At 36.2% G+C, this 245883-nt stretch overlaps 23 protein-coding genes and 1 long non-coding RNA gene across 55 annotated transcripts; 10 read left to right on the top strand and 14 right to left on the bottom strand.

The window, feature by feature from the left end:
* The first annotated feature begins 3010 nt into the window (after window positions 1–3010).
* Window positions 3011–5003, top strand: LOC135117130 (uncharacterized). Its single transcript, XR_010276663.1, has 3 exons — window positions 3011–3151; window positions 3274–3455; window positions 4772–5003. It is a non-coding gene; the product is annotated as an uncharacterized LOC135117130 (long non-coding RNA).
* Window positions 5004–5154: 151 nt separating this feature from the next.
* Window positions 5155–7977, top strand: LOC135117129 (uncharacterized). Of its 4 annotated transcripts, none has more exons than XM_064035588.1 (2): window positions 5155–7374; window positions 7932–7977. In XM_064035588.1, the coding sequence occupies exon 1, from the start codon at window positions 5714–5716 to the stop codon at window positions 6680–6682; it is 969 nt and encodes a 322-aa protein (XP_063891658.1). In that variant the 5' UTR covers window positions 5155–5713; the 3' UTR covers window positions 6683–7374; window positions 7932–7977. The 4 variants fall into 4 exon arrangements, with proteins under 4 accessions (XP_063891658.1, XP_063891657.1, XP_063891656.1 ...); XM_064035587.1 differs by having other exon boundaries at window positions 7873–7975; XM_064035586.1 differs by having other exon boundaries at window positions 7882–7975.
* Window positions 7978–10774: 2797 nt separating this feature from the next.
* On the bottom strand, window positions 10775–59992 carry Stac (staccato). Of its 9 annotated transcripts, XM_021341549.3 has the most exons (19): window positions 59707–59988; window positions 56851–57853; window positions 40421–40694; window positions 34861–35207; window positions 34213–34260; window positions 33692–33851; window positions 33409–33588; window positions 20760–20961; window positions 19710–20136; window positions 19113–19364; window positions 17938–18229; window positions 17322–17554; window positions 16932–17022; window positions 16491–16700; window positions 15032–15106; window positions 14066–14372; window positions 13648–13771; window positions 12089–12282; window positions 10775–11513 (listed from the first exon to the last, which is right to left on the bottom strand). In XM_021341549.3, exons 2-19 carry the CDS (start codon window positions 57756–57758, stop codon window positions 11398–11400), a joined length of 4440 nt encoding a protein of 1479 aa, XP_021197224.3. In that variant the 5' UTR covers window positions 57759–57853; window positions 59707–59988; the 3' UTR covers window positions 10775–11397. The 9 variants fall into 9 exon arrangements, with proteins under 9 accessions (XP_021197224.3, XP_021197227.3, XP_021197226.3 ...); XM_021341552.3 differs by lacking the exons at window positions 56851–57853; window positions 59707–59988 and adding an exon at window positions 50955–51237; XM_021341551.3 differs by lacking the exons at window positions 56851–57853; window positions 59707–59988 and adding an exon at window positions 44546–45163.
* Window positions 21755–23485, bottom strand: LOC135117134 (uncharacterized; the record flags this gene model as incomplete). Its single annotated transcript, XM_064035598.1, has 1 exon — window positions 21755–23485. A coding segment is annotated over one exon (1251 nt), but the record flags the coding sequence as incomplete, so codon positions are not given.
* LOC135117135 (uncharacterized) lies at window positions 23472–25280 on the bottom strand (the record flags this gene model as incomplete). The annotated part of the gene is made up of 1 exon (XM_064035600.1): window positions 23472–25280. A coding segment is annotated over one exon (708 nt), but the record flags the coding sequence as incomplete, so codon positions are not given.
* LOC110381269 (3-sulfolactaldehyde dehydrogenase) lies at window positions 41485–43873 on the bottom strand. The gene has a single exon (XM_021341558.3). The coding sequence runs from the start codon at window positions 43659–43661 to the stop codon at window positions 42144–42146; it is 1518 nt and encodes a 505-aa protein (XP_021197233.3). The 5' UTR covers window positions 43662–43873; the 3' UTR covers window positions 41485–42143.
* A 2876-nt stretch (window positions 59993–62868) lies between the features above and the next one.
* LOC110381270 (formin-A) lies at window positions 62869–65330 on the bottom strand. The gene is made up of 3 exons (XM_021341559.3): window positions 64427–65330; window positions 63539–63674; window positions 62869–63072 (listed from the first exon to the last, which is right to left on the bottom strand). The coding sequence occupies exons 1-3, from the start codon at window positions 65220–65222 to the stop codon at window positions 63057–63059; spliced, it is 948 nt and encodes a 315-aa protein (XP_021197234.3). The 5' UTR covers window positions 65223–65330; the 3' UTR covers window positions 62869–63056.
* A 2409-nt stretch (window positions 65331–67739) lies between these two features.
* On the bottom strand, window positions 67740–70313 carry LOC110381265 (ribonuclease H2 subunit A). Its single transcript, XM_021341547.3, has 5 exons — window positions 69928–70313; window positions 69594–69823; window positions 68742–68885; window positions 68334–68481; window positions 67740–68066 (listed from the first exon to the last, which is right to left on the bottom strand). The coding sequence occupies exons 1-5, from the start codon at window positions 70076–70078 to the stop codon at window positions 67798–67800; spliced, it is 942 nt and encodes a 313-aa protein (XP_021197222.3). The 5' UTR covers window positions 70079–70313; the 3' UTR covers window positions 67740–67797.
* Window positions 70314–74640: 4327 nt separating this feature from the next.
* Window positions 74641–84495, top strand: LOC110381264 (protein FRA10AC1 homolog). Of its 4 annotated transcripts, none has more exons than XM_021341546.3 (5): window positions 74642–74799; window positions 77548–77832; window positions 78697–78856; window positions 79873–80097; window positions 84372–84495. In XM_021341546.3, exons 2-5 carry the CDS (start codon window positions 77560–77562, stop codon window positions 84440–84442), a joined length of 729 nt encoding a protein of 242 aa, XP_021197221.2. In that variant the 5' UTR covers window positions 74642–74799; window positions 77548–77559; the 3' UTR covers window positions 84443–84495. The 4 variants fall into 4 exon arrangements, with proteins under 4 accessions (XP_021197220.2, XP_021197221.2, XP_049703699.1 ...); XM_049847742.2 differs by having other exon boundaries at window positions 74679–74799; window positions 77552–77832; XM_049847741.2 differs by lacking the exon at window positions 74642–74799 and adding an exon at window positions 75889–77309.
* LOC110381263 (cytosolic purine 5'-nucleotidase) lies at window positions 84468–105282 on the bottom strand. Of its 7 annotated transcripts, none has more exons than XM_021341537.3 (14): window positions 105023–105282; window positions 104002–104232; window positions 102700–103043; window positions 95499–95572; window positions 95044–95161; window positions 94859–94954; window positions 94354–94500; window positions 93696–93969; window positions 93200–93374; window positions 90831–91053; window positions 90069–90216; window positions 87536–87690; window positions 87068–87173; window positions 84468–85934 (listed from the first exon to the last, which is right to left on the bottom strand). In XM_021341537.3, the coding sequence occupies exons 3-14, from the start codon at window positions 102960–102962 to the stop codon at window positions 85821–85823; spliced, it is 1893 nt and encodes a 630-aa protein (XP_021197212.2). In that variant the 5' UTR covers window positions 102963–103043; window positions 104002–104232; window positions 105023–105282; the 3' UTR covers window positions 84468–85820. The 7 variants fall into 7 exon arrangements, with proteins under 7 accessions (XP_021197212.2, XP_021197213.2, XP_021197214.1 ...); XM_021341538.3 differs by lacking the exon at window positions 105023–105282 and adding an exon at window positions 104812–104829; XM_021341539.3 differs by lacking the exon at window positions 102700–103043.
* Window positions 105283–108076: 2794 nt separating this feature from the next.
* LOC110381274 (BRISC complex subunit FAM175B) lies at window positions 108077–111175 on the top strand. Of its 3 annotated transcripts, none has more exons than XM_064035490.1 (4): window positions 108077–108145; window positions 109197–109401; window positions 109496–110473; window positions 110692–111175. In XM_064035490.1, exons 2-4 carry the CDS (start codon window positions 109318–109320, stop codon window positions 110803–110805), a joined length of 1176 nt encoding a protein of 391 aa, XP_063891560.1. In that variant the 5' UTR covers window positions 108077–108145; window positions 109197–109317; the 3' UTR covers window positions 110806–111175. The 3 variants fall into 3 exon arrangements, with proteins under 3 accessions (XP_063891560.1, XP_063891559.1, XP_021197241.2); XM_064035489.1 differs by having other exon boundaries at window positions 108078–108145; window positions 110689–111175; XM_021341566.3 differs by having other exon boundaries at window positions 108124–109401; window positions 110689–111175.
* Window positions 111176–111947: 772 nt separating this feature from the next.
* On the bottom strand, window positions 111948–122630 carry LOC110381254 (BLOC-3 complex member HPS1). 2 transcript variants are annotated; one of them, XM_064035440.1, is made up of 11 exons: window positions 122183–122630; window positions 121634–121780; window positions 121446–121558; window positions 120227–120445; window positions 119951–120084; window positions 116379–116514; window positions 116070–116193; window positions 115453–115733; window positions 114299–114455; window positions 113388–113587; window positions 111948–112947 (listed from the first exon to the last, which is right to left on the bottom strand). In XM_064035440.1, exons 1-11 carry the CDS (start codon window positions 122276–122278, stop codon window positions 112770–112772), a joined length of 1785 nt encoding a protein of 594 aa, XP_063891510.1. In that variant the 5' UTR covers window positions 122279–122630; the 3' UTR covers window positions 111948–112769. The 2 variants fall into 2 exon arrangements, with proteins under 2 accessions (XP_063891510.1, XP_063891511.1); XM_064035441.1 differs by having other exon boundaries at window positions 114299–114449; window positions 122183–122628.
* A 77-nt stretch (window positions 122631–122707) lies between these two features.
* LOC110381255 (dihydroorotate dehydrogenase (quinone), mitochondrial) lies at window positions 122708–124973 on the top strand. Its single transcript, XM_021341528.3, has 5 exons — window positions 122708–122865; window positions 122973–123182; window positions 123266–123660; window positions 124012–124349; window positions 124490–124973. The coding sequence occupies exons 1-5, from the start codon at window positions 122842–122844 to the stop codon at window positions 124696–124698; spliced, it is 1176 nt and encodes a 391-aa protein (XP_021197203.3). The 5' UTR covers window positions 122708–122841; the 3' UTR covers window positions 124699–124973.
* Window positions 124736–128248, bottom strand: LOC110381256 (ATP synthase subunit s, mitochondrial). The gene is made up of 4 exons (XM_064035615.1): window positions 128188–128248; window positions 125482–125754; window positions 125001–125273; window positions 124736–124903 (listed from the first exon to the last, which is right to left on the bottom strand). Exons 1-4 carry the CDS (start codon window positions 128246–128248, stop codon window positions 124875–124877), a joined length of 636 nt encoding a protein of 211 aa, XP_063891685.1. The 3' UTR covers window positions 124736–124874.
* An 85-nt stretch (window positions 128249–128333) lies between these two features.
* LOC110381273 (ras-related protein Rab-4B) lies at window positions 128334–130415 on the top strand. Its single transcript, XM_021341565.3, has 4 exons — window positions 128334–128500; window positions 128586–128666; window positions 129722–130054; window positions 130142–130415. The coding sequence occupies exons 1-4, from the start codon at window positions 128485–128487 to the stop codon at window positions 130354–130356; spliced, it is 645 nt and encodes a 214-aa protein (XP_021197240.3). The 5' UTR covers window positions 128334–128484; the 3' UTR covers window positions 130357–130415.
* Window positions 130416–130939: 524 nt separating this feature from the next.
* LOC110381271 (hexokinase type 2) lies at window positions 130940–151070 on the bottom strand. 6 transcript variants are annotated; one of them, XM_064035494.1, is made up of 9 exons: window positions 151038–151070; window positions 141826–141988; window positions 141543–141724; window positions 141280–141453; window positions 139867–139966; window positions 138176–138365; window positions 137662–137867; window positions 135532–135758; window positions 130940–133751 (listed from the first exon to the last, which is right to left on the bottom strand). In XM_064035494.1, the coding sequence occupies exons 1-9, from the start codon at window positions 151053–151055 to the stop codon at window positions 133662–133664; spliced, it is 1350 nt and encodes a 449-aa protein (XP_063891564.1). In that variant the 5' UTR covers window positions 151056–151070; the 3' UTR covers window positions 130940–133661. The 6 variants fall into 6 exon arrangements, with proteins under 6 accessions (XP_063891564.1, XP_021197237.1, XP_021197239.1 ...); XM_021341562.3 differs by lacking the exon at window positions 151038–151070 and adding an exon at window positions 149660–150267; XM_021341564.3 differs by lacking the exon at window positions 151038–151070 and adding an exon at window positions 146037–146326.
* A 2366-nt stretch (window positions 151071–153436) lies between these two features.
* Window positions 153437–182185, top strand: LOC110381275 (proto-oncogene tyrosine-protein kinase ROS). Of its 2 annotated transcripts, XM_064035679.1 has the most exons (38): window positions 153437–153920; window positions 155417–155476; window positions 166498–166557; window positions 166951–167041; window positions 167124–167344; window positions 167439–167687; window positions 167773–167920; window positions 168004–168123; window positions 168203–168527; window positions 168616–168825; window positions 168917–169318; window positions 169399–169493; window positions 169575–169713; window positions 169792–169993; window positions 170069–170258; window positions 170339–170457; window positions 170726–170921; window positions 171143–171309; window positions 171843–172030; window positions 172523–172730; window positions 172810–173079; window positions 173160–173365; window positions 173449–174269; window positions 174353–174493; window positions 174729–174963; window positions 175377–175573; window positions 175688–175823; window positions 176175–176308; window positions 176699–176914; window positions 177425–177567; window positions 177867–178031; window positions 178161–178355; window positions 178500–178719; window positions 179073–179170; window positions 179272–179381; window positions 179684–179847; window positions 180548–180601; window positions 180692–182185. In XM_064035679.1, the coding sequence occupies exons 1-38, from the start codon at window positions 153768–153770 to the stop codon at window positions 181093–181095; spliced, it is 7452 nt and encodes a 2483-aa protein (XP_063891749.1). In that variant the 5' UTR covers window positions 153437–153767; the 3' UTR covers window positions 181096–182185. The 2 variants fall into 2 exon arrangements, with proteins under 2 accessions (XP_063891749.1, XP_063891750.1); XM_064035680.1 differs by lacking the exon at window positions 166498–166557.
* Window positions 182186–182471: 286 nt separating this feature from the next.
* Window positions 182472–188756, bottom strand: LOC110381259 (smad nuclear interacting protein 1). 2 transcript variants are annotated; one of them, XM_021341533.3, is made up of 12 exons: window positions 188254–188756; window positions 188064–188160; window positions 187845–187985; window positions 187652–187771; window positions 187444–187541; window positions 187286–187367; window positions 186961–187050; window positions 184955–185029; window positions 184574–184792; window positions 184144–184344; window positions 183556–183770; window positions 182472–183260 (listed from the first exon to the last, which is right to left on the bottom strand). In XM_021341533.3, exons 1-12 carry the CDS (start codon window positions 188630–188632, stop codon window positions 183010–183012), a joined length of 1968 nt encoding a protein of 655 aa, XP_021197208.3. In that variant the 5' UTR covers window positions 188633–188756; the 3' UTR covers window positions 182472–183009. The 2 variants fall into 2 exon arrangements, with proteins under 2 accessions (XP_021197208.3, XP_021197209.3); XM_021341534.3 differs by lacking the exon at window positions 187652–187771 and having other exon boundaries at window positions 182473–183260.
* Window positions 188757–189648: 892 nt separating this feature from the next.
* Window positions 189649–196430, top strand: LOC110381743 (armadillo-like helical domain-containing protein 3). Its single transcript, XM_049847746.2, has 13 exons — window positions 189649–190224; window positions 190299–190459; window positions 190596–190763; window positions 190871–190982; window positions 191220–191390; window positions 191933–192074; window positions 192360–192439; window positions 192624–192756; window positions 192834–192918; window positions 193516–193748; window positions 193935–194061; window positions 194343–194497; window positions 194779–196430. The coding sequence occupies exons 1-13, from the start codon at window positions 189956–189958 to the stop codon at window positions 194977–194979; spliced, it is 2037 nt and encodes a 678-aa protein (XP_049703703.1). The 5' UTR covers window positions 189649–189955; the 3' UTR covers window positions 194980–196430.
* Window positions 196431–196478: 48 nt separating this feature from the next.
* Window positions 196479–198979, bottom strand: LOC110381262 (coiled-coil domain-containing protein 149). The gene is made up of 7 exons (XM_021341536.3): window positions 198789–198979; window positions 198349–198603; window positions 197976–198161; window positions 197598–197876; window positions 197427–197505; window positions 197209–197350; window positions 196479–197101 (listed from the first exon to the last, which is right to left on the bottom strand). The coding sequence occupies exons 1-7, from the start codon at window positions 198855–198857 to the stop codon at window positions 196708–196710; spliced, it is 1404 nt and encodes a 467-aa protein (XP_021197211.3). The 5' UTR covers window positions 198858–198979; the 3' UTR covers window positions 196479–196707.
* Window positions 198980–199233: 254 nt separating this feature from the next.
* On the top strand, window positions 199234–208366 carry Girdin (girdin). The gene is made up of 7 exons (XM_021342134.3): window positions 199234–199498; window positions 200286–200702; window positions 201593–201876; window positions 201955–202125; window positions 202213–202429; window positions 202502–205115; window positions 205248–208366. Exons 1-7 carry the CDS (start codon window positions 199433–199435, stop codon window positions 205601–205603), a joined length of 4125 nt encoding a protein of 1374 aa, XP_021197809.3. The 5' UTR covers window positions 199234–199432; the 3' UTR covers window positions 205604–208366.
* Window positions 208367–208580: 214 nt separating this feature from the next.
* Window positions 208581–210585, bottom strand: Tasp1 (Taspase 1). The gene is made up of 4 exons (XM_021342144.3): window positions 210360–210585; window positions 210058–210186; window positions 209000–209814; window positions 208581–208791 (listed from the first exon to the last, which is right to left on the bottom strand). Exons 1-4 carry the CDS (start codon window positions 210385–210387, stop codon window positions 208648–208650), a joined length of 1116 nt encoding a protein of 371 aa, XP_021197819.2. The 5' UTR covers window positions 210388–210585; the 3' UTR covers window positions 208581–208647.
* A 4832-nt stretch (window positions 210586–215417) lies between these two features.
* LOC110381742 (HIG1 domain family member 2A, mitochondrial) lies at window positions 215418–216241 on the bottom strand. Its single transcript, XM_021342138.3, has 2 exons — window positions 215979–216241; window positions 215418–215671 (listed from the first exon to the last, which is right to left on the bottom strand). The coding sequence occupies exons 1-2, from the start codon at window positions 216109–216111 to the stop codon at window positions 215502–215504; spliced, it is 303 nt and encodes a 100-aa protein (XP_021197813.1). The 5' UTR covers window positions 216112–216241; the 3' UTR covers window positions 215418–215501.
* A 218-nt stretch (window positions 216242–216459) lies between these two features.
* Window positions 216460–230086, top strand: LOC110381741 (uncharacterized). 2 transcript variants are annotated; one of them, XM_021342136.3, is made up of 7 exons: window positions 216460–216617; window positions 217874–218237; window positions 225417–225664; window positions 226080–226168; window positions 227137–227330; window positions 228386–228537; window positions 228912–230086. In XM_021342136.3, the coding sequence occupies exons 2-7, from the start codon at window positions 218167–218169 to the stop codon at window positions 229085–229087; spliced, it is 930 nt and encodes a 309-aa protein (XP_021197811.2). In that variant the 5' UTR covers window positions 216460–216617; window positions 217874–218166; the 3' UTR covers window positions 229088–230086. The 2 variants fall into 2 exon arrangements, with proteins under 2 accessions (XP_021197811.2, XP_021197812.2); XM_021342137.3 differs by lacking the exons at window positions 216460–216617; window positions 217874–218237 and adding an exon at window positions 225097–225253.
* Window positions 230087–245883: the final 15797 nt, after the last annotated feature.

Consider the following 245883-nt stretch of genomic DNA (forward strand, 5'->3'; position numbering starts at 1 on the left):
CAAAGTGTTTAATACCTTAAGAAGGCATAAATTTAAATATATCTACAATAAGCTATCAAGGTGAATTGAACAACAAGCTTAGTAACAAAAGCTAAGGAAAATAAGAAAGAAGGGAATGAATTACGCACAAACACAATAAGGAAGTTCGAAAATGAAATACCTCTTACTAATTGAATATTTTGAGGTACGCAGTAATACTAGGACGTATTTTCATTTGCCAGTGGAAAATACAAATTTCCTAACGATGGCAATAAGCTTAAGTCATTCAACGCCAGTCAATAGCTCTCAGGTCTAAGAACACTGTTATCGTTGCAAAACACAGAACAAGAACAGCAAAGAAACAAAAGATTTATTAAATACAGTTCTAGTGTTTTTCCAAGACACTTTACTATTTTAAAAGGTTATGCAACAAACGCAAGTAGGAACTTCAGAAAATAAACGTCATTTCTACAAGACGGCTTGTTTTAATTTATTCTCTGTTTGAATAAATGTCGAAAAACACCACTCGCTATGACTGGTATTTTCAAGTTAAAGTTGTTACCGCAAAGTTACTTAACTGACAGATGAATAAGGAAAATTAACTATAAAAGCGATAATGTCAAGGGAAAGTTTGAGATTCTATGTCAATTTATCCCATCATATTCTGAGGCCAACTAAATATGCATGGAAATCAATATGTAATAACCTAATACTTATTATTAATCTGAAAACTCTACGATCTTTTTGGGAAGGTTATTCGAGTGAACAACTTCAAGAACAAATTCGTTTATTCTGTGTAGATACGAGTGTAGACCACAGAGCCAATGAATCTCGTCGACTCGAAGTGTCGGATGATGATAAAACTTTGTTTCGTGGAAGGACAGAGCTAACTACTTTGTATTCCGACTAACTAGCCGTAGATAGTAAGTTCATTTCCCGCTGAACTGGAAACTAAGAAGAATAACTTATATAAGTTATTGGGTGGTGTGGTACTTTATGATCTACAATCTCGGTAAGCACAGAAATTGAATTCGTTTTCCATTTTCGACGAGAGTTAATGTAAAATTGTTTGACTTTTACACAAATTGGAATAGTGGCTTAAACTATGTTTTTTATTATGAAAGCTAAATATTCAAGCACCATGTAAGAGATAAATGACAAAAATGTGTCTGTTCACGTAGTCATAAAAATCCGATACTACCTTCGTTAAAAGGGTGACCAAACCGCACGCCTCTTTTAATTCTCTTTGCTTGTAATAAGACCTTTAACATTAATGTAACTTTGCTAGCTAAGAGCAAAGTTAACAATTTATTCAGTCAAGTTAATAACAGTGTGGATCTTATTGCTTGTTATCACTTTGAAACTACGCAAGCTGATCGATTTCACCACCGCTTAGAATAATTTTCAAAGAACTTCTTCGCCCATATATTTTCACAAGGATTTATGCTACCTAAACATTCTCTGTTTACTCTTGTAGTTAGTTATTGTAATTTGTTATTGTTTCTGTATCGCGAACACATATTTCAAGCAATGTTTTGGCAAAACGTCGGGCTCTTGCAAGCGTTAAATTGCGGCACATTAATTTTATAATACAACAACATCAGTCACATTTAGCTCGTTTAATGTTCCAGATATAAACTCTTAGAAGTTTGCGATTCCTCTTATAAATAGCTAAGGTTAGAACACCTAACTGGAACTGAAGATAAATACACGAGCTGAACTAGTTAGACGTCCATGTTATGGATAGGTGGCGGTCCTTTGTACAATCAGTACAAAAAGCGCCAAGTTATAAACCCGCTAGTCACCTCGAGAACGGAGTAATAATGTTCAACTTTTTACATAGCTACTGGTTGCTACTGGAGTTTGCATTGATGAACTCCAAAAAAATGTACTCATTCACAGTGATGCCAAAGATCGGTACACTTACCGACAAAATCACTTTACGAGTATTTCTTTTATCGCTGCTAAATCTTGAGGTTGATTCCTGGGTCGGAATGCAGCTGTGGTCACTTTACGGAAAAGACTTGCCGCCTATAACATTGAAATAATCGTCGTGAATGACCACAAAATAAATTACCTGGCTATACCGTGGGTGAACTATGTCAAGGGTCAAAGGTTCCTCGTCTCAGTCTACGCCTTCGGGAATCTCTTTCCGGGATTACGGCCGTGATATATTAATGTAATATAATTTTAAGTGTTTTTGTGTGAGCTCATGTTTTTATCTAACGTTGGTGTTATAATTAGGTAACAGTAATACCATATACCTTTCATAATTTTAATGGGCAGTCATAAAGAGTGTACCTATTAAAAATTTAATAATCGTCTTCTCTGTACTAGAAATTTAAAATTAATTGAAAATAAGATTAATGATTTAATTAATTTCTATTGGTCATATTTTTTATCTACACCATGATTTTTATTGTCCTTCTAAGCATAAGATTTTCCGCTTAAACATTATGGTCGTTGTCACCGTCGACCATGAATCACCGCCATAAACCATCACAATGGTGGGTCCTACGCCTGATAACGGCTATTATCCCTCTTCATGTAATAATTATATGTACTCCATGTACTAACCAGTGATAATGTTTGACAAATTGATGAAGCAAGGCTACTGATTATGTTTATGGACTAGTCGACATCTTCCTACTAGTAGGTACCTTGTATTACCTACCAGGTAATTTAAGAACTTTCCTAAGTTGCTAATGATTAAAATATAAGTAGGTACCCTTAGGTAGGTACTCAATGCCTTAATACAAAGTTTCCCCGTCATTAAGACTGTTTTAATGACTGTACGAATTAACATCAATAAAATCAAGAAATTAATTTCGAAATAACCCTTTTACGAGCTCTAATAAAATGCAAAACGTATGCACAAGGAAGTAATTGCAAGTTATCTTCATGAAGGGAATGGTGCGGTGGTTGAAGCCGGCTGTAAGCAATAGCAACACTTTTGTTTATGACATTACACACATGAATAAGCATTGTAAGCGCGTAGGCATGGGCGAGTAGAGCAGTAGCCGCTCGCCAGCGTTGCCAGACCGTACCAAAAAGTACGGTTTTCCGTACTATTCATCACACAACCGTACCACAACCGTACCTCAGTGTAGACCGTACCTTTTTCGTACCTTTTCTATATTAGTGATTTATTTTTTACTGCAAACTACAAAGGGTAAAAAAAAAATCGCCTTCTCCTGTTTTGTCATCATTATGAATTTGCGTTTAAAAAACTTTTTTCTTCCATCCAAATAAGACTTGGCTGTTTGGATTACATTCCTTGCCTTCCTTCCTCAGGAGCGATGAATTAAAAAAAAAAACAGAGCAAACAGAATATAGTCTGCGGGACTATCGCCGTTCGCCGATGTCTATAGTCAGTCTGGAACCGAGATCGAACTAAAGATAACTCATTCTCACAAGTATGTACGACGTGTGACGAAACAATACGAATCTATAGACGGAAGAAAAGTTAAGTCAAGGTAAGTTGATGTTGATGATGGTTTGCATTTTTCATGTTTTTTGTTTGCACTGCAAGAAGGCAAAGTTGTATGACTAGATGACAATGCTATTATCCTACTTCTTTTCTTATCACCACTGCCAAGGTGTGGTTCATTGCCTTTTATCCATTATTATTAAATAGATACTGACAAACTTAAAATTTTATGAACTATCTGTTCCGATCTGATGGTCAAAGGTAGAACTTTATTTAATCGCCTCGAATGTTTGACATCTAAATAAATTATTTAAAAATAATAATCACCACTAGCGTCAAAACGAAACAGATAAGTTTGATGTTGAAAAATGTACGTCCTGTTTTTTTAATGTTTTATTGAGGTTGCCATCTTGTGAAATAACAACCAAATTTGGATAATTTCGGAGCATTTACGTATATCACATAAATTCATTCAAGTAATTGGCTATTTGACAGTTGTAACGATGAAATATGTTCAATATGATAGCTTGTAACCAAATAATATAATTACACAATAGGTATTTCGCTTCAAAAGAAATTTTAAATATTTTATTTTTGCAAAATAGATTTGCCTTTTTATCTGTGGATTATAAGATTCGAAACGTGGTCGGCCATCTTGTGACGTCACATCTCACAGAAAATGTCAAGCAAAACGTCATCTGTTAGTTTGAAACAACGTTCACTGATTGGCGAGAAATTGACGTTTTTGAAATGCGACGTCATCAAATGTCACGTGACCAGCTGTTTTCGCGTAAATTTTAAATTAATAAATACTTTTTTTACTATTAAATAACGCTTTTTTTCGTAAAAGCATAATTGTAAGAGGTTTATTATAAACGTACGTAAGTTTTTAAATATTTTTTCGAAGGCTGTCAAGTAGCCAATTGTATGTATGCATGTGATTCTAATATTTGAACTTATTATATTAAATAATAAATTATACTTCGTTTTAATATTTTTTGTTTCATAACTTTTTTTTCTACCTATACTTACCTACATTTTAATAAGAAAATTGTTAATATTGTATTATGGTGTACGTATATACTCCGTGAACGGTCGAAGTAAAAGTTTGCGGAATGCACAGAACACAATGTATCAGATAGAAATGAAGACAATTGAAAATCTTAGTTATTTAAATTGTTAGTTGGCCTAGAAACTTTCATGAACAGATGGCGCCACCCGTCACATGCTTATATATTATATTGTTTCTATTTAGTGAATTACGCAAACTTACCTTCCCTTTCAAACTAAACTATCCGTACCTTACCGTACCTTTGCATGGTGCTGTGTGTGATGGATGGCATGTTTTTTGTCCAAACGCAGGTGTTGGGAAATGGACAGATTTATAACGAAGCGAAAACGTGACCCTCCTGATAATAATAGCTCTCAAAATAGTAACCAGCCTACTAAACCTGGTCATTCAACTAAGAAGAAATGTTTAAGTCCTAGTATCCCTGGCCCTTCATGTACTGATGCACTAATAATAATAAAACCTACCCAGCCACAAGAATCAAATCCTTCCAACGACTTCAGTTTGCTAGACGAATCAAATCTATCTAACAAAAAACCACAAGCCTTACTTGATACTTGTAACGAAAATGAAGAAATCCAGATAGCAACAAGTAATGAAGAGCATAAAAAAATATTCCAACCAAATCTAAAAAGCATCGGATAAGACTGAAAAACATTTATATGTTTTAGCGAGAAATGGTTAGAAATTAAAGAACTTTCAGAGTGGCTAGTTTCAGACACAGTTAAAGGCACAATCAGTGCAAAATGCAAATACTGTCAAACTACGTTACCCAACCACAAGCCGCACTTGATACGACACTCTGAAACTGATAAACACAAATCAATAATGAAAGCCATTAAATCCACATCAAATATTAAAGAATCATTAAAACCATCAGATGAAGATCTCTCAGTAAAAAGAGGTGAGCTTAAAATTGCTGCAATGCTGGCTACAAATAATTTACCATTCCTCTTATCAGACACTCTAGTTAGCTTAATAGCGGACATTTGCCCCGATTCGAAAATTGCTCAGAAGATGAAGATGGGTCGTACGAAAGCAACAGCAGTTGTAACACAAATTTTAGGGCCCAGTCTTCAAAGTACTTTGCATGATTATTTAAAACAACCCGGTAATTTCTTTTGCCTAATAATGGACGAAACAACTGATGTTGGCACAAAAAAACAATGTGCGATGACAGTGATATATTGTGACAAAGAATTTAAAATAAAACAGAATTCTTCGATTTGCTGGAAATGGCCTCAGGTACGGCTGATGACTTGTATAACGCATTAATACAGAGCGTTGAAACTAAAAATATCCCACTAGAAAACTTAGTGGGATTTTCTTCAGACACGACGAACGTGATGGTCGGCGAATATAATTCTGTGTTCGCCAAATTGAAAGAAAGACTTCCTAACATAGTGTGTGTCCGCTGCTCTTGCCATATGATTCATTTGGCTGCCTCCAAAGCTTGTCTACAACTGCCAAAATCAGTAGAAGATATGTTACGGAACATTGGCTCCCATTTCAGCCGCAGCCACAACCGACAACAGAAGCTTGCAGAAATGCAACGCTTCTACCAAACACAAATTCATCAGATTCTTTTGCCGGCAACAACCCGGTGGCTTTCTTTAAAGGCATGTGTCGACCGAACGCTGGAACAGTATCCTGCACTGGAAGCCTATTTCAGACTTGAAATAGTGGAAGATCCGTCCAGAATAACTGAAAGTATCATTTTCAGTTTGCGTAACCAGTTTACAAAATTTTATCTCGAGTTCATGGCATATGTGCTAGACCTGCTAAATGACTTCAATATTACTTTTCAGTCTGAATCGCCATTACTTCATAAACTGAAACCTGCCGTAGAAGGGCTCATCCGCACAATTGCAAGTAACTTCATTGATTTACATCACGTCAAAAACACGCCTCCTCTAGAGATCGAACATAAAAACCCAAGGTTGTACTTGCCTTTGGAAAATTTGTACCTTGGTGTTTCTGTGGACTCAAGCCTCAAGGAGGTTCAAAATGATGTTAGAAAAGAGGACCTGGAAAGATTCAAACTAGATTGCCTGGCATTTTATGTTGAAGTAATAGAACAAATAAAACAAAGATTTATATTTACAGACCCAATATATGACATAATCCAAATAGTCGAACCAAAAATTATAAAATCGTTTGATCCACAAATGATAACTTCAATTTTAAACAGATTTCCTTTTTAGCCCCACATATCTGAATAAAAGTGCATTAATAAACGAATGGCGGGAGTACTGTTTATTAGATCTGGCAAGTGTGGACGACAGTATATCGATTCAAATGAATGCTGCTGATTTTTGGACAAAAGTATTTAAATTAAAGGACATAGCTGGTACAGAAAAATTCAAAAATTTGAAAATCCTGATAGGATTTCTATTAATTCTGCCTTTTCTAATGCCTCAGTGGAAAGAGTATTTAGCAAACTAAAGCTGATAAAGACTGAACATCGGAATCGTCTCAATACCGAAACTATTGCTGCATTAATGGCTATTAGTTCATCTATACAGCAACAAGGTGGTATACACAATTTTGAACCCAGCTCTTCTATGTTAAATAAGAAGATAAAGTACTAAAATTAATTTGATTCAGTAGTGACGGATTTCGCTGATAAAGTAAACACCTAAATACAACATCAAATTACCTTTTTTGTAAATTTTGAAAACTAATGATTTCGAGATGAATAAATATTTATCTGTAGAGAAATATTACTAATTTTGTAGATTGAAATGAAAACTATTAACTTGCATTGAGCATGGGTGCAGGCTAAGTATTAAGTATTTTGGAATGAAGCAAAGCATATCTACAAACGGAATGACACATATCCAAACTATTGGAGCTTCAAGCATGTATTAGCAAGTTATTTATTTATAAACTCGTGGTAAGTCAAATTATTATTTTACAATTACAGTCTGTTGAGAAACTAATAGAAAATAATGAGACTCATACTTTCTTCGACTTTCTGTCACATTTGACACTAAAATATGGACACAAATTATTTAGATGGGATTTTCTTAGTTCCTAAAACATTATTTTCATAATTTTTTTGACAAACAACTTGTTTTCGCTGTAGGATATGAGTAGACTATAGCATTTTTCAACATTTTAGCAAAACCGTACTACTATGATAAATTATTATCAAAAAAATTTTTAATTCACTGCATCATTAACGAATATAATGACTTTACTCCTTTCCGTAACTCTATATTGATTTATAACCTCATTTCTCTAATTGATTTACGAATGAATTTGTTCGATATTGGCAATCGGTAATAATGTTCTACTTTACCATATCGTTCTGAACATTCGATTCCCTATCGCTTTTTTTCCAACCTATGGTCGCAGACAGCCAACTCGAAGAAAAATAAAACTGATCTAGTTCTTGCAGAAGTATCCCGACCTAACCGTACCTTGAAGTTAAAAACCGTACCTTTTTAGAAAGCCAACCATCCTTTTTTGGGAAATCATACTGGCAACACTGCCGCTCGCGACTCCCCGCGGCCCACAGGCCACAGCCTCCGAATTACAATAAATCTGAACCGATAAGTAGTCGAGCGGATTGTCGGCGCGGCGCGATCAAAGCGAGGGGAGGAACATGAAAGGCGCCGCCGCCGCCGTCCGCCGAGATGTTTCATTCGAGGACGCGTTTCCACGTCCGCCCGTCACGTCCGATTGGCCCTTTGTTATGTGACATTTTAATTAATTTGATTTTAATTTTGAATGACACGTTTGAATGATTTGTATGACGAAGGTAAAGTGTTCTGATGATCTCACGGTAATGGACTGATGTCATATAGGTAGGTGATATGTATGTGTACAATTAGTTCAACATTTATTCGCTGTCTGGCAGATTGACAAGCGTGAAATTGCTACTTATAATTTTGGCAGGTAACACCTGCGTCATGGCTATACCCAGATAAGCAAAGAAAACTAAACAGTAAGGAGAAATCACTTGAAACAAACTGAACTTTTCAAATTACTGAAAAACGTAACGTATCTCGGTCAGTAAAATATCGTGACGTACCGTGGACCACCGTGGACTCTAGTGAAATAGTACACAGAGATTGTAGCAGTTATTACTTTATATGCATGAAGCAATAACACCGTACCTTTGAGTGCAGTCTACTGGCGTCTCGTCTTGTAATTAATTTGCCATAAACAACTCGCATTAGCTATACATTCCTGGTTCACTTTATCGTACATTACGAGTTTAGTGCCACGATCACGTGGTCAACACATTCTACTTTTTAGTACCGACCAATTACGGCACTTCGCGTTTGTTAGGTACTTTATTAAAGTACCAGTTTGCTATTCGAAGTTCGATTTTCTACTACTTATGTTACTCGTACAGGGTTTGACTATAAGACATGTCATCGACACAAAAGAAGAAGAAGACTCGTGCAGGGTGTGGGTAGTGGGAAAAATTAAAGGAGTATTTATTAAATTTTAAACAATATTTTATTTGCAAATAAATATAAACAAACATACCGGAATATTTCTTTACTTACGCCTCAAACACATCTCAGGAATATTAAACATAAAAATGTACTCAAAGTTAACAAAAATAAAGGAAGTTACAGGTTTCTAACCAGAAATAAAGGCACAATTTTATGTAAATAAATATTCAAAGACTCAATAAAAAATAAGGCACTTCTCTTTATCACAGAATACACCGTCTACAAATTTTCTACACACCTACTTGTATATAATAATATTTATACGTATAAAAAGTACCTATACACACTTCACATGAACTTACTTATTACTCCTCTACTTCACAAACAAGGGAAAATCATTTACATCAATAGTACACAATGACCAACTTTTCATAGAAAAGTATGAAAAGTATTGCATTTTAAATTGCTGCATAAATTATTACTTATACCAAAATCGAACATCGGCCATTGTATACCATGTAACGAATTTCATTAAGAGATTCCTAATAGTTATAAGGACAACTAATTAGAATCTTGTTTACTTACGTGCCAAAATATAACTCGTACACAGCTTAATTAAGATTAAATTATGCATTCAAAATCACTTGACGAGTTTGTAGAAACGATAAATTACTGTTGACGAGTATAAAGCTAGGATACTATAAAGATGTTGATGAGATGAGATCTAAGAAATGGTAGTAAAGCTACCAGTAGGAAAATGGATGATTATGATAATTTATTGTCCCTAAAGCTTGGGTTTCCTAGGAAAGCGGTGCCGTCATATAGCGGCCGTCATATTACGGACGCAAATAGACGGTCGTCTTTACGGTGATGATATGTGGAAAGTTCCACGGCCGTTTTAACACACCGTCATAAATTTTTTGTTAGTTGTATCATACTTACTAACCTTTTATTTAAATAAAACTTAATATTTCTCAAATTTCACGACACCGATTTCTGTTTTAGGTGACCTTTTTCTATAATCTTTACTTTTTATATAATATATTGCTTCGTGGTTACGAACGAAATCTATTAAAATTTCGTCGTCCTTGCTGCTCCAAGAGTTGTAACTAATTTTTGACGTTGTTCGAAAAAAAAAAACAAATACGTATTAAAAAAGCTTCACCGCTTTCAATAAAACGTTCACCAAACTATCTGACACCGTCAAGACGGCCGTCATGCAAATGGCGGCACCGCATTTTGAAGTTACGGTGTCAGTTACCGCTCTCTAGGAAACCGCCCCATTTTGTTTACATAGACAACGTTCTGGTGACGTCATTCACCGCTGTATTACGGCCGCTATATGACGGCACCGCTTTCCTAGGAAACCAAAGCTTAAGCGGTGCCGCAAACCCTTGAGATTCAAATTCCGTGAGTCACGAACATTAAGGGTTACACACACAAGCTATTTAAGTGTCACGTTTCGGTGAACTACACAATTTCATCGCTAGATGTAAAATTTTGATTAGGATTTATGTTAGACAAGTTCCCGAATTGTTTTCATGTGTATCCTGGGCTTACAAATATATTATTTATACTTTGACTTGCAATATTTTCATGTAGTACGTTCTATTTTATATATTGTATGTCCAATTTGACCGTTATAAAATTATACTGATAAATACATGTATGATATATTATAACATTTGTTTTTACGTAAACTAAGGGCTTTTAAAATTGCCTAAGTATCTGCTCACAAATGAAATATATATCAACAGACAACAGCATAATGCATACAACAGCTAAATTACATTAACCATACACACATAATCTTATATAACATTTATTGGCAGGTTTAAATATAATAGTTACGAGTTTACTGAAAAATAAGAGTATTTTATTTAATAAAATGTGTGTGTCAACATTATACAATTTCTGCAGTTTGATGATTTAAAAACAAAACAGAAATAGTTCCAACCAATTTAGATTTTAAATATCACTAAGTAAAAATGCTCTCGGCCACATCGATGCTCACTAAATATATTATATTTATAAATACATATATATTTAGTGAGCAGTGTTGCAAAAGGCCTATTATCGGAGCTTTATACCACAGCCTAGAGCTTCTATGTATTACAAAAGCAAGCATTATATACAGTCTAGGAAATACCTGGGCCGTATATAGCAGTTATTCATATTATTTACCATTGGAATCAAGTTTTGCATTAATATTGATGACCTGACATTGCATAGCGCATACAAACTGCGGAATTGTGCATATATTCTTGAGTAGAATAATGATTTAAATAAAGTAGATATTGCTATTAAATAAGATGGAAATAATGGACAGTGCTCATTTACTTGCAAATATGAAGGATATTTATTTGATTTCAAATGTTCTAACTCTTTCTACGGGTCAAATAAATAAGTGAAGATTTTAATGAGATTTTTATATTTAAATATAATTCTGCTATATACAACTCAGATATAAGTATCCTTTATTAATTCCTAAGTAAGTATTACAGTTATTAGCCAAGTGAGAAGAACTGTTTTGTGCTCGGGAACTTAGCTCGTTGCTTCTTGATGAATTCTCGAGCTTGCTTGTCGCCTTGACGTGTTTCTAGCGCTTTGATTGCCTCACCATCTGTAATTAATAAAGCAAGAATTAAATAAAAAGAATCTGATTATGGTATATAGAAATTATAGGTACCAATGCTGCCTAATTTGAAGGTGACCTGATGTGAGTTTTTCATATAAATTTCCAGTAGCAGATTGGAATCCATATTTGGTGCGAAATGCGTCTTTAGCAAATATTTTTATGAAGTCACGTGATGATGATGTCCTCCAAGCCGATTATCGGCTACGGCGGCTGTTCTCATGTCAGGAGATTAGCCAACTGCGCAGGACATAATATTAAAGTGCACAAGCATTTGCGCAGACACAGGTGCCTTCACTCTCATAACCCGATGGGACGGCAATCCGACACGACCGGAAAGAGATCAGGCGCAGGACCGACATTTACTTGCTCTCCAATGCATGGGTGAATCAATCACCAACTTCCAGACTACGGGCTGCTTAGTGAAGGTTCAAGAAAACCCACAAAGCGATTTCGGCCCGACCCGGGAATCGAACCCGAGACCTTGAGCACAGCAGCCGCGCTTGCGACCACTAGACCAACGAGGCATGTATTACTTAAATAAAGGAAAAAACCCCACTAACCTATAGAAGTAGGCCTGGACAGCGGCAGCAGCTGCTGCGGCAGGCTGGAGATGGGCGCGTTGGTGTCGGGCAGCTCGCTGAAGTGCAGGTAGGCCTCGCCCACGAACGTGTTGCTCACGCTGAACATGTCCTTGTCTTTGATCACCAGGTGGATCAGCCCGTCCGGCAGCCGACGCTGTTCCGGTGTTAGGGGACTGTGGACAATACAGATATAATATAAAAAATCTGGTTGTTGGTGAGGACTTACGGATATGTGGACTGTGAAAATACAATAAGTATAACATAAAGATCCGAGTTATGATCCATGCAGACAGATAGGTATGTGTTGCTGGGGAGAGACTGTTTTGTCTCTTTAATTTACCGGCAATAAGAAATAAGAAGCGACGAAGGATGAGCAGGGTGAGTATACCTACAGGTAATCTTATAATCCTAATATTGACATCTATGGTTAAACGTGAGTTAACTAACTTTTCAGTCTGGTATCGCCTGAAGTATGGCCTGTGTACCTACATTAATATTTGACCCTAACTAACCCTAACAGTGTGTCTCCTTTGTGACACCGGAAATGATTATATTAATAGGTAGGTAGGTCACATATAAATTAGAACAGTCTTAAAATAATTCAAAAGTTGAGGACAGAACGACTATGTAAATCATTCAAATTCTGTCTAATTTATAACAGTTATGACGTTTAGATAAACAGCTTGTGACTAAAATAACAAAATGTAAGAAAACTTATTTAAAGAAAATACGGTTCTGAAAACACAAACATCGGGCACTCTGCCAATATTGCATTATTTGGCCTACAGAGTTTAATATCTATTTTGAACCATGAACTTATTCCAATATTAGCTGTATCGGTATTTTTTGCCTCAATGTCACTGTTAAGATTTTATATTGAGACCTAAGAGCCTTACTTTGTTGAATGATCTAATATTATGACTTTTTTAGGTGTGATCTTAAAGGGATGTACCTACCAACGTCATTCAATTTTAACGTAACACAGATTCAGGTGATCAATATATGTGACGTCAAACGGCCTACACGTTTTTGGCAATCTATTGCGAAGATACACAGACAGATGAATTAGAGAAACAACGGTGAAACTCAAATTATTAAGCACTTGCCACTCGATCGGGTCTTAGGTCGTCCTATTATATTACCTATAGTAATGACAATCTCGTTTTATTTATGTACTCTATAAAATTTTAAAGGACGTAATGTAGTTTAAGAATCATCCTCCGAGCCTTTTCCCAATCATGTTGGGGTCGGCTTCCAGCCTAACCGGATTCAGCTGAGTACCAGTGCTTTACAAGAAGCGACTGCCTATCTGACCTCCTCAACCCAGTTACCCGGTAAAACTTTAATTATTTCTTGTTGAGAAAATATTTTTCATTCGCTCGGTTAAAAAGGAACTTCGCACTCTTGTATAACTTATAGCAATTATTCACTTTCTACGTACGCCAACGATATTGTCATATCCTCATATATCTGCCCAATATTTTAAAGAATGAGAAATTAAATAAAATGTATTCAAATTAAATATGAATGACACTTACATGAGGAACATTTCATCATACAAGGGGAAGAGGTTCTTGTTATGTGTTTGTGTTTTTGGCTTCTGCACGTTGACAAACGAATCTTCCGGTAGTAACGCCACTCGGACGTAAGAATCGCATAAACCTGGAAACAGATTTTTACACACATTTAAAAAATAAATATTTGGGTAGTTTCACAAAAAAGAAAATTTTCTTTACAGAAAAGCAGTTTTTTGGCCTTTGCTTTGGGGTTTTTTTCAAAAAGATTCCATCCGTAAGCAAATTATACATATAAGAACGAGTACCTATCTTTAATCAATATTAGTATATTTAATAGAATATCTTTAATCTAATTTAATTCTAATTGAATATAGTCCTAAGATCTGGTTGTTACCAATATTTTGATAACAAAAAAAGTATTAAAGTTGGATTAACTCACCATTACTATCAGCAGGCGTCAAATTCCTGGCATTCATAATTTCAATCTTTAAATTGTCCTCAATAAACTGTGCTCTCACAGTCAACATTCCCATCTTAGGTTCCTGTATAGTCTGTTGTTCCTGCCACCTTTCCAAGTGGAACTGGTGAATCAGTTCCCTGGTCTCCATACCATGGAGTTTCAGTAAATACTCCACGCGTTTTAATGTCTCTGAGGTGTATGTCTCCTTATTATCTTGTCTAAACGACCGTATCATTATTTTGAGACACTCGTGAAGATTTGAGAAGAATGATGGTGGACGGCGTTTCTGTAATATTGTTATAATAGTTATTTTATTTGTCAGAAAATAAGGTGTAAAATTTATAATTTGCAATATTCCCATCACCACGATGCTAGTAGATATTAGACGATACAAAGCGTTCAAAGTATTTAAACCATCACCCTCATGCGTGTGGGTATTAGAAATGAATTTCATGTTCGCATGATAGGTAAAGCATGCATATCATGCATAGACCTATAAAAACAACCTTATTTTGCATAAAAAATATTTCAGGTTGCAGTATAAAGCTTCTTTCTTAGATTCATCATAATCTTAATAAAAATAACACAATTTTTTTGCACATGCTACAATTCAGAAGACACAAGACGAAGTTACAGGGTCGACAAAATTCACAAATTGACAATTTGGACATAAAAAAAAAACATTCTTAAGAAAGAAAGCTAATTGAAGCGAACAAACAATTTAATTCACTTATACAAGACGAAATCTCTAACACATTGTCAGTGACATTCTAGTCACTAAATGAGACATTGAGCATTTTACATACATTACGCAGTTACACGTGCCGAGTATGTTTATAGTTGGTAATACTGCGCAATGTATGTAAAATATTTAGTAAACTCGGCAGGAAAAGGGCAACATAGTACAGTAACATGAACAGGGTTGTGCTAAAACTAATGCTTTACCGCGTCGAGGCTGGCGGCGGCGGATTTGCTCAAGCGGCGCGGGTCGATATACCGAGTTATCTTTGCCCTTCGGTGCTATTGAAAACAACAAAACTAGGTTTATTTTCACAACTCTCGTGATACAAAATCTTGGTGTACATTGCTTATGGTTCCATAGAGGTCTTAGTTCTGAGAAAACTTAATTTTGAAAATGTCAAACTATGAATGAATAACAATAATTATTTATTTTAAAAACATTAGTCCACTGCTTGGTAAGTACATACAATGCGTACATAAGTCTCATATTACAGAAATCGTCTTAGAACGAATGTAATGCGAAACTGATACGATCAGAAACTTTAACCCGAATGAAACCGTAAACAATCATTAACAAAAAGACCTTGAAAATAATCTAACATAACAATATAAAAAATGCACTACTCTGTACTATTTTCAGCCACGTCATTGTAGCCTTCAAACGCAAATAAAAACAAGACAACCCGGAACAAAGACATTGTAAAGTACCTACATTAATACTCTGTCATTTGTTCCGAATCAATTTAAAATAGACCTAGTTAACAACTACCAATTTATAAGCCCATTTAAAACAAATTAAAGTCTGCTAAAAAAGTTTCAATATAATGGCAATTTCTAAATAGCTTGATAATTTTTATAAAAAGAATAATAAATATGGTAGGTGTCAATCTAGCATATTTATTATATTTATTTGGTTACAAAAAGTGTCAAAGCAACATATTTATTTATATGGGGCGTTTTGACCAAACGAACAAAAAACTAAGGCCACTAGACCACGTCTGACACTCCCTCACCGCTGCTAACCCACAGCGGGAGGGGTCATTTGATGATTTTTGACGTCGGAAAAAAAAAAGGCCACTAGACCACTGCGTTCTTTCACCCCAATTGAGCATTCTTTCTCTATCAAAATAATTTGGTGATACACTCGTTTGGTTTAAACGCACCCTAAGACAAAATTATCAAACGATTAAAAATTCGTCCCTTACAATAATTCGTGTTGTGCACACTTCTATGTAAAAAATTGCAGTAGCGTGCGATACAAATGCAACATTATTTACCCTGAACATAATAAAGTTGGGAGATACTTTGTTTTTTCCAAAATATCTACGCCTAAACAAGCGAATACGGGTGGCGAGTTTCTCTTTCTACAAACGAAAATTAATCAAAGGTTAGTATTTTGTGTAAGTACTGTTATGTTTTAGACCTGTGAATCACACCTTATGTATGAAAATGAATGAGTCTGTGTATGTATTTTATCGAAACCAAATATTAGGAAATTATTTCGAACTGGTAACTGGCATTAGGAATTTAGTATTAGTGTGTAAGTAGGACAGTAGCAAAACTAAAGTTAGATAATAAAAATATTAATAAAATACGCTAATTTTACAGCTGTTAGCAGCTAGATTAAAAAAAAAACTTAAACCATAGACAAAATAGAAGTTACCTCTAGGTTGGCTTGAATGAGTTCGTATAGCACTTCTCCGAGCTGTTCCCATACGATATCGAGTGTTCTAGAAAAGTTTTCGTTGTTCAAGTGTTGGAACAAAGTGTCGAGATTAGCTTCTAAGTAGCGCATGACGCGATCCATACTCGAACAGTCTTGATGTAATAATTCCGCTCCTTCGATTAAGAAACGGGTGATTGATGGCATCATCTGAAATAGTGGACATAAGTCATTAGAACATAATCCTTTTATGCATTTTAAAAACAGGTCCTAGCTGTAAGGTCCATTTTCATCATCAAGCCCATGGGAAAGTATATAATTTTCTGCATAAAAAGTAGTCGACACAAATCTCCCAAAAACGGTTTTATTTTTCAAAAAAAATGTTTAGACTTGCTGTTTTGGTGTGAAGGGAAATAGGTATGTATAATAAATGCAACTCACCTTTTTAACCATAACTTCTAGAAGATCCACGATCTTATTCCTTACTGTATCTATTGCATTGGCGATCACATTCTGTAGGGTTTCCTTACATCTGAAAAATACGAACAATATTTCTCATCATACTGTAACAACCCAACGCAGCTAAGGATTACTTCACAGACATATTGAAAACAAAAAACATAATTAAAAGTAACTGTCTTAAAATTACCTCATTTGGGTCAGACAGCCATGTATTGGGATGTTTATGCCTATATCTATGCCAATAGATCCCATAACGAAAAAAAATATCAACTTTGTTTCTGTGCCTGTATAGGCAATACATTTTCTGTACCTATAAGCTAATGTGTTCCTCGATAAATATAGTTTCAAAAAGAAAATACAAAAACTGACCTCTGCGCTTCCATAGGAGACCTAGCTTCACACATCTTCTGAATAATCTCATCCATGCCCAACTCCTGTACGAAGGGCGTAAGACTCTGTCGCACATAGTCGATGTTGTTGATGGCGACACACCACTCGGTGGTGACCTCGAAGCGTTCCTCGAACACGTTGGACACGTGGCCCACGTTGTCCACGCGACCCGCCATTTTGTCTGAGTAGAAGACGCAGCAGCGGCATATGTCCTGGAAATATAAGATGTAGGGATTAGTTTTGGTTAAAATATGTATATGGTTGCAATTACAGACAAGTTAAAGTCAAATAATTTTATTTCATTTAGGTTGTCCAAAAGTAGCTTCCTATGGAGAAGAACGGACAAGAAACTCCATGGTTACTGTCCAGCAGTAACGAATCGATCACACCAAGAATGTTTCTTCCATTGCTCACGTGTGATGGTTTAAGTTGATATGTATTTTAGCTAAGTTTTAGGGAGTACCTAAATAGGTCTATATGGAAACTCTCAATCTTTCAAGTATTTAACATTATTATTGTGCCTAAATTGACTTTGTTACTCTAAATACGAACATTGTTTATTTTTAATATAATTAAGTAAGATAATTATACTTACATCAATAATTTTGGCCACAAAAGTATAACAGCCTTCCACATCAGGCCAAGCCAACTGCTGCCAGAAAATCTTGATCTGGTAGAATATAGCTAAAGTATCAACTCCAGAACTGCTGTACTTGACGTTAGTATCGACCGGGACCAAATGATCAAGATCGACGGCTTTCTCGATGCGCGTGAGTGCCTTGTAGGCCGCGATGTCGAGCCATTGAGCAACGCCGCCGAAGAACCACGAGTGGAACTTAGATATGGCGTATGATTGCCAGTCCGTCTCGTTCAGTCCTTGGCCTAATCTGTAATATTCATTTGAATTGTTAATTTTACTTGTAATTTGAGCGATTAATGGATATTTATTGGTTGTTTGTTTATCTAAATAATTTTGATTTCTTGGTGATATTAAATGTGGCATAGCAACATATAAAGGTAGATACAGCAAATATAATTGAGAAGAAGTGTTCAGTTAATTTTGGAAAAAAACACTTCAATTACAAATACTGCCTTGTAGAGCGGTTTGGGTGATAGAATGTACAGTGATTTTGAAAATAAAAATATAATCAACTTTTAATGCTGACTGTACGGGTCAATATTCATAAATGGTAACTCAAGCAATACATACAGATACAGTCATCGCTCAAGGATACGAAAACTAAAAAAAAAATACCAGACCTATCTACGTCTGCGGACATACATAAAAGGCAGTCAATATTCGTCAGCCATTTTTCACGGTATTTAAAAACAAAGAAATGGTAATCGCGACGGTCCGCGCATTTAAATATTTAATGAGATTACACGGCTATTCTCTCAATTGTTAGAATCATTTACTTTATGTCGAATACTGTATGTTTAACACACACATTCAAACAAATATTTACTGTAAATAATAAAAAAATGACTGTTAATTGTATTGACTTTGAAACGTCCCATTTTACAAGAAGTCACTTTCATTTGTTTAATGTGGAACAATTACAATAATTGTCCTACAGTAGAGTAATAAAAGATATGATTTCATGCTAAATAATGACGAATGTTATCGCGCAAATAAGATATGGAGACCTAAATAATGAGTACTGTGTATCTTAACAACTGAGTTATTGCACAAAGAGCTATAAAAGACAGTAAATGCCTTTCTAAAGAATACATTGAAAGGAGAAATGTGTTGATAAAGATAATACTTACGTTAAAAACCTCTGTAGTGTGAGATATAGCTCGAACAGTGTTGTTCCCATAGTCAGAGGTTCAGCCCCGACTGATGAAGACCCCAATCCTGTTTCTCCATTGAGACCGCCAGCCAATGTGGTAGTCGAACCTTCACTGTACCGCAACCTCTTTAGACTCTTGCAAACGTCAATGACTTCGGACTCCACTAATGAAGCAATTTTGCTCTCATACAGCCCATACAAAATTTTCGAATACGGGAAACTCATTACTCTGGAAAAAACAAATATTGAAATGAATATAGGAACACTCATATGTATTATAAACTTGAGTTTGAATGGTTGGAAGTTTGACACTCTTTTGCGCAAAAACTATTTAACCGATTTTCATGAAACTTTGCTATAATATATTACTCATATATCGGAATAACATATGGTAATTTTAATCTGGGTTCGGGATGAAGTACCCTCCGTTCACGGGAAAAACCGCAGGCGAAAAATAGCTAGAAATAATTTGCATAATAAACACATTTAACAAAGAAAATTGTGCTAAATATAGCCCATGACTGCAGTCGTGAGTCTACTCTTTGTATGAGTAAACGCTAATGTTGATACTTACTCAACAAACACTCTGTCGTAATATTCGACCGCTCGCTGCAGGTCTGACCGCACCAACTGTATGACCCTGATCAGATGTTGCAGTCTTGTGTCCTCCGTGTTATCCTTACATTCATTGTTATCCAAAATGTGGACGAACCAGTCCGAAGCACCCTGTATTACAGCCTGTTCTAACACCATGTGAATGGTCAATTTCCCTTTATCATCTCTCAACCACCCATACAGGTTCGTAGGGAATAAGTCTAAACTCTCAGGAACATCCAAAGTGGACAACTTGTACAGGATCTTAAGAACTTCTCTTAGTGTTTTCATGACGGTTTTGTCGCCAGCAGTCTTTTTCCTTAGTTTCCTAATGTGACTGTAGCATGTTGGTAGGAGTTTCCTCGCGCCGTCCCAAAATAGCTTGACGTCCTCTTCATTTACTAGACCTGAAATTGGAAAGGACATACTTAAATGTTAAGTCCTTTTATTCCAAGATAATCAGAAGTTACAAATCTTAGATACATTGTGGTGGGTGGCCTACTAATTAATGCACTTGCCTTTCAGGTTTTTACAAAATAATTATTTGCTAAGGTTATCTTGGTCATCAATGACTAATGTAAATGCTAAAGGAAAAACGTCGTTGAATAAACTTTGACTTAAAAATTCCGAAAGCGCAATGAGCAAACATGGTGATTAACGCTCATTTCTATCCTGTTTGAGAAGAGACATGTAGAAGGAAAGTTCAAGGGCTGGTGATGTGTCATTGAGAACGAAAGAAAGAACATAAAGAACTTAGTCATAATTTTTTTCACTCAGATTCTTGGGATTGGTTTATCTATTCCAACATAATTAGAGAACCAGGTAGGTCCCGCGGTTTCACTTCTTGTCCCGAGGAAACTCTTTTTCCCGTATCCGCATAAAAATATAGTCTATGTGACTCAGTGACAGTGTAGCTTCTTAATAGTGAAAAAAATATCGAATTGGTTTAGTAGTTTTGGAGAATCTAGGTACAAACAAAAAAGAATCTCTTTATTATATTAGTAGATACCTAGATAAGGTGAAGACTTACCCGACTGCAACGGTTTAGAGATCTTATCGAGCAAGGTGTTGAAGAGCGCGAAGCTGAGGGGATGGTCGGCGGTGACGGCGCAGTAGACGGCCCACTGCGCGAGGCAGTTGTCGGCGGCGCTGAGCCCGCTCTGCGCCGCGTGCTGCGTCAGGATCGCCTCGCCCGCCGCGCTGTAGCTGCCGCACCACCAGTATGGGGCCACCTGGGATTATACCTTCCTTATCATCATCTATCTAGCTGGGTCGGCTTCCAGTCTACCCGGATGAGTCTATACAGGTCGAAACGCAATTTTTCCAGAAGTATAGTCTAGCTTGGTACCAAAGTTGGCGCGCCGGAACAAATACTCGTAATCGTGCAAATAGCTGTGCAAAAAGCACAGGCCAAAACCAAAGCCAAAACCACACACGCACGTACATGAGCTTAGTTACAGTAGGTATATCTTATGCCAGTTCTGGAAAATGGCCTCACGACATGATACAGGTTATCTTTGAATTTTGGGACAGCTCGTGTGGTAAATATATATAAGGCAGTGTTTATAAATAAAGATATTCAAGCAAATAAAATACTAATTCAACTTATGTCGGCCTAAGATAATACATGGACGGTTGACTACTTTAGGCAGCTTAGAATTTGGGGCCAAGTGGTTTAAGATTTTTTGGTATTAAATGTAACAGCGTAAGGAAGTACTGCGTCGGTTCAACACGGCTGGTCACGAAGGCCAAACGTGTTGTTATTGGTCTAATAAAACAGGTTGTTCCGTTTATACTATAAGGCTTATACTTTTAGGCATCACGTAAAAGGAAAGCCTTGGTCTACTTAGTCATGGGCGAACGTTGTACCAACAGGGTGGGTGACCGAAAGGACATCTGCGACCGAAACGTAAAATTTCAAAACATCCTCATTTAATATTCTGACATTATAAAATGTACTTCTTATAGAATGTTTTAGATAGTTGAAATGGTCAAGACATTGAACGAGTCTCCGTTTTGGGAACTGTTACGGGGTGGGTCTGGATAGGCTTTTTTAAAAAAAAGAAAACTTTAAATAGAACTAGGAAAAACTTTAATTAAGAAAAAGGTCTACAAAAGGAAAGCCTATATCCGCGACGACGTTCAATACCACACTGACTAAACCCGGTATAATTCCTAAGTTATTCCAATACGCTGAGTCAGTGGAAAACATGGGAAACAAGTGCTGCAGCGTCAGCTGTTTATTACTGTATTCTTATTAGTGTTATTTAATATATAACAGCCCCCCGGATAAAATGGAGCATCTAGGAGAAAAAAAAGATGCGAAATTGAAATTCACGAGATAATATCGAACGTCGTTTCAGATTAACAAACATTACTTAATAATTATAGCGATAGAACATAATGCATATAATCTTAATACAATCTATTAATTCTAGATAGACATAAACAATAACATAAGTATATTATTAGTAGTTAAAAGGAGAATTAAGAACATTATAAGTCCTAGTTTATCTTAGACACTAAAAGGTTACGTTTAATAGGCGTTGGCCTTGACATTGATGAGTAAGTATCATCGGCCACGCTGTTTTCATTCATGACAGATAATTCAACAGAAGGTTGACGAGTTTCAGTAACCTTCTTAGTATTACATTGATTGAATATCTGTATACAATAATGATCCTTTGATTTTGGACAAAAATATCTTCTGATTCTATAAAGTAGGTATATAAAGAATACAATGAAAAGTACATAAGAAAGAGACATGTAATGAATGCCATATTTTTGGAAATGATTAGGACTCTCAAGGCTATCTAATTCCTTTTCGAATGAATCTAAATGTAAACTAGCTTGTAATAGAGAATCCAAATTATTTACATCGTTTAATTTTGAATAAGGCAACCTGGTAAGTGTCTTGTTGACTCTATTTTTATTACAACAGTCATCGTCTACTAGATTAAAGTTAGAAATAATCTGTGAACTTACATTGAGAACAGCGTTTGACTGTGGCACGAACTGTAAGGTTTTAAAGAAAGCTTTACAGGTCTTAGGTATTGACAATAAGCCCGTGCCAAACAGAGTTTCATCAAAGTTGTTTCCGTCATTATTACAGGAAATATGACACTTGCCTGGCTCAGATAAAACAAAAATCCAATTATTATTATTTATTTTATGAAATACTTGTACTGAGCCCTTTAATAGCTTAATTTCACAAGAACTAGGTAACTTACTTACTACTTCCGTAATTAAGATAGTCTCACAAATTGGGTTAACGACACTTGAAAAAACACTTTCTAACTCACACACATGGAATTTATCCGGAATCACTTTGCACTGATTTACACTACGTAACAGTGAATAGAACATATGATCGACTGTTATTGCTAAGTAAGGATGAGCGGGAGCAATAAGTGCAAACGTATCAGGTTGCGATACGTCATATGGGACAGGCATTGGAATCACGCGGTACAAAGTATATGTTTGCGGAAGTACGAGCGGGATTTTAATAACGATAATTATTTTGTTATTATGAAAATAAGAAATGATTCTAGAAATATCGATTAGTTCATGAACGTTTTGTAACGACAGGGATACCGGGAGTTCGTAATACCTTGGCATATTATTCCTATTTTGTTCAAGTTCGTTATATAATTGATGTGGACTAAGTATAGTTGGATGCAGTACATTCATTTTGCTGAATAAAATCGCATTATTGATATCTTCTATATCGAATGATAGTGAAATAATAACACTAGTTTACAAAATCAAACTTTTTGCCTGTTGCCGTGGATTTAATGGCTGGTAACATTCACTTATGTTTAGTTTTTATTAATTACACCCGCAAAAATTTTTTTGTAGCTCGACTTTACTTGTTATTGACTTTCTCTTTTCTGAACCTTTTTCAGTCGCTGAAATACGTATTTTATTGTAATTATACAAATATGTGAAGTTTTTACATCACGAGTAGTTCAAGGAGGCAATGTTTGAACAATCCAAACCATGTTTGTTACTTATGTGGAGAATATGTGTTTGAGAAGAGGAGAAATGTCATCAGAGACGCTCAAAAATACTTATTTTTTATATTTTGGAATGTTGTTGGATAAAAATGACAAATCTTAGGCTCCTGATTGTGTTTGTAAATCTTGCGTTGAATACTTAAGATTATGGAAAAGTGGTAAAAGAAGTTCTTTTATACTTAAAACACCAACTATTTGGAAAGAATTGACAAATCATCTCAACGACTGTTACTTTTGTAGCGTGATCATAAACAGCATAAACACCAAAAATCGGGCTAAATGGGAAAACCCAAGTAGTACATGTGTTCAGCGTCCAGTGCAGCATTCACCTGAACTTTCAGAGAATAAAAATTATATTGAACTTTGAAAAATTAAAATGAAAATTATGTTGAACTTGTCGAAGACCTGCTTTTACAATTAAGAGATATGGGATGCAATATAAGCATAAAATTTCACTTCCTCTTCAGTCATCTGGACAGATTTCCGGAAAATTTAGGAGATATGAGCGAAGAGCAGGAAGAGCGTATGCATCAAGATTTACGTGTCATGGAAGAACGTTATCAGGGTTTCTGGGATGTAAATATGATGTCTGACTATTGCTGGTCTCTGATACGCCATTTCCCTAAATCTACATATAAGAGAAGAGCTTTAAAGCGAAGTTTTTTGGAACTTAACAATTAATATAATTTTTAAATAAATATTCTTTTAGGTAAATACACGTGTTTTCTCTTTAAACCGCACTTAGCTGAAACTCAAAAACTAGAGCTAATAAAAAAAAAACTACTAATAGTTTTAAATATGGTTCAATATGAGTAGTCAACAACAGCTTAAAAAATCCCGGCAACAAATGTACTGTAAACTAGTGTAATACTTTCAAGAGCACTTAATAGTGAATTAATGTTAGACTTAATTTCCAGCTTATCATTAGAGTTGGAAATAAGTTGAAGTCCTTTATCAATGACCTCGAGATTTTTATTTAAACGTTGCTCATTTTCGTTTAATTTAGAGATAGAGTTATTGAATGTAGTAATAGTTGACTTAATGACGTGAATATTATCTCTCATTAAATGCGCTAGTTGTTTTTCATCTGTTTCTACTTGATCAATTGCATTAGAGAACTTGAGAGCATCCTCTGCATCCAGAGTGCCGAAAAAAGTTTTTAGTAACGATCCGCCAGCGTCTATGAGACCGCGTTTGTATCTTTTATTACTATTAACTAAATACGAGACAGAGGAATACTTTTTAACATTGTTATCATGTTGATTTTGTAATGCTGACAACGCATTTAAACAATCTTGTTGGATTTTTGAAGAACTAAAATCTTTGCAATAAGTATTTACTCTAGAAAATAATGATTCTACAATAGTAAAATGAGAATGTATTCTACTAATGTCTAGATAGGTTATGACGTTCCAGTTATCATTAGTGAATTTTAGATTATTAATTTTGTCGAAGTATAGGCCTGGACTCGTAGTTATTGGCGTGACAATTTGATGACACGAAGTTGATGGACCAAAGTGCCTGTAAAGATAAGTTCAGGTTATACCTTCGTCTGTCGCCAGCTTTATTTCGTCATAATGATGACGCACGTGTCTCCGATTTATCAATAAAGTGACGGTGTGATTACCGTTTATCTTAACGATTTTAAAAGGGCCTTTCCACACAGGGGATAAGGCTTTGTTTTGCTTGTGGTGACACTTAAGATAGACTGAGTCACCAACGTTATACGTAACAGGCTTAGCATGGGAATCGTAAAGGCGTTTAGACCTTTCTTTAGATAACTGAATATTTTGTAGTGCTTTTTGCCTACTGTAGTATAATCTATGATTTAGTAATCTGACGTAATCCGTGTAAGTGTTATTCTCTAGAGTATCAATAGATTTAGGAATATGCGGCTTGAAACCAAATAGCAATTCGAATGGTGAATAATTGGTAGTCGAATGAACATTGGAATTGTAAGAGAACATAGCTGTATTGAGATATAAGTCCCAGGTATGGGCATTTTCGTTCACAAATGGCCTTAAATATTCTTTAAGGGTGGCGTGACTCCTCTCTAGAGCGCCACAAGTTTGAGGATGATAAGGCGAAGCTAGAATGTGTTTTATTCCGAATAATTTTGTTAGCTGTTTGATGACCTCGGAAGTAAAATTAGTGCCTTGGTCAGTGATGATCATTTTAGGAATTCCGAGATGAGATATAAAATGAACTAATTTTTTAGCGGTTTCATCCGCTGAGCAAGTTAACAAGGGATAGGCTTGCGAGTATTTTGTAAGATCATCTTGAATGGTAAGAATGAATTTGTATTTAAATTCGTAGGTCTCTGGAAGAGGACCAACAATGTCAAGGAATATTTTTTCGAGTGGTTTTGTTGCGGTCGAAGTAATGATCATAGGCGCGCGATTAATTTGACGTAAGGGTTTATTAATCTGACAGGATTTGCAGTTTTTAACGTAATCTTCGATGTCCTGCCGCATATTTTTCCACCAGTACATGGACTTTATCCTTTCGAACATACGTGATACGCCAGGATGACCAGCCGTCGGTAAATCGTGATTGTCACGGAGTATCTTTTTGACTTCCTCAGGTGTAGGAAATAGAATAGAGTTCCTATAAATATTAACTTTGATGCCAGTGTCATGGAATACGTAGCCTATCATGTTGTAGATTTTGTATAAGAAAGTTTAGTGAATGGATCAGAGAAATCTGAAATGGCAACTTCCTTCTCCTCTAAATACCAATATTTAACCATATCTCTATATTCGACTAATAGTCTGTAGATATCCTTATACGACATTTCATCATAGTGGTGAACGCGCACAAATAAATGTGTGAACAAATGCTTATCATTGGAAGTGCTGTATAAGGTATAAAGTTCACGTTCAATGTCACGAACGTTAGGTTGACTTGTAGATAAGTCTATAATGTCCTTGCAATAAGGGACAGAATCATCTAAATCGATTGAAGTAGGATATGCAATTAATTTGCATTTGGCTTTCAACAATGATTCGTTGTATTCTTGTATAGTCGTATCAAAGCCAAAGTTAGGCTGTTTAGATAGTTTTAAGTATTTTCATAAGTATCTGACGAGCATGGCGAAGGATTATCAAATGGCGACCTTGAGAGTTAGAATCTGGAAGATTCGGAACATTTGAGTTCGGTGACTCATCCTCGATAGCGCACACCGGGCGATTTGAATTGTCAGTATCTTGTAATGGGAAACGCGACAGAGCGTCTGCGTTGCAATTTAATTTGCCCTGTTTGTGAACTATTTCATAATCATACTCTTCTAATTTTAGGCGCCAGCGTATTAATCTAGAGCCAGGGTCTTTAACATTGAATAGCCAAACTAAGGGCTTGTGATCAGTGACGATTTTGAACCTATAGCCGAATAGATAGGGACGAAACGTTTTAACACCGAAAAGGATGGCTAAGAGTTCTTTCTCGGTTGTCGAGTAGTTGCCCTCAGCTTTGTTTAATGTTCGCGATGCGTATGCGATAGGCTTATCCTTGCCTATTTCACCTTGAGATAATATGGCGCCTACAGCGTAGTTAGAAGCATCGGTAGTCAGCAGAAACGGTCGCGAGAAATCTGGATATTGTAATAGGGGCGCCGTTGTTAATTTTTGTTTTAGTATATTAAAAGCATTTTCTTGCTCTGATGACCATATAAAAGAAACATCCTTTTTTAAAAGCGAAGTTAAAGGTTTAGTTATTTTGGAAAAGTTCTCGATGAATCGCCTATAATAACCGACTAGGCCTAGGAAAGATTTTATATCTTTCGGGTTTTTAGGAGTTGGAAATTGAGTGACGGCCTTGATTTTATCTGGATTAGGACACACACCTTTATCAGTAATTATATGACCTAAATAGGCTACTTCGCGTCGTAAGAATTCGCATTTTGCGGGCTGTAATTTGAGATTGTATTCACGAAACCTATCAAAGATTAGTTTGAGCTTATCAATATGGGATTGGAGATTTTGGCTGTAGATGATACAATCGTCTAGGTAGACATAACAGTGAAGGCCTTGAAGGCCAGATAGCACTGTGTTCATCAGTTTTTGGAACGTAGCCGGTGCATTTTTTAATCCGAAGGGCATTCGTGTGAATTCGTAATGCCCAGATACTTCGTTGCCCACAACGGTGAAGCCGGTTTTAGATGCGTCCTTGGAATTTAGTTTAATTTGGTGGAAGCCGCTGACGAGGTCTAACGTGCTAAAATATTTCGAGTGGCCCAACTGATCCAAGATATCTGTGATCAAAGGGATAGGATAAACTTCGGTGACTGTCACGTCATTTAGTTTCCTATAGTCAATGACCAGCCTCCATTTCTGTTTACCCGTGGCGTCTACTTTCTTGGGCACTACCCAGATTGGGGCGCTCCAAGGTGACTTGGAAGGACGAATGATATTTTGGTCTATCATATTTTTTATTTGGGACTCGACTTCACCTTTGTGACACTCGGGGAAACGATATGACTTTACATGAACCGGAGCAGCGTTACCGGTGTTTATAGAATGCTCAATGGCAGTGGTATGTGTCAAAGGCTCGCCCTCGAGGTAAAAAATATCAGTATATTCTGAACAACACTCTAAGAGCATCTTTGTCTCTTCAGGATTGAGGTGTTCAGTTCGAATGAGATCTAGGACCTGTTGCGATCTATCATTATAGATATTGGAAAGATTATTTATGTTTTGATAATCGACATTACTAAGAGACGCGGACGAAACGATTTCGGGCTCGTATGGAAGTAAATGTACATAATAGTCTTTAAATACGATTTCCGACTCGGTAGTATTGAGCACCGAAATATTGATACAGTGATTAGGTTTAACGGTAACTATACAGTTTGCTAAGTAGACTCCCTCTGAGTATATATGATCGAGGACTAGAGCATCTTTCATGTGCTCTAGTTCATCTAAGGAATTCGAAATAGGACATTCAACTATTATCTCAGAGCGAGGTGGAATGACGTAGACTGGACGATTGAAGTTTAGAGGTATGAGATGGCCTCGAATTAGTAAAGAATTTTGGGAGTATTTGACATCGCAATCGAGTTTCCTCAAGAAATCGTTGCCTAGAATACCATCGTAGTTAAGTCTAACTCTATCACTAACAGCGTTAAGTGTATAGCTAAAATAAAGTTTAGAATTAGTAGGAAAAGTATATTCAAAATCGATTTTGAATGATCCCAATGTTTCGTAGTGAGAGTCGTCTTCACTCAGACCCTTGAGTTTGATTTTATCGTTTGATAAGTGTGGGGTTATAGTAAAGTTTTGTAACTTCACAATGCTAACACTAGCTCCAGTGTCAATTAAGAAGCAGAGAGGCTTATTCGCGTAATTTGTATTTAGAAATATGTAAGGCAATGCTACATTGTAAGTTTTAATTTCATGAATCGGAATGCTCTCAGGCTCTTCCGATTGACTCAACGAAGCAGAGATTCCTTTCGGAATGTGTTGAGATGAATCTAGTTTGTGTTGGCCTTCGTTTCGGGGCCGGTTACCCTGTTGCATGACCACACGAGTTTGTAACGACCGACTTTCGGTTTGGGGCTGGCTACCCTGCTGCATAGTCGGATATAAAAGGGAAGTAGAAAGGTCTCCGTTTCGGGGCTGGCTACCCTGTTGTATGACCTGAGGAAATTGTAATGACCGACCTTCATTTTGGGGCTGGTTACCCTGTCGCATGATCGGATGTAAATGAGAAGTAGAAAGGTCTCCGTTTTGGGGCTGGCTACCCTGTTGTATGACCCGTGGAAATTGTAATGACCGACCTTCATTTTGGGGCTGGCTACCCTGTCGCATGATCGGATGTAAATGAGAAGTAGAAAGGTCTCCGTTTTGGGGCTGGCTACCCTGTTGTATGACCCGTGGAAATTGTAATGACCGACCTTCATTTTGGGGCTGGCTACCCTGTCGCATGATCGGGTTTAAATTCGATTTTGTAGATTTAGTAAAAGAATTTGTAGAGTTAGTAATTAATGATTTTGTATTACGAAATTGCAAAGTGCCTTTCTCACGGTCGGGCGTTGTGCGGCACGGAAACGACACCCGACTTTTAGTTTAAATCAGCATTTTCCGCTCCGTCCCACGGTTCGACAGAATCGGGTAACGTTGCGACATTATGTTGAGTTGCAGAATTATTGGAATCGGATTGTTTATTTAAGTTGTTATGTTTTCGTTTGTAACATTGTGAAATATCATGCCCCGGGTATTTGCAATATCTGCATATTATGACGCCCGGTGGCTTACTAACTTGGTGAGGTCCATTTCTTGAGAATTGAGATTGAGGCTATGAAAAACGTTTTTTATTTAGGCATTCACTCTCTAAGTGGCCTGATTTTTTACAAAATTTGCAATGTTTAGAAATTTTGCAGAGACGTTAAAGGTAAAATTGCGTATCTTTTCTTCTTCAAGTGCAATGTTTATAGCCTCATTAAGATTCTTAGGGTTACGACACCTCACCATGTTGCTAAGCCCGGATTTAAGCCGAAGTTGAATGTGTAAAGGGCAAGATCCTCTGTCATAGCAATCCTTCCTGATAGATCTTTCTTAGTAGTCATAGAGTTATGTATCTCTGTTTGCATGTCTGTTAGACAAGTTTCTAAACGTAACGCGAATTGCGATACTGATTCGTTGGGCTGCTGTTTACACGACTGCAGCTCAAAGAATAGGTGGCTATAATGCTTCCTTTCTCCAAAGTTCTGACGCAGGAATGATTGCAATGATTCAAAATCATCAAAGATTTTATTTGAACAAGCTATTTGGGCCTTGTCTCGTAATTTAGACAAAATGTATTTTAAGATTAACTTCTTTTGGCTCTCTGAGGCAAGATTTAGCGCATTTTGGCAATTTGTTAAGAATGCCGGTAAAGTTTCACGATCTCCTCGGTATATATCAATAAAGTCGCATAAAATCTTAAGAGGGTATTGTTCACTGAGAGACACTTCGGGCTTGGACATTTTGAAAAATAGCTTAATCTAGGATTATATAGAAATCACAAATAGAGGTTGTAAGATATTGAACTTTAAAAGAATAAGATTTGGTAAGTTTGTTTAAGAGATTTGAAATAAAATAAATGTTTAGAAATTGTAGGATTTGGTATTATCTGAAATAGAAGTAGGATTAGCAATAACAAGCGATAAGATATTATACTCACAGCAGCACGGCGAGTAGGAGTGTGGAGTACATCGCAGACTTCGTAGAGATGACCAGGTAAGTTGAACACACCAAACACCAAGCACCAGCGACGGCAGCAAGACCAGATAGTAGTGGAGCTTTTGTGGTAAGTAGCTCTAAGCCAGGACGCGCCGCAGCACGTCAGCGAGAGCAGAGAAGGCGTCGGTGACGTGGTAAGTCAGCAATGACGAGCTGACAAGACTCAACTTCCAGGATGGATAAATTCAAGACGCCAGAGTTCAACGTGAAGGAGACACTATACAGTTAGCGCTAGAGTTTCAGAGACAGCGCTGTCGATATAAGCACTTCACACAAAAGAGTTTGTAGACGCAGAGTCTGACGCACAGAGTTTGTAGATACAGAGTTTGTAGACACAGAGTTTGTAGACACAGAGTTTGTAGACACAGAGCTTGTAGACACAGACACAGAGTTTATAGTAGACACATAGTCCAGACTATCACTCGCGTAACGCGTAATGGAATACCAGCACGATCGATACTGGTATCCCACTTCTGACACCACTGTTACGGGGTGGGTCTGGATAGGCTTTTTTAAAAAAAAGAAAACTTTAAATAGAACTAGGAAAAACTTTAATTAAGAAAAAGGTCTACAAAAGGAAAGCCTATATCCGCGACGACGTTCAATACCACACTGACTAAACCCGGTATAATTCCTAAGTTATTCCAATACGCTGAGTCAGTGGAAAACATGGGAAACAAGTGCTGCAGCGTCAGCTGTTAAAGGCTCGAGCAGACCGGATGCGTATGCGTAACCACGCGCGTAGTCACGCGCGTAGTTACGGCGTAACCATGAGTTGTAATGTATGGAAATGTATGAGACAGGCCACACCGCTTGCGTAGCGTAGACGTGCGCGTCGACGTAATGCGTAGCCATACGCAATGCAGCTCCCAAGATACAAACAGGCTGCGTGACTACGCCGTACTATACGCAGAGCAGAGCGGCAACGTCGCGTTGATGACGTTGTATTCAACGGCACGCCATATTGGACGTCACACCGAAAAAGTTTGAACACGCACGTACCTTTGCTGTGCGTTGCCCTACGCGCGTAACTGCAGTCAGTTGTATTTTATTACAAACCGACACTAAGTTTTGTTTTATGTTTATAATTGTTAACGATGTAATTAGTTAGGTATTGTTGTTTTCCTTTTTATTTAATTTGTACTATGATTATTGTTGTATTATTTTAATGTCTTTTCACAAATAAAATGACCAACGAGGGCGAGGTTCGCATGCATAAAATCGGACTCCTTGCAGCACTGGTTGCAACTGTAGTAATATTGAGTCTTCCTCGTCAGATGAACTACTAGGTCCATATAACCCATTCGTCAGACATCGTGCCCAACATAAGCGTCGAAAACAGCAAAATAAAACATGGCTGCAGCAGGGCACGCAATGCTCCTGCGTTGCGCGTACTCAGCTCGATAGCGTAGACGTATGCGTAACCCGGTGTAACATCGGGTTACGCCGTAACCACGCGCGTGACTACGACGTGGTTACGTCGTAGTTACGCATACGCATCCGGTCTGCTCGAGCCTTTATTACTGTATTCTTATTAGTGTTATTTAATATATAACAGAACCAAGGTCTTGTATCTACAAACGCATGTAGGTAGGTTGGCAGTAGACAAAAAGCGTCGTCTAAAAAGCAACAAAAACAACGAGATGATGTCATGTCTACAAAACAAAAACATAACGTGTTGAGTCTACCTTATCTACTATTCTGATTACATATTTCTTTCAAATACACAGACATATGAAGTTACTTGAGGATGGCATAGAGAATTTTTTATTGGTCCACGGTTGCGTACTTCCCCGCGCCAAACTGTAAACGTCTCGAGGCAAAACCAGAATGACGAAGTTAACGATTAGAAAAATATAACTGATGAACTCAAAATTATGGTAAGTATGTGGTTTGTCCGTTAAACTTCTGACGAATAGACGCAGAAACATAAAACGAAACATTCCAGCTATTAAGCGGTTGACGTCAGATTTAGTTCAATCGAATCCAAAAGTTCCTTCAGTAGATCGTAAATCGATGATAGCTACAACTTTACGACTTTTTTTTCGTATCTTTATCTGTCATTCAATAAACAATGCAGCATCTAAAGCAGCTAAGACCTTCACCAGTTTATCAGTAAGTCAACCTGCATCTGATCTTAATTAATATCTCCACCATTTTCCGGGAAAATGAAACATCTGTTCGGACAATTACACAGTTTGCATAATGAGATCATTCATCATGAGACATCAATAAAATGCTTGTCGTTACATAAATAGGTTGAATAACATTCTTTTATAGAGTTGCCATAATAGCTGGGGCGAAGCACATGATACTACGTAGGTCAGTGCTCATCAGGAAATCAGCCATTAGTATGCATGTCTCAGAGACGACTGCGTGTCAATGACTAATACTAAGTACTACGATTATTATAAATGGTTGTCGCCAAATTGCGCAGTAGCCTCACCTTAGAGTTTTCGAGCTCGTGTAGAAGTATGATCCTAAGAAGGTGTCGATGTTCCTGAGCAGCTACTTGCGAGTTCTTCTCCGAAGAGAAGTTGAGTCGCACTTTGACCACGCCCTGACGCTTCAGTTTGCTTTTCTTGCTGAGACTGAACCACATTGTCATGCCTCCCGCGGGAATTGACTATAACATAAATAGTTAATACGTAGTTAATTCATCAGAGACGATTCTTTGTTCAAGCAAAGTTATGATCCACCAAAGCCGTTTACTGTTGGAGTTAACTTACTTTCAAAGGTATATTAGAAGTGCCAATGAGTTCATTATCATGTTTCCCTGTAGAAGCAGTAATAGCTATCTCCTTCATAAGCTTTCGGAGTCCCTTCACTCCCTTCACTTCAAATATCTTCGTCATTTTCTCTTTCACCGTCTCCGCAGGGTCAAAGTCCCTATAACATTATGAATTATAATCAGTTATTACTTCATACATTTTATTATTGTTCATTAAGTCAATGGCATTTGTAACTAAGGCATAAACCTTCAGTTACTTAGTTTTATGTCACCTGGGTAATTAAAGGTAGAATATTAACATACTTCATTTAGTCGCGTGTAAAGTAACGCGGTTTCAACACTATAAAATACAGGTAAGTCGGTTCAGTCTAATTACTAATCACAGCGGTAAACGGAATGAGAGGTCAATGATCCACGGGTTCGGGGTTTTTCTAGTTTCTGTATTGTTTTGGTCACGCAGTTTAAATACATTTCATTCAACAGGCAAAGATTTATAACAGGTGGGTGTTTGATACTTACCACACTTCCAGTACTAGGGAATCTTCTTGAACACTTCCCGGCATAGGTCTGGAAACATAAACATTTATATAACAACCTGTAAATTTAACAACGCTAACATCCCGTGAAATGTTTGCCAAGGAACAAGGCCCACGAGTATTTGCACTAATGGGATCGTTAACTTTTATAGCAACATTTTACTCTACTACATTATACTATGATGTGTGGAACATTTCTCTGACTACGTCATTAGGTTCATATGAAACCGTAAGTAGGTCATGTGCATCGGAAGATTTAAGCAGCGATCGAATCAGTGATATTTGCATCTCACTCGCAATACCATATTTTAGCGCGTATCTTGTACTAAGTTGTCTGTAATACACCTACATCGATGATCTACATATTTGTTTCGTACCGTGACTTCATCGTTGATCAACATTTATCTCCGAGCTTTTGTCTGTTCACATCATACTTATTTACAATTCTTGGAAACGTTGCATCCTGTATGTGCATAAGATAAGACAATGAAATATCTCATCTTCATAATTTCAGTTTACCATTTAATCTGCGTTATTGAGGAAATAAAGTTATATCCTATACGACCTTTTAAACCTCGGTAATGTTATTGTTATGATTTAAAAAATGTTAGATAACATAGAATATACTTACAAAGAAAAATGTTCCTCCCATGAAGGGTTGAGAGTTCCAGACTTGACTGATGTGTTATACCTATGCGTAGGGTTGGACATCAGGTATATCGTGACAAAGGGGTCACTCAGACCATTAGGATCCTTGGGAACCAGGTCCTTGGCCTCAACAACTTCTACGTTGAGCATCAGCTCCGGGGGTTCCTTCGCTTCAGCTTGTGTGAGTAGTTCTGTGTGCTTATCATTAGCTATCTTAAAAGCTTCTTGTATGTAGGACAGCATCGCGAGCTGCCCCACCTCGCAGCCTACGTCACATCCCCCGACATTGTGTAATATCTCGTAAAGTACTTCCAAATAAAGTTCATCGACCTGAAAAATATTTTTGTTTAGGAAACACCATAAATTACCATCATCATCCTCCTGCCCAAAAAGTTTAAATATTTCATCAGAGTTACCCTCTTAAGAACCTAGTTTCATTAACACCTGTCCTACCTACGCTATCTTTCACAGTTATAAATAGATAACAAGTACTTTGAAGATAACAAGAGCACGAGAACAAGTACCTATCTGCTTGAAAACCAACAAATATTAATATGCAACATTCCTCCACAATCTTACTAAGACCTACTAGAAAACTCCTCCTTGCTAATAGATCAACTCGTGGTCGCTAGGGCCTGTTTATTTGTTTTTTTGTTTACTTTTGATTACAATATAAAAGAAAATAAGCTGAATTCACGTTTACATAGTCCTCCTTACAAAAGTAGAACTTGTGTGTGTTGATAAGTTAAAAGTTGAATAGGATTGCTTCTTTTGGGCCATCATTTGGGAGTAAAGCCAGTTAAGATGAAAGACACATGGTAACATTGTAATGGGTTTAAATATTATTATCATTGCAATAAGTGACACCTGCGTGAACTCAAACACTTTTTCAATGACATGTTCAAATTGCAAAAATGCCACCATCACTGTTATTTCAAGTTTAAACTGACACAAAATATTCAACACGTTTCACTGGTGATTCTTATTTATCCCATAAATATGTAACCACTGTTTGTACTACATAAAATGAGACTATTCTTAAACTGATCGCGTTATTATATATTGAGTGTCTCAAGATAATAAGCATGATAATAACTGACTTAATTGAAACAGTTCTACGGTATACCAATCCACTTCAGATAGGACCTTCATCCACTTAGAATTTATCACTTGCACAGCTAGAATCCGCGTAAAAGACCACTTCTAAACGTGACAACAATGATTTTCAAAGGTAGGTACTTGAAATGATTTACTCAATAGACTTATGTGTGGGTAGATCGGTCCAGTGCGACAAAAACACTCACCGACGAATCGTAATAGTATCGTAATTTCATAAACCAGTCGACAGGATCGGGATACTAAGTTGCACAACAATACCCTCTGCACTGCAGCTAAAACCACTACCGAATGAATCATCGACAGTTTTGAATGACAGGGTGTCCTGGTAACGAACCACCGGAACGACCTGACTGCGCGACCGAACACGAATGTTGCAACAAAATGAATTAACCCCAAGCTTGTAGTGACCCTCTCAAAACGGCTGGGTTACTGCGCCGTCGTGGGAAGCCTATCGATCTGATAGAAAGGTGGTGTTTACTATTTACCAGTCGGCTGGTCACGAAATAACTAGGTTTGTATTTGTTTGACCGAGCAGAAGATTGATTACTAGTACACTTCATAGAACGGTCACTATTCTCTGAACACATGAGTCACTCAGAACCACTTTTAAAATTTATTTTGAGCGCCGCGACCCAGGTAAGAGTAATATAGTCTGAAGGCTAATTTCACGGCTTCATTTTATAACTACAAAAACATCCTAGAATTCAGGAAATAGAGAATATTTTTCATATGCGGTGCTAGATTAATCTTTAATTTAACATTGATTTCGTTCGAGCTACATATGCAATGCACCTAGTCTAATAGGTAGGTGTATTATTATTCCCCACCTAAATAACCTGCTAACTACCGACCAACGATATCACGAATGCAAGTTTATAGGCAATCACTCGCAACAAACGCGTTAAAAAATAATCTGAACTAGCAAAACAAGAAGAAAACTAACTTCAAGTACTCTTAAAATTAGGATGTACAAACTGTCATAGACTGGATCAGCATGCTAGTCTGTCTGTCCAGTAACTCTTTCTTCACGCCTCTGAACTTAGTCCGAAGAGTCCCGTACCCCGTACCATTCATTTTGACTAATATTCAATAGTTAACTATCACATATTCACAAAATTCACTAAAGCACAACTCGCACTCGGTCATAAATCGAGAAACTTGCTGTAGTTCGACATCATTTCATTGAGGGTTAGAACGGTTCACGGTTGCCGAGATAAAGGAGCCGGCACTCGGGAAAAACATCACAAGGAAAGTGGAGAGAAATGAATGTAGTGGGAGCTGCCGGTGCACTGGCGGAGTCCGGCCGACTGGGACTCGGGATTAAACCCGCACTGCCGCCAAATTCTATTTTTGCAAAGCGCCGCCAAGACGAATGCGCACACCTAAATAATAAAAAAATCTCCAAAATATTTTAAGACACCACATATGATAATGATGTCTCACTCAATCGACATCTTTGTTGGAATGGCTTTTCCTGTTGGGTGTTCCACGGCAACACTTGCAAACATAGCATCTTAGATTTTTTTTAAGTTGCTGAGACGTAACTTACGTTAAGAGTTAACCAACTTTTTTCTGAAATTAATTCACAACAACACGGATGAATAAAATGAATATACCTATTAATGAATGCCAATAGATTAAATCAATAGTCGAGACCAGCCTTAACTAGTATTAAGCACTCGAACCTCAACTAATACAGAAGTAATAGCACGAGTGGCTGTATTCCTCTTCACAACGAGGAATATTATCTATCAGAACATTCTCAGAAGTTTAATGGAAATCTAAATGTATTTTTGCTTATGTAAAAAATACATAACACTTGAACTAAAACCATAAATCGCAAGGGAGGCCGTTATAGTGTCTATTATTTATTTATTATAAACTATAATTCAATATAGAACAGTGTGCTTAATCTAGATTTATGGTAATGTGTTCGGTCAACTTTTTCTCAACGAAGTTATGTCCAATTTTTGATAGGGCTTTTCAAATCTCTTTCATTTGGCATTGGTAGAAGTTCTCTGACTATCAATTTACCATAAGATCTTTAACTAAAAATTTGCAACGCAGCTCACCGAAACTGCTCAAAAATGTTTATTCTAGTACTAAGTCGTGTTCAACACACAATCAAAAGCCAAGGTTCCCAGTTAACAGGGCAACAGGCGCGCGTGCTGAACGATTTATTTATTTTATTAACCGCGTGCGTTTAGGTACGCCGGGAACGGAAACTACTCTCTTACATTATTGCTAATTTATTTACATAACTGAACTTCAGTAGCTGCCAGTACGTAACTGTTTAAGTCTATTCTCAATAAGATTACAGCTCAAAGCGTGTTAGCAGAACCGAAATAGAAATAAGAAACGATATCCTAAAGTTATCTGAGTAATACCTTTTAGAAATTGAATTTAAAAGCTTTGATGATGTAGCATGACGTTTCTTACTTCTGTTTTACCGGCTACATGGCCAGCATACATGATCTTGTCACTTTCTCCCTCAGATGTAAACGCGTCACCTCACAAAGTTCTTAGTTCGTAAGTTACGTGTATTTCTATCCAACGTATTGATACCACCATCCTTGCTATGAGATTACGTTAATGCATCTTGAGAATATCCAGGCAATACATCAAGAGTATTTAACTGTCTAGATCTAGATGATGCAAACCAAAAGTACCTCATCGCAGTGGGAGGAAATTGTCTAAAAATATGATTGCTTTTAAGTTAAACAGATTCTCTTAAACTTAGTTCTGTTATGCGAGCTAATCGAGTTCGCAATGTTGCCCTTACTGAAAGATTTGTAAGCGGATATCGAGATATAAAATCCTGCTCGCACAATGGACAGTTAATTACATATCTAGAGAAATATATATTCTTTATTATGAACAATCACACCTAGCAGGAAAATCGATCGGAAGAATGTCATGTCGGAAATTCCAAATTCACTTAAAGGGGAATGACATTGGGAGTTGTGACGTCGGGAAAACGACGACGGTCATTGAGTTCAACCTTGGTGAGGAAGTTGACAAAATAAAATGAGAAAAGTAAAAACTAACTGGATGTGTGCCAGGAATCGGACTATTGTGCGATTGAGACCACACAGTCGCTGTGTAGCTGCGACTGTGACACAAAGGAGTGGTTACACAACACAACGATCGCTGATTAAGAAAATTGAACAATACACCAATAACATTGTTCTAATAAAACGTAGATATGGTTACTGACGTGCACTTAACCAACAAGGGACAATCACAGAGTGACTAATTAACTTAAACGTCTTGTATCTAAGCAATTGCTATTATGATTGTGTTGCATATCATGCAAGGCGTATTATATGTAGATATAACAAATAAAGGGATTTAATCTTGAACTGTATGTCCCACCTTAACTTTTAATCAAGAACAATAACACGGTTAAGCATTGCGAGCGATGCAATAGTGACACCACCTTGGAATATTGCCCATGATAGCAAATACCTCAGGTTAATGTCACTGCATCGTTTCAGCACAGCTCAAAATTAACTGTGACACACTTTCCCAAGATAGGTATAGCCCAATGTCTAGTTCAATTAGGATCTAAGCCTGACTGGAGTTCAATAGAATTGGGCTCAAAATAAATCATGAATGTCGAAACAGACTTGCTTAACTCACACTCTATGAAAGATTTCCGCCCCGATGAAATGTTTATTGTCTGTGCACTTTCCCGTACACCCAATTTAGGAATACAGGTCAAATCGTTTAAATAAAAACGGATAACAGAGTTCTATAGAGAACACTTCAAAACGGCCGACTATCACAAGAAACAAGCGAGTTTTTTTTTTAATATACGTAGGTACCTAGTACGGAACATTAGTTGGCGTAATTTATGTGTAGATATTAACCAATCTTGTTTTGACTCTTGACCCCACGGTTTATCAGATCAGTTAAATAATCCAATGTCATGTTCGAATTGTAAAAGCTGATTTAAAGTAGTTCTGTCGCATATATAAAAGCAATGCCAACAATAAGACGTAAATTATTTTATAAGCTTTCGCCAGCGGTTTCATCCGTGGGAACTACTCCGCACACCCAGATAGCTTTTACTATATGCTTATAGGCGGTCAAGCAAAGAAACATACAAACTTTTCATATTAATAATATGAGTACCTAGGTACTTTTAGATCCGCAGGGGTTGCTTGACATGCTAGGTTAAACCCATTGCGGTGACCGGTCACCGCGGTTACGTCATACTACGACGCCATTTAATCCAATAAACGGGTTAATATTATTTTTTTTGTGTTGAGCTGAGTGTAAATGTAGTAAAATATATATCCAAAATAGAAGGGTTCTAAACAGCCCAAGTCGGTGCATCAACATATTTGATTTTATGCAAATAAGGAGGAGCTAGATGGAATGTGTAATTAATTTATAGTAAGTGTGAATTGAATACTCACGTTCCAGCCGACAGCCTCCACATAACGATCTATTTTATCGTGCTCATCTGGTTCAGAATCTGTGTCGAGTAAAGTCTCGTTCCCACTGTCTGAATCGCGTAAGATGCTCCTACTCTCCGCTTGTAGATCCGCCTCAACTTTTTGTTCACCATCGTTCTCTTCAGCCTCCTTCAAGGGTGCTAGTGGTGTAGATTCTTCTAATGCAGCCTTCTGAGAAGCCTGCTTGAGTATAGAGCCGAACTTTTCAAAGAAACTGTCATCTACTTCTTGTATTCTGCAACAAACAAAATAATAGTTTGCATTAGGTGCCTTACTTACTCAGATTATAAATACGAAACCAACTTATTTGTTACCTCGCCACTTTTGAGATGAAATTGTCAATTGCTTACATATAGTAGGTATGTGTCTACTACTTTTGCTACATTATGTTTGACTTAGGTACAATGGTAGATACAATATAAGTGGCTATGTGAAGTCAAAGGAATGGCCAGATTCGTATTTTCTGCTTACTTACATCTTGGGCCAAAAGCACCATAGGTAACGTAGACTGAGCCATCCATTCTACTCAGTTAAACCGTAAACTAATACACCCTATTGTAGATATGCATTACCTACCTATATAAAAAATCTTGCCTAGCTAAATAAACAACTTAAAGGGTGCCTGGATTGCATTTTGTACCCTCAGGATTTAACTTTCTCATCAAAACCTTGTGTCAACACACCGAGGCTTGGCCTAAACTAAAACTAGCCGTCAGTAAGCACGCAATACTCGCTCCCGTGATCTACCGAACATACAAGCAGGAACTGGGCACTTATAGGTAGTAGTTATCAAACGGGATATGGTCTTAAATGTTATATCGCTCTGGAAGCTGCTAGAGAAAATCTTTTGCTGTAGGTAGGTATTGACTACAATATTTAAATCAAATATCATAATAGTTCGAAATCTGTGGACTTTGTATTTTTAAAGGTATGTTTAGTTTATGTAGATAAAAAAACCTAACACATAGGTACTAAATAGAAACATACCTAACTGTTAACAGGGTATCATAAATTAAACAACAATGTGAGCTAAATATGTATATTCAATTTACTGAAATCACATTCTGATTATTGTCACTAGTTTTAGAACATTCTGGAATGATTTAAATGACCTAGTCTTTTCTAAACACGCTAAAATGTTTAGTAACATCCTCAATATCAAAACAGTCAAGATTACAAGCTGCACTCAAACTTATGTATACGCTTATGAATAAACATGCAATAACAAAAACTAATAAAATATATCAAAACTACATAAAAACAATAAAAAGTAACAAAACAAGAAAAAAAGGATAAGTGCATAATATAGGTCACTCATCTTATAACAAAACATTCAAGTAATTATTGTGTATAAATAATTTATAAATGCATTAGGTTTTGTTTCTCCTAAAAATCTTACTCATGTAATATTTCTTTGGTGACTACTTTATCTAGATATGTTTACATATAATATTCAGCATCAATCCTTCAAATTCATCTTCTTAATAGATGAAGATTGATAAGACATTATCTTGGAAGACAATAGTGAATTAAAATTTTGGTGATAGAATGGAGTTGCAACAAGATACCCCCTCAATAATAGTTGTTTCTTAAATTAGGCACCTCAATTTGATTTAATTGAGATTTGATTAAACAGATGCATACTCCTTCCGTAATAGTTTTTCCTTGATTGTATTTAATTTCATTACTTTTCCAGTCCCGACATCAGGGTATATTTAATTTCAGTGTACTCTTCAACGCCATGCATACTACCTTCTCTACCAATACCAGACTCCTTAATGCCTCCAAATGGAGCCTCTGCAGTGGATAATATACCATCATTGATGGCAACCATTCCAAATTCAAGATCTCTGGACATTCTGAAAGCTTGTCCTAGGTCTTTGGTGAAAACATATGCAGCTAAACCATGCTTGGTACTGTTAGCAATTTCTAAAGCTTCTTCTTCGCTTTTAACCTTTATAACTGATGCAACAGGGCCAAATACTTCATCATGATATACCTTCATACCAGGTTTAACATTATCTATTAATGTGGACTCAAAGAACTTGTTTCCAAGGTCTGTAGCAAATCTGCCACCAACCAATGTTCTTGCACCTTTATTTACAGCATCTTCTACAAAGCTAGAAACCTTCTTTGCTTGCTCCAAATTAATAAGTGGGCCACACGTAACTCCCTCATGTGTACCTGGTCCTAGTTTACATTTTTTCTGTATATGTTCCTTAAAACCATTGACAAATTGGTCATAAACATCTTCATGTATAAGGAACCTATTCGCTCCAACACATGCCTGTCCATTATTCCTGAATTTTGCAAGCATTGCATGATCTAATGCTCGTCCTATGTCAGCACTAGGAAAAACAATAAATGGTGCATTTCCCCCTAATTCTAAACCCACCCTTTTGACTCCTTTTGCAGCATGTGCAGACAATACTTTACCAACAACAGTGGAACCCGTAAAAGAGATTAATCTCACATGAGGGTCTTCACACAAGACTTTGCCAACTTCTGCAACATTTTTTCTGCTACTCGTAATAACATTAATTACTCCCTTAGGCACACCAGCTTGTTCTGCCAATTGAATAGCGGCGAGGGCTGTTAGAGGTGTATCTTCAGAAGGTTTAACAACACATGTGCAGCCTGCAGCCAACAGAGCGCCGACTTTTCTTGTTATCATAGCAAAAGGAAAGTTCCATGGAGTAATAACTGATACTACACCGACTGGCTGTCGTGTAACCATTATTTGTTTGTTGGGCCAAGGGCTCAATATCATTTCTCCTTTGACATGTCGTGCACAATCTGCAAACCAGTCCAAGAAAGAGTTACCATAGGCAAGTTCACCGTAAGATTCAGACAGTGGTTTTCCAGACTCAGCAGTCACTATGGCTGCTAGATCTTTGGAATTGGCTTCCACAATTTCATACCAGCACCTCAAAATATTCGAACGTTCCTTGGGCGTGGTATTTTTCCAAGACTTAAAGGCCTCAGCCGCCGCATCAATAGCTTTTTTGGCATCAGCCGCTCCCATATCAGGCACCTTTGCAATAAGGCTGTCGTCAGCGGGGTTTTCCACTTTAAACACATTTCCACTTCCCGCACTTATCCATTTGCCTTCAACATATGCTTTATTTTGTAGCAAATGCAGCTGCCTATACTGAATTCTTGCAAAAGTATGTCTTCGAACACCGGCACGTAAGAAATCCATATTTAAGAGTCGTTATCAATATTTCGCCCAATATCGGTTTTAATTTTTTGTTATTGCTCTAAGTGATTCTGTATTGATCCAGTATACTATAATTTTATAGTTAAAATATCAGCAAAAGGAACCCATCGATTATTAAGTTCCAAATAGAACTATAAATAATCTCGTAAAATGACAGATGGAAAACTACTGACTTGACTTTGACACTTGCTTGACTGACAGCGATTATTGAGCGGTATAAAGGCAACGTTTCGTTACGCGCAAGAACTTGTAAGTGAAAATTATAAGGTAACATGAAATAAATATTGTAAATAGGAATTGGTAAAAGAAAGATGCCAAGAAAAAAAAGTAAACTCTATATAAAAAGTAAACTCTCTCTAGATGGCGTTGGTATAATACTGGATGTTTGAGACGACTCTTTGTTGTGTTAGGTTCTTACAATGGCTATTTAAATATTTAATCTTTCGAAAATATACCAGTGTCATCTCAGATCAAAGAAATTTTCAGTGTTTTACACGTAATACTTGTGCAGTGAGTGTGTTTGCCGCCTGATAAGTTCTCATGCGTGGCAAGAAAACATAATCTAAACTAGAGACACAAAATACATTCTTCGTAATATAAAAAAAAAACCTTTAAGTAAACATTCCTAAGGTGGATATATCTTTAAGTGGGGTGTTAAGACTAATCCGAACCCGATGTCTGTGAACCGCAACCAGATAATTCCCACCCTTGGTAATTATTTGTAGATAACTTTAACCTTTCGATAAATGTTAGCAGTTATTCAATGAAAACTAGAATTTCACTTTACCAAAGAAGAAAAAAATATCTAACTTTTCTGGGTCTGCTACAAAAACAAAAGCTACTTGTGAAAATCAATTTAAACTCACTTGTTGTCATGCACCTGTTCTTCAACGGATTTCTGTTGCTGCAGTTTTTCGTAGAAACCTTTCCACATCGACTCTTCATCCATAATGATAAGAAATATTTGCAAAACACTGATCAAATATTTAAAAAATGATTATTATATTTTTAGAAAACGCACCGTGCCGGCGACTTGTATTAACTAATAACATGTAGATATACCCACGTCCATCGATACACAATGAATCACAGAACGAATCGAGTCATATGGTCTGGAAGAAAATGACGTAAACAGTTCGAATAAACCGAGACTTAGATTGGATCCGGAAATAACGTTATTCACTCACAGCCACCGCCGTGTTTTGAGAGCAACCGGCTCAATTTTAATACACTGAGAGTTCAGTGACACTCATTTCACTTTTGCTTTAGCGTCGACATAATAATTTAAGACTGCCCACACTGTCAAACACAACAAATATAACGATTATTTGATAAAATCGCGTCAAACGTTTTTGTTTTGGTTTCGGTTGAGGCAACCGGGCCAGACTGACGTAATTCAAGATATTTCAAGGTGGATAGAACAAGCGAACGTTCTGCGCACACCGCACGCCGTGCCACGGCAATGTGCAAACTAAATGGTCTGCATTAGCACACGTGCTTTTGTAATGTCACACAATGAATCTGTAAACAGCAAGAGAATTATTCTGTATCCTGTAATTATTTTGGAGCCATGAGCACCGGAAGAAAAGAGTGATTCAGCCTAGTTATAGTAGATAGTTTAGAACATATAGCTTTTCCCGGGTGCGGGAAGTATGCAGTTCCCTCGAGGCACAGCTAGATGGAACCACGGGTCAGCCCCGGATCTTCAATTTTTTTTAGGCGGGGCAAAAACTGAAAAATGCCGCCCTGCCTACCTACCTATATGTTTATTTTCACCAACGAAAGTCACTTTTTTGGTAGGTAAATGACTTAAAAAAAAGTGTCCAAATCATTATAGCCTGAAACTGTTGGTCAGGTTTAAGTTATGTAAGTCGAGACAGATTAATGTAGGCAAAAAGATAAAAAAAACGCTGTTAAGTATTTTGGATTTGACTTTTGCAATTAACCATGTAATGCCTGTATAATATTGCGCGAGCGAAGCGAGCGCGAAATTTTTTGAGCCTACGACACAAAAGTACCTGATTAAGTACACTGTCAAGCAACAAGTAGCCGCGAGCGTAGCGAGCGCGAACTTTTTTGAGTTATTTGTTTGAAAACTCACAGGGCCGTCTCTAGCTCATGTAGCGCCTGGGTGCAATCATCACCAAAGCGCCACCTATGTATTGAAAGATTTTGAGTAGTACATATTGATCGAAGTACTTAGAATAGTGACAAGGAATATAAATAAGAACGTTCGAATGGAAGTCACTTTTTTCGTAGGCTCAAACTGTTGGCCAGGTTTAAGTTATGAAAATCGAGACAGAATAATGCAATTATTGTAAAAATTTGCGCGAGCGAAAGTAGCGCGCAAATTTTTTGATTTTGGGACACAAAAAGTTAATAAATTTAAAAAAGCGCTGCAAAGTAACAAGCAGTCGGAAGCGCAAACTTTTTCGTTTTTGAGGACTCCATAAATAATATTTATTGCTACATTTTACCTTATAAAAGGTAAGACAGCGTGGATTTGAGTCATAAAGTCACGAAAGCAACGTACGTATAATATTGCGCGAGCGAAGCGAGCGCGAAATTTTTTGAGCCTACGACACAATAATCAGTGACTAAGTACATTGTAAAGCCACGAACTTTTTTAAATTATTTGTTTGAAGACTCACAAATTATGTACAAATAAAAAGAAACCGTGATTAGAACGAGTGCCATTTGTGTTCGTTGATTCGGTGCGTCAATAAAAATGATAAACCATCAGAAACACAACATTGTCATATAGCCGCGAGCGTAGCGAGCGAAAATTTTTTCACTTAGTTGGAGGATGTTAAAAGTGAAAAATAATCAAAGCGAAGGCGACTTTTTTTAGAAACTTTGCTTGTCAGTATCATGATACAATGGAACTTCCTTATCAAACGGGTGTAATACATCGAAATTTCCTGGTGGTGGGGCGCCCCTGAGACCGAGGCGCCCGCGTTATTCGCACACCCTGCACCATAGGTTAAGACGGCCCTGTAGGTAACTATTATGGTATTATTAGGATTTAAAATCAGGCAGCCGCCTGATTTTGCCGCCCCCTGAATTTGCCGCCCGGGGCATGGGCCCCGGCTTGCCCCCCCCTAGATCCGGGGCTGCCACGGGTAACAGCTTGTAGGTGATACAACGTAAACATAGCTCTTGGTCCAAGCCCTTGAACTTGATGTTGACGATAACTTTCCTATAAGTAATACCACCATTTATGTACATATACTTTTACTTAGTTGCATAAATACAGTTTACTTTCAGAAGCGATTTAAAAGATCTTACACTCTACCTACAGACCTATGGATAATAGGATCTCAAATCTCTCTAAACATTTTCAGGATTCCATTCAGGCCACGGCCTAGCTTCTAATTAGGTACTCGTGACTCTTACTGTAGTCAATAGTCTTTTTTTTTTTTTTTTATCGACGTAAAATCATCAAATGACCCCTCCCGCTGTGGGTTAGCAGCGGTGAGGGAGTGTCAGACTCTTACTGACTAAAATCGTCGTGTTCCGTCATAGGCCTTTTATGTACCAGGGCCGCGGTATCTCTTTCGAACAACCCGCAGCCCCGGCAGGCCTTGGCCCTGCTGGGCCCCGCTGGGGTTGCTGACGTCTCTTTGAGGAGCGCGTGGAACAACGCGCGCCGTCGACACGGGTCTGTCGTCTAGGAAGACAGAGGGACGATGAGCCACCCGAACTCACCGCCCACAGACCCACGCCTACGGTGGCCGGACGTCTACATTTTCGCAAGGAGAAATAGTCCATTTGGCACAAATTGCTTGTGATTTCTCAGTAACAATTTTATTATTGTCTAACAACAATACTGTTTGCGTGCCTTCAGTTTTTAATAGCAGACTGACCCGACGAGGTAAAAGGAAACTTGCTGCGGTTGACGTCATTTTATACTCAGCATATTTGAAAATGTTTCTATTACAAATAATTAGGTCTGAAAAGCATTCTTGCAAGTAGGTATATGGGTTTTAGCGGAAAATAAGAGCGTGAGGAACAGGCAAAATGAGGATTCTTAATTCGGAATGGTCTAACCATTTTTGTATTTTAAATCTCTAATTCTTCAAGTTTTGAGTTAATGAATTCAGATTCTTCGGTGTACCTAACAAATAACATAAATTATTTGTCGTTAATATTGACATTGTTTTTTTGATTAATAATGTTGTTGCTAATACTACCTACTCCGGTGATATTAGGTACATTTAACACAGCTCATACTAAAACAAACAAAAGTAACTACAGGCATGACTGCATTATTAAACAAACAGTGAATATACCGTTAGCAATCTGGACATATCTGTTACATAGTGGGCGTAATATCCATATCAGAGATGAATAGAAGAGGGAGGTTGAGGTTCGTGCATACATACATTTGAAATGATTTTCTGTCTCATTATATTCTTATTTACAAAGACAAAACCGTTATCGCTCTAGTTCACGTCTGATAGTGATATCTAAGCAAACTGTGAATGACGTAAAGTTTGGCTAAATTCTACACTGAGAACGACCTCGACATGTCCAAGCTCAAGGTTAAAGGGAGGCTCTGCTAAGTGCTACAGGCTTTACGGTCCACGAACTTTACAATACATGCGTAAAGTAACTATGTGATTTCTTAGTTACAAGTTTTTTTGTTCGTTTTAATCAACTCTAATAAAGCTTTGAACCTTGGAACAGTGAAGAATCATCACCGCGTTAATTAACCGCTCTTTATGGCGATAATTATAAGACAATAGAAAATCAATTGTCTCGTGCGTAGCTACCATGCAACAGGTTGTTATGTACGATAATACACAAAACACACGCCCTCAGACCCCTTTTCATATGCTTTGGGCACGGCATGGCTGCCGTGTAGTAGAGTAAAATTTGAGCTGCCCGGGGCCCGATTCTCCTAATTTTACTTAAGCGACATACGATTCACGTTCGACTCGATTCGACTGAGATCCGATCCCGACTCGATTACGATTGAAGTGTATGTGGCATTCCGCTATTTTTTCTTTGAAATAAACGTTTTTATCCTTTTCTGTCATTCAATAATGAATAATTTTGCCTGCAAATGATTTACGATTGCAAAATGATTGTACAGCAGACTACCATATAGACCAAAATTACCAAAATAGCAGACCAATCGCACACCAATCAAATGTCAATCGAATACGATTGGTTTTTTATTAGTAGCAGAGTGCCCGATATGGTTAAAACTGCTATTGCGATCATATTGCGATTCGATTTCTATTTGATTTTGAAATTATTGACTTAGGAGAATCGGGTCCCAGGGCTTTCAGATGGCACGGCGACCTTAACTGGCTTTCATTACCTAACATTTTGGAGTTTCTTGCCGGTTCTTCTCCATGAAACCAACTCTTTGGAACCGTGCACCTAACTGTGACGTTTCGAAAGAGCTGTCATAGGCCTATTTGAAATAAAAAAACCGGCCAAGTGCGAGTCGGACTCGTGCACGAAGGGTTCCGTAAATTACAGTTAAATCAACCTATCTCAAAAACTATAAGAGATACTTTGATCAAACCAAAAATCGTTGAAAGAGTTAATTAGCATGCATCACCTCTATTTTTTTTAGAATTTTATACCCCGTAGTTATAAAAATAGAGGGGGGGGGACATACTTTTTACGACTTTGAGAGCTGATATCTCAAAAACCGTTCACTTTAAGAAAAATGTTTTTTAGAAAACTTTATATCATTTTAAAAGACCTTTCCATTGATACCCCACACGGGTATGTACATCGAAAAAAAAAAATTCATCCCTCAGTTACATGTATGGGGGGCCCCACCCCCAATTCTTTTTTTTACTATTTAGTGTCATATTTTTGTAGCGGTTCATACAACACATATTCCCATCAAATTTCATCACTGTAGTACTTATAGTTTCCGAGTAAATCGGCTGTGACAGACGGACAGACGGACAGACGGACAGACGGACAGACGGACAGACGGACATGACGAAACTATAAGGGTTCCGTTTTTGCCATTTTGGCTACGGAACCCTAAAAAATTGAGTTTGAGTTTGAATTTCCATGGAAGCCGTGCCGTGACCATGTGAAAACATCTTCAGAACGCAGTAGTGGTGCAACCAGTAAATAAAATTAGATTAGGTACACTTTTTAAGCGAAATTAAAGCTATGTCTATTGTACAAATAGCAACCTAAGCAATCCATTAATTAAAGCCCTAGATTTACAATTCTATTGCTCATGAAGCTCCTACGCGATGTCTTGTTTAAACAATTGACTGTATCTTGTTTGTGGCTCACAGCGCTCTTCAAAAGCATTATTTTGTTTGCACTTTATTACTCATACGGGATATGCTTGATGACAAGATAATAATGTGTGTTTAATCTTAGTAGATGATACATGAAAATACAAAGTCTGGTCTATGATATTATCGATCGGCGAAGCGACTACATCTTCTAGCTAAACAGACGGGCAATGAGCCAAAAGCCATAAAATTATTCTTTTGGGAGCCATGCAAAGGGAAAGGTCATGGTCATGGTACTTCAACATAATGCGCTGTCTATTAAGGACATAGCACCTAATTAGTCTAAATTTACTTCAAAACTGCAGAAATTACACGATATAATCTCGCCTTGTAAAGACTACAGATTATTCAGAAGCAGTTATTTCTAAGCATTTAATGTGTAGAATATTCTGAATATCTTCTCGACTGTAGTTTGTTTAATATAAATAAATTAGAAGGTAATTGTTACACTCGTTTAGACTAATTATAAAATTGCGAACCTTTCACAAAGGACTTTTCTTGGTATCGCTGACACATAACTGTAAGCAAATGCTGCATACTATGCAGAATATGATATACATATTACCATGAATTATAGTAGTTACCCACCAACTAAGTACAATTATTTTCAGTTATTAATATTAATTGTACAATAAACTACTTTGAAGTGGTATTGAGAGGATAAATAAAATGACATCAGACTCATATCATCACCTAGATAAATAGAATTTCATAGAAAATAGAGATGCAGATTGATGGTATCCTGAAAAATAGTAGCTTCTCCGTTTACCATACTAATTAATATTAAATTAAAAATAAGAAATATTTGGAACACCCTAACAAACACAGGATAAAATAAACCAAATGATATCACTACTGAAAAATAATTATGTATAAGTACTAAAATAAAACTGACTAGAGGATAAATAAGAGCAGGTACACTAGGAATCAAAACAGCATGCTTTATATTTAGATTAAATAAATAATAATATAATAGGTATGTGAGACTTACTTTGTTCTACTGATAACTTCTTTTTCTTGAAGCTTTCTATACACAAAAGTCCACGGATCGTCAAGTTTTTTCGTATGCATTTTCACAGAAACTTATCACTTATTTATTAACAGTAAACCAAATAATTTCAGCACCTTGTTACTTATATAAATATTAAAACTTAAGAAAATGTCCACTTTATGTAATTTATTATCAACAATAAATATTTTTTCTTCTCTATATGGTACGCGTCAAACGATTTTTCAGGCTACGTACAGCGCGAGATGTCAGCGACTGCCTGTCTGAATTCAAATGCCGTAAGCTTTGTTTGTTAGAGGTTTACCTACTCCAGTTTTTTAGAGTTCCAAGGCTGCTATATAGAAACCATTTTTTGTTTAGTCAATTGTTAACAGCTAATGCGTTATACTTTAAATTCCCAAAGTGTTTTTTCATTTTATTCTTAAATAGCATTAATGTACCAAAGCCGGTATACCTAATTACCAAATGAGAATCCTTAAAAAAAACATTGTTTAGTACAACATAACGATAGTAATTAGCATTATCGTTGTTTAAATTATGTTGAAATTAATTAGATGGGGTAAAATCAGGACTTTGGTTATCTACGGAACTCTGTAAAACTTACATGAAATTGGTTGTAAGGATTTTCCTAATCCAGTTTTTGCACTACAATTATTTAGATGGAACCAATCCTCTACAACAATGGGGGTTATTAAAACAAAGGAGTGGCAGATACCTATTATACTTGGGTAAGTTTTACACCATCTTGGAGGCATTCACTTAAAGCGCGGGGAATTTAATATGACGCAGAAAACCCGCATGTTATTAGCATAGAACTCGTAATTCAAGTGTAAAATCCGAAATACTTCCCATCACACTGGCATCTTAATTAGTAAATGTATGACGTCATTATTTACAAAATGAATAAATAGAACGGAAGTGCGTCAAAATCCTTTATTACTTAAAGTAGTATTAATTTAGCTCTAAAAATTTGTCAGTTTTTGGATTTTTGTTTTGTAGTGAGTGGTGTTTGTCATTGTTTCCTTCAATCATTAATTATAGACAATGGCCCAATAGTCTCAAAGTTAGCCGTTAAATCCGCAGTTCATGGGTCAAAGAGTTTTCTTCGACTTTAGAAATACATTGAACCTATATAAAAAGTTAAATCCAAAATCTAATAGCACTAGTTTGTGGCCGCATTTATATTCATGAATTAAGACAAACAAGATTGTCTAAAATAAGAAGAAAGAAAAGCAGATGTGGGTGGTTAATCAATCCTAATCAATTTTGCCCTTGTCTTTATGCAGACTTAAATCTTGTCCTACTTGTAACTAGAACGACTTGTGACATTTATGAAACAGAGGGGAGTTCTTGTAACATTACACAATTAAGTATTTATTGTATCATGTTTATTCACAGGTAACTAAGCAACTGGACGAACTTCTATCACCTTGTCACTGCAACTGAAGTAAACAAGTTATTTCATAGAACTCGATATGGCTTAAGTCAACTGCCAATCCCTCAGAGCAGAAACATACCTAATCAAAATGTCAACAACTAGTCCTGCCAGGGGCTTCGACCATCCATATTAAGTTGAAAATGCTGATTATCTTTATAATAACGCAAAAGTCGTCTTTCTGTATTAATACAAAGGAAGAGCATCTGTAAAGTACAACTCAATTGTGTGGTTCAATAACCTTTAACCCTACGGTTCACTGCAGATGGTCTTTGAAATGTGGCTAGCTGTTCTTGGAGTTCGTAAGTATACCTAGGTACCTATATCAAATGTTACCTCTATTACTTGGGTGAATATATAATTTTGTCCTTAGGATGAGAAAAGAATAGAAGTGGGTAATGATACTTTATGTATGTCAGCAGTCCAACAATAAGGAGGCATATCATCATTTGTAAATTGGCGTACCTATATGTGCAGTCCGTGTAGGCAGATAATTTGCATTTGGCAGAATTGCTGTCATTGTTGTTCCGTGGTGCGATCGTGCACTGAGTTCTTAGGATCGTTATGAAACATATTAGGCTAAAGTAGGTAGTTTCCTGTATACAATTAGCATCGGTCATCAATCCTTAATCGAGTTGATAATCTCAAAGCGTAAGCTGGTTTATTCTAAGTAACAAATAAATTGCGGTGTAGGTACCAGAAAAACCATTAGCTACGAAAATATTTTCTCATTAATAAAAGTCATCAAGCCCATGGTTTTCCAACAATATTTATCATTACGTATCTGGGATTTAATTAATGTAAAAAACGTAGAACAATAATGGGTTCTGCTTCCAGATAGAGAAGCTGAAGTGACGGAAATGGTGAATGTACCTCTATAATAAAAAAGTGATGAATAGAACTACTAGCACCTTGTTATCATACTGAACTTAAGGGAAACATTTATCGAGCAAGAAAAACTTGTTAAGAATCCCGCAAGTTCCAAGTAATGATTTAGCTTCAATCCAGCCAGTTCTTAAAGGCAGTCGTCCGTTTATTTGAAATTGTTTATCTATTTCTGCCATTAACGATGTAGCCTATGATTACGAGTGATTGCACAAAATTAAATGGTACCATTAATTAAATACAATAACGCAGTGTTTCTTAATCAAATAAGGCGTCAATTAGTAATCAAGATTCCTATGAGACATCTCTATGCGCGCGCGTTCTTGCAGAACAGATTCCACACATATTAAAACTGCTCATCTGAGTATCGCAATTACAAGTTTTATTTACTTCTTCATAATTAAACCATTTAATATATATTTTTATATAAAATAAAATATTTATATATCTAATTAAATAGAGACCAACTTCCTCTTCTATATACTGTTATCATTTTTATAGGATACCATATTAATCAGAAGCGACAACAGAAATTATATAAAAAGATAACCACATTAGATCACATTGTAGAAATAATTTTTGAAACTTGCTAGTATGAATATGAATTTCGAGAGTTCAGTTAAATTTTACTTTTTATTTAGTTTTATTTTAGAAGAAGGGACACACTTTAAGAAATTCGGTTCTTTAAATAACTAAGTTTAGAAAGCCTTACTCTATTTCCAGACTATATTTATTTATCTGATAGTATGATGTACCGCATATGCATTTTACTCTTTTCTGTAATATAAACCACATGTGACTTTCTGTAAGAGCCAAGACCTTAACCGCACATAACAATGAGGAAGATAGTTCATCGTATACCGGTTTATATTTAAAGGTATTTGAGAACCTAACAAATGAGGTCTTTTACCCAACCAAAATGTAATCCTTATTTTTTTTTTAATTTTCCTCATTATTCATTTTAAATTCCCCTTGCATCTTACGCTCGCCGCGCGTCGTGTAAAATAGGAAAATGCTACAACAATAGCAGTTGCTACTTGAGCGCACATTGATGTTACACAATCTCGCGGTAATGTAAACAGAGTACCTGTACACGGTTGTGTGGATGACCAAACCCAAGGCCAGGAGATTACTCACCAACCATGGCATATAATTTCCATACTTAATTTTTGAATTTATAAATAAAAAGTAAAATGACTGTGAAATGGGGGTCTTTCAGAAACGTAGGTTAAACGTTTCTGGAAGACCCTCATTTCGCAGTCATTTTACTTTATACAAGAGTTTTTCCTGACCTTAGAAAAACTAGTTTATTTATTATGAAATTGCATAATGTATTTTTTTACGATCCTTTCAATTAGGTACGAGTCTTCAGCGTGCATTTAATGATATAATAAAAATAATATAATTAACTTGAAACATAGGAAACCCCATGTCCATAAAACGGGTTTATCACTTGACTAATTATGTACTTTAAACTCTTCTACAAGATCAGGAACCAGAACCAATGTGCTTCGTTTCTGCTCGTTTCTTGTGCATTGTTGTGAATTCTCACGGTAAACACCAGTTGACTTACAACTGCTACCGACATCTGGCGAGTTTTGTTAGAACTATTGTATTCTTTAAGCGATGTTATTCTCACAGCTGTCCGACAGAGGCGCTTGTAACGAATATTGATTTCTGCTTACACCGCTAAATAAATCAAGATGCGTCCGATTCGCACATGGTCGGTTTTTTTCTATACTTATTCTTGCTTATTACGTGTCGCCATTCTTCATCCAAAAAATCTTAATATATGTTACGATATTTTTTTGCTAATCATAGAAATCTGAAAGTACTAATGCTAATCCTCCCTTACTGCTTTAGTACCTAGCTATTAGTATGTCTATTTATTTTCGTAATTCCGTTATACCATGAGTAAATAAACAATTTTACTGCAATTATGTCAGTATGCAGGTTCGATGAAGTAATGTGGATATGCTTAGCGCAATACTAGTATTAAGTATCAATATCCTTTACTTACTGTTAACCCCAATTGTTATAAAAAGTTTAATTACTTTTGATCATTACAGAATAATCATGTCTGTTCAATTATATTTATTTATTACGTGCAATTTTCTTAAATAACTCGGGCCCGAGTTTTTTTACTAGAGCTAGCTTTTAGAGATTTTCTACAGTTTTTTAACAACCATTGACCCCTACTGAAAGCTCATAGCAGTAGGTAGGGCTGCCATTTCGAATTTCGCCAAACCCGGACAAATATTTAAAAAAACCCGGACATTTGGCGTAAATCGCATTTTTTCCCCGGACGTGTCCGATTTTTTTTGTTTAACAAAACAAGACCTAATTTTTAATATTACCATATTACTTAAATTCAATGAGGTCCTTCCTTACATGAAAAGTCAGGGCCGTCTCTAGCTCATGTAGTACCTAGTATTGAAAAATTGTGACTTAATGTATTTCGAAGGTCATAATTAAGAAAGCTCATATGGAAACTAGGAGTTACCTTCTTGATAGGTTAGACAAAAAAATGTTGAAAAAAATAAAAACAACTGTAAATTGAAGTCGCCGCGAGCGCGAAATGGCGAGTTTTGGGTCACTAAAGCACCTAAACTTGTATAATAAAAAAATCCGCAAAGTGAAGAAGCCGCAAGCGAAGCGAGCGCAATTTTTTTTTTCAATTTTGGGATATTAAAGTAGCTAAACGTAAAAAAGTAATGTGTCAAGAAAAGAAGCCGCGAGCGAAGCGAGCGCGAAATTTTTGGAGTTTTGGGACACTTCGACTTCTGCATTATTAGGCGCCCGGGTAATTCTCATACCCAGGCACCATAGGTTAAGATGGCCCTATGAAAAATGTCCGGGTTTTCCCCGGACACTTCTTGAAACCCCGCCCGGACGGCCCCCGGACGGCCTCCAAACGAGGACAAATCCGGGGAAACCCGGACGGATGGCAGCCCTAGCAGTAGGTAACCATAAGAAAAGAAACGGTTTACAAGTTATCGAAAATAAATTCCCTCACTTGCAGCTCTCCTAATTATTATCTATCGCAGTTAAATTAATGACTTTGGAATCGCTTCATAATATCACGTTTTAATAATAAACACATGTTTTGCGATCGGGCGATACGGGTCATCTACAAATTGCTCTTGACTCTATCGTGTACATGTTATGAGGAAACAAAATAATAACGTATTTTATGAAAGCATGCAAAACGCTCTGTGTGTGCCCTTATAAATGATAATTTAGTCATTATTATTTAGTTAGATCCATTACTTTATTATTATTTTTGACAAAAGTGTCTTGTAGAATCTGAGTGTTAGAATTACGCTGGTTCTGGTTTGATCACGATTAGTCATCGTCATTTAGAATTAACTCGATGGTTCCGAGAAGACCATATATAGCAAATTATTCAAACTGAGCCATGTAGCTTAGCATTTTTTTTTGTCATCAACAACATACTAAGTGTTGTTGGATTGTTAAATTTTGCCATAGGTTATCAACACGTTCTGTGTTAATTAGAACACGTTTAATGGTGGCATAATAAGTCATTTATCAACTTACCTCCGGCTGTTGTTTTCTGTCGTCGAGTTTTGTTTCTTCCCACGCCACAATAACAAACAATCGAAAGCCCCTTTTTTGAACGGGGGCTTTAACATTTTCCACCGCTTTCTAAAATCAATAGTCTTTGAACTTCCACTTTCACTAGTGTCCGCACTAAGGATATTTGGTTCTGAGACACCTTTTCTTAAATCACTAACACTGTTTGATTTCTTAGTAACCTTTTCAAAGTTTAACGTTGAGACAGATCCAGTAGGGGGGCAGGTTTTTCTTTTTGATAAAGGTGTTGAAGTTGTAAAGGATGTATCACCACACTCTAAGCCACTGTCTGAGAACTCTGAGATGTCCGTAACACCTTCGCAGATGCTGTGGAGTTTGGGTCTTCTATTTGGTATGACTGGAGCGACTGTTTTCGCATTTAGTATACTGTTTGGTTCAAAATTTTTACTTTTCATATTGTGGTGGATATCAACAAACGCCGTGACATTTTCGCAGCTTTTGGTGTTATACTTGGATAATGTGAAGTATGTTTTGGGTTCCTGTTTTGGGTCTGCTTCAACCTCCATCTCGCCGATGCTTGTTAGATTGTCCTCACTTTTAGATAGCACTTTCAGGTTTGATAACTTTTTTGCTCTCGGTGGTCGTTTTGGGGAAGTGTCAGGCGAGTGGCGCACTACTGAATAGGGTTCGTCCGCTCTCTTAGTGGGCTTCGAGTACTTTGCGATAATTCTGTTTATTTCAGCGTTGTTCTTACGTCTATATGTATGCCGTTTGAAGTTGAGTGGCTGTTGATAAGCGTCGGCTACTGTTGCTCCCGCGACCCTGGCTGACCTTTCGCGCCATTCGGCCACTTTGTCCTCTATCAGCCTCTGCAGCTCTAGAGCGCGCATCATCGGCCCTATCTCAGGCATTTTTATGATATCTCTAACTATGTATTACGTTTTTATATATTTGGCGATATCTTTGGTAACTTGTACAAAGTTAATTTCAATAGAACAGCATAAATCTGTAATAAAGCAAAAAAAAACATAAACAAATCGCTTCCCTTGGATCGAACGTCTAAGGAAACATATTTTCATTATAATGAAGTCAGTCACGAAAGGTCTTCGAATTTCGACGTTCCTCCTTCAATTAGTGGCCTAGTTAATCAACAGGTCTAATTAAATGTGTAGAAGCCCTTCGGATTCCATAATGACACAATGCTACTGCAATTAACTAGGCATGCGTAATGTGGATCGTATGTCTATCAGTGTTATCTACAAAGTAGGGTAAATTATTTTATAGGTTTATTTATTTAGAACGTTCAAGATGTCTCACGAAGATCACTTCTTAGAATATAATACTTTTAGTTACAATCAAAAACATATTTATAGATATGTGTACATAATAGTGTGCAATAAGGAAAGTTTTTCTTGAAGTGGTGACGTCGTAAGTGCTACAGCTGACGATGACTAATGTAATGTCAACAAATTACACCAGCCGTCTGCTAATAATTGTCACTCGTAAAAGACACTTGATCACAGATGATAAGGCCGGACTTTCCGTAGGTCCAGCGCACAGGCAAAATATTCTGAAGCTTTTCACGATTATGTTAGGAATTAAATGTACTTATTAGATCATTATAAATGATCTAGGCCCCTAATATAGAGTCGATATCTCCCTACCATTGGTCTTTGTAGAACACAGATTATTTATATATTAGTAAGTATATCATAAATAACACTAACAAAGAAAATTTGTTGGCGTTACAGCAATTCTTTGGGATAGCAGAGACCAACAATAACAAACTCGTATCCACTAACCTCCTATTGAGAGGAAGTGCCAACGGCGATTTCTAACGTCGTCCTTCCGAAAACGCAGGTACATCTACCTGACCTAACGTACATACACATTAGTGCATCCTACCACCGGCACACAGCTATTATACAAAGTACAGGAACTATGTCGGAAATATCGAATCTTTATCGCAGCGAATCTTGATAAGAATTTCATGTTTGTTTGGCAATATTTCAAGGCAACCTTCTACCTTATTCTTCACTGTTATTGGGGTCATTGGGAGTGACAGAGAGTCAAGAAACAAAAATGTTCTCCATTAAAATATACTAAGTGCAAGTACCTACGCCCCATAGGGTATCATCAGACTTCAGCTACCTATCGACCAGAAATAACAAAATGATTGACTGGTTTACATTACCAATACAAATCAAAAATAGTACTTAGGTACATACGCACATAAAAACTTTTAACGCACGTCACTACTATATACAGTTCAGTTATTTGCAGGCAATATAATCGATTCATTTGAAAGAATTCCGTTTGATTGAATTTTAGGGCCGCTACTATCTGTGAATACCTCGTGTTTGACAATAAAACGCTTCAGTTTTTTTACCAAACAATGCGCCTGATAACAGATAACATGTCTCGCTTGAGAGAACAGAGATAAAATGGTATTGTCAGTTAACACTCCGACTTCAAGAGTTCAAGTGTTTAGAAACATCTTTCAAATACCAATTGTAGAGCAAAATTGTAATCTCGTTAACACAATGTATTGTGTAAAAGCAGAGTGTACCTATAACGTTATCCGTCATTACGTAATTTTATTCTCGGCAGCTGAGTATGTAGGTCTTGACTAAACGCGGTTAGAAATTCTAATCAGCCTTTACGCATCACACCATAGATATTTGGGAACACTTTATGTAAGTAGTGCCAAACGTCTTCTCAACTTAATCTATTTTTTTAGATAACTTGGATGCATTGTGCCATTTATTTCTGAAGGGCTTGGAAAATATTAAAATAGATAAAAAACATAGCACAGATGTTACCGAAAAGAAAACAAATGAAAATGTAACCTTAACTTACTTGAAGCCTATGAATATTATCTTATGAATTAATAAGCACTGGACACTGAAATTCGCGCTTTTTACACGATAGGATCACATATTCACATACAAGTACATGGTCGAGTATGTACAGTCACTGTATAAGTTTACGGTCCCGGCGATGTTATGGTGCGTCAAGGCACACGTGTGTCGAGGGCACGTGCAGATTCCACAGTGAGCCAGTGAGCGTTCCAGGCGACTGCTCCTGCACTTGACTCAGCCACCAACAACCACGGACAGGCCCATCCTGCTTCTACCGACACAATGGAGTAAATAGAGCATCCACCATACGAGCGGCTTACTACTACTGTCTCATTGTCATCGTTACATAATGCCGTCATTGCACATTACCTACATAAATGTTTTCTTATTGATTAAGCGATAGGCTTCCTATAAACAGTTGCACGTTTATTACAGTTTAAATGCGATAAAGTGCATCAATTGCTTGTAAGAGATATTATATTCAAAGCTAAGACAGCAGACTACGATTATTTGCAACTAACTAAACCAACCAGTCGCTAAAATTTGCTAGAAACGAAATGTTACTAAACTGAAGTTACGACACCCAGGTTACACTACTAGGTCCCAAACCTCGTGTTCTAGTTTCTAGCACCATGGAATAGTTAATTGCCATTATCTGTTTTCATGGGGCATTGTTCGACGCTGCGGGCGTGACAACTGCTTCCGCCAAGTTCATTGTCGCACGGGCATGTCGTTGACGCATTCGTGTCCCTCTGTGACCCGCATTTTTTTACAATAAGTATGTATACTCGTACACATGATTTCGAAAATAGTAATACCTTTGCGATATTCCTCCGATCGTGTGATGATGAGATTGCAGCTTTAACGACGTCCGCTATAGACAGATTAGTCAGTATCAAAATAACGGGCACGTCTCTTATCTATTTATGGTAATCCTATAAACAGGACTAACTAGAAATCGAAGTAGAACTAGTTCCATTACATAGACGACGGATGCACCAGAATATAAATTTATACTACCTGATCGCTATTTTCCCAATTCATATAATTTCTAAACGAGACCAGTTTTAATTAGGTGCGCTTTTGACTTTAATAAGGATATTTGATGACGCCCATAGCTCGTCAACACGTAATTAATGGCAAGGTTGTCAACTATTTTAAACTAAAAAAATTGGCAAGCTCTAGTTATAAAATAGGACAAGCACTCTTAATGGACTTACATACTTCTAGTCACAAAACAAGCTATTCACACATTTAAGTCGAGACAATAGCAAAAGACGTTAATACGCTTTCAAGATTTTTTGAACTCAAAGAGAGTGAAGTCACTATTTCAGCGCTCCAGTTTTGATATGTCGGACATGTTATATATAAATCAATCAATCATGAATCTTAATCCGCCAAAGATCATTCGGATCCGAGGGAATCCAAAACACGCTGACCATAGGACTGATGAATAAAAGAAGAATGAATGACCTTGTCCATTGTTACAGTTCCACGTTTCAATACAATTTTGTTCGTACTCAAACATATATAATATTGATTGATTTATTTTCTATCACATCTTATTTTCACACCACGTTTATTTATTTTGTATCACACAATGCCTAATGCGTTGCAGACTAAAACAAACCTGCATCCGAATCATGTAGCGAGAGTGCTGCCCTTTCGAGCACAAGTCAATTGGTAGAATTGGCTTAATTAAAAGACAAGACAAAAATCTAAATATAAGTGATTCAGTTGAAACAAGGATAAAGACTCAGCAATTTATCCGGCTCGACCATGTAATTGTACGTAAGTACTTGTTATTGTTTTCTAGGAATAATTTAGTCAATTTATCTCAATCAATCAAATTGTCTGGCTCTGAAGTCATAATGAGCCTCAGTTCAGTGACGCTTAGGTTACGATTCAGTTTCAAATTATTTTTTCAGTCTTCAAACTAACAAACAATCACTCTTGCTCGCTCGCACTTTCTCGTGCATTTCTACTTTTTCTGTAACTGATGTCAGGTCAGGACCTCATAAGTTAAATCGGTATCTCCTCTGACACTTTTTGCCAGCGTTTCTGGGGAATCCCATTGGGGAATTAATTTGAAAATAAATACAATTTCGATTTGCGGTGCCTATTTAAACCACAAAATAATTATAATTTAATAAAATAATTAAATTATAACTGCAACTTATTAAGTTTGAAATAAATACGCTATCCAGTGCGGTGACTAATAATTGACGGGCGTCACCGAATAAAATGATTTACTTATATAAAATAAATCATTTATTTTTGAATAAATCAATTATTTCTTTTTTTATTGCATGTTTATTCCCGATACTAAGTAGGTCAACTGTTGTGTGTGCTAATCAATTGTTACTTCACTGGACTTCGGGATTTATACAAATAACACTAATACATAATTAATTATTCGCTTTTACCATTTGTTTGTGTAAATATCATACATAACTACCTAATATCAATGTAAATTGGCCCAGAGGCTTCGAGATTGTTCAAGAGTTGCTCTGATACACAAACAAAAAAAGGGGTTCACAAATGGCTGCAAATTAGGTATCAGGTTATTTATAAGGGCTGAGCCGTTAAATTATATGGAAGAAAGTCCAACGCACACCCGACACTTTGTCATAAATAAATAATATGGCCACTACTTTCGTACGCCACTTTCCCTACTTGGCAAATCGATCACCGGATCCTGCGCATACCAATCACGGTTCAAAGTCACCTAATTTTCTTTAATTGTCTAGAGACAAACAATGAAGCATCGCTGTCGGTAGCATTACTATTCCACAGCTGTGCCATACGGGACCGTGCGTGGCATTGTCAATACATAAGAGGTCTTGGTCTTTGATCCCAAATCCGACGCAGAGAAAGTAGATTTTCACCCAAATAGGCAATTGCACAATTTAACAAATGAATTTGTACGTGAATAGAATTACTGAGAGAATTTGACTACGTATTTTTCTGTTTGGTCATTATTATGTCACATTTTCATATTCGTATGTTTTCAGTAAAAAAAAATCATTTAAGCTGTTTTGACAACAAAGGAACTGCAAAAAAGTATAACATCGTCTAAAGAAAAGCTTATCTACAGTACTTACCTATAAAATAACTGTTAAATCAAAGCTAGCTCTACATTGGTCTACAAAAGCATACAAAAAAATTATAAAATTCTTTATTTAACTTATAATCACAATAAATAACTATCTACAAATAATTTAAATAAATAAGTAAATAAATAGGTACGATAAAGTCTTTTGACTGGAATCAGACTAATTTCAATGGCACCTGCTATAACCAGCATCCATTAGAACAACGACCGTTGACAGCATAACTGCGAGTTAGTTATGATGAATCTCCCCTGAAAGAAAAATACACAGCATTATGTACGGTAGAAATCCTATCTTTTTGTAGTAACTTGTAATCCGATAATGGGCTTTGTAGAGCAGGGGATTAATGGCTTAACAATTTAAATAAAAAGGGAATAATTAAACCCGAAAATGATGCAGTTCTGCTGATCATTGATAGCGAATTCTTACAATATCTTTGTTATTTAGTACAGCTACGTATAGTGTATAGCTCCAGCAGAATTTTGCTGTTCCAATTTTTTTTTTTAGTTTGTTTCGTTGACCCCTTAAACCTACTTAGTTATTTTCAGTTTTAATTTTAAAACATGTAATTAAAAACATTGTGTAAATAACATGACCTTTTCATCATACGTTAATGAACCAATTAGTAATGTACAACTTTATAATAGTTCGCTAATTACATTTACGATTTTTCGTCTGCAACTAAAACTGTACGTTGTATAATGTGTCTTAACTTACCTGAAATAAGGTTGAAATTCGTAAATGTCGTCTAGGACTCTGCGCACGCGACACGTGACGTTACAGTTCGGCTGCTGCTGTCCGTATACGGAGATAGCTCTCTCCAACAACTGATGTACCGAAGTTAACTCCACCACTATGTAACAAACAAATATTTCAGTTGAATAATACAAGTAAAAGCTTGTTCTTTCTTATCGGTGTTTTGTAAAAAAATAATTGCAATCATATGGCAATTGATAGCTATGTAAATATCGATTTGCGGCTTGTTTTATTTTATCTACAATTTTTCATACATTGTTATTAATTTGCAATTATGTTTGTCATGTCATGACTTTTTGCATAACGTGTATCACGATTACAATTCGACATTAATAAAATTAAAATAAATAACAGGTAAGTTTGTAAAACACCCAGAAATATGAAGCGACCGTTTTTTTTAAACTGTCTATTATAGTTATCGGCACGAATCTTGAGCTCTGACCTTCACCTGCGCAGAAGTAATTTATTGGGTCCCTTTTGTGGTATGAAGTGAGGCGCGGGGGCGGGCTAAAGCGGTGATACTAGATGATAAACTTTATATCGATCGAGGGATGTGAAAACCTAACATGTACCAACATTGTCTAGAGTTGGCTCAAGTAAGTAGGCACTAGGCACACAGTATAGCAAAGATTTGCTCGTGAGCAGCTACGACTCGTAAGTTCAACAAAGGATTTCGGGTTGGGTACTAGTACAATATAGTAAAATTATTTATTTTAGTTCTTCTATGTAGGTACAGGTACACGATATAAGGTTCCAAGACGCAATCGTGCCCAAAGCCATATTGTACCTAGGTATCGTAAAAAAACCCGTCCATATAAAATAATGTAGGTACATATTATTTTTACTCACAGTTTTTGGCTCCAAAGTTTCGTTCATCCTCGTCAGTGTTGCCACCGCCATTGTTGTCCTTCTTGAATGAAATAAGTTTCGGTATCACCAACAACATACAAACCACGGCGAGCATAGTCACAAGCTTCTTGAAGATCAACAGTTTCAACAGCAATTTTGCTATTGTCAAGATGTCGAGTTTCAACGACAATTTATCCAAAAATCCTAGGGCGGGTGCAGTGTAGGGTACCCCGTAAGATGGTTTCAGGGGTGGCCCATATATTGGTGGTGGCAATGGCTTATGAATTGGTGGGCCGTAAGACTGAGCTGGAGGACCATACGTCTGGGCTGGGGGACCGTACGAAGGAGCCGGTGGCCCATAGCTATGCGCCGGAGGTCCATAATTTGGAGAAGGAGGACCATAAGTGTTCGGAGGAGCATTGTATGTTATTTCAGGTTCAAACTTCACAGGTGGTCCGTAATTAGACGATGGAGGCGAGTAACTGTTGGACCCAGAGTAACTCGATGATCCTGAAGAACTGAAACTGCTGTCACTTGAAAACGGCGGTGAGTAGTCGTAGCCGGAGGCAGACTGGTAACTATCATCTCGGTTTGAAATCTTCTTCTCTCCATCCTTTGCTGTTATTATCACTACACCTTGTTTTGCCTTCTCAGCTTCAATTCGCGATTTAGAGTACGCATCTAAATACGTATCAGTTTTAGATAATACAGACTTCGTTTCGTTTCCTGGCCCAACAATTGCAGAAACGCACGCGCCACACGCCAATATAACGGCAATATATTTGAAGATCGCCATGTTGCTAATCCTCGGTCTACCGGGCGAAAGAAGTTGTCGCCATCGATCGCGGCTTACGAATGACAAGCGACGTTGACTCCCATTGAGTTTTCACTTTTGACTTACCGTAAAAGAACCTAAATATGATAATGGAACACAATTAAATTCTCTGAGTGAGCCCAGTGCGTTCCGCATTGCTCATGGTAAGTAGGTTCGCGCGTGTCGCGGGCCGCATGCTAATGGCCGCCAGGCCCCGCACGCGCCCGCCCGAGCCTTGTTGGATGAGCCTCCCCAAACATCGGGACCTTTCATCGCATAAAGAAATCTCTAATAGACCGCAATTTGCCTGTGAAAGTTTTATCGTCGTTTTTATCATCATGTAACAATAATATTTATAGGTTTATGAATGACATCTGATGAAATCGACCTGCGTACTAACGCACTCTTACTCTGCTGTCCAGCAACTAAATCAGTTTTGTAATTTTAAAACTCCGCAACGAAAACATTTTAAAATTTTACGTAAAAGACATAAATTTACGTTTCCACAACTAGTACCGACTCGTTATCACAAACACCGGCAATGTGTTGCCTAATAAACGTAGTAGACGGTACTACTAGGAGTTTTATTAGGTGCTATGTATTCTCCGACCATTTGGATGGATTTTTAAAAGGACATTACGAAGTTAAACTGCTCTAGTGGATTTGAAAATTGAGAATTATGTCAGCTACTCTAGTCTTTTGTATCTCAGAATTGGAAAGCTTAATCCTGAAAATACGTTTGTCAAAATCAGAATTTTCCAGTTGTATTGAAACAAAGGTTCATCACAAACGTATCGCATAAATAAATATGTATTCGAAATATGTGTTTATACGTACCCTTTAAACCTTTTCAGAAGTAATTGGTCGATTACGCAACACATAACAGTAAAAAGAAAAGCGTTTCTTACAATATTTAGCTTTCGTAGCACGAAACAATGAACTTTGCCAACATTTCCGGCACTTGTACGTTTGAGAATTGTTTCCAAAATGATAAAATACAAGTTGTATGGTAAATAATACGACAGCAGCATAAATTGTATTTAAATTGTTGGCGATTTCTACTGATCAGCAATGCACAGCTGTGTCATTTTCACTTGCTAAGTAAAACGAAACTAAAAGGCCTTTTCAGCTTACTAAGTTATGCACTTTGCATTTTCATAATCGTGGTTGCAATGGCAACGTTCATTTTTATTTCAATATCTACGCAGAAATTCTGCAGATGTCCTCGCATAGGGCCTGATACCGGATAGAGAGCATCAATGTTCTCAAAACACTCAAAATTACAAAGTACTCAATGGTCAAGCCCATTTAAAAAGTACGGAGTTTATAACAGTGTTTCGATTACACCATTGAAAAATTTCATTACACCCCTAACCATGTCGGTCCTGTGCCTGATCTCTCGTCGGTCGTGTCGGATGACCGTCCCATCGGGCTATAAGAGTGAAGGAATAGTGAGTCATAGATGCATGTCGTCTGCGGAAATGCTTGTGCACTATAATATGTCCCCGATGTCCCGCGCAGTTCACTAATCTCCTTATATGAGAACAGCCGCCGTAGCCGATAATCGGCTAGGAGGACAACATAATCATCATAGAAAACAAGGATACGAAATCGACTAAAATATCTTCACGCAATGCAACACTGACTCCTTAAACTCATGATTTAATGCAGGCGCCGGTTAAAGGACGCAGTCTTTGAATGACAAAATAATTGAAGCTTCAAACAGCAATAATGAGGAGACAGATTTGCATGAATCTCATTTAAAAGAGAAATTTGTTTATGATTTTTAACTTGGGGAAAGTCTTCCAAGAGTTACCTAAGCGACCTATGGGCCACCTTCATCAATATTCAACCATGGCATTAAAGCATCCCTACATGTTATTGGGATGTCACAAAATCGATTATAATTACACTACATCTAACTCCAGGGGCCCAATTATCTAAGTTAATAATGTCAAAATCGAATAGAAATTGAATCGCAATATGATCGCAATAGCAGTTTTAACTATATAATATAAGACCAATCGTATTCCAACGACATTCGATTGGTTTGCGATTGGTCTGCTATTTTTGTGATTTTGGTCTATATGGTAGTTTGCTCTGCAATCATATTGCAATCGTAAATCATTTGCAGACAAAATGATTAATTATTTAATGACAGAAAAGGATAAAAACATTTATTTCAGAGAAAAAATAGCGGAATGCCACATATGCTTCAATGGTAATTGAGTCGGGATTGGATCTCAGTTGAATGTGAATAGAAGAATCGGGCCCCAGTCTTCATGACCGTCAAATTAAGTAAGATGAGAAATAGATGGTAAAATATAGTATAAATAGTAGTAGTAGAAAAACTAATAAGTATATAGTGTTCTAGTAGCTACAAGTAAACCATGTACGTATTACGTATGCCTTCCTGATATATGCCAATAATTTATTTATCAACAACACTAAAGGAGATATTATCTGCTTTCGAAAAAAAATAACAAGAATTCTCTAATATTATGTTCAACACTTTTATTCTCATGGTCTTATATTATAATTAGATGCTTAAATAAAATTATTCAAAAGGATTACTAACAGTCAAATGGCGTTCTTCGAAGAACTTGTGACGTTTCCTTGCTTTCTCTTCATCAGGTTTAGCAAAAAATGAACTGATTGACTTTTTAGGCTTTTTGGTAGCTCCCTGGTCATCCACTTCTTCAAATGTACAGGTAGCAGCTCTTTCTTGTAACATGTGTTCAGCTGTTGACCAGCTAAACCTGACCAACATTGGGTAGCCAAACACATTGTCAATTTGGTCACGAATAAACTTTTTTGTGAGCGGATCTGAAAATATCATTGAACAACAATCAATCAATGGAAACAACACTTTTAAGTATGATACATTTAGAGTAAAAGAAAAATAACTCTCCAAATAAATAATTTTCTTAATGTATTCTGATCACATCCTGAAGAATGTTATGCATCCAAAAAGTAGTTTTGTTTTTAATTGGGCCCAAGATTAGTGTAGTTAACTAAACAAAGCTTCATAATATAAGTATAGAGATACATGGAGTTATAGGGTAGATAAAGATACATTGAAACTGTACATACCACCAGGATAACCGCTACCAAATTCTGTGTGTGACATTTCCAACCCTTCAAGGAACTGCCACACTTTTAAGGCATGATCTCTGGTGACCTTTGCCACAATACTAGCCGCAGATACAATGGGATATATTGAATCAGCCTTCTTTGCAACCTGGAAAAACAAATTACTAAATTAATGTCAGCTTTTCCACAAAGGTACAGTAAGTATAATTTTATGAACATAAACATGAACCCAGAACTGTATTAAATGTGTTTGTGTAGTTTCTGATTTGTAGGTAGGAAATGGCCACTGCAGAAAAACCATATGACCTGAATGCCAGGCTATTCTGAAGCTGGCTTAAATATGCAATTAAAATCCCTAGACTTTTCAGAGGCTCAACAGAACCATATATATAAAATAAAATTACTTACAGTTATTTTATAGTTGGGAAATATTTCAGCTAACTTTGCTTGATACTTTTCTGGTGGACCAACAGTGTCCACATAGACCTCGGTAATATTTGCACCACTCTCTGCTGCCTTCTTTATCAATTCAATTGCTGAATTCATTGATACCTAGAAATATAACGATTGAAGTTTGAAGTACCTATCAATCAAAGTATCTACTATAAAAACATTTAGAACCTTCTTGTTTTGATGGTCTGAGTTCCTCTTATGTTTAAGCCTTAACATCTCAAAATTATATTAATTTTATGTTATAAAGATTAAGGCGGCCAACTTTCCGAAAACTGAATGCGGGACATAACCTTTCGTGAAAAGGGGGGGGAGGGGCATTGAAAAATGATCGGACGGAACTGATAAAATAAAAACCGTTAGCAAAAAGCTATAATTTAACCTATCAATATCGTGTCACAGCGTGCACTAATGTCTTATTTTCAAAATCATTAGGCCTCACGAATTCAGTAGAAATAAAGAGAACGAGATTATATTATAGGTAATCTGTGTTCCTGTGCACGCAGGTGGGTGTTGTGTCCCCAGCGGCGCCCAGCAGGTCCAAGGCCTGCCGGGGCTGCGGGTTGTTCGAAAGAGATACCTCGGCCCTGGTACATAAAAGGCCTATGACGGAACACAACGGTTTTTAGTCAGTAAGAGTCTGACACTCCCTCACCGCTGCTAACCCACAGCGGGAGGGGTCATTTGATGTTTTTGATTTTTGACGTCGGAAAAAAAAAGGTGGGTGTTGCGTTGCGGGACGGTCCCGCAGAATGCGGGACGGTTGGCCGCCTTAATAAAGATGTTATCTACTTAGCAGATAATACAAACCTCATTCAGAGAATGTTTTGCTCTCCTATACATTGAGTTTGATATGTAATTTGGAGAAATTACTTCTGCAACCCATCCTACATTATTCAATGACTCCTCCTCAGATAGCATTTTAGTAAATATGTCATCTCGTTTTTCTTCTGTTAATGCTTTTGAATCAGCACATCCTAAGGTATGAAGTATTTTAGTTTGATCTACCGGGCAGTAAGCTATACCATACACCATTGGACCTAAAAATTAAAACACTGAAGTTTAAAAATAATGTCAATAATTTAGTATTTCCTTGTAAATCGTGTAGCTTTACTGTAATTTCAGTATGTGTCTCTTCCGTTACCTAAAACAGGCCCACGTCCTGCTTCATCAACTCCGAGCATGCATGGTTCAGTTTTACAAATATCAGGAACATCAGAACAGTTTATAAAATTTCTAACATTGTCTTTAGACTTAATAAAATCTTTGAGTTCTTGCAGCGATTTTATCGTCATGTTTTCGGTTCTATGAATCTTATTCGTTGTTGTTATTTATGTTTGCAATAGTCTTGTAGTTGCAACAAGGTGAGTATTAGACAAGAAACACGGACTATACTATAGCGAACACACAACACACTGTATGTTTTTAATCATTCTATTCGTATTTTTCTAAGATGTTAAATAAATACTTTTAACCTTTATTGCAAATCAGATAGATACTCAGATAAATAGGTAATTAATTAGCAATTTTATTTTGGCGGTATTTTTTGAAGTTTCAACTTTTGACAGCCAGGGCAGAGAGCATTTTTTTTTTTATCAATAGAGTAGGATAAAGTCTTTTAAGTCTTTCGCGCAAACGACGAGCATTTCGAATGGTATTCGTCACTTGGCTACTCTAATTTCTTTTTTCTTCTCTAATTGCTCTATTCTAACTTTCTTCCCCATTTTCTTTGACATAATTATACGTTTCATTATAAAAGACCTCAAAATTATACGAATTTGATGAGAAATGACTTTCCATTCCCCGCAGCAACGCACCAATATCTGGCCAGCAGCTAGGAAAATAATGTAAACAATCTTAACTAACCGTCAAATCCGTAGCGGACCCCAATCGGGGTCTGAACATCAATGTCACCGTAAGCTCGGTTTAGACCCCAATTGGGGTCTGCGAATCAGTCATACACTTTCCTAATTATTTACGCTCATATTTATTTTCTTTCCAATCAAACCACATTTGTGAGTACTAAATAAAATAACTAAATAAATTTAAATTATTTTTACGCATTCAAACCTTTCATATTTAGCATCCCGTTAGAAATATACCTTTTTAAAATCCAATCGTAATTACCGGGAATTCTGATCGAACTCGCCATGTTTGTTTACATTAGTTGTTTTTTTTAGGGTTCCGTAGCCAAAATGGCAAAAACGGAACCCTTATAGTTTCGTCATGTCCGTCTGTCCGTCTGTCCGTCTGTCCGTCTGTCACAGCCGATTTACTCGGAAACTATAAGTACTACAGTGATGAAATTTGATGGGAATATGTGTTGTATGAACCGCTACAAAAATATGACACTAAATAGTAAAAAAAATAATTGGGGGTGGGGCCCCCCATACATGTAACTGAGGGATGAAATTTTTTTTTTCGATGTACATACCCGTGTGGGGTATCAATGGAAAGGTCTTTTAAAATGATATAAAGTTTTCTAAAAAACATTTTTCTTAAAGTGGACGGTTTTTGAGATATCAGCTCTCAAAGTCGTAAAAAGTATGTCCCCCCCCCTCTATTTTTATAACTACGGGGTATAAAATTCTAAAAAAATAGAGGTGATGCATGCTAATTAACTCTTTCAACGATTTTTGGTTTGATCAAAGTATCTCTTATAGTTTTTGAGATAGGTTGATTTAACTGTAATTTACGGAACCCTTCGTGCACGAGTCCGACTCGCACTTGGCCGGTTTTTTTTAAATTTGAAGACGCATAGACAAGATGGCGACGGTGATAGAAGTTTTGCATCGAATGATCCGATTCGTTAAAATAAAGAATCGATTTAATAATTTTATATTATTTGATATTATAATATTACTAAATTGCACTTTTGTATACGGTACCATAATCTGAAAATAAATTAGGAAAAGAAAAATGACTTAATTTATTTTGAAAAAAAAATGCTAGAAAATCAGTGGTAGAAAATACGTTGTAGCCGGAATAAAAAAAATCTTCGGTTTTTAGGGTTTCCGAAGACGGCAAATGAAGACTTATTTATTTCTTCGGGTGTTTTATGTGCAGGATTCCTGTAGACCTGCCAAACTTAATGGCGATTCGTTACTTCCAACTTTTTGACTGAGCGGCAAAGCTATTTGACGAGAGCCGTAGTTAGGTGTAGTTATAGCAAAATTTTATGACGTTTTTATTGTTTGAAAGGGCAAATAGTTCGCTGTTCATCGAAAGCTGGTCCAAGATGGAAAGATGGCCGCCGCCGACTTATTTTTAACCGACTTCCCAAAAAGCGGAGGTTCTCAATTCGACCGTTTTTTTTGTATGTTTGTTACGCGATTACTCAGCCATTTATTTATCGATTTTGATGATTCTTTTTTTGTTTGATAGCGTATACTTTCGAGGTGGTCCCATTATCATCAGGTCAGGATCTGATGATGAAACCTTGAGAAATTGAGGGCGACTTTCGAAAGTTGCAGAAAGACATAGGTTGAAATCTTATCACTCAGGTGTTTGCCTGGTAGCATTATTCAACAGTGAAGGCTTTGAGCTGACCTGATGATGGAGACCAGTGAAGGTCGAGGGAACTCGACAACTGAATATTTAAACTTTCTCGTGTTTGTGCTTATATTATTCGTATTTACGAGGCCTCTGCAACAATGAAGGACATGGAGACGAGAGAAGTTCGGTTGTCGAGTTCCCTCGACCTTCTCTGGTCTCCATCATCAGGTCAGCTCCAAACCTTTACTGTTTCATAGTGTTATCAGACATACATCTGAGTGTCAAGTTATAACCTTATCTATGCTTACAATTTTCGAGAGTTGCCCTCGTTTTCTCAAGGTTTCCATCATCAGATCCTGGACCTAATAACAAATATGAGGAATATACCCTTTCGACCAAAAACAAACATCCAAATTGAGAACCACCTCCTTTTTGGGATTCGGTAAAAAATATTTGGTGACTTTAAAATCAATCAATTATTATTATTGTTTCTCATCATCAAATAAGTACATTACTTTGGTAGTTTGCATTATATTTCAGAACACCAGGCTTACCCTCCGCCGAAACAAAAATCTTAGAATTGTTGAGAAATAATATAAGAATAAATTAAAATTCCGTAATAGGTAATAAAAATTCAATTAAAGTTAAAAATTATTACGAATGACGCAACACCAAAATAAATAATACATATAAAAATTTAATGCTAAAAACTTTCATAAAACTTAAATATCTCTTTTCTTAACAACAAAAACAAATTGAACCTATAATTTAAAATTAATAAATAAAATTGAAATAAGTTGCTATTAAAAAATAGGTATATATAAAATTGGTATTCGATTATTTATAATAAATATCCGATTTAGGTATCGAATGCACACCGCTGATTAAAAAAAAAAAAAATACTCCATTCCAAACTCTACTTCTTTTTGATCTTGTAAATTGTTCATTTTTATTGTGTATTTTATGTGCTGATTTTTTAGTTATTGAACATAAATAAGTGCACGAAATGTATTGCAACGGATTGAAAATGTTATAAATATGACGTTTGTGTTGTGTTTGAGAAAGTGATGCGATTATTTATTGGTAAGTTTTCACCAAATTTGAAATGCCTAGCTTTTCGATAGACTTAAAAACACCGTAATTATTATCTTTTTCTGAATTAACTGACCCCATTTGACCTTTGCACGTTGTTGTCAAATAAGTGAGCTCTAAAGTTATAGTTAAAATACTTCTGATCAGGCATTACGGACTTAGAATTCATGTGTTGAAAGTTAGTACAAATTTTTGACTTCCATGTCGCGATTCAAAATATCCCGCCGAATCAACGGTATAGTCATATGTCAAAATCTTGTCGAGCAGAGGGGTTAAATTATGTTTTACTGAGGAAAACATTGGAGGAAATGAATGGCTTAATGAGAATAAATGTGTATTTGAAGTGAACAACGGATTTTTATTATTATTCATATATGTAATAGCTTTCGCCAGCGGTTTCACCCGAGTCTAAGTTACCTCCCCTTAAATTTTCAGTCAAATCGGTCAAGCCGTTTTCATGTTATGGCGTGACATACCGTTTAAAACCAAAATTAACCAAATCGGCCCAGCCATTCTCGAGTTTTAGTGAGACTAACGAACACAAACTTCGTATCGTTTAAACCTTCCCTGGACCTCTAGGAACATTTTAAAACCAAAATTAACCAAATCGGCCCAGCCATTCTCGAGTTTTAGTGAGACTAACGAACAGCAATCTATCGTTCGTTTTTATTTTTATCTAACAATGTTGTGATGGTGATTTCTTCCTAGCTGATTATCGGCCGGGGTGGAGCTGATCTCTTATACGGAGATTACTCAACTGCCAACAATGTTACAGTTGTTGTTGTTGGCAGTCGTTACGGGTAGTCAGAAGCCAGTAAGTCTGACACCAGTCTAACCAAGGGGTATCGGGTTGCCTGGGTAACTGGGTTGAGGAGGTCAGATAGGCAGTCGCTTCTTGTAAAGCACTGGTACTCAGCTGAATCCGGTTAGACTGGAAGCCGACCCCAACATGATTGGGAAAAGGCGCGGAGGATGAACTCAACTGCCAACAATGCACAATGTGATGAGCAGGGACCAAAAATAATAATATGTAGATGGCGTAGCAGTCGACTATACTTTGCATGCTTTAAAATAATTATGAACTATGTAGCCCTTAGTGTTAATTGAGCGTTTGTATCAAAGTAATGAAAATCAAAAACGAATAACTGAACACAACGGTTCACAGTGTTATTGAAGAACATTTGATTTGCAGTGCAGTCGATTAAACGCCCCCTGTCGCATGCAGTTAATTTTATTTCTCAACAACCGTTTGTATACAGCAATATCAAAACAAGATATCTAGTCATAGAGTAAAAATGCACTGGCAAAGCATAAACTAAACTTCGTGAAAGAGGGAGAAGTGAGAAGTGCATAATATTTTTAGATGTAGAAATCAAAGGTGTCATCTGAATAATTAACTCTAAAATAATACTGATCGTGTACATATAAGGTAAATATGGCCCAATATTATTATTTTCTTTTGTAGTTAGTTGCTTGTCTGTGTATCAATATAGTAATTTTATGTATACTCGTTTGTAGGTTAGAGTAGTGCGATCTAATATGCAGAACAACCCCCAGGAGCTTTCATGGCAGGCGATTCAGGCTATCGTCGGGGTTAAACTTCCACCCAATGTACTACGATTTGACGATATTGGATTCCACTTAGTTAATAACACTGTTTCGAGTGCAGAAGACTCGGATTCAGATGTAGAAATAGTCGAAAATGGTTGGGAGTCTGATAATAATGTGTCCTCCAGACCCGACCATTCCGACAACGAAAAAAATACGTCACCAGATAGGGAACAGAGCGAGTCTCCCGTTTTGCGTCTTGTAGAACCCGAAAACAATAATTCGGGCAAAGAATCGTTAGATTACAGAGAATATGTCGAAAAAAATGATACAAAAGATATTTCACCCAAGGAACGTATGACACAAATCCAAATCGACGATGCTGATAGTTCTAACGGTAATGTTATGTCGATCGAAAACTATTTGGAGGTCACTTTATCAACTGACTCTGAGGCTAGTCATACCTGCAATCAATGTAACCAAATATTCTCAAATGAGAATTCACTTGCCTCACATAAATGTAGTGCAAAACCCACCGAAGAAAAAAAGTACCCTTGTCATGTGTGCTCTGAAAAGTTTCCAAGCTACTGGGATCTAAGGAAACATCTTAGTAACCATTTTCCCGGTATGTTGGAATCTAAGTCAAGCTTTTGTCACCTTTGTCAAAAAGACTATACGAAAACTGGATTTATGAATCATTTACGCAAACACACGGGAGAAAGGCCATTTGTTTGTGAACTTTGTCACAAAGCTTTCTCTCAATCAAGTTCACTTTCAATTCACATGAAATTCCATCTGAATGTGCGGAAGCACGCTTGTACAGTATGTGAGAAGAAATTTGTAACCAAAAGTGAGCTGTCCCGTCACATGACAGTGCACACTAAGCAGAAATCTTACTATTGTGGAGTTTGCGACAAAGCTTTTACTCGCTCTGATAATATGAAGAAACATGAGAAAACTCATGGGTAAAAGTTTATACGACAGAACTGAATGAGAATAAGGAACTGTGAACAATGTCATAATATAACATGCAAATCAATTATGCATGTATCCTAATATCAAAATTTTCAAGTTAATAATGTCTGGTCAATGCTGTTGCCAAATGCAGTGTGCTATCATCACACTTTCAAAATGCTATGATTTCTGATTCTCTTATTGCCAAAAAATTAGTTATATGTTTGTTAAGAATAGAACTTTTACATTGTTTATGCTAAATTTAAACCTATCATGATCTAGTTCATATTTTAGTCATTATGGTGTGTTTCTGTGTTTATGCGAGTGTGTATATACACTCATGTGTGCTGCTGTAATTGCTTTCAAGATTTTTTATTTATATTATTTTCAATTGTATGTATGGGTTAATTTTAGTGTAGTAGTAAATGTCTTTGCAGGTGCTTTACAATAAGGTCACACATATCTCAATCCAATGTTGCCTTTTAGATATGATAAAGTGATATTTTAATATGTGGATGTTTATGTAGGAGGAATGTCCAAAGGTCAGATATCCTTATTGTAATGTTTACATTAGATAAAGGGAAACATGTGTGTTATTCAATTTGGGGCTTTTCCAAAATATGTTACAAATATATTTTTGTAAACCTTTACTATGGGGTACCAAACTACCAGTTAAAAGTTAACTTTTGCCAAATTTTAGATAAGTATTTCAAGTGATTTTATTACTGTACTGTGTTGTAACCAAAGCAATAACATTTTAATGTGCCTATTCTTTATAATAATTATTATAAATATGAGTATACCAAATAATTTAATTATTAGTGTTAATAGATATAATAAATTAAAATCAGTGGTAAATAGTTCATAATTGCCACTTTTCCAGATGGATGAATATAGGAACTCACAATATTTTTCCCTCTTTATGGTCTCCTCATTTCTTAGTTAAGACAATGAACAACTATGATACATAATTTAAGTTAAATTAATAGAAGTCTTTATGAAACATCACAAAGTTTCCACAGTGAACATATTTATTTGTAGATGCTATGAATCATTAGTAAATTAGCATACTATTTTAGGCAAGGGTATATTTCCCTGAGCTATAAGACTTTAGACCAAAAAGAATGTAACCAAAATAAGAAAAACAAATCCAAAGATAATTAATTATTGTCATATTTTCTAATCGGCTAACAACCAAAGGCTTAAAATTAACTTATTTTGTGTCATTTGAATTTCATGTACTGGTTGTAATTGAATGCCTTAATATATTGTCTAGATTTTTAAATCTAAAATAGACAATAATAATATTTTAATATATTTATTAAATTTAATATTTTAGGTTTTTACTTTGCATGACTTGTTTGTAGGTTTAAGGAATCGATATTGAGCCAAATGAAATAAAACGCAAAATCTACAAGACTGACGATAATATTCAGAGTAGGTATTAACTCGTGCACAAAAACAATTATTTATTCAAACTGTTTATTGCAATTTTCTATTTATCAAAAAATGCACCTTGTTAAAACTCATCATGACAATTAGATTAAGATCCGTTTGATATATGAATTAAATATTTTATGGAAATGTGTAATAATAATTGCGATTTTATTAAAGAGTTGTTTGTTGCAAAATATGTTTTATTTCTGAATTAAATAAACTTTTCCCTTTGTTCTAGGTAGCACTAACGATGTCTGCAAGATTGCGTAATCTTAATCCATATGAATTGCATAAATACTTAGTTAATGTTTATTGTCTCAATACGCAAGGTTCGGCTTCATCTTTGAAGCGAGACACTTCCAGAGACAGAACTGACCTTGACGTTATAAGGGAAAACCACAAATTCTTGTGGCAGGAAGATGATGTTGCCGATACATGGGAGAAGCAATTAGCCAAAAAGTACTGCGACAAATTATTTAAAGAGTACTGCATTTGTGATTTGAGCAGATATAAAGAAAACAAAGTAAGTTGGAGAATATTTAACGCATTTTACGTTGGTGTAAGTTGCTATGTATGCACTAGCGAAACGAATAAGAATAACGACGCAGTTATCGTAAATCGTCAATTGCAGCAAGAATAATAATTTGGAACTAAATATGCCTCCTAACGGATCTAAAAAGGTCACATTGGAATATGTATGCGATTAAGGTTCTCCCCTTATTCAACATGGCTGCGAGATGGGGACGATCCCTTATGTAACTCATTTTTTTGCCCGAGAGACCTTCCTTTGTGTTGTATAGTAGGGAGAGCAACAAAGGCCGCGCTGCCTTTCTGTAGGCTAAATATAGCTCTATACATTCACCCGCATTGATACACAGTAACGCACATCTGGTCGTTCGTGCCGCGGTCGATCCCCATTTGTCTCACAAAATCAATGACAAAAAGGCACGCTTGCTCTCGCGCCGCGCTCGTAACGGTTTTTGATGCGGGACGATTATTGTTAAGTAGGTACCTAAATATTCGAGATTTGAAATCTTTAATTTAAATCGAGCATACAAATACGTAAAGTTAATTTAGGAATAATGCAATTGCAATCGTTTTACGTACATCGCAACCTACATGAACCCTGCAGTCTATAGACCTACCTAGGTGATATGCTTATTGTAATACCATGGCATGTACTCATACGCGAAGAGTGATGACCATAATGTTATTTATGTGCTCACTGATTCTTAGTTAAATGTGCATTATTTTATATTATTCGCTACATTCTGTTTTTAATTTTACTGTACCTACCTACCTTTGCACGTTTCACTGTAATAACATACGAGAATAGAACCTACCTACAATATGTAGATCTTCAACTATATATTGTATGAAACACTAGGTAGCCCTGCGTTGGCGCGTCGAGAAAGAAGTAGTGCTCGGAAAGGGTCAGTTTCAATGCGGAAATAAGGTGTGCAACAATGATGATGATCTCAAGTCCTGGGAGGTCAACTTCGCTTACATGGAAGATAACGAGAAGAAAAATACTCTCGTGAAGCTTCGTAAGTCTGATATTATATAAACAGTTAAAGGTACCTACATGATATCTTCCTACCTTACCACTTTGGTTTAATGTACACCTTGTTATTGTAATATATCTACCTACGTATTGTACAATATAAGGTGGAATAAACGTTATATACTTATGTATATTCCACAATACATAAGGTTTTTTTCCGATTGAATCTGATAATATAGCTGAAAAGTCGAAACATTTTTTTACTTGTAGAGAATGATTGCGCGTGAGCATGTATTTAGGTAGCGTACCTATTTAATTGACTCAGGAATAATATTGTAATTTAGGAAGAGTAAACATATTCTATTATATGCGTTTTCAAGTTCTCTTAGGTTTAATGCACCTACGTTTTAAGCAATAGCGAAGGCGTTTTGTGTTGCGCATCAGCAGATCATCAATTGCTATCATTTTTTATTCAGGAACTTCTGCATATTCAAGGGAAACTTTTAGTGAGTTCGTGAATCTATTTCATGTCATGATGAATTAGTTATGTATTTTTTAAGATACTGCCTGCGGGAGCATATTATTTTTCAATTTTGTTATTTCCCTTCCAAACTGACAATAATACAGATTTTTTTATGATATAATTACCATTTGGATTGCATTTCTGTACACATTACTTATGACCTAGCTTCTCGTTATTCACTAACTGGATCAAATCCGAATTCATAGGTACTTACCATATTTTTATTAAGTAGATTCCTATCATCCTTAGCTGCGGAGCCGTTGTATGAAGATGATTTACGTAAATGCTGTTCGCAAGAGTACTACATATAAACTTGTAGCACGCGTATCTGGTATGAAAATCAATGTTATATCTACATAACATATCCAAATTAGTACGTTCACAATGAGACATTTTACCATAGGAACCTCTTACCTGGGTAGAAATGAACGTCTATTGGGCACATCGGAGGAGGGTCATATTAACATCAGATACCTGGATATCTATTATCCTAATTCAGTTGCAATGTTTAGTAAAAGATTAATCTCTTTTGACAGGTTTATGCCCGGGATGCTCTGACCTGCTGAACTACAGGTCAAAGAAACGTGAAGTCAAACGCCTTAAGAAGAGCCACAAGAAAACAAAGAAGGCTAAAATTCCAGAAAAGGATGGAAACGATGAGAACGGACAGCATTCCGGTACTCAAGATAATCTTGAGGAACAACCTTCCACTTCAGCTGAAGCGGTAGCTTCTGAAACAGATGATGGCGTGTGGAAGACAGGTTCGTACGGTTTTTTAATCTTGCAGCGTTTGTTCAGATTCGATTTGTTAAAGATTCCACTGTTGTATAAAACGGGTCATTCGTCATCTCGACACACTTAACTTACCACGAATGTGTCCACTTGGTGAAACTCAAAACATTTTAACATTTATCATGTCGTCAACTCGACACGTTAAGATTTCGATACGTGTCCAGTTAGTGAAACTTAAATTATAAACTTTTATGTTTTCTCCAACTCGACACGTTTTAGAATTTAACCCGATTTCAAGCAAAAAGTACAGTCAACAAATGAATAATGTCGGGACACCTTTGGTGTGTGTTACCCAGGCCAGATGTTGTCGAAAATGGTCATTTTAATCTTATAGATAATTAATTGTCGACCGCATGAATAACAATTCTCCAGAAATTACAAAAATTGCAAATTGTAATGTGGTGCAATCGTACATTTATCTGGGGGCCTTAATAACGAACAACGGTGGATGTATTGACGAAGTCAAAAGGCGTATGGCGATCTCCAGATCTGCAATGAACAAGCTGAGGAAAATATGGAGGAATCGCAACATTTTTAGAGCCACAAAGATCCGACTAGTACGGACACTCGTATTCCCCATATTTCTGTATGCCGCAGAAACGTGGACCCTTCGGGAGGTAGAGAATTAGAAGATAGACGCCCTAGAGATGTGGTGCTGGAGAAGAATGCTCGGAGTATAGTGGACTGAATTTCGTACCAATGAATCTATACTTCGAGAACTAGGCATCAAGCAACGTCTATCGTCTTTGGTACAGTCTCGTATCCTCAGCTATTTTGGTCACGTATGTCGCCGAGGGGAGGTGGCTATTGAGCGACTTGTGGTTCAGGGCAGGGTTGAGGGTACCAGGCCACGAGGAACATCTCCTATGAGGTGGACTGACCAGATAAAAGCGGCAGTAAATGGCTCATCGTCACTCTACGAATGCACGAGGAAGGCGGCCATCAGAGAGGAGTGGCGGCGGGTTGTAAAGCTTGCCACCAACACCTGAAGTGATGACCACGACCACTCTGTCAAGAGTGATAACGACAAAGAAGAAGTAACTGTGTACTGTGTGTACTGAAATCTATAATTTAAGTAAAAAATAATAGAAAATTAAAAAAAAACTAAGTTACCATCTGTAATTTTTATCTGTGATTGTTTTTAAGTAAAGTATAATAATACTTTAAAAGTTCAATTGAAATGATTATTTTACCTGCCAATAAAAAATCTTTAAAAATCATGTACTTAGTTTTTTTTTACTTTTGTACATGTCTGTACTAAATTTGTAACACTATCCTACATATGTATTTAGAAGGTACCATAATGTTCTGCGTTTTCGCTTTTTCGTAACCACCTAAACTTGGTCGGGTTACCACGGTCATTCACTTCCTAATGACTTTAATCGTATTATCTTATAATTATCCAATGTACTGAGCTGAAATTTTACTGATATACAACTGATCTAAATAACTAATAATTAACATAACATTCAGGTTATATATCCAATCCAGTGGCCAAATAACACCGCGCGCATCAAGACCGTGCTCGTGAAGAACTGAATATCATCATAACTTGTTAAATACTTACAGGATACTAATGAAACTCCACATACACTGGACAGCAAATAAACCGAGCCACCCGCTACCTTGGAATTCTAATCAGATTTTCTCAAAAACTATAATACATACAAATATCAAAATTATACCTACAGCAAGTACGTTTTATGAGGATTAAAACAAATGGAAACACATTGGGAATATTGGGATTGATCAATTCATTAAGCGTATATTATTAAGAAGAGTCATTTTACAGCCGCGAAAACCATTGGCAATCCCAGTTAAAACAAAAATTTTAACCGAAAACAAAGGAAAAAATGAAAAATTGTTTTTGTTCAGTATTGAGCATTTCCTCCCCGTGCTCGAATAGCTGCTAGCATCCTCGTATTGATAGACCTAACAAGTCTGACGATGAAATCTTGTGGGATTGCGTCCCACTCCTCTTCGATAGCGATTTTCAGCTCTGGAAGCCTTTTTGGAGCAGGTACTCTGGCTCGAACCCGACGTTTCAGTTCATCCCCATAAGTGCTCTATCGGATTCAAGTCCGTGCTACAAGCTGGCCACACCATTGTACGAATGCCGACGTCGTGTAGATACCACATGGGCAACATGAGACCGTGCATTATCACGCATTAACTGCATATCCGGACCGATATAACCTGAGTAAGGTACCACATGGTCTGCGAGGACTTCAGGGATGTAGCGATGAGAAGTCAATCCACGTGTGGGGCCCGTCGGTTTGCTGAAAACTAACGCTGTATGCGTGGGTAATGATATGCCGCCCGAGACCATTACAAATCCCCCTTCGTAACCATGTTTCCTCGATGCAATGTAACGTTCTCCAGGGCAACGATATACTCTCTGACGTCGATCACTTCCATGTAGACTCACACTGGTCCCATCAGTGAAGAGTACGTTAGCCTACTGCTCTAATGTCCAATCTCTATGTTCTCGAGCATATTCAAGTCGTGCTCTACGGTGAGCTACTGTTAATATGGGGCCTGTTGCAGCTCTCCTTGGAATCCAGTTCTGTTCAGCAAGTCTTCTTTTGATGGTATCTGAACTTATGACAACGTGGCGTTCATCACACAGACTTTGTTGGACTTAAACTGCGTTGAGGCGACGATTTCATACAACACAAAGTTGGATATAACGATCATCTGCTGCTAATGTAGCCCTAGGTCTGCCCATACCTGGGCTGCAATCGAATGATCCAGTCTCCAAGTATCGTCTGTAAACTCTTTACACCGAAGGTTTGCTGATTGGAAGTCGTCAAGTGACTTCACGTTGCCCAAGGTCTGCTCGAAGTAGTGTTACTGCTTGAGCTGCTTCCTGAGTGGTCATATCGATTATTTACCAATAAACGATTACAAAAATACACGCGTCCAAGCAAACGACGGATAAAAACTAAAGAAATGTGAAGAAATATGGAATTTCCCTCACTATAGAATAAAATAACACTAAGCGCAAACCCTAATCAAAACAGAGAAAATTGATAACATTGTGAATTGATGGTCCTTTTAATTAAATTTACAGTCACTTTAATCCTTAAGAAATGCTCTTTCTATAGGTATATTTTTGATATTTGTAAGTTTTATACTTTTTGAGAAAATCGGATTAGAGTGCCATAGTAGCGGGTGGCTCGGTTTATTTGCTGTCCAGTTTACATTTGAAGGCAATTACAAGCTTTAAAATAACGTTTAAAGTAAGTCTTTAGACTACTTATTGAGAGTGCTGGGACCAATTGAAGTGTTTTTACAACAATAAATTTAAACTAAGTCCTAGGAAGTCATGTACAAAATATGATAAGAATCCGCTTAACCATTTCAGAGATCTAGCAAAACCAAAAACGTTACCCCAGCAAAATCTCGAATAACTTCGCAACCGAAGAAAGAACAAATACAAAATATGGCACAACATTTACTTTATCTAGACAACTAGTTTTATAGGTAATATTTTTTTTTAATATTTCCATTAGAAAGAAAAAGGTCTGGCTGGCGTAACGTTACGCCAGCAGGAAATGTTTTTGTGAAATAATTAAAAAACTATAAGTGCAACAAATTTTAAAAATGTGCGCAACAATTACAGAAGCCGCACAACTAATTATCTATAAGAATAAAATGACCATTTTCGACAACATCTGGCCTGGGTAACACACACCAAAGGTGTCCCGACATTATTCATTTGTTGACTGTACTTTTTGCTTGAAATCGGGTTAAATTCTAAAACGTGTCGAGTTGGAGAAAACATAAAAGTTTATAATTCATGTTTCACTAACTGGACACGTATCAAAACCTTAACGTGTCGAGTTGACGTGATAAATGATACAATTTTGAGGTTTACCAAGTGGACACATTCGTGGTGAGTTAAGTGACGTTAAGTCGAGATGACGAATGACCCTATAAAACTATCTTTTTCTTAAACATTTGGGTAGATACGGTTACGATCTTTGAGTCATTTAAAAGACACGTTTATAACGTAGATAGTGCCTATATAGTCAACTGGTTTCACAAATCAGGTAAAATCTGGTCCCAGCTTCCGATGGAAATCCAGCTTACATGGTTGGAGACTCTCGCCGCTTTGTAGCGATTGACTTTAGTTTAATTACATTCAAGTAATTTTAAAATTTGTAAAATGTGTGTTCCATTAATAATTGTACAGTGTCGGGTTTGTTGTTCTATCAATTTATTGTTTTTGTCCTATTAGGATCGCAGGAGAATGAAGAGAAGACTCGTGAGGAAGAATTTGAGGAGTATTTGGAGGAGTTATTACTATAAATAAGTAAAAATGAAACAATCATAATATTATTAAATCATTTTATTGCAATCTATGAATTGTTTATTATGTAACAGTGGAATATTCATTTTCTCAAAAAGCAAGACGTGTCCCTAACACTGGAAGTGGTACATTTCACTTTGGTTGTTGATATTTCGTTGGCATATAAAAATCTAACGCCGCCATATCCTGCCATATATTCCAGTGTTATGGAGATTCTTACTATAGTAATGCTATAGCCACTGCTCACTTAATACATTATCTCCTAAATATTCATCATTCTGCGTCCGTAAAGCCTTCAAACGTTTTCTGTTTCCACTAAAAATGTATTTAGTAAGCAGTAGGTAGTGCAAGCTGCCCCTTACGCATTTACAAAACGCAGATGTCTCATATTAAATATAATAACGTTAAACATTCGTAACCACACATAGACATAATGACTTCAATAAGATAATAATATCAGTTTGTTTCAGACTTTTGCACAACACTAGATCAAAAAAAATATGAATAGTCATACAAGTCAATAAAGCTGCACTGTAAAATTTTTGCCGCAGTGTGATTTTACTGATATACCTAAAATTACTAATAAATAACAATCAGTGGTTAAGAATAACTTGATAAATTATATCTTCCCAAAATTAAATTTTTAATAACATGCTGTAAATAAAGTCGATCTAAATAATTGCAAATATAATTATAAGATTTATCATAAAGAAATATAAAACAACTAAAATCTTAAAATTTAACAAAAACGTAAGTATAATAATAAAACTCGTGATCTGCATAATAATTCAAGCCTCATTCAACCATAATTATTATTCGGAACTGTGTTATAGTAAAAGTCACTTATAAATAAATGAATTGAATATCCATTGTGAGAAATATATCATTTCAAGTAATTTCAACCATGGATGATAATACTTCAATTATTATTTAAGCCATCGCCACGCGATATACTAAGCATGAACGTAACCTTACACTGCTCACCTCATAACATGAGCACTCCTGAATTGTTTGATTATGAACATCATCGGGAGTTCACCGTTATGAAGGCTAGCCCTTGTGTACAGGCTCATGTCAAATAACTTTGCTCTTCCAAATGCTGCGCAAAAATGAAAAGATGCGCATCAAACTACAACTTGAGTAAAATTTTGGGAAAGCCTTATAAATCACTTTTCCTGAAATAGTATTGGATATTTTACAAAAAAACAGGTGCGAATTAGCTTCATGTTGCTAATTTCAAAATTTCACCTAACGCACGAGAGCCAATGATGTATAAAACGTCATAAATGCCATTTCTGACTTTCGCATTATTGTAGTAAGCGATGCAAAGTTATTTGAAGGCAAATGTTGAGAAGCGGGAGACTATAGGAGTGGAGTCTACTTGTGCGGCGCCTTGGCGACCTCGTCGTCGTCGGAGCAGTCCTCGTCGTGTGTGTGCGTGAGCTGGCGCGGCGTCTCCGGCCGCATGTGCGGGACTGACGTCTGCGCCACCTGAACACGAAACTTACATTACAGTCAAGTCCAGGCCATGGAGAACAAAACGACTAGAGGAATATGTCATAACACCAAATCTCCTAAGAAAGTTTTGCTCCAAAATACGAGTGTTCGGGGACTAGGAACGTTACTAACTCCGCCCTCATATTCTTTGGAACCCGCCCATTTTTTTAAATTAAATCACCAACCAATCAAAGACGATCTTTGACAGATTGGTCTCGATTTGAGAAGATCCCGAACGCCTAGTTATTTCTAGTAACTAGTCAAGTCTACTGTACGTTAACTACTTGACCTAAAAGAATTCGCCTGACATACTTGCCTTATGGCATCTCCGATTTTTCCTTCGTCCGTGGTCCAGGCATATTTGCAAACGAGTCCTAACTAATAGTGGGGCGGCTAGTGATATCCCAAGAACATTGTTTGGAAAAGACGGACTGACTAATAGAGCTTTCAGACTGGGACAGCTGAAATGATTTTCATTTAGCTAGTGCTAGCTATAAACTGCAAGTGTTTCGTAAAGTTCATCTTCAATTTAATTATTCAAGTTTCTTGTTTATATTTGAATGATTCATCTATCCATTCTGATGTACTGAATGCGGAAGCAACTTGCGGTAGCACGATTGCGATGAAAAGTATTCAACCATTTCGTTAGTTAGATTTAAGTTTGGAAGCCTCCTGAAGAAGAAAAAGTTTTATCCAGGTTACTGAAGACTTTCTAGTAGTAGAAAAAGTCCTGGTGGCCTAGTGAGGTAAGGCAAGTACCGATGCAATTTTTCTAAGTTTGCATGTACTTTCTGATTATATCTTCGACACCAATGACCATGATTCGGAGGGCACGATAAACCGTAGGTCCCGGCTGTCATTTGAACATGTTTGACAGTTGTTACGGCTAGTCAGAAGTCTGACAACCAGTCTTACCATGGGGTATGGGTTGCCCGGGTAACTGGGTTGAGGTCAGATAGGTAGTCGCTCCTCATAATACACTGGTACCTACACAGCTGCATCCGGTTAGACTGGCAGCCGACCCCAACATAGTTGGGAAAAAGGCTAGACAGATGATGACTGAAGACTTTCTAGGTACGCGTATTCCACATGAATGCTAAAAAAGTAAAAGAAAAAAAATAGCTCACGGCATTTTTGTTGTCTTTGTTCATATCGGTTCCTGAGTGTGTGGACGAAAGTTCACTGGGTATATCAGTCACGCCGATCATGGTCGGGACGCTCGAATGCCTGCTCCTAAAGATTGATAAATTTTGTGATTTAGTGTCATAAAAAACAATAATAAAAATACACACACCTAGCAATTGTTGAATTAATTCTATAGCTTAGGAATCATTATCGTTAAAATTCGCGTTTTCAATACCATAAGATCGGCATATCTCTATACCCCACGTGACATTGCAATTTTAGGTTCTGGACTTTGATTACGTATCAAATATTATTATATTTAATTTAATATAAGAAATTAAATCAGTTACAAAAAAATAATAATCATTGTGCGAATAAAAATACCGCTTATATCCCTAACCACCGACAAAAACGACCTGAAAAGTATGTACATTAAAAGAAGTATTTATGGTAATGTTATTGTTGCTGACCTGTCTATGGTAGGCTGGTCGAAAGTGAATCGTTGTTCGTGCGCCACAGTGGACTCGTGCGGCATCAGCATGGCGGGCGCGCGGAACATGTAGCAGAACGGATAGTACATCAGGTTCAGGAACGACGCTGCGTATAAATCAGCGTACCTCACCACCTGAAATTGAATTTGTCAAAGGTTTTTATTTCATACTAGCTTCTGACCGCAGTTTCACCCGCGGCCCGAGATAACTGCTTCCCGACCCCGTAGCCGGATGTGACAAAAAACGTATGTCCTTCTCCCGGGTCTAAGCTATCTCCAATCGTAATTTTTGCGTGATTGCGTCACCAGAGCTTACATTTTTATACATATTTAGAAAACCTAGGACCTAGCACCTACTAGGTAGGTATAGGTTCTTACGAAACGTCAACAGCAACCGGCAAGAAACTTCATAGACACTATTATAAAAACTGAAGAGTTCACAATATTTGAAAGAAAGAAAGAAGAAAGAAAAAATATTTATTGACACAAGCCATACATTCGCATAGAAAAATACAAAATAAAGAAACAAAAGGTTGCGCCAAATAGGTCCAGTTCAGCATTATGCCAGACAGCTAGTGTCTGACGCTGGTTTTCAACTGGACCTATGCGGAGTTGCATTAATTGCAGTCATTTGACTTATATGTACCGTAGGTGTCAACTTCTACGAATTTCTTTTTATCGTCACAGCTCCTAATCGTCTACTGCTGGACAAAGGCCACCCCCAGCTAAGCGGATTAAGCCATACTCATCAGTCTGGCTGGGTAAACGTGTTGGTGACAGCAGTGTAAGATATTTTTGGCTTAGGAAATGCTATTGCCCATCTCATACATATAAGTACGTTTTTTATAGGAAAGGAAATACAATACCAAGAAGGAAGAGAGAGGGCTTTTGTATGTGCAAAACAATGTACCAAGAACACGATAAACTAACATCCGGAACTAATATTCGATAACAATATTCTAAGAAATGGCTCGAGTTTCAACAAACGATGATTCAACAAGTACGTAATCTTTTAAAGGGCCTGTCTAAATCAAGTACTGAGAACGCTGATACATTTTGATAACGACAATGTCGCATTGAAAAACAATACAATGAAGATGGTCGAAAATATACTTTGGAATAATTGTTTTAATTTATCAAAATAACTATCAAAAGCCAACATTTACAATCAATGTTTCTTCTACAATATCCTTGTTTGCTCTATTATTCATTCTGTCACGCACGACAGATTACGTATCATTCGGAATACTGACACATTTATACAAACCATGGCCAGTCACAAAAGTAAATAACATTACGAATATTTGTGTAATTAAGATACTAAATTATGCATCCGTCGTCCGTTGTCCTTTGAGAGAGTTGCTGTAATTGGTATGCACTTCCTCTCTAGCGCGTGTTTATTTAAGATAACTGTATTACATAACTGTGATATTGATAGTAATTAAAGGTAATGTGTCCTGTTTCAATGAAATGCACACAATAATAACAGCATTTATGTTTTCTCCATGAAGCCATTGACATCTGATAACATCACCATTCAACAAACTAATCAAAGCAAGAAAAAAAACCGGCCAAGTGCGAGTCGGACTCGTGCACGAAGGGTTCCGTAAATTACAGTTAAATCAACCTATCTCAAAAACTATAAGAGATACTTTGATCAAACCAAAAATCGTTGAAAGAGTTAATTAGCATGCATCACCTCTATTTTTTTTAGAATTTTATACCCCGTAGTTATAAAAATAGAGGGGGGGGGACATACTTTTTACGACTTTGAGAGCTGATATCTCAAAAACCGTTCACTTTAAGAAAAATGTTTTTTAGAAAACTTTATATCATTTTAAAAGACCTTTCCATTGATACCCCACACGGGTATGTACATCGAAAAAAAAAATTTCATCCCTCAGTTACATGTATGGGGGGCCCCACCCCCAATTCTTTTTTTTACTATTTAGTGTCATATTTTTGTAGCGGTTCATACAACACATATTCCCATCAAATTTCATCACTGTAGTACTTATAGTTTCCGAGTAAATCGGCTGTGACAGACGGACAGACGGACATGACGAAACTATAAGGGTTCCGTTTTTGCCATTTTGGCTACGGAACCCTAAAAAGGCACTTAAATCATTGGAAGACGCTGGATGCAGGTCACCTCCAACAGGTATCTGTGGAGATCTAGGGGGGAGGCCTATGTTCAGCAGTGGACGTCCTATGGCTAAGATGATGATGATGATGAAATCATTAGAGATTACACTAAGAAATTGGAACAACCATATGGCAATACTAGTTCTCCGAGTGTTGAATGGACTTTTTTATAAATAAATATCATTTTTTTAAAGGTAAATAAAAAATATATTACCTGTGAAGAGAAGAAAGTCTGCCTAGATCCTGAGCGGAATAGAGATCCCAGCATACCGTAAGCCAAGTCCATTTTGTGCGTGACATCACGAATCGAAATGCACTTTTTTATAAATAAATATCATTTTTTTAAAGGTAAATAAAAAATATATTACCTGTGAAGAGAAGAAAGTCTGCCTAGATCCTGAACGGAATAGAGATCCCAGCATGCCGTAAGCCAAGTCCATTTTGTGCGTGACATCACGAATCGAAATACGTAGCTTCGAGATATCCGGCTTCTCTTTTGTACTGGAATCTAAATCTCTGAAACATCATAATATTTCTTAGAATAGATTCTTACTAATCCTTACTCATCACTGAGTTGTGTAGAACCTTTATTTCCTGTCGCTTCCTATCTGTAAATGTGAATTCTTGTAGATAGAACATTTTTTCTATAATTTTCCGTTCGTATTTTGTTACGGTACTTGTAAAATATGCTGTAATCGTTTTACCAATGCGGCGTTGGTTTCACATTAGCAAATTTTGTAAAGTGGGATATAAAAGAATTTAAAGTGTACGATGTCTTAAACAGAAGTGAATAAATATAAATAACATTCGGAATAACAATAAATATTTACTGCAACGGAAATTATTATTTTGTTTGAGTTTCTCAAACAAATGAATTGCGATAATAACTGAGCTGTTAATCATACTGCATAGAAATAAGAAACACAAAGAGCAATAAAATCGATATTTTATGGCCTATTCTTATTTCCTTTAGTATCATTAAAACACCGCATTGCACTATCGTTAAACTATCTCTTATTAATTTGGCGACGGTGAAAAAGACGGGTGTTGTGAATTTAAAACTATGTATGACCTACAATTACTATTTTTTGTACTGGAGTTTGGTAAGATGTTTAATTAAGTTCACTTACTTGTACATATGTCCTAATTGAACATCTAAGTCCTGTAGTTGTTCAAACAGCTGACATTTGTCGGTCCATACGTGTAACTCTTGAACTAACTCGGGAACAATGAGGAAGGTACGCCAACCGCCAATCTTCTTCGACTTGAGGATATCGCCAAATATGTGGTCGCCGACGTATAGCACGTCTTTGCCTTTCGCTCCGATCATGTCAGTGAATACATCGCAGGAACCTAGAACAATTGCAAGAAAGATAGTGTTATTATAACGACAGGTCGATATTAAGAAGTAGTAATTATGAAATCTAAAATTGAGAAAGTCAAATCGTCTGCGGAATTGTTCGAAATTACCGCGGCCCTGGTACATAAAAAGCCTACGAAGGAACATGATGGGTTTAGTCAGTAAGAGTCTGACACTCCCTCACGCTGCTAAACCGAAGCGAGGAGTCATTGGAAGATTTCCTATGAAATAAAAAAAATCGTCGAATTTTGTGTTCGAAGCCCATATTTATGTCAATTCATGCTAAATTCGCCGACTTCAATCTAAGCTTCATTTTCGATCATTCACTATTCCACATTGAGTCTCTTTGTAGCAAGATTTTAAACAACAACATTTATTTATAGCAAGTACCCTTTCGAAACGGACTTGTTTACAAAATTAACCTCATTGTAAGTAGGTAGCAAAGATGTAACTTGTGAATTTAACCTTAAAACCTTATTCGTTTTAAAAATAACGTTAGCACGAAAAATTAGTAATGATCAGCTAAAACTCAGATACAAATATTATGGCATTTTAGTATTAGTTAAATAAGATTATTTTACTTTCTGAGGAGTATTTGGAAGAAAATGTCACGTTTCAAAAAATTCGTTATATTATGACCATTACTTTTGTCACGATGATAACACGTTTTGCAAAAATATTTCCAGTGAAATTATCATTTACATAACAACAATTCAGATAACGATTACAGTTGTCCATTCCATAGAGTAATGTCTTTCATCATTCTTTTTAGTGCTCCGATCAAATAAGTCAACGTACACTTATTTACATAAAAAAGTGTTTTGTTTATTTAAGATTAAAGCAATCAAAACAATTTTAATTGTTAAAATTATGGAATGGTAATGGTGAAAAGTTAATCAATAATGATTATGTTACAAACGTCATTATCCATAGTGGTCGATCTGTTATCTGCAGTTCAATAAATAAACCTACTTCTGACGAAAAACTTCCACTAGTTTATAGCAATAAGCGCACAATAGTAAATCTTCGTCAGTTATCAGTAAATTGAGCGGCTATGCTAAATATAGAGTACTAATTAAGATAATAATATGTAGTTCAGTAGCATTGACGTGTTACACTCGTCAGTCAACACTCAGCACCACCGAGCGATGTGTTCAGATCTGCGCTGCTTGCTTTGATTTAATGTTGCGACTTTAAGAAATTAACTATGAAAACCGGTACTTAAAGGGTCTGCCTTTCAACAGAATTTTCAATACTCCTCAAATAAAACATAAATAAAGCCCTCTCACGTCCTTTCGGTGATCGACTTTCTGTAGCAGTAAATAGAACACACTGATATTAATAGTGGCGTTCTACAAAAAGTTGTCCAGAAAATCCTAGTCAGAACGTCTTCCAAAAAGTCTAACGTGGGTGGGGAGCTAAATAGTGCATGGCATCCACTGAACCACAAATAAAATTCGGTTGCGTAGCAACAACATTTGTAAAAAAGTAAGAGTTATGTGGATGCGCCAGGAGAATCTTCCTTTCACTTGTAAGATTTTATCCTATCTCTATTATTAAATTGATTTATTATATTATTGATTAGTTGAGATTTAATTACTTTATATTCGTTGACTGATATCTATTAGATAACTAATACCTTTATCTGTTTGCATAATAACACTAACAACTATATCGACTTGATTATTATTATTTATCAATTAATATCTTTCTATCCTCTTTTATAAGATATTTTAAATTGAAGAATAATATTTTGCATGTTAGCTATTAATGGACAGCGAATGATATGTTATCTACAGTTTGATATCTGTGTATCTGTATTTCTGACAATAACCGTGACAGATTCGTATCAACGGCTTTGAACCTCGGCACTACCTAAGACTTTTCTGTTATCATAAGATAAAGATTGTCACATATCTATTTGACGCGTGTGGTAACAATAATCAAAAGTAACTAAAACCACAAAAATGATGTTTTTCAGAACCGAATAAATTATTCGCCACTTTTAGAAAGATATGCGACTTAATTATGCTAGGTTTTTTCAGGACAAAGCAAAATTTTTATCCAGTAACATAAAGTTTGTTAAGGAAGGGATTGAACCCAAAAAAAATACCCTGTAAAACATTTTAAACAACATACCTCCTGAATACACAAGTTCCTCGTGCATAGGTCCGACGTGATGGCCCATCTTCAAGGCCCCGGTCTTCGTGTCCACTTGTCGTAGCGTGGTTCCTTCGCCGAAGAATAAGGGCTTTTTGGCGTCCACTACGATCCAGTCGAAGTATGTCTTCCAGTTCCTGTGAGGCTCACCAGGCTGCAAACAAACAAACACTATTTAGAATAAATGAAAAACATGTGACTTTGAACTTCATACGGCCGTTCCCAATATTCTGTGAATTTTGTTACGGGAGATAGAATTTCGAAAGCAATATCGACATTCATCATATTTTTTTTTATGAAAAGGATTTTAAGCTTGAAAAAATGTTTACGTAAAACATAAGTGTTATATTTATTTCTAGATATTTGGTTTGTCTCTCAATTTGAATGTATAATCAATCATTGTCTTTGTTCAAACATGATGTAATGTGGTCATGGCCGTGCAAATAACAAGCTATTTGATAAAACTGATATTTACCTTGGCGCCGTAAGGAAAATCAAACAGGTAAGTCATAATTCTATCTGTGAAATTGTAGTCACTATTTGTTAAAATAAACAGTTTGGCACCGCTTTCCTTAATCCTCGACAAAAACATTGGCAGTCTGTCGTCTTTCTTTAAATATAGTTCCATATTCTCTGTGGTCCTGTCCTTTAGGACTTGAATATGAATGTAGTCGACCGCATTCCTTACGTCTTGGAAAATTGATTTGAATGACATAGCCAGATCGCCACATCTTACACCGAAATTTGTTCTGTGAAAAAAATAGATATTGAACACTCGAGTTTGTTTGCATGCTACAAGTAATGTTTTCTTCTTAAATAAACTAGGACGGTCATCCAGTAGTTCATTTGTAGGTCGATGTTGAAGTGTGAATTGCGCAACATATTACTATGTGCGGAGCGTGAACGTTATTGGCCCATTCACGTTGACACGCAGCGGAATGCTATTACCGAGTTATCGCCGCATTAGTTGAATTATGACCAATAAAAATGAATGGAATTTGTTCAGCAAATCAACCGACAGAAGAAATAAATTACGCTGTTGTTCGTGTTCATTTGCCCGCGTTTAATTTATGAATGCATTAAGATTAAAACGATTTCTTAATTAATTAACCAAGTGACACTTATTGGCTTACCTCGTGTACTGCGGTGAATTGGTGAAGAAGTCTATCAAACAAGCTATTAGATAAGTTTCCGGCAAGTTGAATAACGTGTTCAGTACATATACTCTTGACTCATCTAATGTTAAGAATTTATTCGGATACAATTCGTATACTTGTGAACTGAAAGGAAAGTTTTTTAAGTTATAAGTTTGTTACATGCTTGCACTAAAAAAATTGCCAGAACCGATTTTGAAACTTATTGACATTCTAGAGCCTTTCTTTAGCAAGGTTGTTGAGCACTAACGTCATTTCATTATAACCAAACTTAGCGAATCGACGGCAATAGAATGGCTTATCAAAGGTACAATATTACGCCATACAACATTATCAAAATCGTAAGTCTTTGATTGTGACTTTAAAACCGGTTAGCAACTACCTTATTGCATACTCAGATAAACACAGTATTTTAGATAAAATTAGCACAGTGCTAAAATCTACATATAAACTTCGCATATTTTTATAACATGCTAATACTCACTGTTTCAGGAACTCAAATCCATGTACGCATACTAAGATATTACCATAGGCGTCTACTTTTAGCAAGTTACCGTATAAAGTGTCGAACCATAGTCCTCTGAAAGAAAAAAAATAAATTAAATACTTATAGTCATTAAAATAAATGACATTGTGCATAGTTTTGGAAAAAAACGTTTGTTAACTTACCTAACTGGAAATGAGGGGTCATATTCAAATTCTAATATTTCTTGTGGGTAACCTTTTTGCACTAATCTCTCTTTTGTCAAATTAAATCCTAGAGTTTCATATTGCGGCGATTTGTATTCTGTAAAATGAGTTTTAGTTAGTAAGGTCAATTATTACGTGCAGCGCCCGGTCAACAATGGGTCTCCTCGATGAGACATTGGTGATATTTCAAATCTTTGGCCTAGATCTCTAAGCTAAAGATGGGAAAGAAGATATAACCTTCTAACCCCCAGAAGGTTATACAACGAAAGTGACAAAGATGATACTAAACCGAGAGCGATTTGGTCAGACCAGATGCAATAGTTCAGCCATGGCTTATGACGTCCTTAGCGCGCAAGCATAGCGTAAACGGTGACGTAGACGAACTCTACGTGAAAGCTAAACCCATTGAAAATGTGTGTATATTTAGAACATACCCGCCAAGGTGTAGTCCATATCAAATCCATAGAACTGAACATTTTCTAAATGTAGTGATCTGTTGACAAAGATTCTGAAACAAAACAAAAAGTTAATGTTAATTTCATTTGTCGCTATGTGTTCAATGTTTATATTTAGATAAGTACTGAAGTCAAGGTCAGTCAGTAGCTACTGCCTGCGGGTTAATCATATGTTTGTGTACGTGGGTAGGTATGCATATGTTATTCAAAACGTTATCTACTGAAACTGATGAACGTTTTGGCTACACGAATATATTTCAGTTTTCGAATTAAAACCAAATAAAAAACAAAGTAGCCAGCATATAGTATGTAAGTACGCCAATATCAAAGTTAGGCCAACGTGAATATAAAAAAAACAATAGAAAATGTAGAGTTATTGTCTTATGGACGTCTGGAGTCTAGCTGTTGAGTAACGATGGTTGTGCTAACCCGTCTAAAGACTACCTACTAGCGCTTTTCGCCCTGGCATTCTGGTAACAATTACATAAAGCAAGCGGACTGAAGCAACGTGACTATTGATAAGCGCTGAAGATCGGCGCCCGCGCCTAATGGCATCAGCTTTCTTCTTGCATAGTAGATACGGCCCATAGTTCTACCATAGAACTGTTCATGTATAACCAGTGGAAACAGAAGTATTTTAGTGCAGTGGTGCTGGTTCGTGAATGTTTTGTACCAGTGCCTTAACACTGGACGCTTGGTGCTATTTGTATCGCAAGCTACCATAAAGCAAAATGTGATCATGTAATTCTACAAATACCCTGTATTTTTTCCAAGGTCGTTACCTCTGGCCAACCCCAAATCTAGTCACTGTATTAATACACCAATAGTTCGAAAAAAAAATCACTTACAAGTGACTAACTGATGGTGCAGAATGTTGAAAAAAACAACTCATACTGAGCACACTATAATAATTTGTCTTATTTAGACTTAATATGCATTTATAAGCGCAATAAAAACTGAATTGTAATTGACACTTTCAATTGTAAAATCGATCAAAATCTATGGTCGCGAGCCCCGTGAATACCAAATAGTTTTTAAGTGCCTACTTACTTATCATAGACTAAAAAATATTTTTAAGATGATCTTTTAATTTTTATAACATTTATTTGGATGTTAGTAGAAGTAGAAATGAAACAGTAATAGTACCCAAAATATATAGGTAGATAAACAGGGTCATGCTATGATCTCATTAAAACAGTACCTAACTTATCAATTGAGATAATTACGTGTTGAGTATGTGTCGGTGTGGTAATCGAGTGCTGTGCGAATAAATACACAAATCGTGCGATAACGTTGCAAATGCAAAGGGTACTCATGAAACCAACAAAATGCATATGAAGATATGTAGAAAACAGGTACATATGGTAGAAAATTGTCTTGATAGTTATATTTTTGGGACTAGAAAAAGAAGACTACTAGTTGGCGACGATATTAATTTGTTCTAACTCCCTCTAGCTCTTGGATTTTGGGAATGCTTTGAGTTTTCGTTTTGCCGGTTTACAATCTGCAAAATAGTTTTCCCATACACTTATACGGTGTAGAAACGTAGATTATTTGGGTCAGAGAATCACAATATTTGAGTCTAGACCACTATTAGCACGGCGAACCAGTCTTTTTTTTTATAGCCATAGCAAAGATAAGAGAAAGATTACTCATGGTGTTGAAAGTATGTTTCATTTATTTACGATCGAAGTGCTATCGTTTGAAGCGTCACATCGTATGCAAGTACATAGGTGATTATTTAAAATTGGTAATCATCACATGCGTATCGTCCGCGGAAGTAATTATTATTATTAGATTGGTATTTGTGTTTATTGATCTTTTCATAATAAATTATTTCATTGCCTGTCCTAACCTACGGTGCGCAAACCTGGTCTCTCACCGAGTGTAAGAAGTCCAGGCTCAAGGTTTGCCAAAGGGTAATGGATCGTAGAATGGACCGATCGCATACGGAATACCGTAAATACGTTCCAGAACAGGAGTCGCTGATGTAGGCCAAAAGGCGGCAACATTAAAATGGAACTGAGCCGAACATATCAGCCGAATGCATCCTGAAAGATGGGCCACTATTGTCACCCAGTGGACACCTCAGGATGGACACCGCAGAAGGAATAGATGGCGCGACGATCTAGACGCCTATCTTCGAGACTGGTGGACCCGGTCGAAAGATCGGGAAGTGTGGAAGCGAGATGGGGAGGCCCTTGCCCAGCAGTGGGACATTATAGGCTAAAAATAAGTAAGTAAATAATAAAAAATTGTGTTTATTGATCTCTTCATAATAAATTATTTCATTGAATTGTGAACATTCAGATAAGTTATGCTAAACCGTCAACCAGCATCGCACATCCTTTGTCTCCGCGACTCAAGTATATTGATAAGAATTACGTCAGCACAATGCCAAGACGTCTCAATGTAAGATAAGAAATGAAAATATGCCTATCCGCGACAGCTGTATTCAAATTGACTGACTTATAACATGAGCTATCGAAGGGAAGCAGAGATCTCCGTAGATTACAATAATTCTAGTTACTATGTTATAAAAAAATGGTGTCGCATTGTCGATTGCGTGGTCAATCGCGTCATAAATATCCTTAGAAGTGGATAGTTACTTACATAATTACATACAAGCGTTGTGTGTATAATTACTTCATAGGCACCTAATGTTTTACAGTGGTTGTTAGAAGTATTAATTTCTCAGTCTCACTTTGCTTGTTGTTTACATAGAATGTCAAATGAACATACGCGCCATTCCAAACGTTTTCCAAGGCAATTGGCGTATTGACTTTCATGATAACCTTTTCTCCGTATAATGTTTGCGTGACCAAATTCTTCCAAACTTTAGCGCTTACAGCTAAATCGAGCGGTCACTAGTCATAACAGAAATGTATTTAGTTATTTTTGGAGCACGTGTCGCACAAGGTGAAAAACTTCATGCAAGTCAGGCGATAATCCCGGACGGAACGATGCCGTTGGCTCCAGTTTGATGTCAGTTTTAATAATTACCATTTACTGTAATTCAACTCGTACTAATGTGACATACATAGACGACTGTGTTAGGTGTCTACATCTCCACCAATGGAATTTCAGCATCATGCCAGCACTGATTTCTACGTTCGATAAACCAAATATATCAATGTGAATGACTTCAAAGGGGTTTACATTTTTTTTTAACTTTTTGAGATGTATTTGTGTTAGACTTTTCAAAACATTACAGCTGCCTCTACATTTTCCTGACATCTGCACACACTTAGGCAGGCCGACCAAGCATTGTGTTAATTGTACAGTGTCTATACACCTGCCTAAGACAATTGCACAACGTCTGGAGGAACAGTCTTGCTTTCACTTATCTACATTAAACCTTGAAAGCTTCAAGCCATTCTGATCATTGTTCTTTTTTTATAGAAAAGAAATACCTATATATCATAAGTTCAAAGCTAAATTGGTACCTACAACAACCAATAGGAAACTTTTTGCCAATCTATAGGCGGTGGGAACAATTGTATCAGTTACCATGCCAGAAACTAATCCAAGTAAACAGGAAACCTTTGTAAAGGAAATTGAAATTTATTACGCCAAGGTCCACGTTCTAAGCCTGGTGTTATAGCACAAATCGTTATAAGTGTAGTTCCTCCCGGTTCCCAAGGGAACTACTTCTCGCATCTGGATAAAAGAAGTCTGTGTTATTCTGTTCATGTATTTACATTACATTTATAAGCTGTTGTTTCAACAATATAAATTCAGCTTTTCTAATAGTCTGAGGTAAGAGCTTAACCTCGAGATACGTTGGGTCGTATAAGTTTGTTTTTATTTTACCGATAAGTCCATAAGTAATTAAAAGAAATATTGGGATATTGCAGCTCCCTTTGTTAAATTAATGACGATACATGAAAGTGTGGGGGCAATGTATGAGAAACAAAGAAATTATTGTTTTTTTTAAACAATAACAAAGTCCAATCCAGATGTGTACAAACAATGAAACAAACGATGGTACGTCAGTCTTTCGTATTGGATATAAAGAAATCGATAGTAGGCACCTATGTATTTGTGAAAACATGCATGTTTATTATCAACATGCTACATTTTAAGTTTCGCATCGTCACTGAATAATTTTATTATTAGAATCCAGCGGCTGGATTTCTCTCTGATTTATTATGCATACAGTTGTTTAGTTCGTTCGAGGTGCTTTCTGAACTCATAATATACATAAGTATATCAACTCACTCGTTTGGTGCTGCTGTGTATCTGTCTCCCGTGCCGTATGATGATCCAATGACTACGGGCTCACCCGGGAACGGTTTAGTCCCGTTCGCCATGGCATGTTTCTTCATCATAATGAATGCACTCACAAAATGTTTTAATAACACTACAGAAATATTGGCAACAACAATCACAATATCGATAATACGTTTTAATATTTTCTCAGAATTTCAAAGTCACTATAATACAAGTTTTATTTTCACTTTATGAATTGCGTTTCACACGTCGCTCATGATTCACTGCAATCGTTTCAGTGAAACGCAGGAAGCATTTGAGTGGTTATCCTTGACAGTAATAAGGTTAAGAGACCGGTCCTCTCAACTACATAGGTTGGCAGCGTTAGATTTAGCGTGACTTAAGCTGTGCATCTATTGTTTATACGTCTTGTCCGGCTTTGTTATCTCACAAACAATAGTTACCACTATAATGGATTCTGACGATGATTCATAACACTGATGCAGGAGAGCTGCATAATGTGGCCCTGAATGGACTTATACTACAAACAGCCAAAACAGATGAGACGTGCCATCACAAACTGCTGAAACTTTACTGATGATGCTACAAACTTCACTACTGTTTGTTTGCATCATCTAATTGAAGGACCTGCATGGCGCAGTAGACATTAAAGAATATTAGCATGTAAACTCTAAATACTCAAGCAGAATGCTCGAATAAGAGGAATTTGCATTTTTCTATTCATTAATAGTAATTCTGAACATCAACCACATTGACACCAAAAGATCGATTGATCTTTTTAAGTTTCCATTTCACATAACTTTGTGCAGGTAAAGAACTTATTGGAAATAATTTTAAACCTCATCTCCAAAAAGCATGGAATAAATCGTATCCCTAATGGCTAACTTCAAGCGATACACCAGTGAGTCAGAAGGATGCAACGCAAGGCGCATGGGGAAGAGGCTGCCAGGAAACTAATCAATATAGTTCCAGGAACAGCTAACAACGTTGACCGTCTGCTTGGCAGTATATCCTTTAAAATAATGTACAATATTATGTTCAATGGAACGAATAACTATGGAATTACTTATTACCTATGTAAGAAGTTTTAATACATCTATCATACGTAAGCCCTGCAAATCCAAGTGGAAAAAAAATAACATTCAGTGACAGAAATATTAGTTTTTCTGCCTATATATTGCTATTTTAACCCTATGCATCAGGTTTATATGTTGATAATCAAAATCAACACTTTCCATTTACTTAACTAACACGTAAACAAAAATCTGGGGCAATCGACAAACGAGTCTAACTGGATATCACGGCTTGCCCAACAAATAGAAAAGATTAATTAATGTTACATGCGCAGCATTTAGAGTGACTTGCCACCTACGCATCAAAACAACAACCTTGTTACTGTCAGAATAAGTGTTTCATGTGAACGCTATTTTATTATTGCATTAAATTCAACGCAAAACACCACATAACTACGAATAATTACATTGAAAGATTGAAACTACACAACAGCTCTTCAATTTGACAACAAATGTTTATAACTATGACACACTGTGTAAAGCAGGTAAACGTCACGTATATAAAATCGCGGCGATATGTGAATTCTATCAATTAATTAGAGTCGATGTGCGTGCGATATGAATCGGCGAGGGCGTCGCGTATACTGACGTTGTATCGGAGTCGACGGTCGTCTATACATTAAAGGCCCCACGGTACAATCACTTCCCCCGCGGCCAGTTAACAGCTGATTCGTGAACTTCGGTAGTCTTTTAGTGCCCAAAGTCTGCCTACTGTATCTGACTAACGTAGTATGTGTACTATGTATGACTCGATTCAGTAACTAGATTCTACCATGTCTCGTCTAAATGATACTGAAAATATTACCGAAGTCATTTACAACATGTTTCTTGGATTCCAATCAAACTTTACAAGATAAGGTATAAATACACTTAATTTGGAAGATATTTGAAAATTCTACTACGAATAAAGCACTCATCTTCACGTACCCTAAGTTCGGCTATTCCATTAGTTGAAGTTGTTGACCAAGCTATGCAAAGATTTGGGGTTAAAGAACTTTAGTTCTCAAAAGAACATATGACACTGAATGAGATCTTTCTCTGAAGGACATAGCGAGACTACACGACGAAAATCCACGATTTTTGCAAATTCATTCATTTTCAACTAGAGCATGTCTTAGAAGGCGAAGGAAAAATAAACAGAAGGCACCTCGAGGCTCGAAGCACTGACTTCTAGAGCCTATGTTTTAGCGTTTCGTTAACAGCAAATTAATGTTATCCCTATCACATGTTTCCTGAAGTCGTTTTTATGTGATAAACTAAGTTTCTACTTAAGTGTTGATGGCCTGGCGAGATACTAAATTTCAGAGTCATTGTAAAATAGATAAGTCTTCTGTCTGATTTCGCGCTCGCAGATTTGATTATGGAAGTCCAATAATTTCAAACATATAATATACATCGAAAATTGTTCGGGAGTAATCTTGCTATCGTTTTAATTCAATTGCTTTTGCTACTTAGGTAATTTATTTCCAGATAGTTTTTTAATTAACAATAACAGAAGTATTATTGTCCTTTCTATTCGTTTTATGATTATTTATAATTTCCAGGGTTTTTAGAAAGTTTTGCAGGCTCAGAATCAGCCGGGAATAAATCAAAATATCGATACTTAAGTTCTTCTGCGGTTTTAATTTTGAGACAGGATTAGTTATAGGAGTAATTTATTCATACAAAACAGAAAAATATAATAAATTGTATAACTAATCGCAGCTAAAAAAAATAATTTGTAGATATAAATAATATCATGATATATTTAATTTTTAGGCCACGTCAACAACGCGATAACATAAGATCTCCGTTTGAGTTAATACGTATCGTACATTACCAATTTTGTTAGATAGTTAAAGTATTTAAATAGTTTAAAATTTGTTTATACATACCTGTGCTCAAGCACTCTTTTGTCAAACCACGTCGTCGAATGCATTGTATTATATGATACTGCGATACTATCGAGTTCAACCTCGCCTCGGACCAAGGGCTTGTCTATACCGACCTCAGACTTGTCAGGTATCATTACCGCTTCATCGCCAAGAAAAGTAACCACCGGCCGCTTTTTCTTGGAGGAAGAATTCGCGCGTGCGCGTATGTCTTGCGGTTTTAAAGGTGGTGAGAGCGGATATGCACTTTCGAAACCGTCAGGCATTTTTATATAATTTTATTCGAACACGGAGATAAGTCAATCTAGTTCCGATGCTAAAACACAACTGGCGTCATCAGAATAACACTGAAAACAAGTAGACGATAAAGATAACCTCGCGAGATGATAACTCTTGACCGGGCCAACAAGTGATGTAAATATTAAGTTACTATTGACTATTTTCGTGTAATACTTTAAAAACACCCATAAAGTAAATATAAATAAAGACAGAGTTTTAAAACTATATGATAATAACTATGAGATAATTATTGTCCTGGACTTTGAATGCACTATTAGTTGAAGCTTTTGAGTAAACTGTTAGTTTTTTTACTTTGAAGAACAGTATAAATTTTACCGTTGATTAAACACCCATTACGCCCATTGCTTCATTGTGTCTAAGCAAGGTCACAGTTAGTGATGAAACGCAATAATTATGGCAGTTACATACAATAATTACTTTATCATTGTGAGCTTGATATTATAAACAAGATTTTTTTAAAATTTTCGTCATTGTCTTGTGTTTAAAGTCACTGTGTGAGAAGTTAAATGTAACATGAATTTATATGCGAGAAATACCTAAATGCTGAATATAGGAAGACAATGGGTCCAGAAGAAATGTCTGACTGAAATAAGCAAAAGCATAAACCTACCTTAATAAAAACTGTTAAAGGTGGATAAAAAAATTTCCCCATATTATTATAGTTTGCACATACAATTATTATTGATGCATTTCTGCTGATGATTTGCAGCCTTTCACACCCGCCTACTACTTAACAATTTTATTAATAAGCATGCTTTAGATAGTTAATATAAATATTCACATTGCAAAGATGATGATTTCACAATAACACACAATTAAAATGTATAACAGGTGAACTAGAGAAAAATAGGTTTTGATTAAATTTTGCTGGCCCAAGACACATAATTTACACAATTCAAAAGTATGCATTTTATTATAGAAAAAAAAAAATACAGCAAGCATTGCATTGCATTGCACCAAAATGTGAACTGAAAGCAAAACCTGTTCAATAGTAAATATTCTTACCTGTGTTCAGCACGGCGGTAATATTTCTTCGGAAGTTTCTGATTATCTTGATTCAAGTCATATTCTTTATTCAAATAATCATCCATAGCTGAATTACCGCAAGTTTTTCTTTTAAAAAATGTTATACTTATACTGAAAGATCTTAGGGTGTGTGGTTTCCTTAGCCTTAAAATAATGTTTTCTAGCCTGTACCCGTTCATACAGACTTTGATTTCTTCAAACTAACTTGTGCTACAAAAAAAATATTAAAAACAAATGAATTTGTAATCAACACAGTAGTTAATAATAAATTCATTTAAATCACTAATTAGCTCTATGAGAAAAATATAAATATATATTTTAGACCATTGATTATCCCATGACTTAAAATTATATTGAAAATATAATCAAATTAGCCACAATAATTGGTTATTAGGTAGTGTAGGCCTGGATTTTGACAACCACATTTATTTTTAGTTTTTAAGGGTTCATATAGCATGTAGCCTAAAATCCAAGTCACCATGGCTTGTTCTAAACTGGGGTTTTAGTAGATTAATGGATAGCTACACTTTATACTTAGAAGTCTCATATTATGCCAGCTGCATTCAAAATTTTATGATTACACTCACAACTTTATACTGGAGACGATATTATTTTATTTATACATGGATGCTGTCTTCTATACTTAACTATACCGAAATTAAATTTCACAGTATCACAATTTAAGAGTACTAATCACTAGGTACTCTAATTTTCGTTTTGGACTATAAATTGGGATCTAACAGGAATTAACTATGCAAAAAGAACGATATGATTCTTACGACTGCTTACCTATAAGAAAAAGTAAAGCCTAACGAATGCAATTCATGAAAAATATGAACGAGAGCAGACCGTGGCAGACAGCAAATAATTGTTAGATAACCGACTGAAAACCTACCGCCTCGAAACATAGAAACTGCACTGGATCTTTCTTTACGTATGAGTCCTTTAATAGTGCCAAACACTAATTTTAGTTCGAGAATATAAATAACTTAATACTCACTACTGAATTAAAACCAATAGGGTTTCAAAATATACCGTCTTCGAAGGAGAAATGAATTGGTTCCGATCACAACGTTACATAGTTGAAAGATATCCAACAATTGCTTCGATTAAAATATGGTCAGTTAGACCATTTTAAACAATTAAATAGAGCGACGTTGTTTACAATCGCTTTTAATAAATTTTATGATTATTATCTTCCCTTGATCGAAAAAATCGCAAACGCGTATAATACTTTTGATGTCTATCAATTAGTTGCCAGGTTGCCCTGTTGCCAAACCATTTTTTTATGGCAACTATGGCATTCGTGCTTCGTCGATTTGTGCTTAATTATTAACCCTAAACCACAGTATAAAGAACATACAGTAGGTCGACGCCTTTGATCTCGTGTAAAATGCCGACATCGTCTAGACAGTAACGCATAGGACAGGGTTGTCACGAGTAAACAATATTTGTGAAATTATTTATTTATTGCAGACCAACATCGATAGCAGTATTATAAATAAAACAATATTACATAATATTTAAATAATTCTTAATCCGCTCTTTACTGCATGTGTTATTAAGGAGTTGAGTATGTCAATAAAAAATGCAAATTAGGCGTATACAAAGAGATTTAAAAATGAACTGATGCAGTCTTGGTAACTAGTTACTGTGACACTAACTGTACCTACTGTGATCGTGAAGTTTTTAAATAAATAAATAAGTCAATTGTTGACGTGACTTCACGGTTCGCCAAAGGACACGGCTTGAATTCTGCCCGTGACAGTTGTTTTTAAATCTCTTATAGCCTAAGTATACGAGGGATTTTTGTCCGCGGACTTTTTTCTCTTGGATTTCAAAAAGGATGGCTTTTTCGTAACCAGCACCCCAATTTAACTCAAAATTGACACCCATATCAAATTATAAGAAAATGACGTCCGCCATCTTGGATTTCAAAAGAATGGCTTTTCATAACCAGCACCCCAATTTAACTCAAAATTGACACCCATATCAAATTACAAGAAAATGACGTCCGCCATCTTGGATTTCAAAAAGAATGGCTTTTTCATAACCAGCACCCCAATTTAACTCAAAATTGACACCCATATCAAATTATAAGAAAATGACGTCCGCCATCTTGGATTTCAAAAAGAATGGCTTTTTCATAACCAGCACCCCAATTTAACTCAAAATTGACACCCATATCAAATTACAAGAAAATGACGTCCGCCATCTTGGATTTCAAAAAGGATGGCTTTTTCGTAACCAGCACCTCAATTTAACTCAAAATTGACACCCATATCAAATTATAAGAAAATAAGGTCCGCCATCTTGGATTTCAAAAAGGCTGACTTTTACGTAACAAGCACTTCAATTAAACTTAAAACTGACATCCATTTCTTATTATAAAAATTACGTCCGATGAAACCGCAGATCTTTATTTATTTGAGATGAAGACTTGCAATCACTCACAGCACACGTCGCATGCACCATTTTAAATTAACAAAAAAAAATATTATAAAAAAGAAACACGCGTTAGACCTCAATGATAGATCCCAAACTACTAACCAAAGAGTAAAGTAATATATAGGGAAAAGAGAGCCCTCTTGCGTGATAATCATGCAAACCTATTTGTCAATGCGCCATCTCTCTCTAAATTGGCCCCGAACTACCTACATAGCTATAGCTATAAAAATATATATGCATCATATTCATAACATTTTCTATTAGGGTAAATAGCACCATGTAACTATAACATTGGTTATCGTTATAGTTACATTATGCTACTTACCCTAATAGAAAATGTCATCGTTAATATAGTAAAAGGTCGAAGGAAAACAAATAATTATTATGTATTATTACTTTTTATACGCGTGTACGCAGAATGCAAAAACCGCCATATTGATATTTTGTTATGATCGATGATCGGTTTTGTTAAGTTACTTGGAATACTGACACCAGGTCTTTTTAGATTAAAATTGATATTTGTGCTTTTTCAAACCGTATTTAATTTATTCGCCTATTTTATCTTTTTTTTAAGTGTCTAATATTTTCCTCATACTTTTCTCTAATTAATATTGCATAAATAATTGTATATTGACAAACAAAAACGATTATAGTGTAGTGCCATCTGTTGGTAATTTAAAGTATCTTTTAGATAGTAAATAGTTTCCGGGCCAAATAAAAGGTGGCGACTCTTCATTCACTTAGCTGTCAAAATGTACAGAGTGTCTCCCCCCTGCTACTAACATCATTTTGTTCGTAGTTTGGGAGCGGCCTACCCGCGTCTCGCCCCTCACACCCCGCACGATTGCCCTGTCTAGACGTCTTCGTCGGACGACTGTATGATTTTTAGACTGTGCCTAAACTTGATATATTGACGTTATATTTAAGATTGCTCAGTTATTTTCAGCGAACAAATTGCACAGTATCGTAATATTTAGCAATTTAATTGATCGTCTTGGCCATCCCTAACGTGTTTTGCTCTGTGGTGACTGGCGAGGTGAAGGCTGGTGAAGGCGGTGAAGGTGACAGAATCTGTGTTACCAACATAGGGGGTTTTCCCCCAAAAGGGGTAAATAAGAGGAATAATTTTTTGTAGGGCGGTCCTTTTCATTTTATATTTCGGATTATACTTTTAGCTTGACACAACACTGTCGTCCTTTTGTCGGCCTCCTTATTACTTAGATAGCTGAGGGAATGACAAACATGATTATTCTGTGGTGACTGTGGTGGGACATACCTACGTATACGTACTTATTTGTAAAAAACATGGGTGTACATAAGTTATGCAGGTTGTTAGACAGTAAATTAAACGTTACTATTCATGTTTGGCCTCTTAGGCGTACAAATATTAAAAAAATAAAATAAGAAACTATCTTAAAATTTTACTTAAAATTAGGTTAAAAATATAATAAATAAGCTACTTGCAAAACAGTATGCTTACAAGAAAACCGTTGGTTGCCGTACTGTACTGTTGTGTCTATAAAAATATGATTAGTAAAAAATTAAGGGAAAATAAATTAAAAAGATTTGGGGGATTTTCAAGTAATTGTTGTTTTTTTTAAGTTTAGGGGTATTTTTTTTTATTTGTAACACAGCACAAACTACGAACGAACATCTTGTCTGTCACGTCAATTTCTTAACCACTCAAGCGTTCGCGTGCGACACCTGTCAACGCCTTGTACGTTCACGCGCTCGATCCGTGTTGAACCGCGTCGAGCGCGCCATGCCGTTACCGATTTAAAGTGTATTTTCTAGCAAACTATTGCAGCTATAGCAAAGTAAAATATACCAGTATAAAGCTGAATTATTAAGGAATCAAAATATGTACTAATTAAAGTACAGAAATCAATCACAAATGCATAAAAAAAAGTTGAACTTAACAGAACGGGCTAAATTCAAGTAAAATATTTGTTTTAACAAGTTTTAACTAAACGTTATTTAACTTTTTTCATTGATTTATACTCATTATTAAACTAGATTAAATAAGCTTTTTTTTGATACCAATATTATATATACTTGGAATGAACAGTGTAGCACATTAAACCAAAACAAACAAGGCATTCCCGCAGCAATCTGTTATCGCCTCGGATGACGAAATGACGATAAAAACGTTAAATCGTAACTATTTCCGTTTCTTTTTTCCGCATAATTTTTTTATACGTTAATTATGACCTATTCTCTTACTTACAAGAAGAATTTTATTAAAATATAGAATATTTCACACAAAAACTTAACGAAAAACTGGCACACAAAGGCAGTTTTCGCATGTCGACTTTATTTAAATGTAAAGACAACCTATCAAATTTTGGATTGATAGCACTTATTAATATTTTGAAAGAATGAATCTTGAGGATTATTTTAATATATAACACTAATACAGTAGGATGATAAATAAATGAATACTTTAAATTTTAAATGCAGAGTTCCTAAACACTTCACAAAACTTGACACACAGTTTGTAAACAATTATTTTTTATATTTTTGCTGTACCTGGCATACTGTTTTACCGACCCATAGATGCGTTATTTAATACAGATCCATCTAGTGTAACATTCGTAAAGCTCTTTGAAACTTGTCATAGATAAAAATTCGTTTAAAGTGAACAAGTCAAAGAGGCTGCTATAGTCGCCCGGACGCTTAACGCCAAAAATTTTTGGGCGACTATAGTCGCCCGGACGCTTGAGTGGTTAAATGCGTGCAACAAACCAAAAATTTTGTAAATATCTGAAAAATACAGATATTATGGTATTTCTATGTTAATGAAGATAAGTGTCGAGAACTGTTGATGTAAAAACTATAGATGTAGTCATGGCTTACACGGAAAAAGTGTTATTAAGCGGCACGGCTCTGTCATTTCTGTTTTATGAATGTGTAAACTCTTCAAATAGTCAGGTATGTACTATGTACTTAGTTTTAATACATTCTATATCGTTTACAATCGTATTATTACTATGTTATCATCATTAACGTATGTATTTACTTTCAGGAAGGTTTTTTGATTGGCGACGTGACTTCAGAAATAACAAATCATATTTCCGACTCGCAAAGCGATAATGCTCGCTTAGATACTCAAATCGAAATCAGGACGGTATTGCCGCTCCCGGCAGTATCACTATTTTACTTCCCCACAGGGAGGATAAAGGAAGATGTACTCTCAGATATGCTCTCAAGCACTGCCAATGAAATTGTAGGTTGGTACAAATATCGCAAGAACACCAACATCAAACCAACTTTCAGAGATAAATTAATATCAAAAGGGTTACAAAAATACTTTGAAAAGTATCATGGGAAGAAAAACTTTGTTACTTGTAATTTGTCAAATAAATCATCATCTGCTGGATCTACACATACTTTTATGTACAGATTTGGAAAAATCAATTGTTTCGATATGTATGAATACGTTGAGGATATAACTGCAAACTTAGGTGAAAAATATACAGGCTACAAGAAATCCCATAGATTGTCACCACACAGTATTTTCAATAAGATTGTGAGAGAAAGCAATGTTCAGAGTAATGACACAAGCAATGCTATATTACGCATTCAGGAAGCAGTTGACTTGAGACTTGTGAAGGAAGCTAAAGCTGCTGCTAAAAATGAATGCACTATCAGGGAACTGGAGGCAGAGATAAAGCAAATGGCAACTATTTTGTCAGACAAACATTCATTTGAATTGCAATCAGCATATAATAAATATGTTGAGGAAAAAATTATGAACCGTGAAACTGAAATGGCCAGGGCTTGTTTAGAGGCACTGACAACTCCTTTAAAAGTGGAAATATTGAATGTTAAAAATGCTCCTGTAAACAGTAATCATACAGACTCGGAGGATTCAGTGCAGTTAATTGAAAATGATGTTAAAGAGACCAGTCCTAGCCCTCCCTTGATATCCTCAAGCTCGTCAAAGCCAGTGCTTAATTATGCAGCTGCATTAAAAACCAAAAACGAAGTAGCAACAACAAGTGTAAGTATCTCAACATTTCTTTTTAGTGATTGCAATGTTAATGAACTGTTAAACTTAATGTAACTCCTTTACCTTTCTGGTATATCTTATGTCAAAGACTCTTGCTATTGCAATTCCTGTAACTTGTCTTATCAAGGTGGGATCTTCACTCTGGTCTACCAAACTATAAAAAGTTATACAATACCCATTGATCTAAATGAACAATTTTTTTTCAGAAGGCCAATCATCACAGTGATGATTTGATCACCTTTGATGTTGATGACAACCATATGAAAAAGACTTTGATAATAAGTGAAGATGTAAAGTGTGGTGATAGTTCACCAGAATATTAAAAGTGCCTTTTTTAGCTATGTTTCTATATATTTAATAAGTTACCATAAGTAAATCTTTTAATTTTAATATCTTTACAGTTTGTTGCTAACCTATAATACTCATAAAACATTTCTAAATATTATAAATATATACCTACTTAATTTCCTTCAGTGCACATTGTGTTTTTGCATACATCACCATATCAGTGTTCCAATTTCTTTTTACCTATATAATTAATATTTTTGTGCAATTATTTCTACATTTAACTAAGTTAATTTTCAACAGTTAGCTGAAAGAGTTACAAACGCTATATGAATCGATTTCTAGTTATCATTATTGTTTTGCCTTAATTCTTACTGATAGGAATCAATACAAATGTAAATAAATTAATGAGTGATTTCATTGAATACCTACCTAGAGCCTAGATAGCATAATGTAACACTACCTTCTCAAGTGGTGTGTCACAAACTTACAAATTTATAGTATTAGTAGGTAGGATTGATACACAAAATTAGTCATTTTACCTAATTTTATAGTTGTGGTCCGCTTTCTCCACTTCTGTCTGTCCAGAACAACTTCCTCTCAGTTTGCAGATTTTAGTATCTTTGTTTACGACACTCATCCTCCGCAGTTTTGGCTTGCCTCTGCGCCTTTGACCAGGTATGTCGAGATCGATTGTCGCATTGCCGATGTGCTCAGGCGAACTGAGCCCTGGCCCTGAGACCTTTCTACATGTCCGTACAATCGCAGCCGGTTTTGTTGCATCTTGTCGGCGACATCGCGTACTCCCACGTGTGTATTATAATGTACTACCCCTATGTACCCCTTATAATACTACTCTCACATGTACTGCCTTATGTAATACCCATATGTACTTAATCTTGCTTTGTACTCCCCCTTTGGGTGTCAAGTGAGTTCCTGTATCTGAAGGCTGTCATTTCAATATCTTTGGTAGTATTTACGGGGAGTCAAAAGCCAGAATGCCTAACAAACAACCAGTGTTATCATTAGCATGACATCTCACTAAGCTGGCTCGGTAGATCTATAAAACTTGAAAAAGGCAAAGTGCTGGTCGATTTCCCACTTTGCCTTTTGTAACTATTTAATAATTTCTCAGGGTGCGTGAAATACATAGTTGCGGGGTGAGAGTTAAAACAACTAGTTTCTATAATTGAATTTTTATTCATAATAAATTTAATAAAAAAAACATGCTACAAAAATGTCACTTTCAACACGTAAATAATAATAATAAACATTTAAATTGATTAATAAAATACAAAACGTAAAATACTTTTAATACAGGCAATAAGTATTTTAGGATATAACCTAATGGGAAGGAAGGGCGTATCCCCCTTCCTCACTCCCAATAAAATCTAATCGAGTTCTTGCAACACTCCCTAAGGAATCTTCTCTTATTTGGCACCTTTGCAGATAAAAGCATTGGAATCAAACTAATTCTAAAATCAGGAATGTAAAATCCGGAATGTCATGTCTCCTGACTTTCTACACTTACAAACAAAAACGAATAACTCTTCGACTAGCATACATTACGATAAAAGTCTAATTAAAACAGTATTGTTAGGGCTCACTTTACAGTCCGGTTAAGAAAACTGACGTTTATGTTGTCGGTTAACCTGCGCTTTAGTGTGGCCATAAAGTTTTATGGCGACGAAAAAAGGGAACGAAGTGGCCAAATATCACACGGCCCTGAGAATGTGTGAAAATTGATAAGAAGCATCACTATTATCATTCAAGTACTTCAACAGCTTCCGTTTGGTCAACATTATGCAGATTTTGATGCACATTGCTCATCTAGTCTTATTCCTACATACCTACATGGATAATTTAAATACAATTTCATCCCTTAAATCTATCGTTACCTTACGACGTCAAGCTTATGCTAAAGCTACCATAAACTAAAAGGTACGGCAAGTTTAGATACAGGCTGCCCAAAAAGGATATCTGTTTTTTTTTAAGTTAGGGTTTACAGCAGATCGGCAGCGCCGGTAGCAACGTCGCCCGCCAGCTCATGTACCGAGTGAGCGAGGCGGCGCGCTTGTTGCACGGCTGTCGACGCGGGCAGTAGACCCAGGTGGATGCAGATCAGTTCCTTCACGGATACGCCGCGGGAATCACCCGGGAATGCGAGCTCTAGTAGTTGCCTGCAAAAATATAATATTTTTTTTATTACAACTATATACAACATGAAATGTTGTTTCCAATCCAATAATGAAACCATTAGGCTCAACACACACCAAAAGAGCGGCGACGGGCAGCAAAGCGAAGCGCGGTTTGAGTGTCATTTGAATTTTTACTTTATTCCCATTACTATAATGTATATTTTCGCATGAGAAACACGAACGAGTCGCGCCGCGGGCATCCGCGCTCAAACCGCGCTTCGCTTCGCTGCCCTTCGCCACTCTTTTGGTGTGTGTTGAGCCTTAGTCCTCGTGGAAGAAGGACTCGCTTTGAGATCGAAGGATTTCCATATTTACAATATGTGTAATTATATGTATCGCTCCCTCACACCCCACCATCTGTCGGGGAATTGTGCCCATCAGTGTGATGATAAAAAGGCTTTAACGTAGGTATGGTCGTGTACCTGTAGAAGCTTCCGCGAATGTCTCCTGGCGGTGGCAGCGCTCGTACAGCGGCCGGGTGGGGAGGCACGGCGGGACGCACGGGCTGGCCGCGGCGCTCCCACCACACGAGCGCGCAGCCGTGCAGCGCGCCGCGCCGCCACGTGGCCGCGCAGTAGCCTTCGCGCACTACCGCGAAGCTGCGGCATACTGCGCGTCGCACCTGACAATAGAAGTGGGTGTCTTGATGAGAGAGATGGTTCAGATAGACCGGCTCGGACAGGAGAGCAAATTCTTAACAACGTTGAAAATCGAGTAGGTACTTAGTATTTTTAGTAAGGTTTATTTTTGCATGTGTACTGCGTTTGTCAGGTGCTTGGAAGGTGTGAAATAATAAGAGGAGCTGATCGGCTCCGATCGCGTACTTTTTCTCGGTCTTGCAGACGTTTGTCCCCGATTGCGGCGATTGCATGCTCTTTCAGACGATCGGAACCGATTTCAGCTTGTGTGAACGGACCCTAAGGACACGAGTTGATGTATGATCTTGAACATATGCAAAGGTAAGTAAATAAATTGTGTATTTGTTTGGTCAGCCGGCCCGAGGCGAAATGGTAGAGTCGGGAGACGTGCCGATAAGGTAACCTTACCGTTAGGTGGAGTCACTACATTACCGCTGACTTACCCCTTGCCCTTATGTACTACTGTACTAGCTATCTATATTATGTGCTCCCTTATTAACTACTCCTATGTTATCTACTTATATGTACTACATCTATATACTCCTTTATGTTTTACCCCTATAATACTTCCTTATTATGGGTCCAAAAACATTATTATTGGTGGCATATCGCATGCATGTGCCTACAACCATTTTAACGGCTGTATTCACCCTTCTAGCTTACAGTATAAATAAAAGCAATTTATCACAACTTACCGTATCTGGAGCGAGCATGTCAGCGCAATCAGCCATATCGGGTGCGAGGAACCTTCCAGCAGTACGGTCCACGTAGATGAAGTGGATGAGTCCGGGGAACTCCTCCACATACTTGTGCAGCGTTAGGGAACAACTCGCATCCGTCTCACCCGTGCTCTTGCACACCCACACATTAAGCGAAATAATCGATTTCAAAATGATGGATTCATTGTTTTGTGACTTAAAAAACATCGAGGCAGTGGTCTGACCGTCGTCAGGAACTATCAGTTATTTTCTGTCTCAAGAAACGCAAAATAAATAAACCTTGCTGAGTGGCAAGAGAATTCAAAAATAAATTAGCTTAGCGATCCTCCCTTAGTTGAATATTTCTCACTTGTGAAGCGCTCATTGAGCTACTTGCACACAAGCTTATAGCCCAACAAAAAAACTATTGAAACTATATATATAGGTACTTGTTTCCCGCTGATCGCTAACTCGTACATAATGTAAATGTTCATCTTCAGGGGTCAGACTACTGTTTTATATGAAATGTTTATTTATTTTGCGTTGCTAAGAGCAATAGGTAAAATCTCCTATAGTCGTTTTAGTCGCCGAGGGTCGGACCTATACCTTTATAAATAAACGAACATTTATATTTTTTAGAACAGATACAAGATAAATAACTTATTAAACAGTTCAGTCACAAATCAATTTTTCAATGTTGATGACAATAGCATACTTAAATAAAACGAATTTTGTAAGCGGAATAGACTACACAAAATAGTTATGTAATTACCTATATGGTAAACTGTTTGGATACAATACCCAATATATGAAATATACTACAGAGCAATAATAGGCTTCAGAGCAAACCTGGAACTATGTAGTTGTGTTTAATAGACTATCTTTGGCCGAAAACCTAATTATGCAGGCAAATGATAGAAAGCTTTGATTGAATATATCAGCTTACTGCATGAGAAAATACTTTCGTACACAACATATCTACATGCGCCATTTCATATATAAAAATCCTCATATTTATTTGAATTAGCATAAATGATGCGATAGATAGCCAAATACCCGTGTGTGTACAATGACATGTATTTGAAAATCTTTGTCTCTCTTGCTATAAATGCAAAACTAATTTGAATAAAACATCGAATTGAAAAGGATATGATGCCATGCTGAAGTATCTCTTCGCTTTCACACCAAGAAATTCGACGTACGGCGACAATATTCCTTTCAGGTCTTTCAAAGCCTTTTCCATTTTCAAACTTGGTATGTCGGGCTTCAACTGTTCTATGACAGCTTCGAGTGCCGTATGCATGGCCGTTGCCGTGGTTTCAGGAGTTAACGGGGTCGTGGTAGTGCACGATTTACGAAGTTCCAACATACGGCTTGTAAGCCGAGCGCAGAGGTTGGCATTCGCTTTATTTTTACGCAAGGCATCTGTTGTCTGAAAATGAGCAATAAGTATGTTAGATCCTTTTATTTTATACGGGCAACACTGCTGCCACCGTGATGACAACCCTTGGAAGATTTTGACAGATAGAGCGCGCGCTTCCTTCGTGGACTGATAAACTATGTTTTCTTACGATTGATATTAAATTGTGTTTTAAAAGTGAATACAAGAAGTTATTGTGATACGAATTGACGTTTTATTTCTGATGAAGGCTAGGAGATCATACCCTAGCTTATAGGTATAATCAACAAAATTAAGAGATGGCATTTGCTTGCTATTAAACTTGCATATTTAAATATATTTTTAGTTTCATGACACATATATGATTACCTTTTTTAATGCTGCTTCTAAAGAGTCCAATGTATTGGGCAGCAACTCTAAATTCCTTTGCAACAGCAGTCGTCTTAAATTGGATAATATTTGGTTTGACATGTATGCTGAAATGCCGGTTTCTCTGCAAAACATATAAAACTTTTGTTATTTCATCAGAATTATTTGGTTGATATTGTAGGTACCTATGATTTGGGTACATTTTTACCACGAATATAAATAACATAGGCTATATTTTATCCTGGTCCGGGCAGTAGTGCCCACGGGACGCGGGTGAAACGGCTAGTGTAGTTATAAAAAAGTCGTTACCTCAAATCCAAATCAACAACGACGGCAAACGTAATCCTGGGGGCAATCTCCGCTAAATGTATGGAATGTGGTGCACAAGGGCTGGCCCCAGGTCCCGCGCATAAATTCACCACCGCGCTATTTTCCGTTGACAACCCTACAATGAAATTTTAATATGTTCATACACAGGCCCGCCGCAAGCGGGCGTGCAGCGCGTGCACAGCACACGGGCGGCACGTCCTAGGGGGCGGCAAATCTAGCGAGTAATCACGTAATATTTAAAAAATACAATATCTTTTTACTAATGATTTGATTTCAATATTTCCGAACACAGCAATAGCGTTAAGAATATTACTTACACTGCCGGTTTTTAGTTAGGTACCTACATCTGTTGCAAGGACATTTTCAAAATTAAAGATTCTTAAAAATGATTTAAGATCAACCAGTGGCGTAGCGTGGGGCAAATATTTAGGGGGCGGCAAAATTAAACCAATAAAATTTCGGAAAATGCCGCCCTAGCTTTGGTCGTCTCCTATCAATTTTGACCGTTTCACCCTTTGCATCCCCAAAAAAATTCGCGCTCGCGGCTCCATGTCAGATATCGCATTTTATCTTTGTTTAATTGTTGAGTGAGGCATTCAATTCCGAAAAAATATTTTTCGCGCACGTCCGTTATGGCTTTTTATGATATGTTTACTTCATGAAAACTCTAAGGAAAAAATCGCGCTCGCTTCGCTCGCGGCTTTTGCACTTCACTTCTGTGCATATCTTACTTTTTGACTGCTTTGTTAATTTACAGTGGTTTTTATTTGTTTTGTGTCCTTAGACTAAAAAATTTTCGCGCTCGCTCCGCTCGCGCTTCCTTACATAAGATATGTCTTATAAGTTGACTTTTCAGCGGGAAACCCACCAAATAACATATTTTACTGACTTTAAACATTGTTATAGATATTTAAGTGCGTTAGTTTAAGTTAATCACAATGTTTCAATACATAGGGGCCACTATAGGGGGTAATGATTGCACTGCATAATGCATTGATGCCCAATGAGGGTTTTTGAAATTTTTTCTGCCACCGGGTGGCGCCACGTATGCGTCTGGTCCAAACAGCTGTCAAATAGTATGGAATTGTAGGTGCCGAACTTATTGTTTATTGAAATTCTGTTATATTGGAAGTGTTATTGATTTTATTATGGACTACGGTCAGAATAAGGTTTCCGAACTAAAAATTGACCTAAGAGAGAGGGTGCAAAAGTCACTGGTACTAAGGAAAAGCTTGTTGAAAAATTTGTTAACACAATATGATTTAGTTTTTTTTATTTACTCAACCGCAATAGTAAAACAATAATGCAGTGCTTTAATTATAAAATAAAAAAAACACTAAAATCGTTCACTATTCATAGTAAAGATAAGCACTTTGACAGTTATTAGACCTGACGACTCGGTGCTGCTACCTCGTGGATTGCCATTTTAGAAAACCCTCATTGCTTAGTTTGCTTAAGGGCTAACCCAAGACTGCTTAGGTTACTCTGAACTAGACATGGGCGCCGCCCCAGAATTTTGCGGCGGCGGCGCGCTGATGAATTTAACACAGCGGCGGCGTGACGCCGGCGGCGTGGATGAGATATATGTATGATAAAAAAAACTTCAAAAATTAACAGATTTGCAATTCCTTTCGATTCTCCTAAAATTATTCTTGCTGTCATCCTTATAGTCATTGCCATTTCCCTCCAACGCTCATTCACACTCCTTTCATTCATATCTCCCATTTCAATCATCTTATCTACCACCGCATTTCTAAATTCTTCCGCCAAATCGGCCCTTTCCAACCTGTGCCATTTTATGTTTGGAGGTAACTTTTCTTTGCCCTTTATTGACTTTATTGTAAACGCCACTTCCATAACAAGGGGTCTGTGTTGCGAGTATATCAAGACCCATGACCATAACCCTAGCCGGCATGCCCCTATCAGTCTGCCCCCACTTCCGGTACCTTGGTTCACTTGTCCAAAGTGACGGTGAGGTAGACAGGGACGTGATGCATCGGATCAATTCTGGATGGATGCAGTGGCGACAGGTAACTAGCACTATTTATGACCCACGGATGCCCCTCAAACTGAAGGGCAAAATTTACAAATCCGTAATAAGACCTGTCGTCCTGTATGGATCAGAGTGTTGGGCATTGAAAAAGAAGGATGAGAATAGAGTGCATGTAGCAAAGATGAGAATGTTGAGATGGATGTGTGGGGTTAACAGAATGGACAAAGTCAGGAATGAGTATATCAGAGGAAGCCTGAAAGTAGCGTCAGTGGCAGAAAAAATGAGAGGTCAACGTTTGTCGTGGTATGGGCATGTGATGAGACGGTGTGAAACGCATGCCACAAAGAGTGTGTTGAGTAGACCGAGGAAAAGATGGATTGATTGCCTGAGAGAGGACATGAAGCAGAAGGGAGTGGATGTAAGTATGTCTGACAGAGAGGAATGGAAGAAAAAGACATGTTGCGCCGACTCCAAATGACTTGGGAATAGGGCAGGAAGATGATGATGGCTCGGAGTACTTGTAGCGGGCAGCAGAGCCCTTGCAAATGTAGACAGCCATGGAAATTTTGTCTTCTTCTCATTCCAAAATGATGGAAGGTCCGCATTTTGGAAATGGGTCGATCCCCAATAGCAGAAGCAAGATATTGCCAATATTCTTGATCTAATGGATGATCTTCGATTCCATGACCAACAGCACTATGTTTTTTGGATAGTTTACTCAAAATTGATGAAGAACTATTAATATTTAAAGAAACTGAAGTGTCCGTTTCATTCAGATAGGCAGTCGCTTCTTGTAAAGCACTGGTACTCAGTTACATCCGGTTATACTGGAAGCCGACCCCAACATGGTTGGGAAAAAGGCTCGGAGGAAGAAGAATATTGCCTAAACAATCGCGAACAAAATGGCACGTCTTAACCTAACTCACGCCGCGCAGCTAATGTCGGCGGCGGCGGCGGCGCGCGGGGGTTTCGCGGCGTGGCGACGCCGGCGCGGCGCCCATGTCTACTCTGAACATTTCAAGTAAATAATGTATGTTATGTATTGCAATACTTATTTATCCAAAAGTAGGTGGGTTTCCTGCAATCAAAGCGGTGCATGTACATATTTCTTTCTGTTGAACAAGTAAGATGGATATGAATGAGCGGGGGGGGGGTCCGGACCACCTGGATCACACGTCATTTTTGACAAAACGTATGTAGTCGTAGGGCGGCATAATCAGTTTTGCACGCGGGCGAACAAACAGCTAGCGGCGGGCCTGTTCATACATAATATCTGAGGGTCGCGAAGCCTTAATCAGGCGCCGCCGGCGAAAAGAAAAAGTTTTACACTACAGTAAAAACACAATTGTAATGAGAAGGATGGTGTTTGTTTTTCAATAGCGTGTCAAATCGTAGTGCTATTACGCAGCCGTTTAACCTAGATTTTTAATTAAATAATTTCCTTGCCTGTCTTTGCACAAGGGGGTCACCAAAAATTTTCAACCCGTAAAAGGGTCTCGATCTCGAAAAACACTGATTGGATTATTAAAAACAAATATAAAATATAGTGTATACTAACAAGGTAATCGAATTATTTCTTGATTATCAGGATTGTTGTCCTCATTTTGAACTTCCAACCAGTACTCTTGAGCAGCGATGCATTGGATGCTCAATAGAATCAGGTCCGGTGGCGACAGGTCTTCAGTTCCGCGACTGAAACAATTGAATAAATATTTAGTAGGTACCTAGGTAGTTGCAAGACTTTTGATCAGGATAAACAAAATACAGTCAAAATCAAACACAAATGAGATTTTTTTTATGTATTTTCGCAGAAAATAAATCAAACTTTTATTACCTGGAATAAAGTGCAAGTAGCTTGTCTCCAACAAATAACATAAGATGACTGTGGTTGTAAGGCAACTTGAGACTTTTTGAGACACTTTTAAGCGCATTAAGTGCAGACGTAGTAGCGCCACTTTCACCAATAACCCCATTGGCACCAGGAATGGTATCTCCTTTGGTGCGACAGTCCAGGAGAACCGAGAGCCAGTCTTGATATATTGAAGAATGTAGACTGTAAACATATTATACATAGAACTTATTAACATATTAGGGGTTAAAGTATGAAATTGCCGTTTTATTCTAGTAGGTTTTTGAATTGCCATAGAGTCTTCATGGTTTGAGGTTTTCGAATGAAACTTTTTTCACGTGGTTTCTGTGATGTTCTTCTTTTAAAAAATGTGAAACATTTGATTATCGATGTTCAATTGTTTTTGTTATTCAACTTAAACAAGAAAGATGGACACTGCGAAAATTTGAGTAATTTTTGAATATGAGTTCCGACGCGGAAGTAAACGGCAGAAACAGCCCGCAATATCAATGCTGCATTTGAAGAGGTGTCTGCTAATGAACGCACCGTGCGATTTTGGATTAAACGCTTTCGTGGTGGAAACTTCGACTTGAAGAACGAGCCATGAAAAAGACCGCCTGATAGGTGATTAACGAGAAATTAAGAGAGACGGTGAACGCCGATCCTAGTCAAACTACCCAGATACCCAGCCGAAGACGAATAATGTTGAAAAAATTAGCAGTAAAACAGCCACGACTCATGAATCGACCTTCACCGTTATTGCTCCATGACAACGCGAGGCCTCATACAGCAAAAGAAACCGTTTTAACTCTTCAGGAACTGCAGTTGGAAACTATTCGTCTTCCTCCATATTCGCCAGACCTTGCTCTAACGGACGACCACTTTTTTTTGTGATTTGGACAATTATCTGCGTCACAAGAAGTTTCTTCCCAGGAGGCAGATCAAAATTCTTTCACACAGTTTGTGCAGTCTAGATCCTCAGAGTTCTATCGTAACGGCATAAATGACCTTCTTATTAGATGGCCGCAATGTATAGATAATAATGGCAACTATTTTGATTAAATAAGTTTGTTAAAAATTAAAAAAAATTACAATTTAGATTTTCAGTACAAATCGGCAATTTCATACTTTAACCCCTATTATATATTTGTTTATATTATGTATACATGTAAAACAGCAGTTTATAAAGTATGGGTGGACTTACAGATTAATGTTTTGGCCACAAATGTGTTGCACAAAAGTTTTGAAGTCCAAGAGTTCTCTATGGGCATCATCAACGTAGTCTTCGCTTATAATCATGAACACATGATCTAGCCACTGCAAGATATTAAATTAAGATAAATGGGTATATAATTATTATTTTTTTAATTATAGAGAATTATAAACAATTACCTCATCAAAGACAATTGTAGTTTTGTCCTTGCACTGTATAGAAGAGTATGTGTTACCAAATTGTGCAGCCATAACACGCTGGGATGTTATGATAGGAGCTAGCAGTTGAGACACAGTATTGTTCTCAGTCACATCATTTTGATTCTCCTGAAAATATAGAAACATAGATTAGATACAGACTTATTCATGAAGAATAAGGTTGGGTTTCCTCTAAAAAGAAGAAAACAATCCTATTGTGGTGGCTATGCTAACTGGAAGAGTTTTGAGTAATTATTTGAAAGATGATTTTGTACATAGACCAGGATAAATCTTGGTAGCATGCTCCGCCCCTAAGACAACCCACTGACCCATGCTTCTACATAACTGAATTGTTTTTACATATGCCTTTCCATTTGGTCATCTTATACAATCATCAACCTGTGTCAGCCTCAAATAATAGACTGTAACACACAACCATGCCCACAGTGCGTTTTATGGTCGATCCACCACTGATTGGCAGGAGTTGTATTAATTGGCATTAATAATTCTTATTTAAAAAAAAGTACTTGCCTGTAAACTGAATGTTTTCATTCGCTCTATAAATGTGGAGTCCCATTTACCAAACACCAAATCATTAACAGTGTCAAATATCAAAGCAGCCTTCATTTTTGAGTTGTTATGACTGTTTATGATCCAATACAAATCTTGCTTAGAAGTTGGAACAGTACGATATTATTAATTAAACCAGAGGGAGATAAGCTGACTTATGGCATTTACAGAAGTTTCTTGTTATTATTAAATTACACTAAAACTAGTTTTAAATCACCCATTAACTGCAAATGTTGAGGAGCTAATGTTTTACTACACAAATTACGATAGATTTGTATTTATTTGTAAAGCGTACTCAATCTAAGATAATGCCTTAATTTATTATAACAATATTGGCTTTCACTGTGCAATGATCCAGCAACAAACACAACACTGCAGACATCATCACAAATCCATTTAATAAAATGCACCGAATTGTTTTCAGATAATTTAATAAATTATGACAATGACAGCCAGCTGGGTAAAAGAAAGCTAGATAAACGTCAGTGTCAAACTGATCTGAGATCTGTGTTTTGTCTTTTGGTACGCGAAATATTTGCGTTGAGCCGTGACGATAGAATTTATCTGGTTATCAAGACCTGAAATAACTTATACATGCACAGAATTATTACCTAACAAAAATGAGCGCAAAAAAAGACGCAATAGTGAGTTATATGAACTTAAGTAATTTGCTTAAAATGTCTATCGCGAGTCCGTGGCTTTGCATGTATATTTCGTAGTTATTATTTAATAATTCTTAATATCTTTTCAGAAAAAACTGAAGTCATTATGTTCCTTAACTATTGGTGGCTCTTTGGCATATCAGTTCATTTATTACAAAAAGGATTTTAATGGGTATTACACAAATGTTTTGCAACCAATCAGCCAATATATTAGCCCTGAGTGGGCACATAATCTTGGAGTAGCAGCTATAAAATATGGTTTATTTCCTTCTGAGAAAACTGATGACCCACAAGTATTGGTAAATATTTTTTTTAATCAGTGTACATTTATTTCCCATCAACACAAAGTTATAGTTTGCTTACTATGCGTTTCTTTTTTCAGAAAACGAAATTCCTCAATTATGAATTAAACAACCCCATTGGCATTGCTGCAGGATTTGACAAACATGGTGATGCTGTTGTAGGTTTGAGAAAGTTAGGTTTCTCTATTGTGGAGATTGGTTCAGTCACTCCTGAAGCACAACCTGGGAACCCAAAACCAAGAGTGTTTCGTCTGCCTGAAGATAAAGCAGTCATTAACAGATATGGTTTCAATAGTGAAGGTCATGAGGAAGTTTATAAGAAAATAGACACAATTGAAAAAGCACTGCTTGATAAAGGATTATTGGGAATTAATTTGGGAAAAAATAAATTATCTGAAAATCCTATTGAGGATTATGTTTTAGGAATTAAAAAATTTTCTAATGTAGCTGACTATTTTGTTATTAACATCAGCAGGTAAATAAAATATTGACTTATTATAGAAGTGATAAGTACTCAAGAGTACTTATTAACCTTATAACTGCCAGACTTTTTATCAGTTGGTGTGCCCCCACATTTAATCAAACAATAAATACCTGTAACGTTTTTAAGCTAAAACATCATAATTAATATGTTCAGATATTGAATACAGGGTTTGTGTCATGATTTTTTTGTTGGATAAATCATACTCAGGCAGTGAAAAGGTTAACATGTGTGGGGAATAGACTATCCATTTTGATTCATGATTATGAGCTAATTATATGTTTCATGTAAGTTTATACTATTATGGACCTCAGATTTTGTTGTAATATAACTTCCATTTTACAGTCCTAACACTCCAGGACTGAGGTCATTACAGAAGAAAGAGGAACTTTATCTTCTGCTGAAAGAAATCAATAAAGCCAGAAATGAGATGAAGATTGATAAGAAACCTCCTTTGCTTCTGAAACTAGCTCCTGATCTAAGTCAAGAAGAGATGAAGGAAATTGTTTCAGTAATTTTGAAGAGTGAAAGTAAGGTTGATGGCTTGATAATATCAAACACTACAATTGACAGATCACAACTCCAGAATACCCAGTTTACTAAAGAAGCAGGAGGTCTAAGTGGTAAACCACTTACTGAGAAATCCACGGAAATGATAAAGCATATGTATAAAATGACAAAAGGTATGAAAATTATGTGTATCTTTGATGGATTAATACACAAGCTGTATCTTGTGATTTCCTACTACCATAGACATGATGGACAGATCAGCCATTGTATTTACTACATCCACCAAATAAAATATAATTTAATATTTTTTCAGGTAAAGTACCTATTGTGGGTGTTGGAGGAGTTTTCACAGGTCAAGATGCCTATGATAAGATTTTGGCAGGAGCAAGTGCTGTTCAAATATACACAGCTTTAATTTACCATGGGCCACCAGTCGTCACCAAAATCAAAAGTGAATTGGCAGAACTCCTGGAGCGTGATGGGTATAGAAATGTCAATGAAGCTGTCGGCAAAGGAAACTGAGTATCAGTATGCACAAGTTGAAAACAAAAATACTACCTCACTGTTCAAGTTTGTATTTAAAGTTCGTTAATTAAATTTTATATATAGAATACAAAAACAAATTTTACATTGTTATATTATGTATGTAAATTTTCAAAATGATGTTAGGTAAGTAGATAAAATGGCATGACTTTTCATTATTGTTTTTCATTTATAGGCACTCCATCTGCAAAATAATGAAAATAATTTTATTGACGAAAAAATAAAAAGCCCATTTTTGGAGCTGTCCAATGATATTGGTAGTTATTTATTGGCTTGCCTACCTTTTAGACCTTGAATTTTGCACCTAGGTAAATGCAATTGAATAATTAGTTTACACTCTTCTAAATTTGTTACACTCTCCAAGTGAAAAAGAATTAATGTTTCTAGTTTATGAAGATTTTTTAATTCTTTTATTCCTGCATCTGTGACATTGATACACTTGGACACTTGAAGGTGGGTTATTGTGTCACGCCCGTAGGAGAGTCCTTTTAATGCTCTATCATCGATATAGTTGCTATTGTGAAGGATGACTCTGCTTAACTGTGTGCATCCAACTAGAATAAAAAAATATCATATTAAAAACATAGCAGATAAATCTACTGATGAGGCAAATGTTGAAGTTTAAATAGACTCCTAATATTGATAGGAAATTAGTTATTAGACTACTTATCTATCTGTTCTGGCTATGGATTCATGGGATTTTTTTGACACTTCTGTTATCCATTATTGTAGGTACTACATACTAAATACAACATGACCTACTTAAATGTGGAAAGCCATAATGTGAAATAGACGAATCCGTTCCATCAATCTCTACCAACTTTGGAACATGTTGTTTTTCTGGTGGTAACAAGTTGTAATCTGCTAATCTCTTTCCACCGGCCCAAACTACTTTGCCACCATTTCGTAATACCCATTCGGCACAAGCGCGGTCTGGACCAAATTGTTTGATTCGGTCTGTGTCTGGCTTATTGAACATCATATTTACATACTCCCAGAAATTTCTAACATGGTTGTTTCTTGGAATAAATATTTCTAAAACATAGAAAAGTAGTGAGTTTCTTAAGTTTTATAAAATATTACATACACGATCTTGGGGTATAGATTTTTCACGACTACGATCCTCCGAATTTGATTGATCGTGACGTAAGTCATTAGTCAATAGATTCAATGTCAATATTTAGTCGATAATAGAATGCTTCGTTAATATAAGTACATACACTACCTTTATAGTTACTTTTAATATGTTACTTGGCAAGTTTTCATACACCTTGTTATAAACCTACTAAACGCAATGAATCAAGTAAAAGCCAAGTAACATCATTAAAAGTAACTATTTTTTGAGGTATGTGTATGGAACTTGGTACTTATTCAGATCTCAATTTATAAGAAGCAATATATCGAACTTGGCAGTTTTCACATTTTGTTTTGGGTGGGATTTCATTTATTTTTGTAAGGCTGTTTATTTTATTTTTCTTATGATTAAGTTAGTTAAGTAAATGTCTCATTTATACTATCTTTCAGATTTTTAAATATGCACTATGCTTCTTACAAAGAAATGAACTAGATTAACTAAATGGACTAGATTTACCAACTGACTGACATGACATGTTATCATGTATTATGTTCGTGGATCAAAGTTATACATTCGTTATTTTCGAAAGTGACTCACACTTGGCCGTTTTCAGATTTTTACTTTGACTAAATACAAACCTTTGTAACGAATTTCAGATCGGTACGACCATTCGAAGATATATTATATAAATATAGATAAATTTAGTTCGTTTTAGTTCCTTAGGGGGTATAAATTTACACTGGGTATTTTACACCTTCATTATTTTAAAACCGACTCACACTTGGCCATTTTCAGATTTTTTCCTTTACCTTGACATAAAGACCTACCTCCATGCCAAATTTCAAGTCAATACGACCATTGGAAGTGGTCTAGGTTTTTGATGAGTGAGTCAGTGAATCAGTGAATCAGTCAGTGAGTGTATAGTAAAAATAGCGATTTTCTGACGTCAATATCTCAAGACCTACAATAGGTATATTAATGAAATTTTGTATTTTAGATAAGTGAGGGGGTCTCAACAGATACTAGAAATTTGATATGCGTAAATAAAATAGATTTTGAGTTACAGGGGGGTCGAATTTGGCCCGAAATGGTTCGTGTAATATAACCCACGGCCGGTGTGTCGCTTTTTTTGCTCGAACTTGGCGGACACACTGCCGTGTGTCTAGATTTTTTTTTTGCTCAAAAGGCTATACTATAGTCTTTCGACCTTACCGCGTAGTTTAGTCTTTATTTCGTAGTTATTTATTTCTTCTCTACAATTTTTATCTCAATATCAATTATTTACTATCATGGTAAGGTTCTAAAGAGATTTTTAAGTATTTGATGCTAAATAAAAATATCTTTACGGTCATCGGGCAAAGCGGTATTTCTATGCCGATCATCTAAGCAGCGCCTTATATATGTCACCGTAAGATTACAAACATCGTTAGATTACAATCTATCTCGAGAGATTGTAAACTGTCGAATTATTGTGAACCGTAACATCTGATTGCAATTTAACGCATTATTTTTCGCTATATTATAATCTATCGATGAGAAATTGTCAAATTGTCAACTGTCCAAAAGCTCTCCCTGATTGGTCAGTCTTTTTGTAAGATCGACCAATCACGACCAGCCGTTCTGTTGCCATGGAGTTCCCGTAGAGTTAGGAATGAATTTGTGTTTGAAGACAAACTACCTAATTGTTTTGTTTTTTTTTTTATATAAAAGTTTCTTATACATATTTCATATTATATTTCTTTCATTTCATTTCATTTTATAACCGCGATAAAATCCGTAAAAGTAGTTTTATTTAAATGTCTAATATTCGCGTAAGTGTCAGAAATCAATATGTTTGTGTTTGAAGAATAAATATTTCGTTACAATTTGTTCTCTCCATATGTCAGGAATATTAATTACATACTCGTACTAAATAATAAATACTTGAAGAATTTTTGAAGAGCATTTATTTTATTTAACTGACACCTCTATTTCATTCCTAACTCTACGGGAACTCCATGGGAACAGAACGGATTATTGGTCGATTTTACAAAAAGACTGACCAATCAGGGAGAGCTTTCGGACAGTTGACAATTTGACAATTTCTCATAGATAGATTATAATATAGCGAAAAATAATGCGTTAAATTGCAATCAGATGTTACGGTTCACAATAATTCGACAGTTTACAATCTCTCGAGATAGATTGTAATCTGACGATGTTTGTAATCTTACGGTGACATATATAGATCGACCAGTGAAGAAGGTGGCAGGCAACGGAATGGAAGCCTACATTAGCAGCATACGGTGGAGGAATTTAGTAAAGTCGCAGTCGTGGTGGCCTAGTAAAGGGAAAAAAACAACCTCTCAAGTATGAGAACGTGGATTCGATTTCAGGGTCAGTCAGGCAAGTACCAATGCAACTTTTTAAGTTTGTAATTTGTATGACTGTGTTTGTAGCAGACGACCCCAACATAGTTGGGAAAAGATCATGATCATCATCTGCCGAGCCTTTTGATTATGTTTTTATGGTTGATTATTGTCTATGGTAGTGTCAAATAGATTCTGTGGTCATTTCTCTATCAAAATATCAATGGTTGATGTGTTATTGTATTGTTTACAGTTTGGATTAGAAAATTATTAAATTTTAAGACTGTGTGTACTGCGAGACACCTAAAAATAATCGAACTTCATACTCCATGAACATACACAATGTCTGAATCTTATGGTATGGTTTCTATTCATTTCAATTATTTGTTCAAATACGTAACAAATGTATTGTTTTCCAACATAAAGGTATTTTCCTGTTTCAGAATACTTATTCAAGTTTTTGGTCATTGGGAGTGCTGGGACTGGGAAATCTAGTCTGCTAAATAATTTTATTGGAAATAAATGTAAGTACTTACTGTTTCAATAGCAATAATTTTATTTGCGTGTGTGCCAAAGTTAAAATTATTGTCAATGACGTCTTTACTTCTTGCTTTCTCGACATGGCTTACTAACTTCGAGAAAATGCAAACTTTATGAATTCACCCTCGCGATTGGAAAAATAAGCGTTTTGTTTTTGTGTTTTGCTCAAACCTAAATTCACATTTTACACAAATATTCTTCTACTAAACATTTAAAGCGAAGTGCAAGCAAGCATTACAGTAAAAATTGTATAACTGCTGCCAATAATGCCCTGCATAATATTCGTATCTTCCCTGCAAAAACTTGAACGTTTCATTCAGTACAGTTTTCAAAATAATACGAATGAAAAAATGCACTTTAACCCTGGCTTTTCAAAAAAATGTGTGATCTGTGATTACCCCCATCCTAACACAAAAAAGTAAATCCTGATCATCACCATAGTAAGTTAGTTTTTCCATTTTATTTTACTTCTATTCTCTCATGAACACAAGTGTATAAGTATTTGGGCTACATAGTTTAGTCATTAGTACAGAATAGGTACTGTATTTAGTATTGCTTCTAATATGTAGATTGTAGAGTGAAGAAAACTATTTAGTTGTTACAGGAGGCTTTCTGTGGAATATAGGTATAGTTATCGGCATAGATAATGAGCTCTCGGTGGAAGAGTGGGGATCGCTTTGACCACTGTACACTAATGGCAATAAATCACTTCTGCGCAGGTGAAGGTCAGGGCTCAATATCCTTGCCGATGATTATACATGTCATAATTAAGTAAATTCAGACACTTGAAAAATAATTTGAGCACACTTGTTTATACAAATGTAGTAAATCATCGCTGAGACACAAAAATCAGTACATTATTAATAGCGTTTAAAGTTGTGAGAATGAAAGTGAGCAAACCCTAAAATATGTATTTCTTAGAAAATTGCAAAAGTCAAAAAATCTCTTATTCTTGTAAAAGGAATCAGAATAATTACTCCTCTAATTGCAAATCCTTTTAATAAGCATTAATCATTATGATCTTTTTCTTTCTTTATAGTCAAAGAAGATAGATGTCACACAATTGGGGTTGAGTTTGGTTCAAAAATTGTAAACATAGGTGGAAAATCTACTAAACTACAGATATGGGACACTGCTGGTCAAGAGAGATTTCGCTCCGTTACCCGCTCCTATTATCGTGGAGCCGCAGGTGCTCTGCTTGTGTATGACATCACTTCTCGGGACTCATTCAATGCACTCTCGAATTGGCTTAGAGATGCCAGAACACTTGCAAGCCCTAACATAGTAATACTACTTGTTGGAAACAAAAAGGACATGGAGGAATCAAGAGAAGTCACTTTTACAGAAGCTAGTCAATTCGCCCAAGAAAATGGTAGGCCATATTAAGTACTCTAGGAATGAAAATTTATTAATATGTGATTTAGTTATATTTAGTTAATTGCTCATTATTTAATTTCAGAATTGATGTTTCTTGAAACCAGTGCTAAAACAGGTGAAAATGTAGAAGAAGCTTTCTTGAAATGTTCCAAAACAATTTTGGCTAAAATTGAAACAGGTGAATTAGATCCCGAGCGAATAGGTTCAGGCATTCAATATGGGACTGGGACCTCTAAAAGGCTTAGCGCGCCCAAGAAACCTGCAAGAAGTCCATCCGATTGTGCTTGTCATGTATAACATTATTTCTTGGATACATAGAATGCATGATCTGCTGGCAGATGATGACTAAATCTATATTATTTGCGTTCTTATTTTTTAATGCTATTGTTATAAGTACCTACCTATGTAAGAATCAAAAATATATGAAGGCAATTTAATTGTACTCTATTTAGAAGATCTGATTACTGACTAGAAATTATATAATTAATTTAAAATACTTTTAATGTGATTGTAAATTACTACTAATTGCATGCTGTTGTCACTTTTGCTGTAATTATTACGTTAATTCACTGCACACATCTCCCCTTTTGTTGAGATATATTGTGATGAGATAAACTAGTAATTCTCAAATGGATTTTATTTACTACTCCATTTATTTGTATAGTGGTAAAGATAACTTTTCATACATAGCACGAACGCTATCACACTGGCGTATTTTGCGCGTGGCAGTTAATGTGACCTTTATCGACCTTCTTGATGTGGGTTTTCAACTTTTGTCTGGCATTTAACACTCTCGAGAAGTAATACTCTCTCTTTTTTCCACACAAAAAGGGTAGGGTGATATTGATGGATGATCATTGTGGAAGAAAAAAAAGTTGGATTGTTTTATACAAATTTATTTCAGAAATCATAACATTTCTATTAGCTCCTAAGCCTTAAGAGCGTACACAATGAATTCGATTACTACCTTAAAACGGTTCAACCATAATTGATTTATTACAATTATTATCTACAAAGCATGTGGACACTTTCATAATAAAGTTTAAAACAAAATAACTCGAATATGACTTACCAAAACATTTGACAAATATATTATTTACATTTTGGGTAACATAATTAATTCTTAACATAAATATGCCTTTCTTTCGATTATTGAAATTGATTGATATGTACATTTTCTGCGGGTAGTAATAAAATCAATACACATTTAAGACCCTCCAGATACAAGTGGAATGTGGTATGTATTTTTGTTATATGATGCAGAAAGTTTCCATATCTAATAATAAATAATTAATGCATCTAAGTGAACAAAACTAAATGGATCGAATTAAAATTAAACATAACATTTTCAACTACAAAAAACCTATTTTTAAATTTTGCGTTTGAGCAAAGCAATAATTTGCGTACAATTAGAGACCATTGCCAAACCTGAACCATTTAATATTGTATTTCCTTTTGATACATGGTAAATGTATAAAAATTTACCTACTTGTACTTTTCTATTTCATCATTTGATGTTTTATTTAAACGGTTGCTGAAATTTACAAGCATGACGAGATTAAATTAATTATTAGTAACGACTAAATAATAATAAGTCTAACGCTGTATACTTAATCCACCATGTATACTTATAAATAAATCAAACTAGTGATTGTTACAACGTGCAACACATACAAATATGTAACAACACAGAACGCATACATAAATTAAAATGCACCTATATAATAATGAAACTAGGAACTATAATTGGGTGTAATTTACTTATTTATGTACACTAAGTACGCTGTGAAAATTTAACCCGATTATAATTTATGAATCACTTTCAATAACACGGTTTTACATATGGCATTTTTGCGTGGATGATATTATTTGAATAAACCAAATGAGATATTATCTAAACAATGTGGGCAAACTGCAATTAATTTCGTTGATAAAATGTTTCCAGAAACAAAACAAAAACTTGAACTAGTCCTAGTTCTATCACAGTAAAATATCAAAACACTTAAATTACTCCTTTTATTTTATTGATTCAATTCACATTCAAATAAGAGTTCTACATTCGAATGTTTAAAAATTATCATTAACATAATATTTAATTTCTTGTTTTTATTATCCACAAAATATAATTTATTAATGTCTCATGGATGACTAACTCCTCGGTGGAATGATGGTAGGTACTCTACGGTTATTGTACTTGGCATGCAGCAATTACTATGAGATTCGCACCGAAGCGCAAGTTCTATTCGCCCGACTTCGGGATGAACATTAAAAAATATAACATTGCCGATCTCAAAACGGATATAAGAGCTATTCTTAAGGGAGGTATCCTTTTATGTACGCAGTACTTATTAAAACCAAATATTTATGTACATCAGTTATCTAAAATACATCAGTCGACGTGGTCACTGTAAAAATATTTTTAGGAATAAACAATACATCTGAAGAAGTTTTTCGCATTAAGTGTTCCTTTATAGAGTAATTTATAATATCATCGTTCTAATTCATTTTCAACAGTTGTTATTAGTATATAAAATTACATATCTACTTAACGATATAAGAGCTTTCTCTCCGATAAAATATACAGTACTACATATATAACTACTTATTGCTAATATAACACAAGTCACTGAAGAGAATTCTGAGCCTGTTACTGTGTGCTGGCAAGGAAATGCTTGTCGTCGCGGTAAACCCCAAACACTAAGACCAGAAAATTAAATTTTGTAGACTTATTACGTCGATAATAGTGATTTCATCATAAATCAGTCTTATTGTTTACAACATGTGTTAAACAGCATAACGATATACCAGTTATATACACGGATAATAACACATTATAATTTACGTGTGTCCATAGCTGTCGACTTTTTAATTTAATGAAAAGGTCTGACTCCTTTTACCTTGACTAGATTTAAGTCATTATAAGTACAAACAAACCGCATTTAAGTAAATTTAAGTTCACGTTGGATATTGGATCTTAGTGTCTGATTATGCGTCAAAATTAGGACGTATAATTTAGAGTTAAAGGTTCATATGGAGCAACGAAAATTTCAGAAGAGCATATGCATGAAAGCCGTCACCTACAGTGTAGCACACAGCGACATTCTATAGTATATAAATAAGTACTACTTAAACAATATAATTCAAATGTGCTAAGTAACCGCCAGCTTGCTCTTAGATTTGCTATTCATTTATCTTTTATGTATCTAAGTAATATGTATATTTGGACTAGTGCCGAATACAATATAATTTAGTTATTACGATTATTCTTCCTTACCGACGTTGTGTGGCTGTATCAAAGCGAGCTGTCGATTATTAGATAAAAATCAACTGCTATCGGATTAGATGAATAATTGTAATCACTAAGTTGCATAATGATAAAGGAACCAGCACATAAAGATTTTTCTATTTTAAATTATTTAACACTTACTGTGATAAAGTGTAAACAATACCCATACAATCATCGATAGGTAGCTATGTGTAAACAATTTTAAAAATATATTGCTACTATGTTATTAGGAAATATTGAGTGCGGTATCGTTTGATTGCTTAGGCGGCTTACATGCGAAGGCTCAGATTAGTGTTACCGCGGGGATGAGGCCAAGTTACGCGACAGTACTGCTTTGACGGCACGCCACGGCCGCCACCAGCGCAGCACCGCGCCCGCTGCCGTCCTCCGACAACATCAGGTCGAACTGGAAATATCATAAAATGCTTATTAAACAAACTTAAACAATTCCCAAAAAAAATATGGACCCACTTAGATTCTATTTCTCAAGACTGATGTCATGCAGTACTTGGGTACTGCGTAAAAGATCAAAGTACTGATTCGTGATGAGTACTGAAGACTCTATGTAACGATGACTGTTTCTAATTCAAAATCTTGCTAAGTCATTTCAATGATTGTAGGTTTAGGATACAAAACACAAGTCATCAACTTAGTTGGAGTGGATATCGCGTAGTTCCTAAGTGTATGTAATACGGTGTAATCAACAAAAATACCTATTGTGTTATTTGTAGAGCTTGATCAGAATGTTATCTATATTAACAAAAGAATGATTATAATTGTTAGGAGTGATTAAATTTCCGGTCATGCTACGTAAATAGCATTATGTCGCATTATAATGTAATAGAATCACAATCGTTCTTTATTTAGCAGCTACCTCTACATCGGACTTCCCGCAAAACCTTCCTTATTTGTGTAAAATTTTTTGTTCGGTAAATTTTACCTTACTTGCCTTAATTGCCCGTTATTTTATTAATCATCGCCACACTTTTTACCCAACCGCAAGAAAGGTTTATTTGCCTTGAACAGTTTCCCATTGGGTTCTAAATATTATGACAAACATTGCTTACAAGTTATTGTCTAAATGGTTTTTTTTTTCTTGACAACACTTCACAAACAATTTACATCAATTTTACAGTCTTAATCTGTACGGTTAGGTACTCATTTTTAAAGAACTACTAATCGGAATTTTATAAAACACTTCCAGAAATATTGCTGTTTTTTAAAGGACATGAGTTACGTAGGACGTTAAAAATAATTAATCAATAGTTATCTTTGGATTATTGCAACATATTTTTCAGGTTTGGTGGGTGTGTCCGTTTTGCTAAGATCATGAGTCATTCCCTGTCTCGACTTAATATAACGCTGGCATTATCAATTCCAATGATAGGTATATTGTTCAATAACAAAATGTTATCAGTGAGAAATATGAGCGTTAAAAGAAAATAACGTTATCTAGAAAACACTAAACTAAAATGGACGTCATACTATGTTTGATTACTAAAAGTAGATAATGGCATTATCTATGTATAAAGCTTTATACGAGAATTTCGTAAACGAGTGGGTGGCGGCTGTCCCGGATATTTTCCGATAGCGTAGCCTTTAACCTAATATTTGATTTGATTAGATTCCAATAACAATATGCAAACTAATAAACTTGGACATTACGTCATATGTTTTGGCAGACTGTCCATCAACCTATTAGAAGTTAAAATTAACACTATAAATTAAAAGATATGACAAGTCACGTGCGTGAACAAAGCGGTTTTTTTTAAATGACATAATGACTTGAGGTGTTTTGGCAGCAGGCAAAATGCAGAGGGTACGAAGGTAATCATCGTGGGTAAATAAGATGAGCTAACATCGACGGTAAACCGCAATGCTATCGACGTCATAACGATTTCCCGCGTGTTTCCTGGAGGCAAATACAATTGTGGCTCCAGGCCCGGCTGTGACTGTAGCGATCTTTCGCAGTACGGGTATTCACAAACAAGAAAACGTGACAGTCAGTCCTACCAAGGTTTATCATGTTGTTCGGGCAATCAAGTTGTCATATAGATAGTCAGTCGGACCATAAAACAACTGTTCTAATCTAATTGGATAGCTGCATCCTATTAGATTGGAAGCCGACGTCAACACATGAGAAAAGGATATTATATATTGTTAAAAAGTAAAAGTTTTTAACGAACCTGTATGCCCGGCCTCACGAGTTGCGCGATCTTTTCGCACATGAGCGTGTGGAAATGTGGGTGGAAACGGTAGACGGAGCCGTCGATGCCGACTGTGACGCGGGGCTCGTTCATCTTGTTGAGGAGACACGCGATCCCGGCGGACACCAAGTGCGCCGCGCGCCGCGACACGCACTCGCATACGTGGCGAACCGCAGCCATGTCCGCTTCACTCGCGTGCGACAATCCTGCAATTACAAACATTTCTCCCTCAGTATATGCAGTATAATTTTCCAATCATTGAATATCTTGAGACTGGTCATGTGAAAACTGGAGAAGTTTGAAACTGGCACCGGTAACAGCTGATGCTACGAAACCGGCCGAATCGGAAGGAATATTTTTGTCACAAAGATGGATTGATAATAACAGAGGAAGAGGACTAGCAAGAACATGAATTAAATGAAAGAGCATTTAAATAATGCCAATTGTGGGATAATTATCTGATAGAAAATGAAAGAAGAAGAAACTGCGCTGACCCGAAATAAAGTAACGATGAGATTGGGACTTATCATAATGCCTCCTCAAGTTTTGTTAAAGCTCCATGATCAATCAAAATTCATTTGATTTCAAAGTTCAAGGTGAAGATTGAATGTTTCGATAAATAAATAATTTAATTGCATATCATCCTTACATCTGAAACGATACACATAACGATGTGTAATATAGCATGACGTCGGAACTGATTATGTTCTTGCGATACATTTCTATCACCTGTTGACATTATCATCATGTTAATAAGTTAATGCTAAATAGCACTAATTAACATAGCTTCAGACAATGAAGTTTGCACAGATGTAAGATAATTTATTGGGTGTATTTCAAAAACACGTGTACTAATAAAATATTTCCTGAATCAGTCACAAAAATTTAAGGAAATACACCAGTATCTTTAAGCTTTGACTTTTAAATCAATGTATTAGATTAAGAGTACGCCCATTAATTTTAAATAGATAGAATGAAGAATAATATCATTAAGAATTAAAAAAGATTATTGCCATAAAAGCAACACATTAAACATGGTGGGTTGCTAAATAGAAAAGGTATTTTTTGATATGGTGCACGCTGTGAGTAAATCAAAGTGTGTTTTTAAATTGCTTCTTCACTATGATAATGTTTCTGGTTTTCACGGTAACTAACTGTTGATTTAAATTTTATCTCTAATAGTATATACCTCTAGTGTTTATTGATACAAACCGAATCCGGTTCTAAGTACAAATTAACTTTGCGATAATATCGAAGAACCACAAGGTTTATGTTCGTACTATGTCATAGTAAATGGTCATCAGTAAACATTAGTAGACCGCAGGTATTTACTAAATAGCTTTTCCCGATAAAATATCAATAACAACTAGATTAAACGAACCTATCTTTGCAATGTCATGAAATGCATCAATTAATTATTGCTTACTTATGTAATTAGTAGCGCAGGTTTCGTCATATCAATCAAGTTCTTACAACACTACAACATTTTTTTGTAGGGAAGTACCTAATTCGATATGAAATAATAGGTAATAGCTGCATCGGAATTAGTCTTATTTTATTTGGTTCTCGCTTGATTTGATTAGTTGATTTTCGAATCGATGGTACCTACCTACATTTTATCAATTACATAGTTAAGTCGCAATCTGCGCAAGTTAACTTTATGCAAATGTAAATATTCTGATCCACAATGTTATATCATTGGCTCGTGAGTCAAAGTGCAAAGTACACAGTTCTAAAGGTAATTTGACGTATTAATATCGATTAGTAATAGTACGGTGAAGAAATATTATCCGCTTTTAACAGACTGGCTACGGTACCATAGACCTATGTATAGTTCGTCATTGTGTAATTGATTACCTACTTACTCCGTTGCGCAATACTTATGTATGGTTTGGTTTTCTTTATGAGGCTTTGATAGAAGAAAAATTACGTAACTTTCTATGTGGAAACTTTGTACATCGAATATCGATATTTTTTAAACAATGGTAAAGCTGCTAAGCGGACAGCACTTATACTAATCCTTTTCTTTGAAATTAGTTACCCTTTTGTTACGCGCTTTTTATTCTGGGGGGCAGTTGAATTAATTAATAAAATTAAATGATCATTTACCGAGTTCTTCCAACACCTCCATGCAACTCGTGAAGTCTCCAGGCTTATCCGACTCAATTTCTGATACGTATTTGGTGTAGAAGCTTCCTCTCTGGAACAGCAGATCTGAACCGCGGCCTCCAAACAGCAGTCCCATCTTTGTGAACTTCACTAATGCTAAACGCACTAATTCTCCCATGTACATGCCGGAAATCATTTTTTCTTGTCTGTAAAGATAATATAAAACATAATAAGAATTAACCCAAAACAATTATATTTTTACTGACGCAATTTGCCTTAATTGAGGTTGAGGTATGAGGGTAGTTTGCGTCTCTAAAATTGTTGTCATGAATGACATTAATTATAATTGCATACAATTGCAATTCGTTATTCTTTTTAGTAACATATAAAACGTGAATCATATAATATTTCAGTCGTCATTTCTGGAGTACCAGGTAAACTATAAAAATCAAGTAAGTGATTCATTTGATATGATTTCAGTGTTGAGTCAAAGATTGCTAGATAAGTTTCTTACATTTGTTTTCCTTTGTTGATGGAGTTATTGTCGACTTCGCGGTCGAACTCTGTGCGAACGAAGTCCAGCGCTCCGTCATCTCCGAACGCGCCCCATTCAGTGTTGATAAGCAGATCAGGTTTACCGGGCTCTCCATCAAACAATTCACAGTTCTCTGTCTTCTCTACGTAACAAGCGTTGCTTCCAGTGCCTACATTCAAAATTACTTCATTAGAAATCGCAATACTTATTATGACTCTATGTTACAAAAACATTTAAGTAACCTTACAAAAGTTTTAATTTAAATATTATAAAGTTATTAACAAACACAATTCACAGGTAAAACTGTTTTGTTGTGCTTTTATTACAAATCGGTGCTCAAACTAAAACTCAGTGCGTGGATGTTATATTTAATTCAGTTAATACTTAATTTCGCGTAAACCAGCGTAAGTAATTGTTTTCATAGTACTGTTAACCTTATCATGCTGTTAAAATATTTTTTTCACTTATGGATTAGTGATATGGATTTGTGACAACCACCACAGTGTGACAATATTTCCACCAGAAAACAATGTAATTGTTATGTATGTTAAAAGTACCTTCAACTGGTGCAATTTACCATCGATTATGTATTAGTTTATTGAAAACATGCATTTCAAACGTCACGACACAAGTTAAATATGGGTATGATTTAAGCTGTCACCAATTTAATTCATTTTGTGTTTCTTAAATAATAGGGTTTGCCCTCAAAATAGTAGATTTGTCACCAAAATGTATCACCAAACAATATAAAATCAATTCCACAATAAATTACCGAAAATCATGGAGATATGGGGTCAAGTACCAAATAAATGGTTTTGTATGTATTATAATAGGTTTGTCCTAATAGTATTTAAGCAAACTAATTTAAAGAGATCACCAATAAATCATATATTATATCACTATAAAATTTCATGAAGGTCTAAAAATGTAGGGTGGTCGTCATCATCCTTTCAACCAAAAGAGTCTACTACTTAACTGGCCATGTGCCTCTCCCAAGGGTCTTAATTTCCACAGGTAGTATAAATATATTTAAATTAAATATCTAGCTGAATAGTAAATAAAACACTTAATTAAAGTCAAAATAATCAATATTTATTGTTAAAAATAACAATCACTAAATAATCAGCGCTGGTTTGGATTTTGAAGGGCTACAACCTACAACCCATTCGTTGAGGCCCGAAAGCCCACCAATTTGTCTCCCTTCCCTTCCTCTTCCCTTTGAACATATTTTCATTAAAATTATAAACTGATGTATTAAATTGGTAACGAATACATTATTTTAATAACTGAGCGAAATTAAATGTAACTACTGTATTGGTGACAAAATAACAAATAAAAAGGAGTCGCAGTCAGGGATCGATTAATCGATTTATTTGGTGACAGATCTACCATTTTGAGCACCAAGCTATTATTTAAGTAATAAAACTATTATTATAAGAACGAAGTTTATATTCATGTAAGGCACTACAATTTTATTGGTAATCCATCTCATATTTTACACATTATATTAACAATAATTTGGTAATTCATACCTGGGAACACTCTTTGTTTATCTGAGAACGAAAATATTTCGTGGCGATAGATCTATTTATTAGGTGATACAACTTGATGACAAATATAAATTTTGGTGACAAAAAATATAGTTCCCGTTAAATATAAGGTAAACCTACCAACGATGAGTCCTATTTTGCAGTTGTGGTTTTTCCATGCGCATGACATCAATGTACCCGTAGTATCATTCAGAATGGCACATATGTCAATCTGTACGTCCTACAAGAGTGAGAAAAGAAGCGTTTTAAGTATGAGATAGAAATCATGATTCCAGGCCCAGATGTGACAGGTTATAACTAAAACTATTTTAGGTTGAAGATGATTGATTCGTAGAGGCTTCCAAAGACTGCGTGTCAACTCTTTAGATAATTCATCATACACATGTATTAAGTAGTGTGTTGCCTAAAATGTCAGATTATGATAAAATGTTCAATTTTTAATTAGATAAATATATTATTATATCAATAAAAAAAACTTGCTTTATAGAACAACATTCTTAAAAAGTAGTACTAGCAACAGTGGTTATCCTCGCGATTCTATCATGTACAGGCTGTTGTTTTTTTACTTAGAGGTTAAACTTGATTCGATTGTGACGGACATAAAGTTTACATTTGAGCACTACTTTGTACCTGCTGTTTCGTCAATAAATGTACGTAGAAAGGTAATATACTGCCAACCAACAGCGCACGTTTAAATAACAATGGTATTGTAGGTACATATATTATTATAATGTGTTGACATATCTTTGAATAGCTGTTTGTTAAATACGATGAGTAGCAAAACATACTAGCAGCTTTATTTTCATAGTTTAATGATTGCATGCTTGAAATAAAGAACGTTTCATGTTATGTGAACAGTATCAGAGTGACAGACTAATGTAATAATTGATGTTATTACGTAGTGATTCTTTGAAAAATTGTTGCAGATGAAAGTGTGTTGAATGTACCTATTTATAAGTATTACTACGTAGATAATGATTGCGTGACGCACAGTGTCCACTAGCTATTACTCGGTATATTTACTTATATCCGCAATATAAAATAACTAGTTGTTGATCTTGAAATCTTTCTCTATAGTGGATTTATGACAAAAGTAATGATCGAATGATATAGTTAATGTTTTTTATCTATTATGTGCCTAGGTATAGGGAAAATGAAACCATTATCCATCGAGTTGCTGCTTATTTGAAAGCCTCTACTTGGCTCTCTTATGTTGGCTCCAATAGTAATCATGCCTTACATTACTAAAAGAGAGCTGTTATCATCATCAACTCACCAATTATAACCCCTATTCGGCAATTTGGGTTCTTATGTGCACACGACATAAGAGTGCCAGTTGCATCATTAAGGATGCCCATCACTGATATGGCAAGGTCCTGTAAAATTTATTTTTTATATGATTTGGACCAATGCTCTTGCAAAATACAATTTGTATCATTTTACTTGTGGAATCATTAAGGGTATAAGTGTGAATAATATCACAACTCATTATTTATGTAATTGTTATGTGTTTAATTAAAAAGATCCACTCACCCCTCGTCTGGCAATGGCGTCCTTAAGACCCTGAACGACGTCCTCTCCTACAACTCCAGAACAAGAGAATCCTTTGGTCCACCGCTGCAGTATTCCTTTTGTGAGCCCCAGTTGTTGTAGAGGAAAGCTAAACGTAAAACCAAGTGCCAGTCTCTCTGCGTACACATCATGTTCCTAGGAAAAAACAAAACTATATTATTTTCCGCACTTTAAATAATGTTTCAGAGTCAACTATTATGACTTCATGCTTAATGATTACCAACCTTCATGAAATTCGCAAGGCATTCAGCTATGTGGTCAAATAATGCAACGCCTGTTCCAGTCATTATATGATTTGGAATAGCATAAATTTTGGACTGCATATCAAAGTGGTTTGCTCCTAAATTAATAATTAAAACTCTGAAATTAGTTCCTCCTAGATCCAATGCAAGGAATTTACCGCGTTCTGAAACAAATTCATTATGTATTCACAAAATACTTATGACCAAATGTTAATAGCCTACCGACACAAAATAAACATATATTAACAGGTATTTTCAACGTTACCTTTTCCATTGGGTAAATCTTGAATGTAAGTGATCCAGCACTTAACAATGGAATTGGCATGTGTATCCTTGCCAAGTCCTTTGACCAAGTCATTGTGGAGTCTGCTCATAATCTCCTTGATCTGCTTGTCTGTCAAATGCAGAACTTCGCATTCTTCGCGAATCTGAAACAAATAAACATAAAATAACATTATTCGAAAGTTTGACGTGACACAAACGACCCAGGTGCTAATTTTAGATGTTCTTGTAACCACTAGGATGTATGTCGGTAGAAACATTTAGTAATGCCTCCCGTAGTACTACATATTTAAAATTATATGTAGGTAATTGTAATTTAAAAGTAGGATTTAATAAAATCATTAACTTGTTCCTATTTATTAGTTAATAATAATGAAAATCGATTTTCCGAGACTTCAATTTTATCTTTCGTATAAAAAGACTAGAACACTAACAAATCTGCCTAGATTTTGACTACAAACAATACATTCAGTATTTCAATATTTTAGCATGAAAAATGCACCTACTTGTAGACGTACGAGCAAGTTGTTCATTATCGCGAACGAGTTTCACAAGGTCAAAGCGGTCAACACTACCGTACCGTTGCTTTCCAATGCAAAGCCGGCTTTGAAATAATACGTTTTGAAATCCAAGTATTTATGTTGCACTCACCTTTGGTAAATTATTAACAACCAAGCCCATGTTTATACACTTATTTACTGTCAATCTATTTAAACACGCGCGATTTATATTATTAAGTACGACACGTCTCGCCTGATCCGCAGGAAAATGAGGAATAGCTAGCTACCACAGCATGGACGTCGCCGTTAGCACTGCATTGAACGCTACACGCTCACGTACAGTCGCGCTCTTTTTCATTCATGATAGTAAACTATTGTTATCTCGCTTAAGCCGCTTCATATTGCATGTGCTAGAAGAGTGAAGGTATACAAAGATATGGCAAAAAATAAATATATTTTTTAAAAATAATTTCCATTTCTATTTGCAGTTTATTTTGTACATGATGGTGACTTATCCATGCCACAGTGTTTTAACATTTTTAATTTCGGACATAACTTTATCGTACTTGCCCAAGGCGTGCCCCTCAGTGTACGATTCTGATTGGCTATCGCGTGGGCTCGCTCGTGTCGTCATGGCATTCCTTGATATTCACATTAACGATTGTATGAATAGTAACGAGTTGATATGGCATATGCTCGATGCTATACTAAAATGTATTTGGTAGTGCGGATAGATGTTGTATTGAGAACTTATGTAGCTAATCGTGTTGACCTCCTTTCAAAAAAAGGATTAAACGTATAAAACAAATTAGTTTTTGTCATTATAACTTGCATTCATGCACCTTAGCACAAACGTTTGTTTATTTTGAATGCAAATAGCAAATAGGACATCGTTCTAATGTATCGTTTGATAATTTCATACCTATTTAATTTGTAATCAAATCAAACTGTCCGTTCAAATAATAAAACAAACGGGGTGAGCTAAATAAAACCGTTTAAAAATAAAGGTCTTGAAAAAGATCATGTCAAAGACCTTCGATGTAAAATGACCTTGCTAAAAAACCGTTTTGCAAAAACGTACCTACATATTTTTTTTCTCTTAATAACAAATTGCAATATTTCAGAAATAATACCTATATTTTTTTTTAATTGTGTAGGTAGGTAGTATTAGATTTGAATATTATAATTTAAAATTTTGCGAATATCTACAAGTCTACGTATGTTTTTTGTTTCACCACTACACATCTGTGAGTCTGTGATGTTTCTCAAAGGTATTGCCTATTTACTTCTATCTGTCAACTCCACAAAGCATAATCTCTGAAAAACGTGGTGAATACCTATAAACTTAAATTTTTAATCCACCCTGTATGTCTGATAAATTGACTATGACATTAACGTCGTGCAGGAAGTATAAAAACACTGCTGCCTTCGTGGTTCCTAATATTATAGGTACTTGTTTTATAACATTAAGATATCAAGCTAAGAACATTTATGTACTTCAAAACTTTACATAATATTTGAATAAACAAGTCAGTAGTTAGGTAGGTCGGTATTTGCGAATTATTGAATTTTTGATCCACAGAAAACTGAGGAAAACTAAAAATAAAGTTAGATCGTTTCGCGTCAAGACTTACGCACGCTCAAGCACTTTCTTGGCATAGCATGTCTGTTTATTTTTGAGACTCGAATGTTGTGTACAGTGACGACGACGACGCAGCACGAGTTATAATTCACTACGTTTGACGTAACATCATACGGACAATGAGAGTCTTAACATTTCAATAAGTCATGTGGAATATTCCTTTAAAATGCTTTTTATATCAGATTTTTGATAAGGATAAGAGTGACGCAAATCAAACAGGGCTTGGTTTTTTTTAAACAGGTCGGCACCGGCTAGACATTTGATAGGTACCTATCTACTTATTATCGTGCTACTTCAGCCTGAGTAGTCTAATAAAGTACCGTATCGCTTTTAGATAGCATTTATAGTGATTCATTTATCTTTGCGATCATAATAACTAAGTACCTATATGATAAAAGTGATAAGTAATTCGCACTGTAATAGTATATTCAAACAAAAATAACTGGTTTCAAATAAATAAAGAAAATAATAACGTAAATAAGTGTAGCTCTACATGATATGAATATCTACTGCTCAGTCAAAAAGTAAGCAGAGCTCGTCTCATATCTCTGATTAGGTGTACTTAATCATGATAATTATGACTATAATATTTATGGTAGTACCAACAAATTAGAACAGTACCCTATAAATAAGAACTTAGTGCTTATTTTATTAGTCTGCCCATGCATGCCCTCTACCTATGCGCTTCAACTCGATTCGTGAATTCGCTCAAAAACATTAAAACCGATAAAGATAAGTTTGATATCTGCAGGTATTAAAAATATTATCTCTCAACCTTGATATTAAGATTAAAATTCATGAGAAACAGAGATTTACACTACAAATTACTGGTAAAAACTAGTTTTATCAGGATAAAAATGTCGCTAAATCAATGTGCTAATTTATTCTACAAACTATTCATGAGTTCAACATTTGCAAACCACGACCGCTAATAGACTACGAGTACGTAGATCGCAAGAAAGGAAATAAATTGTTTTAGTGTCATTACATTTCTTTTAATGTGAAGGAGGAGCAATTTCTCAATATCCAAAATCCGTTTTAGAGCTGGGCCACTCGGGTCCATACTGACTATGAAATGCGACATTGCGAAAAAGTATTAAGAACCTTCCCTGATATGAACCAGATAATTTTATATCACTTGGATGAAAGTGAAATCATTGACCGCGCTGTGTCATCTCTTAGGAGTGGTGTAAGAGTGCACGAAATTGCGAAATTGCTTTCTGGACGGATTCTGGATATTTTGTGTAGCTTAGCAGTTTCAGGACAAATATTTAAAATGTTGATATATGATAGACATAATTAATCGTTTATATCATTACGCCATCATCAAGGATTTATTTTTGCTACATTGGATACAATTAATTTAATCAGAAGATATTTGATCAACCAAAAGCACCGATCCTAAGTTTAACTTCATGGACTTCTAGGAAGTTTGTCATGAAATGAACCTAACTCTAACTAATTTATAGTTTACGAAATGTTAATGCTAATTTAATACTAATAAAATGTTTGCAATTGCATTGTTTTTGCTAGAACTAAAGAAATCCTAGAATGCAGGATTATTATGTGAAAACCTCAATGTAAATAATGAGTAAACACCTAAATAAAATGTTTGTTATATTGTCAAGTATATAATAACAAGTATAAATAATGAACCAATCAGCTTTTAATAAGTACGATGATATTAGGGAAAAACCTTATCTATTCAGACAATGATGCAATAACATCATTTACCCATTGTGTACCGTTATTCAGAACTTCTGATAATAAAGTGGTGCTGATTTGCGTTAAGAACCTGAATAGTACCTAGCAATGTGTGAATCATGTAGATGACGATGGGGATTTCCCTGGTCCAAAGCAGCACTGGACAGGATTAACATTAGCACGTACCGAAAGTTAACAAGATAATTTAAAGATTTTAGTGATATGATAACACAATTTTTGTTCATTTTAGTAAATTTAGATCCTGACTACTAACTCTAAATCTATTTCATCTTATTAAGTAGCGTTTTCATGCTAATCGGTCTAAATATTTTGCTATGTAATACTCACAACATCTCGTGCTTGACGCATATCGATTTGTCTTGTCAGTCGCGATGACTGAGATAAAAGGTGATGGACGAGTAACGTTGGAGTCCACAGGGTGCTGACATAAATTTAACTGAGCACAATATAAAAATTGTATCCGCGTTCTGGCAAATACCGGTATCAGTGACCGCTCAGCCGTTTAGAAGTGAAAGGAACGGAGTACAGTGCCGTGTGCCACGCAGAATACTTGCTTAGCAAGTCGAGGGTCACCTTGAGACGACGCGGGCTGCGGCGCATGTGCACCACACCCTCGGACTCGGCGCCCGCTTCCCCGCACCCTCCCGATCGCGGCGCGCCGTTCGTGACGTCACTCGCAATGCCTCCCCCCCACCCTCCTTCCTACCCGCCACCGCGTTAGGTACAGCTATCAAGTATGTATAGTCAATCATGCTCACGTGACGCCCTTCATGTAATATTGCGTCAGTAATTTTTTAATTACGTTATAGTAAATTACTTATTGAGTACCTGCCTACGAATATAGAATCGCCATTTTTACTGCACTCTGTAATCTGCGGTTAACCTTTAAGGATTACTTTTCAGCCTAATTTAATTTCCAATAAAATCTAGAACCGCGAGAGGTAACAATAAACACATTTATGTTGTAGTTTTTCACACAGATAAATAGCCACGGGTGTGTCAGCGACGAGGTGACGTGCCCCCAGGCATGTAGGTACCTATTTGTGTGCAAGTCATACCAACTGGCTATTCACAGCTCTCGCAATGGACCACAAACAACTGACAGGAGAAGCGGTGTCTGTGTGTGTGCACCGCCATAGTAGTGCGTGACACTGCGCACGTGCTCAGCGTAGCTACTACTTATATCTCAGTATGCTAATTTAGTATACTAATAAGTTGCTTGAACTGTATCAAATGTACAAACTAAGCTATTAGTTTCGCACATTCAGGTACGTCAGCATGCTTTGATTCTAAATGAAAGGATGACCTTCAGCTGCGACCTCAGTTTCATTATAAATAAGCAACACAAAAAATATGCCTGTAGATTTATTTACTAAATAAACCAAAGCAAAAATGTATTTATCATTTGAAGCACAAATATCAACTCAGTTTTTTTCAGAGTTCGAAGTTCGAAATAGACTTGTTATTCTGATTGCCTCTGGTAATCTACAAGTTACATCATAAATAAACAGTTCAAATATTTACGTTGTAGTAGTTAGCGAATGCATGTACAGCATAGATTCGAATATTACTGTTGTATTAAGTTTGATTATTTAAACATTTTTATGTCAGGTCATTTTATTAGCACTTTTTGTGTTAACTGTACGCTCAATGGCCCGACTTTCCTTCAAAATAGGATATTCGGTTCAACTAACTTTCCTTTCGGATGGGCTCTATACAATATGTGAAGTTTTAATTGATAAGGACCTATGTATCTTATAATGCCAGCAATTGTCTAGAATAGTATTGTTTCATTAATGATACTGATAACCCAACAAGAGATATCAAACAAAGGGCCTTAGAAACTAGCAAACTTATATAAAACATCGATTGATATTGGGTACTTATTAATTATTGATATTTAAGTATGATTGACCTGTGGGTCGTTTACCATTTGATCTTAGATATCATCTATGTTGAATAGATATATGCCCAAGTGACACCAATTACACCATCGCATCGACTTTGTGATACTTATTAAATAAAATGTAGATACGCACAATTAATATTGTAGTTTTAACGTGCATGCAGTTAGTTAGCATAATGGTGTTTTAAAGAAAAAACTATTTTTTCTTTCTTAATTCCACAATATTAATCTTCATTAGATATTATTCAATTAATTTAATTACGGAAAGGTTCGATGATCCCTTCTAAACTCTTATACAGGAGTTAAAGTCTCTTAATTATAGTTTACTAGCTTTTGCCCGCAACTTCGTTCGCGTGGAATAGTGACTACCAGCAGATTTTTGATTTGACCAATAGATGGCGCTATATGTCCGGATTTTTTTTTTTTTTTTTTGTAATAAAAACTATCCTATGTCCTTTCTCAAGTTTCAAACTATATCTGTACCAAATTTCACACAAATCGGTTCAGTAGTTTAGGCGTGAAGAAAAGACAGACAGACAGACAGAAAGACAGACAGACAGACAGACAGACAGACAGAGTTACTTTCGCATTTATAATATTAGTTTGGATATACCTACTCTGATGATTGCCCAAATTACTAATTGTTTATCTCTAAATCCCAAAAATATACAATTATGTATATATATACCTCTGTCGTAATTTTTTTAGCAAATCTGACAGTGTCATTATGTTTCTAATTTCGTATTGGCATATACTTAGATGATTTATTAGTTGGATTATTTAATTTTATGCAACATAAAATTAAATTAATGAATCATCTGTATACACCAGAAGATCGGGCAGATATTAAAATATTAAATTCTAAAACAAGAAATGAATACGCTACAGTACCTACCTAGTCCTTAAAATGATAAACCATCTCATGTATCGTGTAATATCCCTTGCTATTTATGATATACTATAGTGTAGCCCTTATCGAGCTCCAAAAGCTAATTGAATGCTCTAATAATTTACGTCACAATAAACAACGCAAAACTCGTTTTCCTCGTTCTGTGCAGGGAATACCCGTGAACAAGATAATGTTTCGTATAATGCGTATAAACTATTTTTGTATCCTTCCTAATACTAATCGAGTAAAAGGGTCATACATAAAAATCCAAAAATAACTTGATATTTTAGGGTAAATGCTGAACCATTTGAAGGGGGTAGGTACTTACAGGCACCTATCTAAAATTATGGAAAAACTCTATAGAACGTAAGTGCTTTTCCGGGATCGGGAAAAACCCTAACTCTTTTCCGGGTGTTGAAAACTGCTTTGTATAATCTACAGACATATTATAAAGATGCCTACTACATAAATTTCGTTTCTGAAAATGGTAGACATTAAATGTACAAAAATAATTACTTAAAACAAGTTTTGGAGACAAAAAAAAAACTGGATTTTCAAATCACGTTTAACAAAATTATACATATAATTTTGATACGCATATTAATGAAATATAAATCGATAATTATTTTTTGCATCGCTGATTAAACTTGAACAAATTAAGTTTTTCTTAGATTTGAATAGGTACGTCATTTGATTTTGCAAGGGCGTTTGTTGAGGGCGGCTGCGGGCGTTGATGCGCTAAATTCTGATACTTTGTCATGCAGCCAATTGTGCACGATCGCTTATTTGTCTTTCTAAACAGTATCCTAATAAATTTTAAAAATCTTTATTCATTAATAGTAAAATTAGGTAAAATTGTAAATGTAAAGAAAACGTTATTTTAAATATTTATTTTCCCTACAAGGTTATCCTATTCCTAGGAACCTATACTAGGTACCCAAAGCAAATGTAAACTCTACCTACATGATATAGTCACTAGAAAAGTTCTATAAACAACCATAATTTGAAATAAAACTTGTTTTGTAAACATGAGCGACTCGTTAGCCAATTAAAGTTCGCTGTTACGTAACTAAAAATGAGCAATCATAGTTTTGTAAAGTCCAATGTTTTGAATTATTTTTCACACAAACTTAAGTGTGTATCGAAATAATTTACCTTGTAATCAACCAAATCCGCTGCCATATTTGCGTTGTCAGCTGCTGTTAATATTCACCAACGACGCACTCGTATCACAGTTAATATGGAAATAAGTCAATTATTTATCCACCACGTCTTTTCTATGAAGCTCCACAATAAAATCCTTTATCTTGACATTTACCACAGTATAATCTTTATCTAAATTGCGTCCAATGAATTGCGGCAGAATAACATCTACATATATTAAAATATACAACGTATGCATATGTTGTAAAATTAACTATGGCCAATAAACGCGTGCTGGTGTTAAAAGACAATAAATAAATTCACTTTTATGTATTGATAAGGTTTTTAAACCGTGGTGGTCTTCGGTAACCAAATAAAATGCGACTTTATTAGTTAGGTAACAATCACTGATCTGAGCGTACTTTGGCACTAAAATAATGAGACTTGGAGCTGTCCCAAGCTGGGTGTGGGAAGATGAAACTCTGAACACTTCGGACGCATAGGACACTGTATTTTCAATTGAGAATTGTTATTTGTATGAAATATGTAAACAGAAATAAACAATCGCAAAAAATAACACGTTCAACTGATTTACATGAGGAAGTTTCACTGATCTATTTTCCGCGACCATTTACATGATAGAACTAAGACTATACTGACAGTTTATTTAAACAGTTTGAGTATCTTGTAATTTTCCAGTACTTAGACGAAAGCGGAGCTAAGATAATCACGACTATTGCAAATCCCTACAATTATCGTGTTTGCACTAATAAATGGTTATTCTTCATAAACAAAAATAGGCTCTTTGAGGTTCCTACTGTAATATACGTTATAGATTTTTTTATTGTCTAATGTCAAATATTTAACTTACAATCAAAAGCCAGCGTTTGGTGTTTGATTTATGTTATCGTTAAAATCAATCATGACTGTAATGCGGCATTGATGAATAAGAAATCTCTAATATAATATATAAGGTTGCACTAGGTTGCACTCATTAAACTGCAATAAAACTTTTGCGCTAATTAACTCCTAATTAAAATTTATCAGATAAACAAATTAAACTTTTAGCTTATTTAGTAAATAAGAAACCGATTAACGTTACGAGATACGTTTATATCATAAAGGTTACACTGTAAGTAAACACTGTATACCTAACTGCAATTCATTTAAAAAATATGACCATTAGTGCATTTACGTAAGGTCGTTAACTCACTGTAAACGAGTAGGTACGTATTGTCTCCTGCACTACGTATACTCAATGCTATATTAGCATTCCATATGTTATACAGGTGGTACATTTTGTAGTTTAGAAACAATATGGACCCTATCATAATATAATACAGATTCTTTCATTATTTAAGCTACGTAAAAAACAGATCGGGATTATTACCTTTTTTATTGAATCCATCTTAATGCACTTTCGAGGAGCAGCTATATGGAGGTACACGTTCTGTATTCAAACCGTGAAGTACGGGATAAAAGTGAGACATGAACTTTACCATAGGATTCTCTTAAACTCTTTCCCAGAGTTGACTCATAAAATGTGATTCAGCGTCCGTTTTCCTTGCTATATGGAACAGAATAAAGTACTTAATGAGAAAATACCATTTTATAAATTATTCCTATTCTTTAGGTTCGTAAAACTTTACAGCGTTCGATTATAAATAATTTGATAGCTATTTTATAGCAGTAATTCATTATATAGGTAGAACGCGTCGTAATTTTAGCTATCATAAAGGTTCAATATTTGTAGATAGGTACAGTTTATTATTTTATTGTAGCTCGTCAGTGGTACCTAGCGGAATAGTGACAACACTTTTCACATTATTGCTGATAAGGATAGCATAAAACAATAAAATGTAATGAGCATTTCCTTACGTTGTGCATTCTTAGTTAAAATTTTTACACGATAATTACGGATCACTTAAGGAATTCTTCGCTTAATTATATCAAATTAGCTCCTCAGTAAATCTTTAGCTTCCAGCCAGCTTCCATAATTACGAGATCTCCTAAACTAGAATAGGCCTTTAAAACTCTCTTATGTAAGTGCTAAACCGGCAAGTCTTCTAAGTATATGAAAACATTCGTAAGTTTTCCTCAAAAATTGTAATTGCTGTTAAAAATCATCAAGGCTAAACACTCCTCCGATTTTATATTCAGTAGGTAGTATTAGTCATAATGACCTGTTTTGTACGTACTTGTGAAGGAGGAAAATAAATAAAAGTTTTTGTACGTTTATACCTACAAAAAAGTTGTTATTTATGACTAAGTGTAAACTAGCGCCACCTATGTGAAACCTTAGAATTTAGATTGTGCGCGTAGAGCGACATCTGAGGGTGATTGTTAAAACTACATGCTATATGTGGCGATAAGCAACTAATTCAATGTTTGTTGAAACGTACAGATGGCACCACTAGACCAAAACTATTTTTCAGCAAAAGCAACCATGTTCCACCAACAGAAGAAATACTAACATAAACAGAAAAAACAATAAATAAGGTATTTAACTTGCATGTTAAAAATATTTCAGGGTCAAAAGTCTAAAAAGACAGCACATTTTTCAACATTCATTGTTGAGATGACGATGAATACTGTCGTTTATGTAGATCCTGGTTTATTCTTCTCTAAGTTTGAAAAAAAACCACCAGACAGAGTCCTCACCGGCCGAAAACTTAATCTAAGTCTAGGCTTTGGCGCTAGACTTTTTCATTTCAGATCTGAGAATTGACGACTAGATCCAAGAGCGTCCGACTTTCAAGGATAGCCGAGTGTGACATCCAATCTTTAGATCGGCAGAGAATTCGTGCATTCGAAATGTGGCAAAAATGCTAAAGGCTAATTCGAATCCCGTGGATCATCAAACGCACCAATGTGCCAATCCTTGACCAACTGAGGGTAAAAACGTCTCTACAATCCACCGCCAACGTACCCTAGCCTATTTCGGTCACATCATACTTAAAGGAGAAAGTAATCTGGAGAAACTTATCGTCGTTGGTAACACGTAGGAGAAACGTACCTAGTTGTGGACGTTCACCAATCCGGCGGACAGATCGGGCCAGAGACTCAGCTTCTGCCAAGTTCTACTACACAACTGTAAATAAACGATGGGCAGAAACTGGTAGTGCCACGTAACTCGTGCAACATGCAGACCATAATCACGATCCTCAGTCATGAGCGAACGACTTCGGAGAGAGATATTGGCCCTTTCTAAGGACCTACAAACAGGTAGTACCTACCTAACGACTACTGACTTAAAAATATAGATGAAACCGTTAATCTATAACTTTATAACGATAAAGCCATTGTTTACTTAAAAGGACAAAAGACCAGATAAAGTAAATAAAAATGACAGACGGTCTTATGAACTTTTTGAAAGAAATGAAATCATCTTACGAGTGGAATGTGCTAAGCGTGGGAAGTCATACATGAAGAGTAGTTAAATTAATTGAACTCTTCATGTAACGGCGCAGAGTTCTCGTATCATTCAACGGCCTTGCTCCTTACGCTGATATACGACGTTATAAAACAAAACTACTTTAAGATTAAGATCAATAGGGTTAACTGCGACATCACCAAATTCAAAAGAAGGTGATATATTTTTATTGAAAGGATCACCTTCTTTTAAACGTAGCACTTAATGAAAACTTTTTACTTTGGGTTTTACAACGCCAGGGTTCCACTTGGTTGCTGTGTGTTACAAGTTTAAGGACACCAAATAATAAGAGTAACAAGTGCGTTTATGGACAGGTAGGGGGCTACATTAAAAATGAGTGTAGCGCCCAAGCGAAGCGTCCTCGTCCTCGCAGCGCATGCGCCAGTCAACGGATGCGCACAACTCAGTCCACGAGTAGCTTTAGTTGCGTACGCGCACTTTGCCGGGCTTTTTGAATACGTAGGATTATGACTTCTTGCCGCGTGTTCGATATCGCAATGCAACATTTATTTGCTGTTGAACTGTAAACTCAAATAACGCATAAGCGTGAAAATAGTTTTGTTTATAAACAATTGAATGTTAAAATCAGTGATTTTGATTTTGAAAAAACATTGCGGGAAAATGAGTGATTCGTGTGAAGGTGCGCAGGAGTGAATTCAGCAACGGTGGCGGTGGTAAGCGGGCACAATGAGTGCGCCGCTGAATTGGCACAAATGGCTAGTGTTGTCGCTGCTCGGATTGGCTTTGTCCGCTCGCACAATTGGCTGCGATTACAGTTCCATCACCGAGAAATTTGGAGCGGAAGCTGTGGCTCGATGCAATGAAAAATGCCCGTTCCAGGTTCGCTAAGATAAAAATATTTTCTGCAATATTTCGTTGTATAACAATAAAATTATTATTGACTGCCTTGTTTACGTAGATGACACGTATAGGATAGGTACATGCGCAGCGTTCCGCTTTATGCGTTCATTGATAAAGATTGCAATGAACAGTTTATTGATCTAGGATAAAACGATGATCTTAGTTATTATGTAGTTTATTTGCGGCGACAGTCGTGCAGGTTCAACGCACATCTAAGTAATTGTCGACAATTAGCGATCCACTACAATCAACGCAAACGCGCTAAATATAGATCCGCGTTCCCAAACGTCAAGCGAGTTAGTTGTGAGCGTATAATCCCATATACGCATAATTCAACAATTAACTAAATAAAAAATATGTTACAGTTGAATATTTCACGAGTAGCGCAGAAAAAAATACAGTAAAATCTACTAGCCATTTTGAAATAAACTAGGTACTTCAGTTTATAGTCCAGTTTGCTTTAAAGTTCTATGCAAGGACCTCGCAGCAAGGTCAATTTCAAGGGATATATTTTTTACGCAAGTATTCAGCACCTACCTTATGTGGGAAAAAACCAAAACAAGGTAACCGCGGATGGATCACATTTCGAGGGAAGCCTTTGAGGTGCCAGTCGTCGGCTTAATCCGGTCGCACGCTTGCAAAAACTCACCTCTCTAGAATCATTCATGTGGTCCCTAAAAAGATTAAACCTTAAATCATTTCTTCAGTGAAGTGTTCATATCAAGAGGAACTACTTGCTAAACAAGTGCCTTTGCGGGAACTATTTGGTGCAACCGAATTAAAACCCCTGTCTATTTAATATTTCCATACTAAATAAGTCCTGACAAAAATGAAGAAGAGTTGTAGAAAGTTAGGACATAATTAATTAAATCCTTTTTCTATGAAATGGTTTTTATGTGGATGTATTTATGTTGAAAGCATTAATTTAAATTTCCACAATTATGGTTGCAATTGTTTTGTTGATTTGGGGGGTGTACGAAGTTGATATGGGGTTACCAAGCCCCAGATATAAAAATATTCATGCTCAATTTTCTTGTCATTTCATACCAAATACAATTTTGAGAAAGTATGTCTAAGCACAAGACTTCTAGAATAAGATCAGAAACGTCGAATCCTTGATTTGTTTTAGACTACCTGATTTAACCTGAACTAGGGTTAAAGTTTAAAGAGTTACATCCTCTGCACTGGCGTCTGGCCGATCTAGGATCTATCAATATTATTAAGTTTTATATCGAACTAGTTTATGATCGTCAACATAGAAAACAAATCAATCACACTAAATGATTGCAGGCAACAGGTAGGCCGCTTCCTACCTGTTAGGCCTAATGATTTATCACGCTCGGTTGCGCTTGCACGAACCGTGTCGTAACGGAAATTATTAGGACTGCGACATCGCTACACATCCCGTGGTGACCCTACAGCACAAAATATTCATTTTTGAAATAAAGGATTTATCCTATTGTTTCCTTTTTCAGAATCGAACTGGTGATGGCCATTTCGACGTAAGCTGTGGATCCGATTGCAGTGTGCAACAAGTAAGTCTCTTGTTTATAAGGTCCTCATTAGTTGAAAATTTCTAGTTTAATGAACAAAGCTTGCATAATCATTTATCGTTTATTTGGCTTACGGGATAATATCAACTTGTAGAGCACAACAATGATTCGGGATTAGTATAAAAAGCCACAATATGGAAAAACAATGATAGACATTTCTGTAGCAAGGATGGGTGCAGTCCCTTGAAACTCCTTTTAGAACATTGGTCTAACTTTCATAGTATCATGGTGCTACTTTCTTCTTTTATCAGTTTTAGCCGCTTCCAGAGGAAACTACATGTCGCCCCAGTATGAAAAGTAGCTAGCATATCATTCTGATGTATAAGTTATATTAGTGGCAATTTTCAACAAAATCTGTGTAGGAGTTTTTGGGTGAAAGAGTAACAAATATACATTCTTGCAAGATTTAGTGTTAATCATATTAGTAAGAAAATTCATTTACCATATATAGACGTTTTGCAATTATTGCATTAGTCAATGACTGACTCGTCCTGTTAAATACGTGGAAGACGTACCTACCTACTTCTTATTGTCAGATTTTAGTTTGAACCAATGATCGATGGTTTGAACCGAGTATTAATCATGACTCTTTTAATACTTGTAATAGAAATGGATAAAAGAAGAGCGAGTAACGCAAAGCTTTCGATAATTTTGAAGTATCTTTTTTACAACCCATATTTAATTGTTTTACATTGAAACGCGTCATAACCGATCGGCCATAACTTAGCAAACGATCATAAAATTCAGTGGCTCGATAAGTTTGTTTATAGTATATTTATGTACTTCCACCATTGAGTAACCCAATTTTTATGACTCTGTAATGGAATTTTGACTGTTAGGCGCAGATTTCAAAATGACATATACATAGGTATCTAAATATTTTTATATTTAACAGAGGTTCTTTTGGGTGAGCAATGAGTATGCCAAAAGTTAAAAAATATAAAAATAATTTACAATAAGTTTATAATTACTGTGTGATAAGTTGATAACTAAATCACAGTTTCACCTATAACCTTTTTGAGATACAAGGTATTTAATGAATACTGCTTCCAAAACATAAGATAAGCTCTAAATTAAGAGTGTGAACATTACGAATTACCACTGGGTAAAATAACTAGGTTGTAAGTAGTGTTTGCGGCGTGTCGCAACGAAACCTGAAAAGAGTATAAACATACAAAAGGGTATTTGTTAACTAAATCACATTGAAGCTAGCTAGACCGTGTAAATGAACAAAACTAGTTCGTGAGCACCGTCCATGTTCTTTGTTAAGAGATGACAAATATTGCTTACCGACACATAATATGCCAAAACCCAATGTTTGCAACATCTCCTACCTACTAAAATTAAATTGATAACACTATATAAAACTTGGTTACAAACACAATCACGCGATGCAAAGTGAGAAACATCGTGAAGTTGACCTATTTCAATTAAATAAATAGCATTGGTTTTTAATCTTTATTGGGTATTTTATCTTATTTACATGCTCAGTAAATATTTTTATAGTTTTGCTGCCGTTATCCATCACATAATGTAACAGCTATACGACACAAAACGGTGCATTCATTCCAAAGTCTGACAGTTACTACTGGTTTATGTCAAAATTATCAGTTATGTCCAATTTACGCCCCTGTGTAACGCAAAAAAGCTCAAGTGGCGGCGGGCGGATAGGCCTTCAGACGCACCCCTCACGCTTCAAACAAAGTCAATTGACTTGCTTGTATTTTATTATTATTTTGTAGCCATTACAATACATCGCAGTATGAGTGTTATGCATCAAAATTATGTGAATCAAATCATTGAGTTTTGATGACCTTACTGTAGCCATTCTTATCCGTATCTCTAGAGCAAATTGAAAAGTTGCATTACTCAATCTAACAAAGGCACTCTAGGTGCTAAACAAATGTCTATCACAAGATGATAATTGTTAACAATCTAATCTTACTGCATCCTATTTATCTACATATGTTGGGATTTATTTTCGTTGTTTATAGTATTTTAACATGACCGGTGTTGAAGAAAGCATGGGAATTGAATCAACAGAGCATCGCTCTACCGTTGCAGGCACTGCATTGCGTTGCTCAATATCTTTCATCAGGTCGCAAGATGCGGCAGACAGCAAGGCATCAATTCAGTGTCCGTTCTGCTAAACAAACTTAAGTATTTCTTAAACTTGTTCCCTTAAACAACAACTTGTTTACATGACGAATGCAGTTCCTGGGAAACGTTCCTTACAGATTGTTTATTAGAATTTGATTGGAATACATGTTAGTTAATATAGCTGTGGTTGCTTTAGGTACTTTGGGATTTTTGAAGTAACACCTCGACTGGAAAAGAGAAGGCACAAATAGGTATGCATGTTTTAACATGCTGGTTTGAAGAAACAAAATAGTTTCTTTCATCCAGAGGCCATCATGAAAGTTAGTTTTTTTTAGAACTGTTTTAATAAAAAGGTTAAGGTTTGGAGGAGCTGATTTATTTTTATCTCCAGGCAAATAATAACTAAATACGGGTAAGTAGCAATGGAATGATGGGAATGTAATGTAGTTCACGGATCACTTTCAGTAACAAGAATACGTATTTAAAAAACGAGAAGCTGGCCTCTAAGGTACTACCAGGATCTCCTTGCTCAATCTAAATATACTTCATAGAAACCGCAATCAATTATTTGGTTACTGTAGTTTGACATTTATTTAAAAATAACGCAAACCACTTAAATGGTGGGGTTATTGAAGAGAGGTCAGTATATCTATTTGATTGATGGTAATGTTCATCCTGCAAGGGATGTAGTTATGGAGTGTTCGGTGGTCAGTGGCATGGTGCGGCTGCCGAGCGGTGCACGCGCAAGGGTCGCGTGAGACTCGACGCCGGATGGACGGAGGAAGGAAGCTTCTAGTTGCCAGCCTGCTCCCCTCGGATCTATTTTAGAGTTCAATCGTTTTATTCTATCATTTACAGAACATTCTTTTTATTATACCTAAGCTAACTAGGAATAATGGGTAGGGTCCTATATGGTCCCTATATAGGGTGAAATATATTTCTCTTGGCAAAAATTAAGTCCTTGATGATTTCTTAGAACTTATCTGGCTAGATCTCTAGAAGACAAGAATGGGTCTTTAATCTAAAGCAAACATATTTACTAAGATGTTTTTCTATGTAAAAAACCTAAAGAGGTTATGAGGATTACAAAAAATATGGATTTGGAAGTAATATGTATAGTCCCACTAGAAAAATAAATATTGAGATAAGTGAACCATAAAGTGACTATTGCATAGATATATTGAACTGTATAATGTAAGGGAATTCAATCCCTTTGCGCGCTCCGTTGCGTTACGTTTCGGAAATGAACAATCATCTATCGGAAGTGAAGGTAGTGCCTGCGATTAATTTATAATTTATGTGTGAAACTACATTGACTATTAGGTATATTAGAATTCGTTGAATGGTTTATTACGTTTGGCTACTGACTTGAGGTTCTCATTCATATATTTTCCGTAATTGGATGAGACTTAATCCTTAATAATTTAAAGGAAATCTCTATGAATGGGAAGTTAGCTGACCTGCTATTTTCAGCCATTATTATTTAACAACGATGAGACGTACATATATTTAATTGGTTGGCGAAAATCCAGTTTGCGAGAATTTTGCTGTCCTGAAGTTAAAAAAGGTGTTATTTAAAATATCTCATTGAAGAAATAATTTGGGATACTATTTTCCTTATTATGACTAAAAACAAAATAACCACATTGATGGCGTAACGTTTAAATGTGACCGCATTTGCCGTCAGGTGCATTCATGAATATTCTGAATAATTTTGAATTTGATTGTGTGAAATTGTGGGGTGTTATGACTTTTAAATATATTCATGGGTGGGGTAAACATTCTTACTTAATTAAAAAACATATTTACTAGTTGGCGACAGGTTTGTAGCCCGTATAAAATTTTAGTTAGAATTTAAAATTTTGCTAGAAATATAAGGTAATCCTTATTAATATTAAAGCTTTAAATGCTAATATTCTGTTATCCCGTTCTTTGATGTCTATCTGTTTCCTCCAAATATTGTTTTATTAGTCCAAATTGTATGGAATGAAATCATTGTTATTATTCTTTATAACCATGGTTTCACATGAGAATATTTTTGTACTCACACTAAGCTCTCTTATCGTGTAAGTAACAATTAAGCGATTAATTGTAATAAGTGCAATATGAAGGCGAGTCGGCCCTTCAATTAGCGAGAAGGCGCTGATTATGTTTGTTTAGTTTAGTACTAGTTTTGTTTTAATACGAAACATGAATTTATATGCAGTTCTATGACCTACAACTACATATTCACTTGTCACTATACTTTGTACTTGGGCACTACAGACCTTAATAAATTCCTACAGTCCTGCAAAGTATGAGACATGTTCCTAATATACTGTAACAAAGACCTTGCCACTTCTAAGTCAGCATGTTGCTAATTTTAGCAACAGTAATTGTAGTTTCTAATTCAATTGTTACAGTTTCGCTATTCAACCTGCACACTTGCAATGGTAATCTCTGGTTAAAGTGTCCTGAGTTAATTGAAAGCCAGACGGCTTAAGAGGGCTATCACAAATTTTCGCGAATTTAAACGTTTTATACGAGTTTTGATGCTTTGGATATAGTCACAATAAAAAAACAAAAATAAGATTCAGAAAGTTTGATCATTTATCTTGAAAGTGTATTAAATAAATATTTTAATTTGTCCACGTACATCAGTAAAATCTTTGTCTCTGCAAAGGATGTTTCATAAAATGTTGCTTTTGGGTATCTTTTGATGCTTCGGTACTCCGAGGATATAGCAATTTAACCATTTATAAAAATGTTCAAGATACAACTATATCTTGTACTTGGAAGTGCTTAAATCAATTTATTACAATTCATACAGTATTACACCAAAAATAATTCTATAAAACTGAGAGTTACTGACAATTTTCCGTACGAAACTATATTTTTTATCTATGAAAGTATAATCCAAATTCAAATAAAAACATTTAATAATTAAGGTGGTATTGTTATAAAGCTTGAAAAAAATTGGTCTATTTAAAAGTAAAACAATATTTTAAAATAATTTTTGTTTGCAATGCAAAATCAATATAAATCTTGTGACGCGCGGTGTTCAACTTTAGTCAGCGCCAGGCGCTTACCGAGGAGGGACGTATCGCTCGCTGTTGCGCCGCGTAAACTCGCCGGAGTTCGAAAATATAGCGCAACCTACGCATCTAACACGTTTTGATACTAGTGAGTTTTATTTTATTTATTAGTTATAATGATCTGATTGAAATGTAATATACATAAGTATTAGGCCATGATATTCTAATTCGAAAATGTTATAGATTGGGTTCTCTTTTTGATGTTGGTTATAAAGAAATATGTACGTAAATGTCATCGTCGTTAGTTTCGCTGTTGCATAATAATGTAATTGGACTTCTTTGATTCTTGCAGGATAATGAAAGCATATTTAATTCAGACTATCAGACTCAATTGAATACCAGTACAAATAATATGGTAAGTATTTTTGTCACCCGCAAAAGGTATACGTGACATATTTGTTTTAATAAACTATCTACATTCCTAGTTTTCATTGTTGCAGGAAAATGAAGATACAATACATGGAAGACGAATTATAGATTTTAGTTTTTTTATAAATCAATTACTTATAATTGATAAACATGGTGAAAAGTTTGGTTGTCGATTAAATAATTTAAAAATTGTAAACGATTACTTGTTTATTGTAACTCAATCGAGCTATTCTAGGTTATAAAATTCATCGGTACAAATAATATTTCATAAACTATAAAAACAATAAATTATTTCGGAAAAAAGTGGCAAAGTCTCAAGTTTGTTTGTGCCGCGTGGCGGTCCGCAGGTGTGCGTTGCGTATTTCACTAGACGCACACATGCGCAAGTGCTGCCGGCTATCGTCTAATTTACCTACAACTGAGCAATTCGATTTTGTAATAGCGCTCTTAATTCCCGACACGCAGCTTGCTAAGCAATATCTTTTGAAGCAATCGCATGCACATATTTCGCAATTTCACTGACGATATATTTTAAGATTTAATCATAAAGATGGCTTCGTTCATTTCAAGTGCCCGGAACATCAAAGAATAAACGAAATTCTTTTGAAGATTATATGAACGCAACAAGTTACCACTTAAACTTGTAGGCCACATCAATATTAAAATGTCTATAAAAATCTTAACCGCACATTCCTTAAGAAATGGTCCTTCCTAAGATGAAGCGACTAATATTTTTTTATTAGCTAAACGTGCATTTATTGTTTGAACAAAAATGAATATTGAAATATCAAACCGAATACATTATATAAATCATGAAGATATGGTTGGTTATGATAAAGAACTGCACTCGCTTCGTCGTCGCCCGCTAATTCTTATTTCCTCATTAGGTGGACCGTTCCCCGCTTGCGAGTTGCGCTTGCGCCCATTCAACAATTCTCCTCACCTCCCCTCTGCGCCATTATCCCCCGACTGCCTCTTCAACACTCCACGCTACCAATCTGTTGAACGAAATTACCTAGAGTGCACTCAGCTTCTGCTAAGTGTTTTGATTTATTGTCCTTTTATTGAACATTGCCTGTTAGTCTTAAAAAAGAACTACATCACAATATGTATTAAGGACAGTCTTATGGACAAGATATAAATGACATTACAAGATACAAAAAACAGGACTGGCTAGCCTTGATATGGTATAGTTTTTTAATACTCCAAGTTAGAGTGATGATCATAAGGAACATGAATCAGTAATTGACGAGACAAGACAAGACGGATTTGTACAGAAATGGATTATTGAACCTGACGATGAAAATCGTGCCATATAATATGTACCTTTGTAATATTTAGCCTAGACTCAACATAAGAACAGATCATCATTTATTTTGCTTGTATCTATAGTAAGTAGTTCTTCATAAATGTATTCTTAGGCAGTGATCCAAAGCGATGCTAGGCATTGTAAAATCGACTGATAAAGGCTAGCAATAGGGCGGTAGATTGAGAGGAGTGCTCTCGACGCTAGAGCGTGGCAGAGGCGGCGGGAAGCTTGCCGGTGGGCCTCAATTTGCCTTAGCATTATCCAATTGCCAGAATAAAATGGTTGGCGTGGGCCAGCGCGTGACCTGTTTTCGAATTTTTGATCCCAATAATATGGATCAAATTCAAATGGAAAAGGTAGGATTAAATTAAAATAAGTACTCCGAGAACGCGAATTCTAAAGCAGTTTCGAAACGAGAATTATTTAATTTGCTTTATGTTGCCGAATGACTTTGTAGAGGAATTCACAGGTACCTATTGGCATACAAGACTATTATCTATAACGGTCTTAGTGTTCTCTTTGGGAAAGGAAGAATCGGTTTAGTATTACTCGTAATACTGGCAGTTGGGTCTCATTGTCACTAGGACGGGATTTGATCCTGGAAACCCTGAGAAATCAAGGGCAAGTCTCGTAAATTGAGGGCACACATCGGATGGAAACTGGTTTTCCGTCCGTACCTATATCTGATTCTACATGGCCTGACATGACATTTATTATATTGCTTTGCGGGATTTGTACTTTTACGAGCTTTTATTTAACTTGTTTTATATGGTACCTATCTGCAAACAAATCTTCGCGGCCGCTTGGAACATAGAAAATTTATATCAGACTGACACGTTTTCGTACAAGCTTCATTAAGCTACAAATAACAACAATCATTGATTCGCGGTAGACACCGATAAGCGGGTGCACTCACGTAGGTCCATGACGCATGATTAACAGGCGCCACAATAGTACGATTAACGTGATGCGTACCCGTGACCCTCAAGCTTTCCATCAGACATACCCTGAACGTAATGCAGTGACTTTAATTTCTCATGCCATTGACAGCTGACCAACTCGTGGTGGAATCATTAATATAAGTTGCGAATAAACAATTTGTGACATAAATGTAGAAACGCTATCTTAAGTTTATCTCAGGTCAGTAACGTACGGAATTAGAAAAACAGAATCAACGCAATTCGTATCTATCCACTGGCGCCTATTTACAAATCTCCGAGATAACTTTATTAATTAATTTAAATTTAAATTGCACTTGTTTTCCTTTTCACACATAGTATCGCACCAAATAACATACCTATGTTTATATAAAAATAATAATACCTACGGTTAATCTACTTTGGTTACGCTGTTGTTACTATTTATGCGACTTACTTTGTTACTATGTAAAAATATTATGGATGGTTTTATCAATTTATTAAGATGTTTACTTTGTGCCATCCTCTTTAATAATAACGAATAAGGTAAATGTTGTACTAATATAAGCTACCTAATCTAAAAGCTAACCTTGTGTGTCCATCACCTCGCATGGCGCGACTGCAATGTAGGAGGTGTCGGGTTCGATTCCCGGGTCGGGCCGAAAGCTCTTTGTGAGTTTTAGAAACTTTCACAAAGCAGCCCGTAGCCTGGAAGTCGGCGGTGTTACACCCCCGTGCCTGGGAGGGCACGTAAATCCCAGAATGCTACTCAGTAGCAGTCGTAGTTACAATAACACGCCAGGGGCCGGCAGGCGGTAAATGACAAATTCTCTGCTAGGTCTTTCCGTCTGTCTGAGTACCTGCTATGATAAGTGCTGATACCTATACAATTTTGATGTAACGGGATATGGATAGACACAGAATATACATGAACTCATAATGTGCACAATACTCCGCCCACCTGCGTTCTGGTAAATCTATCCAATTGAAAATTGTGCTATTTAGGTTATCCAGCGCAAACAAAGACTGATCATTTAAGCACAAGAGTTTTGCTATGAAGCAATTAACAAGTAAATTATCCGTGAGTGCTTACACAGCGCCCTGCGTCCGGCGTACGCTTGCGCTCCCAATTGGACTTCCGAGCGCGTTTCCGAAATCGCTCCAACAATGAACTGACGCGACAATTTTAATGACTCCAAAGGGAGAAGTTATTGTTTTGTTATTATTGCAGCACGAGACAGGAAACTGGGTAATTAGCCGTTAATTTACTTTGTTACTTTATTGGTTTTATTTAATTTTCTCGTCTGCGTGCAGTCTATCGTCTTCATTTGTTTATTTTTAAATAGGTTTAAACGAATTCTATTTTACGGACACGCATAACCAAAAACTAAGTGAACTTTGCGTGAGTCAAAATTACTTGTTATATTATACTACAAAGATACGAAGAAATTGCTTGTTTACTTGTGTCTATGTAAACTTCTACAGTGATTTATGGTTTCATACCATAAGAGATCCATTTTTAAAACAAACAGACATAGCAACTAATAAATATATTCAAAAATGAATTGATCCGTCAGTCATAATTGGACATGGAGGGTGCGTCTGGGCACTGGGCGTGGTGTTGTGACAACTATGGCGGAAGAGTCGTGTTAGCAAGGAATACCTTCGTCCTTCAACGGCACAACAAAATCATTTCGATACATCATCGTTTGTTCATAAGGAACCAGTTATTGTAAGAATTTGTTGATAACAGCCTCAATTTTAAAAAGAAGTTAGTAACGGAAACTGGAAATAAATTCAACAAGTCTAGCTTTCAGATGATTATGAATTGCAAACAATCTATCTAAGTATAAGCCCAGAGCAATACAACTTATGCGATAATAGGTGAATACTCGTAACAGTCCTTGAGTTAAGGAATAAGTGTAAATAGAAACATCAATACAGACTTAAAAGATATGAAACTGTGTCCCACATATGTTTGATCCGACTGATGGTTGTGCGTGCGCAGGCCGCGACCCGCAATTATACAGCCGAAACAAACGGCACAGATCGCGCTCGCGCCGGTCCTGTGCATCCGTTTTAATTGTTACGCGTATTGTTCATCACACTGAATGGACATGACTCAAATGAGATCTGTCTGCATTGCAATGTTTTGTTCCTACTATTTAACGAGCTGTGATATTCGGAAGTTATCATTACAGAGAACTGACTAGTCACTCATGAGGCTGTCTGCATCATATACTTAGTCATTATTATCAAAGTGTCGTAAAAATTTCAAGCCATGCATTTTAATTATAATCTTAGTTAAAATTCTCAAGAATTGAGTAAGATCGTAAGGGCACCTGCGGCATCCGGTCACTTGCCATCCGTAAAGGACGTTACCGGACCGTGAAAATCCGTTACGAACCCTGTTTTTATACTTTCTCAGCCATGGGAACGAAAGTGTCCGTTACAAGAATAGGGAACTATATTTCTCACACTCATTGCCTTACTTTCAGTTTCCTTTAGTTTTTTTGTTTGTTTACGACACGCCAAAACACGGAGTGCCAACAGGTTTGTTTGCACTTGAAACGTATCCCGAACGAGTCTGCATTTTATCTCTGTTTAGGTTTACAAAGAAATTTAAGACCATACGACCATGTTGTTTACGCTATATACGCATAAACACCGTCAAAATTCATTATTAGCTACTGAACAATAAGGGACGAAAAAGTAATCAAATTAAGGAACTATGTTATGTAAAAATAAACAGTGAATTTCTAGCGTGGTAATTTAATTGGATTAAAACCCGCACCACTAATTATGTGACAACAAGTCATGTTCCTAATAAGGAAGCTCACAGTTACTATCACTGTTACCCTATTGAAGCTTGGGTAATTATATTATTATATCTTAGCTATTATTTTAACTAAACATGTGATGGAGAACAAAGCACATCAACTTCGAATTGTGGATGAATAACACTATGAACCTCATTGAAAAAACAATATTCTATTTTGTCACCTATCTTTGGAAAATTCTTACATTTCCCACCTGAAGTAAAATAGAGATGAGGAATGAAGATTGATAGTGCCCATCATGGTTGTGCTTATATTGAATCATTGTTGTTGCTCTAAAAGTTGAATAAATGCGGTATATTTAAAGTTAAGAATTCTGGTATCTTACATTGTACGCTTAGTTGCTTGGGTAATAGTAATGTAATTTTAATTACCGATTAATTATTTATTGTTCTAGTGCAAACTGGGGTGTAGCTTATGGCAAGAAGGATTGGAAAATTCATGTCAAATCGTTTGCGTAAGTATCATCATCAATCTTTTTCTTCCTCTTGCCCTGTACCAAATTGTATTTGGGGTCAGCGCATTGTTTTCCGCTTCTATCCATCTTTACCAGACGTCACTCTAACATTCACTCCCTTCTTACTCATGGCATCTCTCAGTCAATCCTTTCACCTTCTCTTTGGTCTTCCTGTCGCACTCAATCTATCCATTCATATTTAAGACATTTCTCCTAGCATGCGTTTCATCCCTCCTAATTACATGACCATACAATGACAACCGCATGCTTCTTGTCTGTAAATGGTGTTAATTTCAGATTCTCTCATATAATCATTCCTCACTTTACATACATCCTTGTGAATAACTAAATCACTAATAAAAGAAATGCTTTATGTATAATAATATATTTCAGAATGTCACATCGGAGACTGTATTTTCGCGGGAACTGTACTGTGTTATGGGCTGTAACGAGGCTTTGAATACTTACTTTCAAAAGTTAAGAGGTACGCCTAAATATTATTGTAAAGCTTCCTTAACATCATACGACTATCAATCTCTTTCTAAAATAGTTATATCGATTTACAGAATTGATTGGCGTTCCTACTGCTCCCGCTTTGGTAGCCGACAGTCTTACGGCTACATCGCTATCCCTTGTTTGGGAAGCACCCAATCTAGGGAACCTCAGCTACATGGTACAATGGCGGTATGAGGAGCTACCGGGCACTTGGCAATATTATTCAAACTCTAGTCATTCAGACCAGTCTATTATAAATGTGGATGGTCTTAGGCCATACACTAAATATAGGGTAAGATAAAAAACGCTTAATCGTATGTAAGCAATTAAAATTACAGCAATCAAAATAAATCATTAATTGCATATAATCATTTTCCTCTTCACAGTTCCGAGTGGCTATATTCCTGTCTGGTCGAGGTGGTGCTGGAGAGCCGGTTTACTCAGCGCCATCAGTGGTAATATCTACCTTAGAAAATGGCAAGCCTAGCTCAGCACCTTCAACCTTACGGGCCGTTGCTCCAGACCCCAGCCGAGTGGCCATCTCCTGGGAACCAGGCCCATTTCCAAATGGACCATTGATCTCATACGTTTTGCGACTAACGGATACTCAGCCTAACACCAACGATGCTCTTGAGGTATAATCATCGCTCAATTTATAAAAGTATATATTTTTTCTCGTACTAGATATATGTATATAATTTATTTGCCATTTTGTTTTAGGACATGCCAGCATCGAACAACACGTTGTTTTACATGTTTCAAAATTTAGCTCCCGCTCGTGAGTATGAGGTATCGGTTGCTATGCGTAACGCAGTGGGAGAAGGACCGAGAGCTTATGTTAGGATATCTACACCTCCTTTACCGACATGTAAGTTTTAAATCTTGTTGAACTACTTCCATCTTCTGTGCCGATGAGAAATAATTTATGTAATTTATCCACATTTGTTTTAGCTGTTCCTAGTCAGCAACCAATTTTAATTTTGGGTGGAGAACAGAACGTTTTAGCAGCCCCCGCCAATGACATGTTGTCAGATCCTGTAGAGTTATATAGTACGGAACACTCAATTACAGGTAAAGCTTTCCAAAATTAAAACTTCTATGTATGAGCATTATAATATACGGTTTGCTAATGAAATTTTACTCATTTCAGGCGTGGGACTAGATATATCAAGTGATTCCCTTTTCACATCAGTATCGAATGGTTACGTATATCGAAGCAGCCTTTCTAAGAAGAGTGCTTCCGAAACAATACTGACACCGCAAAATTACAAGCCTCAAGACTTATCAGTAGATTGGTTGAATCGGCACTTATACGTCTTGGGAGAAGTACATTACAGTGCTGTGGATTGGTCGAACAGAACCTATATAACGAACTGGGAAATACTACGGTGTGATTTTGACGGGAAAAATCTTATAGTTGCGTTGTCAGGCTTCAACTCTCGGCCGATTCATTTTGAAGTGGATGCTTATAATGGGTTTGTTTTATTTGATATTAAAATGACAATTTAAAAGAGCTTTTTGTATTTGAACGAATTGTACTAATTTGACTTGGTTTTATTTCAGTTACTTGTTTTGGGCTCAACAAGGAGGTGACCGCGGTGGTCTGTACAGACTCGACTTGGCAAACATATCAAATGGTATTCCTCACAGCGCTAAGCCGGAAATTATAGTTCGCGATGCAAACCTGGGAGCTTTCACTGTGGATCACGCAGATTTTAGAATACTTGTTGCACATCTGAGGAGGAACACAGTGTTAGCTGTGTCACTTGATGGGTAAGACAGTCAATTTGAAAACGTAATTGATGGGAAAAGGAAAATATGGTTTGTTGATTCAATTTCTTATTTATGTATTTTTTTTTTTCAGACGGGAAGTTGCCGATTTTCGAGCAAACACACAAACACCAATGTTTCTATCAACGCGATCTATTGCATACGCAGGTGGACTTTTTTACTGGACGAATGGCAAAGAAATGTTGACAGAGGAATACCATGGTCAAAGTGATAGTTACTTCCACAACGAGTATCCTTTGGCATATAACACCAAGACTATAGCAACAAGACAGGTTTTGGTAGCCTTGAGGAGTTGTCAACCTATTCCAGTGCCCGTGAATCCGCCATTAGGGTTGCAAAGTGTGATGGGCATCAATCAGGCGAAGGTTTCGTGGAATCCTCCTCATCTGTTGGGTCATCAGGGAAGTGGAGCCTGGCAACAGTGGACATTTCATCTCCAGTTAACGCATGTTGATTCAGGGGACGTAATAGATATGTATGTACCACAATACTTCAAGTATCATATAGCTATGTTATACTGTGAATTATCTCCTAACTGGCAAATATTTGTTTCAGTAAAAATATAACAGAATCGAGGAGCATTGTGGATAATTTGAAGCAAGATGCTGAATATGTAATAAGGGTAGCTGCTGTTACCGAATCTGGTTCAGGTAAAAACAAGACACTTTTATGGGACCAAGACCGTTTTTAAGTGGGCACTGATGATTTTTCTAAACAAAACATATTTGCAGGTCCATGGTCGTCTGAATTTGTTGGCAAAACATTACCCTCGTCGCCAAACACTTTGCGAAGCACTTTATTATGGTCAGGGCCAGATGGACTATTGCAAACTGATCTCACTGGAGACAATTTACAAATCTTAATCCACAAGTAAGAAACTGCCATAATAAAATGACAACCTACTTGGATGTGGTCTTTGGAGATTTTAAAGAAATTCTGTTTTTCCAGAGAGATTCTGAGAAAATTTCAAATTACCGATATTTCTTGGTACCGTGACAAGCTGTATTTGGTGACCAATGCATCTACAGTAATATGGTTCAACACCACAACTTTTGAGACTGGTTTGATGTCCAATATGGAAAATGTGGGGAGCTTAGCAGTGGACTGGGTCGGCAAGAAATTGTACTGGTCGAATCCTAAACAGCAATTGGTAGGTAGTAAAAATACAAAAAAAATCATACTTTTAAATACAAAGTATGTTGCTACAATTGCATATTTTCTTTAGATAACACGAGGCAATTTAGACGGTGGCAACAGAGAGCCAGTTCCAATTGTGACGGTCGCTAAAGAACTTACAATAGACTCGTTAGGCGCCTACATATACTGGAATACAGGCCACGCGGTTGAGGCGGCTAGACTTAATGGAGAAAATAAGATGATTTACTATCCTGCGCAGTTATTTAGTGGCAAACAAGGTAATATTACCGTCTATATTTACTATAAAATCTGTTTTAAAGAAAAATGATCGGAACTAATATTGCCAACATTGTTTTAGTAATGGGACTGACAGCAGATTTAGAAGAGAAATGGCTTTATTGGCTTGTTCGAAGCTACGATGGATCTGAACTTCACCGAGCTCCTACGGCTGATCGAATCACGCATGGAGTAAATGAAGTATGATTCCTATAAATATCTAGTTTTTAAAATCAATATTAGCCTCAGAATATGAGCTTTTCTTTATCCCTTAATTTTGTCGTTTGTGCGAGTACCTATATTGAAGTTACAGATTTCAAAAATGTTAGATACTAATGTATGCCTCATACTTAGAGTAATGTGTATATGCTTATAAAGCAAATAATACCCTTAAGACTTAGTAACTTTAAGAACATGCAAACAAGAACAAAATACAATATATGTATGTAAAACTCACAATTACCTCCAGGTATCAGGATCACTGGTGACTCGTTTATCGGGAACAGCAACATTGGGTCCTCTCTGCTACTTCAGCGGCCGTCTCGTGTGGGTTCAGGATGCTTCTCGCGCGGTTGTGTCTGATTTGGCAGGGAGATATACTGCTGAGTTGCTGCCCAGGGTACATGTCATTGCGGTACGGGATCCGTCCCTGCATGCGGACAGTGGTAAGTTATCGCAAAGGGAATATGATTGTTTGTATATAGAACTAGTATTTTGTGGTTGTAAAAAAAAAAAAATAAAGCTGGTAACATTACGTACGGTTCTTCCTAATATTCTATGCGGTGGTATTTAGAAACTGTGTTTGATACAAGTTTTAGTGTTTGTAGTAGTTTTACGCTGATCATTTAGTAATGAAATGATTTATCGATTTTAATTTTTTTTCCAGAATCTTTGATAGCAATTCCGGAAACTATTAATTCGTCATCAATAGCAGTGGTGGGTGAGTGGGACAGGTTTAACGTGACTTGGGAGCCAGCCACCAGCGTCAACGTCAACAACAGTCGAGTCTATTACGACGTCAATCTACATTTCCCTGGACAGTATAACATAGAGGTGAGGATTTGACCTAACTGATTATTTTTAGACAAAACAATTTTTTATTCGCCTAACGCATAAAATGTGTGATTCTAAAATAATAAGGAAAAAAAACATAAAATTTTATCAATTAGAAAAAAAGAGATAGGCTGACATTTGCTAAATATGCCTACATGAATTGTTTTAACTAGGTATTTGTATAAGTTTCCAGTCAAAAAGTTCATTACACATTGTTAAAATTGGGTTAAATGTTAGGAAAACTATTTAGCGTTAATTCCGCGAGACAAAAAATCGAGGACCACTTTCGCGGTCGACGAGGCATCTCCTGAAGAAGATGCCCCGTGGAGGAAACGTGTCGAGTACATATAGCTTCGATCCCCGATTTATTCTCTCGCGGAATTAACGCTAAATATTTCCTGTCTTTTTCTTAGCCTGTATTGTCCCACTGCTGGGCAAAGGTCTCCCCATTTTGTATCCCCATTTTTCCTATTATGTCATGTATGGATATTTACAAAATAACGACTGATTCCTTAATTTATCTGCTTTGTCAGAGGACAGTAGACGTGCCGTGGGTGGAAGTGGTATCGGTATCGGTGGGTCCGTACAGTAGCATGGAGGCGCGAGTTAGGGCGCACACACACTGGGGCGGCGGCGGCGCGGCGCGGGCCCGCCTGCACTCGCCGCAGGCGCCGCCCGCCGCGCCTAGAGCGCCTAGGATTTACGTACAGCCTGCGCTAAGGTACTTAACTACTAGACCAATAACACTTTCAAATCTTAAAGCTTCATGAAAAAAGTTGATAGTGAGTTGACAAATTTAATTTCGTCCTCGGTCTTTTCACATTCTGTATTGGTTTGCCTTGAGCACATGAAGGATTATTTTGTGGTAATGCATAATGGGTACCTATATAGAAGTAGTACATAAGGGAGTACGTACAAGAGTCACATAAGGTATTGTATAGGAGTAGTACATAAGGGAGTATATAGGAATAGTACCTACATAAGGTAGAACGTACAAGAAATACATAAGGGATGTTTAGGAATAGTACATAAGGGAGTACGTACAAGAAACATATAAGGGAGTAAATAGAGTTCTACATAAAGGAGTTTAGGCGGAGTACATAAGGAAGTACATAGCAGTAGTACATAAGGTTGTGGGCATGCCATCAGTGTCCACTGCAGTAGATATGCTGCAAAAACATAGTATTAACTTCAAATTCTTACCTTCCATCAGTGGTGGACCGTTATCTGCGATATTCCGATGGGGCAGTCCGGGCCGCGCTAACGGGATCATCCGTGGCTACGAAGCGCAGTGCTGGGTGACGGCTGCCGACTCCACCTCAGCTACTAAACCTTCTGCCTGCGCCGACGCACATCTCTCGCCTTCTCACACGCAACTCATGCTGAGAGACTTGACGCCGGCTTCCAAATACTTCTTCCAAGTATGGCAACCTACATTAAAAAATTACGTTAACAGACTATTTTTTACAAAGCGAGGATTCCAAAATATTTGTGTTTCAGGTGCGTGCCCATACGGACGCAGGATACGGGCAATATTCTGAAGTTGTATCAACATCGTCAGACGAAGTAAATCCCATACCTAAAGTTATGGTGTCGTCGCAAGAATCTATCAAAATTATAGATCTAGACTCCGGGGAAAGTGAAACAATTCCTAAAAGTACTGGAATACCTGTAGACTTTGCAGTGTCCACTGAAGAAAATATAGTTTACTGGGTTAATAACTTGGAAGAAATATTTTCTTCGAGGATTAACGGCAGTGGCCATTTCAAGGTAGCGTCATACTTTCAGATTTCGAAAATCTTCGTTATTTATAGACCGTAGATGTTCTTACATCCTATATTTTTTTATAGCTGACGTCAATAAATGGTTCGGCGACCAGCATGTGCGTGGACTGGGTGAGCAGGTCCGTTTACTGGACACAGTTGGAGATCACATCTATAGAATCCTACGTCACATACCGAGCTGATCTGGGGTTGACCAACAGCCGGCCACATATAACAAGAGTATTTTCCAGAAAACAACCCATTTATAGTCTTCAAATAGCACCACTACATCGGTGAGTGAATTAATTGTTGTATCCTAGTAGTATCAGATTAGAATATCTTTGATTAACATATCTATAATTTCAAATTGTTTTAGGACATTGTTTTGGTACGAAGAAAGTGGACATCAGGGACTGGGGACGATAATGACATCCTTTTTAAACGGATCTGATATTAAACCTTTCTTTAGAAATTCTGAGGGCACAGGACGTGATTGTAACTGTCCCGAAGACCCTCAGGTGGCAAGACCTTTTGTCATTGACATGACCAAGAGCAAGAATTATGATTTGTATTGGGTAGATCCTTGGGTACACCACATAATAGCGACAGATATGGACGCCTGCAAATGTAGAATAGTGGTCGATGCTACCGAAAAGAAAAAATACGGGTTTACACCCATGTCAATAACAGTAGACAGTAGATACGTTTACTGGTTCAATTCTACTCAGAAGGAAATATTTTATACCACAAAGCATCATAAGACGAGAATAGAAGAGAGGAAAACTTCATATGGATACAAAATAATGGCCTTGGATCCCGGAAATCAACCGTACCCTTCAAGAACGTGTCTCTTCCCTAAAATACTGTACTTAAGACCAAAAGTTGTTTCAAATTCAGCCAACAGTTTAACGTTACACATGCCACCGGTAGAAAAACCTAATCGATGTCACTCATTGGAATACGAAATGTCTACAACAGAGTACACTATATTTTATAGAGAGATTGGAAAAGACACTTCTGCTTGTGACAAAGAATCTTGCTCATATGTTACAACTACCAACTCAGAAGTAGTGATAAACGAATTGAAACCGTTTACTAACTATTCAGTGATGTTGGAAGCAACGAACTACTACGCGAAGTTACACGAAATTAAGCCTCTTGTTGGTTCGCCGATGATTTTACAAACTGCTGCTGAGGGTAATTTGCAACATTAAAAATTAATTTTACTTAATTTCCCTAAAATATATGGTTTAATAATTATATTTACCTCATATTTTCAGCTCCAACAGCACCCAAAAATGTAACGGGAATAGTATTAAGCCCGGTACTAGCGCATGTAGAATGGAAGCCTGATCCAGGACTCTTGTATGAGGTTCACTGGAGAACTGATGACTCCCCTTCGTTGGTGCACAAGCTGAAAGGTACAAAGAATATGTTAGCACATGTAACTAAAAGTGTCAGTTAGTTAATACTCTATCAGAATTTGCCAGATAAAGGCTGCTTATAATTTCTGCCAAATATTGCTATCTAAGACCTATGATATCAAAAGTTATATCTAGTTTTTCTGACAGATAAGCTTCTGATAGGCTTTCAGAGATCCTAATAACCGGTGAAACTGGCCATATTTTTTCTAAAACTAATGTAATTTTCCAACAGAACACAATGCATTTGAGGTATGGGGTGGTCGCAGCGCCAACCTGACGCGACTCTCTCCTAACACGTCATACACGGTGTGGGTTCGCGCGCACTCCAACCACAGCGTCGTGGTGGCGGACTCCGCGCACCTGCGCCTTCGCACCTACCCGCAGCCGCCGCCGCTCACTGTCGCGACCCTCACGCCCTACGAGATACGCGTCTCGTGGCATCCGCCTACATCGTACCAGCTACTACAGTAAGAGAAACTCTCTCATCATTTGCCTTGTTTCTTCCCAACAAGTCTAGTCTTCAACCTCCTGATCCTCCTACCCAGTAACTCCTAACCCAGTGACCCGGGTTCAAAATCAAAATTCATTTATTCAAACTTGACTGCAAAACAGCACTTTGCGAACATCAGAAATTTACAAGACAGCCCCCAAAACCCACCACTTCACGACTTCCTATGTATTTTTGCTGGGAAGTAGAAGTGGCGCAACAAACTCCGCAGCAACCCGGTTACCCGATACCCCATGGTAAGACTGGTTGCCACTTGACTTTCTGACGTCGGACTATTTGAAACGACTGCCAATGATGTTCAACACAAGAAAACCCACCTTTACATGTATAAAATTTAGGTACATACAATTATAACAATATCTTCATCTCCAGCTTTAAAATGGAGTACTCAGAGGCACCGCCATCGAGTGGTTCCTGGAAAGCGTGCACAAGAGACGAAAAGGACGAGTGGCTAGCTTCGGAGCTCCGGCCACGCTCGCGCTATGTATTCCGACTCCGTTTGCAGTACGTCGCTAATGCACCGCCGTATTACTGGCCTGACGACGAACGCTTCACTTTTGAAACTCATGGTAAGTTCAACCAATATTTAAGCAAGTTAGGATAATTTTGCATACCTATGCAAAATTTATATATATAGAAGAAATGTCCGGTTTAGAAGTATTTAAATAATAAATATATTACAGGTGATGTGCCAGGCCCACCGGGTCCCTTACGCGTGGAAGGAGTGGGTGATCGAGTATTACGCGTGTGGTGGACGGAACCTGACACAAGAGGTTCTCCCATCATAGCCTATCGTGTTTGGGGACGGCCGCAACACAGGTAATATTGCATGTATATTATTATATTCCATCATTAATACAAGAGTTAGATGCCCCCTGTTCTAGTGATCTTTGAGTGGATATCCGAGTGGGTCTGAAATCACTGCGTGAGTTTCTAACATAAACAGCGCGGACTTTGGAAGTTGGTGGTGTTAAACCCCCGTTCTAGAAAGGGCATATAAAGCTATTGTCCTCAATCAGCTCAGTACCAGTCGTTACAATTACACGTCGAATGCTGTGAGCTGAATTTGAGAAAGCTCTGGTTCTAGAAGTCCACACGATAAGAAATACCTACATACATACATACATACCTATCTATTAAAATTATTAACAATTAAATTTTTTCTGCTAGGATTGCCCAAGGAAGTGAAAACATCACCAAGAATCTCAGTGACCTATTGCCAGCGAACTTACCGTCCGACATCGACGATAAAATGAAGATGCGCATCGCGAGAGAGGGGCTCGAATTGTTGCATAACGGAACTGGTATGTTATCAAGTTAAGAATACTTTTTAAATACATTTGAAGCTTTTCTTGATGAATTGGTGCGGCTCACCAATAAATATAGAATAATAATAAAAAATAACAGTACAACATTCATCGGAACTTATCTGCCAGATAAACTGTAAATTTTGGTTTCACAGATCTTACACAGGTTAGATATACTTACCTGGCAGAAATTATAAGCAACCTTTATCTGGCAGATAGCATTATCTATCGGATAACTGTAACTTTCTCACTAGAATAGAGTATAACTAGTGAAACAAGGCTTTTCAAGTTTTTTCTATTTTTCCTATCTAGATTTGCTCTCTTCAAACATTTTTTTACGTATGTACGAATCAGTAACATAAAGTGATATGAAAATAATGTGTATAGAGACGTACTGGCTGGTGAGCGGCGCGGAGGCGCTGGGCGCGGGCTGGCGCGCGCGCGTGCAGGCGCGCAACGCGCACGGCTGGGGACCGCTGTCCCCGCCCGCCGCGCTCGACGCCGCCGCGCTCTCCCCGCGACGACCGCCCGCCGCTGCACTTGCACTGGCGTTGCTGGCTGCGTTGGCAGCGCTGCTGGCTGTCGCCGCCGCCGTCTTCTACGGTATGTTGTAAATTAACAGATAGCTTTTACATAGTTACAGCCATCTCAATATTCTATAGGTATATCTGTTGTTTTGGTTACTGGAAATATGAATTTGACATGACGTGTATGGGACTAGTAGTCAAAGTACCAATAAGAAATCTAATAAGAAAAACAACAGATAGATAGATTGTTTGGACTGGCCAAGCGTATCCATATAACAGAGCACTCATAGCGACGTGGAGACGATTAAATATCTGACTTTTTAAAGACACCATACCTCTTAGTAAATATCACTCTTAAAACTCATACATAACGACAAAACATGAAATAATATACATAATATAAAAAAATAATTTGAATTTCTTCTCGTAATATTTAATTGATTTAGATGTAATATTAAAATGATGAAAAAATATCTACTACTATTACCTCCAAAAATATGAACAAAGATTTAAATTATGATACATTTTCTTGCAAAGACGAATTTCTATTTACTCAGCATTTAATTAATTATATCCCAAACATTAGCAGCATACAATGCCCGGGCACGAAAGAAGGCAGCTGTGGAAAACCAAATTCCTGTAAACCCCACGAGACGCGGACCTGATGTCGAACTTGCAACATTGAGGCAGTTACCAACGAGACACTCCACCAATATACTTTATAATCAGGCAAGTTTTATATTAGATACACATACGTATTTTATTATTTTTACTCAATTAAATCTCACCGACCATTTTTAAATATTAATTGAGGGAAAATGGATCACCCAGTGGAACCCACCAAGGCCAAGGTCTGCCGGGGCTTGCGACATTGTTCGAAAAAGTTACCGCGACCCTGGTACATAAAGGGCTTAATAAGAAACATGATAGGTTTTAGTCAGTAAGAGTCAGACAATCCGTCAGGCTTTTAACCCACAGCGGGAGGGGTCTTTTGTTCTGAAATAACTATTTTATATTTTTTCTATCAGGGTGTACATTGTCCTACGGACGCAGAACTGGCCAGCTTGCCCCACATTCGCCGTGAACAAATAACGCTAACGAAGTTCCTTGGATCGGGAGCATTTGGGGAAGTATTCGAAGGTGTCGCCAGACAGATCAACGGGAGCACTTCTGATACGAAAGTGGCCGTCAAAGTAAGTAGTGCAACTCCTAAAGGAAACTAATTTTAATTCGTATAATTTTGCGCCATTATAAAGAAGCTTGTTGGAAATACAAGACTACCTAACGCGAAAATGCTCACTACCTACCAATATTTTTTACAGACATTGCGCAAGAGTGCCACAGAACAAGAGAAGACAGAATTCCTGAAAGAGGCCGCATTGATGTCGAACTTCAAACACGAACATATTCTACGTCTACTGGGAGTTTGTCTCGACAATGATCCTAATTACATAATTATGGAGCTCATGGAAGGTGGCGACTTGCTTAGTTACTTGAGGGGCAAACGCGTTTCACTGGTATGTAACACAGCATCATATGGTAAACTTATTGCATGTTAGATTTCTAGTCTGATAATCCCATTTTATTCTATCAGTTTGAGAATAGTTAGTATCCTGAAATTACCAACGAATGTTAATGAATTCTGTGAACCTTGTCCTCAGTACACCTCTGAGTCCCTGACTCTATTGGACCTCCTAAACATGTGCGTGGACGTGACTAAAGGATGCCGGTATTTAGAAGAGATGCATTTTGTTCATCGCGACTTGGCTTGTCGCAACTGTTTAGTGGCCCACCGCGGCAACGGCAGAGTTGTGAAAATAGGAGACTTTGGACTAGCTCGAGATATCTACAAAAATGATTACTATAGGAAGGAAGGAGAAGGTAAATATTGTCATGTTTATGATTGAATCTATGTTCCCCACGATATACCCGCCGAGCAAAGCGAGAGCACTAGTTCGCACATCGAGAAAAAAAGGAACCCATATGTCATTCTGATATGTTCAAAATATTTTACTGTAAAGTTTCGATAATTTTCCCTTCAGCGATTTTTGAGTGGAAGAGTAACAAACAACCACACATCCAAACTTTCCCTTATGTAACATAAGTGAATTGTGATTTTATGACCTGCCTAAGCAAATATTCAAAAACGCTAGAAACAATGATAACCACTGACCAATTTTAAACTGACTTAAAAATACTCACCCCATATGATTATTTATGTCCATTTTGTTCAGGTTTGCTTCCGGTGCGATGGATGGCCGTGGAATGCTTGGTAGACGGAGTATTCTCGTGTCAGTCCGACGTGTGGGCTTGGGGAGTTTTATGTTGGGAGGTAAGTCCTTCCTAAGTACAAGAACAATATTCATTATTATATTTTCTGCGTTGCTTGGTATTTTTTTTCGTAACATACTTACACAAAATGTGTGTTCTCAGGTACTATCTTTGGGGCAGCAACCTTACCCCGCGCGTACCAACCGACAAGTGTTGTCTTACGTTCGCACCGGGGGCACGCTAGACAGACCACCTAATTGTCCTTCAGCATTGTAAGTAACGCTATATTTTATCACCAACATCTGTCAAGGTAATTTTCCTTCAAATATTGAGCAGGAAAACAATAGAAGTTATTTTTTTCAGAAATGAATGAAAGTGCGTGTAATTTCAAATTTTGCTTTGCATTTAATATTTATAAAAGCATTTGAAGAAAAAACAATTTTCAGTTTTCTTTTACTTCTACTAAGACAGCTAAACTAATTTTGACGGAACTTAGACTGATTTTATAACTTAGACTCACACATAGCGAATCTGCGAGAAACAGTATCCAATAAATCTACTATGTTTTTTCTAGCTACGACTTACTGCAAAAGTGCTGGAGTTACTCAGCAGAGGCACGGCCGTCGTTCCGGCAGTGCCTGGAGGTGGTGACGGCGCTGCGCGACAAGACGTCCGCCAACATCACGCTCACCGCCACGCCCACGCCCGCGCCACACTACCTCACGCTGCTCGGAGACGGTAATAATATGATCATCATCATCATCATCATCATCATCAGCGTTTTTTTCGTCCCACTGCTGGGCAGAGGCCTCCTCTCAGGCAGAGAGGAATATTTTTGGCCCATTCTCACTGACAACATTAACGTCAGCAATTTCAGACTTTTCAATTCAGATTTCCGCATCGTAGTTTTCCTTTACCTTTAACCAAGCAGTATACAGAAATAAATGACTTACCAAAAATCCAAATCGCACACTCGAAACTACTATACTCACCCACTTTCAAACGGCATGCTTGAATTGCGATTAAATCGATGTGATGTCGATAATTTATTTGACTGCATGTTGACCGAAAGAAATACTGCAGATTCAACTACTGTTCGGCTTTGTTAAATATCTGTTGAATATTTTTTATAACACAGGCACTGCGAAGGATACAGTTTAGGATTATGATACCTAATTTGATCTGACTCGTTTTCGCGTGTACGTACCTTCTCTAAAATACTACATCGGCCTATGTTACTATTTCATCAAAAGTAGAACGCATTTAACGAAACAAAGAGCGATACCATAATAATATAAGCTTTCCGAGTTGCATGATCACAGAAACGTATTCAATTTAAATAAAATACGATGCGATTTTAACTAAATGTATTATATTTCTTCATTTCATGTGATACAAACTAACCGATGTATTGTGCATGGGCTGCATGCATGCTCAGACGCCGTTGACAACCGCACCTACTTACTGGACGAGAATGACAACGCCTGCTTAGGTTCGTGATAACAATCATTAAACAATATTAAGTATTAGGCTTAACTCACTCTCCGTGGTCCTATGACTAACTCACCAATGTTTGACGCAGATGAAGATTTCCCAGAGCACCACATGGAGCCGTCGCGACTTCTTCCCGAACGAACTCCAAAGTACTTGGAGTTGATGTACGACAGCGACTCGGCGCCCAGCACTATCTGCGACGGCTACGAGATACCCCGGGCACCGATCACGTACATGCCTCCATTCTCAAGACACAGCATAGTCGGTGTCGCACCCAATAGACTGATTAAGGCTCCACTGTACAGGACACATTCCTTACGAACTCACAGACGACCTCCCAACGCCACTATCATTCCTCTGCGGAACGGCTTGGTGAAGCGATCTTCGTTGTGTGAAGAAATTAGCGCTCGAGAACCGAGAGCTTGCTCGTCACGAGAAACACCCCGTGTTGACTTAGACTTCGAGAAACACGTATTCAAGACTCCATTTTGAACTGTGATATTAAAATTATGATAAAAATAATTATGCAATGTGTAAATTTTTCCACCGAATGAAGATACTGTTCTAGCATTAAGTGAATATTTAATATTATTTATTTTCACTAGTTTACAGTCTGTAAATAGAGTTGAGTAAAATTGTTGTACATATTAGTTTAAGCCGTCTTGCTAAACATCACGAGACAACATAATAATGCATTTAATTAGCCAATTAAATAAATATACTGCTCGAATTTCACGCATTTTCTTTTTCCTTTCTTTGTATTGTTTGCACAGCAAGTCCAAAAACTCAAATACCTACCTACAAACTCGCAATCGATTGTACTCATAGTGGTGTTGAATAATATTAACTTCAAATCCAACATGTGAACATTGCTATTGCTAATAAAGCAGTCTAATACCGTTATAATAGATAACAAGCATGCAGGAGTTTTCATCCATAGTCCTACTAATATAATAAAGAGGTAAAACTTTATTGTTTGTTTGTGTAAAGGCTCTGAAACTACCAATCCGATTTCAAACATTATAATTTCACTGTTGGAAAGCTACACCATCCCTCAGTAAAATAGGGTATATTTTATCCGAGTACAGGGCGTATTTCCCCCGGACGTAACCGCGGGATAATAGCTTGTATTATTATAAAACCGTCATGCTATATGTATAGAAATAAAAGGAGTAAATAAAAACAGTCATTGAACATTTCTTCTTTTATTTGATAGAGTTACGATTAATTTATATGTCAAGTCATTTTTACATCTAAAAGTAAGTAAACTGTTATTGGTAAATTTTCTAATTTACCACCTATAAATTTATATTGCTCCTACACATACGCCTCTATAGTAAGATGTACTTATTGTAAAAACGTCATATTATATTGCGTCACTAAGCCATAAGAGTATAGTACATTCAATAGTTTGGTAAAAATAGTTACCAAATAATTTACGCTCTTAAGTATCGTACAAGATTTTATTACGTCCTAAAACTTTATTACCGTCTCATTTTTTAATGATGGATTCAGATCGGGCGAATTTCTGCAGTTACATCAAAGTAAAGTTACAATTACATCTAAGTAACTGATTTTATATCGGGGGTGTCGTTCATAATCACATTAAATTAAATGCGTTAATATACTGGTTTATGGTGGTTATGTACTGGTGGTAAAAATACGTAAAAATAAAAAAATGATTTTTTCAAACAAAGTAAATGGAATAAAAATGTGCAAAAATTAGAACACCATATAAAAGTCAGTCATTACAAACAACTGAAATTCTCCCTTGAAAACTGACAGCTGTCAACTGATCAAAACATACGATACTCCTAACTTCATCTCTGCTTTACACATGATGTTGTAAATTATAAAAACGAATAATGACTCCTGTGGTTAAAGCACTGAATGGATTAGGTTATTTTTTTTACAATTCGCCATAGAATATCATAAAGTATATGCGATATGATTTAATGTGATTGTGAACGACACACCCGATATAAGAAAGACACAATATTAAGATTTCAGAACATATTATCCCACTTTTTATTTGCAATTTCGCCATCGTACATAAGCCCAGTCTATACCACGCAACATAACACATAATAGATGTCTTGTTAGACATAAGGAAGTTTATCTAATTACATAATATGAAAATATTCCATGAACACGGAACAAACAACCTCAATAAGGTTTATTTCAGTTTAGTCTATTCGCACGCCTTATGACATGATTTCCAAAGCTTATTGCTTTGTGGAAAACGAATCGAGGTAGTAAAGAAGTCTGAAGATACGATAGCACTTCAGAATCCCTGGAAAGAAAAAAAAACATTTCGCGCGGCTATTCCGCAATCGAAAACTAAGAATAAAAATAAAATATACCTTTCTTAACTAAAAGTTGTTTTGGGGTAATTTGACGTGGGAATTATTCCCCGTCTTCAGCGATTTCTTGTTTGACGCGTTTCTCGTGCTTCAACTGCTCGGTGGTGGTGACGTTAGCGCCGAGTGCTGGCGGCTCCTGGTTGTCGTCGTCTTGCGCGTCGTCCTTACTGTTCTCGTGTAGGAGTACGTACTCGCGCTGGGAGAAGCCGAATTTGACCACGTCACGCTCCAGCAACTCGACGTAGCGACGAGGCTCGATCTTCTTGTTGTTCACGAACGTACCATTCGCTGATTCTGTTGAAGAGTTCGTAAATTTTTTTAACTTCGAAATTTGACTAGATATTCCGTAGCTTTATTTACGCGTCTCGAGTGAAACCATATACTGCCCATTCCCAGATAAAATATAAATACTCAGAGATAATTTGTGATGACGAAACAATCCTCTTTATAATATTAATATCTAAGATACGAGAGTCCATTACAGTCCATAATTATTTCCACAACATATAACATATACAACGTATGTGCTAGGGTTGCCACGATATCAAAAATTGGTGATAGAAATTATCGTCATTTTTGTAATACATACCTAGATCTATAACATACGGCCTGACCCTCCGTCCCTGGGAGCCATCAGGTCTATTGAAAGGCGTAGCTCGGTACTGCAAGGCCGCGTGCTGTTTGCTTATAGACGGGTGTTCGAGCGCGATGTCCACAACCTTCTTGTCACGACCGATCAGGAAAGCTGATTGACGGTGAATGTACAGGATCGGCAACGCTTTGTCGCCTTTGAAGGGATAGAATCTGGAAAATAAATATTTTTTTTGTTAACAATCTTTTTTAAAGTATAGATATATTTAACAAATAATATATATTGGATTATATTGAATTGATGAAATGCATATGCTGTTTCCCGCGGTTTCGTTCCGGCGTCCCGTGCAAATTACTTCGGCGTACTAGACCAAAATATAGCATGCCAACAGATATTGTAACAAACCAATAGCTGTCAAAAAGGTTTTTTTTTTCAAATCAGTAGGTTTAAGCTTTTGCATTTTACATTAGTATGAATAAATAATTACAGATCAAGTGGCTTTCGGTATCTGTCTTTTATGATTTGTATGTAATTCCCACCCTATGTAAAATTGAGTATAATAACATTGAACAGAATAATATTTACCTCCATCTTCTTTTAGGTTGTTTAGCATCTTCAGGCTCAGTATACTTAATGACGACCCCATTGACTGTGTTAGCATCAGCCGTCAGTTTACCCGACAGACCAAAGTTGGGTTTCTCTTTATCAGCCGGAGTCTTTCCATCTTCTTTCTTAACGTCTGCTTTACCCCAATCATATTCTTTATTTTCGTCTGCATCTGCAAACCTGAGCAAACATTGATTGAATCATACATATGTGTAGTATTTTCTATTTTATAGTTAGTGAAAACACTAACGGCAAAAGGTGCCTTAAAAAGATGCATACAAGCATTATTTAAACTGAACAATCGGTAACATAAAAAAAAAAATTAGTTGTTCTTAAAGTTTACGCTGTAAAAATTACTATACAACTATACAAGAAATATTTCTGTCTGTATCTGAAAAGTTTTTCTTACCTAGTCTTCCGATCTCGCGACCTAGATTCAGTCTTGACAACAGGTTTCCGCTCGCGTTCCGCATTTCTGGGCGGTCGTTCATCTTCAGTTCTGGGCGGTCGTTCCCTCCTCTCGTCGCCGCGTCCGTCGCGGTAACGCTCCTCCCTGCCCTCTGGTCTCTCGGGGCGGCGACTCCGCTCCTTGTAGCGGTCTTCTGGACTTCTGGATCTTGACCGTTCTCTATAACAACAATTTATAGAATAAATTGAATTATACTATGACCAGCTAGTCTAAGCAACAGCAAAATCAACCCCCATTAATTTCAAATTTAATAAACATAAGGTATGCTTCCGAAAGAAAGAGTTCTGTCATTGATTTAGCCTATGGTAGTAATGACTATACCTGTGTTGTGGCGCAGGCGGCTTCTCCGGCCTACCAGCTGAGTTCATGGGCTTCTCTCGCCGAACTTCACGCGGCCTGTAACCGATAAACATGATGACTGTTCAACCATATACAAACAACTCCTCACAGACAATTCACAATGGCCAAGGATTGCAAACTGGGTGCTTCACCACACTTATTTTATTTTCAAGCTTAAACAAAAATACAACAAAAAAGTAACAAATATATTGTAATTTTATTACATCAATGAAGTAACCTAAAGCCCTTTTAAAAATCCTTTTATTTAGCCAATAGCACATTCAAATACTTTATGATAAGAGATAATTTTTGATACTATCGACTTACAAATAAAAGAAAATTATACGAAAGGCAATCGCCCTCAATGTCTGAGCCTAACATTATATTCATTAATTTATCTTCAACACGAAGAACCAATTATTTTGACACTCCTTTAAATCATACACTTACCATTACTTTTGAAACATAATGTTGATATCACGAGCATACCTACTACAGCTTTTCGCTAAATTCTCATGTCCTGACTAATGATTACATAATTATTAAATCAAATCTTTAGCTTCTAACAAAGCTAAACGCCAGTGACTTTTATATCTCTTTTGTCTCGTCAAAAGTCAAATCAATGCGCGAAGCCACGATCTTGTATTAATGGTTTTAGAAGCGCTCGCTTTTGATCCACATTCGAAATTTCGTCTTAGGTTCTTGTTCATTTTCTTCATGTGTCCAATCCAACAACATAGTTTACAATCATGGTTTGTATCAGTCCATTTGTCTATCTTATTATTTACTTTTTCATTTGCAGTAAGATGTTATCTAGTTACTTTCATATCTTTATGAGTATGTGTCAATTTCTAAACATTTCGTGCAAGTTCATGCATGCAAGCCTAAATCCATATGAATCATTCGATTCTAGTTTTGTTTTCAAGGTTTCTTGATAAAAAATGTTTGTGTATGTAGCAAACATATTTGGTATAAATGATGATAATGATATGATGTTGAACTCTGTAGGCATTTCAGTAATAATTTATTTCAAAACAGAAGTGCTATAGAGAGAAATTATCCGGTTTGTTATATTATCCCATTGTAATTATTTGTGTATTCAAACGACAGTGGTTTTTAAACTGTTCTGTACGTACAGCAACTGAGTTCAGCTGCGTATTCCGTCCAATTCCAAATCATTTTGGTCCTAATAAAACTATCCAGTTTTTATGAGTAGACAGTATTTTGAATAAACGTAAAGAAATGAAAACAACAAAATACAGGGTCACTCCAGTGTCAGTATCACAGTAGTGTTATCTTCAAAAGCATTCTTCCAATTATACATTTCTATGAAATATATGATTCCTTCCTCCATTCCTTCATCTTCCATTCTAATTATGAATTGTTTATAACTTCTTTCTCTTTAAAAGTTTTATCTTATCCATTCCTGTTGTATCGAACATTCATAAAGATCGTTGTATCTTATCCAATTTCTGTCCTGCGTTTGTCTTCATCTATCTAGGACTCTATTATACATAAAATCTATTTGAAAGTTTTTCTAGAACTTGATTAAATATATGCATAATTCTGCCCCTCTAAGCACACTTAGTGCCAGCTCTATCCACAATAGAAGTGAGAATTCCTTCTGCTAATAAGCATTCCAATAAATCTATTAACAATTGATTGTTTCACACATGCCTAGAGCAATTATCATTTAAGGTGCAAATATTAAAATATCTTTGCAACACCGACATGCTCTGATCATTACATTTTTCTGTAGAGTAGTCACTGTAAAAATAAATATAGTTATTTAACGTTGCAGGTACACTGTTACTGGCCAGTTGTGGCCAGCACATGCATGCAAAAACACTCTGTATTTAAAGCGTAGAAACTTGTTTTAAATAGATTTAAAAATCCTTTCTCAACATCAAGTACCAGTTACATAAATTGTTTTAATACTGACTAACTACTTACATCTAATGAATTGTAAGAAATCTATTTGCACGTACCTTTCAGATGAGAAGCCTTCTTCATGGTACCTCTCCTTTCTGTCAGGGTACTCTCTGTCACGGAAGCGATCGTTGTCTGGTGGACCACGTCTAGTGGCAGAATACATATTTAAATGTAAAATGGATCACATTACAGAATCATATCATAAAGCTCTCACAAGATAATCTTGAACTTTTTCATTAATATTTTAATTATTTGGAAATTTTTTATTAATATTACAAAAGACAAAACATTAAAATGAGATCATCTCTACATAGTTGGTTCTTCTCACAAGTTAATAAGACACTATGATTTCTGAAAACTGTAAAATATTATAATTTGTACCTATCGCGGTAATCTCTCCTCTCATCGTACTCTCGCCTCTTGGGTCCTCCACGCTCCTCATACTGATTGTAACGGTTGGGACCTATAACAAAAATAAGACACGTCACAAACAATGCCATGTTTTTGTTCAAACTTTGTAACAATAATAACTAGCTTACCTCTAGCATCATCTCTTTGGTGATAGCGCTCTTCTGGCTCCCTCGGCCTCCTAGAGAAATCTTCCCTTGGAGATCGGTGCTCATCATACCTCTGATGCCTAGAAATACAAGCCATAATCCATATAGAATTACAAATAAAAATTTTCGTAATAGAGACCAGCACAAATATCCTACAAGCAACATTTATGATTACTTGTATGAATTGTACCTTTTATACTCATAGTCCCTCTGGCGTCTATTAAGTTCTTCATTAGGATCAATATATTGAGAATTTTGGCCAAATTTCTCTCTATTTCTATCAAATTTCTCTTGCCGATATTGTGTATATCTGCAATGATTCAATGATGTAGTGTAACAAAATATTACACATCATTTTGTGGCCTGAGATGTAGCTTATTTACCTTTCATTATGTTCTCTGTCATATTGTTGATATTGCTCATGATACTGCTGCCTCCTTTCCTTGCTGGACCCTCGATAAAAGCGCTGGACTTCTCGTTGCCTTTCATATTCTTCAGGAGAAACTGATCTTTGATATTCCTTTCTAGAAATGCAAATTACTCAGTCAACATTTTGAGCAGAATAGTTTACAATCATGATCATAAAGTAGGAAAAATCTTACTGATTGTAATATGTTCTTATTGGTTGATTTGGTTCTTCTGAAGATCCACGGCGCTCTTTTACAACACTGTGCAGGCGACGTTGAATGTGCTCCTCATCTATGTTGGCAAAAAAACATGTTTTAACATGCGAGTAAAATTGTTAAAAGTAACCTAATACGAAAAATGAACGCACTAAACATATCATCTTACCTTTCTCACTAACTGAAGTGCTCCGTTGGCGCTTGTGCTTATGCTTATGTTTACGCTTTTTCTTCGATGATATTTCCCCCTCGCTGACTGAAGACACATCTTCAGCACCTGAGCCACTGTCTACCGCGGAATCAGAACGCCTCTTCTTTTTGCTGTGCTTCTTCTTCTTTTTCTTATGTTTGCGTTTCTTCGAACGTTTTTGCTCATCAGAATCGCTTTCCGAATCTGAAGAATCAGCACGTTTCCTTTTTTTTTTGTTGTAGCGATGTTCCGATAACGAAGATTCCTCACTATCACTGGCAGAAGAACTGCTGTTCCCACTTGGCTCGGATTCTTCAGAATCTTCCGAGGAAGTATGATGGCGCTTTTTAGATTTCATTTTTTATATTGTGTTGAATGTTTATTGCAGCAAAATAGATGGATTGCAATTACAAAATACACAAAACAGAAACACTACACAAGCAAGCTATCCACCACTACAAAATACCATAAACAATAAAAGAGAAGAGTAGAGTAGTGCCTGCCGTACGTGACCCAAAAGAAACTATTATGGCTGATTTACATTGAGTCAGTAACTGACGTCAGTCCACTGACAAGTCAGTGCTGAAACGGCACTGCCATCGTGTAAATTGATTTGAAGTCAGTACAGTACTACTGACGAAACACTGAGGCTAAGAACTCACGGAGCGATTTTGAACCGTGCCCGCCGCGGTGGCGGAACTGCGTTTTTATTTCCAAACTCACAGGACCGGTTATTTGCGCGGTTACACAGCCGTAGCGGTTGAGATTATCGCCCGCAAACGTGGCGGGCAATGATCGCAAGACGCAAGACGGGCAGCCTCTGCGCTACTGCGATCGCCGGCCAATCGACCGCGGAGCGCGCGGGCGCAACCCGCCGAGGCTGCGGGTGACCGCGGCCCGCGCGATTCTACTAGTTGCCCGCCGGTGCAGCGGGACCCGCAAACAAACGCGCAGACTGCGGGCGTAAAACGCGTCGTGAAATGTGCTTTAATTTTTTACATGTATATCTGCATTCTACAGAAGCTACGGGCCCGCAGCCGCGGCGGTCGCGGGTGAAAATCGCGTCGTGAGTTCTTAGCCTGACACTACACTGACTTCGTGTAAATAGCACGCGTCAGTTTTCGGCGCCTACACTGACGTCAGTTACTGACTCAATGTAAATCAGCCTTTAGTCTATGACTACATGAATATTGGTAGAAAGAAAATGTTGGCTCCTAAGTTCGCAACTTATTGTATTTTAAATAAAAAACTTTTGGAACTGCGGTTCCGGTTTTTATACCGTGCACCGTAATAAGCGGGTGAAAGCTGGTATAAATTAAATGCGAGGAAAATCCTGGCAGCACCGTTTACGACTAATGTCAACGATTTTGACAGTTTATCTGTCATTTCACTTACAACAAGTGTCAAGTGACGAAAGTTTACAATTTGCAATTTGTTAACTTTTTCGTAGTTGTATTAATTATTACTTATATTGCGTGGTTTATTTTATCGGCGGGCCTCGTATATGATTACTTAATTTATTTCAACGAAACTTTTATTGTTGATCATTAATTACTTATCGTATTATGGTCAATACACTATAACAGACCTAGCCCGATAAGGCTTCGTTGGCATACTTTTGAAGTGATATTGAGTGAAGTGTAATAACCGTTTTATATTATTACATCTCACAAAAGATACAATGGCTACTCGCAAGAGAAGTGGATCAGGGTCTAAAAGACACCTGAAGGAAAAAGTGGTGCAAATTTATGAGTCTTTCTTCAGAGGGGAAGACTTAACTACTGATAATGCAACATTCTGGGACGAATTCTTTCTGTTGAAGCCTAAAATTCCCCAATTGGAAGCTGAAATTCACAAACTGTCTGTGGAGCAGCTCATGAATATGAAAGACAGTATGAACTTGCTTGTATCCCAATGTATTGAAATGTTAGGGCAGGAGCATCACATAAGGTAATAAAGGGCTATTAAATAACGTTGAATAAACATAATATACATACCTATACTTAAAATAATAATTGTTTCAGATTGGTATATGCTCTTCAAACACTGAGTGCTCTTCTGATAACCATGTACCAAAGAGCAACACAAGACCCAAACATCAACATCAAAATAATTTTGATTGGATCAGATAATCCTGACATGAAAATGCAAAAGTTTTTTGAACATTGCAGCACCATATTATCAGGTTTAATGTAGTTTTTATATCTATCATTTATTTGCATCAAGATAACAATTTTTAAACATATTGATAATTTTTACCACTCATATTTTTTAAGAATAAACAATTTCCTTAAATGCCATTATCACTTTAAATTTTGCAGGAGACGTTCCAGACAGTCTGAAGTCAATGGTTTTAAAGCTTCTACTGGTAATAGCAACAGGAATAGACAATATTGATGATAATCCATTAGTGGAGTACTTTATGCAAAACTCATTGTTTGAGCCTTTAATACAACTCCTTTGCACATCTACTGAAAGACAACATCATGGTAATATACAAACACATAACATGATAACTAATAAATAATCATTTTTATTCTGTTATTATTAGAATCAAAGATTTAAGTACAATTGTAATGACAATTTATTTTTTTAGGATATGATGTGGTCATGTTGTTGATGTTTCTGGTAAATTATAAAAAACAAGAATCAGCTAATCCTTATGTAGTGAAGTTATCAATACTAGATGATGAATTAGCATTGAATGGGTAAGTCAATATGTATATTTGTGTGATCTTAAAAAAAATGCCATACTTCACTACTATGAACTTAAATGGAAACTTTTATCTTTATATTATAAATTAACTACTAATTTTAATTGAAACTTATCTTGATATTACAATAGTATCATTATTTTGCAATACTTGCACTAGTGCTACTTGACTCCAACAAGAAATTGAGTTCTACCTACATGATTCTGCTAACATATTAAAATTTTGACTCAGATATGGGCAAGTCATAACCGCAGCATTGAATGACTATGTGATGTCCACATTCGGCGGCATGCAGGGAGGAGGCGGGGGCGGCGGTTGGCTGTCCTCTCTCACCAGCATGGTCGGCGGGATATTCCTTACCAGTGATGAGACTCAACCTGTAGTTAGAGGGCAGAGAAACAGGTAACTACAAAAAAAGTGTTCATAATAAATCCAGCATGCAACAAAACTTTTGTTAATTATTTATTCTAGTTAGAAGTTTTGTTACTGCATAAAACAATTTTGAGATTAATACATGTTGTTAAATAAAGCTTAACAATTACAAAAGAAAACATTTGGTAACTTAAGAAGAAAAATTAAGTTTTAAATAAGGTAAAAGATATTAAAACTGTCCATCATAAAGCATGAAATTACAATCATTATTGAAAACAAAAACAACTTTTGAATTCAATAAATAGCAGACTGCAACATCTGTATAAACAGTAGCTACAACTGCATTGCATTTCTTTGGCTTCATACAACAAATACTTTGCAGTTACTTTATATGCAGCTAATATTACAAACAAAACATGACACTGTTGATGTACTTAAAACGACTGATATACTACAAACAAATAACTTTTGAATGATATTGATGACCATGGAAAGTATCAGATTTCTCATCACACATTTCACGACTCTAAAAGTTGTTAAAGTTAGTTCAGTCAATGTATGTTTTCCTCCAGTGGTGGTGAAGAAGGAATGTTACTAGCATTATACGAGGCAGCTCACTTAAATCGCAACTTTATGACAACTCTCGCGCATTCGTCGTCGGCAGCTGCTTCCTCGGCGCCCCCCTCGCCGCCTGCGACCTTACCGCCGCATCAGGTACACAGTAATATTATAAAACATCTTTCAATCGAAAACTACTAATCCTGTACTAAAGAAACTATAAAGATAGCTATAGTTATCGGCACGGATAATGAGCTCTCGGCGGAAGAGTGGGGATCGCTTTGCGCACCGTACACTTATGGCCATATACCAATAAATCACTTCTGCGCAGGTGAAGGTCAGGGCTCAATATCCTTGCCGATGATTATAAATTGCTGTAAGAATTTTTTTATCTGAGTGTAATCATTCCTTGTAAACATGTAATAAAAGATTTGATTTCAGACCCCGCCGAATTTAACACAAATTCAAGCTCTTGACAATGAGCAACCCACAAACCTACTAGTCACGTTCTTCCAATATTGGTAATTATTCTCGGATTTTATATTTTCTCTAATACATTGCCACTCCATAGATTATAGTAATTGGAAGCCTCGCTCATGTGAAGTAGTGTTTTTTTATACATTTTGACTTTTGCGAAGTCACTGTGACCTATGGAGCAGCGGTTTTAGAAGAACTGTAATAAATAAAATTATTAAAAATTTTCAGTTCCATTGTAATGGCAGATACGCGAAGCGAGTCAAGCATAAACAAATGCAGTCTTTGTTTCATTATACTTACTTGTATAGTTGAAGAGCAGTTCGCTAATTCTATCATGCATGACCAAAATCTTACTTTTAAGGTAAGTCATAAACTCTGTATTATTTCATTTTACGTTTTAGAGGTATAAAATATGCTAAAAATATTGTTGATTTACAGGTACAGTTATACAGGCTTCCAATGCGCCATAGGAAAATAGTGTTAGAAGAACCACCATCCCAGCCCCTAGCATCTACCCTAATAGGTATTTTTTTTATCTACACAATAATCATTTGCCTGACTTTCTCAACAGTAGCTATTTACAAATACTAAAGGGTAAGGGAGACTCCTAAACTAGGCAATACAATGCTCTAGACCCATAGTGCTAATCACGATGATTACTTTTTGATCTGTGCTGGGGCCCGATTCTCCTAAGTTAATATTGTCAAAATCGAATAGAATTGAATCGCAATATGATCGCAATAGCAGTTTTAACCATATCGGGCATTCTGCTACTAATATAAGAGCAATCGTGTTCCAACGACATTCGATTGGTTTACGATTGGTCTGCCATTTTGGTGAATTTGGTCTATACAGTAGTTTGCTCTACAATCATATTGCAATCGTAAATCATTTGCAGACAAAATGATTCATTATTGAATGACAGAAAAGGATAAAAACGTTTATTTCAAAGAAAAAATAGTGGAATGCCACATACGCTTCAATCGTAATCGAGTCGGGATTGGATCGCAGTCGAACGTGAATCGTATGTTGCTTAAGTAAAATTAGGAGAATCGGGCCCCTGTCTTCAAGCCGTAGCTGTTAGCCACAAAGGTGAAAAACTATTTTTTTTACTTTACAGATCTTCTTGTCGAATTTATAATGTGCCATCTACTAAAGAAATTCCCTGGGGAGCTGTATCAACTGTGTGTGGGAGTGTTACTGCGGCTGCTAAGCTATCAGAAGCGATGTCGTGTAAGACTCGCGCGCGATTGGCGGCCATTATGGGCTGCCCTTATTGCGCTACTGAAGTTCTTAGTTACCAACGAAAGCACTCTATTGAGGAGGCATAACATTTTCATCATGGCCCAACAGGTAAGAATAGTTAATCTGAAAACGAATTCCAGTAAGCTATGCTTTATAAATACCAACATATAAACATAATATATCTGTTGTTTCATCATCTTCCGAGCCTTTTCCCTATGTTGGGGTTGGCTTCCAGTCTAAACGGATGCAGCTGAGTACCATTGTTTTAATAATATACATATCTTTTGTTTCCAGGTTGTGAATATTTTCAATCTGTTCATAACATTTGGCGATACATTTCTGCCAACTCCTGCGTCATATGACCAGTTATATTACGAACTGATTCGAATGCATCAAGTGTTTGACAATCTTTTCTATATGGGTAAGTTTGAAACAAACTATTTATCTATTGACTAGCCGTTTTCCCGCGGTTTCACCCGCGTCCCGTGGTAACTACTGCCCGTACCGGGATAAAATATAGCCTATGCTACTCGCGGACAATGTAGCTTTCGAATGGTGAAAGAATTTTTAAAAACTGTCCAGTAGTTTTTGAGCCTATTCATTACAAACAAACAAAGTTTTCCTCCTTATAATATTAGTATAGATAAATGTTACATACTACAAAAAGTATAACTTTTTAAAAACTGTATTTGTTTATTTCAGCCTTACGTTATTCAACCAGTGACGGTGAATTCAAAGCGGAGGCATTGCGGCTAGCCAACTGTCTGGTGAATGTGCGAGCTATAATCCAGCACTTTTCGCCTAAAATAGAAGCTTGGCTTGCTTCACAGAATCTTTCTACACCTACTGAAGATCAGGTAAGATCTAATAAAAAATATATTATGGCCTTTTTCTTAACATTTTTATTGGCACATTTTCATCGATAAATAAATTTGCTCAAAATTCGACCAATAATCCCACTTCGTTATTTTGCTGCCTGTACCAGACTTAACTTTTACCCAACTTGTTAATCTTAAAAATCAATCTCCTATTCAATATCCAATACCCTAAGAAAAGAAAATAGACTTCAATAAAACTTTCTCACATTTTTAATGCTCGTGAGCAAAGTAAGATTCACCACTTATTCACCATTTCACAGATCCTCGAAGTAGTCAGGAAGAACTACGACAGTTTGATTCTCAAGTTACAAGAAGGCTTGGAGTCTTACGAACGGTATTCGGAAAGGGACCATCGGCCGTTGCTCTCGCGCCTCGTGTTGGCCGCGCGTCAGCGTAGCGACAGCTCGGCCCTACACCATCACACGGCCGCAGCGCTAGAACATTACACGAGCATCTCTTGAATATTTCGTCATCATTTCTATGGTACGATACCGTTCTGCATGTTTAAGGTGTTCCAGTAAAAGCGCCTTTGGACTATCTGCCCTGTTCGGTCCCAATTGGATATTTGACTGTTTTATTTTTATTAAAAATCGTTTAGCCGGTTTCACCCGCGTCCCTTGGGCACTACTGCTCGTACCCGGATAAAATATAGCCTAAGTTCACCGGGGATAATGTAACTTCCTAACATTGAAAGAATTTTTAAATCGTTTCAGTAGTTTCGGAACCTTTTCATGTCAAACAAACAATCAAATCTTTCTCCTTTATAATATTAGTGTAGATTAAAAAACTGTGCACACACAAATTCAATTTCTTCTAACTCCCCCCTCCAAAAGCTGTATTATATACTTTTTCATTGTATTTCTTTTAAACAATTTTATATAAGATCTACTTTCAGTTTTAGGTGTTTGTTGACATTCAAATACCCAATTGCTATTAACGCCGGCTGTTTAAATAAGCGCACTATAAAATAATGAAAGTATGTACTTCTAAACTGAATGGAATAAATGTTTGACCTTGTTATGAGGACATAATAGATACCTAAATCAATTTTAAAATGTCTTGGAGCATGAACCAAGACGATAATATAATTAGTTTAAAATAAATGGCGAAATCTTGGTAACTTAGCTGTTATCTATTCCAAAATGTATTTACAGCCACAATAAATTAAATCAGCATGTATTTCATTAAATCTTTAGATCAATATCGGATAATCCATTTGATAACATCATAAGGTGATCATATCTATAAAAAGCCTTTATGTTAATAAGGTGATTACAATTTAATGGATTATTTTAATGTTTAGTAGAGGTAGTGACAATACAATAATTTTACAGATAATTATCTTGTATAAGTAATGGTCTGTATTGTAAGGTACATCTGTATTTTATTTACCTTATTCTTACATATTAATTAAGGTCTAGTATTTCGATACGCATTCATTGTTACCTTACTTTATGGTTAGAGTCAATTTAGAGTTTATACCCTTTGTCAACATACCCCCAATGGTGCATGCATTTTGCGTTCTTATGAGTAGAGGCCAAAGACAAGCGCTTTTTAAGTTTCTCCTTGAGATCGCCCAAATATGATCCATATATTAAAATAATTAAACATCTGAATTAGCTCGCCTTATGTTTTAGATGCTTGGTGTACCTATTTAATATTATTGGCCATGTATTTTTAGAAATACCTATATTTATATTTAACTATACAGAAATTATATTTTTAAAAGATAAGACTTTAGGTTACTTACTTATAAAGGAACTATCATTTTACCTTTATGAATTAGAGTAATCATCTGAGCGAACAGGCGAAATAATAATTATGATAATACTTTTGATATATGTGTATGGAAGAGCTTTTAAATGAAGTATATGATTAATGTTACTTTAATAAATTATTTTTGTGAACCAATTGAATGACTTTCTTTTTAAACGAAAAATAACCAAAGTTTAAAGCAAAGTATTTGTATACATATATTATAATTCGACATAAAATTGCAATAACAATAAATTAAACATACATCAATAGTAACATAGACTAGATAATTGCTTGAACAGACTAGAATCTTTTAAGGAATTATTCTTTGGTAGTGACTATAATAACGACTAATACGAAACTTAATAAATAATATTTCTCTGAACATTGTACTCTTAAACAGGCATTGTGGGGTTGTGAACATTTCTTCTGGTTCACTCTGACGGCTTTAGTTCAGCAAGAGCTTCCTTCACTAAATCTTGTAAGTTTTGGGGCAAAACCGTCTTGGACATGTTCCTATGTTCACTGCTATTTAGTTGGCACTCATCATCTTCATCATCATCATAAGCTTTCCCTAGATCACCGGATGATCCATCACTGTTTTCTTTGTTCATATCATCATCACTGTCTGAATACTTGCTTCTGTTATTGTCAGAACTTTCATGGGACTTCAATGGGTGTTCCTTTGAGTCATTGGATTTATCAGAACCTGTGTCTGTCAGAAACTCGTCTAACAACATTTGTGATGGAAATATTGGAATGTACTTCTGACCATTGCACCAGCTTTCTAAAGTTTTCTCAAGTTCAGTTATTCTGTTAGCTAGAATTCTGTAAAACAATAAACATATTTTGATTAGCAATAACATTCTTATCTATGGCACCACATAAACATTTAGATATGAAAGATACTATAACAAAAAAAAAAACATTCATACTGGTTAGTTTTCCTTTGATGTTGTAGGGCAATTGATTTATCATTAAGTGCTTCAAATAGGCCAAGACAAAGGGATCTCAGTTCAGTTGTAGAACCTTGCTTTAATCCAGTTTTAGAAGTAATGTTGTCTAGAAATTCTCTCACTGCAAAAAGATATATTAAAATTAGTGGTTGAACTACAAAACAACCTCATATTTTTTACATCAATTTATGACCTACCTTGTTTTTGTGTCATTACATCTGCAAAGCCTTTTTTCATATGAACAGAGTAGTTTTTATTTCTGTTATCAAGTAATGTCTGAAAAACAATAACATTTACATGTTTATCTAATGGTACTTCCTGTACATGCTGATAAACTGACAAATGGCGCTAAACTTAATGCAACAAACCTTGTACTTAGTCAATGTACGTTTTACAATCTCTTTTTCCACTTGGAGTTGTGTTATTCTTTCATGGAGATATTTATTTTCAGTAACTAATGCATCAATATCCACTATGGGCTTTGGTGGATCAATTTCATTAGTATCTTGAATTTTAGCTCTGTTGGACAGAATATAACTAATCTGATGGCTCAATCTTTGTACTTTATTCTTATAGTAATCTCTATCAGAAACTAATTCTTCTTTTTCATCTAGTGTAGCTCGATAGTCTAACTGAATTTGTTGGTACTGTAAAAAATAATGAATTGTTAAGTTATTTTGATATAGATCAAGTTTACTTGAATATGTATAATATTTTTTTTATAAATTTTTATACATATTTGTTACCTTTTTCTGGTTCTTCTCTAGTTCATTTACAAGCTGCTCATAATCATTCTGGGAATAGCTGAATATAGTTGAAGACTTTCTGTTGCCATTAACTTCTTCACTGAGACTTTCTCTTTTCTGCAACTGTTTCTTCAATGCTATGATGTCTCCTGTTGCTTCATCTAATTTACTTCTGAGAGCCTCCACCTATGGCATATTATTTTAACTAAATTATGCATAGCAAAACATTACAATCTAAAAATATTTTTTACACACACATGTACCAAGCGCAGGCTTTTAATTACTTTAAGATGTTATTTTTTCTACAAGAATTTAATTAATATTAAATTTAAAACTTTTTGCTAATACTAACTAAGAGCAAATTAGTAAATACCTCTAATTTCAGCATATTGTTATGGTCCTGTGTTTTAGCAAGCATCTCACCGCCACTGATAGTGTTAGTAGGTGTAAGTCTATAGGCTATATTGTTAGAATTTGGACTAGATTTCATAGGAACTGTTTTCTTGCACATCAATTGTTCTACTAATACTTTAAACCTGTCCCTTTCCATGCTACATTTGTCTAACTCCCTGCTCATAATCGATAAAGCGTCGATTTTACTCTGCAACTTACTTTTCAAGACTGAATTCTGCAAAAGACGATAAATAATTTCGATTACAGTAAAAAAATGTAAACAAACCATCATATAAGGTACAGTGCCTATTGATATTTTCAGGAACTTAACCACTAATAAAAACTAAAACATATAATCACTATTAAAACATTTACAATAAAATAAATGTAATAGTAAACTGTACTTTTGTATCGATTTACCTCGAGAACATAGTCGTCTAATTGATGGTCTTGAAATTTTACTTTATTAAATGATGATTTATTAAACATAGTTCTATAGATTGTGCTTTGTAATTATTCTATTCCGATAATGGAAGTGTAACTTATCGTATTTTTATTTATTTTTAACGCAACAAAATATCGACTGAACTTTTGACAAATTAATGAATGAATGAATGAAGTTGTAATTTGACAGATCGACCAAAAGAAAAATATCGCGTTCTGTTTCTCATAAAAAAAGGAAATGTTATGATTGTTGAGCACACAGTTAGAATAAAAACAAGATATGGAGCTATAATTAGTATTGCCTCATTAAATGTAATTTTATCTTGTTCTTCTCCTAACACCAATGATCAAGAAATTAACCAAAATTTTAATGCAGACGGTTAGTTTATCTGTGTTATATTTATTTTTACCATTTTCTATAATCTACTTCTATATTGTCTATGTATATGTACTGTCATGTCAACTCGATTTGAGAACACTTTGTGGTACATTGAAGCACGGATTTTTCTCATTTACTGCAGATGTTAAGTGAAATTGCTGCTTGTATTTGCACCGAGCACTGCTTCGATGCAATGCGTGCTGGACAATCACAGAGAAGTAGGTTCCGTTCATCCTAACGCATGGCAAGGATGGCCGCGTCTGGTACCGAAATCGACGATTTCTTGAACGGGCCTCTAGTTTCGTGGGTGAGTGCACAACGAATTGTACCTCTGTTTTTATATTAATGTGCGTAAAACTTAAGCGTAGTATATAATGACACAATCTTTGCATGTAAATAAATGTAAGATTACTATTTCTGCGTATTTAAACCAAATGTATTAATAGATCTATGTATAAGTGTGAGAGAATATTGCAGTTATCGTTGTCTCTGTTGTCATACTCGAGTGATCAAGATGATTTTTAATGGATGGTTGTTGGACGATATAGGTACTTCAAATTCCCTTGAATTAAATTAGAGCCCAACTATTGTTTTAAAATTACATCCTACCAGCTGTCACCAAATGATTGCATTTGATAACAAAGGAACTGTCTGAAGTACTGTTTATTATAACTATAAATAAATAGCAATATTGTATGGTTCCAATTACAAAGTTGTTACTAATATAATATTGATGTAATAGCCAATATTATATCAATAGTCTAATAACAGAGAGTTAAGTTCATGTCTGTGTTCTACATAGCACAGAATTCCCACAGATGTGCATTGATCCATTGTTGGTGTGTCTTACCATTGAACTTAGAGTACACCTATTAATTTGTAGAGAAAATTTCCACATTATGTCTTATGGAAACTTATACACACATACACATAACAAAAAAGACTTTCCTTTTGTTTTGATTGGAGAAATTGATTTATACGACAGCCAGTAAAAAATATTTTGTATGGGAGTATGCTTTACTTTATTTTATCAATTATATTATAAATATCCTTTTTGATTAAACTGTGTTAAAAATGGAATACTTTGTTTCCAGCTAAAATCATGTGTACCAAACCCAGATGTGATAGCAGAGTATTCATCTCTGTTTAATGGAGACATTTTGCATCAAGTGTACCTTCAGATAGACCCAGAACCATCATGTCACATCACAAAACTAGCCGGGTTAGAAGACCAAGCCCTGATATTAGGTAGAGTGAAAAACTTTGATGCTATCATCAAAAATGTGAAGAGCTTGTATGAAGAAGAATTGGGCATGACACTGCTGGTTGTCCCCGAGTGTATATGCTTGGGAAAGTCTCCAGAGTCAAGGGAAGGCCTAGAGACCATGAAGCTCTTGATACTTCTTCTCCTTGGTGCAGCAGTGCAATGCCCCAATAAGGAACTGTTTATCACAAGGATTAAGGAACTTAATGTTGATCTACAACACAATATAGTGGAGTGCATCAAACAGGTATGTTAAAAAATATATCAATTGATTTAAAAAATAATTTATTTGACTCGAGTTGTGTTGTTCTGATAGAATTTGTTTTGAGGATCTATTTATAGAAAGAGTAATTCTCTTGTGTATGAATAAGGAAATGTTAACGCTTGCATAATAAACAGGCCTGCTACAACAATTGATCAATGAGTCAGTCAGCCAAATTAAACATGTCTGTTTGTTTTTGAATTTACTAAGGTACAAGCCAGCTAGAACAATAAAGGAATTTAGTATTTACTTAAATTGTGGTGGTTACTATTCATTAATAAAGGTAAACCAGCTATTATGAAACATTTGACATTCAGCATCTAGATTCCACAAATGAATGTATGTACTTGTATGTATAGTGTGTTTGTTGTGTTTGTGCTATTACAACACTTTACTGCTTTAGCCAGTGCATGTGACCAGTCAGTGGATGTCACAACAAATAGTGAATCAGTTTGTCCTTGAAGAACCTTTGACATTACTTGTTTGAAAACATGTTAACACCCAGTTTTGGAGTATTGCACAAGCCTAATTATGCAATGCTTGATATTATGATTGATAGATTCCTGAGGTTATTACACAGAGATGTCACAATAATGTACTGTCGTTGTTACTGTATGAGTGTACCAAAATGCAGCTATGATATGTTCTCAGAAAATGAAAATTTTCTAAGTTCAAGCTCAATCATTATTAGAAAAATTTCGAAGTGCAGGTGGATCTATCTTGCGACTTTCCGAACTCAATTTTTATAAGAATTTTAAGCGCCTCGCCACTTCCACGTAGTCCAAGAATATCCCACTTGTGTAATTCCGCTTCTGAAGCAGGTGTTTTTGGAAACATCTGTAACAGATCCATAACGTTATTATTATTTTTTAAAGGTTACGGACATGCAAACCGTTGTGCTAACACCAGATGCTATCGATCTTTTCCAATCGCCAACAATGTTCAACCACATGCGAAGGCTGGCCAAAGAACGTGATCATTATTTACAAAATTGGGCTTCCTTAGTTCTTCACGAAGGTTTATGTGAGAATGACAATGAAAACAAGAATGGAAAGAATCGATCAACGCAGAATGTTAATCAAAATAATGGCGATAGTCAACATCTCGCTGTGGAGCTGGCTGATTGGAAGGCAAGACTTAGGAAGCAGAGACAAGAGTTGTGAGTTTTGTTAATTAATAGGCAAAGACATGCAACATGACAATTCCAATGAACCATAACTAAATTATTATGTTTTAGGGAGGAGAAATCCGAACAGTTATCGGAATGTCGTGAAGAACTTGAACACACAAAACTTGTTCTGGCAAAGTTACGCTCTGACAGTCAAGAGTGGTTTAACGAAGCTAGAAAATCTGCCAGCTACAGAGACGAAGTCGATGCTCTTAGGGAAAAGGCGGAGCGTTGTGACAGGTACAATATAGAAAAATATATTTAAGAGAAAAAATAATATCTAAGAATGTTTCCCATATGTATGTATTTAACACTTTTGATTTGTAGGCTAGAGCAAGAAATCCAACGTTATCGTGATCGTCTTGCTGACGCAGAATATTATAAAACGAGAGTCACAGAACTTCGCGAAGATAACAAAGCCTTAATGGAAACACGAGATGCCTTAGAGGAACAATTGCAGCGAGCAAGGAAGCGTGCCGAACAGTGTCTTACTTTAGAAGCAGCTATGATCAAATTAAAGAGAGAGGCAAATGATATTGCATTGGTAAGTTTGATTGATGATTTGCACAATTTTTTGGTTGTGTATAAAATCCTTAATGATTTTGTTTGCTTTAAGGAAAGAGATGCAGATCAACAAAAGATTCAAGAGCTTATAGAAGAAAATAACCATCTACAATACATCACAAAGTCAGTATTGAGTGAAAGTAACAATAGCAATTTAGATACTGATAACGAAGGAGAGAGTACACTAGAATCCGGAGAGAATAGTTTATCAGAACAATTGACAAGTAATGCTCAAGCAAGAGCTCTAAAACTAGAGCTAGAAAATAAAAGACTGTTGTCAACTATAGATAGCCTACGAGAACAGACGTTATTGGAAAGTAGTGACAAAGTACTTGAATTAGAAAAAGAAAAGAAAAGACTAACTTTAAAATGTGAGCAGCTTCAAGAAAATTGTAACAGGGTTATGCAACAAAATTCGGAGTTGGAAGAAGTTTTCCGAAATGCTCTGGAGGAAAATAGGAAGCTACAAGATTCTTTTGATAGTCAAAAGACGTTCATAGATCGTCAAGCGATTGATAGAGATTCAGAAAAAAACAAGTTACAAGATTTCGAAAAACATCTAGAATCTATAACCAAAGATAAACAGAGAATACAAATGTTATGTGATTCTATTCAAAGAAGAGCAGATGAATTGGAAAAATCATTAGATGCTAGAACTAAAGAATTAAACATCTTAAAGCCTGAAGCTGATAAGGTCACTGGTCTCATCATTCAAACAGAGGAGTTAAAAACAAAATTAACATACAGTGAAAGGGATACTCACAACTTGCAGAGAGAAGTTAATAAATTGAGAGAGGCAGTTGAAGAAAAAGATGTTAGTCTAGACAAATTAACAACTGAAATTGAACTCAAGAAGAAGGAACTAGAGAGGTTATCCCGAGAACTTGAAATAAACCACATAATGTCAAGTAAACTCCAGGATTTGGAACAAAAGACTCAAGAGCTAAAATCTCAGAAAAAGGTTGACTCTGAAACCATTCAAACTTTGCAGAAAGACCTTATTACAGAAAAGGTTAATTTTGATAAAATAAGAAATTGTATGGATAAACTGGGCATCAATGCATCCGAAATATTAAGTAGAGACATAAATATTGAAGATTTATTAGAAAAAGTGATAACCAATGTTGATCATGAGGCATTGATCTCTGAAATTGCAGCTAAAGCTAACTTGATGAAATTAGTTCCTTGTGACTGCCAACACGATACTGATAATTTGGTTAGTGACGACAGTATAGTGAATCCTCAAATTGAACAGCTCACTTTGGATCTTGCAGCATTGCAAGCCTCCCTAGAGAACAGTCAAGCAGAAAATGCGAAACTCCAAGTCAATATAGCAACTTTGAATTCCCAAAATGGTTCCTTGATATCTCAACAAATGACATTACAACTTGCTAACAGCCAACTTGCAGCTGAAAAGGAAGAAATAATAAAACAGCTTGAAGTGTTAAAAGATAAACAGGACAATCTTCTAAGAGACCAAGTTGCACTACAAACACTTCATGAACAACTCACTACTGAATATGAGACATTGCTCAGCGAGAGAGAGCCTGTGAAGATCACTGTCAGAGATTTGAAACTTGAAAATCGTGAACTAAAAGAAAAGCTAACCCACTTTGAAAAGAAAGTATCCGACTTTGAAGTAGAAAGAGAAAATTTGAAAATTGAATCCAGAAATCTCGTCAATCTACGAGCTGAGCACTCCAAGTTAAAGGATGATTTCAGGAACCTATTTACAGCAAGCGATCGTCTCAAAAACGAATATAGGAATATGCAAGAGGAATACAGAAACCTGAGAAGTGAAGTTACTCAACTCAAATTAAGGAATACAGAGATTTCTGGTGAAATCAACACAAAAATCGAAATCATCACTAGCATGGAGTTAGAAATTAACAAAACAAACCAACATTGTGAAATGTTAATACAAATGAATAAGAGTCTTGATGCAGACAGGCGTTCTTTGATGGATCATGTATCACAACTATTGACTCAGTACCATGAATTATTAGCTCATTCCTTAAAAGATAAACAACATTATCATGAAGAAGAAAAGATGTTTGCGGACAAAGTAAATGCTCTATGTCGTCAAAAAGAAAAACTAGAAGAGAAAATTATGGAACATTATAAAAAGTTAGATAACTGCACGACAAAAAGACGTGGTTTTGGAGCATCATTTGTGAAGAGGGTTCGTAAAGCTGGAACCGATTTGATAAACAAAGTACCGACCAGAAATAATAAACGAATAGAGGACGCCAGTCGATCTAAATCGCAACTTACACTAGCCGGTTCAGAATCTGGGGAATCAGATCCAGGTAGCCAAGAATTAGAAAAAATATCTAAAAATTCTGACCCAGATCAGGGTTCGTCCAACCCAAGCGGGGAATCGCCACGACACAGTATAGACTCCAGTTTTACTAGGAGATTTGATGATAAACTCCTAAAAAAATCTGATAATATCGATATGAGTGGTTCAATACCCAGCCTCGATTCATCTAGGCTAACAAGTGAAAGTAACTTTGTACGAAGACTTTCTGGAACGTCCATACACAGCGGCGGAGGAGATGACGCGCTTATAAGAGCATCTTTGAGAAGGAGACCGCATAAACCTGTGCCTCCATCACACAGGAATAGTTTTCAAGGCTTAGAAGGAGACACGGGTTTACCACCAGGTATATATTTTCACATCCACTTAGTTAATTTCAAAATAAAAATATTTTTAAAATAATTTATCTCAGAATTGCGTAATATAAAAGCTAATTAAACCATAAAACTATTCACACGATGTTTTATATATTTTTCAGCATCAACTCCAACGCCGTTCGGTACAGCCGGCACTCGGCGCACGGTGTACGTAGCTGACGACGATCCCAGTGCCAACCTCAACACTAAGCCTCAGAGCACGCCCATCAAAGAAAATCCAACCTATTTGGTATACAATCGAATATCCACCGTCATTGGTGATGGGGCTTGTCAAAGTATGAATGATAGACCAACTGCAGATAATCATCGATCCATGTCGGATCAAACTAGAACTGCAGTTGAAGAAAGCCTGCCCGATAGAGATGACTTGCGAAACGACAGGAGGTCGTTAAATCGAAACGAAAAAACTGACAACTCAAAGGAATCAGCAATTTGGTATGAGTATGGTTGTGTCTAAGATTTTTTTATGTCTATTGACTATAATGATGAATGAGGAATGTAAACAGACTGATGAGATGCCTTGTATATGAATTTACGATGTTCGAGACGATTGCGTGGTTGGAATATTCGAGCATATTTTCTTATCAAAAATTGGCAATGACTTCAAGTTGCTGTAAATGTATCTTTTATATTATTGTTAAAACAGTATTACTTGGCATTTAATTTTTTGATATTGTGACAGTAAATTTTCTTTTAAGCTTTAATAAACAAGATGGAATCTTGGTGTGACATGAATACCAGTGAATGTTTTATGGTATGGTACGTAAATAATTTGTAAAGCTGTTATACATATATAATGAGCAATTAAGTAAATAAGTTCTTAGTAGTAAATAAGTTTCAATTAATTCACTAACTTTTTTGGGCAGCTACTTTAATAGAAAAATTAAGTACAAAATTAATTCAGGCAAATGCATTTCCAATTACTTTTCCATGCCACTTGTATCAAATAGTAAAAATATAGTTGTACTTGTATCAACAGTAATTATGAGGTTTATTGCTATGCATTACTTTTGGAACAAAAACATAGGTAATTATTTGCGATAGCATTTTACGCACAGGCGACTGACTTAGGAACGTTTGTATTAAGGAATAGAAAATTTTCATTGCTGCAGCAGACTGTAAATTGCGAGCTAGGCATAGATTCAAACCGCGATGCCCAGCATTTTGAGCATGTTAGTTAGACAATTGTTTCATTGAATATGCCAATAGTTTTTAAGCCACCTCCATAACAGTAAAAGACGCGACAGGCGTATAGATCTTTAGGGACACGATGTAATCATTCCAGTACCATCAGACAACGCTAAACAAAAGATATTATTATGAAGCTCTTTTTTATCAATTAATTTTACAGGACCAAATATTTTATTTACCATAGTATTTGAGAATAATACTCGGGGACATTTTGAGGCTATACGTATTTTATCAAATATTTAATGTTTGTAAATATATTTTTTATCATAATTTGATCGGCAGTTTGTGATGTTTCTTTATAGGTAACTACTTCCTTGCCAGTGATTCTGTGACTACTGATATTATATCATTTTCGTTTCTCAGTTTATGTAATTATAATTTAATTTTAACTGTGTATAAGCATAATATAGCTACAGCACATAATATGTACAAATATGTTTTCTTTTTATTATGTGTATGTTCTTTTAGTAAGTTTTAATGAATTTAATGTTCTCTTTTTACATTTGTAATAACTCCACTTACCTATTATTACTTTTAGCAATAGATTATTACAATTATGTTTGTAGCTTTTCATCACATATTTTGGTCTAGTACAAATAAAAGTAAAACAGATAATATAATATGTTAACTTTGTGTTACTTATCTAGATTAAGTTATGATTATTTGTAATGTCTACTTAAGCATACAGTAATTCAAGTCAGGTAAGTCTCATCTTACCTAAGATTAAGAATATCCCACAAAAATGATAAAAAATAATGGTATTTTCTACTGGCGAATTAACTATTTGAATCTGTGTGATTTCTCTATCACACAAAAATCTTCAGTTTTTTTTGTTGCAACTAGTACACAAAGTACATAATTGTTGTTATAAGAATTTTTATAATGCCCTTATTTGCCCATAATTTGTTTTTCATTTGCTGGGCCTCTAATAGTTAAAATATTTTTAATTGGTACTACACATGGTGCTGTTCGTCATTGCATTGTTGATATTGCGAACATTACGGAAAGGACAATGGGCACAAATATATGGGACCTGGTATACCCCACCAATAGGAATGTCATATATATCATTGGATAGGCCTTTTTATGTAGAACAATATTTACTATGACAGCTTTGCTGAAATGTTTGTCCGTTCTGAGATATAGATCAAAAACTGTGCAAAAGTTAGAACTAAGTAATCTATTGATACCTCAAGTTTTTAAAGGAAAATCTAAGTACTAACAACTTTAAGTCTTGTAAGTACTACTGTGCCCGTTAGGATCCATAATTGTTACTATTATGTAGCATTTCAACCTTTTATTGTACCAACTGGATGTTGGGCGTAGTGAGAAACCGCACCAATAGGAAAGTCATACATATCATTGGATAGGTCTTTTTAACTGGAACAACATTTACTATGACAGCTTTGTTCTATTGTTTGTCCGTTCTGAGATATAGATAACAAACAATCTTAAAACTGATGCTAATCAATACCACAAATACTGTAATCTGATTTTCTTTCATACAAGACTTACACTTAGTAGTTCTTAGATTTTCCTTTAAAAACTTGAGTTATCAATAGATTACTTAGTTCTAACTTTTGCACAGTTTTTGATCTATATCTCAGAACGGACAAACATTTCAGCAAAGCTGTCATAGTAAATATTGTTCTACATAAAAGGGCCTATCCAATGATATATATGACATTGCTATTGGTGGGGTATACCAATCTGCCCATTGTCCTTTGTTTATAATATGTAGGTAATGTAAATCAAAAGTAACTTCGATTGGCTCTCTGATTTAAGTAAGAAGTGGGTATCTTTCCAATCTTTCTGCAAGTATGTATTTATGTATCTTGAATTGAAGCACAAAATAAACAGAATTCAATGTATGTAGCGAATACGTTCTTTTATCCAATATTTTTTTTTTTTATAATTTAGTAAATCAGTTATTTGTAATATAATTACTGTAGGTACTTAATAAATGCCTCTCACCGAATTTATATTTTAGCACACACCTTACTTCTCGAATACAGTTCTTTAATTAATATCCTGTTGTGTGTTATTTCAAAATTATGTCAATTAAGCAACCCTATGTGACCAAAAAAGTACAGTGTGTAAATGTGTTGATACAACTTCAAGCAACAACATAAATCATCATACACACACTTACATATTTGTGCACACAAAATATGCAAATAATTTGATCTATGCATGATTTTCTTTCTAGTTGGACACAACAACATACAAAATGAAAAGCCAAATTATAATATGACTTTATTTTTCAACTGCATTTCACATTGATTTATTGCTTATCTTTATGGTACTATACTAAAGAGATCCGTTACAGCTGGGTTCAGCCTTTACCTCCCACTTGAACACAGGACAAGATTGCATTGATACTTTGAATGACTGACCAGAAACAACTGCCTTCCGACCAGGTTCAACTTTTTGTGGCAGATAGGATATGATGCACTGAAAGTAAAGAATTGTTTTCTTATCAGTTATGTCTACTAGTCTAGTCAGTATAAATTCAAGCATTTGATAATTTTTGTTAGAGGTTTATGGTGGTACACAGGAAAAGGTCTGTTACACGTAAATCAATACACTCAGTGATTTCAAGATCTGTTAAGCTAAAACTACAATAATATAGAAAAAATTAAGTAAAAAAACCATAATGTACCTTAGGTCTATCAATTTCTGTTGACATGTAACCAATGCACATTGTTTTTGTAGTGTGTCCCCAAAGTAATTCTCCTTCTCCATTCAATGAGTCAAATTTTAAGGCTAAGGTACCACCCAGTCTTTCGGGAACATCCCACAAAAATGGAGATTCCAAAAAGTTTTCCTTCAAACATTTATCGAGCCCTAAAACTGGGGAAGACTCAAGCAAACTTTCAGCTGAATTTTTAGCTAGTTGTGTTCTGATCAAATGTTCTCCACATCCAGATGTACAGGCGGCAACTGAAGGCTTTGTGCCATCCCTGCTCATGATTGCCCAAACACCACTTCCAAAAGAAGCTGCCTGGCCAACCCTTCCTTCATGCTTCAGAGAAACTCCCCCAGAACTAGCTCCAGAGGCCACAATACCATTTGAATCTACACATATAGCCCCAACTGTGTCTAGAGGGCTGAATTTCACATCATTTTGTATAGAATAACGTTTCAGCTTTCTTTTACAATGTTTGTAATTACGAAATGCACGTGATGAGACCATTTTGTGATCGTCTACAATTTGGAGGCCCATTCTTTCCGCCCAAGACCTTGCTCCATTTCCAGTCAGTATACAAGGTGGTACTCTACCCAGAGATAAATTGTCACATTGCTTAATACAAAGCTGCTTGGCTAAAGTAATAGGATTCCAAACATTGGATACAGCTCCACAAGCACCAAAATGCAGTGTTTGGCCATTCATAACAGAAGCATCACATTCTACAGAGCCATTCCAACTTAAATTTGATCCATAGCCAGCATTTGTCAGTGGACTGTTCTCTAATTCTGAAAAATATTCAAACAAATAATGCTCAGTATGTCTATCTGGCTTCCATGCCAAAGCTACTGAACTAATTTTAATGAAATTTTGTACACAGATAGTCCACAACCTGAGAAAGAACAGGCTACATTTTATCCCACAGCTATTACTAAATAATATAATGTTTATGAGCTGATTATTGTCAAAAAATTAACCAATTTCAGAAACAGAATATTGGTAAAATTATGTTTAAATATATGAAAATATACCAATAATAGCCTTCTCCACTGCGTCTACAGCGTTGCCACCCTGCTGCAAAGCTTCGGCCGCTTTTCTACATGCTAAAAAGCAAGTCTTTTGATATTCTTTCTTCAATGAGTCACTATGATAACCAGCCCCTGAAATGTTTACATATTTTCAGTAGCTTTTCACCAAGTCATTTTCTTATTTCAGACTTTTTACAAAAAAAAATTTCAGGGAAGAGCTATGTAAACCGCGTACGGGAATTACGTCCCTTGTAATGCGGCAGAAACTGCAAAGAACAACTAGTCTAGTATAAAATTATATTTACCACAGTGGACAGCTATAAATCCATTCATTTTATTTCATGAAGTAGTTTCTAAATCAAATTCAATCCCAAATCTTATCGTTTATTGTAGGTTACATTATAAGAAATATTTTTACAAACAGTTACGTTCATGTATGTACAATTGAATTAATGTTGATTAAGTAAATCTATCGTAAATTCCGATGCAGAGACAAGGAACTTAAACACAATAAAATTACTTGAAAATAGGCTTGGGCAAAAAATATCGATATATCAAAATATCGATATTTTTTTAAAAAAATATCGATATAAATCAGCGATATTTTTTCCCGCGATATATCAACTTTCGATATTTATTTTTAGGTATCAAAATCGATATATTTTTAAAGCTCTGCTGTCTGCTCATGCGTCACATCATGTCTTTGACCAATCTGATTTCTTAAATTTAATTCAAACGCAAACAAAAATTACACTCTATAGTCTATGACTATGTATTTGCTTTAAAATTTCGAATATTTTGACAATTTTTATAGATAATTGCTTATTGCGCAGAAAATATCGATATATCCACATATCGATATTTTTTAGTCAATTATTATCGATATATTTTAAAAATATCGATACGATATATATCGATATTTTTTCCCCATTTGCCCATCCCTACTTGAAAATTGAAAACAAACCACACGATCACAAAACCCCAACTACAACAACAAAAGCATAGATAGAATAATAAAACTCAAGTCATAACAATACGTGAACGAATGAAATGAATTGATTAATTTAAGAATTTTATGAAGTGAACGATTGATTGGACCAGGCAAAAATCGAAGTACCGCTTGGGGTTACCATATTTACGATTACTTATGTAAAGAGATTTCTTATTGCGATTTATTTTTGACAATATTATAAACTAATACAAATGAATCCATGAAATCAAATATTTGTCCGTGATTCATTAGGTACTTTAATTTGAGGGTCACGTCCTGGCTTTCATTTTAATAGTTTTCTTTGGCCCCAAACCTCAGACGGAAGAACAGGCCCTTGGTCAGAATTTATGGCAGTCATTATCTTCAGGGGCCCGATTCTCCTAAGTTAATAATGTCAAAATCGAGTAGAAATCGAATCGCAATATGATCGCAATAGCAGTTTTAACCATATCGGGCATTCTGCTACTAATAAAAGACCAATCGTATTCGATTGACATTTGATTGGTGTGCGATTGGTCTACTATTTTGGTGATTTTGGTCCATATGGTAGTTTGCTGTACAATCATTTTGCAATCGTAAATCATTTGCAGACAAAATGATTCATTATTGAATGACAGAAAAGGATAAAAACGTTTATTTCAAAGAAAAAATAGCGGAATGCCACATACGCTTCAATCGTAATCGACTCGGGATTGGATATCAGTCGAATCGAGTAGAACGTCAATCGAATGGCGCTTAAGTAAAATTAGGAGAATCGGGCCCCGGTTTACACTTTGTTAAGTTAACACTGCAGGTGATTAGTGCAGGGGCCCGATTCTCCTAAGTTAATATTGTCAAAATCGAATAGAAATCGAATCGCAATATGATCGTAATAGCAGTTTTAACCATATCGGGCATTCTGCTACTAATAAAATACCAATCGTATTCGATTGACATTTGATTGGTGTGCGATTGGTCTGCTATTTTGATGACTTTGGTCTATACGGTAGTTTGCTGTACAATCATTTTGCAATCGTAAATCATTTGCAGATAAAATGATTCATTATTGAATGACAGAAAAGGATAAAAACGTTTATTTCAAAGAAAAAATAACGGAATGCCACATAGGTACGCTTCAATCGTAATCGAGTCGGGATTGGATCTCAGTCGAATCGAGTCGAACGTCAATCGAATGGCGCTTAAGTAAAATTAGGAGAATCGGGCCCCAGGTGTTTAGTAATCAAGGTGTGAACGGAAGCGTAAAGTGATTAGTGTTAAGTGATACGTGCTATTAGTACTAATTGATTAGTGCGAGTGAATAGAATCAAGGTCTATTTTTTTTTGTTGTTAAGTGACTACCCCTCTCAACTATTCTACTACCCTCTCTCGCAATTTGCCTTTACTAATCAGTGTGTAAATACGTGTGTGTTAAGTGCGCAGTGTCAAGTTCAAAGCGAAAATGAAGTGGACGGAACAACATACTTTAAAATTCGTACAAGAATACATAAAGTTTGAATGCCTATACAATGTAAAGTGCGCAGAATTTAAAAACAAACAGTTGAGAGATGCGGCCCTATTGAAACTGAGTGAAGCGATGGGAAATCCCGACTTCGGTCCCAAAGAAGCGTACAACAAAATACGAAGCTTGAAATCGACCTTCTCCCAAGAGCACAAAAAAGTAAAAGATTCTATTAAATCGGGTGCAGGGCTTGATGATATATATGTGCCAAATATCAAATGGTACAAAGTAATGGATGACGCCCTAAAGGCAGTAAATGTTGGAGAATGCAGAGAAACATCGAGTAATATGGTGAGTATTCCATAGGTACTACCATTCCATAGGTTTTTTTTTCACCGCACTACGGGTAGGCAAAGAAAGCTTAGAATTTATAGTAACTTCAATAGAGCTTAGAATTTATAGTAAACCGATAGCGAGAGAGTGAAAGAAAACACAAAATTATTTAGAATACGTTTATTTATAGTGTCTTATATGCTAACTTACTAGGTAGGAAATTGTACTGAAACCGATTGCTATTAATGTACCATTCTTGCCTGCCAGGGTACTGAGCCTTCACCAACGAAATAATCTGCATAGCTATCTCGTACATTTTGAGCTTGTTGTGATGATCTATTTTGCAAACTGCTTTCAATGTTTACCATACCTGTTGCTAGAAACTCTCTCCAAGAACCAGGTGTGATGGTCCCCGTTTCGATGTTTTCTGTATCAACTGTTACACTTTCAATGGTACCTTGCGTTTTTCTAAGCCAATTGTGCAAAGAAACACATGTTCTAACTATTTTATCAGCTTTAGCGGGAGCATATGGTAGGGTTTCAGAAATATTCTTTACACACTAATATTCCGAAGGCATTTTCAACTATCCGTCTGGCCCGTGATAATCTGTAGTTGAACACTTTTTGCTTAAGAGATAAATTATTTCCTCCGTATGGCTTCATAAGGTACGTTTTCAATGGGAAAGCGTTATCTGCAACAATCACACGGTTTGGTGGTAGAAAATTATTCTCTAGAGCGTGGCTCAAGCTGGAGTTTCGGAAAACTCCTCCATCACTGATTCGTCCATTGCATCCAATGTCAAATAAAATAATACAAAGTCAAATAAAAATAAATAAAACAATAATCATGGTCTACTAATGCCATAAGAACGATGCTGTGCTGGTTCTTGTAATTGTAATAATAACTTCCAGAATCATCTGGTGCATTCAGTACGACGTGTTTACCGTCTAATGCACCACAGCAACCGGGAAAGTTCCATTTTTGACAGAATCCTTCTTCAATACTTTTCTATTCTTCTGTACTTCTGGGAATCTGCATCAAATCTATACTTATAATTAAGGTAGTAGTAGAGAGGTCAATTCTGTACATGAAATATATTTCCAAAATAACTATCAGGGGGTGATTAATGATCGATACGATACTAAAGCCAAATTACAATCAGTGAACGCGAACGAAGTCGCTGGCAAAAGCTAGTAATAAATATAATTATTAATGCCATGTTATTTATTTGCAGATCCTGGAGTCTCAAAATAAAATCAATGAAGATAATATTGAGCCAAGAGGCACTGAAGGCGAGAAGGCTGTTGAAAATAGTTCAAGAGTTGGAATTGGAACCTCAAGCAATGACTCGGGCCAGTCATTTAAAGGGAAAAATCCTCGGAAAAGGCCGACGCTACGAGAATATGATAACTTACTGACAAAGGCCCAAAATGTAGCCAACAGTGTCAACAGCTCTGTTGTATCAGAGAATGAATTCGACTTATTTGGACGAATGGTTGCAGTTCAATTGAAAAATTTACCAATTGAGTCAGCAATTGAAGCACAACAGTATATTCAAAATTATCTTTCTGGTTTGCGCTTGAAACATATCCGCCGTCAATCTCAAACATCCAATTTCATTTACGAAATGGTAGAAAATAGAACACAACCATTTAACCATTAACCTTTATATAATCTTTTAAGGCGTTGTATACAGCATCGCAGACTATTGGTATCATTAAACTTATTGCTGGTTTAGATACTCTGAATAAATGTAACAAAGTAGGTACGCAGACTACAACCAGTAGTGGCAAGAAAATACAACACTATCTGAAGTTTTATTTTTGGCGTGAGTGCACTCCTCATAAAAGTATCTGTTTTTTTAATGACGGGCTCAACGTGCGTCAGCAACTCTTCAAATTGCATTTCTGTCATTCGCATTGATCTGTAAAATTCAGCAGGATCTTCCTTAGCAATTTCTTCAAAAAGTTTATTGCTGGCTCCATACTGAGAACGTCTGGTAATCCATTTTCTTTGCCATAATCTCTTAGGCCTATTGATTTCAAAATTGAGTTCATTTTCTATATCAGATACCACAACAGATACAATCTCCTTAATTATTTGTCTCAATATTAGGCGCTGTTCATCTTCCATTTCTAGAGACACTATGCACAACGGACAGTACCACTATGAGCTTCTTCCTAAACACTGTGTAAATGGAGATGGAAAAGACTACTTAACACTTGAGACTTATCGCGTAAAGTTAATGCTTAACACTTATCACTTCACACTTCGCAAAGTGTAAACCGGCCTTTAGACCAAAGAGAAGATAAATGGGGTAGCCTACGGGTCTACTTTACTGAATTCATATTAAATATTAAATATGATTTTTAGTGCAGACTATAGCAATTATTCTTTACAAATGTTTGATTATTTATTAACATAGTTATAGACTATAGGAATGGATTTACAAAATTGAGGTAGAAGTGGCTGTTAGCAATTTGTGAAAGCAAACTAAAATGCAATCTTATGATATAGGTACCTACTGAAAGTTTTGCCTTAGTGGGGACTTGCACAACTATGTACTACTATGGTATTATCTGTAAAATAAAAACTTAAGATTCTTGAGATTTCTATTTAATAAAAATACTACTTAAATATCCATTGTGCCTTAATGAAAATCGCAGCATAGTATGTACAGGTATCTATTTAGCTAAGCCTTTTGTTGTGGTCATCATCACACCAACAACTAGAGCAGTAATTGTAAATCCTTGAGCAACAATTCTGAGCCGCATCATTTGTTGAGACATCTTTTTACGGCCAGTTCTGAAGCTCCAAAGACCATATGATAGTGCTCCTGCTGTGGCCAGACAACCTGAAATATTCATTAAATTCTATAGTGTTACATTTGAAATGGAAATATCTGTGGAACTTTTATGTAAAAGCCATTTTTCAGTTGAATGAAAAGATTTGTAGTTGCAAAGTATAGAATGACATGAACCCATCACCAAAAATAATATCTATTGCATAAGTTATGACTTTATGATCACATTTTTGATTACATTATTTCATTAAGTCAGAATGTACTTAATTTTTCATTGGGTGATGTTTTTATACCCACATTGTAAAGATTTATTATTTGATTTGAACACTTGATTTAATTAAAAGTATACTATAAGTACCTATTGGGACAAAGGGATTTTCCGTGAATTTTCTTGAAAATTTCTCGCTTGTAGTTTCAACATGTTGGTGAGCTCCCATTTCTTTACGGAGCTGCACCCAGTCCAAATCAGTGGGTTCATCGTTAGACATCATTGGAGGTGATTAAATTTTAAGGTGAGGTAGATTTTTTGCAAATTAAAACAGTATTAGTTATTTACTGCATCACAACTATAAAAAATCGAAATTTTTAATAACTCGATCCATTTGTCAGTTGTCACATATTGACATATGTCATTAAATATCTTGTCAAAAAAAGTAAAAGCAGTCAAGTGTGAGTGTGTAAACGCAGGGGTGTTAAACCGATGAATATTTAACCTTGCGCACTGATGAAGCCCTTGGAAATACATTGCGATTATATTAATTATACCTTTTCATGCAATACAAGATAACTATTATTAGAAGAATAATTTACTGAGATGAACATTATTTCTTTTCTATAATACAACACCATGTAATTTTTTTCTCATACAGTAACACTGTGTAATGGCCAGCCTGCCATTTTCTATTTTGTTATCGTGAGATTAGTGATCTCGTGCATTTTGTTTTGTTATTTTGTGAAAATGATTCGTAATAATTCTTCAGTTATTATTCCTGAAACAGTGAGTATGATTTTTTTACTTAAGGGGGAATGATAAACTACCTCGATAGTCAATACAAAATGAAAACCATCCATGTGTGTACAATTAAATATGGGTATTGCGGATTACGTTGTTGTGTCTTAAATTTGTAAACATGTCCTTGATGTCTTGCCTGAAATTATATTATTTTGTTTTTGGCTTAGTATTTGTATCATTTTCATAGACAGTGTGCCTGCCGATAACAATAGTGGGGTAGCTACCTACGTGTACTATTTGTAATAGTGATGGCATTGAAACTAACGTTATGTCTCATGGATCCGCCTCGTGATTGCATCAAATCATTGGTGGCAACAAGTACTTACATATAGTTTAGTCCTACATATAGTCTAAAAGTTATAGTGTTTGCAGTTTGGCTATGTTCTAATCTAAACATACAAATACACATAATGCATGTAAGTGGGTGATATTATTGAATGAGTAACAATCGAACCATTGGTAACTATAAAAGCTATGCATTTTACCTATAAGGAAAAACAAGAAAAACTGAAATGATTACTTCAGTTTAGAACTTATACATATGTGTAGGTAGATCATGATTTTACTTTAACTATAATTCTTTATTCATTTTGAATAATAACTTAATAGAGAATACACTTACTTAACAACATGATAGAAAACTGTCACTGACTACTATCGTTCAGATATATTTAGTTATTATACTTTCTGAGCTTAAATTCCCTCTAGGATTTGCTTGTGTATCAGGGGTGAGTTTATAAACATACATACCACACACGCACATAGCACATTGTTTCTGTTCCAATAAGAAGAACAATTAATTGCCCTATGCAGACGGAAACACAGCGCAGTCGTTGATATTATGGTCAACTCCGCCCCTAAGACGACCCACTGACCAACCTTTGTGTCTTTTTTTCAAAGTTGTTGTTTTATCTAAGTTTACCTTGTATGCAAAACTGTATGTCAGTGTTGTGCTCACCTTTAAGTGACAAATTCACTCTGGACTTAAGTATTAGTGTAAGAATTACCCATAAATGTATTAGTGAATAAGTTGTTGGTGTGCCATAAATAAATAAATAAAATTTCATAGACACTGAATATTTTGCCAGTTGCTGCAATGAAACGAATTCTAGGTATCATTGAGCTTGAATATTAGTTGCCGTACACATTTAACTCCACTTTTTGCATGACATCACGTTAAAAAATATAATTCGTAAACTGAACTTTTTCTTTAAGTATTTGTTTTTATTACTTTGTTTCAGATGCCTTCGTCTGTGCTTTCAATGAAGTCTAGTGAAGCCCAAAGGGTGTCTTGAACACTACTTTAGTTAATTCAATTAGTTTTATAATTTTTAGTATTTAAAATATTACTTAATTTTATTATTTTTCTTGTTTCATAATGTTGTCACACTGTATTGCCAACTGAAACAATCTTATCTTTTCTGCTCAAGATAAACACCATTCAGGTTTTTGTATATTCTCAAGACAGTTGTCTCATTATTCACAGTAGATAAGTGATTTTTTGTTATTTTTATTCTTTTCTTAAAATTATACAATGGCTTCAAGTGACCCTGAAATTAAGGATGGATTCACACTTCCTGCTTGGATGAAAACTAAACCTGTAAAGTAAGTACCAATAGCTACTATCCACTAACATTAATCAACAATGTAGGAAATATCTATTACAAGAATGGCCTTCCAATATCCATATCTTATTGCATTTATGGAAGGGTCCTTTGTGTATTAGATGCTTCCTACATTATATTGCTAGAATATAAATTGACTATGTGTGATGCTAGTTCGAGTAATCTGTGTTGATGAAATGTGTAGATGAATTATCCTATTTATTATTTTTTGTTAATGTGCTGAGGCTACTTCATGATGATTCAATCAAGTGGTGAATGCCTAGAGTTCTTTTTAAATAAATATAAAACCATATAAAAAATTTGCAAAAACAAAAATCTGGTATAAAGGTAAAATGAACTTTAATTTTAACATTCTGCATTCAAGTTTTTCGATACATTTTTTCTGCATTGCTTAATATGACATAATATGCGCCAAACAATAATAATTGTACCAAAATAGAATTCGTAATGAATGCAAAACTACGTTCTTGGCAAGTGCACATCTGTTGGCTTGGACAGATGATGATAGAAGGTTTGCATGCTTTCTAAATAAGTTCACATTCTTATGGAATTATTCTCTGTCTGCTACACATAATCTACCTTTTGTGTCGTCACTCAGCTCTTATATAAGTATCAATACAATAGGCACAGTAGACTGCACATCAGTAGTAACTATCATGCACCTTAACTCAATAGTAATAAGTACGATTTTCCTATAAAACTGTTACCACTGACCTGAAGTTGACTGTACCTACATGTGCTTGTTTACTTCTGTCTACTTGAGAGGCATAATATCTTGTATTTGTGTTTGAAGAGCTAGCTTTAAATTCTATGAATAATTATAGTATGATCTTATCTCTATTTTCAATTCCTTCAGTACCTCATAATAATGTTCAGCTACCCTTCTACAGTTCTTAAGTGAAAACTCCCACCCCTAAATCCAAGCTGGATTAACTAAATCAGTGACAATCATATCAGATAAGATACTGTTTGAAAGTTTCCAAATGCATTGTTATTTTCTTATTATTTATTAATAGATTATGACGCCATATCTGTTTCCAAGCGCATTAACTTGGGATTAGACTGATATGATGTCACATTGTCAATAAAGAATAAATATTATTTGATATCAATTATTGCACGTGCATTGATTTGAGATTCAATTGCTTAGGTATATTGTAACGAATTATGTAGGCATTGAATGAAAATAATAACCAAACAAACCTAAAGCTGGATTATGTCTTATACTTTCCTTATGGTTTGTCAGAGTTTTTCAATTATGATTAAGTAGGTCGTTTGGTAGTATTGTATTGTGCTGGCATTTTGTGGTAGCTGGAAATTCTGTGACTAAAATGTAAACACATTAGGTCATTCGTTATTCAATACAAAACGAGTCACTCACTCAATTAAAGTAAAAATTCCATGTTTATGTTGTTTGTTATGTTATCGCGGCATTCAATGACTTCTTTGAGTAATATTAATAAACAAAAAGATTTTAAAAGCAAACTACTTACCTAAATAGTTAGGTATAAGTATGTATAAATTATGTTCAGAAATTGTTGATTCGTTAGCTAGACGTAATTATGATAAAGACTGCTTGATTATTGAATCAGTAAATTAATCTAAATGCTAATTGATTCACGTTTATACCTTCCTTCGATTATTTATCGATACGAGTACTTTCTAAGCCAAATTATAAAAATAGCTCATTATAATCTTTAAAAAAATTAAAGAAATTAATATATACATATATATTCCATCCATAGTTTCTCTATGGGATTCCTAGTTTTATCCAATCTTTCTTGCTTATGCGTTAGGTAGATGTAGGTATGAGTAAGTATTATTTTGATTGAACACTGATGGCAGTGACACGAATATTTGCATATTCGTTAACACTTCTACTTATAGTAGGTATCAACAACTTGTTTTGGTTCTCAGTAATACTTGGCGCGGGGGCTTGTCTCCAACGTCACAGAAATACCTGTCTGCATTTCTGTTTAACGCTTGTTAACAAACGAGTAACGTTGTATCGAAATTATTATTTTTATTTATTGTGGTCATCTACTGAATATATTTAGTCCCTTCTGCTATAGAACTATGGGCTTTTAATATATTTCATGTATTTGCTCACTATCTACAATAATAAGAATCAACTCCAACTCTTAACTATTTGGGCAGGCTGGCTAACATTTTACATTGAATTAAGCAACTAATGACACCAGCAAATTTTATTAATGCAAGTAACAGGCTTATATTGAAAACTTGCACGATCTTTGTAATATTATATAAAATACTTTTGTTATATTATATAAAATACTTATAGATGGAAGTAAGAATTCTCAGGATTTGTTTACGTAATAGCACAATGATTTCATCCATATTCTAAATCTTACTGATAAAAAAATACTCAAAGTACCTATGTCTATGAATGATGAGAGCAGAAAAAGATTTGCTTGTCATTACATAGCAAAGACACGAGGCGTCTATTATATGGTTGTACTTTCCTAATTAGAAAACGAATCAATCTATTTATAGAGTCAAATACCTATCTGAAATAATTATTATCAATATCAGATCCAAATAAATATAACTTTACATTGACGTCACTTAAATTATTTTGATAACATCAATAGTGGCTTATAATAATTCTTATGACGTTTGTATTTGTTTAGTCAATACTATTGAGGTCAATGTGTTCAAAGTGATCATCGCGGTAAATGAAAGGCAGTTTTATATGTACCTAACTAATAAACATCAAGGCAAGTATTTTATATCCAAGATGTTTCGAAATGTTCCTTCGTTAATTTAATTAATTTCTACTGATACCTGCTGTCTGCAGTCATTAATTGTTAGTGCGGTTACCTTTTTGTTATGCGTAACATTGACACCAATTGTTATGCAGTTGTTTTGGCTAATATTTTGTTACACCGTGCTCCGATAGTGCGGTGCCATTGTTGCGATTTCGATTCGATTCTCTTGTGCGAGTTAGTGGTTGCTGGGCGATACGAGCTCGTTGTCAAGTTCTTTGATCCTTTAAACTTTAAAGGAAGAAGTCTTAGAATTTTGAGATATTTTCGTGGTCAAATACTAATATCGTGATGTGATCAATCTCTGATAGTGTCACCTAAAGTTATGAAGTGTTATTCGATACAGCGGTGAAAGTATCGATATGTTATCATTTACCATTTATTTATAGGTTTGTATTTTCTTAAAAGTTCTGTTCAATAGATACCATTGACTATAGTCAATTCCGGCAGTAGTTTATTGTTATTGAATTGTAGTTATTGATATAAAAGGTTAATTACCATCAAGAATGAAAACACATAAATAATAATGTTTGTTGCCATTTCAGAAATATTCCACAAGTTCCATTGACGCTCTCGAATGAAGTTTATAAACAGTTTATAATATGATGTGTGAATGGATGCTTGTTATGGGAAATGTACATTTAAATCTTTGTTTTGATTTAAATCATGTGCAAGATGATCTATTATATTACAAATCTGACACAGTTGACTTCTAACAAGCTAACAGAGAAATTCCTTAGTTGCGCTTTTGCCAGATCTGAGTACAGTAATAGTTATAATTTTTTTATGCGTTTAACCAATCTTTGGAGATTATTTATTTGTCAATGAAACAGGCGCTACCAATGTTTATTGAGATTTTGTGATAGGATGATAGCAGATGTGCGGACAGGACAAGATTTTTTCAGAAAAGAGCACTTACATCATAGGTACATGCATATTTAAAAAAAAAGTTGTGATGAGTTGCTATCATATTTAAGCGACTATTTTTTTCTGTTTATCGTTTTGTCGATAAAGTAACTGGTTATCGAATTATCGGTCTGAATCAAAAATACATGCTTCAGCTTTCTAGAAAAATATTTTTTAGATATTGAAATGGCGGCAAGTAAATCGTCTATGTAGAACAATTGAAATTAAATGCATTTGGGGTACCTAATTTGAACTAAGTCAGTCAATAATACTTTGGGTGATTCAATCAATTAAGCAAAACGAAGAAAGAACGATTTCAAGAATAAGAAAAACTTCAATCTAATCGAATGCGTTGACAGGACGTGTAAGCAGGTTTTAAACTGATTCTTCATCAAGCTTTTGTTAAAGCTAAAGTTAAAAATTCTTTTTTTCTACTGTCTGCAAATATTGGGTTGATTTTTCGCATTAGAATTTAATGAATCCCATCCGATTGCTGAGAATTCTAAAACGCCCCTTCCCCCGAACTTTAATCAAATTGACAATATATTTAAGATAAGCAGTGTTTATTTTATGTAATCTCCGCCCACACGTAAAGTGTTATCGGTCTTTAATAACTTTGTTATGGAGATAGCCTAAGTCTTATTTTTTTTATAATACCTAACACAAAATATGATGTCGTCGCGTCATATATTTTGATGGAGCTTGTTTTGGGCTACAGGTTACAGCGCTCTATAGTTTCAACAACCATTATATTTCAGTCTGTGACATAAATATTTCACGTTGTATTTTAGCCTTTATTGGCGAGTGGCCCCGCGTTCTTTGGCAAAGGTTTTAGCTGAAGGTTCATTGACATTTATTTTTAAGAAAGTTTATTTATTACATTTTTAGAATTACCGACTTATTTACTGTTATGTTAATGTACTCTGGCCCGCGGCGGATATTGGCTAGCGATTCTGTGGTGAGCCGATTTCTATTTCAAGTGCAGTCTGCCTAATTCTTCTTAAATTTCGTAACACACTTGCGTGACCAATGTTATTGACATTGTCATGGAATCTCGTTTCGTGGAAATTTCGATAGAAACTAATCACGTCTGCCAAGAACTAGGGTCATTTCGCCTGTTCGCGACCATCGCCCAGTTCGCGTCCATTTTGCCGATCTCCTTTAAAAAAACTTCGAAAACAAGATAATTAACACACCAATCAAACGAAAGATCATTACCGCTAATACGTTAATGTATAAGAGGCACGCACAGATAGACAAAAGTTCTGTGCGTCCAACCAATCCTTTTAGAAAAAATAATTAGTCTAGGCTCTTCAACAAGAAAGCGCAAACACGTTGAATTTTAGATAAAAATTAGTGTGCAGCGGCGTGTTTGATGGTAAGTTTTATATTGTTTTATGTGAATTTTAGGATAGATAGCTATTTCTACAGTTTAATGATGAATAAAGGTATAATGTTTTTTATGAATTTGGTAATGTTTTTTATATTTAACGAATAAAATAAGGTGGACGCGAATTACTACATCGAATTTTACAAAACTTCCACTTTGCGTCCACAATGGACGCGAACTAAAACTATCCTCTATACTAATAAACCAAATTGCGTCCACTGTTTTCGTTAAATACTTGCTTATAAAAAATAATTAAAACATGGGTACTGTTTAATATATTAAGATTAAACAGTAATTTTTAAATTTTTGTTATTTTAAATTAAAATCAACATTATCATCATTTAAAATTCACTTTAAAAAAATAAAAATAATTTTTCTCAACATTGGTTTAAGTAACTTAAAATTAGGCAATTAATTTTGCAACTTGAAAAATAAACAGTAATCAGTTCTGTTAATTTTACCCTAAAATCACAGGGAAAGACCCGCGTTGATTATAGTAAGTTTTTGGCCATATTAAATTAACAAAACAATATAACAATTTTGTCTAAACATACAACTAAAAGAATTGTTGAGTCAATAAATTATCAGACAAGGCATATTCTTTGCATATTTTTTTATCGATTTATTCTTCTCTCGAATATCATTTAATGCTTTCTTTAAGTCTTCTTCTGCGTATGTTGTCTTTTCCTTCTTTTTTCCTGTATCCGAAGAACTTATCTTAAATGAAATTACTTAATATATTAAGATTAAACAGTACATTTTTTTATTAAGATATATACGTGGTTATAATTAAATTATTTTTTTTTTATGAAGATATATACGTGGTTCTAATTAAATTATAATTTTTCTATTTTTTTATTAAGATATATATATATATATATATATATATATGTATACGTGGTTATAATTAAATTATAATTATAATTAAATATTTAAATTATAATTATAATTTAATTATAACCACGTATATATCTTAATAAAAAAAATTACTGTTTAATCTTATTTTAAGTTACTTAAACCAATGTTGAGAAGAATTATTTTTATTTTTTAAAGTGAATTTTAAATGATTATAATGTTGACTTTTAATAATTAAGTTTATTGTTAAATAAAGAAATTGATCTAATACAATCTTTCTTTATTAATTCTTAAAAAAATCACCCCTATATTCCTTTTTTAAGCTACTGGACGCGAACTGGACCATGGGTGGACGCGAATTGGATTTTGTGGACGCAAACTGGGTAAAACGCCTAATTTTGAGGTTTATCGATTTAAATAGAAAACGTAAGATATTTCTAATACAACTGAAAGTTAATCTTAAAATAGAGTATATAAGGAATACATTACACAAATTTGACATGGAAATGAGTGCTGGAGCATTTTTATTATCGCCGTCAAACTTGCCAACTGCACTAAATGGTCGCCAACAGGCGAAATGACCCTACGTAGCTTCTCAGTGTGCTATTCTAGGATTCCGGTTATAACCTCAGCACCTACAGTTGCGCATGTCATGCCTTGTGATATATTCTTGTAGCGAGGCGCGAGGGAGTGCGCTAATCAGCCGCTCTCATTGGTCAACACAATCGTGACATCACAACAGCTTGTTATTACATTTATTTTCAAAGTGACGTATCAGTATGGTTTTATCGTAAACTTGTTTGCCTATCACTAGGGTATAAAAACGAAAACTTGAGCGTTTCATTTTAGTTACTTACGTAGAGCGTATAGCGTCACGTCTTACGTTGTGTTCATTAGTTCTAAAGGGATTCTTAATAATTTCCTTATATATCAACGCCTCTCCGTGTTAGTGACCGGACAAAGAACTGTGTAGACTAATATTAATAAACCAATTGAAACTACTTTTGTAAAAATGTTCAAAAAGAGGAATATGGTGGCTCAGTTCAACAACATCTTATCGTGAGTGTCGATGTATTGCCTTCAGGTTGACCGACAATAGATCAACCTCTTAAACAATTATTGTCCATTGTTTTATTATAACATGTTTGTTATGGTACAATTCTTGTTTGTTATCTAATCACCGTGAGGGACTGAAATCTAATTCACAATTGTTTGTCTGCAGAGAGTTCGAACCATTCGCTGGATCGCCGCCCGCTCCTGAAGATTCATTCTTCTACATCCGATACCCCAAGACCGACGTGTTGTTTGGGAAGCCAAGATTCGACCAAGAGGCCCCCAAAGTGTACGCCGAGCCGTCTAACGAAGTCAAGGCCCCCTCAGCTTATAACATAGTCAAGGAGAAAGACTGGTCGAAGCACACGAAACCGTGCCAAGACGTACTCCACGGCATTGCCCCAATAAACACATCTGGTAAGACCACTATGAATATTACAAAAGGTTATCGAATGACATTGACATTGAACAGTACACGGCAACACTTTTATTTAAATTCTATCGAATGACTTTTGTGGTATGTTTAAAGTTGTTGCTATGTAGCTACGTCAACTGCTGCATAATTTAAAAGAAACGAACAGTTAAGTAGAAATATATTGAGATAATATTAAAGATCTGAATAAATTACTAATAGTTAATTATCTCAGGAAAGAACATCAGGCATTGTTAAATCTAAACAAAGCATTGTTACTATTATAATGTCCCAAGCATTTGTTTGTAAATAATCACGCTTTACATAGTTGATATTATGCACATGACGTCAGATTACAATCGTAGTTGCATTTATTAGATGTTGTAACGTCTAGTTTTAATTGCGTGTGTTTATTTTCAGTTAACTCTGTTACTTCTAAGCCGAAGCCAGCGGGCACCGACGACGGATTCAAAGGCGAGGGCGCGGCATGCGGCACTTCAATTGTCAAGGTTGGTAGCCGATTGCAGCACAAATACCTTCTATACTTATTATATATCTACTTTCAATTTGACTCTGAAGCATGACGCAGTCTTCTAGATTTATATCTCGGTTGGCAAACGGAAATTCCACGTCATAATTGCTTACTTGATATATGATATTGACTTTCATGACAAACAATTTAGTATGCATGTGCTTAGAACACGTCTTACTTAGGTATATGTCTTGTTATTGTGATTGTTCGAAGAAAATAACGTGACTAATTTATTTATCATTGTTTGGACATGTCGCTTACTGCATATGTTTTTCTATAAAATATAATCGTAACTTTCCCGGTTAATAAAAAGTTTATCAATACATTAAATAGGCTTGTGTACCTCTTTCTATCGCACGAGCCGTTTGATAACTCGCTCTGGTGATTAGCAATGATGTTTTGAATTAACTCTTATCTGCAACCTATTTCGTTGAGCTTGCAATATTTTTCAGCTATTACATCATTTTATATGTAGGTATAAATCGGTTCAATTTCATATACATACTTGAAGTTATGGAATAATATCTCAATTATCAAGTAAACAGAGCTGTTTATTTTGCAAGATTGCATTATCAGAGATTCCTCTACTCGACTAGTTTGTACACAAACTTATACGCAGTTCTAGACTTCAATCATGTGCTATACAATATAGGTACAAATTCTATAACAATTTCGTGACTATTGTTTTGTACTAATGTTTCGTCTATATGTTGATTAGCACGCTAGAAACAGAATTTTGACATAAGCCAAGTAAAATCAAACTTCTATGTAAAGTAACCAAATCGACAAAGAGAAGCCGTTTGTAATAATGCAACCCAATGTGACCTGTACTTTTAACACGCTTTTATAAGCTTATGCTGTATGTAGCTATGTAACCGAATCATTGAGCACGAGTTTCACCGGCTTCTAAACATCTGATTAACTTGAAACTTTTTTTGTTTATAGGTGGCTCATCAAATAATATCATCGAAGTCGTCCCGCGGGTTCACTGTGGCTTCCCCTGAGGAGGAGCACGCCGTAGCTCCGGAGATGCACCAGTACAGCCTCATGCACCGACGCGGCAGCAAGAGCCTGCCCGCCACGCCCGCGCACTCGCCGCCCGGCAGCCCTTCCAGCCGCAGGAGGATTAATGGCAACCGGTGAGTACATATAGACAAATGATGAGGGAAATAGGTTTCATCCTGCCTTCTGTGAGATTTTAGTCTTTAGTCTCCAAAGAGGTCTAGTCGGCCAAAAAAGGTTGTTCACGAATAAGTCAGATTAACCTCATTATCTGTATAAGTCAGATCAGATTGTCTGCCCTTGTCAGACCTGTAGGACAGAAAATGGGGCCGATTTTTAAAAGGGCCTCTCTGCATTGCACTATTGCAGTATGTTATATTTTTCGCCACTAAAAATTGGTTACCAATTATAGATCGTGGGCGGACAGCCTTATTTCAGACATCAAGGTCGAATATATCACCTTTGTCGTTAACAATAATAATAAGCAAGAATATCGTGGAACAAGATATTTTAGAGGTGTGTCTCTCGAAACTTGCTTGTCACCCGTTATTCTGGTTTTATAACATTAAACACTACCTGCATGTCTAGACCAAAACTGGTTCTTGTTTGTTCAGGATATTTCGCAAAAAATCTATAGCTCATATTTATTTATATTGTTTTGTCTCAGAATACGAGATCGTCCGTACTTATGAACTTTAATGAGTTAAATTGATTACTTCTTGATAGTTTGCAAGGTTATTTAAAATTTTAATGTTGATATTTACTGTTGTGTACCTACATTCGCAGAAATGTCAGTGATAAGATTATGTTCAAACATGTTTAATGCCCCAATTAAAACAATCGGTATTCGGTTAAGTTTCAAGAAAAAAATTGGTACAGTATTTGTTTTATACCTACAAATACTCCTTGCTTCTTATTACAATTACTCATAAGCATTGATTGAATGATCATTTGTGTGTTCATTATAATAATTATTATTGTAGGCCATTCCGTAGCGGTTATCACATCCGTCACTCATTATAGCGGCATCTAAAGCCAACCAATTATTCCAATTATTGAGACAATAATCTGCCTAAAAAAAGATATAATTGCGTATTAATAACTCTTTCTATTAAATTACTATTAACCTCCCATTATCTAATGAGGAACTACATATTAATAAACCTAATTAACAATTGTTTATTTGTTACAGTTTCTTTACATCGCCTTATGAACCAGTGGAGGACGGTAGCGCTCACCGGTCGTGGTTGTCTATGGCTTTGCTGGGATTGAAGAAAGACCTCACCACGTCGACCTCCACGCTGGCCGAAGAAGACAGTCTTGAAGTTCATACGCTCGCTCACGGTATGTAGCTGTGATAACTCACGTTTTCATATTATTATTATATTAATCTTGTAGAGTATAAGCGATCTTAGTAACCTTGTTATCAGAATTGATACAACTGCATGAACTTAAGTTTAATTACTGTTCAGTCGCGACTTTGTCCGCGTGAGTTTTTGTTTATTTAAAGTAGTGTAAACTTGCTGATAATAAGTCTATGTATTGTCAAAATTTTGCAACTAAAATACAATGAAATAGACTCGACTAAAATAATGCATATTAAGAAAAACATAGTTGTATTAACGAGGTCACAGCTCAGCATATCGACATAACCCGAATCAACTCCTGGTCACTAAACGCGTGCATTCCAAACTAACATCAATGTATTATTTCCTCAGGTAACCTGGCAGAATCCGTGGAAAACCTCGGTCCATCGCCCAAGAGGAAAGAGACGCTCAACACCATGTCTCATGAGCCGACCACTCAACCAGCAAAGCCCGCGAAACCTCAAGCCTACCGGCCCAAGCCTTCAGAACTACGCGAAATGAACTTCTGGTCTCCAACGTCTATGTGAAACTACTGCGGGAGTTACGCTTTACTATGCTATGACCACATTAATAGCGTAACTCTTAGCTTAAGGAGTAAATAATACACGTCTCTCTAACGTGTTTAACGCACAATAGCGTACGAGTCCCGCTGGACTATGAAGTTATGCAGATTATTTTTTCTGATAGCTGTATGTTCTTGTGACGTAATTTTTTTCTACACTACAGGGTTTCGTCGTGTAGTGTAAGGTAGTACGGCTTTATGAAGCAACCGAGATTATTTTGTTACCTGTATTTCTGTCGGGGTAATTTTCGAAGCAGTCTGTTTGCGTTTGAACGTTTTGCCGCGACAATTGACACAAAGGGGTTGCTTGCCATCCCAAATATTTTCTGCTGTATTCCATTATTATTAGGCGTATTGAGTAGCTCATTTCATAAACAATATTTGTAGTCATTGTTCTTGGGTGTATTTTAAGAATTCATCGAGGTTAGTTACTATCTTAGTGTGTCCAATTTCTTCATTATTTGCATAGGGATAATTATGTTACGTACCAACAGATAAATTGATCTATCTTTATAATGAAATCGTTTGATATTAAGAAATAATGTTTATTATCCTTAAATAATATTTTGTGACCTTACACTATGGTAATAATCGATATTATTATTTTGTATAAGAATGAATTCTATGAGTGCATGTAATTATGTATGACACGTTCTGATATGAATTATGTGATCTTATTTATTTAAAAAGCGCGTATTTTCTTCGAATTCGGAAATATTGTGTATGTATTGTGTATTGAAACTTGTATTAAGACTTGATTAAACATATTTTTATAATAAAAGAAAAAAGATGAAAGCTATATTGTCAAACGCATAATACATTTATATTATTTGAGCAGAACTTATAAGATTGTGTTTAGATTTAACGATATTCTTAAATCCATTTTCTTACTGATAATATTTCTAAGCACAGGTTTTACCACGAAGACGATATTTAAATAATAAATATTGTTGATCTACACTAACACTGATGTTTTTATTTCATTTTACCACAGAAAGAACCCCCCATCATATTCATCGGTCAAAAAATTGATATATGAACCCACCCATCAATTTTTTGACCGCGAACGCACAACTATGCTATCACATTTGGGTACAGCACCCGCCGAACGAATCGAATTCCTAAAAACATGAAATCGACCAAATCTAGAACACAGAGTACTTTATTATATAGGTATCTAGAAGAACCCCAGAAATAAGGACGAATTCAGATGTCATCAGGATTCAACGTAGCTGACAGTTACGTATGGCAGGTGTTAAGGGAATACGACTCTTTCTTCGGCGTTCGGTTCAGGTAAGGTTGCGGGGCAACCGTTCTCTGCGTTCATCTCCGATAGATGTGCAGATATGCGATGACAATGAGAATTCAATCATGAATATTATAAAAGCCTGTTGGTATTTTACCAGACAACACCTACATCTTTGTTGTTATAAATTATTTTTTTAACGAATGTGGCAGTTATATACCTATTCACCTTTAAATAATCAAAAACAAGATCCTATATAAAATATAGATCTGGTAGTCGCCGGCTCTCGTTTTATAATTTTAAAATCATAATATGATTACGTACGTTCTCGCTACCGCTCCACGTCTTATCAATCACTCAATATAACACAGCGATCATCAATCATTTCCTCGATAATGGATTTTATTACTTTCAATTGTGGTTCGGTAGGTTAAGCTAGAGATTGTTACTGGGTATAATATTCATTTTTTTAATAAAACAAATCACCAGTCGTTACATAAAAGTTCCTGTTGCGTGACAAACCTTCGTGTACATTACTGCGATTACGGACCATTTTTGTTTTATTTTTATAGCTAACTTTACCTTTTTTCTGAAATTATGATACAGTAATAATGTAGTTACCTGTTTCGTGTTTAAAGGGTAATTAGGAACCTACAAGTAAACGAAATTTATGACAAAACGCTGATATGCGTCGCCATCAACTTTTACGAGAACTATTCCTCCCAAAGCACCCATGTCCCGTAAGGACCTGCGTCATGCGGAAGGCAAGGGTGCCACGACTCCTCCCAAGCCACACCTAAAAGAAGGCCACTTATCACCACTACTGCCGGATATTATGTAGGCTTTTTTGATGGAAACTAAGAATGCGAGATCAAAATAAGGTGAACAAGTTATATTGTTATAGGTAGCATTTACGTAAGGCAGGGCTACACGCGATTCGGGCGAAAGACCAAAGCAGAAGCGAGATGCTGGATGGCCTTAACCGCGATCCCTGGGGACGCCCGTATCTCTCAGCAAGGAACAAACTTCGTGCTCAGGGCCCCCCACTTACGGAGACCCTCGAACCTCAGTTCCTTAGCCAAGTAGTGGAAGCCCTATTTCCCAATCGGGCAGAACATGTACCTCCAGTTATGGCTCCGCCTGAGGAGGAACAGCACGATGAACAGGAGATCCTGCCAATCACTGAGGCGGAGATGAATACTGTGATTTTGAAGGCGCGCTCCAAGAATAAAGCTCCCGGCCCGGATGGCGTACCCTCCAAGGTACTAGCCATGGCACTGAGCGATGCGATGAATGATCAGCTGAAGGAACTGTTCGACGCGTGTTTAACGTCGAGACAGTTCCCTGAGCCTTGGAAGGAAGGACGCTTAGTGCTTCTGCAAAAGCCGGGTCGGCCGCCAGATTCACCTTCGGCTTACAGACCCATTGTCCTGTTAGACGAAGCGGGTAAGATGCTGGAGGGGATTCTGGCCAGCCGCATAACTCGACACCTTAATACGACCGGCCCCAACCTGTCGGATGCCCAGTATGGCTTTCGAGCCGAACGATCGACTGTGGATGCCATATTGCGCTTGAAAGCAGAGGCGAGGGAAGCGGTCGCCGGAGGGAACGTGCTGTTGGCGGTGTCACTGGACATCGCCAATGCATTTAACAGTCTGCCATTCAGCTGCATAGGTGAAGCGCTCCAATTCCACGGAGTGCCTACATACCTGAGGCAGCTAGTGGCAGACTACCTGAGAGGACGGAGCGTCTGCTACCAGGGACGCGACGGGCGCATGGTACGGTGCTCTGTTACGTGCGGTGTTCCGCAGGGGTCAGTCCTGGGACCACTCCTGTGGAACATCGGATACGATTGGGCCCTGCGTGGCGGCTTTACCGCCGGGCAGGGTGCAATTTGCTATGCAGATGACACCCTCGTTACCGCTCGGGGTGAGACTTTTGACGAAGCAGCTCAATCGGCAATCCAGTGCGTGTCCCTGGTCGTCAGCCGTATTGAAGCGCTCGGACTGCGCGTTGCTCTGGAGAAGACGGAGGCCCTAGTATTTCATGGACCCCGGCGTCGTCCACCTGCTGGGGCCCACCTTGCCCTTGGGACTACAAGGGTAAGAGTTCAAACCAAAATGAAATACTTGGGCCTGGTAATAGACCGATTGTGGAACTTTCGCGAGCACTTTTTACAGCTTCAGCCAAAGTTAATCAATGCTGCGTCCTCCCTTGGTCGATTGTTGCCGAACTCGGGCGGACCAAGCGCGATATGTCGGCGGCTTTACACGGGGGTGGTTAGGTCGATGGCGCTCTATGGAGCACCGGTGTGGGCTGATTCTTTGAGGAGTCCCTCAAATAGGGCTTTACTGCGTAAGCCACAGAGGATCATGGCGAACAGAGTCATCCGCGGATATAAGACCGTTTCTGCGGAGGCCGCATGCGCCCTGGCTGGAACCCCCCCGTGGGATCTAGAGGCACAAGTGCTCGCGGAGATTTATTCCCGGAGAGCTAATGCTCGCTCGAGCGGCGACTGTCCTCCGCCCGAGCTTGTGAGAAGATGGCGCGAGCAGGCGCAGGAGGATGTCCTGTCCGAGTGGAAGGAGAGACTGGCGGCGCCTACTGCTGGTCATTGGACTGCGGCGGCAATAGGGCCAATTCTCGAAGAGTGGGTGGGAAGAAGGTACGGAGTGCTGTCCTTCCGTACCACCCAAATTTTGACCAACCATGGGTGCTTCGGGTACTATCTGCATAAGGTGGCTAGACGGGAACCTACCCCCGTGTGCCACCAGTGCGGTAGTAGCCCGGATACAGCGCAGCACACCATTGAGCTGTGTCCCGCCTGGGACGAGCAGCGCAATGCGTTGGCGGCAAATACCGGACAGGACTTCTCGCTGCCGAATTTGATGAGGGTGATGATCGGCAGCGAGGCGGGCTGGAAAGCCATAGATACCTTCTGCGAACAAATAATATCGCAGAAGGAGGCGGCGGAGCGGGTCCGTGAGGCAGACGCTCATGCGGACCCAATTCGTCGCCGGAGGGTGGGCAGGCGTCGGACGCGTTACGCCGGCCAGATGCCGCCCTAGCAGCAGCCAGTGGGTAGCAGTCCGGGGAACTCCTGCTACCTGCATTGCACGAGCTGCTGCTGAGAAGGATCGCCAGTAGATGGAGGCGACCAGCCACTGCCGAGAGGTCACGAAAGTCGTCTCTGGTCCTCGTGGCCCCTCTCTAAAAGGCAGAAGACGGCACAAACGCTGAGGTTTTTAGTGGGTGCAAGCCCCACATAACCTCACCGTCTCCCCGGGCGGTGTGTGTATGCGTCAGGCATTTTCCTCAGCCGAAACAAAAAAAAAGGGCTACACGCGATCTGAGGCACGCACCTTTCGTGAGTCGGCTTTGAAAGCCTTTGCGTTTATAGCTTGCTTGTTCAACTGTAATTCGTGGACGGGCCGTCGATTCATTCAGGTCACGACATAAAATCACGCATCAACTGAAACTTGCCATGTTAGTTTATGTGCTTGTTTCCTTACAGGGTGCGGGGTTCAGGGCCGCGCCGCCCCTGTGTGCGAAGTGTGCGGCGCACACAGGCGCCAAGACAATAGGGGCGCCGCGCCGCCACTGCCACCTAAATTATTTTTGTTACCTAGGTATATGATTGTTTTTTGTAGTGGAGTATCGACAAGTAGGTACAATACGCGCAACATAGGCCTTGTAAACTACAAAACATCTATAACGCTTATTGAACAAGTCTCTCAATATTGAATGTTTATTATTATTCACGTTTATGGTTTCATTTTACGTTTAGGGTTTTAGTTTACATTCCTTACGAGCTCAATGTTAAAACGGCGGCAGTTCTTTGAACCAGGGAAAAAGTACTAGTTATTTAAAACCGTAGAGGCGCCGAGTTTGTATGAGTATGAGTGAGTTTCTGAACGCAGCCCGATGCGATCACGGGTATTCCTCGATTTTAACGAACGAGATAGCTAAGGTACCTAAAACAAAACAAATGAACAATCATTTGATTGAAAGTGTGTGTAATACTAGTAGTATGGCCTCCTCTATGGATATTGTTGCTAAATTAGTTAATCTTTCCTGACTCATTGTAGAGCGCAGGTAATTTTTTATAGGTTTTAGTTTAGGAAAGGACCTTTCCGCGCTTGCTACTGTAACTGGCATAGTTAGCATAATTCGTAATGCTATTGTAATGTTAGGGCATACAGCTGTCAAATTGTTTATATATTGTCTAAATTAAAACTTATAAAAAATTAGGTAGAAAGCGATGCGTACGATGCGGACAGGTGGACGCACTTGTTTGAGTTTCTATATAAATAATACTACGATCCGTTGCGTGCGATACGTCCGTTGCGTACGATACCGACAAGTGGACGCTTAGCTTTAACAAACAATTTTAAAAAATTCGCGCTCGCTACGCTCGCGGCTGTTCACTTGTCAGTGCCTACCGTTCATTCTAAAACCCAAAGTCCCAAAACTCAAAAATTTTCGCGCTCGCTACGCTCGCGGCTGTTCGCTTGTCAGTTTACTTCTTTCTAACATGATTAGAGTACTTTTATGTCCCAAAACTCAAAAATTTTCGCGCTCGCTGCGCTCGCGACTGCACCTTGCCCCGTTCTTTAATGTACAAGTTTAGGCGCTTTAGTGACCCAAAGCTCAAAAATTTTTGCGCTCGCTACGCTCTGCTTTATTTTCCACTTCTTTTATTTTTTCAATCCTTTTTTAGCCGAACCTAGAAGGTAGCGCCGCTTGTAAGTCCTTTTATTAACAAGAAAATAACTCCTAGCTCACAACAGACTTTTCACGTAGAACAAAGGGCCTCGCGTAGACCTGCCGCACGTAGCCTCGCAATGGCTAGGGCCGCCGGCCGCCGCTGACTGGAGAACATTTATTTCAGTCAAATGTAACAATTAAAAATATTTATTCAAAAATTAAATTCGTTTTATGATGATTCGTTAAAAAAGAGGCGCTTCATAGGTTTCGCACACAGGCGCTGCCGGGGGTCGGCGCGGCCCTGGCGGGGTTGATAAGGTTTCTATGCGGAAATCCGAGTGCGTGCAGATATAGGTGAAATATAGCCACGAGCATATTTTTTATTTTTAAAAAAGATTACATTTTTTGATAGGTATAATTAACCACGATTTAAGAGGTCTGTATTAAAATAAAATCTGTGCCAGCATTGTGGTATTTACTTACTTATATTGTAATTTAAGTTATTGATAGCGTTTAAGTTAACTTAATGACATTGACCTATTAACTTGACTTATCATGAATATTAGATTAGGACCACCTATTATAGATTAAGGTGTTGACTGGAAGAATATATAGGTCACGAGGTTATTATACATAGATGTTTCTATCTTGTTAGCTATTTTGTATACTTATACTAAGTCTTATATTAACTTTATCCACAGGTAAATCGCATGCAGGTAAGTAGTAGGTACTACCATAAATGCAAAATATATTCGTCATTTTATGAGACAAAATGTAGGTACTAAGCACCTACGAAAATCTGGAATTATAACGCCTACTTCAAAGGAATTATAAGTTCTTAAAAACAAATAGCTTCCCAGATAAAGCCCTGTTTTCTCATAATTTTTCTTCCGACTTTTTAATTAGTCTCGTTTCATTACTCAAATCGGATTTGCGTTCGCGCCCGTGGCTTTTAAGGGACGCCTAATTTTGTCGTCAGAAAAAGAAATATCCGGAGGTACGAATAAAAGTCTTATTGTCAAAATTGCTGAGTAAAATGCCAGTTTTAAGTACATTTAATGAGTGTGCCTAACTAAGTCTTATTATCTAATTGAGTCTACTCATTGAAATAAATAAGTTATTCGTAAGTGTAGTTATTAGCACATCCTAGATTACCTTAATAGTCACGTTGAATAGGCAGTTATGCTTATTCAGATGAAAAAAAACTTACCTATAACAGTTCTTATGCAATTTTATATGTATTTTGGAGAGTGTGTTTTTGTTAGAATTACTGTTGTTTCCTACTTCGCTTGTTAGACTTGTACAATTGGCTCGGCCTAGGGTCGATAGCTATGGTAGATTGCAGTGCGTATGTAAACCCGATGATGCTTTTCAATTTAGGCCCCGGGGCTCTAACGTAGTGCGCAATTTCAACCCCGACATATACAGCTGCGATTTTCTGAATGCTACAGGAAAATCTGATTGGATCTCTACCTGGGTTCAGGAATTTTATGCCGTGTCTATTACAAACATTTGCGTTTATTTGCCACTACAGTAACTTTGGCTTTGGCTGTTTCGTGGGCATACGATTGTAAATGGATTTAGTCACTCTACCCCTTTTTCTTTTACAGTAAGAGATGTTCTGATTGAATCTATTGTAATAATAGAAAAAAAAAATTGCTCAGATGCATCCGCTTATTTGGGAAAAGTCGCGATTCCTATAGTCATAGTTATTAGCACATAACAATGACAATGATAATTTACATATCTGGTCATTTTGTTGATATCATTGATTGATGGATCTCCACAGATATCATTGTCTTAAAATAGAATCGTACAACGTTGTGTTTACATTTTATACCTATTAGATAGTGTAAGGGAGATCAGTAGACCTAAGTTGAAAGTCGCGTGATCAAGTCTTAATAGGCCAATGCGTGAACATAGAATGACTTTGTCTATCAACAAATCATTAGGTGATAGATAATTACATTACTCGTTAGTCAGACAGTTTTCAAACCTCGATAAGGGGCACGGGTTATTTATGTGTCTGACAATTAACGTGATTATTACGATTAAAGAAACACGTTTTAACGACTTATTTTGGAAACTATTTGCGTTGGAGGAAGCCCCTCAATCTGCCGTGACTTTCCCACAAAGATTTTCGCTCCAACTATCCGTACAAAAGTCAAAACAAAGAACACTTTTTTATGGCATACCTAATATACAACAAATACCTATATACAAAAGCTAAATATAAAGATAGATCTTACTATAATGAACATAGATTCCTACATTAAAATACATGCCGATCCGATCGGGCTTTAATTCATTTGCGCAAAATATATAATTCAATACATAGGTATACAAAATTGACATGGCACTATGCCTCCCTTGGGTCTAGCGAGATGAAAATTAATTAAACAGTTATGGGTTAATTTGGAACAGCTGGTTCAGATATTATAATGGATATTGGAACCCTTTGTTCTTATTAAGTTGATACTGAAGTGTCGACATGACGCCGACTAACCAACCGTCTGTACCTACGTTAATCAAATAAACTCCAGCATTATTACACTTACAATTAGATATGACACACAACCAGAATTTGTATGAGAGTTTATGTAATTCGGGCACGCATTGGTGGTATTAGTAGCTATGTCCCACGACTTGAAACACATCTTGAAGGAACTGCCGCATGAACTTGAATTAAAACTATCCCATGACATGTTGCAAGTTGTAATCAAGTAGCCCGGTACACGCTACATCACCATATTTAAGTTCATATAAAGTGCTTTCTTTAAGTAAGCGCTTGTAATACAATAGTATGATGATGTAAAATTAAAATGAGGAAAATTGAACGTCAAACACACAAAATTGTATCTATTATTAATTAGCGTTATTTCAGAATACGCAAGATGTAAAACTTTCATAAAATAAAACGAATACATAATTTACCGAAAAGACCAACGACTTAACTGAGAACTGAGGGAAAATTACCATAATATGAATATTCTATTAATCATTTTCAGATAGTTAAACATTATCTTAACATAAAACATCTCTAGAGCTATTTCTCCTGACTTATTGATGTTACAACAAGCTTTATTCGAAATGCGTGCGAACCGCACAACTTGAGACTAGGTACAACTAATTTATAAGTCAAACCTTAGCACATGTTCGTTTTAAACTTAAATGTAGTATCGATTTCATGTGAAATTTAGATCTAATCTTAAATTGATTCGGGATGATCATCCGGGGCAACCGCGCGAGCAATCGAATTTCTTCAAAGTCTAGTCACGTTTTGCTTCGTAGGTCCTGCCTCCTACATATGGCGGAACATAGTTATAATATATCTATTACATGTGTCGGGACGTCTACACAACTTTCTATAGCACATGATTGAAGTGCTGGAAGAAAAACATGAAGGATTCAGTTAAAATGATAAAAGTGTAGGTAGGTGTAAAAACATAATAAAAATGTGTTAGCTGCCAGTAGTTACAAAGAGGGCAGCAGAGACGAGCGACCATAGACACCTCGCCATTCAGCCGTGCATCTATGCTCGGAAGATTCTTTTTTCGATCGTCATTATGTTATCGTTTGACAGGATGCGATTTTGCCGCGTTCTTGACTAATCTTAGTTGGTTTTCATGTTAAAACTATTTCTTGTAATTTCCTCGTTAAACAAACCTGCTTCTGGTTTTTAAGAAATGTTTGATCTTACTACGAATTAAGCATAGACATCATATCTGATCAAATAATTCAAGTTAATTTCAAAGGGAACAGTTTAATTGAAGCAACATAAAATATCACGATCACCCGAAACTCTTATCACTTTCTCAAATGAGTTCGTCTAGTCTAGTTGTTCCGTTTTTAAGTCGGGACATTTAATAAATGTACCGCTCCCAGTTTCAGAGCAGAACACATCAGTTTAACTGTCACTTGGCGCTATTTCTGACTCGAAACAATTCCAGAAATGAAATATTTTTAAAGCCATTTGCTAGAAAGCCTTCCACCTAGCCTAGAGTAACACTGAAGTTATTTTTTATTTATCTGTTGTGTGAGGATAGCTCTCGTATAACATACTCGTCCTGAAATGAAATATTTTTACACCCAGTACCTACTTTAATGTTACAAATAACAAGTTTTATGAAGAAATGTACAAAGTTATGAAGTATGTTTGGCTGCAGGTTTAAGAGGACGAATTGGAATTTTTGGCGCCAAGGATGTCAATTTTTCTCAGTAAATACAAAACGGATCAAAATACAACTTGGTTACCTGAAAGTTCATGATATAAGCCTTATTTTGTTAGTTGTAGAAACATGATTAGGTAACTTTTATAACAGAGAAAAATATATCAAACATACCTCTTTTTAAAAAGAGATTCACATATTATGGGCAAACGGGACCGATTTAAGCCTCTTAACTTTTTTAGTAGTTGAGTATATACATACTCTTTAAAATGGTAGTAGGAATTTTTATTAAATTATCATTTCTAAATATTAAAATTACAAATCCATTTTGTCGCTTACGACTTTTAGTTATAAGCTAGCGCGCGTATTGTTATCCTCGCCCCGCTCAGACGCTCCGACCCCTTTTGGCGCCTTAGATGCGCGTGCCGGTTATGGAATTATTGTTGACCACTTCCTCGCCTTAAGTGTAACATAATCTGTTGTACTGCAGAAACTTTGAAATGTTATAGGTACCTAGTGGTCATAGAGAACAGAGAAACTCGAAGAACCCTCTGGAACTTGGCTTCATATTCGGTAGAGAACTGCAAAAGCAAGAAGAGACATTCTGTTTATTCAAATAAACATAATAGTTGGCTCAGGAGGATTTGAATAAAAATTAAATAAATTAATTATTTTAATGTTTGTTATTATAGTGTAGGTTAATGTGTGTTAGTAAAATTATTGACTAACATCAATCAACTACGATCTAATGAAATGACATGAAGCGGATGTGTTTTGAAAATATTTGGGTAAAAGTAAATGAAACGCTGGTCAAGCTCGTCGTGCACGTCCGGTGAACACCTACTGTCATTATCGTTATTGAATAGCAAATAAGGGCGGGTAAACACAACGAAAGGGGTGCGGCGACGCCACCAAACCGGTCAATATGGCCGGATTACCCGGCTTTGTTCTACTGATGAATAATTGTGTCCAGTATCCGACCGGGATTAAAGCGCTTTCTACTGATTTAATTGACAATCCTAGTATGATTGTTAGCTATTAATTGAACAAACTTAGGATTCAGTGATCCGTTCCAAATGATGGGTGAGGAAAGGTGTCAGTATGCGTAATAATGTAGCCGTACTACTCGGGCTACTCCGACGCCGGTATCGGTCATCAGACAGTTTCAAAGCTTACCGTTTATTGACGACATGCGATTAGTGCCTGCCACTCGGTAGACACGTCCTGTAGGACTAGCTAGCCTGCTACGTTATATCCGGATAACATGGCGACGTCCTGGCTGAATTACCGGCTTTGTGTGACTGATGACTCATTGTGCACACTCCTCGTAAACTGTTATTGGAAATCCCTTCATTCGCAGCAGACGAACTTATAGGATTTTGTTAGGGTTCCAACTAAAGCTTTATTAAAACGACATACTTTGTTCATGGTGAATGCAGGATCGTTAAAATGTCATTAAAAGTCTAAGTACCTTTATTAAAGTTTTTAATGATGTCATTTTGATCCACTATTAGCAGTATTTATTAAGTCTGAAGCTGGAATGGCGTATAAAGTTGGCGCTTATAATTAATGCTTAATCTGAATTCTGCACAGTTTTCAGTACTTAAAGTATATTTGATGAATTAGTATTCGATATGGATGAGCTGCATAAATGGATTTAGAAAAGGGAACGCGGGGCGAAGCGTGGTCAGGGTGAGCGTGCACTGTGCTGTCCTAGACAATTTCGTGTTACATGTTAAGTGGATTTGGTAAAAGAGATTTTGCTATCCAATACTGTTAGTGAAATGCATTTATGCGTGAAATAAGTATTGTCTTGTTGCATTCAGAGTTTCCGAGCTCAACTGTTGGTATTTAAGTGTGATTTTTTTATAAACTACATGAATAATTTCCATATCTTTCTAAAAATTACTCCGAAAGATTCGCAAGAACACTCCTGGAAGTATGTATAGTATACCTACCTATGTAAAGCATTACACCCACTCAGTTTTGCCATGACAAATGAATTCAAATAAACACGCGCCGGTTTCCCATTGATGGTCTCATTAGAAACGGTCGTGGTTGATGAGATGGCGACGCTAATTACCCTGCGACCCAACAGGAGTAACACACACCTATCCCAATTTAAATTGACCTTTGACATTTGACATGGTAGTTGTGGAGGTCCCACGTAGGTCTTAACTACCTGATGTAGGGTGCCACCCAATGGATTTTAGTTAGAGTACAACTTCAAAGGAATACTATTGACATGTACCCCTTCGGAGTCTAAATATATACCTACTTATTCGCTTTACGATTTGTGCTAATCGATTTAGCTTTGAGAAATAAGTTTGAAAATTTAAAACATACATAGTTACAATAACCTACGTAAGTTCATATTTGTCTTATGTTACAATGATATTTACTCACAAAACTAACTCATTATTCTCCATCTTTAATTACAGTGTAGCGTTCTCTGAAACTGTGAAAACAACAGTGTTTTATTGAATCAAAGTTGATTCGAGCAACTGTGTCCAAACAGTTCACATAAAGGGTCTCATTAGGGTAGAGTTATAACAATGGTATTACGTAACCCGAGCCTGTCACTGTGACCGCACGATACTAAAACGGATTCTTGGGCAATTCTCTGGGCCCACTTTGATTTGCTACCACAATTTATTGTACTCGCACGCACTGCTTCAAACAAAAGGAAATCTCAATCTGAAGTAGCATTGTTAGCCTTTAATGGATTAGTATAGGTACAATGTGTTAATTAATATAGTGTAGACGTAGCTGATATGAACAGGTAGGTACGTTTTGTATAGATCAGGTTGAACTTATTGCAAATGGTCTGAAGAATGAATTTCTTTCGTTTAGTAAGCTTGAATTTCTTCTTCATTCGAATGTTCATAAATCACAATTGGCAAATAAAACCACCCTTCTTTTTTGTGTACTTTCATCGATCACGCACTCAAACTTATCCGCAAACTCCTCAAACATTTGTAGAGTGGAAAACCTACCTGCCTATAACCAAATATTTATTGAATTTTAGTCAAATCATGTGTTTGATTTATTGTTTTAAGTTAAGGTACTAATTCGATTTTTGTTAACGAAAGGACATTTAGGATTTTTTGGAGTTGTGATTAAAGTCAGTATGTACTTCGCGTGATTAAAGTCAGCCTCACAAAGTTTTAATTCCAAAGATTTTCAGAGCGACAATAACCAAGCAATTCAAAACACATCTGAATAGAAACTTAAAAGAAAATCCTAGTCTTTTATTGAACGTTTTCAATGAAAGTGGAATATTTTACTGGAACATTTAGCCGTGGCGTGGGCTCAAAGCGAGACCGCAACATTCCGCAAAGGGCCTGCATTCCCCAACACGATTGTTTAATTTTGACTTTAAGGGCTTTGTATCGGACCGTTTGCAGTGATTGAACTGCTTGCCGAAGTTTTATTGGTATGGTAAATCGTTTTAAAAATCATCGAGCCGTATTCATCTACTCGTTAATATAAGACCTATTTGTGAGTGTATTTCACCGCATGTTCGTGTTTGTAATAAAAAGACTAAGGCAGTCTTGCACAATAGGAACCTGAGTTGTCTTACAGAGATTAAGACTGACACGGGCGACACGATTTAAGCTCATTGACGTCATTAGCAATCACCGTTACCAAACTTGGCCGTCGATAATAACAATATCCAATTAAGGGCCTGGGAGAGATAAGGCCGCAGCCAGGAGGCGTCCTGCGTCACTGCTTGTCAGATTGGCTACCACAACGTAGCTGCATGGTAATTGCATTGCGGATCTAAGCGAAGAATTAGATTAACCATTAAACGTGTCATTAATGACAGGAACCCATTTTCTGCCTTAAATATTCCGGTTGCAATTTAAAGCAAGGTATTGCACTGACGTCATCGGCAAGAAGGGTTGGGTTTCATGTCTGCTGATGTTGCGAGATTGTTCGAAAGAGTTACCGCGCCCCTGGAATGCAAGGGGCAATAGAAAGGACACTGATAGTATGTAGGTAGTCTGAAAACCCGTCTTTAAAGCTATTGAAAGCGCGTATGAGTCTTTTAAATTCAGTAAAACTAAATAAAATCTCTTATTGGTTAATTAATCTTAATCAGAATAAATTCATAATTTCTCAAATTTTCAGAAAAGTATTTTGAAAATAGTGATCCTAAAATATTGAAGGCTCGAAAATGATAAACAGTACAGTAGTGGTAGATATAATGTGAGTACTGGCAAGCGTCATGTTTCCGATGCTTTTATAGCAATTGTCTTGGGAGTAGTGAGCGGTGTTGAGTGCCACAAGTTACAACGAAAACATTCCTTGTTTTTTATGCAAACTGGATCCTCGTGCTCACGTGTATTTATATCGACTATTCGTTGGCTAAAAGAATTTGTTCAATACTTTATAGTTTCAAATAGGTACAACAAATCGTGATTGAAATCGGTAAGACTTATTTACTTACAGTATAAATGTTGAAAAAATTGTTATAACCATTTTGACATATATTTTAATTATCTACTTAACTTATCTTTGATTAGACAGGCAGATAGAAACGCCTAGTTTATTTCTACAATGTTGCTCATATATCTGCACCAATACGTAAGTTTGCCGTTAATAATATCGCAAGGAATTCAGCCTGCCTGGTTTACGTACGCGCTTAACGACCCATACATAGTTGGCAAAGCATTGCGTATTTAAAGCAATTAAAACGACGTGACGGTGAGATCGTTTAGACGTAGGTACAAAGTTGAATTAGGCTTGGTTCGCATGTCGCTACAGCGGTGATTTCCCCAAGGCCCTGTCAATTCCTCTGAGCTAGAATACCACTAGCTGCACTCCACTTGATTAAAAATTAATGTGTTTTTAGTCTGCAATAATATAATGTCGTATAAAACTCGTTTAATTAAACTTTTTTTGTTGGTAATTCTGCAGATGCTGAATTGGTGTTGAAAAAATACACACGTTATCACGTGTATGTAAATTAAATTATCTGAAAACCACATTTGTTTTTAAAAGCTCATATAAACATTGTATTAAAAACATTGTAGTTCTTTTATTGTGTTGATTTTTTATACAGAATTTTGTTATTTAAATGAACGTTTATGATTTTAACGCTTAAATAGAAGAAATAATAATAGACCATTAATTTAATGAGCCTTATTTATGAAGAAAGATGCAGACAAGCAAAAGCTCTACCGCGTTCCGTAGGATTGATCGTCCTTTAAAGAATTGCAAACATTTTTTTGATTTAATTGCAAATACTTGTAATTGCTAATGGACTGTCTATTAGGGATTTTAAAGGCCGAGTTAAATGGAATCGATATTGAACAGAATGGTTTAAAAATGAACCTGATAGACAACGCCGATGTTTCAAAATTTTGATGTTTAAGTTTTAACGATGAGCAATCTAGTAGTCTGTAACTATAAGAACAGGTTTATTACACATTTTAAAATTAAACAAAGATGCTTGAGCGTGGCTTGTTGAAATAAATAGAGTTTACACTGTTATGAAAATCGGTTATACCATTTAAGCACCACGAGCGAGGGTAACAGAGGTTAGATGGTAGTATCCAGTTAATTTCGTTACGATGTAGATAGAGCACGGTGCCATTTGCCTGGGGCCCGTTTCCTCTTACCACCTTTTAATTTCTCTCTAAATATGTTCACTGAATAAATATTACGAAAGAAATCTTTGAGCGACGAAAACGTCCGTTTTTCATAATTAATTTCAACTTTTATGTAAGTAAAACAAGGAGTTTGAGAATTTAATAATACTGCTTTTCGTAAACGCGCCTGTAAACGCGGACTTTATTATTTTTTGGATGACTTACAGTTTGTATTTGTAATCCATTCTTTTTAAGTTTCATGGGTCAGTTCTGTTATAAACTAAAGCTTGGAGCAATTCGATTATCGGTTTAGTGTTAACTAACTACGTACCTAGTTAGTACCTAATACCAAAATTGAACAAACAATCTCTTAATTCTTTACACGAGATTTCTTCACGTCTCGGTGTGTTTTTCCACCGTTATTGACATTTCCCGACTCCCGGCTACCGGCACTTGGCTTCAGATTTCACTAAGATTGATCAATCGCTCTTTAATTTTCATTTTTAACACCCACCTGAATTATATTTTTTAAAAATCCTGCATTTTTATGCGTTGATGATTGATGAGCTCCTAGCGTTATCCTTGAATAATCTACTTACTCAAAAATATTCGGAAAGTTGTATTTATATACACACTAGCTGTTGCCCGCGACTTCGTCTGCGTGGGCAATTTGGAAATGTCAAAATACTACTTATGCCGTAGCGTAGGTGTATTCTTTTACATAACAATATAATTAGGATTACCACTTAGCAGCAGCACGGGTTGATCAATCAAGGTGGTGTCGACGATGTGTGACTATTTATCTAAACAAAAGAAGTAAAGTTTGTGACGTTGAGGAAATCTCTGGATCTAGTCAACCGATTTGGAAAATAATTACGTAATTCTCACATAAAACAAAGGTCTGACAAAGTTGTCATTTGTATGCAGCAGCTGCGACAAATCAGGAGCCAGAAAATCTGTCAAACAGTTTTACTTACCACGGATAACACGGTGTCTAGTTCACTGGGTTGAAGAGATCAGATAGGCACTCCAAGTAAAAATT

This window comes from Helicoverpa armigera, chromosome 7 (genome assembly GCF_030705265.1).
Source record: "Helicoverpa armigera isolate CAAS_96S chromosome 7, ASM3070526v1, whole genome shotgun sequence".
NCBI lineage: Eukaryota > Metazoa > Arthropoda > Insecta > Lepidoptera > Noctuidae > Helicoverpa > Helicoverpa armigera.

Coding starts and splice junctions, on each gene's coding strand:
- LOC135117129 (XM_064035588.1), top strand. CDS start 5,714: ATGGCCTCAGGTACGGCTGATGACTTGTATAACGCATTAATACAGAGC.
- LOC110381269 (XM_021341558.3), bottom strand. CDS start 43,661: ATGGATTTCTTACGTGCCGGTGTTCGAAGACATACTTTTGCAAGAATT.
- Stac (XM_021341549.3), bottom strand. CDS start 57,758: ATGCCTGAGATAGGGCCGATGATGCGCGCTCTAGAGCTGCAGAGGCTG. Junction 14,373..15,031: donor CCGCCGCCAGCCTCGACGCG/GTAAAGCATTAG, acceptor ACAATATTACAG/AAACGCCGTCCACCATCATT. Junction 12,283..13,647: donor TATGATGAAATGTTCCTCAT/GTAAGTGTCATT, acceptor TATTGTCCACAG/TCCCCTAACACCGGAACAGC.
- LOC110381270 (XM_021341559.3), bottom strand. CDS start 65,222: ATGGCGATCTTCAAATATATTGCCGTTATATTGGCGTGTGGCGCGTGC. Junction 63,675..64,426: donor AAACTTTGGAGCCAAAAACT/GTGAGTAAAAAT, acceptor TTTGTTACATAG/TGGTGGAGTTAACTTCGGTA.
- LOC110381265 (XM_021341547.3), bottom strand. CDS start 70,078: ATGACGATAAAATCGCTGCAAGAACTCAAAGATTTTATTAAGTCTAAA. Junction 68,886..69,593: donor CAAAACATTCTCTGAATGAG/GTTTGTATTATC, acceptor TTATATTTCTAG/GTATCAATGAATTCAGCAAT. Junction 68,067..68,333: donor TGGTAGCGGTTATCCTGGTG/GTATGTACAGTT, acceptor TGATATTTTCAG/ATCCGCTCACAAAAAAGTTT.
- LOC110381264 (XM_021341545.3), top strand. CDS start 74,910: ATGCAGAACAACCCCCAGGAGCTTTCATGGCAGGCGATTCAGGCTATC.
- LOC110381263 (XM_021341537.3), bottom strand. CDS start 102,962: ATGCCTGACGGTTTCGAAAGTGCATATCCGCTCTCACCACCTTTAAAA. Junction 91,054..93,199: donor GGAACTTGTGTATTCAGGAG/GTATGTTGTTTA, acceptor CAATTGTTCTAG/GTTCCTGCGATGTATTCACT. Junction 87,174..87,535: donor GACCAGCCTACCATAGACAG/GTCAGCAACAAT, acceptor ATCAATCTTTAG/GAGCAGGCATTCGAGCGTCC.
- LOC110381274 (XM_064035489.1), top strand. CDS start 109,318: ATGGCTTACACGGAAAAAGTGTTATTAAGCGGCACGGCTCTGTCATTT. Junction 109,402..109,495: donor TAAACTCTTCAAATAGTCAG/GTATGTACTATG, acceptor ATTTACTTTCAG/GAAGGTTTTTTGATTGGCGA. Junction 110,474..110,688: donor ACGAAGTAGCAACAACAAGT/GTAAGTATCTCA, acceptor ATTTTTTTTCAG/AAGGCCAATCATCACAGTGA.
- LOC110381254 (XM_064035440.1), bottom strand. CDS start 122,278: ATGAAGGCTGCTTTGATATTTGACACTGTTAATGATTTGGTGTTTGGT. Junction 121,559..121,633: donor CTACAATTGTCTTTGATGAG/GTAATTGTTTAT, acceptor AATATCTTGCAG/TGGCTAGATCATGTGTTCAT. Junction 116,515..119,950: donor AGAAATAATTCGATTACCTT/GTTAGTATACAC, acceptor ATTTCATTGTAG/GGTTGTCAACGGAAAATAGC.
- LOC110381255 (XM_021341528.3), top strand. CDS start 122,842: ATGAGCGCAAAAAAAGACGCAATA. Junction 123,661..124,011: donor TTTGTTATTAACATCAGCAG/GTAAATAAAATA, acceptor TCCATTTTACAG/TCCTAACACTCCAGGACTGA. Junction 124,350..124,489: donor TATGTATAAAATGACAAAAG/GTATGAAAATTA, acceptor ATATTTTTTCAG/GTAAAGTACCTATTGTGGGT.
- LOC110381256 (XM_064035615.1), bottom strand. CDS start 128,248: ATGTTGGGGTCGTCTGCTACAAACACAGTCATACAAATTACAAACTTA. Junction 125,755..128,187: donor AAACTTAAAAAGTTGCATTG/GTACTTGCCTGA, acceptor TCTATGTTTTAG/AAATATTTATTCCAAGAAAC. Junction 125,274..125,481: donor TTATGGCTTTCCACATTTAA/GTAGGTCATGTT, acceptor TTTTTATTCTAG/TTGGATGCACACAGTTAAGC.
- LOC110381273 (XM_021341565.3), top strand. Junction 128,667..129,721: donor TAATTTTATTGGAAATAAAT/GTAAGTACTTAC, acceptor CTTTCTTTATAG/TCAAAGAAGATAGATGTCAC. Junction 130,055..130,141: donor TCAATTCGCCCAAGAAAATG/GTAGGCCATATT, acceptor ATTTAATTTCAG/AATTGATGTTTCTTGAAACC.
- LOC110381271 (XM_021341561.3), bottom strand. CDS start 142,523: ATGGGCTTGGTTGTTAATAATTTACCAAAG. Junction 141,454..141,542: donor GCCTTGCGAATTTCATGAAG/GTTGGTAATCAT, acceptor GTTTTTTCCTAG/GAACATGATGTGTACGCAGA. Junction 138,366..141,022: donor CCGAATAGGGGTTATAATTG/GTGAGTTGATGA, acceptor TTTTGAATGTAG/GCACTGGAAGCAACGCTTGT.
- LOC110381275 (XM_064035679.1), top strand. CDS start 153,768: ATGAGTGCGCCGCTGAATTGGCACAAATGGCTAGTGTTGTCGCTGCTC. Junction 173,366..173,448: donor CAAATAGCACCACTACATCG/GTGAGTGAATTA, acceptor AAATTGTTTTAG/GACATTGTTTTGGTACGAAG. Junction 179,382..179,683: donor CCTAATTGTCCTTCAGCATT/GTAAGTAACGCT, acceptor TGTTTTTTCTAG/CTACGACTTACTGCAAAAGT.
- LOC110381259 (XM_021341533.3), bottom strand. CDS start 188,632: ATGAAATCTAAAAAGCGCCATCATACTTCCTCGGAAGATTCTGAAGAA. Junction 187,772..187,844: donor GACAGAGAACATAATGAAAG/GTAAATAAGCTA, acceptor GAATCATTGCAG/ATATACACAATATCGGCAAG. Junction 183,261..183,555: donor GCCGTATGTTATAGATCTAG/GTATGTATTACA, acceptor ACTCTTCAACAG/AATCAGCGAATGGTACGTTC.
- LOC110381743 (XM_049847746.2), top strand. CDS start 189,956: ATGGCTACTCGCAAGAGAAGTGGATCAGGGTCTAAAAGACACCTGAAG. Junction 192,075..192,359: donor CGACCTTACCGCCGCATCAG/GTACACAGTAAT, acceptor ATTTGATTTCAG/ACCCCGCCGAATTTAACACA. Junction 193,749..193,934: donor TTTTCATCATGGCCCAACAG/GTAAGAATAGTT, acceptor TTTTGTTTCCAG/GTTGTGAATATTTTCAATCT.
- LOC110381262 (XM_021341536.3), bottom strand. CDS start 198,857: ATGTTTAATAAATCATCATTTAATAAAGTAAAATTTCAAGACCATCAA. Junction 198,604..198,788: donor TAGACGACTATGTTCTCGAG/GTAAATCGATAC, acceptor CGTCTTTTGCAG/AATTCAGTCTTGAAAAGTAA. Junction 197,351..197,426: donor TGTAATGACACAAAAACAAG/GTAGGTCATAAA, acceptor ATCTTTTTGCAG/TGAGAGAATTTCTAGACAAC.
- Girdin (XM_021342134.3), top strand. CDS start 199,433: ATGGCAAGGATGGCCGCGTCTGGTACCGAAATCGACGATTTCTTGAAC. Junction 199,499..200,285: donor ACGGGCCTCTAGTTTCGTGG/GTGAGTGCACAA, acceptor CTTTGTTTCCAG/CTAAAATCATGTGTACCAAA. Junction 202,430..202,501: donor AGGCAAATGATATTGCATTG/GTAAGTTTGATT, acceptor GTTTGCTTTAAG/GAAAGAGATGCAGATCAACA.
- Tasp1 (XM_021342144.3), bottom strand. CDS start 210,387: ATGAATGGATTTATAGCTGTCCACTGTG. Junction 210,187..210,359: donor ATTTATAGCTGTCCACTGTG/GTAAATATAATT, acceptor TAAACATTTCAG/GGGCTGGTTATCATAGTGAC. Junction 209,815..210,057: donor AGTGGAGAAGGCTATTATTG/GTATATTTTCAT, acceptor AATATTTTTCAG/AATTAGAGAACAGTCCACTG.
- LOC110381742 (XM_021342138.3), bottom strand. CDS start 216,111: ATGATGTCTAACGATGAACCCACTGATTTGGACTGGGTGCAGCTCCGT. Junction 215,672..215,978: donor AAATCCCTTTGTCCCAATAG/GTACTTATAGTA, acceptor TGAATATTTCAG/GTTGTCTGGCCACAGCAGGA.
- LOC110381741 (XM_021342136.3), top strand. CDS start 218,167: ATGGCTTCAAGTGACCCTGAAATTAAGGATGGATTCACACTTCCTGCT. Junction 225,665..226,079: donor TGCCCCAATAAACACATCTG/GTAAGACCACTA, acceptor GTTTATTTTCAG/TTAACTCTGTTACTTCTAAG. Junction 227,331..228,385: donor AGGAGGATTAATGGCAACCG/GTGAGTACATAT, acceptor TATTTGTTACAG/TTTCTTTACATCGCCTTATG.